This window comes from Dipodomys spectabilis, unplaced genomic scaffold (genome assembly GCF_019054845.1).
Source record: "Dipodomys spectabilis isolate Male_0828 unplaced genomic scaffold, ASM1905484v1 ptg000095l, whole genome shotgun sequence".
Taxonomy (NCBI): domain Eukaryota; kingdom Metazoa; phylum Chordata; class Mammalia; order Rodentia; family Heteromyidae; genus Dipodomys; species Dipodomys spectabilis.
Genome location: NW_024870772.1, coordinates 25,977,459 through 26,264,835, shown reverse-complemented (window position 1 = coordinate 26,264,835; position 287,377 = coordinate 25,977,459). Strand labels below are relative to the sequence as shown.

The window sequence follows — 287,377 nt, the reverse complement described above, 5'->3', positions numbered from 1 at the left end:
CCTGGCCCGGGGCAGGAAGCGGGGCGGGGCGGGGCGCCACGGCCAGCGCCGAGCCCCGGGGCCGCAGGCGCCCCGCCCGGGCTGGTATGCGGCCGAGAGTGACGCGGGAGGCGGGGTCACGTGACGCCCGAGGAATGCCAACAATGTAGCGAATGTCCCACTTGGGTCTGCGCGTTGGAACCGCGGCGCGAGCGTCCCGGGAAGATGGAACAGCCGCCGCTCGCGCCACCGCCGCTCCCGCCCGGGGCTCCCCCGTCCCTAGGGGAGCAGCAGCCTCTCCAGCCACCGGCGCCCGGTCTCGCGGCGTGTGAGGCTCCGGAGCCGCGGGCCAGGGCGCCCCCGAGGGTGTAGACCGTGCTCCCGGAGGTGAGGGGGGGAGAGGGGGGGAAGTGCGGGCCTCGGCCGGGCGGCCCGGCGGCCGGGAGAAAGTTTCCCCGGGCCGGCGAACCCCGGGGGCAGCTCGGGACGCCCAGCGAGGTGGGGAGCGGGCTGCCGAGGAAGTTGGTCCGAAGGCGGTGGTGGTGGTGGAGGGGGCGCCCGCCCTCGGGCTCCGCGCGGCGGACGCCCCGCCCGGCCGCCCGCCCGGCCGCGCGCCCTCCGTCGCGGGGCCTGTGGGGGAGTGGAGGGCGTCGGCGCGGGCGTCGGGTCGGCCGGGCTGCGCCGCTTTGTGGTGCGCCGTCGGCCCCCGGGTGGCGCCGGGGTCGGGCGGCCTCGGGGACGCGGGGAGCCCCGGGCGGGGCAGGGCGTGGGGTGGGGGGAGACGCGCCGTCGGCGCTGGGCCCGCCTCCGGCTCCACACGGCCGCGGGAGGTGAGGGGTCCCTCGGCTTCGACCGAAGCGCGGAGTCCCGCGTCCTTGATAGCCCCGGGCCACTCGAATCCACGCTGTCCCCCCCCCCCCCACCTCGCCCCACAGGCCTCCGGGGCCCGCCTGTGTCTGGTCCGCGCCGTCCGCCCGACGCGCGGGCCTAGTCCGTGCGGCTGTGCGCCACCGTCCCCGCGCAGCGCGCGAGCTGCGGGAGCTGCCAGCCGCGCTTGCCTTCGTGGCGGCTTGAGAACCAGCCGTTGCATAACGTGTCTTTTCGGCGCCCTAATTGAGGCCACTTTTCTGGGACTTGCCTTGTCCGGTCTGATGCAACCTCACCTGCTGGTAGACGGCTCACCCGCCCCACTGCCGGAGGTGCGACCCCCGGCCACGGCCTGCCTTCCCTCCTCTCCTGTATCCCGGGTCCGGGGCGCTGCCCTCTTCCGGGTGTCTGCAGCCCAGATCTCCAAAGCCTGGGGTCCAGATGGGTTAGGTGATGGGGGGGGAGGGTGGCTCGCCCCTTCCCAGAAGGTCAAACACACCTGACCTAGGACGCCACAGGGCAGGGTCTCCTGGTGACCTGAGCTGCCCGCTGCGCATTCCGAGGCCCTTGGGTAAAAATAAACTTTTGCAAGCATGACCAGGAAAGAACTTGATTTGTACACAGATCTTGTTGACAAAGAGTTTGAACAACAACTTTTTACATTTTAACTGTTCTCTAGGACACAAGTGAATATCCTTAGATTATTATCCAGGCATAAAAAAAAATGAAACTATTAACCTGGGTGTTCTGAATAAAACATTCAGATTCATAGGCCAGCCTCATTAGACACAAATATATACAATTTTTAAAGGATCACTTAACTTCAGAAGTAAACTCAAAACATACTGAAATTACAACAAAAATGACTATATTGTGTGTAAACCGTAAGCAGGTTTTTTTTGTTTTTTTATTTTGGGTCGGGTCTTGGGGCCTGAACTCTGGGCCTGGGCACTGTCCCTCAGCTCTTCAGCTCAAGGCTAGCGCTCTACCACTTGAACCACAGCACCACTTCCGGTTTTTTTCTTTTTGCTTATGTGGTGCTGCGGAATCGAACCCAGGGCCTCTGGCATGCAAAGCAAGCGCTCTACCACTGAGCCACCTTCCCAGCCCCAAGCAGGTGTTCTTAAATTTTATTGCTAGTAGGCGTGGGCCCTCAGTCATGGAAAAAGTAAAGTGTTACTGTTTGTTAGGAAATTTATATTACCTAGATCTTGAATAATATTTTTAGTTCAATAACAGCCTAAGTCAGAATGATGAGTGTTAAAAGCAAGAAACTGAGTTGCCTTTTTTTTTTTCTGTAACAACAGTTATAATATGGTCTTTGTTTTGTTTTGGTTTTTTGCTGGTCTTGGGCCTGAACTCTGAGGTGCTGTCCCTCAGCTCTTCAGCTCAAGGCTAGCACTCTAGCTACTTGAGCTACAGCACCACTTCCAGCTTTTTCTGCTTATGTGGTACTGAGGAATCGAACCCAGGGCTTCATGCATGCAAGGCAAGTGCTCTACCACTGAGCCACCTTCCCAGCCCATAAAATATGGTCTTTCAATACAAGAATGCAGACTGAATGTGGGTGCAGGTACTGGCTCACACCTGTAATCCTAGCTACTCAGAAGGCTGACATGTGAGGATATGCTGTTAGAAGTGACCCCAGTTAGGAAAGTTTGTGAGACTCCAATTAATCACCCCAAATTGGAAGTGGAGCTGTGTTTTAGTGGTAGAACATCAGCCTTGAGCAAAAAAGTTAAGGAACAGTGCCCAGGCTCTGAGTTCAAGCCCTAGCACTTCTACACAGGTGCATTCACACACACACACAAGGCGGGGCGGGGAGGGAGAGAGAAAGATGTGCAGGGCTATTTAGAAGGTCTGTTTTAAATGAACTGTAATTAAGACATTATGTTTTAGCCTCTTCTTAAAATTTGGTCCAATTATCCAGGTACAGAAAACACTGGTGAATGAATCTACCAGCATCTCTTTGAAATCACTGATCATTAATACATTTCAAAATGTCAAACAGTTTAAAATGGTATCTAAGTGGTGCTCAAAGTGGTAGAGCACTAGCCTTGCATGAATAAAGTTCAGGGACAGCACCTAGGCCCTGAGTTCAAGCAAACAACCAAAAACAAAGAAAAGCAAAACTTTGGGGCTGGGAATGTGGCTTAGTGGTAGAATGCTTGCCTAGAATGCATGAAGTTCTGGGTTTGATTCCTTAGTACCACATAAACAGAAAAAGCAGGAAGTGGCACTGTGGCCCAAGTGGTAGAGTTTTAGCCTTAAGCAAAAGAAGATCAGGGACAGTGCCCAGGCACTGTTCAAACTTCAGGACTGGCCAAAAAAAAAAAAAGGTATCTAATTAGGCACAGGTATGAAAAATTGAGGTGAAGTCCTAGAATCTTAGAACTTTTGAACTAGTGCTAGTCATTCCTGTCCCTCCACCTACTTTGAGATAGTTTTGACAAATGTAAATTGAAGCTGGTTGCGTTTTTAAGGAAATCATCCTTGGTGGAAGAGGAATTTATGTATTTGTTTTTACAATAAGGTGACTTAAATGCTTGAGCGTAGAAAGTCTGCCCTGGAATCCTAAGACCCAGGGTTGAATGGAGTGGAGGTTAAGGCTGATAAATTTGCTGTAAGTGTATAGAATTTGGGGAAGACCTGTAGGGGGATAAAAGTATTTTTTATATTTATTTCATGATCATAACATGAAACTACTAAACAATATTCCTTATTGACTTTAAATGTAGTAGTCCTAGAAAAATATAGAAGATAAATTCAATGTACTAAACTTTGTCTTTTCTATAAACTCGTCTACAGAGGGACAAGATCCATTGAAGGATCTTGCTTGATTGAAACTCTTAAGAATTCTCTGAATCTTCTTCCTTTTAAAGAGCTCTATTAGCCAGGCGCGGGTGGCACACACCTGTAATCCTAGCCACTTGGGAGGCTGAGATCTGAGGACCATGGTTCAAAGCCAGCTCAGAAAAGTCCTTGAGAGGGCTGAGAAGGTGGCTCAGTGGTAGAGTGCTTGCCTTGCATGCATGAGGCCCTGGGTTCGATTCTTCAGCACTACATAAGCAAAAAGAAAAAATCCGGAAGTGGCGCTGTGGCTCAAGTGGTAGAGCACTAGTCTTTTTTTTTTTTTTTGCCAGTCATGGTGCCTGAACTCTGGGCCTGGGCACTGTCCCTCAGCTCTTCAGCTCAAGGCTAGTGCTCTACCACTTGAGCCACAGCACCACTTCCAGCTTTTCTGCTTATGTGGTGCTGAGGAATTGAACCCAGGGCCTCATGCATGCAAGGCAAGCACTCTACCACTGAGCCACCTTCCCAGCCCCAGAGCACTAGTCTTGAGCTGAAGAGCTGAGGGACAGCACCCAGGCCCAGAGTTCAGGCTCCACGACTGCACCCCCCTCCCAAAAACAAAAAAAGAAAAGAATAGTCCTTGAGACCTTTATCTCCAATAAACTACTCAGAAAAAGCTGCTAGTTTTACGGTGGCTCAAGTGGAAGAGCACTAGACTTCAGCACAAAGAGGCTTAGGGACTGCCCAGACCCTGAGTTCAAGCCCTAAGACTGGCAAAAACAAACCAAAACAACAACAAAAAAACACCTAAAAAATACTCAGTTGCTTAGTTTGCTTAGTAATTTCTCTGAATTGGCTGGGCCTCCCCATTGCTCAAGGCAGGGCACTGTTCCTATTGTGTGCTAGGCTACATTGCCCTCAGAGGGACTTGTGAAGGAGTACTGGCTGTGGCGTTTGTCCGTCAGCTGTTCTTTCAGTACTGTAAAGGCCAACAATATTTGATTTTACCGTTTCATTTTGAAGGCATTAATACAACAGTAATGTTGGGAATAAAGATAATTGGTTATGCTAAAATTAGGATGGAAATTTGGCATTGCTTTATGCTTGCCATTCACACCACCCCCTTCCCAAAGATTTTTTGTCAGTTATTGTCTAGACCATGTCAACTAACTTGTGAGAATGGCTTGTAAAAAGTTAATTAACAGATTTTTTTTTTGTTGGTGAGCTGATAGTTTGACATACATAGATTTTTTTTTTTTGGAAGAATGAAAAAGGCTCCTGTTTCACAGCAAGAGTTTATATTTGTGTTCTACACTGATGGTTAATGATATTGTGGCGGTTGCCACAGACTCTAATGCAGGATTGTTAGGATCTTTGAATGTTGGTTGGATTTTGGGTAGAGTAGGCTGGTTTGGGTATTGAGCCTCACTGCCTTCAGGCACGTTATCTTGAGCCAGTATCCTAAGAGGCTCAGCTATGTTCTTTACTGATTAATTCCATCTTCTCTCCTGGGACTTAACTCTGTTTTCTTCATTAAATATCCCTAGATAGCACCTGCCCTCCCTCTCCTTACATTGTTTATCTGTTCATCTTTCTCTTCTGTGATAAAGCCTTTTCACGGGAAGGTCATACTCCAAGAATAGTTTTGAACTTCCTCCATCAAATCATAGCCTTTCCAGTTTGGGTGAAGCATTCCTTTCTCTAGAAGCCTTTCTCTAAACAATCACAACATCCCTGAAGAATCAGATTCCTCCATAGAAACAGGCATGAGCACAGGGATTCTTTGGACATAAACTGTATTTTGTTACTCTGCCAGTGGCAGAGTGGGCTGAGTGCTCTAATACTCTAGTTGGAGTGTATCTCAATACCCAGAGAAGTGGATATAGAGGCAGAGACTGCTCAAAGATTGAGAATCAGTTTGGTTTTTGCCTGGACTGTTCAACTGCATTGCTGTTAGGAAGTTTAGCTCAGCTTGGTTCTTGCACTGTTATGCATTGATATTTACATAATCTGTATCATGCAAATATCAGATGCAGACCTGCTTAAAAGGTGTCAGGATGTAGCTACTCTGGTTTGTATTTCCAGCTACTGTGGAAACAGAGATTGGAAGTTGGATAACACAGGACTGGAAAGGTAACTCAGTGGTAGAGTGCTTGCCTTGCATGTATGAGGCCCTGGGTTCAATTCCTCAGCACCACATAAGCAGAAAAAGCTGGAAGTGGCACTATGGCTCAAGTGGTAGAGTGCTAGCCTTGAGCTGAAGAGCTGAGGGACCGTGCCCAGGCCCAGAGTTCAGGCCCCATTACCTGGCCAAAAAAAAAAAAAAGTTAACACAAAAATTAAGCAGGATCTGGGTGCTGTGGCTCAAACCTGTAATCCCAACTATGAAGGAAGTGCAGGATCTCAGAGCTGAGGCCAGCGTCATGGAAAAGTAAAGGAGTTTATCTCAAGAGGTAGAGTACCTCCCTGGCAAGTACAAAGTCCTTAGCATAAACTCCATACCACCAAAACCAAAGAGTGTGGTGGTATCTGGGAGAAAATGGTAGGAAGAATGCATTCCTAGGCCAGTCCAAAAACAAAACAAAGAAACCAACCAAAAAGCAAAAGGTTTGGGAGCCCATAGTTGAATCTTCAGTCCTACCCCCCTTTCTTCCCCCAAAAGGCCTAGACTTGTAGCACAAGCAGTAGAGGGCTTACTTGGAAAGTGCAGAGCACTGAGTTCAAACCTCTAGACTGTAAGCTTGTTTAAAAGTGAGACCCTAGGGTTGGAGAAAAGTGAGACCCTGTTCTTACCTGGGTGAAGTTTCTTCAAGTATAGTGTCTGGTGTTTGTAAGTACCTGGGAAACCCACAGAAGCTGATGCTAGTGATGCTTCTTAGACAGTGGGAGTTCTCAACAGAATATTTTCCTAAACCCCCAGAGGTTTGTAATTTCTGCTTTCCTCCAAGACCCTCATTATGAGAGGCAGCCTATGGTTTCCTGGCCTGGACAGTGCTGGAGCAGTACATCTATCTGGTGGTTTATGGTTCTGACATTTAGCATCTGCCTCAAGGCCTGGCCCATCTGTTTGATTTTGCTAGTTAATTATAGTAAGTTGTGATTTAAATAATAACTGGAATATTGGGACTAAGAAATTATGTTTTTCAGCCAGGTGGTGGTAGCTCACACCTGTTATCCAAGCTACTCTAGAGGCTGAGATCTGAGGATCAAAGTTAAAAGCCAGCTGGAACAAGAAAGTGTGAGACTTTTACCTCTGGTTAACCACCAGAAGACCAGAAGAGGCTCTGTGGCTCAAAGTGGTAGAGTGCTAGCTAGCCTTGAGAAAAGAGCTCAGAGACAGTGCCCAGGCCCTGAGATCAAACCCCAGGACTGACCAAAACATTCCCCCTCCAAAAACAAACATTTCATTTGCTGGTATATATAGTTATAATCCCAGTGCTTGGGAGACTGAGAGAGAAGGATAGAGATATGGAGGCTAACCTGGTCTGCATAGCAAGAACTTGTCTCAAAAACAAACAGCTGGGAGTCTTAGCTTCTCAGGAGGTTGAGAGCTAAGGATCATATTTCCAAGCCATCTTGGGCAGACAAACCTGAGAGACACTTATTTCCAGTTAACCACTAAAAGCTGGAAATAGAGCCTATAGCTCAAGTGGTAGAGCACTAACCTTGAGCACAAAAGCTCAGGACAATGTCCAGGCTCTGAGTTCAAGCCCCAGAATCAACATGCATGTGTGCATGCACTCGAACACACAACACAAACCCCACCAATGTGTGTTAGTAGAAGTTGAAGAGATAGGGGTTTAGTTGGTTCGTGGTTGTACTTCATGTGTGTTTGGCAGCTTATGTGGGATTTTGAAGCACTAGGAGAGGTTCAAATATAAATTCTTGAACATCTGGTATCATTTTCCAGGGTTAGATTGAAGCTTGGAGCTGGGTTTGATAGGATCAAATGAAAGGGATGATTAAAATATTGTCCCTGTGGTATTTGCATAGCCACTTATACTGTAAACATGGATTTGGCTGGTGGTGGGCTCCATATTTGAGAATGAAATATTTTTGGTTTTGAATATTTTGTGTGTGTATATGTGCCAATCCTGGGACTTGAACTCAGGGGTTCCGTGCTGTCCTTGAGCTCCTGTGCTCCAGGCTAGTACTTGAGCCACCCAGTTCTACTTCTGTTTTTTTGTGTTTAATTGGAGATAAGAGTCTGGCTTTGAATGGTGATCCTCAGATTTCAGTCTTCTGAGTAGCTAAGATTATATAGTTGTGAGTCACTAGCACCTTATAGTTTGGTTTAATGGATATTTAAATGATCTGGTAGTTTATTTATTTATTTATTTTTGCCGGTCATGGGGCCTAAACTCTGGGCCTGGGCACTGTCCCTCAGCTCTTCAGCTCAAGGCTTGGACTCTACCCCTTGAGTCATAACGCCACTTCCGGCTTTTTCTGCTTATGTGGTGCTGAGGAATCGAACCTAGGGCCTTATGCATACAAGGCAAGCACTCTACCACTGAGCTACCTTCCCAGCCCCGATCTGGTAGTTTAATGATACCCTCATTTTCCGGTATATATCACTAAGGGTGGTATTTTAACTCTTGACAAAGGACAAAATGTTCCCCTATGAGGTTATTTATTATTAAAATGTTAGAGCAATCTGTCAGAGTAGTTTATCTTCAGCTGCAGTCTTAATCTGAATAGATGTCAAATTAAAGATGTCAGATTAAGTAGTCTGAAAAGTTCCTTTAGAAGTTCACAATTTGGCTATGAAATCAACTCTTTTTAAACTAAGAGGTTTAAAGATCCCAAGCTAAGAAAATAGCTTTTGCTCTTAACTGACTAGAAGGGAAATTATTCGGGTAAGCACACTGGATACCTATAGTTGCTATCACAGGGACAGTTCCTGGGGTGTTCCCCGGACCAGCACTTCCTATAAGATGGAGTGAGAGTTGGGAAGAAAATTGCGATGGTGTCCTGACCACCCTCCACACTGAGGACCAGTAGTTGGCAGTTAATTTATGGGTGTCCCTGAAAATCCTCTCAACCTTATGTTTGAAAATTTTTTGTAAGACAGGGGTGAAGGAGAAAAGAAAACCAAGACTCATGGTTGTGCTGCTGTTTTGGGAGTTCAGCCACTTAGGATGTCTTGACTCATACATCACTCCAGACACTAACAGGGGACAGTCCAGTCTCTCCTATCCTGGTCGATTTTGTGCTTGGAATGTCTGTGAGGTATGTGAGCACTCAGCTGTGTGTTGGATGACAGCTGCTGCCCCCACTGTGTTTTCATTCTGTGTGATTAGGGATCATATGTGAAACCACATTGGCTAGGGGTTTTGCCCTATTCTCAGTACCCAGTGCGTAGGGCTGGGCTTTTCATTGGTGGACCAGTGGTTTTTAGAAAGAGGGGCTGGGAATGTGGCTTAGTGGTAGAGTACTTGCCTACCATGCAGGAAGCCCTGCAGAAAAAGCAGGAAATGGCACTGTGGCTCAAATGGTAGATTGCAAGCCTTGAGCAGAAGCAGCTCAGGGACAGTGCCCAGGCCCTGAGTTCAAGCCCCAGGACTAGCATACATACACACAAAAAGATAGCTTCTTGGTAACCTCTATTATGTTTTTCTTTTTTGGAGGGGGGGTGATTTTGAATTTTTTTTTTTTTTTGTCAGTTGTGGGGCTTGAACTCTGGGCCTGGGCACTATCCCTGAGCTCTTTAGCTCAAGGCAAGTACTCTACCACTTGAGCCACAGTGCCACTTCTGGTTTTTTGGTGGTTTATTGGAGATAAAAGTGTCACAGACTTTCTTCCCAGGCTTGCTTTGAGCAGTGATCCTCAGATCTCAGCTAGGATTACAGGCAAGAGCCACCAGCACCAGCTTTTGTTTATTTTTTATTTTTATTTTTTATTTTTGAGAGAGAGACTCTTTCTGTGTGTCCAGGCTGGCTTTGTACTTGTGATCCTCCTACCTCAGCCTCCTAAATGCTGGGATTGCAGGCATGTACTACCATGCCTGGCTTCTATTCTCCTTTCTGTCTCTGGATTTGTCTACTCTAGTAAGTTGAATTTACGACAATATTTGTCATTTTGTGGGTGGCTTTGCTTACAGTCCATCCATATTGTGCCCTATAACAGGCATCCTATTATGGCTAAGTAATAGGCCATAGTCATATGACACCCCCCCCCCGCCCCCCCCCCCCCCTGTCCTAGGGTTTGAACTCAGGCCCTGGGCACTGTCCTTGAGCTTCTTTTACTGAAGGCTAGCATCTATCACTTGAGCCACAGTGCCACTTCTGGCCTTTTCTGTTTATGTGGTACTGAGGAATTGAACTCAGGGCTTCATGAATGGTAAGCAAGCACTGTATCACTAAGCCCAGTCATATGACTTTTGATAATAGTCCTCTGACAACTTCTCTTGGGCACCTTTCATGTGGCCTTGCCTGTTAACTTCAGAGAAAGAACACTCTGTTGATGGGGCCTTCTTCCTAGTACTCTGCTCTGCAGCCCATTTGCAGGTCTCCAGGGAGGCAGGCTTCACCCCTATTGTGAACCTGAGGCCCTCATATCTCTGACTTCCAGACAGCCAAAAGGGTGGACAGACAGAAAGTTCCTGCCCTCATTATGTTCATCGTTGAGGTCATTCATGAGGAGACATGTGCTCATTCTTAGACACAGTGGTCATGCTGTAGAGGGACAGGTGACAGTATATTCTCTTAGCTTAGGTGGTTAGAAGGCCTTGCAGTGGGGTTTGGAGCTGAGAAATGACTAGGAATGAGCCAGGTAGATGGTAGGATTGTTCCTGGCAGAGAACAGTCCTGCCCCCTTCCAGAAGGAAAGAAGGACTTGGTTAGTGCCTTTTAACTTGTTCAGCCAAGACCTGGTGAGTGGCCACAGTCACTTCTGTGGCTCTTGAAGTGGCTCTTGTGCAGCCTGGCCCCTAGCTGAGGCACGTGTTTTCCTTCTCTGTGCTTTTCTCTCAAGCCTGCGTGAGGGTAGCGTTACTCAATACACTGTTTTTGAGTACAGATTTAAAGGTGGTCACTTAGTGGGCGTATGACATATCTGTTTGTATATTTACCATAGCACCTTTCTCACTAAGTCTGTGTAAATTTTGCACTAGTAGTATCTCCTCCCTGATTGTTGTTGTTTGCCTAACTCATTAATTCATGTTACCTGAATCCTTAATTGATATGTTAGCTGTGCATCACTGTGTCAAAATGAGCATGAACCCGGGTGCCGGTGGCTCACGCCTGTAATCCTAGCTATTCAGGAGGCTGTAATCTGAGGATTGCAGTTCAAAGCCAGCCCAGGCTTAATCACCAGAAAACTGGAAGTGGTGCTGTGGCTCACGTGGTAGATCTCTTGCCTTGAGCTGAAAAGCTCAGGGACAGCGCCCAGGCCCAGAGTTCAAGCCCCACAACTGACCAAAGAGAAAAAGCATAATCAACTTGAAGAAAGATTTGTGGATTTGTGGTATCAGAGTTTGGCTCTGAGTGAGCCACAGACATGCATACAACACTCTGTAAAGGTAGTTTGTGTTGTACAATAAGATAATGGCACATGCATTTATTTATAAGGAAGAGATGCCTCTTTGTTGTCACGCGTAGTCACCTGTATTCATTAAGGGTGGGAAGAATTTGTTTGGCTCATGGTTTCGGATTGTTCAGTTCATGGTGGCTTGCTGCTATGTGCTTAGGCAGAACAGCGTGCTATAGGAGTGTGTGGAGGAAGTTCTGAATCTCATGGCAGACAGAGTTACAGGACTGGGGACAAGGTATACAAAGACATGACCTACTTCAGCTAGGTTCCACCTCCTAAACTTTCTACCTCTTCTCCAAATAGTGCCATCAGCTGAGCCTGTGGAGTAATTTTTGGATTCAAACCACAGGCTCTGCCATAATTGTATGAAAAATATCTGATATGGAAAAGCAAGGTCTTGGGCAGGCTTTACACTTCAGTCCCTTGCCCCTCAACAGTGGCATCATGTGTAATAGGTAGGCCCAGGTGGAGTGGCTCCAATGTCAATGATAGGCTATGGGAGATTCCTATTGGGGGATTGTTCTCAGTGCTCAGTGACAGTGAATATATAGGTGAGCAAACATAATGCATAAAATAAGTTTTAAAGTAAGTATATAATGCATAATTCTACACATTTAGAGTCCAAACTGATGTTAGACATTGTGAAGGAGTTCCTATGAAGCCTAGTCTGAAGGGCTTCTGGGCCCTGGTCATGATTCTCCTCTTGATACCGATGCTGATCAACAGTGTGTGAGCTCATGGGCAGTGGTTAGCTGCATGATTTGTGTGCTTTAAAACACATGTGTGAGCTGGGTGCCAGTGGCTCACACCTGTAATCCTAGCAACTCAGGAGGCTGAGATCTGAGGATCACAGTTTGAAGCCAGCCTGGGAAGGAAAAGTCCATGAAATTCTTACCTACAATTAACCACTAAAAAAAGCCAAAAGTGGAGCTGTGGATCAAGTAGTAAAGTTCCACTTTTAAGCAGAAAAAGCTAAGGGAGAATGTGAGACCCTGAGTTCAAGCCCCAGTTCCAGCATAAGATAACAAAAACCATGTATGTGAAAAAAGACTGTTCCCACTCTAAAGTAAGCTTGCCTCTTTCAGAGTCAATTCCAGGGAGAGAGCTTCAGAGCCTCATTAACTCAGCAGAGCATCCTTCAGCTACTTTTGTCTCTCCCTCTGTGGAGAAGGTGGCTTCTGGTCTTGGCTTCCATTCAGACTTTCTTATGGCTTTTTTTCTAGTTCTTTTTCTTGAAACTTAGGGGAGTGAAAAGCATCTTGCCCTTCTCTGTAGACTGAGGGTGTCACTGGTTGGTAAAGCAAGACACACACTTTGACTCTCCTGAGAAATGTCCACATAAAGAAGTTTGGGCCATGCAGTCCCTTAATGGATTGGTGAGTGAATTCAGTGTATGGTGAGACTTTGGGGAAAGGTCTCATTCCATCTAGGCTTTTAAGCACAGCCTTTATGCTTAATGCTAAGGTCATGGAGCCTCACTCCTGATCTGTGGTCCATTAGCAGGGCTGACCTTCCACTCTCCAGGGGCCTCTAAGCTCACCCCTCTGGAGGGTAGTGCTGCCCACATCCTCTTCAGACTGACCATGAAGGCCTATGCAGCATCTCTAAATACTTGAAGGTTTTCTCTGTCCTGAGCTCCTCCTGGAAAGCCCCATCCCCATCCCACCTAGAAGAGCTGAGGAAGGCAGCGCCTACACACTTCATCTTTTTGTTTTTTCTGTGCCTGTCTTTCCTCCAGCTCCAGTTCCATTCTTCCTAGGCTCACATTTGCTTATCTCTACTTTAAATCCTTTTCCCCTTCCTTCTCCCCTCCTTTGATATGGCCTTGTCCCTCTTTCCTTACAGCTGTTTATTACCCATCTCACCCTCACCTCTCACTAAGCTTGGCATAAGATGCAGTTTTGCTTATTCCTCCCATCTGTGACTGTTTGCACTGGCATCGTGGTGTACACCCTTGGGAGGATGAGGCAGGAGGCTGGTGAGTTCAAGGCCAGCCTGGACTGCATGTGAGACCTTGCCTTGTCTAAAAACACACACACACACACACACACACAACAAAACTGAAATTGGTTTGCAAAGTAGTCACGGTAGATGCTGGGCAGACCATGGATGGAGAAGTTGGAATGAGCACATTTTTACCATGAGGACACCTTCCTGCTGTCAGACCCTTCCCTTACATTGCTTGTTGTGAAGGTAGTATGACATATGTCTTCCCTAGTTTAGTTTTCAAAGAAAGAGAAGTAAACAAGAGAGTATAAAACAAATGGTTGGTTATAAATTCCTACCAGAAAAGAAATAATCTTCTCATAAATTCCTAGACATCCAACTCACTCCTTAGAGTCTCCCTCCATCCTCAGCAGGCTCTTAGGAATCTCCATTTTTGTTGAAATGTGAATTTATGGTTTTGGCAAACCAGTTCTTTCAAAACAGATGCTCAAACCAGGAAGTCATTGCAAATGATGGTTGCAGTGTGCCCTATTTTACATGCATTTAGGCAGAACTCTAGGCTTCTGAGCCAAGGCCAACAATGAGGCTCTGGGGAACCTTGGCTCTCCCAGGTCTCATAGTTCTCTATCAGTACAGCTTTATACAATTGTTTTTGCTTTTTGTTTCTTGTTTGTGACTCCGGGGCTTAAACTCAGGGCCTGGGCACCGTCCCTGAGCTGCTTTTACTCGAGGCTAGCACTCACCACTTGAGCCACAGTGCCACTTCTGGCCTTTTCTGTTTATGTGGTACTAAGGAATGGAACCTAAGACTTCATGCATTCTAGGCCAGCACTCTACCACTGAGCCACATTCCCAGCCCCTATATACAATTGTTTTAGTGACTAAAAATACTAGGAGTACATTAAAATAGAGGGTTCATGTAGGAAGTTTGATTCTGCCTTCTCAGTAACACTGAGAAAGTAGATGGTTGAACTGTGAAGAAAGGAATAAAAATTAAGTGCCATTTTATAAAATTTTCTGATGTAATACTATGTACTAGAGCATATAAGTTAATTATATAACACTCTGAACAGTGTCTGGCCTACAGTAAGTACTAGGTAAATGTTAGCTGCCATTCCACACCCCTCCCGTAAACATTCGGTGAAGTAGGATCTTAAAGGATGCTTTTGGGCATATTGGTTATCAGTTTTCTTTTTTCTTTTTTTTTTTTTTTTTCAAGGTTCAAAGCCAGCCTAGGCAGGAAAAGTCCATAGACTTTTTTTTTAATAGCCTTATTTTATTTATCTTATTTTTTAAAAGTTTTTTTTTAATTGTGAAAATAACGTACAGAGGGGTTAAAATTACATGAGCAAGGTAGTAAGTACCTTTCTTTCTTTCTTTCTTTCTTTCTTTCTTTCTTTCTTTCCTTCTTTCCTTCTTTCTTTCCTTCTTTCTTTCTTTCTTTATTTCTTATCGGTCGTGGGGCTTGAACTCTGGGCCTGAACGCTGTCTCTCAGCTCTTCAGCTCAAGGCGAGCGCTCTACCGCTTGAGCCACAGTGCCACTTCCGGTTTTCTAATAGTTTATTGGAGATAGGAGTCTCACAGACTTTCCTGCCTGGGCTGGCTTTGAACTGTGATCCTCAGATCTCAGCCTCCTGAGTAGCTAGGATTATAGGTGTGAGCCACTGGCACCCAGCTATGAGTACATTTCTTATCAAGCATTGTTACCTCCTCCTTTGTTTCCCCTTACCATCCCTGCCCTCCCATTCCTCCCTCCGCAACCCTGCCAAAGTTGTAAAGTTTGTTTTTCAGCATAACATCTTGTACCTCTCATTGTTGCAATGGGTCCACCTGTATCCCTATTTAAACTATTTGTTTTTTCCCTTCCCCTCCACAAATTATACCGACATCAAATACAGTGAAAACAGGGGTTATACCATGGGGAGGGACATAACAAAGCAACAAAGAAATCATTTTATAAATATTTTAGAAACAATAGCAAGAAAGAAAAACCATTTGAGTCCTTATCTTGGGGTTCGTTTTCCCTAACATCAACTTATCTGACCGTTTCTGCTTGTCTCAGACATATACTAGATATTACAAATAAGGGAAACCATGGGACCTATGTTTCTTTGGGCCTGGCTTACTTCACTTAATGTAATTTTTTCCAAGTCTTTCCATTACCTAACAAATGGGACAATGTCATTCTTTCTGATGGAGGCATAGAATTCCATTGTGTATATATACCACATTTTCTTTCCATTCATCTACTGAGGGGCATCCATGAGACTCTTATCTCCAGTTAACCACCATAAAACCAGAAGTGGTACTGTGTCTCAAGTGGTAGAGCTCTTGCCTTGAGCTTAAGAGCTGAGGGACAGCGCCCACACCCAGAACTCAAGCCCCACAACTGACCCCCCCCCCCAAAAGAAAAACCCAGCCAAACAAAAACACAAGCCCCTATGAGAAAAATAACCAAAACAAGAAGGGAGTAGGGATTAAGGTATGGCTGAAGTGGTACAGTGGAGGCCTTGAGTTCAACTCCATTACTGCCCAAAATAATATAATACATAATGATTATCTTTCCAAGTCTGCTCATTGAATTATTTGGAATAAGAGGAGGGTATGAGGTTGAGGGAAAAAGGAGGAAGGGTCTGACCACTAGGTTTCAGTGCAATATCAGCTATGATACCTGGGCATGCTGCCTTCCTTCATATACATCCTGACAGAGACCCATTCTAAACTGGAAAATACTGTAAGTGGGAAATGCATCCTATCTACATCACCTATTGAGCAGCCCAGCTCAGCAGTACAGTGTATAGTATGGAATGCTGTGGTTTCTCCTGTGAGCTTCAGGGCTGACTGGGAACTGAGGTCCACTGCCAGGCCTCAGGAGAAGATTAGACTATGTATTGGTAAAGGCCAAGGAAACGTGCAAGTTCAGCATCCCCAGGTATAGTTTTTACTGGATGCTTGGTGTTTTTGAATTACTACAGTTAAGGAAAATGGCAACTCAAATCATGCTAAGTAGGGAACTTCTGTATGGCAGATCCTGCTGGTTTATCATCATTCTCCTTGGTGTTCAGCACACCTGCTCCTGTGAGGGAAGTCAAGGAACTTGTCCTGGGTCACCTGGTCAACAAGTTAACCATAGTCCAGAGCCAGCTACCTAGGGCAGTGTGGATTGGGCTGCAACCCTGAGTAGATGACAATTTAGGCCTGTAATCAGTGTGATTCTCTATGGAAAAGTACCCCAGGCATGTAGCCATACAGTGGGGACATGTTCCTGATGTAGTCCTCTATACCACTAGCTTGTGAAGTGTCTGGTCAACGTGCCTTTACAAGTCGTCTCCTCCTCCTCCACCTCTTCCTCCTCCCCCGTGTGTGTGTGTGTGTGTGTGTGTGTGTGTGTGTGTGTGTGTGTGTGTGTGTGTGTGTGTGTGTGTGTGTATGTGTGTGTGTGTGTGTGTGTGTGTGTGTGTGTGTGTGTGTGTGTGTCTTAGGGCTTGAACTCAGGGCTTGTGTCTGTGAACTTTCCTACCAGTCTCCTGTATAGGAATTAACGTCTACAAGAAAGATAGATTTGGGCTGGGAAGGTGGCTCAGTGGTAGAGCACTTGCCTTGCATGCATGAGGCCCTGGGTTCGATTCCCCAGCACCACATAAGCAAAAAGAAAAAAGCCAGAAGTGGTGCTGTGGCTCAAGTGGTAGAGTGCTAGCCTTGAGTTGAAGAGCTGAGGGACAGCATCCAGGCCCAGAGTTCAGACTCCACGACCTGACCACCCCCTCACCACCAAAAAAAAAAAGAAAAGAAAAAAAAAAGATAGATTTTTGTTGTTGTTGCTGCTGCCGCTGCTCAGGCCAAAATGCTGAGTGATCACATTGTAAAAAATCAAGGAAGTAGTTGCCTGTGGTTTCATAATGCACAGCATGCAAACTGCTTTAGATTACAGTAGAGGATATCTTTAGGTGACAAATTTTGTGCTGTTTTTCAGGAAAATTGGGAGGGCTTTATTAGGAAAATTTCCAAAGATGTGAAAGGATCATAGCCTCAGGTGGGTAGCAGAATCACAGTGGAAACCAAGAATTAATGTTATTATTAAGGACAAGCCAGAAATCCACTGAGATCATTTCACTCTAGGCCCGACACTGGTGGCTCATGCCTGTAATCGTACCTACTCAGGAAGCTGATATCTGAGGATTGCAGTTCAAAGCCAGCCTGGGCAGGAAAGTCTGTGAGATTTATGTCCAATTAATCCCAGAAAACTAGAAAATGGAGCTGTGGCTCAAACTGGTAGAACACTAACCTTCAGCAGAAAAGCTCAGGGATAGCACCCAGGCCCTGAGTTCAAGCCCTATGACCAATCAAAAAGAAAAATTCATAAATAAATACTCAAGCTGTGAGCTTCAAAATGAAATTACATCATAATGAACTATTTTAAAGGACGTGTCAATTGTTGGGACTTACTGGTCTTGTCCTGGGTAGGATATTTGTGGAGATACACTTGCTGCACTTGCTGCTTGATGGTCTGTTTACAGGAAACATCTTGGGATAGCCCCAGATGTCCTGTACTCTGGTGTTGCTAAACTGTTTTTGTTTTTCTTGCTTTTCTTTCCAAGTAGAGTATTCCCAAGATCACCGACCATTTCTAAAATGCATTAACATTATATGGAAACCACAAATAAATATTTTTCTCTTTTTTCTCCTTTCCCTAGAAAGTGGTGGTCTATAAGATGAAGACTCTGGAAAATTGTAGGTTCTCTACAGGAACTACAAAAATTGAAGGAAAGAAAAATTTCAAAAGGAAATTGTTTTGAATGTATGTTTACAACTAGTTGACTATTGAAAGTTTTTTTTTTTTTTTTTTTTTTTAATAATAAACCCTTTGAGAAGATTGTATTTATGGTAAAAGGAAGTGGGACTAACAATGAGGCCAAAGACTTTTCCTGCCACAACTTATTCTGGAAATAGCCGGCAGCGACTACAAGAGATCCGAGAGGGGTTAAAGCAGCCCCCCAAGCCTTCAACCCAGGGACTGCCCGTGGGACCAAACAGTGATGCCTCTCTGGATGCCAAAGTCCTGGGGAGCAAAGATGCAGCCAGGCAGCAGCAGATGAGAGCTACCCCGAAGTTTGGACCTTACCAGAAAGCCCTCAGGGAAATCAGATATTCCCTACTGCCTTTCGCCAATGAATCTGGCACTTCCACAGCTGCAGAGGTAAACCGGCAAATGCTTCAGGAGCTGGTGAATGCAGGATGTGATCAGGTGCGTATAGACCTTCTCCAGCTTCCCATGGGGGTGGGTGCAATGAGTATCCCCCATGGGGACCACACTGGGATGGACAGAATCCTCTGGCAGCTACTCAAGGCTTTGATAATACTCACAGAAAAGTGTGGGGACCACACTGGGATGGACAGAATCCTCTGGCAGCTACTCAAGGCTTTGATAATACTCACAGAAAAGTATAAAGACATGAAAACCAGCAGTCTTTTCTTTGCATTACTAAACTGTTGTCTACCATGCCTCCCAGAGTCTATAGCTGCTTTTCCTTTTTAAGGCAGGATCCACAATGTTCTAAACGCTCCTGAAATTGTAACATGCACACTTGTTGTGTTTGTGTGTGTGTGTGTGTGTGTGTGTGTGTGTGTATCTTACTGGGATAGACCTCAGAGCTTTGTACCTATTAAGTGCTGTACCATGGGGCTCAATCCACAGCTCATTTCTGTTCTGATGGAGCAGGGCTTTTCTACTTTAGCTTGAACTCTGGGCCTGGGCACTGTTCCTGAGCTTCTTTTGCTTAAGGCTAGCACTCTGTGACTTGTGCCACAGCACCACTTCCAGCTTTCTGTTTATGTGGTACTGAGGAATCAAACCCAAGGCTGCATGCATGCTCGCTAGGCAAGTACTCTACCACTAAGCCACATTCCCAGCCCATCTTTGGAGGTTTATTTAGGGTAATTCTGAGCTGCCCTAGGGAGGGGGCTAGCTTCTCTTCCTTTGTTTTTATACTCCCCTTAAGAGTGTTGGTTAACCTTTAGGAACTATTTTCTGATTTCCTTTTCTCCTATTTTAAGAAGTTAATATTCTGTTATATAGGAGTTGTAACTATCTTCAGAAAATAAAGGAAAAAAGAATCCAAAAGACTGGAGAAACCAAGGCTGGTAAAATGGTCCAGATTTGTTAGTGGCAAACTGTGCCTTCTCAGTCACTCAGGAATAAAGAATGCTAGTGGAGGGCTGGGAAGGTGGCTTAGTGGTAGAGCGCTTGCCTAACAAGCATGAAACCCTGGGTTTGATTCTTAGTACCACAGCAACAGAAAAAGTCGGAAATGACACTGTGGCTCAAGTGGTAGAGTGCTAGCCTTGAGCACAGAGAGGCTCAGGGACAGTCCTCAGGCCCTGAGTTCAAGTCCCAGGACTGGCAAAAAAAAAAAAAAAAAAGGTAGCCTGGTGCCGGTGGCTCACGCCTGTAATCCTAGCTACTCAGGAGGCTGAGATCTGAGGATTGTAGTTTAAAGACAGTCCGGGCAGGAAAGTCCGTGAAACTCTTATCTCCAATAAACGACCAGAAAACTGGAAGTGGCGCTGTAGCTCAAGTGGTAGAGCACTAGCCTTGAGCTGAAGAGCTGAGGGACAGTGTTCAGGCCCGGAGTTTAAGCCCCATAACCGACAAAAAAAAAAAAAAAAAGTGTTACACATAAATAGACAACTCCCAGCTGGGCTCTTAGCAGTGCATAACCCTGAATAAAATCATGTCGAAGGGCTGGGAAGGTGGCTCAGTGGTAGAGTGCTTGCCTTGTATGCATGAGGCCCTGGGTCCATTCCTCAGCACCACATAAGCAAAAAGAAAAAAGCCGGAAGTGGTGCTGTGGCTCAAGTGGTAGAGCGCTAGCCTTGAGCTGAAGAGCTGAGGGACAGTGCCCAGGCCCAGAGTTCAGGCCCCACGACCAGACCTCCCCTCCCCCCCCCAAAAAAAAAAAATCATGTTGAAGGCCAGGACCTTGTATAAAACATGGCTAGCCAAATGTAACTAGCAAAAATGTCATTGTGTCATGGAAACCAGGGTTTTATTTCCATCTGTCATGTTAAGGATCAACTGTGTGAAGTGGGAATAAGTGTTTTATTTTTCTGCCTTGGAAAATTAGAGTTCTTGCCTAAAGCACACTGGGATGGCTTGAACACTTGTAATTTCTTTTTCTTTTTTAAAAATTGTTATTATAAAGGTGAGGTACCAGGGGGGTTATAGTTACATAAGTCAGGTAAAGAGTACATTTCTTGGGGCTAGGAAGGTGGCTCAGAGGTAGAGTGCTTGCCTTGCGTGCATGAGGCCCTGGGTTTGATTCCTCAGCACCACATAAGCAAAAAGAAAAAAGCCGGAAGTGGTGCTGTGGCTCAAGTGGTAGAGTGCTAGCCTTGAGCTGAAGAACTGAGGGACAGCGCCCAGGTCCAGGCCCAGAGTTCAGGCCCCACGACCGGACCCCAAAAAAAAAAAGTACATTTCTTTTTGGACAATGTCACCCCTTCTCTCGCTCCCAGTTTTTTCCTTAGCATTTATAATTTCTAATAATTATTGTCATTTCTGTCTTTAGTACAAGGCAAACAATGGTCTTCTTTTATTCCCAAAGGCAATCTCTGTCCTCTTACTGTAGTTTATTACCATAGAACTTAACTGGAGAATTGTTACTTTGAGATAATACATTGTTAAAGCAGATCTGGCTATATTGTAGGGGCTTCCTTGATACTTGGGGATCTGTGTCCCCAAGTCTAGCAAGCATACTTGCATCTGGCCACTTAGATGAAGCTGAGGATCATGAGTAATGTGTGGAATGTTTTAGGACAGTAGTGGCCCAGCCTTACTCATGAACCAATGAAGTTAAATATGCCTCCAGTTGTTGTGCCCTGACAGACAGTACTTGGTCGTTTTGAAAGTAGGGAAATTGCAGCCCAAAGAAGCCTGGGGTAAGATTGCAGAGGGGTTTTTCAGGTCAACAGGAAGGCTAAAATTTTTTGTAAATTAGTTGTACACAAAAGGGGGCTATCAGAGCCCAGGTGTCCTTTGCAAGATGTATTTCAGATTCAAGAGAAAGAAACAAATCAAGAAAATAATCTGAAGTACAGGTGGGATCTTATTAGAGTAAAATCCATTAGTCGTAATTATACTACAAGACATTACACTAAAGCTGGTGCTGTTCTCAATACAGTAAAATGCAAATGCTGGAGAATTAAGGCTCATGATATCATTGAAGTTCACATTAACATTTAATTTATGTTAATTGCTAGCAGAAAGGGCTCCATTTGCCACACTAAATGCTTCTGAAATACTTGTTTGGTATCTAGTATTTATAACTTAAAGCAGCTGTGCCTTGGTTTTACCCTCCAACTCAGACAAGGGTGAATTTGCTTTCAGATAATTCCAGTAGGAAACTTTTATCTGAACCCCACTAATGTAAGGGAAAGATTGATACAACCTCTGGTGCCCTGTAAGTCGGAGATTAACAGGTAAAGAGATCCCTGCAGTTGCATCTTTCCCCCTTTATCTCCTCTTGTAATAGATACAGTTTTAATTTATGTGTAATTTTTGTTTGTATTTGAGTTTTGCTTACAACTAACACTCTTCCTCTTAAGCCATACCGCTACTTCCCGCTTTTTGGTCATCAATGGGAGATAAAAGTCTCATGGACTTTCTTTCCTGGGTCTAGGATCCTTAGAGCTCAGCCTCCTGAGTAGCTAGGATTATAGGCCTAAGCATTGTATTATTCATCCTATGGTCATCAGAATGTCCATAAGCACCTTGCTTTCTACCTAGTAGTGTCACATTTTTTATTTATTTATAAATTATTGTTATTATTATTATTTGTCAGTTGTGGAGCTTGAACTCTGGGCCTGGGTGCTGTCCCTCAGCTCTTCAGCTAAGGCTAGTGCTTTACCACTTGAGCTACAGCGCCACTTCTTGTTTTCTTCTTCTTTTTTTTTTTTTTTTGGTCGGTTCTGGGGCTTGAACTCTGGGCCTGGGCGCTGTCCCTGCGCTCTTCAGCTCAAGGCTAGCGCTCTACTGCTTGAACCATAGCACCACTTCCAGTTTTCTGAGTGGTTAATTGGAGATAAGAGTCTCACGGAGTTTCCTGCCCGGGCTGGATTTGAACTGTGATCCTCAGATCTCAGCCTCCTGAATAGCTAGGATTACAGGCGCCTGGCTGTCCTTGACCTTCTTTTGCTCAAGGCTAGTGCTCTCCATTTTAGCCATAGCTCCACCTCCAGCTCTTTTGCTGGTTAATTGGAGATAAGAGTCGCATGGACTTTCCTGCCTGGGCGGGGTTTTTTTTTTTTTTTTGGTCAGTCATGGGGCTTGAACTCTGGGCCTGGGCACTGTCCCTCAGCTCTTTAGCTCAAGGCAAGTGATCTGCCACTTGAGCTACAGTGCCACTTCTGGTTTTCTGTGGTTAATTGAAGATAAGAGTCTCATGGACTTTTCCTGCCTGGGCTGGCTTTGAACTGCAGTCCTCAGATCTCAGCCTCCTGAGTAGCTAGGATTACAGGCATGATCCACTAGTGCCTGGCTAGGAAAATTTCTATAATCATAAGGAAACTACAAAGAAAATGCTGTTACAGATTGAAAGAATTAGAAAAAAAAAAGAGAAGTTTATTATGTGAGTGTCATGTTTTGTAGCCTTGGATGCTTGTAACTGGAGTGTAGCTTTTACTTTACAACCCTTATAACATTTCTTTTTCTTTTTCTTTTTTTTTTGGTCAGTCATGGGGCCTGAACTCTGGGCCTGGGCACTGTCCCTCAGCTCTTCAGCTCAAGGCTAGTGCTCTACCACTTGAGTCACAATATCACTTCTGGCCTTTTCTGCTTATAAGGTGCTGAGGAATTGAACCCAGAGCCTCATTCATATGCAAGGCAAGCACTTTACCACTGTGCCACCTTCCCAGTCCCCCTTATAACATTTCTTTCTGCTTTTTCTCTTTCTGCTTTCAAATGACGGTATTTCCTCTTCAAAAAGTGGTTTTTATACTTGATACGCAGTGAAATTACTATATAAAACAGCCCCTGTTTCACAGTCTTTGTGACATAGGGGTGCAGGAGTATTGCTGAGTGACAGATGGAACCCTTACATGAGGGTGCAGCAATACAGCTGGGTTAACAGGCAGAATCCCTTCATAGAGCACAATGGTCATTCTGACCCTTAATTGTGCTCCTGGCAGAAAGATGTGACTGAATGATCCAGTGCAGGGTTGTGACTGAGTGACAGGTGGAGAGGTTGTGTGGAGATGTAGGGGTGTTGCTAGATGACAGGAGGACCCTGAAAGGAGGGCATTGAGGTGTTGCATGTCCCAGGTTCACTGTGGTGTTGGGTGAGAGAGCTTTCACATTGGGTTATTGTATGGCTCTCTGCACTCAGAGAATAATGACTCTGGTATGAGAGAAAGGACTCGAGGGCAGGCCTATTGCTTCTGGACCCCTCCATCAGGTTGTGATCTCAAGAGAAAGAGTTATGGAGAAACGGCCAGATATGAGGACTAGGAGGTGTGGCTGTCTCCTTTGAGGAATAGCTTGTGGTTTTTTCCTCTGGGACAGCTGTAACTGACCTTGCTGGATCCTCCCTCTCTCTGTGAAGTGCCCAATCTATGGCTATGTCTCAGTGAGATTCCCTGGTCCTGAGTTTCTGTTTCTACTGTAACTTTACAACTTTAATCCAACTCCCTCCAACTTTTGTTGTATGTGCTTAGGTGATTTAAGTCTTTAATGGAATAAGGGAAAGGAGAATACAAGTAAAGTGATTTTATTATATACTCAGTCAACAGAAGGAACATCACCAGTGGTCAGAACATATCATCTTCTGAGGCCAGCTTCCTGAACACAACAGCCATGACATCAAACTCATCAGAGATGAGCTGAGTAATAACCAAAGGAAGTCAAGTTTTTTGTTTGTTTGTTTGTTTTTAATGCCAGTTCTAGGGCTTGAACTCAGTGCTATCCCTGAACTTTTGTGCTCAAGGCTAGCTCTACCACTTGAGCCACAGATCCACTTCTGGCTTGATAGTTAATTAGAGTAAGAATCAGGTTTGTCTATCTGGGATGGCTTTGAACAGAGATCCTTAGATCTCAGCCTCCTGAGTAGCTAGAATTATAGATATGAGCCACTGGTACCTGGCTAGTTTTCCACTCATCTTAATAAGTTAGTGGCATAGCACTGTAAAGGGGCAAGGCATGTTGAAGCCCCGATCTCACGTAGGAACAAGATGGATGTTTGTAGACACTGGAGTGCTAGGCACCATGCTCAGAACTTGTCACCTATAATAGCATAACCACCTAGCAATTTGAGATGGGTTCTTGGTGATGTCCCAGTGTGATAGAATGGAAGAGTCAAACAGGTGACTCAGACTCTGATCTGCCTCACCTGAGCACTCACAGGTTCACCTGCATGTAAGAATATTTCTTAGACATTCTTTTCCAGGAGTCCTGACTGAGTGACAGGTCTTGTAAGTTATTCCTGAGTGCAATCCCTTGAAGTCTGGCTTTGCCTTTCTTATCTATCTCTAGACAGCGGCTGACTTTTCATCTGCTTCTGTTTTTTTTTATCCTCTGACATCTCGCTCTCATTCTCTCTTGTACTTTGGAGCACAGATGTCTCCTGTCCTCTGATTTGGACAGACAGTCCTTTCAGGCTTCTGATGTCCCTTGTGTTTGAATTCAGCATACCTTGATTGTCCCATACCTGTGAGCTCTCTACTTTAGAAACCTTATGTTTAGAGAAACCTCCTTTCTCACTTCCTTGTTTTGGGGCTTTTACAAACGTTAGCTAGTTATTTGCTTCCAATAACTTTCCCATCTGGATCCTAGCATCAAAGCTCAGTTCACATTCTTCCTCCTTTTCTTCCTCTTCCTCTTCCTCCTCCTCGTCGTCTTCTTCTTCTTCCTCCTTCCTTCCTTCCTTCCTTCCTTCCTTCCTTCCTTCCTTCCTTCCTTCCTTCCTTCCTTCTTTCCTTCCTTCCTTCCTTCCTTCCTTCCTTCTCCTCCTCCTTCTCCTTCTTTCTTCTTCTTCCTTCTTCTTCCTCTTCTTCTCCTTCTCCTTCTCCTCCTTCCTCCTTCCTTCTTCCTTCCTCCTCCTCCTCCTCCTTCTTTTTCTTCCTTCTTCCTCTTCCTTCTTCCTTCTTCCTTCTCCCTTCTCCCTTCCTCCTCCTCCTCCTTCTCCTTCTTCCTCCTTCTTCCTTCTTCTTCTTCTTGTTCTCCTTCCTTCCTTCCTTCCTTTTTCCTCCTCCTCCTCCTTCTTCCTCCTCCTCCTCCTCTTCCTCCTTCTCCTTCTTCTTCTTCTCCTTCTTCTTCTCCTCCTCCACCTCCTTCTCCTCCTCCTCCACCTCCTTCTCCTCCTTCCTTCTTCTTCTTCTTCTCCTCCTCCTCCTCCTCCTCTTCCTCCTCCTCCTCCTTCCTTCTTCCTCCTCCTCCTCTTCTTCCTCCTCCTCTTCTTCCTCCTCCTCCTCCTCCTCTTCTTCTTCTTCTTCTTCCTTCTTCCTCCTCCTCATCTTCCTCCTTCTCTTCCTCCTTCCTTCCTTCCTTTCTTTCTTTCTTTCCTTCTTTTTCTTTCTGCCAAGCTGTTCCTGTGGCCAGATGCCTGCCTATTCACTGTTCCCAGTAGATGTGCAATTTAATTTTTAAAGAAATAGATGTGAGGGGCTGGGAAGGTGGTTCAGTGGTAGAGTGCTTGCCTTGCATGCATGAGGCCCTGGGTTCAGTTCCTCAGCACCACATAAGCAAAAAAAAAAGCCGGAAGTGGCGCTGTGGCTCAAGTGGTAGAGCGCTAGCCTTGAGCTGAAGAGCTGAGGGACAGCGCCCAGGCCCAGAGTTCAGGCCCCATGACCAGACCCCCCCCCCCCCAAAAAAAAAAAAGAAAGAAAGAAATAGATGTGATTCCATGTTCTGGTCTAGGCCACCCCTCTCCCCTCAGTTGTCAGTCTCAGCAGTAGACAAATGTGAATGGAATTTATTTAGTCTAGTTCTAACAATAGGCACCACCAGGAGAGATCTAGAGAAATGTTATGTTTACAAGTCCTACCTCAGGATGGTTTCATTGAAATAAAGGTATTTCGCTAATTTAAAAAAAAAAACATAAAAGGAACATAGATACCATGTACATTTCTTCTTTTTCCCTTCCTCTAGAAAAAGGAGCTTCTAGGGTGACTGAGTGCTCTTGCATTCAGTAAGAGGAGGAGGAAGAAAAAAAACAATTCTGGAATGTCAGTAATGTAACAGGAAATCAGATCACAATGGCCTTTGGGTGTAGCAGTTCCTTGCCTTTCCCCCTGTTTTTATTTTTATTTTTAATTTTAAAAAAGGCTTTAAAAAAAAAAAAGGACTGGGGCATGCTTAATTGGTAGAGTATCTGCTTAGCAGCCACAAAGCCTTGTGTTCAAATCCTAAAAAGAATAAAATAAAATAAACATAGGCCTATCATTTCTTTCACCAACTTCAAAAAAAAAAAGGCTTTCAAATAAAATTTGGTCCAATCCAAAGGTAAACTTAACTACATACTTTTTAAAAAGTAAGATTTTAAAATCTCTTCAATGCTGAGGGTGTGGCTCAGTGGGAGAATTCTTGCCTGGTATGTACAAGGGCTGGGGTTGAATCCCCAGCACCACCAAAAAGTATAAATAAATACTTAAAAATAAAATGACCTTGACAAGACACAGGCTGGTCATACCATGGTGTGTCATCACTGTAAGGTTTGAGGCACTCTGATCCTGACCAGGGAGTTCGCCTGGGTGTGTACCCCAATAAACTTCTTTTATTCACTTTTACCTCCTCTTGCATGTACTTTCCTTGCCTAAAAGCTTATAATAACTCTTTCTATAGTCTTGTCTTCAATTATTAAAATAAGGTGTGGCCTTTTGTGTGCCATAAAACCACAGCCCAAGCCTGTAATCTTAGCTACTCAGGAGGCTGAGATCTGAGGATTGTGGTTCAAAGACAGCCCAGTCAAGAGCATCTGTGAGACTCTTATCTCCGGTTAACCACCAGAAAACTGAAGTAGTGCTGTGGCTCAAGTAGTAGAGTGCTAGCCTTGAGTTGAAGAGCTCAGAGACAGTGCCCTGGCCCAGAGTTCAAGCTCCATAACAACAACAGCAAAAAAAGACAGCTCAGGGCTGGGAAGGTGGCTCAGTGGTAGAGTGCTTGCCTTGTATGCATGAGGCCCTGGGTTCCATTCCTCAGAACCACATAAGCAGAAAAAAAAAAGCCGGAAGTGGTGCTGTGGCTCAAGTTGTAGAGTGCTAGCCTTGAGCTGAAGAGCTGAGGGACAGCGTCCAGGCCCAGAGTTCAGGCCCCATAACTGGACCCCCCCCCCCCCCCCCAGAAAAAAAAAAAAGACAGCTCAAAAGACCATCCTTAATGTTTTGGATAGAGAATTGGCTAACTTTTTCTAATAAATCACATGTATATAATGCATTTTAAACAGTTATAGATATAACAGATACCCATTTTTCATAACAGAATGGGGTCATACTGCATATGGTTGCTTGTGACCAGCTCTCTCTTGTCACTTTGGATTAGGCTCCCTTGTGACTTTCCTCATCTGCTCTCCTGCCCAACCCATCCATTCTGTCCCACAGTCCCTCTCTACTTCCTCCGCTCCTCTTGGTCCAGGCCTTTGTCCCCTTTGGGACCCAGGTGTTCACTGGTCACCCTTCCTGCCCCTTCTTCCTGGTCAGCACAATACCTATCTTCAAGGAACAATCTTTTTACAAAGGAGATGTCAGATCTTTTCTCTTCTGGAAACTTCCTCCACTGCCTTTAGGATGGCTCTCTGAGGCTTAAAGCTTCAGGCCACCCTTGCCATCCTTTTCTGGTTCTGTGGACTATCTGTGCATTCGATTTCCTTGCCTTGCTGAAGGAGTATGCCCACTCTCCTTAAAGGCTGACCTCATGTCCGTGGTTCAGAAAATCCTTTTCTAATACGTCAGTCTAAATCAGATTCCTGGTCTTCATTTCCCTAGTATATATCAGAATGTGTTACCAGGTAGTGGTGCATTTTATTGAATAGTCCTATTAGCTAGCATTAATCTTGTTCTTGCCATCGCTTGCTAGGACTCAGAACTGTGCTTGTTTGCAGAAATATCCAAGTTACGAACATTTCACCAGAAACATTTCCATACTGCTTACTGTTGTTAGTGGGGTTTTTTGTTGTTGTAATGGTAGTAGTGGTAGTGTTTTTTGGGGCTGTTACTGAGGTTGAATTCAGGGCCAGGACCTTGTCCCATAGTTTTTTCTGCCCAAGGCTGGCACTCAAGGCTGGCGCTCAACTACTTGAGCCCTAGCTACACTTGTAGCATTTTGCTGGTGAATTGGAGATAAGACTGTCATGAACTTTGTTGCCTGAGTTAGCTTCAGACTGCAATCCTCCTAGTTTCTAGGATTGTAGGCACGAGCCACCAGCGCCCAGCATAAACATAAACTTTTTATTTTAATTTTAATTGTTTGGGTCAAGTCGGGGGGCCTCAACTCTGGGCCTGGGCACTGTCCCTTGAGCTCTTCAGCTCAAGGCTAGCGCTCTACCACTTGAGCCACAGCGCCACTTCCGGCTTTTTTCTTTTTGCTTATGTGGTGCTGAGGAATCGAACCCAGGGCCTCATGCATGCAAGGCAAATGTTCTACCACTGAGCCACCTTCCCAGCCCCAACATAAACATTTTTTGTTTTTTTATTTTTGCCAGTCAGTCCTGGGGCTTGAACTCAAGGCCTGGCTACTGTCCCTGAGTTTCTTTTGCTAAAGGCTAGCACTCTACCACTTCAGCCACTTCCAGCTTTTTCTGTTTATGTGGTACTGAGGAATTGAATCCAGGGCTTCATGCATGCTAGGCAAGCATTCTACCACTAAGCTACATTCCCAGTCCCTTAAAACATAATTTTTAATGTCAATTATTCCAGTAGATATTCCATACTTTATCATAAAGTGCTAGAAATGAGCATCTTTCCCCATAAGTCTGTATGGATATCATTGATTTCCTTAGAATACAATTTAGAATAAAATTATTAGGATAAATGAGCATTTTTACAGTATTTTTACAGCACTGCCAGCAATAAATATTATGGTTACTACTAAGCAAAACAACAAACAACTAATTGCCACTTGTTTGTAGCTTTCACTGTCTGAAGCTTTTAAGTTAAGGGCTCACTTGGAGCTGAGCATCAGTGCCTCACACCTGTAATCCTAGTTACTCATGAAGTTGAGATCTGAGAATCCTGGTTTGAGGCCAGCCAACACAGGTAAATCTGAGACTCTTATCCCCAGTAAGTCTCCTAGTATGAGGGCAAATAAAGATCTCACTAGGAATATATCTCCCTGAATAGCTTCTATGTGTGAGTGGTACAGGTCCTAGGTTGACAATGGAATCTGCTCTCCTGGAGGCTTTGAAGAGAGAGGGGACAGCAATCAGAATGTGAACCATCCATTTTTTCACTTCTCATTATAGCCAAGTGACAAGCACATACCTTTGTTCTCAGCTTCTTCTGTTGAGGTGAAGTTTCATGCACTTTCCTGCCTGGGCTGGCCTGAAACTCTGATTTGTCTGATCTCAGCATCCCATGTAGCTAGGATGATGAACCACTATGCTTAGCTGCTGGTTGTGAAGAGACCTCATGGACTTTCTTGCCTGGGCTGGCCTCCAACTGTAACCCTCTCCTTTTCAGCCTCTGAAGTAGCAAGGATTACAGACATGAAGTGAAGAGAAATGATGTTTTCTTTTCTTTTCCTTCTTCCCTCCCTCCCTCCCTCCCTCCCTCCCTCCTTCCCTCCCTCCCTCCCTCCCTCCCTCCCTCCTTCCCTCCCTCCCTCCCTCCCTTCCTTCCTTCTTTCCTTCCTTCCATTATTTCTTGCTTTCTTCCTTTCTTTTTCTCTTTTCTTTTCTTTCTTTTTCTTTCCTTTTCTGCCAGTCCTGGGACCTGAACTCTGGGCCTGGGCACTGTTCCTGAATTTCTTTAGCTCAAGACTAGCACTCTACCATTTGAGCCACAATGCCACTTCTGGCTTTTTTTTTTTTTTTTTCTGCTTATGTGGTGCTGAGGAATCGAACCCAGGGCCTCATGCATGCAAGGCAAGTGCTCTACCACTGAGCCACATTCCCAGCCGATGATTTTTTTTTAATAGTTATATTTTTGGGGGGGGAGGGGTCCGGTCGTGGGGCCTGAACTCTGGGCCTGGGTGCTGTCCCTCAGCTCTTCAGCTCAAGGCTAGTGCTCTACCACTTGAGCCACAGCGCCACTTCCGGCTTTTTTCTTTTTGCTTATGTGGTGCTGAGGAATTGAACCCAGGGCCTCAGGCATGCAAGGCAAGCGCTCTACCACTGAGCCACCTTTCCAGCCCAATAGTTATATTTTTTAAATTTACAGTTCTCTCTCTCCTCCCCTCCCCTCCTCCACTCCTCCCCGCCCCCCCCCCCCCCCCCCCCGTGTCTCTCTCTCTCTCTCTCTCTCTCTCTCCTGTGTATGTGTGTTGGTCCTGGAGCTTGAATTCAGGGCCTGGGCACTGTTCATAAGGGGTTTTGTTTTTTGTTTTGGCAGTCGTTGGGTTTGAACTCAGAGTGTGGGACTGTCTGTAGCTCTTTTGCTCAAGGCTAGTATTTTACCACTTTAAGCAACAGCATCACTTCAGGCTTTCTAGTGACTAATTGGAGATAAGAGTTTCATGGATTTTCCTGCCCAGGCTGGCTTTGAACCATGATCCTTAGACCTGAGCTTACTGAGTAGCTAGGATTACAGGTGTGAGCCACTGATGCCTGGCTCCAATTTGTAATATTTTATAATTTGTTAGTGGCCTGATTTGAATTTTGACAAGGGTTCCTTAAATAAAGTGTGGGACCCTTTTCCCATGGTACCATTCCTGAGCACTGCCTCAGCACCCCGCCTCAGTCTATTTCAGGAGCTCCTCACTACTCCAGGTATCGGAGACAGATGGACTCTATTAGGGAGCTTGCTGGCCATATCATTGGAGAGTTGAATGAGTTGGTAGTAGCAGATCCCCAAACAAAGACTTACTCTAACTACAAGTAGAATAAGGACAGTTGGAGGTTGGCAGGATGTGGCTAGAATGGTAGTCCTATGGTATTATTAAAGATATCATTTCTTGGGCTGGGAAGGTGGCTCAGTGGTAGAGTGCTTGCCTTGCATGCCTGAGGCCCTGGGTTCGATTCCTCAGCACCACATAAGCAAAAAGAAAAAAGCCGGAAGTGGCAATGTGGCTCAAGCGGTAGAGCGCTAGCCTTGAGCTAAAGAGCTGAGGGACAGTGCCCAGGCCCAGAGTTCAGGCCCCATGACCGGACCCAAAAAAAAAAATAAAAAGATACCATTTCTCTTTCTGCTCTGCCATCCATTAACAAGTAGCTTCCACCAACATTCCAAGTGATATACAGAACAAGGGCAAGGAAGACCACTTAGGCCCTGGCTCTTTCTCAGAGTGCTCCCTCCAAAGTTCCAACACTGAGTTCCAGCAAGGCTGAAAGTATCTTGGAAACGGGCCACTCCCAGTAAGACCTTTAAGCTCTGTTAGTAGGGAAGATAGAAAAGGTGACTTTTGTTATGAATCCACAGTAGAACCACATTTCCCTGGCAGTGTCACTGGGATAAATGGCTTAATTTGTCATTCTCTAGATTTTTGGGCTAATTACTACTGCCTCCAGAGTTTCCCAGCAGACCAGAAAGAATGTCTCTGTGGTGGCTGGCACAAGGTTGGTACACAGAGATGGTGGTTCAACCTTAGTACCATATGTCACCAGCAAAGTAGCCAGAGAGCTGGGCACATTTTATGAAATAATAATATCATTATCGTCTTGCCAGTCTCTGGCTGCTGGTTGTCTCTCTTTTAGAGCTCATACAAATAGTTGCTCAAACTCAGGGACTGTGTATACCTGTGGCTTTCATATATGTTGTGGCTGGTCATTATTTTGAAAAAATGATTGATCATGTGATAGAAACAAAGGTGGTTTTCTACAGAAGTAAATGATTAACTGAGAATTTTCCCTAGCCAGCAAGTAAATATTCAATGTAAATTTGAAGTAACTTTATTTGTTTTCTCAAGGCTTTTATTTAGCCAGAGAGCCTTGTAAAGCTAGGCATTTGACATCTAAATGACTCAAGAATGTGGCCAAGGAGAGTGGAACAAATTGGACTCAGTACCAGCTGTCAACCTCTGACAGGAGGCTTCAGGAACACTGTGTGTGGCTGTCACCTTTGGTTTCTGCTTCTGTGCCACATGGTTTTACTCAACTGTTTTGTTGTTTCCAGTTTTTCGGGTATTTTAAGCTAGAAATGTTAGGGCAGGAGTCTTACCCCTATAGCTGTGACTGTGCTGGCAAATCTTGGTGTGATTGTTTCATACTGGCCCTATTCACATCCCTGCCTTGTAAGATTCTCAGAAGGAAAAGGAGCCAGGCGCTGAGAGGGAGCTGAGTGGGCAGAGCCCTGTTTGCTTTACCAGCCCTGGAAGCTTAGGTGCATGATAGGGTGTGACCTTTACAGTGATTGGTTCCTCTTCCTCCCCTCCCATGCCACCTGGTCTTTTTTGCTTTAAAAAGTGCTTGCTGTGTATTAATAAACAAGTTTTCCTGCTTGAAGAAAAAGAAAAGGAGCCAGGTAGCAGAGTAAGCACTCATTTCTTAGGGTTTCATTGGTAGCTTCAGAATTCTTCCCCAGACAGGAAGGTATGCCTTCTCTCTCTCTCTCTCTCTCTCTTCCCCTTTCTCCCTCCCTCTCTCTCTCTCTCTTCCCCTTTCTCCCTCTCTTCCCCTCCCTCTTCTCTCCTCCAGCTTCTGGTTTTTGTTTGTTTGTTTTTTGGCTGGTCATGGGTCTTGAACTCTGGGCCTGGGCAATGTCTTTGAGCTCTTCAGTTCTAGGCTAGTACTCTACCACTTGAGCCACAGCACCACTTCTGGTTTTCTGGTGGTTAATTGGAGATAAGAGTCACAGACTTTCCGGCCCTGGCTGGCTTTGAACCTCAAATCTCAGCCTCCCAAGTAGCTAGGATTATAGGTGTGAGCCACCAGTGCCTGACCTGTTTTGTTTTGTAATGTTTTTGTTTTTGATAGCATCGAGGGAGCTGAACTTAGAGCTTTTTGCTTATTAGGCAAGCACTCTTTCACTTGAAGCACATCTCTCCTTTTTTGTCATTTTTGTTTTCTTTTTCCTTTGTGCTAGGACTTCAACTCAGGGCTTGGATGCTATTCCTTGGCTGTTTCACTTAAGGTTGGTGCTCTACCATTTGAGCTACAGCTCCACTTCTGGCTTTTTGGTGGTTAATTGAAGATAAGAGTCTCATGACTTTCTTGCCTGGGCTGGCTTTGAACTGTGATCCTCAGATCTCAGCCTCCTGAGTAGTTAGGACTACCAGAATAGCATCTTTCCTTTATCCAGACCTTCCTGGACTATAATCCTCCTATTTTAATTAATTAATTAGTTAATTAATGCCTATCCTGGAGCTTGAACTCGGTGCTTGAATGCTGTCCCTGAGTTTATTTTGCTCAAATCTGGTATTGGAAATAGAATCTCATTGACTTTCCTGCCTGGGCTGGCTTTGAACTATAATCTTCAGACCTCAGCCTCCTGAGTAGCTAGGATTAGAGGTGTTAGCTACAAGTACCTGGCCCTAATCCTCTTATTTATGATTCTCACATAGCTGGGGTGACAAACATGCCTTGTGCTTAGCTTTTAAATGGTTGAGATGTGTATTGCAAGCCCCCACCCTCCCATCAGGCTATCTTTAAATTTTGATCCTCAATCTCTGCTTCCCAAATAGGTAGGATTTTAGTTGTGAGCCACTGGTGCCTGGCTTTCCTCACTCACTATTCTGTCCCTCACTTTGTCTGGCTTAAAATGGTCTGGGAATAGTTACCTTTTTTTTTTTTTTTTTCTCCATGTGGGGCTTGAACTCAGGGCCTAGGTGATGTCCCTGAGTCACTTAAGCCACAGTACCACTTCTAGTGTTTGAATGGTTAACTGGAGGTAAGAGTCTCATTGGGGCTTTTCTCCCTAGGTTGTCTTCAAACCCTGATCTTCAAATCTGAGCCACCTAAGTAGCTAGGATTACAGGCTTGAGCCACCAGCACCTGGCTGGAAATACTTTCTTTTTTAAAATTTAATTTTAATTTTTTTTTATTGTGAAAATACTGTACAGAGGGGTTACAATTACATGGGCAAGATAGTGAGTACATTTCTTATCAAGCATTGTAGCCGCCTCCTTTGTTTCCCCTTCCCATCCCTTCTCATCCTCCCTTCCTCCCCCAATCCTCACCCCTTCCCCAAGTTGTAAAGTTCGTTTTAGATATGACAACTTGTACTTCTCATTGTTGCAACAGGTCCACCTGTATCCTTATTTAAACGACTTGTTTTTCCCCTTTCCCTCCACAAATTATACTGACATCAAATACAGTGAAAGCAGGGGTTATACTGTGGGGGAGGGACATACAAAGCAACAAAGAAATAATCTTATAATTGCATTAGAAACAAATGCATGAAAGAAAAAAAAAACATTTAAAATACATATCTTAGGATTTATTTTCCTAACATCACCTTGTCTGACCTTTTCTGCTTGACTCATATACTAGATATTGCAAATAAGGGAAATCATGGAAAAAAAAGAAAGAAAACCTGCAATACTGGTCTTATGGCAAGCATGGATACCCACTTTCACCTTCTATTGAAGGTCTTTACTAGTACAATAGGGGAAGGAAAAGGAAGTGCATGAATTAGAAAAGAAGTAAAACTCTTGCATTTTTTTTTGGAGGGGGGGGGTCCGGTCGTGGGGCCTGAACTCTGGGCCTGGGCGCTGTTCCTCAGCTCTTCAGCTCAAGGCTAGCGCTTTACCACTTGAGCCACAGTGCCACTTCCGGCCTTTTTCTTTTTGCTTATGTGGTGCTGAGGAATTGAACCCAGGGCCTCAGGCATGCAAGGCAAGCACTCTACCACTGAGCTACCTTCCCAGCCCTTTACTTGCATTTTTTTATCATAGAAAATGCTAAATCTGTTTTTTTGAGGGTGTAGTGGGGGGGGGGGGTCAGTTGTGGGGCTTGAACTGAGGGCCTGGGCAGTCTCTTGAGCCTTTCTGTGCTCAAGGCTAGTACTCTGCCACTTGAGCCACAGTACCACTTCTCGATTTTTCTGTTTATGTGGTACTGAGGACTCAAACCCAGGGCTTCATGCATGTTAGGCAAGCACTCTACTACTTAAACCACATTCCCAGCCCAGAATCTTTTTTTTTTTTTTTTTTTTTTTTTGTCGGTCATGGGACTTAAACTCTAGGCCTGAGTGCTGTCCGTGAGCTCTTCAGCTCAAGGCGAGTGCTCTACCACTTAAGCCACACCGCCACTTTCAGTTTTCTGGTGAGATAAGAGTCTCATAGACTTTCCTGCCCGGGCTGGCTTTGAACTGTGATCCTCTGATCTCAGTCTCCTGAGTAGCTAGGATTACAGGTGTGAGCCACCAGCACCCAGCTTTTCTTTTTTTGTTTTTGTTTTTCTTTTAGTGATTCTTTACAGCTTTCCCCTTTTCAGACTAACATTTTAATCTTAACACACACACACACACACACACACACACACACACACACACACACACACACAGAGACACACACACACACACACACACACACACACAGGCATGCACACACACCTACCAGCAGCAACAGCTCAGTATCTGTCCTTCCCAGCATTCTTATTTTTCTGTGCTATGGTTGAATTCTCTTCTCCTGTAGTCCTGGCCAGTTAATAAACTATGAAGTATAAAAATGTGTGTGCATATTTTTATTTAATTAATTTTGTTGGTGGTGGGCTTGAACTCAAGGCAGGGTGTTGTCCCTTGAGCTTTCTTTCTCAAGGCTATTGCTGTACCACTTTGAGCCATAGCACCCCTTCTGGTTTTTTGGTGGTTAATTGAGGCTAAGAGTCTCACAGACTTTTCCTGCCTGGGCTGGCTTTGAACCTCGACCCTCACATCTTAGCCTCCTGGGTAGGTAGGTTTACAGTGTGAGCCACTGGCACCTGGCTAGCAGTACATTTCTTTTTGGACAATGTCATCCCTCCCCTTGCTGTCTCCCAGTTTTCCCTCCTGTCCCTACTGACAAGTTGTATAGTTAATTGTCAACGTAGTGTCTAGTGACTACCTTTGTCTCTCCATTGGGAATAGAGATTTAAAATGTCATTTTGTGCCTAGCAAGGTCATGACCTTTAAACCCCAGGGTTACTGAAAAATAAATGAATGCACTTTCATTTACTATAGCACTGATAAGTATGAAATACTTAGTAAATACAACAAACTATGTACAATATCTGTATACATAAAACTACAAAGTCTTTCTGAGAGTCAAATGAAAGAATAGTTAAATAAACAGATTATGTTCATGGATCAGAGGACTCTAATTTGGTTTTTTTGTTTACTTTTTTTTTTTTTTGGGTCCGGTCGTGGGGCCTGAACTCTGGGCCTGGGCACTGTCCCTCAGCTCTTCAGTTCAAGGCTAGCCTACCACTTGAGTCACAGCACCACTTCCGGCTTTTTTCTTTTTGCTTATGTGGTGCTGAGGAATTGAACCCAGGGCCTCAGGCATGCAAGGCAAGCGCTCTACCACTGAGCCAACTTCCCAGCCCTTGTTTACTTTTTCTTATTTTAAAGTTTTATTGTCAAGGTAATGTGCAGAAGGGCTACAGTTAGATAGTGAGTGAGTTAGGTAAGGTAGTGAGTACATTTATTGTCAAACTCGTTATCCCTTCCCCTGTTTTTCTCCCACATTCCCTCCCCCAACACCTTGTCCAGATCATTTTCAACATATTATCTTGAGTACTGCTGTTGCATTGGTCAGGGGAGACCAATTCTCCTTTGTCTCACCATTTTGTTGTTCCCCTTCCTTTCCCTAATTCAGATAAATGTATATACAATACCAGGATTCTAATTTTAAGATGACAGCTCTTCTTGACCTTTTCTATAGATGGTGTATAATCTCCAATTAACCACCAAAAAAGCTGGAAATGGAGTTGTGGCTCAAGTGGTAGAGACCTAACCTTGAGGGAAAAAAAATTGAAATTGACAAGCTTATCTTAAATTCATACAGCATATAAAAGACTTAGAATACCAAAGCAATTTAAAAAAGATAGTTGAAGATGAGGAATGCCTCATCCTATACTACTCAGAAGGCAGAAATTAGGAGGATTGAAGTTTAAGGTCAGCCCAAGGAAAAAGTTCAAGAGACCTTGTGTCAATTAATAAAAGCTGGGATATGGTGATAAGCATCTGTCATAGAAGGATCACTGAAAGACAACCACCGTTAAGGTTAAACTTTTAACAGCCTTTTCATATATATGCCTTCAGTCTGTGTATATGTATCTTCTTTTCAAAAAAAAACAAAATAATGAAATCATGGGGCTGGTTGGGGTCATGGCTCAAGCACCCTGCCTATTAAGCACACATAATCTTGCCATTTTTTATTTTCCCTAAGAGCTGTAGGTTTTATTGTTTCCTGAGTTGCTTCCATTTTCTTTTCTTTTGTGTAAACCATGGGTTTATTCATAGTGGCGGGTGAAATGCTTTTTTCTCTGAGTCCCTCAAGGGAAGCAGGATGCCTGCTGGTTGTTTCCAAAGCCTTTGGTGTTTCTTCTTTTATTTTCCTTTGTCAATAGCATGAACTGTGCCACTAGTTGGAGCTGCCCCCCTGTCCCCCGTCCCCCGTCCCCCCCCCCCCCCCCCCGCCGTCCCCCCGCCCCCCCCCCCCCCCCCTGTCCTTTTGGAGTTCCCAGAGCTTGTTTCCTTTGGTCTGTGAAAGGCTGGGAACTGAGTAACCCTCATTCTGGATGATGGCACTCCTTCTGGTGTGGTTGGCCACTGTGGTGGACTTTGCTTAGTGAATAGGTGTGGGTGAACATGATTCACAATTCATTGGTAGCCATATCTAGCCAATCAGCAGAAGCTCACCTCTAGTTTCATCTTTGGAAACAGAGGGCAGAGGGAGGCAGAGGAACTTTCGAATGTGCGTGCGTGTGTGTATGATAGGGCTTGAAGTCTGGGCCTGGGCTCTGTTACTGAGCTTTTGTGCTCAAGGCAAATATTCTACCACTGGAGCCACAGCTCCACTTCCAGCTTTTTTTGGTGCTTAAAGAGTCTCCTAGGGGCTGGGAAGGTGGCTCAGTGATAGAGCACTTGCCTTGCATGCCTGAGGCCCTGGGTTTGATTCCTCAGCACCACATAAGCAAAAAGAAAAAAGCCGGAAGTGGCGCTGTGGCTCAATTGGTAGAGCGCTAGCCTTGAGCTGAAGAGCTGAGGGGCAGTGCCCAGGCCCAGAGTTCAGGCCCCACGACCGGACCCCCCCCCCCCCCCCAAAAAAAAAAAAAAAGTCTCCTAGACTTTACTGACCAGGCTGGCTTTGAATTGTGATTTTCAGATCTCAGTCTCCTGAGTAGATAGGATTACAGGCTTGAGCCCAGGACACCCAGCTGGGATTAGTCTTTTAAAAAACTGGTTTGTTTGCCTGAAAAGTGGGGTCTGGGAAACCCTTTTGTAAAACATGTGCATCTTCAGGTGATAAGGATCCGCATCCTGACTCTAGCTGGGCTAATAACTTCTGTTTACACTAACTTCAGTTTCTTTGAAACACCCAAATGATCTCCTGCACTTTCCTATCTAAATTGACCCTGTGTCTTTGTGTAGTGTCCTTCATCTCATTTCTCTGATTCCTTGAGAATTCATTTTCTCTGATTTACAGAGTTAGTATAGATCCCTAAAAGCCCTTTGAATCATGTCTATAATTCTAGCTACTCAGGAGGCTGAGATCTGAGAACACTTGGTTCAAAGCCACTCTGAGCCAGAAAAGTCCCAGAGACACTAATTTATTTTATTTTATTTTATTTTATTTTTTTGTCGGTGGTGGGGCTTGAACTCTGGCCTGAGCGCTGTCCTTGTGCTCTTCAGCTCAAGACCGAGTTCTCTACTGCTTGAGCCACAGCACCACTTCCGGTTTTCTAGTGGTTTATTGGAGATAAGAGTCTCACGAACTTTCCTGCCCCTGCTGGCTTTGAACCGCGATCCTCAGATCTCAGCCTCCTGAGTAGCTAGGATTACAGGCGTGAGCCACTGGCGCAGGGCTACAGAGACAGGTACAGGCCTGTTTTTGTTTTGGCGCCAGTGCTGAGGCTTGAACTCAGTGTTTGGTCACAGTTCTTGAGCATTTTTGCTCAAGGCTTAATGCTCTACCACAGCTCCACTTCTGGCATTTTTGGTAGCTAATAGAAGAAAAGAGTCTCACAGACATTCCTACCATCCCAAGCTGGTTTTGAAGAGCAATCTCAGATCTCAGACTCCTGAGTAGCTAGGATTATAGGTGTGAGCCACTGGCACCAGCTGGTATAGTCCACTTTAAATTTTCACAGGTTTTAAAAGATGGGCAAAATATATTTGTGTGGTTAGAATGTGAGCCAATGGGTGCAGGGGCCAATCCTTGTGTCATGTGAGGCAGAACTCCAATCTGGAGAAGCATAGCCTGGCAGAGATTGAAAGCTTCTATGGCCAAAGAGAAAAAAGGCATTATATTGGGAGCATTCAAGAATGTATTAGATGTTATGCCCTTGAGCCACAGAAGAGTTGTAACCCAAGACTCAGTGGAGACTTTTGAGAACACATACATCACATGCATGGATATGTGTAGACATGTACATGTGTGCAGATACATACCTACATACACGCAAGTTAATTGCACAAACCCCCAGATGCCAGCTCCAGAAGTCCTGACTCCACTGGCCTTGGTTGGGTTCTGGGCACTGGATGTTTTTCAGAGTTCCTCAGCAAGCATGAGGACAGACTGCACTGTCCTCTAGTGTGTTCTGTCCCCTTCATGGTGAGTCCACTCTGCTTTTACAGTTCATTGTTAAAATAAGGCCATGTTCTCTGAGAACTAAAATAGAATAGACCATTTGAGTGTAGCATGTGGTTTGTGGAGCTCAGCAGGTAAGGAGCTTTCAAGTTAGCTGTGCTGTGATCGCATAGTTTTGGGGACCCAGGAAAGTGTTCTAATCCCTGTCAGTTGTAGCTGTATGCAGCCTGAGCATATGTCAAAGCTCTACCCCAGAGAGAGGCCTGGGCAGTGATAATATAAACTGAGCATTTGAACAGGTATAAGTAAGACACATTGGGGTAAAAACTGGAAGAAGATTCTCCCCCTACCCCAACCGGAAATGTGCATATCAGAAATTCCTTTTTAGGTCTGTGGGTGTAGGTTAGTTATAGTGTCTGCCTAGCTTGAAAAAGACCCTGGTTTTTGATCCCCAGCACCTCAGAAATAAAAAATAAAAAAAAACAAACAAAGGCATTTCTTCATAAGAGGTTTAATTATGGGACGTTTTAAACATACTCAGAAGCATACAGGATTAAATAATGAACTCTTTCATACTCACTGTCCAGCTTCAGCAGTGATCCATGCATGGCCTGCCCCATTGGACTTTCTTCTACCTCTCTTCCTCTCAAACTCTTAAAATAAATCCTGACATCAATCCGATGCTTTGTGGGGAGTGGGGGGATGGGAGGCGGTGTTTGTGGATCTGTGGGTCCATAAGTCCGTGGATCCAGGGGCTTGAACTAGGAGCCTGGATGCTGTACCTGAGTTTTTTTGGCCAAGACTAGCAATTCTCCTACTTGGGTCACAACTCTACTTTAGCTTTTTGGTAGTTAATTAGAGATAAGAGTTTCATAGGCTGTTCTGGGTGTCTTTGAACTGTGTGATCCTCATCTCATCCTCCTGAGGAGCTAGGATTACAGATGTGAGCCTGGCATTATTGGATGTTTTTTTTAACTTTCCAAGGATCAAGGTCACCTTCCTTACCACTGATGGTAACAAAAACCTTAATGGTAACAAAAGTAATTCAGAGACAATCAAGCCGTTACATAGGAAGCACTTTTTTGGTCTTTACTATAGACCATCAGTCTGAGTTGCCTGAAAGGGGTAGCCATATTCCGGGCAGGGGAAGGGTGCTTATGTGATAAGATCAACTCTTCTGTGGGGCAAGTGTGAGCTTCCATCACCATCATGTGGTAGGAATACAGTATTTTCTAGACTCTGTTTCTGGTTGGAAAAGCCATCCTCCCTTCCCTGCATTTCTCAAGGCAGACAGATACATGTGCAAACAGGTGAACTCAGCCAACTCTCTGGCTAAGCTGCCTGATGGCAGGCATCCTGACTACATGCAGTTAAGTTCTGGGTTTCAAGCCGCTCATTTGTGCCTGTCTAACTGTACGGGAGAGAAGTTTGGTGATTCTCCTTCACCTTCACCCCCTTAAAATTACTTCCTACATAGAAGCAAGGTTTTATAGGAACTGGTTCATACCTATAATCCTAGATACTCAGGGGCCTCCATTTCTAAAAGTAATGAGGAAAAAGGTGACTTGGATATGTGACTCAAGTGGTAGAACCCCAATCCAGCCAAGAAGCTGAGTGAGTACAAGTTTGGTTACCAAATGAAAAAGGCTTTCTGAATATTGGTTTTCTGTCTATCTTTCTTCTTTGATGTGCTTCCTGGGTAAATTGCCCTATACCTACAGGCAGTACAGAGAGAAATTTGGTTTTATTCTGCTTGTAGACTCCTCAGCAGTAGCTCTGAAATGAGGCAAGCTTGAGTTCAGGGCTAGCCTGCCCAATATCATGAGCCTGTTTCTCATGAAAGAGAAAAGAGATGAGGGATGGGAGGGGAGAGAATAAGGATAGAGGAGTTCAGTCTTTTGGTATTGTTTTGTTTTTCAGACAGATTAGAAATACTTAAAGAAGCTTCATCCTGTTCACTCACACCTGTAATCCTAGCTACTCTGGAGGCTGAGATATGAGGATCAAGACCCAAATTCCAGGCAGGGAAGTTCATGAGACTATTATTTCCTGTTAACCACCCCCAAACTGGAAGTGGAGCTATGACTCAAAGTGGTAGAATACAAAGGAGCTCAGACACAGTACCCAGGCCATGAGTTCAAGCCCCACAATTGACCCCCTCCCCCCAAAAAAAAGTAAAATCAGGAATACTAAATAACTTAGCATGTACATACAATTCATGCTAAAAAAAATACAAAAAAAAAAAAACCACTTTTCATGTTTCTCAGGACTATAGCAGTGGAGGTTAGGAATGCCTACTCCATGCCAGGCACTGCCTTCAGTGCTAAAGATGTAAGAGGTCTGCAGGTGAAATGGAGGCCTAGGGATTAAGTAAGGGACAACTCTCCTAGAGGCTGCTGGTCCAGGATTCAGGCTCAGGTCATCTGGCACCCTTACTTAGCCTCAGCGGGGGGAGAGAGGGTTGAGGAAAACTAGGAAAATTAATTGGAGGGACCCAGAAGGAGAGTACCAGTACCTCTGTTCTAGGTGAAGAATCTAAAATATTCTACTTAGCCTCACTGCTCCTCTACATGTGAGATCTGCCCGGGGAGACTTCTGCCTTCCCCACTAAAACCCAGATGGCCCCATCTGGGACCATCCTGTCCCCTTGGAGCCCCTGAATCTTATGCAGCACTTACATCAGCCTCATGGCGTAGTTTGAACTGCTTTCTGTGTCAAAGCCCAGTTTGGTTTACCTTGCCTCTAGGACAGGAAGTTCCTTTGAGTGAGAGCGGCACAGAGTTCTGGTAGACAAACAAAACAAGTGAAGTCTTTAACAGTGTTAAATAAGCCTTTGCAGTAATATTGCAGACTTAGCCAAGCACCCACACTTTACAAGTGCCATGGGCAGGATCCTCTAATCTAGACCAGCAGAAACTGCCTGCATTTATTTCCATAAGAAGCATTTTATTTTATTTTTCCAGTGTTTGAGTTTGAACTCAGGGCCCTATGTTTGCTTGGGTAGTGCTCTACCACTTGAGCCATGCTTTTTGCTGGCCATTTTGAAGATGGGAGTTTTGTGGCTTTCCTGCCCGGTCTGACTTGGAGCCACTATCCGTCTGGATCTCAGCCTCCTGAGCAGCTGGAGCCACTAGCACTTGGCTTTCAAAAGTCTTTTTTTTTGGTCGATCGTGGGGCCTGAACTCTGGGCCTGGGCGCTGTCCCTCAGCTCTCATCTCAAGGCCGTCACCCTACCACTTGAGCCACAGCACCACTTCTGGCTTTTTCTGCTTATGTGGTGCTGAGGAATCGAACCCAGGGCCTCTTGCATATAAGGCAAGCGCTCTACCACTGAGCCATCTTCCCAGCCCTAAAGAGTATTTTTTAAAAGTGAAGTTCACTTTCTAATTGAATACTAAGTACCAATACCTGAGGGAATATCAGTTTTCTCAACAAGTCTCCTCAAATCCAATTTATAATTGAATTCAAGAAAAATTGACCCATTAAGAGTCAAACAAGATAGTTTAAAATTCCCTTCTTCAAGAAGATTGCTTTAAAGAGTAGGATGAGAACCTTGAAGAGAACCTTAATCAAAGGGAAAGCATCTAACAGTTTCATTATTAGTAGCAAAATGAATCCTCTTTGTAAGAGGTGGTGTTCCTAATGACCCTTACGCCTCCTTCAGCATCTCCTGTTTTTCAGACAGTAGGGAGCTATTATTCTTGACCTGGGAAGTATCTAGTACAGTTGTCTCTGACCATTCTCTGGGGTTGGTTCCAGGACCCTGTGGACACTCAGATCTTATGTAAAGTATTTACATATAATCTACGTACATTTCCTGTATACTTTAAGTTATCTCCTAGACTTACAGTTAATGCAGTGTAAATACTTTGTGAATAACTTAGTACTGAAGTGTTTAGGGAATGACAAGAAAGTCTGTACATATGCAATACAAATGCAATTGTATTGAATATTTTTTATCTGGTTGGTTGAGTCTGCAGCTGCAGAACCTATGGAGGAAGGAGCCAGCCAGAATCAGATTTGGGGTCGTGAGAAACACTTAAGCAGCCCTTCAGAGAACATAATTTTCTGTGCTTGGGAAGGTTGATGTAACCAGGCGCCATGCCTTACTTCATCACACCAGCTGTCATCCATGTGCCAAACATTTTGTGAAGGCCTCCTCTCATGATTAGTCACCTCCTGTAACCACTGTGAGCTTCTTAGAAATCTGGGAGGGGAAGCATTTATAATGTAGATGAATTTGATGTCAGTTTTGCACAATATTCCTCTCTGGGACCTGGTGTGTATTTTGCCCATAAGTAATTGGGAACCATAATTGTTCTTAGATCTGAGTCTAGCTACAAGGTCACAAACTCTGTTGGGCATTCTCCTTTGTCTTGATGGTTCTTATCTGTAGGATCCTAGACTTGCTGGAGGGAAGCCAGGCAGACAGCTGTGACTGGTAAATACAGCTGTTCAAGTGTTCTGTGGAGCTTTGTCACTGAATTTTCTTACTCATTTCTGTGACCTTGACCATCTAGTCCTTTACACTGGCTTAGAAGAGTAGCTGCCTGCCAGGCTCTGGTAATCATAGCTATTCAGGAGGAAGAGATCTGAGGATTGCTGTTCAAAACCAACCCAGGCAGGAAAGTCCAGAAGACACTTCTCTCCAATTAACCAGCAGAAAACCAGAATTGGAGCTGCGGCTCAAGTGGTAGAGTGCTCATCTTGAGCTGAAGAGCTCAGGGACAGTGCCCATGCCCAGAGTTCAAGCCCCATGACCGACCAAAGGAAAAAAAAAAAGAGGAAAAATAGCTGCCTTTCTCTGTAGGTCATAGAGGAGCTGCATTAGACACCTTAGCATATGCAGCAGGGTACTGTTTCCTGGGCTTTGGATGGATGTGAAATGTTCAGAAATTTCAAGTCAAACTTTTCTGGCCATTTGTGTTTGTGTGTGTATATAATTTTTTTTTCTGTTTATGTGGTGCTGAGGAATTGAACCCAGGGCGTCATGCATACAAGGCAAGCACTCTACCACTGAGCCACCTTCCCAGCCCCCTTTGTGTGTATATGTCTATGTATGTGCACGTGTGTGTGTGTGTGTGTGTGTGTGTGTGTGTGTGTGTTTACTGGGGATTGAATTTAGAGCTTCACACTCTTGCTTAGCTTTTCCACTTAAGGCTAGCATTGTACCACTTGAGCCACACCTCCACTTCTGACTTTTTTGCTGGCTAATTGGAGATGAGTCTTTTCAGAGTTGTCTGCTGATTTTTGGCCATTTTGAAAGTAATGGGTTCTGGGAAGGTGGCTCAGTGGTAGAGTGCTTGCCTTGTATGCATGACGTCCTGGGTTCAATTCCTCAGTACCACATAAACAGAAAAGGCTGGAAGTGGTGCTGTAGCTCAAGTGGTAGAGTAGCCTTAAGCACAGAGAGGCTCAGGGACAAGAAAGAAAGAGAGAAAGAAAGAAAGAAAGAAAGAAAGAAAAGGAAGGAAGGAAGGAAAAAGAGACAGAGTTAGGGAAAGGAGGGGGGAAGGAAAGAAAGAGAAAGAAAGAAAGGGAGGGGGAGGGAAAGGAAAGAAAGGATAAAGGGGAGGGAGGGAAGGAGGAAGAGAGGGAAAGGAAAGAAAGTAATGAGTCATACAAAAGGAGAAACTGCTTTTTGAAAAATGCTAGTTATAGAAAATCAAATCAATTTTTGACAATTACCTACAAATATGTAAAAGTCAAATACTAGAAATGCCAAACTTGGCCTGGCACTGGTGGCTCACACCTGTAATCCTCAGGAGGCTGAAATCTAAGGATCACAGTTCAAAGCCAGTTTAGGCAGAAAAGTCCCTGTGAGACTCTTATTTTCAATTAACTAAAAAACTGGAAGTTGCACTGTAGCTCAAGTGGTGGAGTGCTAGCCTTAAGCACAAAAAGGTTCAGGGACAGCATCCAGGCTCTGAGTTCCAGCCCACAACCAACACTCACTCACACACACACACACACACACACACACACACACACACACACACACACACACACACACACACACACACACACACACACACACACACACACACACACACACACACACACACACACACACACACACACACACACACACACACACACACACACGTGCATGCACGCACGCGAGAAACAACTTCTTGGCTTCTCTTTTTTTGTTGGTGGGAGGTATTACTGTAAGTTTGAATTGTTTGATACGCAAGTAATAATTTGAGCCACACCCCAGCTCTTTTGCTTTTTTTTTTTTTTTTTTTGTCGGTCGTGGGGCTTGAACTCTGGGCCTGCGCACTGTCCCTCAGCTCTTCAGCTCAAGGCGATTGCTCTACCACTTGAGCTACAGCACCACTTCCGGTTTTCTGGTGGTTTATTGGAGATAGGAGTCTCACGGTCTTTCCTGCCCGGGCTGGCTTTGAACCGCGATCCTCAGATCTCAGCCTCCTGAGTAGCTAGGATTACAGGCGTGAGCCACCAGCACCCGGCTCTTTTGCTTTTTTTAATTCATTCATTTATTTTATCGATTGTGGGGCTTGAACTCAGGACCTGGGCACTGTCCCTGAGATCTTTCTTTCACTCAAGGCTAGCACTCTACCACTTGAGCCACAGCGCCAATTCCAGCTTTTTCTGCTTATGTGGTGCTGAGGAATCGAACCCAGGGCCTCATGCATGCAAGGCAAGCACTCTACCACTGAGCCACCTTCCCAGCCCCACATACATATTTTTTTGTGGGGGTTCTAGGGTTTGAACTCAGGGCCTTGCTCTTACTCAGCTTTCTACTACTTAAGCCATATGCTTCCAGTTCTGCATTTTGTTGGTTAATTGGAGATGGAATCCTGACAACTTTTCTACCCAACTGGCTTCAAAACCTCAATTCTCCATGTCTCAATTTCCTAATATTATAGGCATGAGCCACTGGTGTCTGGCACATTTAATAATTTTTCAAATAGGGGTTTTTTGCTCTGGTAGGTCTGGACCTCACTCTTCCTATGTATACTTCTAGCATAGCTGGGATGACAGGCATATACCACCACACCTAGCTTTATATTGGTTGAGATGGGTTCTTGTGGTCTTTTTGTCACAGTTGTCTCAAACTAACATCTTCCCCATCTCTGCCTCCTGTGGAGTACAGGCATAACCTACTGTGCCCAGTTTGCTTTTCTTTCTTAAGACAAAAGATAAGTAAATTCGAATTTTTGGTGAGTTACTATGTATGTGCTGGTAATTTTTTGGGGGGGAGGGGTCAGTTGTGGGGATTGAACTCTGGCGCTGTCCCTGAGCTCTTCAGCTCAAGGCGAGTGCTTTAGCACTTTTGAATCACAGTGCCACTTCCGGTTTTCTGGTGCTTAATTGGAAATAAGAGTTTCATGGACATTCTGCCAGGGCTGGCTTTGAACCATGATCCTCAGATCTCAGCCTCTTGAGTAGCTAGGATTACAGGTGGGAGCCACGGGCACCTGGCTTGTGCTGGTAATTCTTAATGATTGGCTCTTTATTCCATGTCAGAAATGAGCCCACCTAGTGAGCCTGATGTCCACTGCCTGCTGGATTGGTGGTTCTTCAGTGGCTGAGGTGCAGGTCATCTTTTGGACAGGATCTTGAAGGCAGCAACAAAACAGCCATCCCCAGCCTGCATGGGAGGCAGCTTTAGTCTTGGCATCCTCCAGATACTGTCCCTTATATGGGCTTATATTGTTCTGATGGACTTTGACTGCCAGCAGGTGGTGTCAGAATCCTTCAGCCAAACAATTTTGGGGGTTAGAAGACAAGAAAGGGGTTCTGCTGGCTTATTCTTGACAAGTGCAGCCTCATCCATTCAGCAGCAATCCATCTTCAGTTTCCCCAGTGTATGGGGAGGATGGCTCCAGACCCCCTCCCTATAGGTGCTAAAATGTATTCCATGGCAGAGCTTCTGTCTACCACACCCTCCCTCCTGTATGCTTTAGATTGTCTTATGTAATCTACAATACCTAAAAGTTAATTCAGTTTAAATACTTTGTATATCACTGTGTGGTATAGGGAATGACTAAAAACTATCTGCATATTGGCAGATACGGTATATGTGTGTACATGTATATACATATATGTATGCAATACACATGCAAGTGTGTATGCAAATGCATGCTGTGTGTATGTGTGTGTGTGTGTGTGTGTGTTGCCATACTAGAGTTTGAACCTGGGGCCTTATACTAGAGCCCACATTCCCAACCTTTCTGCTTTATTTTTCAGGTAGGGTTTCTCTTTTGCACAAACAAAAAGGACTTCAGTCTTCCTACCTCCTCCCAAGTAGCTGGGATGGCATGCTCAGCTTGTCTTTTGTTTTTTCATCAGTTATGGGGCTTTAACTCAGGGCCTGGGTGCTGTCCCTGAGCTTTTGTGCTCAAGGCTGGTGCTCTAGTTTTATCATTTTGAGCTCCACTTTCAGGTGGTTAATTGAAGAGTCTCAGGGACTTTTCTGACCAGACTGGCTTTGAATCGTGATCCTCAGATCTCATCTTCCTGAGTAGCTAGGTTTACAGGTGTGAGCTACCCGGCTGGCCTCAAGCAATATCCACTTTCATACAGCTGGAATTGTAGGCAAATGCCACAATAACCAGTACTCATTTTTTAATTCTTTTAAAAAATCAGTTCTGTTAAAGTTTTAGATGCAGAACCCAAGAATACAGAGGGCCAAGAGCTGTTCATTTTTACTAAGAATGCCATATATTCAAAACTCAAAAGGAATTCCTTGTTAGTCACTGAGTTTGCACTCATTTCAGTGAGTGGCCTGGGCTGCCCTCTTGGAGTTTACAGCTGGAGCTTATCAACCAGGCAACAGATACTTTGTCATTACCTTTTTCCAAAGCCAGCCTGTCATAAAACAGCCACGATCTGAGAATAGTTTAGCTCATCCCAGCTGGTAAAAGTATGTTAGGTTATTTGTGCTTTTCTTTTCTTTTCCTTTCTGTTCTTTTCTGGTCAGTCGTGGGTCTTGAACTCTGGGTCTGGTCACTGTCCCTCAGCTCTTCAGCCCAAGGCCAGCGCTCTACCACTTGAGCCACAGTGCCACTATTTGTGCATTTCTGAGAAAGGAATTTTCATTTGCTGAATGTGTAAACCTAACCCACTCAACAAACATACTTTTTTTTTTTTTTGAAGCACATGATTGGGGGTAGGGGAAAAAAAGCACATGCTTCCTTCTTTCCTCAATCCTGCAATGTTTGCTTATTTTTGTTCCTCAAATTGGACTTTCAGATTGATGGCAGCCATGCTGTCTGCAGAAACAGATTTTTCCAGTCCAGTCAAGTAAGCCATTCAGGTGCAGATCAGAGGCACATGCAGGGAGGAGCTCTGCAGCCACACACGACGTGACCTGGCCACACACTACTAGACAGTGCTGTGGTGAGACTTCCTTGTGGGTAGTTTGTTACACTCACTGTCAGGCATAAACTTTCCATCCGGAATACTTCCTTCCCAGCACGTCCTTCAGACTGTGCTTTTCTCAGATGCTGGCATTCAGCAAAACCAAACCCAGGTGGCCATGAAGGCTGGCCTTGGGAGAGTATGTATAACCCACCTGGAGGTGTTGTTTTTTCCCTATGCCATGGGGGTGGGGTGGGGTGTGTGTGTATATGTAAGTAAGTAAGTGCTGGACTTGGTTCACATATATTGTCTGTCCGGAAAAGAGCTGGCTATCCTGCTAAATGTCTGCTTGTTTCTCCCTTCCGTGGGAGAACAAGAAGGAAAGCCACTGGATTTGGGAGTGTCCTTCCTTCCCATTCAGGGGAGGACCTGGGACAGCCTGTGTTCCTCCCTTTCCCTGACCTACTGTTGCCCTTGGTTTGGTTCTCTTTCTATTGCCTTTGGCTTGCCTCTCTCTCTCTCTCTCTCTCTCTCTCTCTTTTGTGTGTCTCTGTGTGTCTCTATTTCTGTGTCTCTTTCTCCCCTCCCAGCCGCCTTTCCTCTCCTATTTCCTTCTTTTTTTTTTTTTTTTTAAAACCAGTCCTGGGGCTTGAACTCAGGGCCTAGGCACTGTCCTTGAGCTTTTTTTTTTTTTTGCTCAAGGCTAGCATTCTACCATTTGAAACACAGCACTATTTCTAGCTTTTTCTGTTATTTAGTACTGAGGAATCTAACCCAGAGTTTATGCATGCTAAGCAAGCACTCTACTACAAAGCCACCTTCCAGCCCCTTTCTCTCCTATTTCTTTCTTCCTTTCTTTCTATCTTTTCCCTTCCCTACCTCCCTCCCCTCCTCATCCCCTCCTTCCTCTTCCTTTTCCTTCTCCCCTCTCCCATTTTCTTCCTTCTCTTTCTTTTTCTTCCTCTCCTTCCCTCTCTTCTCCCCTCTCTTCCTCTCTCCTCCCCTCCCCTCCCCTCCCCTCCCCTTCTCTCCTCTCCCCTTTTATCCTTTCCCTTCTTTCCTCTTTCCTTTCTTTCCTCAAACTCTCATTCTTCCTGCCTCAGTCTCCTGAGTGCTGAGGTTACAAGCTTGCACTAACAGAACAGCTCTGTTCTGTTTTTTTTTTTTTTTTTTTTTTTTCCAGACTAATTTTCCACTATCTAGTTTTCCTGGATTACTTGTTTTTTGTTTTTTGGGTGTTTTGGGTTTTGTTGTTGTTGTTGTTTTGTCTGTCATGGGGCTTGAACTCTGGGCCTCAGCACTGTCCCTCAGCTCTTCAGCTCAAAGCTAGTGCTCTGCCACTTGAGTCATACCACCACTTCTGGTTTTCTGAGTGGTTTACTGGAGATTAGAGTCTATGGCCTTTCCTGCCTGGCTGGCTTTGACCTGCGATCCTCAGATCTCAGCCTCCTGAGTAGCTAGGATTACAGGTGTGAGCCACCGACGCCTGGCTGATTACTTGGTATTTGAATCCCACTTTCAAATTTCATTTTAAATAATCTGTCCAGATTTGATGGGAGGACAAGACAGAGTATCTCAGAGAACAGATAAAGAGACCATAGCAATAAAATGGGTTCTATCAAGGTCTTGTTCCAGTGCAGCCTGCTTGACACAGCCTCCAAGTGAGCCTGTCCTTACCTTTCCTGCCTGTCTGGGATCTTGTCTGTACAAACCAGATTCTTTCCATGGTCTTTGGAATGAATAAACAACAATTTTTACTTTTATTAGATATGATAATATTTCTTCAAGCACATTAGTCCAAGAAATAAGAATGATTTTAGGGCATTGAGCCAGGACAACGGTTCAAATATGAGATCAAGAGGAATATTAACATTATTCCATAACTGGGTGCTATTGATCACATTAGTGCTTTCAGTGTCAAAACACACTAGTATTTAGAATGGAGCTTTGTCCTCAGTGCCCAGAGCCAGACCCTATCCTGTTTGGTTATTGAGTAACAGTTTTGAGTGCATGAAATAATTGTAACTAACACCATGAAGTCATCAGTTGGAAAAGGCCACTTTACCTTAACCAGTTGTTTCAGAATAGAAATGTATATGGTTCTCCTCCCCTCACTACACACTATCCATGTTATCTTTGGACATTTGGATGAATTGCTATGGTACTTTAACTCACTTTCCCATCTTTGAAACATGCCTGGTAATGCTCACTTTTAGGGTGCTAGTGGGTGGTCAGGGATCCTGATAGGAAGACGCATTAAGTCATGTCACCTGGCCCTTTATCCTCACAATCCTTCAAGTCAGTCTTTTATGCATTACTCCCAACTGTGAACAACCTTTGTCCTGCAGTATATGATGGGTTGGAAAGGGAAAGTTGAAGAGGCAAAGCTGATTTTTTTTTTTAATGCTTCACTTGATCCTGTATCTTCCTGTGTTTTCAGTCTGCCTGCTGTGACTATTCAGCATCTCTTACTCTTTGTCTGCAGGGACTGGTGCTCAAGGGAGATCCACTACCCAGACCCTCTATACACAGCCCGCCAGGGAACCTCCTCTCCAGCTTCCTCCATCCTCAGCATGTCCTTTTGGCTTGTGTGTCCTCCTCTCTGAGGCTGGTTGAACACTGTGCTTGCATCTCATGTCTCTACCCTAAAAGGTGTTGACACCTTCTTTCTCTTCCCTCCTCCCTCCTCTTCACCCCTCCCCCTTTTTCCACCCTCCCTTCCCTTTCTTCCCTTTTTTCTTCCCTCTCATTTTTCTCTCTTCTTTTTTGTGCCAGTACTAGGGCTTGAACTCGGGTCCTGAGCTCTGTTTCTTAGCATTTTTTTTTTTCACTCAAGGCTGTCATTCTACCATTTGAACTACACCTCCACTTCTAGCCTTTAGGTGATTAATAGGGAATAAGGGCTCATGGGTCATTCCTGTCCAGTCTAGCTTCAAATTGTGATCCTCAGATCTTAGCCTCTGTGGCATGAGCCACTGTCACCTGTCTTGGTATTTGTTCTTGTTCTTCTTTTTTTTAAATGCCAGTTCTGGGGCTTAAACTCAAGGTCTGGGTTTGGAAGAAACCCTAGAGCAGATATGTAGTAGTGTCTTGCAAATTCAAAAAAAAAAAGTATATACAATAGGATTTTTTTGGGGGGGGATCCTGTCGTGGGCCTGAACTCTGGGCCTGGGCGCTGTCCCTCAGCTCTTCAGCTCAAGGCTAGCGCTCTACCACTTGAGCCACAGTGCCACTTCTGGCTTTTTTCTTTTTGCTTATGGGGTGCTAAGGAATCGAACCCAGGGCCTCATGCATGCAAGGCAAGCGCTCTACCACTGAGCCACCTTCCCAGCCCTACAATAGGATTTTGCAAGTTGCTTTTATCTCTCCTGGTTTTGTAATGTAGCCATGTTGATAGATGAGGGTCTAAAATTCTGTTGTGCTGGCTAATCATGCCATTGCTCATCTGCTTATCTTACATTATCCTTGTTGATGGACGTTTAGAAAATTTCCATTTCACACAGAATACAGAGTGTTCTTCTGCCTGTCTCTTGCTCATGGGAGGAGATTTACTGGAGGATAGACATAGACTTTTCCCTCCTCTCCTGGTCTTCATTCTTTACTTCCTCCTCTTCCTCCTTTACTTCCTCCTCCTTTTCTTCCTTTTCCTCTTTTTCTGCCATCATCATGCAGAGAGGTGCCCCACCACATCATGGAGGAGACCCCAAAGGCCTGTTCTAAAGCAGCAAGAGCCAGGCAATGAGGGCTGGCTGGAGCTGCAGTCACCATCCCAAAGACCCAGTGAAAGTCCCAGGAGGGCTATGTGTGCCTGTACTTCAAAAGCCACCTCAGCTGGCTGTGCTGGCTGCGAGTGCTTATTGAGGTACTGTCTATTGTGTTGCACCGGCCTGCTCACACAGCATACCCTCTCCCCTCCCAACTCACTATACAGATCAACTGCAGTAAGCCTTCATTTATACATTTACTTACTTAGTTTTGTGCTGGGATGGAACCCAAGGAGGGGCTCTACCACTTTGCCACACCCCAGTAGAGGAAAGATTTAGGACCCTCTAGTGACTCCCTGTCTCACTCCTGGAAAGCTTCAAACTATGGCATTTCACTTCTTGAATCCTGAAATCAATTTAAAGGTGGAAAGATAATCATCATCATAGTTGCTACTCAGGAGGCTGAGACTTGAGGATTGAAACCATTCTGGTCGTGAAAGTTAAGACTCTTATCTCCAATTAACTGGCAAAAAACTGGATGTAGAAGTATGGCTTAAGTGATATAAAACCAGCCTTGAGTGAAAAAGCCAAGAGATAAGTACCTAGGTCTTGAGTTCAAGCCCTAGGACTGACTGGTGCGCGCGCATGCGCGCGCGCACACACTCTCTCTCTCTCTCTCTCTCTCTCTCTCTCTCTCTCTCTCTCTCTCTCTCTCTCTCTCTCTCTCTCTCTCCTCTCTCCCTCCCTCCCTTCCTCCCTCCCTCTCCTAGCGTACGTGCTTGAGTAGCTCAGGACATCAGCAGGAGGATCACTTAAAGCTGAGAATTTGTTCCAGGCTAGCCTATAATGTAGCAAGACTGTCCCTCAAAAGTTAGTATGTTAACTAATTAAAATGAAATAAATAGAAAATGAGGTAGTTTATGGCTGGTTTGTAAAAGGCCTTAAATCAGGGCAAACATTATGTCTGGGTGTCATGGGCCTAATGCTGTTTTCAAGTAAGTAAATCTTTCAGACCCTGGCAACATTTTACAAGCAACATTTGTGGGACATGAAGAGCATTCCATCTTCCCATTGACACAGAGACTTATCATTAGCAGCCAGGGTTGGCTTGTAGCCCAAACTGGAGAAATCTGTTCTTCAGAATTGCATTGCTGCTATTTGTGCTTTGGTTCTGATGACTGGTTTATTTCCTGATTCTGTCAATCTTCACTTAAGGCACAAGTTAATCACTGTTTGTTTGTTGGTTGGTTGGTTTTAGAGCCAGTCCTGGGGCTTGAACTCGGGCCCTGGGTGCTGTCCCTGAGGTTTTTTTGCTGAAGGCTATTGCTCTACCGCTTGAACCCATAGTTTAGTCTATGGCTTTTTGAACCGTGATTCTCAGATCTCAAACCTCCTGAGTAGCTAGGATTACAGGTGTGAGCCAGGTGGTGTTCAGCAACTTAGTCCCTTTTAAACTCAGACTCACCAAAAAACAGTCTTTTGGGGGCTAGAAATATGGCTTAATGGTAGAGTGCTTTCCTAGCATGCATGAAGGCCTGGGTTTGATTCCTCAGTACCACATAAACAGAAAAAGCTGGAAGTGGCTCTGTGGCTAAAGTGGTAGAGTGGTAGAGTCTTGAGCAAAAGAAGATCAGGGACAGTGCCCAGGCCCTAAGTTCAGTTCCAGGACTGGCCACCAAAAAAAAAAAATCCTTCTAGCTAGGCACCAGTGGTTCATACCTATAATCCTAGCTACTCAAGAGGCTGAGATCTGAGGATCACAGTTTGAAGCCAGTCCGGGCAGGAAAGTCCATGAGACTTATCTAAAATATTCAGAAAAATCCGAAAGCAGTGCTGTGACTCACGTGGTAGAGTGCTAGTCTTGAGTTCAAAGAGGCTTAGGGACGGTGCCCAGGTCCTGAGTTCCATCCCTTAGGACTGGTTAAAAAAAATCTTTCTACAGGCCAGGAGCCAGTGGCTCACGCCTGTAATCCTAGCTACTCAGGAGACTGAGATCTGAGGATCATGGTTCAAAGCCAGCCCGGGAAAGAAAGTCTGAGATACTCTTATCTCCAATAAACTACCAAAAACTGGAAGTGGCAATGTGGCTCAAGTGGAAGAGCACTTGCATTGAGTTGAAGAGCTCAGGGACAGTGCCCAGGCCCAGAGTTCAAGCCCCATAACCAGGGGGAAAAAAATCTATCTATCTATCTATCTATCTATCTATCTATCTATCTATCTATCTATCTATCTATCTATCTATCTATCTATCTACCTACCTACCTACCTATCTACCTTCTACCTACCTACCTACCTATGTTTCTACAGGGGCAGGAGGTGGATGGTGGACCAGAGACCTGGACTGGGAATTGGCTGCCATCTAGAACTGCATTGCTGCTGGGCACTGGTATCTCAAGCCTATAATCTTAGCTACCCGAGAGGCTGAGGTTGTAGGATCATGGTTTAGAGCCAGCCAAGCCAGGAAATTCCGTGAGACTCTTAAACATCCGATTAGTCACCAAAATATTAGAAGTAGAGCTGAATGGTACTATAGCTACCACAGACATGGGGCCAGGTGGCCTTTGTCTTAACTGACCTCAGTCCACAGCAAGGTCAGTATTGGAAATTCATGATGAAGTTTATAGGTAAGTTTTTGCAGCTGGGCAAACCTTGCCTGGGGAAAGGCACCCTCCAGCCTGGGCCTATGCAGCTATGACCAGTAGGGGGCACTAGAAAGTTGGCTTGGCTCTTCCCTGTGTCTTCCCATGCAAATCAAAGGCCAGATTGTTTTTGTGCCGGGTTGCTCTCTCAGGACAGCCCTTTTAGGTCACCAAATGGTTTGTGGAGCCATCTTCTGAATCCTGCAAGCCCCACTCTCTTATCAGACACACTTCAGCTCCTTTTTCACATGCTGCCTCCCTAGCTTAGTGTTAGGTTTCCTTTTGTGCCTCCTTGGCAGATGGTTCCAGAATTTTCCTCAGCACTTGTTTATTTTCTTGATACCTGTGTCATTCCTGTCTAGAAAGCAATGCTTCTGGCCAGCTTCAGTAGGCTCCTTGGATTTCCAAGTATTGTGAACATTTGGCTAGGCTCTGTCCTTGGAGTGACAATCTGGCTTGACCCTGTTTGGATTTCTTTTGTTTCCTTGGAAAATAGATTGTTTCCAGTCATCTCCCTTTGTGGATTTTAAGTGTTAATTTTTTTTTTTTTTTTTGTCGATTGTGGGGCTTGAACTCAGGTCCTCCATGCTGTCCCTGAGCTCTTTTTGCTCAAGGCTAGCTAGCACTGTATCACTTTGAGCTACAGCTGGAGTTCTGGTTATCTGGTGGTTAATTGGAGATAAGAATATCACAGAGCTGGCACCGGTGGCTCATGCCTATAATCCTAGCTACTCAGAAGGCTAAGATCTGAGGATCTCAGTTAAAAGCCAGCTAGGGCAGAAAAGTCTGTGAGACTCTTACCTCTAATAAACTACTCGGAAAAAGCCAGAAGCAGAGTGGCTCAAATGGTAGACGGCTAATCTTGAGTAAAGAGTTCAAGACATTAATAATATTAATTTTGTAGTCAAATAGTGACTAGACCAAATATTTATTTTCTGGTCTATAAAGATATAATACCTTATAGAAAATATTAGTTAGGCCGGGCGCTGGTGGCTCACGCCTGTAATCCTAGCTACTCAGGAGGCTGAGATCTGAGGATCGAGGTTCAAAGCCAGCCCGGGCAGGAGAGACCGTGAGACTCCTATCTCCAATAAACCACCAGAAAACCGGAAGTGGCGCTGTAGCTCAAGTGGTAGAGCGCTCGCCTTGAGCTGAAGAGCTGAGGGACAGCGCCCAGGCCCAGAGTTCAAGCCCCACGACCGACAAAAAAAAAAAGAAAAGAAAAGAAAATATTAGTTAGTGTTGAATACACAGCCAAATTATTTCTGTAATGTATTATAATGTTATTGTAATGTCTTTATTATTTATTGTTGTGTAACCAATCATCCTGTGTGGCTTAAAAATCACAATTTATTATTTTCAGGTTCAGCTGGGCAATTTCATTCCAGGTAGTATCTAAGGCAGGGGAGACAGCAGTCCCCATGTAACTCATTCTCCTAAGCATTCAGCTGGATTGGGCTGGACCTGAATGATTGCTTCACTATTGGCCAGAGCTGCAGCAAACTGGTTGGGAGCAGCTGGGTGTTGCCAGCCACGGGGATCCAAGGCATGGAAGTGGAAGCAGCCAGGTTTTGTGTACATGTGGCTTCCGTGCTATATTCAATGTTCAAGACAAATCACAGAGCTGCAGCCTGCCAGTCTAGGGATGGGTGGATCTACTGGCACTCAGATTTGACACTACAATAGGAAGCTGGGATCCAGGACCCCTGAAAGTGTGTGGGGATGTGAAAACTAGTAGAAAATCTAAGGGATATTAACTTCACCCAATGTGCCCCATACTTCTGTTTGCCTATTGTATGTATGTATTTTAGCAACCATCCATGAAAACCATGGGAATTTGGAGTTGAAATTTTAATTTTAGTTGAAATCCTAATTTTAAGATTGGCTTGTGAAATCTTATTCTCTCTTTGTATTCAACTAAGATCTGAAGAATTTTTGTTGATATGCTCATAATTTGGTAGCTAGATAGTGAAGGCAATTTTTAAACTATAATGGATTTGATGAATGCAAAAATATTCTTGTCTTTGACAGAAACAAAGTTAAGTCAACTTTTATTTTCCTTGTATTCTAATTAATCCTTTGTAGGCATAGTTCCTAGGTACAAAGGATACCAAAAGATAATAAGTTTTGTTTTTTTTTTTTTTTTTGGCCGGGCGCTGGTGGCTCACACCTATAATCCTAGCCACTCAGGAGGCTGAGATCTGAGGATCGAGGTTCAAAGCCAGCCCGGGCAGGAAAGTCTGTGAGACTCTTATCTCCAATAAACCACTAGAAAACCGGAAATGGTGCTGTGGCTCAAGCGGTAGAGCACTCGTCTTGAGCTGAAGAGCACAGGGACAGCGCCCAAGCCCAGAGTTCAAGCCCCACGACCAACCCTCCCCCTCCCCCACCCCACCCCTGCCAAAAAAAAAAGCTTTCTTTAAAAAAAAATGATAGCACTGTTGAAAGTTGTGTTATACTCAATACTTCTTTCTCAGTGTCTAGAACTAGAACAATAGTTGATGCTCAGAAAGTATTGGCCAAGTAGAGAATTGTGGTTATGAAAAGCATTGTGTTTGGAGGAAGTGGGGGAGGCAGTGGGGGGTGGTCCTTGGGCTGAACTCAGGGCCTGAGTGCTGTCTCTGAGCTTTTTTACTCAAAGCTAGCATTCTATCACTTGAGCCTCAGCTCCACTTTTACCTTTTTACTGGTTAATTCACAGACTCTCCTACCTGGGCTTGTTTTAAACTGTGAGCCTCAGATCTCAGCCTCCTGAGTAGTTAGAATTACAGATGTGAGCCACTGGTGTCCAGCAATGGAAAGCATCTTTAGGGCTATGTTAAATGTGTAATTTATAGTTAACATGTTAATTATAAATAATTTTCTATTATTGAGTAGTAAAGGTCTAACTTTTTCTTACCCTAAGATACCAGGTGCACATATATTACAGCCAACTTTGACAGACATCATATGGAAGTTGATTTTTTTTAATTCTTTTAAGTTGTCCTGAGAATAAACTTCATGAAAAAAAACACATTAACTCAGGATACAAAACCTTTAAAAATCATTGGTGCTTAACAAAAACGTATTTGAAAGCAGTTTCATGGTTTATATTGCCACCAAAGATACTTGGCTGTGCTGTTTTCCTTGCCCATTTATTTTATAATGATTAATTTTATTTTGGTGCTAATAATAATTATAAAATGATCTTTCATTAGTGTTTTTTTGGGATCATTGGCAAAGTTAATTACTTGGGTTGGTTTAGTTTAAGGACAGATTTCTTCACTGCCCACATCAAGTTTCTTTTTAAATAGTGGGATTGTTTTGTTGTTGTTTTGTTTTGTCTTTTTTTTTTTTTTTCTCAGCCATGCTAAGCATGCACCCCCACCTGTACAATAGGTGAGAGAGTTGTGGGCTTCCCCAGCAGCCATAGAGACCTCCTCCTCCTGGGATTCAAGCTTCTTTTCATTTGTTGTATTTGTGTGAATTAGCAGTTGACTTTTCCTTTCATATACATCCATTGGCAATTCAAAAATTACTTTTATTAGCTGGGCACTGGTAGCTTACTCCTGTAATCCTAGCTACTTAGGATGCTGAGATCTGAGAATTGAAGTTTGAAGCCAGCCCCAGCAGGAAAGTCTGTGAGATTCTTTATTTCCAGTTAATCACAGAAAAAACTGAAGTAGAGCTGTGATTCAAGTGGTAGAATACTAGACTTGAGCAAAAGGAGCGTAAGGACAGTGCCCAGGTCCCAGAGTTCAAGCTGCATGATGGGCAAAAAAACAAAAAAAACAAAAAGAAAAACCATCTTATTTTCTTTACTTTGTTTTTCCAGCTGTTGCTTGTGCACTTACATACATAGAGAAGCGCTCATACATACACATGAACACACACAAACACACACACAGCTTCTTCTGAGAACCCATGTGTAACTCAGTTCTCTATAGGAAATAAGAGGCAGAGAGGGCACCCTGTGATTCACTCGCTCACTCTACTCAGGCTGTGTTTCTGGTTAAGGCCTGACAACTGGCAGCTGGATGCATTGAAACACTGTGTTCCCTGTGCTTCTCAAAGGGCTTCTGGAAGCCCTTATCCTAGAAGGAAACATGGAAGTCAGCCTGGGAAGGATGGATTTGCCTCAATGGAGGAGGCCTGGCCTCACTTGGCCCTGCTGTGGCCTGGGGAGCCTGCACCCTTCCACAATCCCCAGGCTCCTGGCTTCTTTCTTTTTCTTTCCTGTGCTCACAGACTAAGCCTTTGAGCCCCTCTACCATGCCTTAGGGTTCCGCTACCTCTTCTACCCACTCTTTTCCTTCCAACTTTAGACTAAGATTGCAAGTTATGCAAATATGAGACAAACAGACGCAGACTGAAGAGAGGCTCAGCAAGGCCCAAGTGCCCGCATTTCTCTCTCTCAGCCAAACCTCCTACTTGGAATGTTCAAACATGGGACATGGCTTTGCTAATGCTTAAAAAATGTTTCCTCTCCAGGAAGGGGTGGGGGTGGCTTTCCAGAGGAAATTCCTTCCTTCATACATGATGGTTTGTGACTGGATTACTCACAGTTATGCTGGTAAAAAAAAAAAAAAAAAAAACTATTGTGCTTCGTGGAAACCATGCACCTAGCTCCTGCTAAAGAGACTGCAGGTGTGAATTCAAGTTCTACAGCTGCCCTCAGAGGGCTTGTGTGCAGTGGGGAAGCAGGCAGTGGAGAAAGACTAACTGAAGAGAGCAGAGGTGGAAGCCTGGGCACCAGTGGTTTACTCCTATAATCTTAGCTGCTCAGGGGATGAGATCTGTAGATGGAGGTTGGAAAACCAGTGTAGTCCAAAAAAAATGTGTGAAGCTTTCATCTCCAATTAACCAGGGTATGTCTCGTCAGCAAGAGGTGAGGCTCAAGTGGCAGAATGCCAGCTGAGCAAACATGAAGAGCAAGAGCAAGAGGATCTTAAGTTCCAGCACTCATAGGATGAGAGAGTGAGAGCAAGAGTGCACACGTGTGTCTGTTTTGACAAGTTTCTTGACTGGTATTGATTTCCAGTCTGTGAACAGCAGGACTGATGGGGGGCAGGGCTTCCCAGACACATACCCTTCTTTGGAATACCCCATCACAAGAGAGATGCAGTCCTGGGCTGTAGTAGAGGCCTGTACCATCCCATGGAGAGCTCTGGAGTTGGTCCCTACATGAGGGACCAGCCTGAGATTCTATCAGGGAAGCAGGAGAGCAACTGAGCCATGCGCCCCATATCTTATAGTCTCTTTGCCTCCTTTCCATACCATACAGCACATGGTACATACCATACATGCCATGATTATGGAAGCCAGAACCAGGGTTTTTGGGTTTTGTTTTTTGTTTTTTAAAGATGGAATTTCCTATGTATGTACAAGGTTAGCTTATAACATTTTACCAACACCCTCCCTCTGCCTCTTCAGTGCTCAGATTATGGTGTATACCAGCACACTCAATTCCAAGATACAGGTTTAAGTGGTCATCAGTTTTTAGATAAAATATAGGGAGAAATTACAGGAATATAGCTAAGGTACGGATATTAAAAACAGCTTTTTACAGGATCTTAAGATCAGAGTTTGAGTCTAACCTGGCCAGGAAAGTCAGAGACTCTTATCCCAATTAAGCACCAAAAAATCAGAAGTGGAACTGTGGTTCAAGTGGAAGAGCACTAGCCTTGAGCAAATCAGTGCCCAGGCCCTGGGTTTAAGACCTAGGGCCAGCACAAAAAAAAAAAAAAAAATCCCAGCTTTTAAAAAATCATTGGGCTGGGCTGGGAAGGGGGCTCAGTGGTAGAGTGCTTACCTTGAATGCATGAGGCACTGGGTTCGATTCCTCAGTACCACATAAGCAGAAAAAGCTGGAAGTGACGCTGTGGCTCAAGTGGTAGAGTGCTAGCCTTGAGCTGAAGAGCTGAGGGACAGTACCCAGGCCCAGAGTTCAGGCCCCATGACTGACCCCCCCCCCCCCAAAAAAAAAAAAAATTCATTGGGCCGGTAGTGTAGCTCATGGTAGAATGCTTACATGTACAAGGCCCTAGATGCCCTGCCTAGAAATCCTTGCAAAAGATATAGTTCACTCACCTAAGGTGGATTTTATTAGAACTTCTACATCAGGAAACCAGTTAAGTTTGAAACCTGAGTGTATCACATTTTACACACATACATACACACTCCTTTTTGGATTTGGGTTTTTTTGTTTTGTTTTTTTGTCGGTCGTGGGGCTTGAACTCTGGGCCTGGGCACTGTCCCTCAGTTCTTCAGCTCAAGGCTAGTGCTCTACCACTTGAGCTACAGTGCCACTTCCTGGATTTGGGTTTTAAAATATATTTTTGGTGATTCTGGGCTTTGACTTCAGGGCCTTGGGCTTGCTAAGCAGGCACTGAGCCAAACTCAGCCCCATCTTTTCATTTTAGCAGTGAGGCAAACACATTCTTGAGGAGCTCTGCTTTAAAGGGGCAGGATTAGTTCCTTCTCTTTGGTCCAGAGCCAAGTATCTGAGGCTGAGAATAGTGTGCCCAAGGCTGTTCCCCAGAAAAGAATAAGCAGCCGGCCTTTTCTCTTGTCTTCGTGCAGCAGTGTTTAGCGATGAAGCACGTTTTCATTTGCTCATGTACTTACATATATTTGAATCTACAAGAATAGGGTAAGAGCTAGGTGCCCATGGCTCATGCCTATAATCCTAACTACTCAGGAGGCTGAGATCTGATGATCGTGGTTCAAAGCCAATCTGGGCAGGAAAGTCTGTGAGACTCCAGAAAATCAGAAGTGGCACTGTGGCTTAAGTGGTAGAGTGCTTGCTGAAGAGCTCAGAGACAGTGCCCAGGCCCAGAGCTCAAGTCCCACAACTGATCACTCCCCCCCCCCCCCCCCCCCCCGACCCACACTCCTCCCAAAAAAAAGGATAGGATAAGAGCCCAGAGGACAATTATCTGGGCAGTACCTTGATTCTCACATTACAACGCATGGAGTTAATACCATGCCAAGTTTTGCTGGACCTGGTATGGAATGTGAGAGATAGTATCCATAGTTGTCTTCTACTCTACCTAGTTAGGCCTACAGAATGTGCTTCTGGATTGGAGACATGAAGATAATTCCTAAGTAGGGAGGGGAGATAAAGCCAGCAGTTCTGTTTTGCTCATGTGGAGTCATTATACTACGGTTGTAGGTCAACAATGAAGTAAATTTGAGGACTGGAGGCATCTTAAGCCAGATGATGGCTTCAGCTCCAGCATGCTCTATGCCTAGAAAAGAAAGCTGGCTTCTTGGACATCGTGGTTGTGTTCCTATTGGATCAACATCACTTTTCCAAGACACTGAACAATCCTGGAGTAAGCCTGCTAAAGCATTTTAGGAAAAGAATTTAGTACCGTGACTATATCATGTTACCCACCTTATTGCTCTGTTAATAGTAAATGGTGAGCAGTACACAGAGCCCCATCAGCACTGATGTTTCTGAACCTCTGTATAAGAGGCTGCCCTAAAGGATGGCCCAGACACGAATTACTGGGAAAGAATAATGCTTACTTAGGGAAGTTGTTACAGCTGCTGCTGTAGCAGTTCATCTTAAGTTTCCTTTCACCTGGGTCTTGGTGCATCATCTGAGCTTTGTGCCTTTTCTTCACCATCTCATATGCTGCACATAAGCCTGTCCTAGGAGACCAGTAGCATCTTGTGTCAATCCCTGCCTATAGCTCCTTCAGAGTCGAATTCAGCCATTCACTCACTTATTTATGGAATACACATACAGTCTCCCCCACTTCAGCTTTTGGTTCTGTCTTTGGTTTAGGAGAGGGCTGCCCAAAAGTTTTGGCCTGCAGAAGTTGATAATAATTACACAGCAGTGTTTTGTTTTGGTCAGTCCTAGGGACTGAACTCGAAGCCTGGGCACTGTCTCTGAGCTTCTTTTGCTCAAGGCTACCACTCTACCACTTGAGCCACAGCACCACATCCAGTCTTTTCTGTTTATGTGGTACTAAGGAGTCGAACTCAGAGTTTCATGTATACTAGGCAAGCACTTTAGCACTAAGCCGCCTTCGCAGCCCCACACAGCAGTTTTGAAGTAATCTGGAAGAGATTGGAAGTATTTGTGGATGCCTACTGAATAAAACTCATTCCATTTCTTTATATAAATACAATTTTTTTAAAAATACATTAGCCAGCACCGGTGGCTCACACCTATAATTCTAGCTATTCAGAAGGCTGAGATCTGAGGATTGCCCTTCAGAGCCATCCCAGGCAGGAAAATCTATGGGACTCTTATCTCCAATAAACCACCAGAAAACTGGGTCTGTGGGTCAAGTGGTAGAGCTCTAGCCTTGAGCTGAAGAGCTGAGTGACAGTGCCCAGACCCAGAGTTCAAGTCCCACAACCAAAAAAAAAGAGAATACATTAAACAGGTGCTGGCAGCTCACACATGTAATCCTAGCTACTCAGGAGGCTGAGGTCTGAGGATCATGATTCAAAGCCTAGGCTTAGTAGGAAAGTGTGTTAGACTGTTATCTCCAATTATCCACCAGAAAACTGGAAATTGTGCTCAAAATAGTAGAGCACTAGCCTTGAGCAGATGAGCCCTATGACCCCCCCCAAAAAAAGAATATAAAGCACTAAAGATAATTAATATTGAATCTGCATGAAATCTATACACATCATCTCATTTTCTGCCAGAGGCACCTATGATATTTCTGAAAACTGTAGCCGTGATGTCAGAAATGGTGCTGGGATGGGCCATTACATCCTTTTAACCCTTTTAGCCTCATTTCCCAAATGAAGAAATGTATGCTTACAGGAGGAAGAGGATTTGGTAAAGGTTACACAGCTGTAAGGTAGCAGAGGGTAAGTGTGAACTCAAGTCCCTGGGCTGTGCCTTTACATGTGGTATACTAGAGATATCTGTTCCTAAGAGACCTAAAAATGTAGTCTGCTTTCCTTTTCTTAAGACACAGATGAGCCCGGAGCTGGTGGCTCACGCCTGTAATCCTAGCTACTCAGGAGGCTGAGATCTGAGGATTGCAGTTCAAAGCCAGCTTTAAAAGGCAGGAAAGTAGTCCATGAAACTCTTACCTCCAATTAACCACCAGAAAACTGTAAGTGGCCCAAATGGTAGAGCACTCACCTTGAGCTGAAGAGCTGAGGGACAGCACCCAGGCCCAGAGTTCAAGCCCCACAACTGACAAAACACATACACACACAGATGGACAGGGCTGACAGTGTAGCTCAATGGTAGAACATGTATCGACATGTGAGAGGCCCTGCATAATGAGGGTTATGTCAGGATCATGCACTTCAAAAACAAAAGGCAAACCAAGGAAATACCCTAAGGCCTTAGGAGAATTATTGTGCATCTCCATAGCATCTTCTGAGAGTTACCGTGTAGAAACAAACATACTTGCTACACACAGATGATGGACCGGTAATTTTATTTATAAACAAGTTGACTCATGAATGTGATTCAGTTTGATGAGCCCAAGTCTTCATATATGTTCTTGTGCTGATTCCTCTTTCTTAGATTTGAAATAGAGTAAACACAGATCTTAAAATAGTACAAGTCTGAACTCACTTACAGGTGATGTGGTCCTTTCAGGAGTTGTCACCTTCTTAATTGCCAACAAGACCTGAAGTGACAAGTGCAGGCTGGTGATTTACCCTGAAAGAGATGTGGCTACTGGACACATTTCATATGAAGCAAAGGCTTGTGTTTAGAGCCAACTCTCATTGCCGCAATTGTTAATAGGTGTCAAAAGCTCTGGAGTGATTGGCTGGAATGTCTTTTTTTGCTGGTCCTGGGCTTCAACTCAGGGCCTGGGCACTGTCTCTGAGCTTCTCTTTGCTCAAGGCTAGCACTCTACCACTTGAGCCACAGAGCCACTTCATGCTTTTTCTGTGAATGTGGTACTGAGGAATCGAACCCATGGATTCTTGTAATCTAGGCAGGCACTCTACCAGTAAACCACAATTCCCAGCTCTACACCTCTGATTTTTTTGGTGATTAATAGGAAAGAAGAGTCTCATGGACTTTCTTGCCCAGGCTAGCTTTGAACCATGATACTCAGATCTCAACTTCCTGAGTACTTTAGGATTATAGGTGTGAGCCACTAGCACTTGGCCCTGAGGGTCTCATAGACATGACCTCATTGCATAGCACAGCTAAGAAGGCAAGGCAGGACATTCTTCCTGCCTGAACTCCACTACCTTCTCCCATGGCTTCTCCAGATGACAAACATTTGTCTTTTCTGTCAAGCCCGTGCCACCTCATAGAGCAGCCCTGTTCTTAAAAGTTCATGTTAGGTGATCGGCCCTGTGGGTAATAAGCATATAGTTTGTGCCCTTTGTGAGGTAGGTAGGTGCAGCAGTTAGTCATGTGGAGTTTCAGGCCTGGCCAGATTTCTCCTAGTCCTAGTCCTAAGGAAGTAGACAGACACATAGACAGCTCAAGGGCATAGAAGTCATAGATACCATGTAGCCTATCCAGAGGTTGTAGGGATAGAGTGGTTCTCTCTTCCACGCCAGATTGCCTTCATCTGAAAGCAGCTCTGGCCACCCCAGTGTCCTGGAGACTTCCTTTATTCCCACCCATGACTTCCTCACCTTCTGCTCTCTTCCTGCTCTCTCATTGTTCTTTACAGTGTTCAAGGTTCTCCTCTGTGGAAGCCCCTTTTGCTTCCTCTATTGGCTTCTGCTTTGTCCTTGTCCAGGAGCCACCATCCATGAAGTTCTTTCTTTGTCCTAGTCTTTGTGTCCCAAAAGGCCAAGTGCCAAGTCAAAGCCTTCGTCACACTGGCACATTTCTGAGTCCTCTTTTTTTTTTTTTTTTTTTGTCATGGGCCTTGAACTCTGGGCCTGAGCACTGTCCATTAACTCTTCAGCTCAAGGCGAGCGCTCTACCACTTGAGCTACAGTGCCACTTCCAGTTTTCTGGTAGTTAATTGGAGATAAGAGTTTCACAGACTTTCCTGCCTGGGCTGGCTTTGAACTGAGATCCTCAGATCTCAGCCTCCTGAGTAGCTAGGATTACAGGCGTGAGCCACCGGCGCCCGGCTCCTTTTTTTTTTTTTTGACTCGCCTCTTTCACCTGAGTACCTCCAGCTCTGCACCTTACAGTGCCCTCAGGTTCATGTTCATATGATATGATAGTGGTCTCTGAGTGCTCCTGAGAACTTGTTCACAGGGGCAATACCTGGGATAATCTGACCTCAGGCTGCAGCTCCCCATCCTGGCTCCTGAGTACTGCTGCCATTTAGGCCACCTATCCCCAAGGACTGCTTTAACTGGTCCATCAATATGGATACCTATTCTATACCTAGAACTTCTCCTGCCCAGTCCATCGATGCCATCCCTTCCTCCTGGGGCAGGGGAGGCGAGAGGATATTGTCTCCTGACTCATGTCCATTCTGCCTGTTTCCTCCTGCCCTGTGTTCATCCCACACCAGTTCAAAGTGACCAACAGGGCTCAAAATGCTCCCATTATTGCCTGCCTTTGACCCAACTAGTCAGATCCCTAAGGGCAAGTCTCTAGTGCTGTGGCCAGCACCAGAGAGGATAAACAATAGGCATTCAAGTATTTCATAAGTGAATCTTTTTTTTTTTTTTTTTGGTCAGTCATGGGGCTTGAATTATGGGCCTGGGCTCTGTCCCTGAGCTCTTCAGCTTAAGGCTAGTGCTCTACCACTTGAGCCACAGGGCCAGTTCTGGTTTTCTATTGGTTAATTAGAGATAAGAGTCTTACGGATATTCCTACCTGGTCTGATGATCCTCAGATCTCAGCCTCCTGAATAGCTAGGATTACAGGTGTGAGCCACCACCTGTGCCAGGCTAAATGAGTTTCTTAACAGCCTCCCTCTCCCCCAGGGCACACCTAGGGGTGAGCTAGGATTAGATCCTACTTCCCTGACTCCTTCAATTCTTCGTCTTATAATTTCTTTCTTTTTTTTTTTGGGTCCGGTCATGGGGCCTGAACTCTGGGCCTGGGCGCTGTCCCTCAGCTCTTCAGCTCAAGGCTAGCGCTCTACCACTTGAGCCACAGCGCCACTTCTGGCTTTTTTTACAAGACGGGGGCTGGGAAGGTGGCTCAGTGGTAGAGTGCTTGCCTTGCTTGTGTGAGGCCCTGGGTTCAATTCCTCAGCACCACATAAGCAGAAAAAGCCAGAAGTGGTGCTATAGCTCAATTGGTAGAGCGCTAACTCTTCAGCTCAAGGCCCAGAGTGCCCCAGGCCCAGAGTTCAGGCCCCATGACTGGCAAAAAAAAAAAAAGAGTTCTCAGAAGAGAGGAGCTTAAGCTTTTCCTTATCTACTATGTATTCAGATTCTCTTGAGCTCTGGACACAGGCTCAACAGTGCAGGTGTCGTATAACCTCAGCCTTTGTCATTAGATGCCACCTAGATACTTTCTGAATGTTCTAAGGGCACTGGTAGGCACTGTGTGGGGACACATGTCACTAGTGACAATGATATGTGCTTACCTCTCCATGCTTCTTTCCCAGGAAATGGCAGGCAGAGCACTCAAGCAGACGGGCAGCAGGAGTATTGAAGCCGCCCTGGAGTATATCAGTAAGATGGGCTACCTGGACCCGAGGAATGAACAGATTGTTCGTGTCATTAAACAGACTTCCCCAGGTGAGTGCAGTGAGGTGCATGAGAATTTGAGGACATGGAACTGTTAGCAGGAAGAGGTCTGATAGCTTGGCTTTAGTCAGTAGATAATTACTTGACACAGCCTTGTATGGCCAAAGGATGCACTGAGCCTACTCTGGCCTGATAGTAAGGCCTAGAGAGGGGAGAAACTTGTCTATGTACTCACCCTACCCCTATCTGAAATAACCTGTAGTAAGTCTTGTCTAGAGGGTTTTTGTGCTTGTTTTGTTTTCTTAAAAAATGAAAAAAACCCAGCAGAGTGAGTAAATATGTTCTTTTTACTTGCTCTTTTCCTGGAGAAAAGTCTTTGAAATACTTACCAGTTCTAAGTTGGGCACCAGTGGCTCATACCTGTAATCCTAGCTACTTAGGAGGCTTGATCTGATTGCAATTTTTGAAACCATCTTGAGTAGGAAAATCTGTGAGACTCTTATCTGCAATAAACTACCAAAAAAGCCAGAAGTGGAGTATGACTCAAGTGGTAGAGTACTAGCCTTAAGTACAAAAGCTCAAGTACAGTGTGCAGGCTGAGTTCAAGCTCCTAGGATCAGCATCCAAAAAAAAAAAAAAAAAAAAAAAAAGCGAGGCTGGTAGCTGCTACTCCAGAGGCTGAAGATCAAGGTTCCAAGTCAACCCAGGGAAGGAAAGTCCCCGTGAGCCAACCCCGGCAATCTCTGACTCTTTCTCCAATTAACCACCAGAAACCTGAAAGTGCAGCTGTGGCTCAAAGTGGTAGAGTGCTAGCCTTGAGCAGAAAAGTTCAAGGACAGCACCCAGCCTCTGAGTTCAAGCCCTACAACCAACCAAAAGCACAACTTTTTCACACTCAATGACAGGTACTTCTAGGGATCTCTGGGATTTTTTCAAGTGTCCCCTGGAATGGACAAAGGAACCCACAGTGCTTTATTGGCTATCAATTATGTTCTTCCCTGAGAATGCAGGATAGGCCATATTTTAGGTACTTTGAGACCCTAGTATGTGATAAAGGATCTATAGCTTGCAAAAGTATTTTCTCCATTTTTATGGAAACCCTGGAATAAAACCTGCTTCACATGAATGAGAAACATCTCACAGGTCTTACAAGTTATATATGTTGTTAGGAGAACACAGATTTCTGTTTTCTTCTTGAGAGAAGGTCTTTCTAAATGCGTTCCTGTTCATTTACATCATGATTCTTGGAGTTCTGATGCAAAGGGAAACAGGATCTACTCTGTAATGATTTTTTCCTAATGGCCTTTGCTGTGCTGTAATCACAGGAAAGCATTAACCCAGGCAACCAAACCATAATGTGGTTACTGTAACTTCTGCTCAGTGTGATGGCTAAGGCCTTCACTCTGCTGAGTTATCATGGAGGCACGGATATGGTCCTGGATGGGCAAAGTCACAGCTTTTGGATTACAGCATCCTCTGCCAAAGCAGGCTCTGGAGCAGAGCATTTGAGGTGAAGAAATGAAAGGAGGAGCCCTTTTTATTCCTTCCAGGCATCAAATTTAAATCAGGAAAATTTCTTAAAGTAGAAAAATCAGGAATTGGAGACAGCAGCAGAAGTCCATCTGGATGTTTGTGGAGGGAGCCTGTGGGTTTTTTTTCTTTTTGTTTTTGTTTTTATTTTTGTGCTGGTCCTAGGGCTTGAACTCAGGACCTGGGTGCTGTTCCTGAGCTTCTTTGCTCAAAGCTAATGCTCTACCACTTGAGCCACAGTTCCACTTCCAGCTTTTTGGTGGTTAATTAGAGATAAGAGTAGCTAGGAGCCAGGAGCCTCTGGCCCATGCCTATAACCCTAGCTACTAAGGAGGCTGAGATCTGAGGAACATGGTTCAAAGCCAGACCAGGCAAGAAAGTCCATAAAACTCTTTTTTCTTTTTTTGTTTTTGGGTCCGGTCATGGGGCCTGAACTCTGGGCCTGGGCGCTATCCCTCAGCTCTTCAGCTCAAGGCCAGCGCTCTACCACTTGAGCCACAGCGCCACTTCTGGCTTTTTTCTTTTTGCTTATGTGGTGCTGAGGAATCGAACCCAGGGCCTCAGTCATGCAAGGCAAGCGCTCTACCACTGAGCCACCTTCCCAGCCCCTCCATAAAACTCTTATCTCCAATAAACCACTCAAAAAACTGGAAGTAGTGCTATGGCTCAAATGGATAGAGTGCTAGCCTTGAGCTGAAGAGCTGAGAGACAGAGCCTAGGCCCAGAGTTCAAGCCCCACAACTGACAAAAAAAAAAGAGAAGCTATGATTACAATTCTGAGCCCCCAATGCCTGCCTGCCTTATTTGATTTTAATAAAGACAAAAACCCAGGAAGCCTTTGATTTAGAGAACTAGGTAAAAGGAAAGTAGACATTTTGAGTGGGTATGATTCTGACCTTTGTTAGGGAAGAAAAAAAAGGGCTGGGAAGGTGGCTCAGTGGCAGCGCTTGCCCTGCATGCATGAGGCCCTGGGTTCGATTCCTCGGCACCACATAAGCAGGAAAAAAAAAAAAAAGCCGGAAGTGGGAAGGAAAAAAAGCAGACTTTGGGAATCCTGTGACAGTAAACTAAACTGTCCCACATGACTGGAGCATGTCATGTAGAAAACAATGCTGGCTGTCTACATGGTTCCGGACAAAACTGAGACTGTACCTTCTCTGGCCTGTAAGCCATGCACTCCTTGGCCTGTGGTCTCTTCTCCTCTTCCCATGCCAGATTATGGTGATTGGTCCCTGCTGGACAGTATATACTCTTTTCAGCTCAGAGTGGAGTCCTTGTGCATCTGTTCAGCCCCAAGAAACATGGCTAGTATGAGGATCAACCTGAAAGTACGAGAACTCACAGATCCTTTCACCTACAGGAGTTGGATCACTTAAGACCTGGTGGGTTCTTGTTCTTGCTGAAAAACATAATTCAGGGACAGACTGTTTTACACAGCTAGGTTTGTTACAAGCAAAAGTGAAAGGAGGGGCTGGGAAGGTGGCTCAGTGGTAGAGCGCTTGCCTTGCATGACTGAAGCCCTGGGTTCAATTCCTCAGCACCACATAAGCAAAAAGAAAACAGCTGGAAGTGGCGCTGTGGCTCAAGTGGTAGAGTGCTAGCCTTGAGCTGAAGAGCTGAGGGACAGCACCCAGGCCCAGAGTTCAGGCCCCACGACCGGACCCAAAAAAAAAAAGTGAAAGGAAACAGCAAAGAAAACAAGCAGCCAAATGTTCTGATCTTTCAGGGCCTAAGCACCCTTACTAGCCTTAGGAGCTGTTTAACTGGCATGTTAATTTATGTACTTCATTGTGGAGTATTCTAAGTAATGGGAAGACTTTTCCTAGAAGGAGTGGCTAAGGAGATTACCTCACAAGGGCAAAATGGTGATTTGCAAGGGTGTGTATGCATAATCCCACAACTTTAATTAGTGCTAGTAAAGTCTTCTTGCAGAAATGAAACAGAACCACAGAGTGGGAGATTCACAGAACTGCCAAAGTGTCAATGGGGTGTTGAATCAGGAGGTGAGAAGAATTGAGGACTTGTGTGGGGGCACCAAAAGCTCTCATCATCCCTTTTGGAGCGACTGCTACTCAACTCGTATTCCTCTGCCCAAGACACCCTTAGTCTCACTCTGATGCTATCCTTCTGTTCTTTCTGCTGCAGGAAAGGGCCTTGCACCTGCCCCGGTGACACGGAGGCCCAGCTTCGAAGGTACAGGTGAAGCCTATCCACCCTATCACCCGTTGGGCAGCTCCGCCTACGAGGGTCCAGGCTTTGGCACCGAGGGCCCCACTGCACTGGAGGATGTGCCACGGCCCTACATGGATTTCCTCTATTCTGGGGTCAGCCCCCATGGGGTGCATGGCCACCAGCACCCTCCCAAAAACTATGGTGCAGGAGTGGAGGCTGGGGGAACGCACTTTCCCTCCTCAGGTGCAGCCCTGCCACTGCCAGGTGCTCACTACAGCCGCCCACACATCCTGGTGCCAGCTGAGCCCCTGGGCTATGGTGTGCAGCGCAGTCCCTCCTTCCAGAGCAAGACGCCACCAGAGCCAGGAGGCTACTCTGGCCTGGCTGCCAAGGGTCAAGGGGGCCCACCAGGCCCTGGCCTGGCTTTCTCAGCCCCAACCACAGGGCTGTATGCTCAACACATACACCACAAGCAGGCTGGGACCCACCAACTGCATGTGATGGGGTCCCGAGGCCAGGGGTTTGCTGGTGACAGCCCCACCCAGAGCCTGCTTGCCTCCTCCAGAAACAGTCTCAACATGGACCTGTATGAGCTGGGTGGTGCCCCTGTGCAGCAGTGGCCAGGTGCCACGCTGGCCCGCCGTGACTCCCTGCAGAAGCCTGGCCTGGAGGCACCACGCCAGCACATGGCCTTCCGGTCCAGTGGCCCAGGACCCAGCAGGACCAACTCCTTCAATAGCCAGCAACCTCGGGCCGGTGTGACAGGCCAGCCTGAACCCTCCCTGCCCGCCCCCAACACTGTCACGGCCGTGACAGCCGCACACATTCTGCACCCTGTGAAGAGTGTGCGGGTGCTGAGACCTGAGCCACAGACAGCTGTGGGGCCCTCACACCCCGCCTGGGTGCCTGCCCCTGCCGCTGCCCCTGCCCCTGAGGGGCTAGACAGCAAGGAAGAACATAGCCTGGGCCTGGGCAATACCAGTACTCACCCCCTGGATGTGGAGTATGGGGGCCCAGACCTCAGGTGCCCACCACCACCCTACCCCAAGCACCTGTTGCTGCACAGCAAGTCTGAGCAGTATGACCTAGGCCTGGACAGCCTGTGTGCTGGTATGGAGCAGAGCCTTCGCGCAGAGCCCGCCGGCAAGGGCGGCAAGAGCCACAAGAGCGCAAAGGGGGACAAAGGCAGCAAGGACAAAAAGCAGATCCAGACCTCCCCGGTGCCTGTGCGCAAAGACAAAAAGCAGATCCAGACCTCCCCAGTGCCTGTGCGCAAAGACGGCAGAGACGAGGAGAAGAGGGAGTCTCGCACCAAGAGCTATTCCCCATCTGCCTTTAAGTTCTTCATGGAACAACATGTGGAAAATGTTATAAAGACCTACCAGCAGAAGGTGAACCGCAGGCTGCAGCTGGAGCAAGAAATGAGCAAAGTAATTTCTGTCTTCATTTTTAGCGTGCGCTCTCTCTCTCTCTGTCTCTCTGTCTCTCTCTCTGTCTCTCTCTCTCTCCCTCTCCCTCCCTCCCTCTCTCCCTCTCCTCTTGTTGGTAACAGGATTCTCTGGAAGTCCTACTCAATTCTGTTACATTTCTTTATCACAAACCCATCTCAGGGTAATAGTCGTGTGTGTGTGTGTGTGTGTGTGTGTGTGTGTGTGTGTGTGTGTGTGTGTGTGTGTGTGTGTGTGTGTGTGTGTGTGTGTGTGTGTGTGTGTGTGTGTGTGTTTCAGTCCATGTGTCACTTCTGGAGCTTGAACTTGGGCCTCCTGTTCTCACTTTTTGTTTTTTTCTTTTTTCTTTCAGTCATGGGGCTTTAACTCAGGGCTTGAGCACTGTCCCTGAGCTCTTCAGCTCAAGGGTAGTACTCTACCACTTGAACCATAGCACAACTTCTGGTTTTCTGGTGGTTAATTGGAGATAAGAGTCTCACGAACTTTCCTGCTGGGGCTGGGCTGGCTTTGAACCGTAATCCTCAGATCTCAGCCTCCTGAGTAGCTAGGATTACAGACATGAGCCACCAGTGCCCAGCTCACTTGGGATTTTTTTTTATATATATATATATTTTTGGGTCCAGTAGTGAGGCCTGAACTCTGGGCCTGGGCGCTGTCCCTCAGCTCTTCAGCTCAAGGCTAGCGCTCTACCACTTGAGCCACAGCGCCACTTCCGGCTTTTTTCTTTTTGCTTATGTGGTGCTGAGGAATCAAACCCAGGGCCTCGAGCATGCAAGGCAAGTGCTCTGCCACTGAGCCACCTTCCCAGCCCTCACTTGGGATTTTTGCTTAAGGCTGTTGTACTACCACTTGAGCTATAACCTCCACTCCTTGCTGGATTTTTTTGTTGTTGCCAGCCTAGGGCTGGCTTCTGTCATCCTCAGATCTCAGCTCTCTGAGTAGTTAGGATTACAGCTGTGAGCCACCAGCACCTGGCTTCATAGTCTTATTGTGGATCAGTGACTCAGAAAAGTCACAAATGTGGTGGCTTCCTTTTCTCCTTCCCTTCCTGCTGACCTTGGGGAATCTGTGATAGCTGTGTATAATGTGGCTAATAGGTAAACTGGCAAGTTGATTTTTATGTCATTTTCCTCATTCTTGAAGAAGCTATGTGAAGGATGACTTACCACTGAATGAATAAAACCAAAGTTCCAGGTTTATAAATTGAAACTGAGATTTTTAAAGAAGAATATATCTAGTAGTGATCCATTGATACATCCTATAAGTAATTTGTAAGTAATATTTTAAACATACCAAGTAATTGACACTATGAAATGCTAGGCAGAGGTATTTATTGAAATAATAAGATAATGTAGCAGTAAATATGAGTTACACAGAACCAATCATTCCAGACTCTGAAAGTCAAGTTTGTGTTCTTTCTATTGTCCCATTCATTGCTTTATGTTTTCTCTTCCCCATCTTCTCTGAGCTGGTGATTACTCGAGGAGTTCCAGGAATGGTATCATCCCTTTCCCCTTATCTTTTAACTAGTAGAGAGTTTCCTTCATTTTTAGAGTTGAAAGTCACCTACAGAAGAATTGTTTTTGTCTGCTCTTCCTTTGGGTTACAAATTTTTATTTCTATATGGATAAAAGAATAATACTAATTATTATTGTTCTGCCTGTAGTGTAGTAGGACCATTCTTCTGTAGCATGCTCTTGGTTCCAGGGCTTTCCCTGCCCCAATCCCTTGTTGCCACTGGGCTCGCTAAGGTGACTCTCCTGACTCATTTTCCTTGTGTGTAGGCTGGACTCTGTGAGGCTGAACAGGAACAGATGAGGAAGATCCTCTACCAAAAGGAGTCTAATTACAACAGGCTGAAGAGGGCCAAGATGGACAAGTCCATGTTTGTGAAAATCAAAACCCTGGGGATCGGTGCCTTTGGAGAAGTGTGCCTTGCCTGCAAGGTAGACACGCATGCCTTGTATGCCATGAAGACCCTGAGGAAGAAAGATGTCCTAAATCGGAATCAGGTGGCCCATGTCAAGGCTGAGAGGGACATCCTGGCTGAGGCAGACAATGAGTGGGTAGTCAAACTCTACTACTCCTTCCAAGACAAAGATAGCCTGTACTTTGTGATGGACTATATCCCTGGGGGGGACATGATGAGCCTGCTGATCCGGATGGAAGTCTTCCCTGAGCACCTGGCCCGCTTCTACATCGCAGAGTTGACTTTAGCCATTGAGAGTGTCCACAAGATGGGCTTCATCCACCGAGACATCAAGCCTGACAATATTTTGATTGACTTGGATGGTCACATCAAACTGACAGATTTTGGCCTCTGCACTGGATTTAGGTGGACTCATAATTCAAAATACTACCAGAAAGGTACTGTCCTGGGTGTGCTGTGGGCATCTCCACATCCATCTGGAGATCAACATTCTGGGGCAATTGGTCCCATCCGGGTGGCTCCTAATCATTGCAAAGTTACCTCTCACTCCATTTTATAATTTGATGTAACATCCTTTTCTCCCTGAAGGAATAGTGTAATTTATGTGAGTTGGTGGGGAAGGGGAGGCTGGGGGTATTTTTTGTGGCTGTGTTTTTGGGTTTTTGTTTGTTTGTTTTTACGGCAGTAGCCTTTAGTTGCTACGTTTTAAGATCATAGGAACTTTGTGAAGAAACATCACTTTTCTATTATTTAAAAGAAGCTTTGAAAAACAAGCGTATGGTCTAAGGGGGTAGCTCAGTGTCAGAGCACTTGCCTAGCATGGACATGGTCCTGGGCATAAAAAGGACAAGGAAAAGCCTCACTGCTCCTCTTACAGCTGACCTGATTCTAATGTATCGTTAGCTTCATTTCCTATGGTTCTATTTCCAAAGACTAAAACCAGCTGCTGCTTACCTTATTTATGATTGGAGTACCTGAATTAATCACTTTTAATATTTAACTCAAAACTAACCTTCATTTCACTGAGCCCATTTTTGAAGTCTTCTTTAGTTTTTCTATGCTCATTATGTCTTACTGGACAGGTGCCATTAGTGTGAAAAGTGAGCAGAGTGGCATGCCCTCATCCTTCCAGGCTTGCTTTTATTATTATATTATTTTTTATTTATTTATTTTTTTTAATTTTTAATCCATGCTGGGACTTGAACTCGAGGCCTGAGTGGTCTTCCTGAGCTTTTTTGGCTTAAGGTTACCTATCTACCACTTGAACCACACAGCTCCACTTCTGGCTTTTTTGCTGATTAATTGGAGATAGGAGTTTCACAGACTTTGTTACCTAGGCTGGCTTTGAACCATGATTACAACATGTGCCACCGAAGTTCAGTTCCTTTCCAGCCTTTCTTACCATGCTTGATTGCCTGCTTACTACAGTGTTCTTTGCTATTACTACTTCGGGCCACTGGCATTGCCCTTAGCTTGTACAAGTCTCAATCAGGAACCACAGATATCCTTGTGGAACAGTTTGGGGAGGATTCTTTGTCCTAATGTGTTAGTAGCTGATTGAAATTACTTGTTAAAACTTAATTGCATTAAACTATGGATTTGTCACATTGGCTCATAAGATTCACATTACTTTCTGTTCTTTTACCATCCCTCATTCCTTGGCAAAGGGAGCCACATCAGACAGGACAGCATGGAGCCTGGTGACCTCTGGGACAATGTGTCTAACTGCCGATGTGGGGACAGGCTGAAGACTCTAGAACAGAGAGCACAGAAACAGCACCAGAGGTGCCTGGCACATTCCCTGGTTGGGACTCCAAATTACATCGCGCCAGAGGTGCTTCTGCGAAAAGGTACACTAAGGGGTTGCTTGTCACAAGCTCACAGCTAGCCATTGACTTGAGTTGATTTTCCTTTCCAGCCCTGAGGGGCCGGATAACTTTTATGAGGTCTCTCTTTCCTTTAGGTTTCCAAGACTAAATATTTCCAATGTATATTTGTGCCCAGGGAAGCTTTTCTTGCTTCATGCACTATTAGGCCAGTGTCCGCTTGTCCCCTCCCTCTGGCTGTGATGAGTGTAGCGTCTGGGCTTTCTACCTTAAGATCCAGAGGAAGTGGCTCTGAAACTGAATTTTCCAGAACACGTGATGGAAACAGTTCTGGGACTACTACTTGATCTGCCAAACCCCATCCCTGGGCTTCAGCCTCACACTTTCTGTCCTATATTCCTGACCAGGTAATTCTGTGTCTAGCACAAAAACACTGTTTTTCTCTCATTTTTCTGCTAGCCCCAAACTACTGACAAATCTTACCACACTACCTTTGTAGTGAGCATAAAGTCACTAATACTCAGCAGAAATTGTCTCCTGGATGGATTTGTCTGTTTGGTCAAACACAGCATTGGTTTCAGAAAATGAGGAATCCCTACACATATGGGCCTATATGGCCCATAACAACTGGTGGGCTGCTGGCTTGCTTCTATGTAGTGCTAATTCAGGTAACAGGCAGTCTCTCCCTCCACATGCATTGTTGGATGTTGTTGGGGCCAGCCAGACCTGTTCCGATTGAGGATTTTTCTGTTTGGTGCGGAGATTCCAGGCAGGAGGTAACTAGGAGCCACTCAGCCACAGTTAGTGAGTACTAACCTGGTGCCCAGGAAAGGAGCTCTGGACTGTGTTATTCTTGAGTCTCAATGGCAAAACAAATGGGTAAAGGAGAGAATCCAGAGATCCAGCAGGCCATCCGAGGGGCTGACCTCTCATAAATTTAGTTCCCAATAACAAGGACCACATGGCAACAAGACTAGCTCCTCTTGACTAGGAGAAACAATGGAGCTCTGAAGGAAAACTACGAGATAATCAAAAGTTAAATGAACCTTCCCACCTCAGTGTGGCCCTGAGTACCTACCCCAGACAGGGATTTGTTGTGGGGAAACGCTTGGCTCTGCTAGAGCCACATATACAGGAAAGGCATTTGGAGTTACAGTGCATTGTCCAGTCATCTTTGCCAGAGTGGCCCTTCTCTTCATATCTTCAGCTCCATCCAAAAATGCCTTAAAGGTCCCCAGGAAACCCTCTTAATGATGGCTTTATCCAACTATTCTCAGGTCATGGCACTTTGTGGTTTTTGATTTCTACTATTTTCATTTGTGCCTCTGTTTATGTGATCAGTTGGTAACAAGTATTGTTGTTAAAGATTACGGTGATCTCTTAAAATTAAAAAAGTGGTTTCTTATTATGAAAGCATCCCAAATATATCACATACTGCTGACTGGAAGTAAGCAAGTACCATGTGGCTGGTACCATGTGGCTAGCACACTGGCATGAGGCCTCCAGCTGCTTTCTGAGTCCCTGCAAGGACTCTGTCTTCTTTCATGAGCACCAGTACTACCTGAGTATGCTTCCTTGCTTCCCTGAAGTCCATATGCTCAGGATCTGACAGAAGTCATCTTGACGGGGAGTCTGCGCTGCACTGGGACTGATTGAATGCTATCTTTCAGGGTACACGCAGCTCTGTGACTGGTGGAGCGTTGGTGTGATTCTCTTTGAGATGCTGGTGGGGCAGCCGCCCTTTTTGGCACCTACCCCGACAGAAACCCAGCTGAAGGTAAGTGGGAAGGGATGTGCACCTGCTTATGAGCGCTATACTTTCTGATGCTTCTGAAATCCTCAATCACTATCTGACTTCTTATTGGTTATAATGGAATTTTTTGTTTGTTTTGTTTTAAAGCAGCCTCTGATGTAGCCCCAGCTGGTCTTGAACTCTCAATGTTTTTTTTTTTTTGGGAGGGGTGGGGGGGGGCTTATTTTTGATACTAAACTCAGAGCCTAGGTACTGTCTCTTAGCTTTCTTGATCTATTCTACTGCCTTGTGACTTTAGCCACAGCTCTACTTCCAGCTTTTTTGGTAGTTAGTTTATTGGACATAAAAGTCTCAGGGAAGCTGGGTGCCAGTGGCTTACTCCTGTAATCCTAGTTACTCAGCAGGCTGATCTGAGAGAATTGTGGTTCAAAGCCATCCTGGGCAGAAAAGTCCATGAGACTTGATTTCCAGGTAAACAACCAGAAAACTGGAAGTGGCTGTGTGGCTCAAGTGGTAGAGCACTTGCCTTGAGCTGAAGAGCTCAGGGACAGTGCCCCAGTCGCAGAGTTCAAGCCCCACAACTGACAAAAAAAAAAAAAAAGCCTCAGGGACTTTCCTGCTTGGCTGTCTTTGAACCTTGATCCTCAGATCTCAGCCTCTTGGGTAACTAGGATTACAGGCATGAGTCACCAGTGCCCACCTTCCATTTATTTGTTTGGTTGTTTTTTACCAGTCCTGGGTCTTGAACTGAGGGTCTGCACACTGTCTCTGAGCTGCTTTTGCTCAAGGCTAGCACTCTACTACTTGAGCCACAAGTACCACGTCCGGTTTTTTCTGTGTATGTGGTACTGAGGAATCAAACCCCTGGCTTCTTGCAATCTAGTAAGCCCTTTACCACTAAGCCACATTCCCAGCCCCTACATTCACAATGTTGATTCACCGTTTCCACACTCTTAATTCCAGTTTTTAAATCTCAGAAACTTTGTACCCATTAAATAATAGTCCCCCTTTCTCCCTACCTCCCCCCTCCCTTCCTCACCTCTGTTTTATTTTGTGTCTCTGAATGTGACTACTTAACACATATATATGGAAATGAACATTATTTGTCCTTATTTCATTTGGCATGTCACCTCCAAGGCTCATTGTGCTTTAGAATGTTGGAGTTTCCTTCCTCTTGGAGGCTGAATTAGAATCCTTTGTTTGTACCATATGTTGTTTATACACTCATCCAGCAATGAACCTCTGGGTGTTTCTACCTCTTAGCTGTTGTGAAAAGCGCTGCCATGAACATGACTATGCAAGTATTTCCTTTGGATATATAGGCAGAGGTGGGATTGCTGGCTCTGTAGTCATTCCACGTTTAACTTTTAGAGGAACTGCCAACTGTTTAACAGCTGTACCAGTTTACAATTTCACCAGTAAAGTACACAGCTTCTGACTGATTCTCATTCTTTCTGCCAACCCTTAAAGACCTCACTCCTCCTATGTTTTTAATTCTGGCCATTTTAGTGGGTGTATACCTCCATTCTTCTCTCTGAAGTTACTTTTTTTAAGAAACATTTTTAAAATTTTATTGTCAAGGTGATGTACAGAAGGATTACAGTTACGTAAGTAAGGTAGTAAGTACATTTCTTTTGGAACTTGTTACTCCCTCCCTCATTTTTCTCCCACTTACCCCCACCCCTATCTCCCTCCCCAAAGTTACCGTCTATTGTCCAAAAGTCCCCAGTGACTATTTTGGCCCAGTAAATATTGAGTGACTACAGTAGAAAACAATTGCCATTGCTAAAGAAAACTACTTATAGGCTAGAGATGTGGCTTAGTGGTAAAGTGTTTGCCTATGCACAAAGCCCTGGGTTTCTTTTCCTCAGTACCACATACACAGAAAAAGCCAGAAGTGGCTCTGTGCCTCAAATGGTAGAGTGCTAGCCTTGAGCAAAAGAAGCTCAGGGACAGTGCCCAGGCCCTGAGTTCAAGCCCCAGGGCTAGGGAAAAAAAATACTATTTATTGAGATGAATTCCAGGAAATGGAAACATTGTTGGGTTTTTTTGGTTTTTTTTTTCTTTTGTATTTTTAGCGGAGTGGGGAGAAGGGAGGTGCAGAATTGAGGGAGGAAAGATGAGCAAATGAATTCATGGTATTAAGTATGAATGAACTATACAATTTGTGGGAGAGATGAGAGGGGAAACTAAAGGAAGGGGTGACATCCAAACATAATTATACTCATTAGCTGACTTGAAAGAGCCTCATAGACTTTCCTGCCTGGGCTGACTTCAAACCTCAATCCTCACATCTTAGCCTCCTGAGTAACTAGGATTACAAGTATGAGCAACTGGTGCCCAGTGACACAGTATTTTTTTTTTTTTTTGACACAGTATTTTTTATAGAAGAAAATCAGTGTCTTCTGAGCTGAAAATGACAAGCCATCTTCTAAAACCACACTGACTTATTGCTGCTTGGACCAACAATTGCTTCCTCTGTGTCTTTTTTTTTTTTTTCTGACACTAGATGCTTTAAAAGGCACAGCATCTGGCTCAAGTGGTAGAGCGCTAGCCTTGAGCTGAAGAGCTGAGGGACAGTGCCCAGGCCCAGAGTTCAGGCCCCATGACCAGACCCAAAAATAAATAAATAAATAAATAAATAAATAAATGGCACAGCATCATATACTATCAAAAAAACACACTTTAGCTTACCATTAATTTATTTTATTTTTCCTTTTTGCCTATACTCGAGCTTAAACTCGGGGCCTCTGGGTACTGGTACTCTTAACATTTGACTTACCAAAGCCGGGCGCTGGTGGCTCACGCCTGTAATACTAGCTACTCAGGAGGCTGAGATCTGAGGATCGAGGTTCAAAGCCAGCCCGGGCAGGAGAGACCGTGAGACTCCTATCTCCAATAAACCACCAGAAAACCGGAAGTGGCGCTGTAGCTCAAGTGGTAGAGTGCTCGCCTTGAGCTGAAGAGCTGAGGGACAGCACCCAGGCCCAGAGTTCAAGCCCCACGACCGACAAAAAAAAAAAAAAAAAACATTTGACTTACCATTCCTACCTTTAGCCCTTTGCAAAAAGTTATCTTTGAAGATAACAGTCTCAAGAACTTCCCTGCCCATCCTCAGATCTAAGACTCCTGAGTAGCTCCAATTACAGGTGAGCCACTGATGCCCAGCTCTCAGCTCACCCTTGAAATGTGAGGAGAAAGCCTTTGGTTCTGTTGTCTCTTCAGGTGATAAACTGGGAGAACACGCTCCACATTCCAGCCCAGGTGAAGCTGAGCCCTGAGGCCAGGGACCTCATCACCAAACTGTGCTGCTCAGCTGACTGCCGTCTGGGGAGGGATGGCGCAGATGACCTGAAGGCCCACCCATTCTTCAGCACCATTGACTTCTCCAGCGACATCCGCAAGCAGCCAGCCCCCTATGTCCCCACCGTCAGTCACCCCATGGACACATCCAATTTTGACCCAGTCGATGACGAGAGCCTTGAGAATGAGGCCAGCGAAGGTAGTGCCAAGGCCTGGGACACGCTCACCTCCCCCCACAACAAGCACCCAGAGCATGCGTTCTATGAGTTCACTTTCCGGAGATTCTTTGATGACAATGGCTACCCCTTTAGACGTCCCAAGCCTTCGGGGGCAGAGGTTTTGCAGGCTGAGAACTTGGATTTAGAAAATTCTGATCTAGTGGATCAGAGTGAAAGCTGCCAGCCTGTGTATGTGTAGGTGACCCAGGGCCACCTGGTTTTGTCAGAGGTTGGGCTTACAGCCTGGTGGCTCTTATTTTAAATTAGTCCGTTGATTACGTCACTTGAAATTCTGGTCTTCGTTAAGGAAACCCAAAAACCAAGAAAAACTTTTTTTTTTTTTTAAGGGACTCAAGTCTAGTTGATCTTTATTTCTAGATTCTGGTTGATGGCCAGCAGGGAGTGCCACCATGCCTTTGAATTGGCTTTTGAAGACCTTCTCTCACTGCATTAAAACATTTTAAAAAATTAGCATAAGTTAGAGCACTTATTTTGTTGATATCCATTTTTTTCTTAACTAAATTATAAGGATTAACTTTGACAAATCATGCTGCTGTTATTTTCTACATTTGTATTTTGTCCAATAGCACTTATTCACATTTAGGAAAACACATGAAAAGTGAAGAACATGTGGTAAGAAATCTCTGTGCAATAATGTTTTAAAAAAATAACACTCTGCTCAGATTTCACGGAGACTGTTTCTGTTTTGTATATTTCTCACATTTTAAAATTGTGATATAATGTTAAAAAGCTGCTTTTTTTTGCTTTTTTGCATATTATATAGTATATTAGGAAGTGTGAGCAAAGAGATGATATGTTTGTGAGTTCAGATGTTTGGTGTGTGGAAAGTACTGCATGAGCAGAGGTTTTTCTATTATAAAATTACCGTATCTTGCCATTCACAGCAGGTCCTGTGAATATGTATGTACCAAGTGTTTTTAAATGAGGTATTCTAGACCACAGTTAATGTATTGTGTGGGTGACTTCTTTGCCATGATTGTATCCCTTATTGTTTTGTTAAAGAAATGCAGATGTGTAAATGAGAAGTGATTTTTGTTTTAAAATGTATGTGTCTTTGGGTATGATTGGTTTCTTGCAGGGGTTGGTAAACATCAACATTTGTCATGTACTAAACCTACATATGTCAAAAGGGATGAATTCAGCTATGCCAAGATATTGTGGTTAATCATGGATCTTCTGTCTTTTTCTCTGACTAGCATGCTCTCATTCTTGTATTGTTGGTGTGTGGAATTCCGTGTCTAAGATCCTACTACTATTTAATTATCCCTAATGGACTGCTCCACAATAAGGTTAGATGGATGTTATTCTTCCATTGGTCTTAGACAGCTGAGACTTTAACATGAAATTAAGTAATCTCACAGTTCTTTCTCTTTCTTTCTCTCTTCTTCTCTTTCTCTCTTTCTTCCTTCCTTTCTTTCCCTTCCTTCCCTTCCTTCCTTCCTTCCCTTCCTTCCCTTCCTTCCTTCCTTCCTTCCTTCCTTCCTTCCTTCTTTTTCTCTCTCCTTTCTTTCTTTTTTCTTTTCTTTCTTTCTCTCTCTCTCTCTTTCTTTCTTTCTTCCTTTCTTTTTTTCTTTCTTGTAGTGTGCTCTGAAGTGTCAAATCTCAACCTGGTTAAAACAATACACTTTCTTAACTTTTGTTTGAAAAAAAATCTGCAAAGTAACATTGGAATAAAAAAACAAGCCATACGTATTTTCTTAGACATGTAGTTGTATATATAACTATATAGATAAACACAAAATATTCCTTATTTCAATTAGTATGGTTCTTATTTAAAGTGATGTGAATTAATGAAAAGTTGGATTTTTTTGCTTTTTATAAGATCTGATGCATCTTATTTTTCATTATATTATTCCACATTATTTTTCCTTGAAATTCTTAGCATAATATATCTATTACTTAGTATGTATCTAGGCAGCAACACATAGAAGTTTATCAGTGTCTAAGAACAATTCCTGTGTACTGGTTTACATTTGTATGAATGGCATATCCTGAAGACTGCTGTGCTTGTGTCGTGACTTACAGTATTTCACTATTTTATAGGAATTCCTTTGTTGTCATTTACAGCGCTCTGACATACTTTCATGTGGTAGGTTCTTTCTCAGGAACTCAATTTAACTATTATTTATTGATATATCATTGCCTTTTAAAAGCTTCTACTGGCACAATTTATTATTAAAATTTTGAATCCAAGCCTCTTAGTTGGTGTCATTTTATTGTTGTACATGTAACAATGTTGTCTTGCAGGACACAGTAACTCCCATACCTTCTTGGGCATCACATGTAGCTACATGTTTTTTGTGTGTGTTTATGTGTGTGTGTGGTTTTTTGTCTCCCTCCTCCCTCCCTCCCCCCCCCCCCCCCCCCAGTCCCAGTCCCAGGTTTTGAACTCAGGGCCTGAGCTTTTTGCCCAAGGCTAGTACTCTACCACTTGAACCACACCTCCACTCAAGGCTAGCACTCTATGACTTGAACCATACCTCTACTTCTGGCTTTTTTGTAGTTAACTGGAGATAAGAGTTTCACAGACTTTCCTGCCTAGGTTAGCTTCAAACCTGGACTTTGTAGGTGTGAGCCACTGGCATCAGCTCTTCTTTCGGCTTCTCCTCTTATGTTTTTTTGTCAGTTATGGGGCTTGAACTCAGGGATTGGGCACTGTCCCTGTGCTCTTTTTGTTCAAGGCTAGCACTTTTTTTTTCCAAGTATTTCTTTATTGAGATTAGGTGACTACATAAATTTTACAATACCGTGACAGAGTTATACTTAGCTAAAGTCACAAACACCTTTTAATCTTTCCAATGATAGTCATCATTATCTTAATCTACATAGTTTATGAACTCTATGACCTTTAACAATAAAATGATTTCTTTCAAATCTGTTGATACGTGTATTTCTTTTTTTTTTTTTTTTTTGCCAGTCATGGGGCCTGAACTCTGGGCCTGGGTGCTGTCCCTCAGCTCTTCAGCTCAAGGCTAGTGCTATACCACTGGAGCCACAGCACCACTTCTGGCTTTTTCTACTTACGTGGTGCTGAGGAATCGAACCCAGGGCCTTGTGCAAGTGAGGCAAGCGCTCTACCACTGAGCCACCTTCCCAGCCCCTGTTCCTTCTTCTTATCTCATTCCCTCCCTCCCATCACTGCCCTTGAGTTGCTTAGTTCACTTACATCAATGTCCAGTGCAGCTGATGTAGACATTCTTTTTTTTTATAAACGTATTTTTTTATTGTGAAAATACTATACCAGAGGGGTTACAATTACATGGGCAAGATAATGAGTACATTTCTTATCAAGCATTGTAAGGCTAGCACTCTTATTGTTTTCAACCATAGCTCCACTTCAGGGTCTCATGGACTTTCCTGCACTGTGGCTGTCTTTGAATACTGGTCCTCAGAACTCAGCCTCCTAAGTAACTAGGATTACAGGCATGAGCCATTGGGTGCCTGCCTCTTCTTCCTCCTCCCCCTCCTCTTCCCTCCTCCCTTCTTCCTCTTCCCTTCTTCCTCCTTCCTTTCTTCTTTAACAAGGTCTTCCTGTGTATTCCTGGTTAGCCTTGAATTTTTTTTTTTGTACTCTACCACTTGAGCCACAGCTCTACTTCTGTGTTCTTGGTGATTAATTAGAGATGAGTCTTATGGACCGGGCTGGCTTTGAACCACAATCCTCGAATCTGAGACTCCTGATTGGGATTACGGTTGTGAGCCACAACCCAGCATTCTACATAATTTTTTTTTTTTTTTGGGTCCAGTCATGGGGCCTGAACTCTGGGCCTGGGCGCTGTCCCTCAGTTCTTCAGCTCAGGGCTAGTGCTCTACCACTTGCCATAGCACCACTTCTGGCTTTTTTTTTCTGCTTATGTGGTGCTGAGGAATCAAACCCAGGGCCTCATGTGTACAAGGCAAGCGCTCTACCACTGAGCCACCTTCTCAGCCCCTACATAATTTTTTTCTATGTACCTTCTATGCATTGGAGAAAGCATTGATAATATTTATCATGAAGTAATCTCATAAGTATGATGGAGAATCAGGATCTGCAGAGGGTTGGGCCAAGGGAAGAAGATTTTCCCCAGGCTGCAGTGGTCAGGAAATACAGCCCAGGGGAAGTGATGCCTGTGGAGACCTAACAAGTAGGAAAGTAGGAGAGGAGATAAAAGGGGCAGCTAGCATGATGTAGGGTAGGTAGAGTTGTCAATATTACTGGAGCTTCATAAATGAGTCTGAGGAAGACCTGATGCTCCAGAACAAGCAGGAACCTGCTTATGCAGTACCTTGTGTTACAAACATTCCAGTTTATTGCATAATACTTGAAAACAGAAACCTCTATTTCAACAGTTCTTGAAAACCAAATGCTTAACCTAAACCACAGACTGTCCAGGATAACAATGCTTTCAATATCTTGTTAACTAAAATAAGAATTTGAATAGTTTTAAATACATTTTTCCTTCATGTGTTCTCAGTTGTTATAAAGGTAACAACAGAGTCAGAGTACATTTCCTTTTGATCAAGTCACTCCTTCCCTCACCAAGTTTTTCTCTCCCATCCCCACCCACAAATTATATAGTTCATTTTTAACATAGTGTCTAGTGAGTACCACTGCTGCATTTGTTCACTTTTTGTTCCACTATTTCTGTGCTGCCCCTTACCCTAATGATAAATGAACAAGCAAGACACAAGAAGACAAAAACAGCAACAAAGGGGGCTGGGAAGGTGGCTCAGTGGTAGAGCGCTTGCCTTGCATGCTCAAGGCCCTGGGTTCGATTCCTCAGCACCACATAAGCAAAAAGAAAAAAGCCAGAAGTGGCGCTGTGGCTCAAGTGGTAGAGCGCTAGCCTTGAGCTGAAGAGCTGAGGGACAGTGCCCAGGCCCAGAGTTCAGGCCCCATGACCGGACCCAAAAAAATAAAATAAAAAATAAAATAAAACAGCAACAAAGGAAAAAAGCTTCTTTCCGTTTCCTGGAGATCATTTTGATAAATCTCAGAAGACTAAACATAGAGCTTCCTCGTGACCCAGTAATTCTACTCCTGGGCATTTATCCTTGTAGGCATTTTTGTGGAGACTGGGCAAGGTTTACAAAGTTGGCTTCTCTTGTTTTTAACGGAAGGACCCCACCAACAGTCTAATTGGATCATAGATTAATACATCCCAAAGCTAGTGAGGAACTACAAGGACAATTTCTACAGTAAGTATTATTAGATTTTTTTTCTTTTTTATCCTTTCTTCCTTTTCTTGTTCCTTTCTTTCTTTTGGCTAGAACTCAGGGCCTGGGGACTGTCCCTGAACTTTTTTGCTTTTGGTGGGTAATTGGAGATAAGAGTCGTGTATTTTCCTGCCCAGGGTTGGCTTCAAACTAATTCTCAGATCTCAACCTCCTCCTGAGTAGGTAGGATTACAGGTGTGAGCCAGTAGAGCTCAACTATTAGCCTCTCTTCCCATTCTTTTTGTGTGCTTTGTTGAATGACAACTCCTTTGTTGTTGTTGTTGTTGTTTGTCTTTGCTAGTTCTGGGGCTTGAACTCAGGGCCTGGGCACTGTCCCTGAGCCTCTCTGTGCTCAAGGCTAGTGCTCTACCACTTAAGCCACAGCACCACTTCTGGCCTTTTCTGTTTATGTGGAACTCCGAATCGAACCCAGGGCTTCATGTATGCTAGCTAGGCAAGCACTCTACCATTAAGACACATTCCCAGTCCTGGCAACTCCTTTGTACAACTACTTAAAGATAGTAAAAGTAGGCTGGGCACCAGTGGCTCACGCCTGTAATCCTAGCTACTCAAGAGGCTGAGATCTGAGGATCAAGATTCAGAGCCAGACTGGGCAGGAAAGTCCATGAGATTTTTTCTGTTGGTTGCAGGACCTGAACTCCGGGCCTGGGTGCTGTCCCTCAAGCTCTCTAGCGCAAGGCTAGTGCTCTACCACTTGAACCACAACACCACTCCTGGCTTCTTCTGCTTATGTGGTACTGAGGAATCGAACTCAGGGCCTCATGCATGCAAGGCAAGCACTCTACCACTAAGCCACCTTCCCAGCCCTCTGTGAGACTCATCTCCAATTAACCTTCAGAAAACTGGAAGTGGTGCTGTGGCTCAAGTGGTAGAATGCTTGCTTTGAGCTGAAGAGTTCAGGGATGGTGCTCAGGCCCAGAGTAAAAGCCCCACGACTGACCTCTCCAAAAAAGGTAAAAATTTGAAACAAACACCCACACAGTGGTTCTGCTTGTCAATGGTGGCTCATGTCTGTAAACCAGCTTCTGAGTATCACTGTTCAAAGCATCTAAGGCATGAAAATTACCTTCAATTAATCAGCCAAATGTCAGAAATGGAGTTATGATTCAAGTAGTAGAGCTCCAACTGAGCTAAAAAGGGACAGCAGTAGCCCCAATACTGGCATAAAAACAGTGGTTTTTTTTTTAACTTCCTAAATTCATCTTACTCAACTTTTTTTTTTTTTTTTTTTTTTGGTTTGAACAAAATATCAATCCTGTTGCCTGGAGCAGCTAGGACTTTACCTGGAAGGGAATGAAGTGTCTTGACCTGTGGATCCTTCTAGAAGTGGCTGTGAGTGGGAGCCACCTGCTGGCCAATCCTGAATGATGAAAGCAAATAACCATAGTATTTTTGTTTTTGTTTTGAATTTTGAATTTTTATTGTTACTATAAAGGAGATGAACAGAAGAGTTACAGTTACATAGTTCAGGTGATAACTACATTTCTTTTTGGACAATATCTCTTTCCCTCTCCCCCCAATTTTTCCCTCCCATCACCACCTGCAAGTTGTATAGTTCATTTTCAACCTAGGGTCTCACAAGTACTCACTGCTGCATTTGTTCTCCCTTACCCTCCGCAAAACAGATAAAAAAAGCAAACAAGACAAAAAAAGAAACTAAAACAAGTCAGAGGCTGTTGGTTCACGCCTCTAATCCTAGCTACTCAGGAGACTGAGATCTGAGGAGGCACTGTTCAAAGCCAGTCCTTGCAGGAAAGCCAGTGAGAGACTTATCTTCAATTAACCACCTGAAAGCCAAAAGTGGCACTGTGATTCAAAGAGCTCAGGGACAGTGTCCAGGCCCTGAGTTCAAGCCCCATGACTGAAAAAAAGGGAAAAAAAAGAACAAGGGTTAGGTCTAAAATTTTCAAAAGAGTCCTGACATTCATTCTCTCTCTGAGGAAACCTTTTCCCAATTTATGTCTTGTAGTGCATAGAACTAGTTTCTGGTGGAGGATTGCTGATGTGATTGTAAAACTTGTACCTTCGTCTAGAGAAACAGTTATCAATGTGCTCTGCAGACTTCAGGGGTACAGGAGGCTCCATTTTGTACGTCAATACCAGCAGAAGGCTAACTTCACAAAATGCCAACCAAAGCCAGCCATTAAACCAGATAGTCAAGAGACTTGCAAAATATAAAATGCAAAAATCACAGAATCACTAATTCTACTTATTTTAGCCTTGGAAAACAGTTATCTGCATCACACGTATTTATATTAACATGTAATGGGTTTACAATTTTGTGTGTATGTGTGCCAGTCAACTAGAGACCTACTTCTGGCTTTTTGGTGGGTGGGTAATTGTAGATAATCACAGACTTTCCTGCCCAGGCAGGCTTCAAACTCAAAGCTCAGCCTCCTGAGTAGCTAGGATTAAAGGGGGTGAGCCCACAGCACCTAGCTTACAATTTTTAAAGTTTTTGGTGGTGTAGACTAGCCCCAGGGTCTTGTGCATGATAGGTATGAGCTATGAGCTTTACCGCTGAGCTACGTCCCCCACCAGCCCCACTAGTTTTTTTTTTTTTTTTTTTTGTCGGTCGTGGGGCTTGAATTCTGGGCCTGGGCGCTGTCCCTCAGCTCTTCAGCTCAAGGCGAGCGCTCTACCACTTGAGCTACAGCGCCACTTCCGGTTTTCTGGTGGTTTATTGGAGATAGGAGTCTCACGGTCTCTCCTGCCCGGGCTGGCTTTGAACCTCGATCCTCAGATCTCAGCCTCCTGAGTAGCTAGGATTACAGGCGTGAGCCACCAGCGCCCGGCAGCCCCACTAGTTTTTAAACAATGCTTATTTCCTAAATTTCTAATTTTTTTAAAAAAATTGTGTCTGTGTCTGTGTGTGTTTGTCTGTCTGTCTGTCTGTCTGTCCGTCTTGGGCCTTGAACTCAGGGCCTGGATTCTGTCTCAGCTTTTTCACCCAAGGTTGACAGCCATTTGAGCTAAAGCTTCACTTCTAGCGTTTTGGTGGCCAATTGGACTTACATGTCTTGCAGATTTTCCTGCCTACTCTGACTTTGAATTGTGATCTCAGGTCTCAGGAGGCTGAGATTTTTTTTTTTTTTGTCAGTTGTGGGGCTTCAACTCTAGGCCTGGGTACTATCCCTGAGCTCTTCAGCTCAAGGCTAGCATGCTACCACTTGAACCACAGTGCCACTTCTGGCCTTTTTTTCTGTTTATATGGTGCTGAGGAATTGAACCCACAGCCTCATGCATGTGAGGCAAGCACTCTACCACTGAGCCACCTTCCCAGCCCAGGAGGCTGAGATCTTACAATTTGGGTTGGAAGCCAGCCTATGTTAACAAATCCAAGAGACCCTTAGCTCCAATTAACCACCAAGAAAGCCAGAAGGGGAGTTGTAGTTTAAGTGGTAGAGCTTTAGCTTTGAGTGAAAAATGCTAAGGAACAGCATCCAGGCACTGAGTTCAATCCTTTGCACCAGTAAAAAAAAGAAATCACAGTTAAATTCATTTATTTATTTATTTTGGGTCCAGTCGTGGGGCCTGAACTCTGGGCCTGGGCGCTGTCCCTCAGCTCTTCAGCTCAAGGCTAGCACTCTACCACTTGAGCCACAGCGCCACTTCCAGCTTTTTTTCTTTTTGCTTATATGGTGCTGAGGAATCGAACCCAGGGCCTCATGCATGCAAGGCAAGTGCTCTACCACTGAGCCACCTTCCCAGCCCTTAAATTCATTTATTAAAAGAGAATACATCACAGTGTAAAGTGGGTGCTTAAATAAGGTCTACATTCCACTCATCTCATTTATGTATTTATTATTTTTTTATTTTTAATTTTGCTGGTCCTGGGGTTCCAACTCAGAGCCTGGGCACTGTCCCTAAGCTGCTTTTTTTGCTCAAGGCTAGCACTCTTATCACTGGAGTCACAGCTCTGCTTCCAGCTTTTTCTGTGTATGTGGTGCTGAGGAATGGAACCCAGGGCTTCATGCATGCTAGGCAAGCACTCACCACTAAGTCACATTCCCAGCCCCTCATATTTATTTTTATATGCCTTTCTCAGTGAACACTGTGGGGTTGTTGGGCCTCACATTCTTGTTTGGCTTGTTTGCTTATGGCTGGTGCTCTACTACTTGAGCCAGGCATGCCTCCAGTGGCTTTTTTGTTGGCTATTTAGATATGGAGTCTCAAGGACTTTTCTGTCTTTGAACTGAACTCTTTCAGATCTCAGCCTTCTGAGTAGGTAAAATTACAATCATGAACCAGAACCTACTGCTTGTGTGTGTGTGTGTGTGTGTGTGTGTGTGTGTGTGTGTGTGTGTGTGTGTGTGTGTGTGTGTGTGTGGTGTGTGTGTGTGTGTGTGCTAGTCCTGGAGCTTGAACTCAGGTCCTGGACACTGACCATGAGCTCTTATGCCAAGGCTAGCGCTCTACCACTTGAGCCACAGCTCCATTTCTTTCTTTCTTTTTTGTTTTTGGTAGCTTAATGGTGATAAGAATCTCACTTTCCTGGGCTGGGAAGGTGGCTCAGTGGTAGAGTGCTTGCCTTGCATGCCTGAGGCCCTGGGTTCGATTCCTCAGCACCACATAAGCAGAAAGAAAAAAGCCGGAAGTGGAGCTGTGGCTCAAGTGGTAGAGCGGTAGCCTTGAGCTGAAGAGCTGAGGGACAGTGCCCAGGCCCAGAGTTTAGGCCCCACGACCGGACCCCCAAAAAAAAAAAAAAAAAAAAGAATCTCACTTTCCTGCCCACGCTAGCTTCAAAGCAAGATCCTCAGTTCTGATTAGCTAGGATTACAGGCCACTGGTGCCTGGTAGAAAGGCTAACTCTCAAGCATTTTATTAGCATATATTAATTGTACAAAATAATGGTTTTATTGTGATATTTTCACATATGCATATGACACACTTTGACCATATTCATCTCCTTATTAACACTTTTTACCTCCTTCCATGTTCATGTCTTTATTTTAGTACTTGTCATGGGGCTTGAACTCAGGGCCTGGTTGCAGTCCCTGAGCTATTTTGCTCAAGGCTAGTGCTTTATCACTTGAGCCTCAGTTCCACTTTTGGCTTTCAATTAGAGATGAATCTCTCAGACTTTCTTGTTTGAGCTGGCTTTGAACTGTGATCCTCAGATGTCAGGTTTTTTTTTGTTTGTCGGTCGTGGGCCTTGAACTCTGGGTCTGGGCACAGTCTCTCAGCTCTTCAGCTCAAGGCGAGCTCTCTTCCACTTGAGCTACAGTGCCACTTCCGGTTTTCTTGTGGTTTATTGGAGATAAGAGTTTCACGGAGGGCTGGGAAGGTGGCTCAGTGGTAGAGCGCTTGCCTTGCATGCATGAGGCCCTGGGTTCGATTCCTCAGCACCACATAAACAGAAAAAGCTGGAAGTGGCGTTGTGGCTCAAGTGGTAGAGCGCTAGCCTTGAGCTGAAGAGCTGAGGGACAGCGCCCAGGCCCAGAGTTCAGGCCTATTACCAGCAAAAAAAAAAAAAAAAAGAAGTTCAAGAACACTGCATAGGCCCCAACTTCAAGCCCTTGGACTAGCACAAAACAAAACAAAGCAAAACAAAATTGAATGCTGGTACTGCTTGGTTTATCACAAATTTCTGTATAGATCATTCAGTTGGTTATTATTAACTTTTTTGTGTGTGGTCAATTGTGAGACTTGAACTCAAGGCCTAGGCACTGTCCCTTTATCTCTTCAGCTCAAAGCTAGCTAGCTCTCTACCACTTGAACCACAGTGCCACTTCTGCTTTTCTGGTGGTTTATTGGAGATAAGAGTCTCATGGAGGGCTGGGAAGATGGCTCAGTGGTAGAGCGCTTGCCTTGCATGCCTGAGGCCCTGGGTTCGATTCCTCAGCACCACATAAGCAAAAAGAAAAAAAAAAGCTGGAAGTGGCGCTGTGGCTCAAGTGGTAGAGCGCTAGCCTTGAGCTGAAGAGCTGAGGGACAGCGCCCAGGCCCAGAGTTCAGGCCCCATGACCGGACCCAAAAAAAAAAAAAAGTTTCACGGAGTTTCCTGCCTGGGCTGGCTTTGAACTGTGATCCTCAGATCACTGAGCCACCTTTCCAGCCCCTCCATACTTATTTTCATAGCACACTAATTCAGTATTTCCACCAATATCCTCCTGTGGCTCAAGTGGTAGAGCACTAGCCTTGAACTGAAGAGCTGAGGGACAGCGCCCAGGCCCAGAGTTCAGGTCCACGACCAGATTCCGCCCCCCTCCCCCACAAAAAAAAGCTTATGCAAAGCAAAAGAGTGAAGAGGCAGACTACAAAATGGAATCCATGACTTATTTGTTCATTCAACAGAGGATTAATATCCAAAATATAGAAAGAATTAATATTTAGGGGTGGGAATGTGGCTTAGTGGTAGAGTGTTTGCCTAGCATTCATGAAGCTCTGGGTTCAATTCCTCAGTACCACATACACAGAAAAAGCCAGAAGTAGCTCTGTGGCTCAAGTGGTAGAATGCTAGCCTTGAGCAAAAGAAGCTCAGGAACAGTGCCCAGGCCCTGAGTTCAAGTCCCAGGACTGGCAAAATAATAATAATATTAGTTAGGTATAGTAGTAGACAGCTCTACTGCCAACACTTGGGAATCTGAGCCAAAAGTATGGCAACTTTGAGGATAGACTAGACTACAGCCTCTTTGAAAAATAAGTAAATATAGCATAAAAATAGTCCAATTGATAAATGGACAAATTAAATTAAAAAGATGCCTTTTTTGTGTGCATGTGCTGGTCTTGAGGCTTGAACTCTGGGCCTGGATGCTATATCTGAGCTTTTTTGCTCAAGATTAGTACTCTACCATTTGAGCCACATCTCCACTTCAACTTTTTGGTGGTTAATTGAAGATACAAGTCTCATAGACTTTCTTGTCTGGGCTGGCTTCAAACTGTGATCCTCAGATTTCAGTTTCTTGAGTACCTAGGATTACAAGTCTGAGCCAACAGCACCTAGCAGAAAAGATACTTTTGAAAAAGTAAGTACAACAGGGCGCTAGTGGCTCACACCTGTAATCCTAGCTACTCAGGAGACGGAGATTTGAGAATCTTGGTTCAAAGCCAGTCTATGTAAGCTAATTTTTCGTTTTCCTAGCTACTGGAATTCTAATCTGAAAGGCATTTCCTAGTGCTCTATCTTTAAGTGTTTTCTCTTGTAGTTTCAAATTTTCTTGTCTTACATTAAGGTCTTCGATCAATTTTTTTTTTTTTTGGTTGGTTGTGGGCCTTGAACTCTGGGCCTTAGCGCTGTCCCTCAGCTCTTCAGCTCAAGGCACCCTACCACTTGAGCTACAGCGCCACTTCCGGCTTTCTGGTGGTTTTTATTGGAGATAAGAGTTTCACAGAGTTTCCTGCCCGGGCTGGCTTTGAACCGCTATTCTCAGATCTCAGCCTCCTGAGTAGCTAGGATGACAGGCGTGAGCCACTGGCACTCCGCTTTTTGATCAATTTTTGTTGTTGTTGTTGGTCCTGGAGATTGAATTCAGGTTCTGTGTGTTGTTCCTGAGCTTTTGTGCCCAAGGCTAGTGCTCTACCACATGAGGCACAGCTCCACTTCCAGCTTTTTGGTGTTTAATTGGAGAAAAGAGTTTAAGGAGCTTTCTTTCCCTAGCTGGCTTTGAACTAGGATCCTCAGATCTCAGCCTCCTGAGTAGCTAGGATTACAAGTATGAGCCACTGGCATCCAGATTTGATCAATTTTGAGTTAATTTTTGTATAAAGGAGCGGTGAGAATCTACTTTCTGTTTGCCACTTGTGGATATGCAGTCTTTCCAGTGTTGCTTGTTGAGGAGGTTATTTTTTTTGGGGGGGGGTCCGGTCATGGGGACTGAACTCTGGACCTTGAGCGCTGTCCCTCAGCTCTTCAGCTCAAGGCTAGCGTTCTATCATTTGAGCCACAGCGCCATTTCCAGCTTTTTTCTTTTTGCTTATGTGATGCTGAGGAATCGAACCCAGGGCCTCATGCATGCAAGGCAAGCGCTCTACCACTGAGCCACCTTCCCAGCCCCGAGGAGGTTATTTTTTATATAATGTATATCTATTTGGAAAATCAGGTGTGGTTATTTTTTCCTGGATCTTGTATTCCATTGGCATAGTTATCTGGTTTTGTACAGTACCATGCTGTTTTAGTTACTATGCCTCTGTAGTATAATCTAAAATTGGGTATTGTAATATCTGAGCATTATTCTTTTTTAAAAAACATGTAATGTTAGTGTTATTATTAAGGTGTTGTACAGAGGGGGTTATCATTTTATAAGTCAGCTAATGAGTATAATTATGTTTGAATGTCACCCCTTCCTTTTTTTTGGGGGGGGGGTCCGGTCGTAGGCCTGAACTCTGGGCCTGGGCACTGTCCCTCAGCTCTTCAGCTCAAGGCTAGTGCTCTACCACTTGAGCCACAGCGCCACTTCCAGCTTTTTTTTCTGCTTATGTGGTGCTGAGGAATCGAACCCAGGGCCCCATGGATGCAAAGCAAGCGCTCTACCACTGAGCCACCTTCCCAGCCTCACCCCTTCCTTTAGTTTCCCTCATTTCCCCTTCTCATCTCTGCCCACAAATTGTATAGTTCATTTTTCACATAGTATATATTGAATATCATGAATTCATTTGCTCACCTTTCCTCCCTCATTTCTACACCCTCTTTAAAATTACAAAAACAAAAAAAAAAGCAAAAACAAACATACATCACTACCACCAAACAAAGCAAAACTTACGTTTCTATTTCCTGGAATTTATCTCAATAAATAGTACTTTTTTTTCCAGTCCTGGGGCTTGAACTCTGGGTCTGGGTACTGTCCCTGAACTTCTTTTGCTCAAGGCTAGCACTCTACCATTTGAGATACAGCACCACTTCCAGCTTTTTCTGTGTATGTGGTACCGAGGAATCGAACCCAAGGCTTCATGCATGCGAGGCAAGCACTCTACTACTAAGCCATATTCCCAGCCCTCAATAAATAGTATTTTAAATGACCAGAGGAATTATGCTTTTTGGTTCTTCCCCTCCTTTAGTCGGTGTGTGTGAATGTTTAGAGTCCTGTAGAATTTGTCATGTCGTTTTATTTTAGATCTAGCTTCCACATATAAGAGAAATGTGCTGTTGGTCTGTCTGAGCATGGCTTACCTTACCATGATTTGTTCTATATCCATCCATTCCCCTGCAAATGACATAATATTATTCTAATAGATGAATAAAATTCCATTGTATATATGTACCACATTCTTTTTTTTTTTTTTGGGGGGGGGTCTGGTCGTGGGGCCTGAACTCTGGGCCTGGGCACTGTCCCTCAGCTCTTCAGCTCAAGGCTAGCGCTCTACCAGTTGAGCCATAGCGCCACTTCCGGCTTTTTTCTTTTTGCTTATGTGGTGCTGGAGAATCAAACCCAGGGCCTCAGGCATGTAAGGCAAGCGCTCTACCACTGAGCCACCTTCCCAGCCCCCACGTTCTTTTTGATCCACTGATCTGTTGTAGGGCATCTGGGCTGGTTCTATAAGTTGGCTCTTGTGAATAGTGCAGCAATGAATATGAATGTGCAATTGTCTTGTCTTGTGCAAGTGTAATAATCTAGGTAGATTTGGGCCAGTTCTAAGGTTTAAACTCAGGGACTGGGTGCTGAGGTTTTTTGCTCAAGGCTAGTTCTCTACCACTTAAACCACAGCTACTTCCTGCTCTTTTGGCGGTTAATTGGTGTCTTTTTTTTTTTTTTGTAGGTCGTGGGGCTTGAACTCTGGGTTTGGGCACTAACCCTGCGCTCAAGGCCTGTGCTCTACCACTTGAGCCACAGTACCACTTCTAGTTTTCTGAGTCGTTAATTGGAGATAAGTGTCTCACGGACTTTCCTGTCCCAGTTGGCTTTGAACCATGTCCTCAGATCTCCGCCTCCTGAGTAGCTAGGATTACAGATGTGAGCCACCAGCCCGGCTTTAATTGGTGTCTTGACAGGCTTTCTTCCCTGGGATGGCTTCAAATTATAATCTTTAGATCTCAACCTCCTGAGTAGCTAGATTTACAGGCAGGAGCCATTAGCACCTGGCTCACAGAGAAGTTCTATGTTTCATTTTTTAGTTTTTTGAGGAACTGCCAGATTGGCATCAAGAGTGGTTGTACTAGTTTACATTCCCACCAGCAGTGCCGATAGGACTCCTTTTTCCTCACACCTCACCAGCATTTGTTTGAATTCTTCTTTTTTCTTTTTTTCTTTTTTCTGGTCTCATGGGACCTGAACTCTGGGCCTGGGCACTGTCCCTCAGCTCTTCAGCTCAAGGCTAGTGCTCTACCATATTGTAGCTACAGTGCCACTTGGGGCTTTTTCTGCTTATATGGTGCTGAGGAATCAAACCCAAGGCCTCATGCATGCAAGGTAAGCACTCTACCACTGAGCCACCATCAATTCTTGATGTTGACCAATCTAACTGAGGTGAGATGGAATTTCAAAGTTGTTTTGATTTGCATTTCCTTTTTGACCAGGGATGTGAAGCATCTCCTTGTATTTACTATTCTCTTAGAAGAGAGAAGTTTAGAGAGACTTCTCAGTCTCACTTTAGCTCCTTTGCCCATTTATTGATTGATTTATTAGGGTTTTGGGGGGGAGTGAAACAGGGGGGTTAATTTCTTGAGCTCCTTGTATATTTTGTATGTTAGTCATTTGTTGAATATATTGCTGGTAAAAATCTTTCTAGTTTAGTAACTATGCCCTTTGCATAGTTATTTTGATATAATTCCATTTGTCAAGTCTCGCTCCTATTTGCTGTGCTCCAGCACTGTTTTGTTTTTGCTCAAGATTGCTTTGCCTACTTAGGATCCATATGAATTTTAGGATTTTTTTTCCTAGGTCTGTCTTGGAATTTTGATGGGGATGGAATTGAATCTGCAGATTATTTTCAGTAATGACACTTAAACAATACTAATTCTGCCAATCCCTGAACACAGGATGCTTTGTATTTTCTTTTTTTTGCCAGACATGGGCTTGAACTCAGGGTCTGGGCACTGTCCCTGAGCTTCTTTTGCCCAAGATTAGCATTCTACCACTTGTGCCACAGTGCCATTTTTGGCTTTTTGTGTTTATGTGGTACTGAAGAATTGAACCCAGGGCTTCATACATGTTAGGCAAGCACTCTACCACAAATCCACATTCCCAGTCCTATTTTCTAAAGTCTTTTTCTTTTCTTTTCTTTCCTTCTTTCCCTCCCTCCCTCCCTCCTTCCTTCCTTCCTTCCCATTCCGTCTTTCTTCCTTTCCTTTTATTTCTTTCTTCCTTCCTGTTCCATTTTTAAATTTCTTTTCTTTTTTAAATTTTTAATATTTTACTATGTTAAATGTTGAATGCAGATGTCTTTTACCTCCTTGCTAAGGTTTATTTCTAGTTTATTTTTTCTTTTTTAAGACTATTATAAATAGGATTATTTTCCTGAATTTTTTTCACTAAAGAGCTCCTTACTTATGACAGTATTGTTTTTTGTCAGTCATGGGGCTTGAACTCTGGGCCTGGGTGCTTTCCCTGGGCTCTTCAGCTCAAGGCTAGTGCTTTACCACTTGAGCCACAGCGCCACTTCTGGTTTTCTGGTGGTTAATTGGAGATAAGAGTCTCATGGACTTTCCTGCTTGGGCTGGCTTTGAACCACAATCCTCAGATCTCAGCCTCCTGAGTAGCTAGGATTATAGGCATGAACCACCAAAGCCCGGCTTTGTGACAAATTTTTATATATTAGGTTTGTATCCTGATATTTCATTTATTTGTTTATCAAGTCTTGGTTAAAAAAAAAAAATGGGCTGGGAAGGTGGGCCAGTGGTAGAGCTCTTGCCTTGCATGCATGAGGCCCCAGGTTCAATTCCTCAGCACCACATAAGCAAAAAGAAAAAAGCCAGAAGTGGCACTATGGCTCAAGTGGTAGAGTGCTAGCCTTGAGCTGAAGAGCTGAAGGACAGTGCCCAGGCCCAGAGTTCAGGCCCCATGACCGGAACCCCCCCCCAAAAAAAAAGGCTTTAGGGTATCCTAAATATAGGATAATATTGTATGCAAATACAAATAAACCACTCCTCCATTTTCTTTTTTTGGGGGTGGTTAATTGGAGATAAGAATCTTATGGCCTTTCCTGCCCAGGCTGACTTCAAAAAGCAGTTTTCAGATCTCAGCCTCCTAAGTAGCTAGGATTATAGGTGTGAGTCACTAGCACTTGGCACCAAATGTAGTTTTTAACAGCACAACTGGAAAGAAATGAAAGAGGTAAAGTTAATTACCTGCTATTATTTTAAATATGCTAGTCTTTTTAAAATTTTTATTTTTTTAATTTTTAATTTTTTTTGGTCGGATGTGGGGCCTGAACTCTGAGCTTGAGTGCTGTCCCTCAGCTCTTCAGCTCAAGACTAACGCTCTACCATGGGAGCTTTTTCTGCTTACCTGGTGCTGAGGAATCGAACTCAGGGCCTCATGCATGCAAGGCAAGCACTCTACCACTAAGCCACCTTCCCAGCCCCAAATATGCTAGTCTTATCTCTCAAAATCTTGGGGAACAAACAGTGATGAACTTGAATGACTTATAACATCATACCCTGTAACAAATAAATACTCAGTGATCACCATGCTGCAGTAACAGTAAATCCTTGTATCCATAATAGACCCTACAGCTTTAGGAAGCCTTAAACGAATCACACAAATGTTGAAATTTGGGATAGTCTCACTTTAAAGAAGAGAAATTGAAGTGACATAATACAAATTCATCTGATTTGAATTCCAGCTTTCTGTACTTCATCACAAAAGTTATATGAGGAGTTGGGAATGTGATTTAGTGGTAGAGTGCTTGCCTAGCATGCATGAAACCCTGGGTTTTATTCCTCACTACTACGTAAACAGAAAAAGCCAGAAGTGGCGCTGTGGCTCAAGTGGTAGAGTGCTATCCTTTAACAAAAGCAGCTCAGGGACAGTGCTCAGGCCGAGTTCAAGCCCCAGAAAGAAAGATTTTTGAATTGGAGACAGGTCATAGGCTTGGTCCTAATAAATTACTTTGGGTCTTATTTTCTAAATCTAACAATCAAAAAGGGCCTACAATCCTATCTGCTTGGGAAGCAGAGGATTACAGCTCAAGACCATGACATTTATTTATTTATTTACTTTTTGGGTCCGGTCGTGGGGCCTGAACTATGGGCCTGGGCACTGTCCTTCAGCTCTTCAGCTCAAGGCTAGCACTCTACCACTTGAGCCATAGCGCCACTTCTAGCTTTTTTCTTTTTGCTTATGTGGTGCTGAGGAATTGAACCCAGGGCCTCATGCATGCAAGGCAAGAGCTCTACCACTGGCCCACCTTCCCAGCCCGTTTTTTTTTTTTTTTTTTTTTTTTTTTTTAACCAAGACTTGATAAACAAATAAGTGAAATATCAGGATACAAACCTAATATATAAAAATTTGTCACAAAGCCAGGCTTTGGTGGTTCATGCCTATAATCCTAGCTACTCAGGAGGCTGAGATCTGAGGATCGTGGTTCAAAGCCAGCCCAAGCAGGAGAGTCCATGAGACTCTTATCTCCAATTAACCACTAGAAAACCAGAAGTGGCGCTGTGGCTCAAGTGCTAGAGCACTAGCCTTGAGCTGAAGAGCTCAGGGAAAGCACCCAGGCCCAGAGTTCAAGGCCCATGACCGACAAAAAAAAAAAATACTGTCACAAGTAAGGAGCTCTTTGGTGAAAAAAATTCAGGAAAATAATCCTATTTATAATAGTCTTAAAAAAGAAAAAATAAACTAGAAATAAACCTTAGCAAGGAGGTAAAAGACATCTGCATTCAACATTTAACATAGTAAAATATTAAAAATTTAAAAAAGAAAAGAAATTTAAAAATGGAACAGGAAGGAAGAAAGAAATAAAAGGAAAGGAAGAAAGACGGAATGGGAAGGAAGGAAGGAAGGAAGGAGGGAGGGAGGGAAGGTGGGTAGGAAGGAAGGAAAAGAAAAGAAAAAGACTTTAGAAAATAGGACTGGGAATATGGATTAGTGGTAGAGTGCTTGCCTAACATGTATGAAGCCCTGGGTTCAATTCCTCAGTACCACATAAACACAAAAAGCCAAAAATGGCACTGTGGCTCAAGTGGTAGAATGCTAATCTTGGGCAAAAGAAGCTCAGGGACAGTGCCCAGACCCTGAGTTCAAGTCCCATGTCTGGCAAAAAAAAAAAGAAAATACAAAGCATCCTGTGTTCAGGGATTGGCAGAATTAGTATTGTTTAAGTGTCATTACTGAAAATAATCTGCAGATTCAATTCCATCCCCATCAAAATTCCAAGACAGATCTAGGAAAAAAAATCCTAAAATTCATATGGATCCTAAGTAGGCAAAGCAATCTTGAGCAAAAACAAAACAGTACTGGAGCACAGCAAATAGGAGCGACCATGACATTTATTAGTCTAAGAATACTCTTAAATGTCGAGGGATCTGTTAGTGAAATGTTCATTTTTGACCAGGCATCAAGCCTTTTCTGGAATATAAACATTTCTCTCATATCTAGTGCCAAATTATTTGAATTTCAACATTTTCTACTTTAGGATCTGCTTAGTATTCCCCTACCTTCACTAACATTACTGAAAAATAGTAAATTAAGGAATAACAAGGCATTAACACACAAGGAAATTCTCAAGTGTTTTCCAGTTGTGCTGTAAAAAATATATTTGGAGCTCATACCTGTAATCCTAGCTACTCAGAAGGCTGAGATATGAGGATTGAGGCTCAATACTAGCCCAGATAGGAAAATGTGTGATACTTTTTTTTTTTTTGCTCCGGTTATGGGGCCTGAACTCTGGGCCTGGGCGCTGTCCCTCAGCTCTTCAGCTCAAGGCTAGTGCTCTACCACTTGAGCCACAGTGCTACTACCAGTTTTTTTCTTTTTGCTTATGTGGTGCTGAGAATCGAACCCAGGGCCTCATGCATGCAAGGCAAGCGCTCTACCACTGAGCCACCTTCCCAGCCCCATGTGTGATACTTTTATCTCCAATTAACCTCCAAAAATGCTGGAACTAGAGCTGTGGCTCAAGTGGTAGGGTATGAGCCTGGAGTGAAACAGCTTAGGGACAGTGCCTAGACCCTGTGTTCAAGCCCTAGCACTGGCACAGCCACACATAGATAAAATACATTTGAGATCCTACAACTTTAATTGTGTTCTGAAATTCTTGGCTCCCAGTTTTGTGTAAGGAGTCTGTTACTCTTAAAAAAAAAACAACTCAAAGTTCATGCTATTAGTTTGAGAGGAAGCATCCTTTTCTCATACTTGAAAAAGTATTTTCCTTCCTTTTTTTTTTTTTTTCCAGTCCTGTAGTTTGAACTCGGAGCCCGGGCACTATCCGTGAGCCTCTCTGTGCTCAAGGCTAGCTCTCTACCACATGAACCATAGTGCTACTTCTGGCTTTTTCTGTTTATGTAGTACTGAGGAATTGAACCCAGGGCTTCATGCATGCTAAGCAAGCATTCTACCACTAAGCCACATTCCCTGCCCAAAAATTCATTATTTATTATTATTATTGTTATTGCCAGATCTGGGGCTTGACAGAGCCTGGGTACTGTTCCTGAGCTTCTTTTGCTTAAGGCTATTATTACTCTATCACTTGAGCCACAGCACCACTTGAGGCTTTTTCTGTGAATGTGGTGCTGAGGACTCAAATTCAGTGCTTCATCCATGTTAGGCAAGCAGTCTAACACTAAGCCGCATTCCTAGCTCCCTTCCTTTTTTTAAAGTGTGTCAAGTTGTAAAGTTCTTGCACACATCAGAAGCTTGGGCATCCAATGACTAACAGGAAGCATTATTAAGTCCTAAACATTTGATGTCACAAATTAATTACTACAACTTTTGGTTGCTCATGATTGGTAGCCGATATAACCATTGATAATTTTTTTCTTTTTGTCCCATTACTGGGACTTGAATTCAAGAGTTTGGACCCTGGTACCAGTGGCCCCCACTTGTAATCCTAGCTACTCATGAGGCTAAGATCTAAGGATCAAGGTTTGAAGACAGCCTGGGCAGGAAAGTCTGTGAGACTCTTTTATTTCCAAAAAACTAATCAGAAAAAGCTGGAAGTAGCATCATGGCTAAAATGGTGGAGTGCTAGCCTTGAGCACAAAGAGGCTCAGGGACAACACCCAGGCCCAGATTCAAGCCCCAAGACTGGCAAAAAAAAAAAAAAAAGAGCAGGGGAGAAGGAGAGATGAATTTGGGTCACTCTCCTTTAGCTGATTTGCTAAATAAAGGCTGATGCTCTATCACTTGAGTATGGCTTATTTTGGTCGTGGAGCTTGAACTCTGGGCCTGGGCACTGTCCCTAGCTTTTCAGCTCAAGGCGAACTCTGTACCACTTGAGCCACAGTGCCACTTCCAGTTTTCTGGTGGTTAATTGGAGATAAGAGTCTCAAGGACTTTTCAGCCCAGGCTTGCTTTGAACCTTCAGCCTCCTGAGTAGCTGGGATTATAGGCATGAGCCACTGGTGTCCAGATCACTTATGGCTTTTGTTGATGGTTAATTGGAGATAAGAGTCTCATGGACTTACCTGCACTGGCTGGCTCTGAATCATGATCTTCAGATTTCAATTTTCTGAACAGCTAGGATTTCAGGTGTGAATCCCTATAACAGTCATTTGTAATGTTTTTGCTGGTTGAATGAATATTTACTGAGTCCTCAGTGTGTGTGTGTATACACATATATATATGTATATCTATCTATACATATAGATAGATATACATATATATGGCCCATAATAACCAGAATTTTCATAATCAGTCTGGACATTGTCCCTGATCTTTTGTGCTCAAGGCTATCTCACTCTACCACTGGAGCCACAGCTCCACTTGCTGCTTTTTATGGTGGGTAATTGGAGATCAGAGTCTCCTAGACATTCATTCATGGATCCTCAGATCTCAACCTCCTGAGTAGTTAGGATTACAGGCATGAGCCAGTAGTGCTTGGCAAAAGAATTCTTTTTTTTTTTGGGTCCAGTCCTGGGGCCTGAACTCTGGGCCTGGGCGCTGTCCCTCAGCTCTTCAGCTCAAGGCTAGTGCTCTACCACTTGAGCCACAGCGCCACTTCTGGCTTTTTTCTTTTTGCTTATGTGGTGCTGAGGAATCAAACCCAGGGCCTCGAGCATGCAAGGCAAGCGCTCTACCACTGATCCACCTTCCCAGCCCGGCAAAAGAATTCTTTAAGAAAGCTATTTATTGGATTTTGGATCATTTTACTGTTTAGTAGCAAAATAAAACTTATTTCCCTGTTTCTCAAGCAGTAAAAATCTTAATTTAGTTTTTCATGTTGATGTAGTTAATATAGCAAGTATAAGAAATATGCTTTTCAGGGCTGGGAAGGTGGTTCAGCGGTAGAGTGCTCGCCTTGCATGCTCAAAGCCCTGGGTTCGATTCCTCAGCACCACATAAGCTCAACGGAAGACTAGCGCGTTGGCTCATGCCTGTAATCCTAGCTATTTAGGAGTCTGAGTTTTGGCTATCACAGTTGTTTTTTGTTTTTGGTCGTGGGGCCTGAACTCTGGGCTGAGCTCTTCAGCTCAAGGCTAGCGCTCTACCACTTGAGCCACAGCACCACTTCTGGCTTTTTCTGCTTATGTGGTGCTGAGGAATCGAACCCAGGGCCTCAGGCATGCAAGGCAAGCGCTCTACCACGGAGCCACCTTCCCAGCCCCTGACTATCACGGTTGGAAGCCAGCTTGGGCAGGAAAGTCTATGACTGTAAGTGGAGCTGTGGATCAAATGGTAGAGTTCTGGCCTTGAGCAACAAACAACACACAAAAACAAAAGAAAAAGCCAAGCCGGGCTGGGAAGATGGCTCCGTGCTGGGGCGCTTGCCTAGCACACGTGAAGTCCTAGGCTGGATTCTCCAACAGCACAGACACAGAAAAGGCCGGAAGGGGTGCTGTGGCTGGCCTTGAGCACAGGCGGTTCAGGGACAGTGCCCAGGCCCTGGGTTCAAGCCCCAGGACTGGCAAAAAAGAAAACAAAACCCTCGGGGACAGTGCCCAGGGCACCGAGTTCAAGACCAGGACCCGCACAAAAAGAGAAAAAAGTGAAACGTTCCATCTTGGAATGCAGGAAAACAAGGCGCAGAAGGCAGGCGCTCTGCGGGGAGGTGCGCACTCGGGATAGGGGAGCGGGACCAAGGGTTCCAAGGCGCGGGAGTGTGGACCGGCCCGAGGCCGGCAGCAGGGCTCCGCGCGGCCGGCGCTCAAGGAGTGCGCATGCGCACAGCGTAGAGCCTGGCGCCAGGCGCGCGGCCTCGCCCGGCGCGGCGGTCCTCACGAAAAGTACTGCGGCGCGGCTCACGCCCGTCACCCGGCAGACTCCACAGCCATCCGGACAGATCTACCAAGAGGACCTGACGCCGGCGTCGACTGCGGCTGTTACGCCCCCGGGAGCGCGTGAGGACCCCGGGGTCGCGGCGGGCTATTGGCCGGCCGCGGCGCTCGCTCCCAGAATGCAGCGCATGGCGCGTCATTGAAGAGAGACCATGATGGCGGCGGCAGCGGCGCTGGGGCCCCCCGAAGTGATCGCCCAGCTGGAGAACGCGGCCAAAGTTCTGATGGTGAGGATGCCACGCAGCCCCTCCACCCCGCACCCCAGGGTCCGCGGGGGTCCCCGGGAGCCCCTGCGGCGCCCGGCCTGCGCCGCTCGCCGGTGCTGGGCGGCCGCGGAAGGGCCCTCTCTCCGGGCAGCCCTGGGAGGAGAGGGGGCGGCGGTGGCGTGGCGCAGGAGCCTCCGTCCTCCTCTCCTCCCGCCGTGGGCTCGCTGTGGTCCCCCAGGGGCTGCTCCCCAACCTGGCGTTGGGCTGTAGGAGAGAGGATTCCCCCCCGGGCCGCGGGGTGAGCCCCACACACGGGGCCCAGCAGGCGGTGCGGGACGCGGGGAAGCCAGGTCGGGGTTCGCGGGCATCCGTGGGGCCGCGTGTGCGCCGCTGGGAGCTGGTGCCAGGGGGCCGAGGAGGAAGGAGGGCCCGGGTCCGGGTGCACTCAGCTCCCCCTAGGTGCGGGCACCGCCGGGGTAACCGCAGCCGGCGGCACGTGGAGGGACCGGCCGGAGAGCGCCAGGCCAGTCTATGGGACCAAGGTCAATGTGGGAGGTGGGGGGGGGGGGGGTCAAACTTGGTCCAGAATCCGAGTCTCGGTGGGCTGCATCTTTTGGAGAACCGAGGCTTTTGCTGTGCTTGCTTCCAACTTCATGTTCTCAGACCACACTCGGAGAAAGTTTGATGAGGTCATTTCCTCCAGAAGAGTTTAGGGGTTGCCCGGGCAGGATTAAACGATTCCACGCAGGGAGCATTCGGCAAGGATCTTCAGTCACTTAGTAAACTGGATGTTAGGTGTGCTGGCTCTGCTTCGTTTCTGTAACTTAGGGCACTTATGTGTTTGGGGGAGGTTTTTAATTAAAATTTTTTTTTTTTTTTAGTTTAGAGGCTCATTTGATTACTTAAATTGGTTGACTTTCTAAGAATTCAAAGTAGCCCGATTGGTTGTTTTGGGGGGCTTTTTTTTTTCTTTTTGGTTTGATGTTTAGGGCCGTGTTCAAGCATCATACTTAATATTTGAACTAATTTTAGTAGACCTTTTAGTTTTGTTTCTACATAAAGCCGATATTTTAGCTTCTTTAGAAATCGGGAAGGCTTCTGGGCACTGGTGGCTCATTACATAGGAGGCTGAGGTCTGAGGATTGCGGTTCAAAGTCAGCCCGAGCAGGAAAGTCCCGTGAGACTCTTTTTTTTTTGGTCAGTTGTGGGGCTTGAACTCAGGGCTGAGAGCTCTTCAGCTCAAGGCCAGCGCTCTATCACTTGAGCCACAGCGCCACTTCCGGTTCCGGTTTTCTGAGTGAATTACTGGAGATAAGAGCCTCATGGATTTTCCTGCTTGGGCTGGCTTCTAACTGCTATCCTCAGGCATTAGCCCCCTCAGTAGCTAAGATTGCAGACCTGAGTCATGGGGACCCGGCTTAGGGGATTCATCTCCAGTTAACTACCAGAAAACCGGATGTGGAACTATGGCTCAAAGTGGTAGAGCACTAGCCCAGGGACGGTGTCCAGGCCCTGAGTTCAAGACCCCCCACAGACCAAAAAAAATTAGGAGTCAGGTTAATGGATTTTTTTTTTTTTTTTGCCACAAAACTGACTAGAAAGGGGCTGGGAAGGTGGCTCAGTGGTAGAGTGCCTTTCATGCATGAAGCCCTGGGTTCCATTCCTCAGCACCACATAAGCAGAAAAAGCTGGAAGTGGCACTGTGGCTCAAGTGGTAGAATGCTAGCCTTGAGCTGAATTGCTGAGGGACAGTGCCCAGGCCCAGAGTTCAAGACCCACGACCGACCAAAAAAAAACAAACCCTAGGAAATATGTATCCATGCCCTAACAAAGCAGCTCTGGGAAAAAAAAAAAACTATCTAGTATTCTCCTTCATACAAATTTCTTAAAATCCCTAACCTACAGTGTTTCCTGAAATCCCTGAAATTTTCTGAGGCTCTGTTATCATTACATTTTGGAAAAAGATGCAACTCAACAGGGCTTTTGTATTTAAATTGATAAGATAAAACCAGTGGTTATTATTGGTCTAGTGTAATTTAGTGTGTTTGAAAGTAACTTTCCTCTTTCTTGGTAAGTGTGTTTTTTGTCAACTATAAAGGATAGGTAAGAAAAATGATAAATACTCTTGAATGCTAGATTTTGGTCTTGATACTTTTTAAATCCTTTATTTTATGAATCCTTGTAAAAGCTTCACAAGGCTTAGAAACCAGAACAAGAGCTTGCATGTATTTAAGTGGCCAGGGTTACATGATTACCATGCTGCTGAATTAGGGCTTCCATTCTGATTTGCCTCCATTTAAAGCTGAGTATTTTTCTACTTTACCCCATTACATCTTATATGTGAGGTATAGTCAAAAGATTGGCAGTTGCTCTATTTCCTTAATCTGAAAGCTGTATTCCATTACGATTATTAATAGCTAACAGTTTTGAGGTGTATACTGTGTTTGAAGCAGTGCCAAGCACTTCACATGTGTTTCCTTATTTAATCCTTAGAAATTTGTATGTGGGTATATGTAGTGGGTGGAGTAAGGAGTTAACATATATGTGCTAGTGATTTATCCAAATTTTTGTGGAAAGTGTTAGTAGGGTGAGGGCTTAAACTCAGGTTTGTTTGTTTCCAGTCTATGTTCTTAACCTACAGTACAGTAGAACCAGAAAGGAGGTAAATAAATGTGCTTGAGAATAGTTAAAATTGTTAATACTCTTTCAGTTTTGGTTTTTGTTCCAATGCAAAAAAGATTATTGGGGGGCTGGGAGCAAACAGCCAGCTCACTGGAAATTGAGAGAGAGGAGGTAAGGGGAAAAAAAACCAAAACAGCTCTTTTGTGCTAGCTCTGGGGCTTGAACTCAAGGTCTGGGTGCTGTTCCTGAGTTTTTGGCCCAAGGCAGCCCTCTATCACTTGAACCACAGCACCACTTCTGGCTTTTTTAGTGGTTGATTGGAGTTGAGTTTCATGGTCTTTACTTAACTACTTACTGGGCAAGCTTTGAACCATGATCTTAAGATTCAGCCTCTTGAGTAACTAGGATTACAGATGTGAACCACCAGCACTCAGCTAATGTTCCTTCAACTTTTAAGCATTAGGGAAAAAAAAAAAAAAAAAATATATATATATATATATATATATCAGTTGTGGGGCTTGAATTCTGGGCCTGGGTGCTGTCCCTCAGTTCTTCAGCTCAAGGCTAGTGTTCTACCACTTGAGCTATAGCACCACTTCTGGTTTTCTGGTGGTTTATTGGAGATAAGAGTTTCACAGGCTTTCCTGTCCTGGCTGGCTTTGAACTTGGATCCTCAGATCTCAGCCTCCTGAGTAGCTAGGATTACAGGCATGAGCCACTAGCGCCTGGCTAAATTTTTCCAGAAAACTGGCGTTGTGGCGTTGTGGCTCAAGTGGTAGAGCCTTAGCCTTGTGCTGAAGTGCTGAGGGACTGCGCCCAAGCCCAGAGTTCAAGCCCCGCAACTGACCAAAAATTAAAAAAAAAAAAATTTCTAAAAAGGACTTCAGCACTTATTAATCCGAGGGGCCGAGTAGATGTTTTTAAAATTATAAATTGCTTTATTTTAATGTCAAATGTTTTAAGATAGTAATAATTAATGATGTATTTCTTTTTCTTTTTTTTTTTTTGGTTGTGGGGCTTGAACTCAGGGCCTGAGTGCTGTCCTTGTGCTCTTCAGCTCAAGGCAAGCACTCTACTGCTTGAGCCACAGCGCCACTTCTGGTTTTCGAGTGGTTTATTGGAGATAAGGGTCTCACAGACTTTCCTGCTTCGGCTGGCTTTGAACTGGGATCCTCAGATCTCAGCCTCCTGAGTAGCTAGGATTACAGGTGTGTGAGCCACCGTCGCCCGGCAAATGATATATTTCATAAATATTTTTGTATATTTTCCTTTTTGTATAGTTTTCTTTTTGTATATTTTCCATTTCATTCTTAATAAGCATCATAGTATTTTAGTGTATAGAATAATCAGGAGAACTTTTCATGAAAAGTAGATATCTAAGTGGGTTTAAGATGGATATCAGAAGGATATTATAAGCAAATTTTGTTGTTGTTATTGTTTTGGGTGTATTGGTTTGAACTTGGGACCTTACCCTTGTTAGATACTCTACTGTTGAGCTGTACCTCCAGCCCTTAATTCTTTTTTTTTTTTGCCAGTCATGGGGCTTGAACTCAGGACCTGGGCACTGTCCTTGAGCTGCTATTTTTTGCTCAAGGCTAAGGCTTTACCACTTGAGCCACAGTGCCACTTCCAGCCTTTTCTGTTTATGTGGTGCTGAGGAATCGAACCCAGGGTTTCATGCATGCTAGGCAAGCACTCTACCACTGAGCCACATTTTTAGCCCTCTTGGGTAATTTTTGAGGTAGGGTACAATTTTTGCCTTGGGTGACCTGAGTGTGATCCTTCTGTTGATGCTTCCTATTGTAACTGGGATTATGAGCCTGTACCACTATGCTGAACTTTTTCTGTTGAGATGGAGGAATCCTCTTGAACTTTTTTTGTGGAGGTTGGCCTGGAACCACAGTCCTTCTCATTTCAGACGCCTGTGTAGCTGGGATGAGAGTTGCATGTTACCTTGTCCAGCTATTTGTTGAAATAGGGTCTTGCCAGCCTTTTTTTTCCCCCCAGGCTGGCCTGAAACTGCAATCTTCCCAATCTGGTGGTTGAAAAATAAGAGTATCATTGATTTTCTTGCCTGGGGCAGCTTTGAACCACGATCCTCAGATCTTGGTCTCCTGAGTAGCAACGATTACAGGTATGAGCCACTAGTACCTGGTCAAGTCAGTTTTCCTAGTCTGTTGAGAGGCTTGAACTCTGGGCCTGGGCACTGACCCTGAGCTTTTCAGTTCAAGGAAAGCACTCTACCATTGAGCCACATCACCACTTCTGGTTTTCTGGTGGTTAATTGGAAATAAGAGTCTTATGGACTTCCTGCCCAGGCTGGCCTTGAACTGTGGATCCTCAGATCTCAGCCTCCTGAGTAGCTAGGATTATAGGCCTGAGCCACTGTTGCCCAGCTCAAGTCAATTTTTTATAAAGACATAAAATTGAAAGAATTAGTGTCACCTGAACTTTTTCAAAACAGGTTGAGCCAGGTTCTTGCCACAGAATATTGAGTAATGAAGCAATTCTTGCTTAATGAGTGACTGGATGAGAATTCCATATTTTCTTTTGCTCTTGATTCTTGAGTTTAGGAAAATTTATGTAGGACAGCATTTCTGAACCTCACCTCTATGGATATTTGGGGTTGGATAATTCCTATTGGGAAGAATTGTTGGCAGTATCCTGACCTTTCTATCTGCCAGTAAACTCCCCAGTTACAGCAACCCAAAATCTAGTATTTCAGACACTGGCAAATATCTCTTGGGGACAAAATTGCCTTCATTAAGAACCACTGATGAAAAACATTATCACCTGAAACTCAGGGTCTGAGATTATACTTACATGATCAGAGTTACCATCACTAAATACAATCTAGACAATGCTGTAAGAACTTTGGGCAATGATAGAAATGTGCCAAGGGGATATCTACTAGTCATGTACAGTAGTGAGCACTTGAAATGTGGCAAATGTGGAACTAAAAATTTGCTTTTTTAAATTTAGTTCTGGGCTGGGAAGGTGGCTCAGTGGTAGAGAGCTTGCCTTGTATGCATGAGGCCCTGGGTTCGATTCCTCAGCACCACATAAGCAAAAAGAAAAAAGCTGGAAGTGGTGCTGTGGCTCAAGTGGTAGAGCACTAGCCTTGAGCTGAAGAGCTGAGGGACAGCGCCCAGGCCCAGAGTTCAGGCCCATGACTGGACCCAAAAAAAAAAAACCAAAAAATTTAGAAGTTCTAAAGTGGCTAGTGTCTACTGCATTTGAAGCCCAAAGAGTTCTGCTAGCTGTCTTTGTGTATTGCTCTTCTGATTTGCTATGCGATGTGAAATGTCTTTTTTTTTTTTTTGTGCCCATCCTGGGGCTTGAACTCAGGAAGGATCTGGGTGTTGTCCATGATCTTCTTTTGCTCAAGGCTAGTAGTCTGCCACTTGAGCCACAGCTTTATTTCCTCCTTGCTTGCTTGCTTGCTTTTCTTTCTTTCTTTCTCTTTCTTTTTCTTTCTTTCTTTTTTTCTTTCTTTCTTTCTTTCTTTCTTTCTTTCTCTCTCTCTCTCTCTCTCTCTCTCTTTCTTTCTTTCTTTTGTAGTTTATGGAAATAAGAGTTTCAGACTTCTCTGTTCAGGCTGGCTCTGAACCTCAGTTGTTGTAACTCAGCCTCCTGAGTAGCTACGATTATTGGCATATGCCTCCAGTAACTGGCTTTTCTTAGTGTCAATCTTTGTCTTTATGGGTGGAAAATGAGTAGTTAAATAAAGACTACTGGGCTGGGAAGGTGGCTCACTGGTAGAGTGCTTGCCTTGCATGCATGAGGCCCTGGGTTCGATTCCTCAGTACCACATAAGCAGAAAAAGCCGGAAGTGGCACTGTGGCTCAAGTGGTAGAGTGCTAGCCTTGAGCTGAAGAGCTGAGGGACAGCACCCAGGACCAGAGTTCAGGCCCCACAACTGACCAAAAAAAAAAAGACTACATAGATGGTGCTCCAGATTTCTTTTATGTCTTCTTAAAAGAGTGTGCTATACTTTCAAGCAATGTCCTAAGAAAATTAAGGATAATGTAAGTTCAGTTACTGCCTTAATTAGGCACTCTTCCATGTTCTTTTTTTTTTAATTGAGATTAAGTGATTACATAAATTTCACAGTATTGTGGGATAGTGATACTTAAAGTCACAAACACATTTTAATCTTCACAAGGCAAATTATTATCATGATCTATAATGCTTGTGAATTATATGAGTTTTGATCTTCCATGTGTTTTTTTTTTTTTTTTTCCTTTGTTGGTCAGGGGGCTTGAACTCTGGGCCTGGGCCTGGGCACGGGCACGGGCACGGGCGCTGTTCCTCAGCTCTTCAGCTCAAGGCTAACACTTTACCACTTGAGCATAGTGCCACTTCTGGTTTTCTGGTGGCTTATTGGAGATAGTCTCCCGGACTTTACTGCCTTGGCTAGCTTTGAACTGCAATCCTCAGATCTCAACCTCCTGAGTAGCTAGGATTACTGGTGTGAGCCACCAGTTCCTGCCCTTAGTGTTTCTTTTTAAGAGACCAATGATTTCTGTATTTCCCAGGCTGATCTTGAGTCCCTAGGCTCAAGAAATACTTCTGCCTCAGCCTTCCAAGTTACAGATGCATGCTGTGATCCCTGGCAAAATGTTGTTTTTTTTTAAAAATTTGTTTGTTTTGTGTGTGTGTGTGTGTGTGTGTGTGTGTGTGTATATGTGTGCTGAGGATTGAACCCAGGACTCCATACATGCTAAGCATGAACTCTTGACAGTGAATTACAGTCCTAGCTCCTGTATAAGTTTTTATACCAGTTTGAGATATTTCTCCATTATAATTTGTCTGAAATTTAGGATCTTAAGTTAATTAAATGGGTTTCTCATTTTTGATAACATGGTCTCTTTACCTTAAAATGTAAATACTGTAAATGGAGTAGATTGATTTTCTAATGTTAACTCAGTTTTACATTTTTGGGATAACTAGCTGGTCAAATTATAGATTATTTTCTTTATTATTATTTTTGGTTGGTCATGGGCTTGAACTCTGGGCTTGGGCACTGTCTCTGTGTTCTTCAGTTCAAGGCTAGAGCTCTACCACTTGAGCCATAGACCACTTCTGGTTTTCTGAGTGGTTTATTGGAGATAAGAGTCTTACAGACTTTGCTGCCCAGGCTGGCTATGAACTGTGATCCTCAGATCTCAGCCTCCTGCGTTGCTGGGATTACAGGTGTGAGCCAGTGGTGCCCGGCAATTGATTCATGGAATCTTTTTTTTTTTTGGCCAGTCATGGGGCTTGAACTCTGGCCCTGGCTGCTGTCCCTCAGCTCTTCATCTCAAGGCGAGTGCTCTACCACTTGAGCCACAGTGCCACTCCCTCTAAAGTTCCTTTACATGCTAATTTCCAGCTTCTGTTTCTTCCATAAAGGTAATCATAGTTTTAAAGTTGCTTTTTTTTTTTTGGGTCCGGTCGTGGGGTCTGAACTCTGGGCCTGGGCGCTGTCCCTTAGCTCTTCAGCTTAAGGCTAGTGCTCTACCACTTGAGCCACAGCACCACTTCTGGCTTTTTTCTTTTTGCTTATGTGGTGCTGAGGAATCGAACCCAGGGCCTCTGGCATGCAAGGCAAGCGCTCTACCACTGATCCATCTTCCCAGCCCCCAGTTTTAAAGTTGTGTATCAACCAGATGTAGTGGTACACAGCTCTATTTCCTGAGGTAGAAGAATCCAGAGTTCAAGGCTGGCCTGGACTATGTAGCAAGAACCTTTCTCAAAAAAAAAAAAAGTTTTTGCTTATTTCTTATTTTTATAATTTTTCCACACAAGTAAATGACATATACTATTTTTACATGAAAGTTCTGTTGTACCTCTCTTACTTCAGGGTAATTTTCAATTTGTCCATGTTGTTAAATAAGTCAGTCATTTAATTGCATTATAAAGCACTGCATGCTGAATGCTCCATTATACCCTATTTGTGGTAATTCCAATTGTTAGTATTTCCCCCTTTTGGTGTGCTATAGGTACACCTTTGTATATGTAGTGTGTGTGTGTGTGTTTGGGAGTTCTGTGTGGAATGAATGACTGGAAATAGACCTTAGACTACATGGGCCTTGTTCAGGACCAGCTTCCTAGATGACCTTCAGTTCTAACTTGTCTATTCCCTTGATTTCACCATTTTATAACAGTTGAGTAGGAGGCTATCCAAACCTCCCAGATATAGGTATCTGTCAGAATTGATAGCTCATTGTTCTAATTTGCATGTATAATTGTAGTGAGGTTGAATTTGCTCCTGCATTTTTAAAAGCCATTTTCTACTCTGAATTGTCCAGTTTAATAGCCATTGGCTTTCTTTCCTTCTTTCTTCCTTCTTTCTTCCTTTCTTCTTCCTTCTTTCTTTCTTCTTTCGTTGGTTGGTTGTGGGGCTTGAACTGTGGGCCTGGGCACTGTCCCTCAGCTTTTCAGCTCAAAGCAAGTGCTCTACCACTTGAGCCACAGCACCACTTCAGGTTTTCTGAGTGGTTAATTGGAGATAAGAGTCTCACGGAGTTTCCTGCCTGGGCTGGCTTTGAACCTCAATCCTCAGATCTCAGCCTTCTGAGTAGCTAGGATTATAGGCCTGAGCCACTGATGCCTGATACACACAGCTCTCTTTCTCTCCTGACTGGCCTTAAACTGCAGTCCTCCCAATGTCTGTTTACTGAGTAGCTGAAATTATAGGTGTGAGCCACTTCACCCAGGTAGAGGGTTCTACTCAATATAGTTGAACTTATTAATAACAAAAAGGGGTTTGTCCTTATATTGCTTAAGATATTCTTCTCTGCCCTGACATCATATTTATTTGTGTTTTCTTCTTAATTTTTTTGTTAAGGTTTTTCTTTTTCTTTTTCTTTTGCCAGTCCTGGAGCTTGAACTGAGGGCCTGAACACTGTCCCTGAGCTTTTTGCTCAAGGCTAGCACTCTACCACTTGAGCTACAGTGACTTCCATCCTTTTCTATTTATGTGGAACTGAGGAATTGAACCCAGGGCTTCATGCATGCTAGGCAAGCACTCTGCCACTAAGCCACATCCCCAGCCCTTGCTTTCATTTCTAAGTCATAAATTCAAAACTGTGTAGAAAATGCATACAGATCAAATTGTATGCTTTTGTGTCGAAACAGCCAATTGTTCCTGTAGCATTTCCAATAGTCTTTTACTCACTTCCTTGTCATCTACTGTAGATTGTTTCTGAGAAGTCTTTGTGTTTCATTATTTTTTTTTCCTGTTCTAATAATGTTTAAAAACTTTTTTTACACCTTCATAAACTGACTGGATAAGACCTCCCTTTTACTGTTTTTTCAAAATTCCAGTTTTTTGCATTATTCATGTGTTTAGTATATTTTCTGTCAAATAGTACTGGTTTTCAATCTGACTTTAGTATTCTCACTTTAGTTTTCATGATTTTGTAAAAAAAATGATATTTGTAGTAAACCAAGAATATCTAGATTTTCCTTCTATATATGTCTGCAAGATATTAGTCCACTGAAGTTTGTATCTCATAACAGTAATGCTTAAGGAACTTCAGAGTAAATGCTTTAATGGCACATGGACTTAGGGTCAGACTATGATTTTTTTATCTTGAGTCTTGAACGTGCAATCTGTTTCTTCATTTGTAAAAGGGAGAAAGATAGTTTCTTTTTTTTATTAATATGTTTTTTTAATTGTGAAAATACCGTACAGAGGGTTTACAATTACATGAGCAAGGAAATGAGTACATTTCTTATCAAGCATTGTTGTCTCCTTTGTTTCCCCTTACCATCCCTGCCCTCCCATATTCCTCCCCCCCCCCCCCCCCCAAGATAGTTTCTTTAGGGCTGTGGTAAGATCAAGTCAAATAATACATGTAAAAAAATATAGCATTGTGGGCTGGGAATGTGGTTTAGTAGTAGAGTGCTTGCCTAGTATGCATGAAGCCATGGGTTTGATTCCTCAATATCACATAAACAGAATAAGCCAGAAGTGGCACTGTGGTTCAAGTGGTAGAGTGCTAGCTTTGAGCAGAAAACTCAGAGGCAGTGACTAGGCTCTGAGTTCAAGGCCCAGGACTGGCAAAAAAAATCTCTCTCTGTCTCTCTCTGTCTCTCTGTCTCTCTCTCTCTCACACACACACACACACACACACACACACACACACACTCTCATTGTGTCTGGCAAGTAGATGGTGGCCATTGTTGTGTTTTTTTTTTTTTTTGGTCCGGTCATGGGGCCTGAACTCTGGGCCTGGGCGCTGTCCCTCAGCTCTTCAGCTCAAGGCTAGCACTCTACCATTTGAGCCACAGCGCCACTTCCGGCTTTTTTCTTTTTGCTTATGTGGTGCTGAGGAATCGAACCCAGGGCCTCATGCATGCAAGGCAAGCGCTCTACCACTGAGCCACCTTTCCAGCCCGCCATTGTTGTTAAGTTGTATAAAAGTTACAATTATTGCTTCCTGGGAAATAGGTCAATAAGGAACAAATCTCCAAGATGTAAAGATTGGAATTTCCCACTATTTTGACAAAAAGCTTAGCAGTATAATGGGAGAAAGATTCAGGTTGAATCAGTGAAGCCTGGGCTTGTGGACTCCTGTGTGCATATCTTTTAATAGAATTCTGTAAGGGCAGGGAGTATTTTCCTTGCTTTTTGATCCTTAGCTTCTTGGAACATATAGTCCTACTTAAATAGGTTTTGAATAGAAACATTCAGAAATATTGCTTTATCTCTCTTTCTCTTGTCTTGCCTCCCCTCAACTAAATATATACTAAATCCCTTCATCAGTAAGTAATCTTCCCAGTTGAAAAATTGGGAGCTGGGAGCCAGTGGCTCATGCCTATAATCCTAGCTACTCAGGAGGCTGAGATCTGAGGATTGTGGTTCAAAGCCAGCCTGGGCAGGAAAATCTGGGGGAACTCTTTATCTACAATTCACTACTGGAAAACCAGAAGTGGTGCTGTGGCTCAGTGTGATAGAGTCCTAGCCTTGAGCTAAAAAGAGCTCAGGGACATTGCCCAGGCCCTGAGTTCAATCCCCACAACCACTACTACCACCAAAAGTTGCAAAATTTTAACTTTGAGTTACTGGTGGTATTACCTTTAGGTTTTGTAAAGTGAAGGTAACTAGGCTTTGGTGGTGGGATGATGAAGTTGGGCAGGAACATATCTATTGTCTTTTGTTGGGATGATTCTTTCAAAACAGTTTTCCCTATCCTTGCCCCCTGTTTTTTTTATTACCTTATTATATATATATATATATATATATATATATATACACACACACACATATATATATATATATATATGTATTTTTTTGTTCGGTAGTGGGGCTTGAACTCTGGGCTTGGACGCTGTCCCTGCACTCTTCAGCTCAAGGCTAGCGCTCTACCGCTTGAGCCACAGTGCCACTTCCCCTTGCCCCTGTTTGTCTGATGATCTCCCCCTCTCCTAGGTTGTGGGGCTTGAACCCAGGACCTGGGCACTATCCACTGGCTTTGAACTGCAATCCTCACATCTCAGCCTCCTGAGTAGCTAGATGCGTGCCACTTCTGCTGATTCCTCTCTTGCCATCATTCACCCCACTGCCATCTCCTATTGTTGCCTCCTCTTCTGATTCTTTTCATTTTATCTCAAATGTGAGCCTCTTAAAGCATTTTTGCTGTGATGGGCACCTGTGGCTCACTCTTGTAATCCTAGCTACTCAGGAGGCTGAGATCTGAGGATTGCAGTTCAAAGGATTGCAGCCCAGGCAGGAAACTTTTTTTTTTTTTTTGGTTATGGTGCCTGAACTCTGGGCCTGGGTGCTGTCCCTCAGCTCTTGAGCTCAAGGCTAGCGCTCTACCATTTGAGCCACAGCACCACTTCTGGCTTTTTCTGCTTATATGGTGCTAAGGAATCAAATCCAGGGACTCATGCTTGCAAGACAAGAACTATACTACTGAGCCAACTTCCCATCCCTCCATGAGACTCTTATCTCCAATTAACTACCAGAAAACTGGAAGTGGTGCTTTGGCTTAAGTGGTAGAGTGCTCGCCTTGAGCTGAAGAGCTGAGGGACAGTGCCCAGGCCCAGAGTTCAAGACTAAGGACTAGCCAAAAGAAAAAAAATAGTTTTTGCTTTTTGTGGCAATGAGAACAGTGAAAGGGTCCTTTGTTATAATTTCTTTCCAAATGTTTCTGTTTAAAGAAGGCACTGTAAAACACCCAGGAGCCTGTTTTGGGCCTTAAAGGAGGACTTATAGAAGAGATCTGCCTCTTCTAATTTGTGGCATGTAAGTATAGTTTCTGTTCAGAGTTAGAATGCTGCTGTCATACTCCTTGAGTTTATGTTCTAGTTCAACTTCTAGCTAATTTGTGACTATGGGTACATTACTTGAACTGTATCTCAGTTTCTTCACCTGTGAAATGACTAGTGCACTAGTCCCCTTACTGCAGTGGGTACATTCTAAGAACCCCAGTCGATACTTTAAACCAATTCTATAATGTTTTTTCCTATATATTCATACCTATAATAATGTATACTTTTTTTGTTGTTGTTTGGTCGTGGGGCTTGAACTCTGGGCCTGGGCACTGTCCCTCAGCTCTTTAGCTCAAGGCTAGTGCTCTACCACTTAAGCCACAGCGCTGCTTCTGTTTTTTTGGTGGTTAATTGGAGACAAGAGTCTCCTGGACTTCCTGCCCGGGCTGGCTTTGAACCATGATCCTCAGATCTCAGCCTTCTGAGTAGCTAGGATTACAGGTGTGAGCTACCAGCGCCCAGCTAAAGTATACCTTTTTTTACATTAGGGCTAGCAAGAGAGAAACAGCAATAATAATGAGATAGAGCAGTTTTTTTTCTGATCAGTTGTGGGGCTTATACTCTGGGATTAGGGGCTATCCCTGAGATTTTTTGCTTAAGGCAAACGCTCTTCCACTTTGAGCTGGGCATAGTTGGGCATAATTGTCTCATGGACTTTCCTGCTGGGGCTTGTCTTTGAACTGCAATTCTCAGATCTCAGCCTTCTGAGTAGCTAGGATTACAGGTGTGACCCACTAGTGCCTGGCATATTTATTTACTTTTGAAATAGGGTCCCAATATGTTGTTCAGAATTGACTATACTCCTGGGCTCCAGTGATTTTCCTCCCTCCTTCCCTCCCTCCCTCCCTCCCTTCCTTGTTGTGGGGCTTGAACTCTGAACTCTGCTCCTGGGCACTGTCCCTCAGCTCTTCAGCTCAAGGCTAGTGCTCTACCACTTGAGCCACAGTGCCACTTCCGGCCTTTTCTGCTTATGTGGTGCTGAGGAATCGAACCCAGGGCCTCATTCATGCATGCAAGGCAAACACTACCATTGAGCCACCTTCCCAGCCCTCAAGTTATGTTTCTGTGGTAGCCTGCCTGCTGAGAAGTTGGGACTAAGGCACATACTAACAGATCTTTTCCTCAAGAGTGAATTCAGAATTTTGGTTTTAAGAAACTCAAGTCACTAGGCAACAGTGGCTTACTCCTGTAATTCCAGTTACTCAGGAGGCTGAGGTTTGAGGATTGTGATTCAAAGCCAGCACCAGCAGAAAAGTCTCTGTGATACACTTATCTCCAATTAAGTACTCAAAACTGGGAGTGGTCGATTGCTAGCCTTGAGCAAAAAGAGCTCAGGCCCTGAGTTGAAGCTCCAGGACTGGGGGAAAAAAAATCAATGCCATCCTGTAACTTAATGGATTGATTTGATGATTTATTTTTTCTTTTGGTCCTAGAGCTTTAACTCAAGACTTGGGTGCTGTCCCTGCCCTTTTGTGCTCAAGACTAGTGCTTTGTCACTTGATCCACAGCTCCACTTGTTGGCTTTTAGAGGTTTCTGATGTGATGATTTTATTGTTTGTAGCATATTAGTCAACTAAGTGGCTAGTATTAACTTTTAGATTATATTATTATGGTGGTTCAGGCTTTTAAATTATATATTAATTGTATAATGGCAATTTTATTATGACATTTTCGCGCATAATGTATCTCAACCTCAACTGTTACCCTTGACCTACTCCCCTTAAAACAATTTCACTAGGTATTATTGTTGTATATTCATATATACAAATAAACTACTTGGACCAAATTCATTTTTGTTCACCCCTTTTAACCCTCCTTCCAAGGCACCTCACTATTTCCCATCCCAGCCTGTTTTTCTTGCACCAGGAGACTTCACTATGGTATTTCAGACATGCATGTATTTGAATGGCCCTCTCTGCTGCTCCTCCATCCCTCTTAAGATCAACAGCTTGCCTTGAGGTTCCTTATGCAGTCTTCATACATAGTTGCACTATATTTCTTATTCATTCTCCCATCTTTTTTTTCCCCTCTCCCTTCCCTTTCTCCTCATCTTTCTACATAATCCCATAGTTAGACTTGTGCTTTCTATATATGTGTATCTATATGTATACAGGTATATAATTTTTTTTTTTTTTGCCAGTCCTGGGGCTTGAACTCAGCACCTGGGCATTGTCCTTCAGCTTCTTTTGCTAAAGGCCAGCACTCTACCACTTGAGCCACTTTGCCATTTCTTGCTTTTTCTGTGTATGTGGTGCTGAGGAATAGAACCCAGGGCTTCATGCATGCTAGGCAAGCACTCTGCCACTAAGCCACATTTCCCAGCATATAATCTTTTTTTCTTTTTGGTCTGGTCGTGGGGCCTGAATTCTGGGCCTGGGCGCTGTCTCTCAGCCCTTCAGCTCAAGGCTAGCACTCTACCACTTGAGCCACAGCGCCACTTCTGGCTTTTTTTTTCTTCTGCTTATGTGGTGCTGAGGAATTGAACCCAGGGCCTCATGCATGCAAGGCAAGCACTCTACCACTGAGCCACCTTCCCAGCCCTCCCAGCATATAATCTTATGTACATGTTTATGAATATGTGTCTTTTAGGTCTAGCTTCCACGCACAAATGAAAACATATATTTGGAGTTTTTTTGTTTTTGTTTTTTTTTGCCAGCTCTGGGGCTTGAATGTAGGGCCTGGGCTCTGGCTGTAAGCTCTGTGCTCAAGGCTAACACTCTACTACTTGAGCCACAGTGCCACTTCCAGCATTTTTCTGTTTATGTGGTATTGAGGAATTGAACCCAGGGTTACATGCATGCTAGGCAAGCGCTCTACCACTAAGCCACATTCACAATCCTATATTTGAAGTTTTGAACTTGTCCTATTCTACATGTTCTTCAGTTCCCTTTTCCTATAAACGATATTTCATTTTTTCCCTAATGACTGTGTAGAATTTCATGCTATATATGTATCATATCCTTATCCATTTATCTGTCGATGGGCACCTCTGCTGATTCCACAGATTGCTATTGTGAGCAGAGCTGTAATAAACATGGATGTGAGTATCTTTCTTGTATTTACTGTCAGATTAGACATACATCCTTTGAGCATGTTTTCTACAGATATTTGATCGAGTGGTAAGGTAGGGGCATAAAGAGAGGTAATTTTAAGTTTCTTGAGGAGTCTCTATACTTTTTCTTTCCTTTTTATTTTGGCAGTCGTGGGCTTGGCCTCTGGGCTTGGGCGCTGTCCCAGAGCTCTTCAGCTCAAGACTAGCTAGTGCTCTACCACTTGAGCCACTTCCGGTTTTCTGGTGGTTAATTGGAGATACGAGTTTCACAGACTTTCCTACCCTGCAGCCTTTGAACTGTGATCCTCAGATCTCAGCCTCCTGAGTAGCTAGAATTACAGGTGTGAGCCACTGGTGCCCACCTGGATTATTTTTTCTTTCACTGTTGTGCTTTTTTTTTTTTTTTTTTAAAGCTCTTTGTATATTCTGGATTTTATCTTTTTTATCCCCCCTTGATCACGGGGCTTCAACTTGGAGGTCTCCAGAAGTGCCTGTTGTTGAGTGTGGAAAAAAAGATGTGTTTTAAAAAGGATAAGTCTTCTTTTCCTCCTCTTCCTTTTCTTCTCTCCTTTTCTTCTCTCTCTGCACACACCTCCATCTTGTACAGGCTGGCAGTTCCCCCGCCCCCCGATAAATTCTTTTCTGCCTGAACCAGGTGGCAGTGCCTTTTGGTGAACCTTGCATCTGGTGGGAAAACCTGAGAGGGGTTTAGTGTCAGGAGTTGCTGGATCCCCTCATCTCTATCCAAGGGTAAATCTGCCTTCGGACGGCCTCTTCTTGGTCCCTTTACCATTGCTATCTAAGCATCCACCACACTGTCTTTTCATCTTCTCTCTACATCTGCCCCTGCCTCACAAGATTTCTTTCAGATTTTATCCAAAGATGTGTACACATTCGCAAGCAAGGAACCATTATTACTGTCTTCTTCCGGACCAGACAACATCTCTACCTTTTACCCCTAAAACTGACACCCCTTGTCAGCCAGAAGTAACCAGAGAGAGAATTGGCTCCCCTCCCACCCCCCCCCCTTTTTTTTTGGCTGTTCTGGGGCTTGAACTCAGGGCCTAGGCACTGTCCCTGAGCTTCTTTTGCTCAGGGTTAGCACTGTACCACTTGAGCCACAGCACCACTTTTGGCCTTATTATGTGGTATTGAGGAATTGAACCCAGGGCTTCATGAATGCTAGGCAAACATTCTACCACTAAGCCACATTCCCAGCCCTTGACACCCCTTTATCACTATCAAAGTCTGCCCAGGAGAGTAGCCCCTTCCCCCTTCCTCCTTGGGAAAGACAGCATGTACCCTTATGAGAAACTGAAACCAGTAATCACCTGTCAATCACCTGTGAGACTCTGAGGTCACTTCCTGAACTGCCCGGGTCACGCCTCCTTCAGACAATAAGCTGCTGGAATCAGCTGTGGTCACACCTCACCTTTCCCTATATAATCCTTCTCAAACACAAGTTCCCTCTCTCCTTCCTCCTCTTCTTCCTCTTCTTTTCCCCTTCTTTTCTCTCATCAAGTGCAGGCTGGTAGTTTGCTCCCCTCTCCCCTAGTAAACTTTTCTACCTGGAAAAAAACCCCAAACTGATAAGTTCCTGCTTGCTTGCTTGCTCGCTCCCTCGCTCCCTCTCCCTCTCCCCTCCCCCCTCCTCCCTCCCCCTTCCCACCTCCCCCTCCCTCTCTATTTTTGTGGTCGTGGGGGCTGAACTCTGGGCCTGGGCTCTGTCCCTTAATTCTTCAGCTCAAGGCTAGTGCTCTACCACTTGAGCCACAGTGCCACTTCCTGCTTTTTTTCTGCTTATGTGGTGCTAAGGTATTGCACCCAGGGCCTCATACAAGCGGGGCAAGCACTCTACCACTAAGCCACTTTCCAGCTCCTTGCATTCTTTCTTTTTTCTTTTCTTCTTTCTTTCTTTCTCTTTCTCTTTTTTCTTTCTCTCTCTCTTTCTCTCTCTCTTTCTTTCTCTCTCTCTCTCTTTCTTTCTTTCTTTCTTTCTCTTTCTCTTATTCTTTCTCTCTTTCTGTTTTTCTCTTTCTCTTACTCTTTCTCCATCCTTCCTTTTCACCTTCCCTCTCTCCCCCTCCCTCCCCCTCTGTCTCTTTCTTTCCTCTTTCCCTCTTTCCTCTCTTTCCTCTCTTTCTCCTTCCTTCCTTCCTTCCTTCCTTCCTTCCTTCCTTCCTTCCTTCCTTCCTTCTTTTCTTTTCTTTCATTCTTTCTTTTCTTTCTTACTGTTATAGGGCTTGAACTTGGAGCATGGGCACTTTCTCTGAGCCAAAAGGCTCCATGCTATGACTCTTTGAGCCACATGGCTACTTCTGTTTTATTGGAGATAGTCTCATGGGCCAGGAGACTTCTGTCTCTGGAACTACCAGAAAACCAGAAATGGTGCTATGGCTCAAAGTGGTAGAGTGATAGCCTTGACCAACAGAGCTCAGGGATGGTGCCCAGGCCTTGAGTTGAAGCTCCACCACTAGGGGGAAAAAGTCCCACAGACATTTCCTGCCTAGGCTGGCTTTGAGCTGCAGTCCTCAGATCTCAGCCTCCTGAGTAGCTAGGATTACAGGCATGAGCCACCAGCACTCGGCATCTTTATCTTTTAGCTGTTGAATAGCTAGTGAAGGTTTTCTTCTTTCTGTGGATTGTCTGTCATGGATTGTTTGTGATTCTAGTAATTATTTCTTCCTTTGTTGTAGTCCCATTTGTCAACTCTTACTCTTGTTTGTTGAGCAGTTGGAGTCCTTCCTATTCAGAAAATAATTACCTGGAGTCTGGGAAGGTGGCTCAGTGGTAGAGTACTTGCCTTGCATGCAAGAGGCCCTGGGTTCGATTCCTTAGTACCACATAAGCAGGAAAAGCCAGAAGTGGCGCTGTGGCTCAAGTGGTAGAGTAGTAGCCTTGAGCTGAAGCGCTGAGGGGCAGCGCCCAGGCCCAGAGTTCAGGCCCCATGACTGACCAAAAAAAGAAAAGAAAAGAAATAATTACCAGTGTCTATAACTTCCAGGGTCTTCCCCATGTTTTTCTGTAGTACGTTTAAAGTTTGAGGTTTTACTTTTGAGTTCTTTGATTGATTTGAAATTGATTTTTATATCTTTTTTTTTTTCCTGCCCTGGGGTATAAACTTACGGGCCTGAGCTTTGTCCCTGAGCCTCTCTGCGCTCAAGGCTACTACTCTACCGCTTGAGCCACAGTGCCACTTTTTCTGTTGATGTGGTACTGAGGAATCCAGCCCAGGGTTTCATGCATGCTAGGCAAACACTGTACCACTAAGCCACATTCCTAGCCCCTTGATTTTTTTGTGCTGGTACTGGGGCTTGAATTCAGAGCCTGGTCACTGTCCTGTAGTTTTTCTGCTCAAGATTAGTGCTCTGCCACTTGAGCGACAGCTCCACTTCTGGCTTTTTGGTGATTAATTGGGGATTTGTTTCACAAACTTTTCTGCCAGGGTTGGTTTTGAATTGCAGTTCTCAGATCTCAGCCTCCTGAATAGTTAGAATTACAGGAGTTACCCACATGATGCCCAGCTTTTTTTTTTGATCCTGGAGCTTGAACTCTGGGCCTGAGTACTGTCCCTGAACTCTTCAGTTCAAGGTTAGGGCTCTACCAGTTGAGCCACAATGCCACATGGTGGTTAATTGGAGAGAAGAGTCTTTTTTTTTTTTTAAAGCATAGAATCTTGTGTGTACTAGGCAGGTGTTTGACCACTTGACTTACCAGCTCTTTTTTTTTTTTTTTCTTTAATTATATTTTAGAGTAGACTTTTTTTGTTAATGCCTGTGCCAGACTGGATTGTAACCTTCCTATTTATATTACTTGTGTACCTGGAATGACAAGTGTGTGCCACAACTACATCTATCTGTTGGATGAGATGAGACTTCATTAACTTTTTACTCAGACTGTCTCGATCCAGTAGTTGGGATTACAGGCATGAGCCACTGTGCTCAATGTGTATTTTTTTTACATTCTGTGTTTTGTAAATGAAATAGCGTTATCACATTAATACATTCAGAACTGTCCTTTTTGGTTACAAGTGCATTTGACTATTAGGATAGCTTTTAGATTATTAGTTTTAGAAATATTTTGTTTGGAGACTAAGTAGCATATTACATTTTGTAATTATGCCTCTGTGGTCTGTTTCAAAGGTAGTGAGTTAAAGAATGATTCAGAAATTTCGTAGTAATTCTGAGTTCATTTGTATATAGAACAGAATAATGTGAGAGTAGTGCTTACTGATAAGTACGTGTGTGTGTATGTGTGTGTGTATGTGTGTGTGTGTGTTCAGGATACAGTAAGCAGATGTTAATGATGAGATACCTTGTTAAACTAATGTTATTCAATTGGAAAGAATGGTTGGAATAGGAATTGAGAAATGGAAGGAAAAAGTACCTCTCGATTATAATTAAGCCATTCACAGTATTTAACTTAAAATCTTTTCTACCTCTCCTCTCCCTCTCCCTCTCCCTCTTCTTCTTCCCTCCTGTGCCTTTGACTTGAATTCAGTGCCTGGGAGCTGTTCCTGAACTTCTTTGCTCAGTTCTGGCACTCTACCATTTGAGCCACAGCTCTGCCTCCAGTTTTTTTGGGTAGTTAATTGGAGGTAAATTTCTCTGCCTGTCCTGGCTTTCAACTGAGATCCTTAGATCTCAGCCACCTAAGTAGCTAGGATTACAGGTATGAGACTGGTGCCTGGCTAAAATCTTTTGAAAGCATTAAATACTTTAATACAGTTCCTTTTTTTTTTTTTTTAAACAATTTTATATTCAGTTTTATTAACACTGTTGTACAAATTAATGATGGAACTTGCTGTGATATTTGTATACATTGATTAATCCTGCATTGATTATGTCCACTTAGCTTTTCCATGCATTCTCTGGCTCCCTTCCAATTTCTAATGGTCCCTTGTTTACTTTCAGGGCATTTTTTTTCCTTCTTAATTTCTCCATATGAAAGAAAACATGTAATACTTGTCTATAAACCCAGTTCTGTAATGGAAATATTTCACTTTTATCTAGAGACCTGTAGAGGGTGCTGTATCATTAGAAATTGTCATCTGGCTTTAATTAATTACAGGAATTCACTTGAGCCAAAATGTAACAGATGTTACACACACAAAAAAAACCACAAACTGTTTGGAGCCAGGTACCAGTGGCTCAAGCCTGTAATCCAGGCTACTCAGGAGGTTGAGATCTGAGGATCATGGTTTGAAGCCAGCCCAGGCAGTAAAGACTGGGAGACTCTTATCTCCAGTAAACTACTAGGAAAAAGCTAGAAGTGGTGCTGTGGCTCAAGTGGTAAGAGTGCTGGCCTTGAGTGAAAGCTCAGGGACAGTGCCCAAGCTCTGAGTTCAAGCCCCAGGACAGGCCAGAAAATAAAACTCTCTGCACTTAGAGTGACTGATGTTGTAATTGATATATACAACGTCTGTTGATCAGTGTGCTTGGTTAAATATATTTTTCATCTTTCAGATCTTTTGATTTAGTTGAAATTAGCATTTTCTCTCTCTATATTGGTTAGAATAATAGGGTTTATTTTTCCCACTAGCCAGACAAAATTGTTTAAGGCTAATTATCCAGTTAGATGGTAGAAGAGTATACATTTACTATTTGCAAATGGAGAATTAGAGTACTCTCTCCCCTTGTCTTCAGTTCTTAACCATAGAATAGAAGTATATATTTTAGGTAAGTCTGATTCAGAGAATAATATCTTAAAAAGAAAGGTAGTTTCACCAGAGTGGAATTTTAAAACCTGGATACGTATTAGAAGTTGTTTTGGGTAAGATGGGAGATTTGCTTTCTGGGCTTTCAGAGAGGATTTCCATAAATTCCAAACTTTAACTTCATTGAATTTTTCTAGCTTAATGATGATTTTAGAAGATTTGAGGTAGAATTATTTGATCTTTTTATCACCTCTTTACCCCTCCCCCCCCCTTTTTTTTTCTTAGTGGTAATAGATATTGAACTTGAATCCTCCCAGCTTGATAGACCGGCACTCTTCCTCTAAAGGCACACTTCTAACACATTTTTACATTGTTATTTTTGAGGTAGGGTTTCACTTTATGTCTGAGCCAGCCTGGTTTGGAACTTCGTCCTTGTGCTTCCTCATGTCCCTGGGGAGGACAAGCAGGTATCCAGCCATTGGTTGACATGGAGTCTTACAAACTAATTTTTGTTGGGGCTGACCTATCACAGACATACCCAGATCTCAGTTCCCCAAGTAACTAGGATTATAGATGTGAGCTACCATCCTAGCTTGATCCCATTATCTTAAAAGATGGTTTTTAGAAATTTCTGTTTAGTAACTTGGCTCCAGCTTTACCAGTACTGACATTTAAGTCGTTACTTGGATATTTTGGAGTAAAAGGCTATACAAATTTCCTTATCTTTTTAAACTTACAAAAAATGGTTTAGATACGTACATTTTAAAAATGGGGGACTGTGATGAATTCTAATGCAGACCTTGCTAGGAATTTCTTACCTTCTTGAAATCATATTTTAAGTATTATGATGTCCTATATTTTTTTTAATTAAGCAAAAATTTGTTCCCCAAACTATCTCTTACAAAAAGATAAAAAGCATTTTTTCTCTTGTGAGTAAAAAGATTATGGTTTAAGCTTTCTCATTAAAAATACTTTTTGTTTTTAACTCTTAAGGCACCACCTTCCATGGTCAATAATGAGCAACGCCAGCACGCAGAGCACATATTCTTATCATTTAGGAAATCAAAATCACCATTTGCAGTTTGCAAGCATATTTTGGGTAAGTATACACTTTAAAAGTATCCCAACATAATCAGATCTGGTTTTTGTATTTGTATAATAGCTACTTTACATTCTTTTTAATATACCAGATTTTTGCAGTTAATAATTTTCCACTAATTATTATTCTACTGCAGTGGCTTTAAGGAATTTTACAAAAAAACAGAAAGGAAACTTTTTTTTTAAACACGGGTTTTTTCTCCCCTGCATATTTTTTTCCATATATTGTTTAATAACTTGTTTTGCTATTAACCATAAGATGAAGGCTGTTAATAATGATGCAGCAAGACAATTTTTACTGTTGTTTTCAAATGTCATAATACTTGTTATAGGACATAATATCTCTTACCATAATTTAGTTTGAAAATTAAGACTGTTTTGGAAGGTTCTATAATTTCTTTTGTTTTTTCATAGTGTTTTACATTAAAAAAACTACTTTGTACTCAGCATACTTAGGAAATATCAGTCACTTCTGGGTAGGTCATTTCTATATTGTGAAATAAAATATCAGTTTCTGCTTTTGTTAAATATATGTTATGAGACCATACATCTGACATATGTACAGAAATGATCTTTTTTTTTTTTTTGGTTTGTTGTGGGGCTTGAACTCTGGGCCTGGGTGCTGTCCCTGAGTTCTTCAGCTCAAGTCAAGTGCTCTACCATTTGAACCACAGTGACACTTTCGGTTTTCCGGTGGTTAGATGGAGATAAGAATCTCACAGATTTTCCTTGCCTGGGGCTGGCTTTGAATCATGATCCTCAGATCTTGTCCTTCAGCTTTTTTTTTTTTTTTGATCCATTGGTTGGCTCAAACTAAGGCTTGAATGCTGTCCCTGCGCTGTTTTGCTCAAGGCTAGTACTCTACCACTTTGAGCCACAGCACCACTTCTCATTTTTCTGGTGGTTAATTGGAGATTAACCCAGGCTGGCTTTGAACCTTGATCTTCAGATCCTAGCCTACCGAGTAGCTAGGATTACAGATGTGAGCCACTAGCACCTGGCTATTGCTGAGATTTTGCTCAAGGTTAGCATTCTACCACTTGAGCCACAGCTCTACTTCTAGCTTTTTTGGGATAGTTAATTGGGCTGGCTTCAAACTATGATCCTCAGATCTCAGTCTTCTGAGTAGTTAGGATCACAGGCATGAGCCACCAGTGCCCAGCAGAACCATCTTTTTATATAATGCTTATTTAAGGTTCTGAAAGGCAACCTTTGACCACATAAATAGATGGTTGAGTATTATGAACTAACAGCTGACCTTTTATTCTTATAGTTTTAGTAGAGCCTTATATTTTTCTTATATTTTCAATCTGGTTTTCAGATTGAAATAAACTACAAGAATGGTTATGTGTTAAATATGATTACTTGTCAGGGTTCATAAATCAGAGCTGTAGTGGAAAGAGTGCTGGTATTGGAAATAGGAGATCTGGCTTATCAATGGTACCTGTTGTATACTGTCATGCTTTTTTTTCATCTGAGATATAGAAGTAATGCATTGATAGATGTGGCTATCTTGAATTGTTGTAAGGAATGGTTTAATACCACATGTAAACATACTTTGTAGGCTGGGAATGTGGCTTGGTGGTAGAGTGCTTGCCTAGCATGCATGAAGCCCTGGGTTCGATTCCTCAGTACCACATAAACAGAAAAAGCCAAAAGTGGCCATTTTCTCAGGGACAGTGCATAGGCCCTGAGTTCAAGCCCCAGAACTGGCAAAAACAAATGAAAACAACAATAACAACAAAAAGTACTTTGTAAACAACTTAGAGCCACATAACTTCATTTAAGAAAGCTTTTGAAAAATAGGACCAGCTCTTAAAAATGCTGTGTTTTCAGGTTGCAAGAGTTAGCGGTAGTGGTGAAAGTGGCTGTTTCAGGAGTTAGGACATGATTGTTAGGTCAGTAGTTTTAATTCTAAAGGGCTGGTTACTTGTGAATGGTCAGGTTTTTTGTGTTTGTTTTTTTTTTAAATACTTGGGTGGATTTGTTTCTGTTGGTAAGAAAATTTGGTCTTACGCTTGTGTAGAATATTTAATTGTGTTACATTAAAAAGCAAAATTAAAGAGTTTATAGGAGTACTGCTTCCTCCATATTACTTTGAAATTGTTCAGCATTAATAGTTTATTATGGACCCAAATAAATTGAGTTGGGTTTTCATGACATGCCTTACTTATATTGACTAGGATTCCATCAGTGTTTCATCTGACTTTATGCTGTAATGCATTTGTCATTTTAGACTGGTTGGAAATAACTGATATAAGTTATAAGTATTTTATTAGAGCATATTTGTTTATACCACCTTTCCTGCTAGAGTATGTGTATTTTATGAAGTACTGTTGTTTTTTTCCCCCTATGATTGGAGCTTGTTTTGGATTGTTTTTGTTTTCCTGATAAAATTGTCTAAAGAGTAGTATTGCTAGTTGTAGCTGTGCTTTTACAATCAGTTTGGGTTTGAGATATTAACTGTTTAAAAGATGGAGTGCATGTATGAAAGCATAATCATTAATGTACTGCAAAGCCCTGTGTTACATTAATGTTTACATCTGAACTTCACCAAAAATCTTTTTTTAACTCCTTACTCAGTTGCCACCACACAGAAGGGCAAATTCCTCTAAGAAGACTTCTCATACAAGTGGCAGTCAATCACAGTTCAGAATTTTCACATTCTTATTTAGGGATTATATGTCATTTTTATTGAAAGTCTGGGAAATATATTCTGATACAAGGGGAGACTTTCTCTTTGATGCTTCCCTTCCTGGCTGCTTAAAACTCTTCCTTCTCACTTTTGGCTTCAGTGTTGTTTTTCATTTTCATTTTTTCTTTTGTTTCCATTCTAGTTTTTATTTTCTTTGCTCCTCTTTACTTTGTGTGTATGTGTGTGTCTGCTTGTGAGTGCATGTTGCATGCTTATATTTTGTCTTAAGAGAGAGCCCCTTTACACTAGCTCACCTCAGAAGTCTTTGGCAGTTTAGAATTTTGTAGTTTTTAGGGTTAAAATTTCTTCAAAGAAACCTGAGCCATTTTCTTGTTAAAATAGCCAAGAACTGTGAGTGATCAGCTTACATCTTCTGGAGCTAGCTCAATAACATTCTTTTACTCTCTCAGGAGAAATGAGTTTTGTTACTCCTGTATTTAAAGTAGCCAGCACAAAGTGAAATAGACCAGCAAAAAGTCAGACTAGGAACTTTTACATCTCTATATTTAGACAGTTGTTTCTTTCATAATGTTATCAATTTTATCTTTTCTCATCTGTTAATTTCGGGGCTGTTAAGTTTGAAGCTTATAGTTCCTATGCTTTGGACATAGGTGATCATAGTAAGTGAACATCTGTGACTTGATCAGAATATAGTGCTTTTCATCTCAGCTATTTACCTCACTCCAAAGTTTGTTCACATGATTCTGTCTGGTTTCAGATGGCTTGACAAGATAAAAACATTATATTTACATTACAGTATAATAAAGTGAAGGCTTTATGCAAAAGTGGCCTCAAGTAATGTAGTATCTTGGCAGACTCCCAAACCTTGTAGGTTTGAGCATCTTTGTAACAGAGCAAAAATTCATATGAGAAGGAAGTTTAATCTCATATGATAGGTTTTTAGAATTGCTTCTCTTACACTTGTATAAATACAGCTTATGAAGGCTAATAGTAGTTTTATAAGAAAATATAATATTAGTTTAGGAAAACTCCTCCTTGTAAATTTGGAATTTGTCTTTCTTTTTCTTAGATCACCTTATTTTTAAAAACAGCTTTTTGTATAGTAATTTGGAGATCTTCAGTTAATGCCATATCAGGTGAATCTTCATTGTATCTTGAAAACTTTGAGTCCAATTCATACCAAAGAGTTGATAAGGCTAGGATATAAGTACAAATTTAAAATGAGCGTATTCAGTGCTCCTGACATCAGCAGGTGCTTATTGTAGGTCTTGTTTTCAGTGCCATATATATTTAGGAGTGGATTAGTGTTTCTAACCATGTCACCTTGATTTTGCTCTTTTAATCTTTTGGGGCATCAGTTTCTTTAACTGTAAAATGGAGGGATTGAATTAGATGACCTGTGGAGTTCTGTTTCTACAATTCTAAGTCCTTCTGATTTTGCCTCTTTGTCAAAATCCATAATTAAAGGATTTCAGATTTTTTGCTCTTAAACTTGGAACAGAAAAAGAAGAGAGAAGAATCGTCATTTTCTTCTAGAAGATATTTCTAGTAAGAGATTACTTGAATTACCTTTATGAAATAGTACATTTCTTCTTTAGTGATCTAACTAGGTGTAGCTTCTTTCTGGCTTAAGTCATCTTTGAAGGAAATCTTTTTTTTTTTTTTTTTTTAAACCTGGAACTTTAAATATATCTTCTGTATTAGGATCATGTTTTTAGGAGCTATTGGTTTTTCAAATTAATTACTATATCTTAAGGCTTGTAGGTTTTTGTGAATTCTAATTACCTGAATTAGAATTCATTTGAAGATAGCATGAAAAAAATCAAAACGTTATTTTAAAAGTTACTCTTGCTAGTTTTGCTGTGTTCAAACCTTTTATAATCTAAAGTGATAGGGATTTGTGTAGGGTATACCTTTTGTCCCATGCTTTTATAGCTAATCACATTAAAAATACTTGCAGGATTTGTAATGACTTAAGTTGAACAGGAAAGAAAACTGTGCTCAACTGAATCTTTAGGCTCTTCTGATAAGTTCTTGAAGGGGCCATTCTGTGCTTAGAGTTAATTTCTCCTGACTTTCAGGCACTTGTGTCCAGCGTGTCCAGCTGTCTTGGCAAATAATGTACAGTCTAATCATAGACTTTTTAAGGATTTCACAGGATGGTTGTTTTTTAGATCTCAGAAAATACCTACTTTTTCTTGACTTGACTCTCCTTTTGATAATGCTGTTTGGAAAGTGATGTAGTGATATTCGTTAATAGAAAAAAATGGAAAATTAACAAAATATTTCTTAGGTGTGTTAATTTTCTATCCTCTCCATTCAATTTTTAGTTCAGATATTATAACTTGCTAGTTAAGGCTGGGTCCTTTTAAGTAGCTTTGGGATTTTACTTAGTTTGATCAGTACTGCAATCAGAAAATTCACACTGAACTTCTCACCTTGTGTAAACGTGGCTCATTTTGTTTAGTAGTTTGAGGAAAAACCCCACCTCAACATGATATTTTTCATTTCTGAACTTGCTATTGGAGATGGGTCATCCTGTTGAAGGCATAATTTACAAAGGCATTTTAACAGCATGGCTCCTCACAAATAGTAGTGTTCAAAAGGCTAGTTTAATAAGATATTTTTTCAGGTATAAAGTTCTATTTTTGCACAGGTGAGAATCACTTAGGACATTTTCTGATTGCTTTATATTTTTATTTTTATTTTTTTTAAAGCTGTGTTATTTTTTAGTTCTTCATGCTTTGGAAGTAACAGTTGAAGAGAGGTGAGGAAAGTTTGTGAAAATTGTGATCGGTGATTAGCTGCCACCTGCCTGAGGTGTCTTCTGAGAGGAACTAACCTCTTTGTGGTGCTAGAGCAAGGTCACTGGATTATAAAAAGAACAGGTAACCATCTTATTCCTTGTCTGAAAAGTTCTGTTTTAAAATTTATAAATGCAAAATGTTCAAGGTAATATGTACAACTGCTTAAAAAAGTTTTTAATTTTCTTCTCAGAAACTAGTAAAGTGGACTATGTCCTTTTTCAAGCTGCCACAGCCATTATGGAAGCAGTTGTCCGAGAGTGGATTCTCTTGGAAAAAGGTAGCATCGAGTCACTGCGAACATTCCTTTTAACCTATGTCTTACAGAGGCCTAAGTAAGTACATGAATCTGGTAATGCTATAATATCTGTCTGAACCTATGCATCTGTCCTTTAAGACTAAGAACAGTTTTCCTTTTTAAGTGGTTTATATTTGTGGTGTAGTTCTATGTGGGGTTTATATTTTAAAGACTCATGTGTGATTAAAACTTGTTTGCATCCTTGTTACTTTCTACTTAAGCTTATGATTCTAGGTTTTTGAGATGCTGAACATTAGGTTTTTCTTTTCGTTATAAATAAAAGTTGGTCTTAGTCTCAAAACTGTTTAATAGCTGGGCACTAGTGGCTCACATAATACTAGCTACTTAGGAGGCTAAAATCCGAAGATCACAGTTTGATGCCAATTTGGGCAGAAAAGTCCCTGTGAAACTCTTATCTCCAATTAACCACTCAAAAACTAGAAGTGGATGTATGGGTCAGAGTGGTAGAGTGCTAACCTTGAGCAAAAGAGCTCAGGAACAGCATCAGGCTCTGAGTTCAAGTCCCATAACTGACCAAAAAACCCAAAATCTGTTAATATATACTTAGTCTTCTTTTGAGTTTGGTAGAGAGGCTTATTTCTTTTATATGTTTTAAGCTTAGAATGGGCTAAGTATTACAAGACAGGTAGGTGATTCCCAAGATTGAGGAGAAGGGAGAGATTAAGAACCATTAACATGGCTGGGCGTTGGTGGCTCATGCCTGTAATCCTAGCTACTCAGGAGGCTGAGATCTGAGGATCACAGTTCAAAACCAGCCCATGCAGGAAAGTCTGTGAAATTCTGATCTCCAGTTAACCACCAGAAAACCAGAGGTGGCACTGTGGCTCAAGGGGTAGAGTGCTTGCCTCAAGCTGAAGAGCTGAGGGACAGTGCTCAGGATCAGAGTTCAAGCCCCACAACTGACCCCCCCCCCCCCAAAAAAAAAAAAAGAAAAAAAAAACGAACCATTAACAAAATGGGATGACAGTAGATAATGCCTGTACTCCTAGTTAATCAGGAGGTGAGATCTGAAGATTGTGATTCAAAGCCAGCCCAGACAGGAAAGTCCGTGAAAGTCTTACCTCCAATTAATCACCCAAACCCAAAAGTGGAGCTGTGGCTCAAGTGGCAGAATGCTAGCCTTGAGCAAAAAAGCTCGGGCACAGTGCACCGGTCCTGAGTTCAAGCCCAGGACTGCCACACACACAAAAGTAAATCACAAACAAAATGTTACATTTATTTTTTTTATTATTTATTTATTTATTTTTGTCGGTCATGGGGCTTGAACTCAGGGCCTGGGTGCTGTCCCTCAGCTCTTCAGCTCAAGGCGAGCGCACTACCACTTGAGCTACAGTGCCACTTCCGGTTTTCTAGTGATTTATTGGAGATAGGAGTCTCATGGTCTTTCCTGCCCAGTCTGGCTTTGAACCGGGATCCTCAGAGCTCAGCCTCCTGAGTAACTAGGATTACAGGCATGAGCCACCGGAGCCCCGCAAATGTTACATTTAATATACATAGAATTGCAGGTAGAACTTTGCAAAGTAGTATGGAGGTTCCTCAAAAGACTCCACATAGAGGCTGGGAAGGTGGCTCAGTGGTAGAGCGCTTGCCTTGCATGCATGAGGCCCTGGGTTCGATTCCTCAGCACCACATAAGCAGAAAAAAAGTCGGAAGTGGCATTGTGGCTCAAGTGGTAGAGCGCTAGCCTTGAGCTGAAGAGCTGAGGGACAGTGCCCAGGCCCAGAGTTCAGGCCCAAGACCGGCCCGGCTCCCCCTCCCCCCCCCCCCAAAAAAAAAAAAAAAAGACTCCACATAGAGCCCCCCTATGACCCAGCAATCCCACTTTTGGGCATTTACACAAATGATCACAAGACCGTACTAAAGCTACCAGCACAACTGTGTTTATTGCAGTATTATTTACCATAGCTAAGATATGGAACCAACCCAGATGCCCCTCAGTAGATGAATGATCAAGAAAATGTGGTATGTATACACAATGGAATTCTGTGCCTCTATCAGAAAGAATGACATTGCCCCATTTGTTAGGAAATAAAAAGACTTATTAAGTGAAGTAAGCCATGCCCAAAGAAACATAGGTCCCATGGTTTCCCTTATTTGCAATAACTAGTATATGTCTGAGACAAGCAGAAAAGGTCAGATAAGTTGATGTTAGGTGAAATGAACCCCAAGATAAGGACTCAAATGGTTTTTCTTTCTTGCTGTTGTTTCTAACATAATTATAAGATGATTTCTTTGTTGTTTTGTATGTCCCTCCCCCACGGTATAACCCTGTTTTCACTGTATTTGATGTTGGTATAATTTGTGGGGGGGCGGGAAGGGGAAAAAACAAATCGTTTAAATAGGGATACAGGTGGACCCATTGCAACAATGAGATGTACATTATGTCGAAAAATGAACTTTACAACTTTGGCTGGGGTGGGGGGCGGCGGGGGAGGAAGGAGGGGAGGGGGGAAGGGAGGACTGTGGGAGATGGTAAGGGAAAACAAAGGAGGAGGCAACGATGCTTGATAAGAAATGTACTCATTATCTTGCCCATGTAATTGTAACCCCTCTGTACGGTATTTTCACAATTAAAAAAAAAAAAAGAATTGCGGGTAGAATCTTTCTGTAAGAAAAAAGCAAGTTCTTGCCAGGTGCTGTTGTCTCACGCCTGCAATCCTAGCTACTCCGGAGGCTGAGATCTGAGGATCTCGGTTCAAAGCCAGCCCGGGCAGGAAAGTCCTTGAGACTCTTATCTTTAATAAACTACTAGAAAATCGGAAGTGGCACTGTGGTTCAAGTGGTAGAGAGCCAGCCTTGAGCTGAAATGCTGAGGGACAGTGGCCAGGCCCAGAGTTCAAGCCCCACGACCCACCCCTGCTCCCCCCCCCCCCCCCAAAAAAAAAAGCAAGTTCTTTAAAGCATCCTTTGAAAAGGGGATTAGGTTCTATGATAAGACAAATTTTCTTCTCTAATGTTCAAACATATTTACAAGCCTTTATATTTATTGCCTATATGATTTTGGGGAGAAACTCATTTAATTTTTCTTTTTCTTTTTTTCTTTTGTTGGTCATGGGGATTGAACTCTAGGTCTGGGTGCTGTCTCTCAGCTCTGTAGCTCAAGGCTAGCACCCTACCACTTGAGCCACAGCACCACTTCTGGCTTTTTCTGCTTATGCTTATGCTGAGGAATTAAACCCAGGGCCTCATACATGCTAGGCAAGCGCTCTACCACTGACCCACCTGCCCATTTAGTTTTTCTTAAAGTCCTCAAACAGAATCGACAATGAACATTGTATGTTTGCTCTTTGTACAATTAGTACTATAGATGTACATCTCCATATCAAAATAATTTGTTACGTACTCATTCAGAAATGTGCTCTGAAATGGCAATTAATGGGTGAAAAACATATACATAAGATGAAATCTAGATAGGGGCTGTAGTGGTAAAGTGCTTCCCTGTCATATGCACAGCCCTGCCTGGGTTTGATCCCAAGCACCTCCAGAAACCAAAATAACACACAAATTTTAATTTAGGGGGCATTACTGTGTTATTTTTTAAATTTTTTGTCAGTCAATGGGTTTTGAACTCAGGTCCTAACTGTTGTCCTTGAGCTATTACATTCAAGGCCAGCTCTCTATCACTTGGAGCCACAGTGGCACTTCTGGTTTTCTGGTGGTTAATTGGAGATAAGAGTTTCATGGAATTTCCTGCACTGTCTGGCTTTGAACTGAGATCTTCAGGTCTCAGCCTCTGAGTAGCTAGGATTACACCTGTGAGTCACTGGCGCCTGGCTAATATAGCTTTTTAAAAATTTTGTAGAATAAAGGTGACTTGCTTCTGATTTTGAGCTTTTCTTCTTTCATAGTAGATTGGTTGATTTTTTTTTTTTTTTGTTGTTGTTGTTGTTTAGTAAGGCTTTAAAAAGTATCACTAAGGTGATATTACCTGGCTTTTTGTTTTTTGGCCAGTTCTAGGGCTTGAAACTCAGGGCCTGGCCACTGTCCCTTAGTTTCTTTTGCTCAAGTTTAGCACTCTACCACTTGAGCCTCAGTATTACTTACAGCCTTTTCCGTTTATGTGGTACTGAGGGATTGACCCGGGGCTTCATACAAGCACTCTTACCACTGAGCCACATTCACAACCCACCTTAAAGTATTTTTTCCCCCCCTTGGTTGTGGGCCTTGAACTCCATGCCTGGGCGCTGTTCCTGAGCTCTTCAGATTAAGGCTAGTACTCTACCATTTGAGCCACAGCACCCGTTCTGTTTTTCTAGTGATTAATTGGAGATAAAGAATCTCATGGACCTTCCTGCCTGGGCTGGCTTTGAACTGTGATCCTTAGATCTTAGCTTCCTGAGCCACTGGCACCCGGCTAAAGTATCTTTTGAAGAGCAGTTTATGTGGCCTTAAGGGCTGATGTAAAATTTCTTCAATATTCTGGGTTTTGACTTGTTAACAGGTCAGGGATAACATGAGGCAGCAAGTTCTGGAAGCTTTCAGGATCAGCATTACAGGAGAAGTTCTGAAGATCCCCTGGATGGTTCCTTCCTATAGCTGATTGTTTATCACAGCCTTTACTTTTCCCATAGCCTGGGATTCATGGGATACTGCAGAGTTAGGCAGGTTTAACTGTGTGACAGAATTGTGTAGTGCTTATATGTTATACTATCTTGTATTACCTGAAATAATTCCATTCTTAAACCAGTTTGATGAGTTCATAAATTATTTTACAATTGGTTCAGGGGTTTATATTGAAATAATCTATAAATCTTTCCCAAACTGACTATTTTTCGTTTTTGTGGTGTGAAGATAGAGCCCAGGGTCTCCTTCATGCTAGGCAAGAACCCTACCACTTGAGCCATGCCCAGCCCTCTCTCCTTTACTTTATATTTTGGAAAAAAAAAATTGGAACATTCATCAAATAGTATAATAAAGAAGTTTGGCTCCAGTGGTAAAGTGCTTGAGCAAGTATGAAGCTCTGAGTTCAAACCCCAGTACGCCCCCCCTACCCTGAAAAAAAAGAAAGAATAGTACAAAAGCCGGGTGTTAGTGGCTCACATCTGTAATTTTAGCTATGTAGGAGGCTGAGATTGAGTATCATAGTTTGAAGCTCACCTGGACAGGAAAGCCTTTTGAGACTTACCTCCAAGTAAATATGAAGGAAAAAATGAAGGTGGAGCTGTGTCTCAAGTGGTATCGCACTAGCCTTGAGCCAAAAAAGTTAAGGGTTAATACTGAAGCCCTGAGTTCAAGCCCTAGGACCAGCAATAAAAAGGAAAATAAAGATACATCCATCTCTAGTAGAGGTTTAAATTGCATGTTTGAATCATTTGGTTATGTACCTTACTCATTGTGATGCTTTACGTAACTGGTGTACTTGTATTATATAATATCTCTAACTCCATATTCTGATTTTGCCAGTTATTTGCATAATTATGTTATTTATAACAAATATTGCAGCTTTCTTTTTTTATTGTTGTTGTTTTGTTCTGTGGTGTTTTTGTTGTTGTTGTTGTTGTTGGTCTTGGGGCTTGAACTCAGGGCCAAGGTAATTGAGCTTTTTCATTCAAGGGCACTATACCACTTTGAGCCACAGCACCACTTTCTAGTTTTCTGGTGGAAAAGACTTACGGACTTTTCTGCCCAGTCTGGCTTCAAACCATGATTCTTAGATCTCAGCCTCCAGAGTAGCTAAGATTAAAGGCATGAGCCACTGGTGACCAGCAGCATTATTTCCCTACATTTAGATCTAGTAATGTTGGCTTTACAAATTTAGGTGGATAGGTTATTATTTTTTAACTCAGGGTTTAACTACAGATTATTCATTCTTTTTAGTTATCATATCTTTGTGGTCTTTTTTTTTTTTGGTCATAGGGCTTCAACTTGAGGCCTGGGTACTGTCCCTGAGCACTTGACCACTTTGACCCACAAACCACTTCTGGTTTTCTTTTGATTAATTGGAGATAAGAGTCTCAGGAGTTTCTTGCCTCAGCTGGCTTTGTATCTTGATCCTCAGGTCTCAGCCTCCTGAGTAGCTAGGATTACAGGCATGAGCCACCAGCGCCTGGCTCTTTGTAAGTCTTTTAAAATCTAGCACTATTCTCTTTTTTGTCTAAATATGGATTAATGAATGAATGGATGAATGGGTGGGTGGATGGATAGATTTATTTGTGGTCCTGAGTATTGACACCACCACACAAAAATCAATTAATAATTTGTAGTCCTGAGAAAGCAGTATCCATTGTTCTATATACTAAGGTGACATTTTTATCTTTTAATGTTCTACAGTGTGTATTAGATTCAAATAAAATATTGGTATATATCCTAATAGGAAGAAATAATAGGTTATATGGTATAGACTAGTATAGTTATGTATATTGCATTACATGCACAGAATGTTTTCTGTTCTAATTGAGGTATATAGTGAGACACAGTACTCTTTTTAAAAAGGCCTGTAGCATTTTGGTCAAGGAACTTGCATTCCATGTCTACTATTTAACTCTGATCTTTGCAAATCAATTGACTAATCTTAAGGCATTAATGTTCTGGTTATTAAATGAAGTGAGCAGTACATAGTATGCAGTTTTAACTTAAGTTGTTGTGAGACTTAAGGTGTTCATTTTCATGAAGTTTGTTTATTGATAGCTTTGCATATTATAAGAACTCAGTAAATGTTATTTCTAATTCTTAACTAAGATTTGAAACTAGCTTTATATACATTTTTACTAGTAATAATCAGGTTTATATACATTTTTCTAGTAATCATTTTCAGTTTCCTTTTTGTTTAACATTCTTACAGCTTTTAATAATTTATTTGCTTAATGAATGGAAGTAGATGCTTAAAGTCTATCTTGGAGGAATACTTTTCGTTTCAGTTTAGACATAGGGATACATTTGTTCATTTGGACAAATACCTAATAAATGCTTGCTATGATATATGCAGTGAGTTTTACAAATACTAATGTGTTTAGAGAGGATAGCCAATCTGCAGGATAAAGTTAAGCAATACTAACCGATGATGTGTTACATTATGTGTGAGTGCTTGGGAACCTTTAGTAACTAGTTTTTAAAGCCCTTAGTAAACTGAGGAAGTGCCATCACAGTCCTAACAGAGGGACTAGAAAGAAGTTCAGAGGACTACAAGTGATGGTGTATGGAGCTGGTAATTAAAAATTTCCATATGCCTGTGGTTTTGAGCTCATATGGAAGGAGTGAGGTCAGAGTTATAATCATTTTCTGAGGTGTGTGTGTGTATGTGTGTGTTTGCATGCAAGTACCCATATGTGCTCTTGTCCTGGGGTTTAAACTCAGAGCTTTGGTGCTGTCCCAGAGCTTTTGTGTTCAAGGCTGGTGCTCTACTACTTCTGGCTTTATGGTTAATTGGAAATAAGAGACTCAGACTTTCTTGCCCAAGCTGGCTTCAAACCATGATCCTCAGATCTCAGTCTCCTAAGTAGCTAGAATTAAAGATATGAGCCACTGTTCTTAGCTTAGATGCTTAATTTGATACCTGGCAAGTTGAGAGGATATAGGAGAAGCTGGAAGGATATTGCGGCTTTTTTTTGCTGGTTAATTGGAAATAAGAATCTTACAGATTTTTCTCCTTTGGTTGGCTTTGAACTATGATCCTTTGATCTTAGCCTCTTGATTATTAGCTAAGATTACAGGAAGGAGTCACTGATACCCAGCTCTGAGCCCTACTTTTAAGTAAAAGTTCTAAAAAGGCATTTTCTGCTCTTGTGAATAATAGTGCTTTGTAAAATGTCTTCCTTGAGATGGGTTCTTACACATGAGGTCATGGGTAGGACAGGTTTTTGTTTTTGTTTTTCACTTGTTTGATTTTGGGTGGATTTGGGGTTTGAACTCAGGGCATTGTGCTTCTAGGCAGTTACTCCTGCTACATGAGCTATGACTCCAGCCTGGAGTTTCTGCTGGTCATTTTGGATATGTAGTCTAATTAACTTTTCTACCCAAGTTATCTTCAAATTACCATCTTCAAGTCTCAACCTCATAGGATTACAGATGTGAGCCATAGCACCTGACTTAGATTGGGGAGGGGAGGGGACAACTGAAGTTTGAACTTAGGACCTCCCACTTGCTAGACAGACATATCTTAGTGATTTTTCTCCACAAAAATTCAACAAGAAACTAACTTAAAGTTTGAACCCAGCCTGAAATGCTTAGTATATACTGGGCAAAATTAGGAATATTTCATCTGTGTAATGCCACTGTTCGTATTATTCCATTTTAAAGATGAGAAAACGTCTTCCCAGTGTGGTCTTACTTGGGGATACATAGCCATTACATAATGGAGCCTGGATTCAAACTATGTCTTGGTTTGGTGTTTGTACATAGCTATCATTACTTTTAGATATAAGTGATGTTATTAGCAGCTTAAGGCATGGTGAGAAATGTGTGAATATTTTTACATTAGATACAGGTAAATGCTTTTACAATTACTTTTATGTCTTACAGCCTCCAAAAGTATGTTCGGGAACAGATTCTATTAGCAGTAGCAGTAATTGTAAAACGAGGATCATTAGATAAATCTATTGACTGCAAAGGCATTTTTCATGAAGTCAGCCAATTGATAAGTAGTGGTAATCCCACTGTGGTAAGTATGCTAATTTTTATGTTTATAAATATGAAAAAATTTAGTTTGTCTTATACAAATAGCATTATAGCAACAGTATATATTTACATAAAAGGAAAAGTGTACAAGTTAATAAATCCAAGTTTTATTTGTTTAGTTTTCTTCTAATGTTTTTTTTTTTTTTCCACCACCCGCCCTCTTCTAATGTTTTAAACTGTGTATATAATGTAGAAAGAGTAATTTGTTTTTTGCTTTCTCATGTCTGTGTTTTTTCTTTTTTTTTTTATTTTTTGTGAACATACTGTACAGAGGGGTTACAATTACATGGGCAAGATAATGAGTGCATTTCTTATGTCTGTTTTTTCATTCTGCTTTAGTAGTCATAATCACCATTTTTGCACAGTCATTTAAGTTGTTTGTTAAATGTAAGTTAAAATACCATAATATTCTTAACAATTTTTATCCCTCCCTCCCTCCCTCCCTCCCTCCCTCCCTCCCTCCCTCCCTCCCTCCCTCCCTCCCTCCATCCCTCCCTCCCTCCCTCCCTTCCCCCATACCTCCATGCTTTTTCCTCATTTTTAATAATTTTTAAGTAGTTACTAGTAATCACAGAAATGTTTGAGTCAAATATAAAGTGATATGTGACATAACAAAACTCATGATTGCTATATCAGTAAGCCAAGGTCGACCCTTATTGACTTCCAGATGGTCTTGTCAGGTTAATTATTGTGGAGGTCATTGTTCTTGACGGGATTACTCTAGAGACATAATTGTTCAACTCTACCTCATCCTTCCAGTCTCCTGTCTACCTTCTAGAGAACTGGATTTTTTTTAGAGTGTCTGTTCTGTTTAGTCTTTCAGAGGCAAGAGAAATAGGAGTTGGTATTAATGATCACATATTATTTTTGAACTGTTGGTTTTTATTAGCTGAATGATATGTAACTCATAGAATTGGCAATACCTCACTATTCTGATTTTAGGTATTACATCTTTAAATATTTTGGGTAGTTATTTTTACTTTCATTGTATCTTTTTTTTCCAAGTGTTTAATCGAAATTTATTTAAGTAAATATTGATGATGTTTATAATTTTCTAGAGCATCCATCCAGACAGCTACCTTATAAGCTTCAATCTTTTTTTTTTTTAATTATGAAAATACTGTACAGAGGGGTTACAGTTACATGGGCAAGATAATGAGTACATTTCTTATCAAGCATTTTAGCCTCCATAAGCTTCAATCTTGCTGACTTTTTCTTTTTTTTTTTGGGTCCAGTTGTGGGGCCTGAACTCTGGGCCTGGGCGCTGTCCCTCAGTTCTTCAGCTCAAGGCTAGCACTCTACCACTTGAGCCATAGTGCCAGTTCCGGCCTTTTCTGTTTATGTGGAACTGAGGAATTGAATTCAGGGCTTCACACATGAGAGGCAAGCATTCTACCACTGATCTACCTTCCCAACCCCTCATAGTATCTTTTGAGAGCTTTTAAGAAATATCCATGTGGAAGTGGCAAATTGGCTTAAGCAGTAGAGCGCCTTCCTTGAGCTGAAGAGCACAGAGACAGAGTTCAAGCCCCATGACTGACCCAAAAAAAAAAAAAAAAAGCCAATGACGAAATAGCCATGTGACTCAGTGCTGGTAGCTCACATCTGTAATCTCAGCTACTCAGGTGGCTGAGATTTGAGGATCATGGTTTTATGCCAGCCCAGGCAGTAAAGTCTGTAAGACTATCTACAGTTAACCAGCAAAAAGGCAGAGGTGGAGATGTGGCTCAAGTGGTAGAGTACTAGTCTTGACCACCAAAACTTAGAGACAGCATCGAGGCCCTGAAGAATGGCATAAAACATAAAGCAAAAAAAAAAAAAAAAACCTTCCAAAACTTGAGTCTATATATCTTACAATTGTTAATAAATTCTTTAATTCTTTATATCTTATATCTGTAGTAGTATGACTTGCTTTTTTTTTTTTTTTTGGTTCACTATGGTGCTAGAGATCAGGTCTGTGGTCTTGCACGTAGCAGGCAGGTGCTATGTTACTGAGCCATACTCCTTCCTAGTCTTGTATGTGATTTTAATTTTTTTTTATTTCACCAGTCCTGGATCTTAGCCCTCTGGGCCTCTATGCTGTCCTTGAGTGTTTTTGTTTACAGCATTCTGCCACTTGAGCCACAGTTCCACTTTCTGCTTTTTAGTACTTAATTGGGAATAAGAGTCTCACAACTTTCCTGCCCCAGTTGCTTCTAACCATGCTCCTTAGATCTCAGCTTTCTGAGTTGCTAGGATTACATGTGTGAGCAACGGGTGCCTAGCAGTAATATGTGGTTTTAATTATATGTTGGATGCTTTTGAAACATGGAGATGTAGGAGGAGGTTCGTATGTGTGTCTCTTAATTTCCACAGTTGTTCCAGTCTGTTCTCCCTTCCCTTCCAACTTTTACTATGTACTCCATGTTATGTATCCGCTTCACTGTTCCAGCCATCTGCCCTCTACTCTGGCTGGGACCCTTGACTGACATGTCAGGGGTCTAAAGGAATCCAAAAGCAAGCTTGACAAAACTTTGGAACTTAATATACATACTTTTAAGTTTTTCTCCTCTCCTTAGGAATTTGCCACAGGCTATGTATTTATTATTTTTTCCATTATCAACTTTATTGAGGAATAGTTTACATTCATTACTGTGTTCATTTAAGTGTACACTTTTTATTTAGCTATACCAAGGAAATACTACCAGTCAGGATACAGAATATTTGTTTCTTGATTTGGGATTGTTTGGATGTTGTGTTTTCTGCTATTTGTGTCAGATTTCTTTGAGTAATGAAGTAGAACTTGGTGTGTTGGTACCAGTACATGTACTGAATGTTTTGGAGTCACCATAGCAATCACTTATGTATGGCTTTTGAACACCTGAAATATGGTTAATGTTACTGAGGAACTGAATTCTTAAGTATTTAATCTTAATTATATTCAAGTAATCACATATAGTGACAGTAATACAGGACAGTGAAGAAGTTCTAGATGTGTTTTGTGTGTGTGTGTGTGCACGCGTGTGTGCGTGCGTGTGCATATATGTATATGTGCATGTATACTTGTTCTGGGGCTTAAACTGAGAGCCTAGGCACTGTCCTTGAATTTTTTCCTCAAGGCTTGCACTCTACTACTTGAGCCATAGCTCCACTTATAACTTTTGGGTGGTTAATTGGAGATAAGAATCTGGTGGAAGCTGGGTGCCCATGGCTCACCCCTGTCATCCTTGCTACTCAGGAGGATCGCCCTTCAAAGCCAGCCCAGGCAGGAAACTCCAGGAGACTCTTAACTCCAATTAACCACTAAAAAAACTGGAAGTGGCGCTGTGGCTCAACTGGTAGAGCACTCTCCTTGAGCTGAAGAGCTGAGGGATAGCATCCAGGCGCAGAGTTCAAGCTCCACGACCAACAAAAAACAAAAAAGAAAGGGGTTAGGGGAGGGAGAGAATAGCAAACAAAAGAAAAGAAGGGGAGGGGAGAATCCTTTCTATACAGCAACATCTGTTCCAATCATTCTCAGAACATCAATTACTTCAGTGGCTTAAAAAATACAATTGCCAGGTTGCGTGGACTACTTTTTGTAGTCAAATTACATAAAGGGAAAGGAAGCAGAGAGAACTCAATTCCCAAGTATGTGCTCATTCCTGAGAATCAAAGGACTGTTTATCCTTTGCTTGTGTGTTCCCAATGCCAAGAGGATACACACAGAAGTGTGAGTACAGGCCTTAAATCTCAGTACCAAAACCCTAGCTGAAAGGATCACCAGGCTAACACTGGCAGGACATTAGTCATTGATAGACAGCTTCAGGGACACTAAGAAATTTCTTTCTTTTTTTTTTTTTTTTTTTTTTTTTGGGTCCGGTCGTGGGGCCTGAACTCTGGGCCTGGGCGCTATCCCTCAGCTCTTCAGCTCAAGGTTAGTGCTCTACCACTTGAGCCACAGCGCCACTTCTGGCTTTTTTCTTTTTGCTTATGTGGTGCTGAGGAATCGAACCCAGGGCCTCAGGCATGCAAGGCAAGCGCTCTACCACTGAGCCACCTTCCCAGCCCCTAAGAAATTTCTTGTATACCTCAATGCGCTAGACACTTACCACAAGGATGTTGAAATGGAAAAATTTTGATTGAGAGCAAGACTGTCAAAATTGAAAAATCTTAAATGAGATCCAACAACTCAGTATCTAGGACTAGCACAGCTTTCCAAGTAGGACTCAGTTCCACACCTTTTCCAAGCTTGGCAAATCCAGCACCTTTCCTTCAGCTCTCCAAGGCAGCCACCACTGGATTACACACATCAGTGGTTTGGAAGCAAATACACACAAATGACAGAATTACCAAACCATTAGAACTAGAGAGCAAAGCTCTACATCAGAAATGGGGACTAGGGCTGGAAAGTTGGCTCAGTGGTAGAGTGCTTGCCTTGTGTGCCCGAGGCCCTGGGTTTAATTCCTCAGCACCACATAAGCAAAAAGAAAAAAGCCGGAAGTGGCGCTGTGACTCAAGTGGTAGAGTGCTAGCCTTGAGCTGAAGAGCTGAGGGACAGCGCCTAGGCCCAGAGTTCAGGCCCCACGACTGGACCCAAAAAAAAATGGGGACTGTATTTACTAGTACAAAGATCTCGAAGATATCGGAGATCCTAGAGAATAAGAATAGCTTCCCAATAGTTTTTGCTTCAAAAATTGTAAATGAACTCTTAAATCATTATTTTAACAAAATCTAATCACTACAATATATCAAAACCACAAGCCAGTGGCTGATGGCTCCCACCTATAATCATAACTACTCAGGAGGCTGAGATCTGAGGATCTCCATTCAAACCAGGTCTAGGCAAGCAGGTCCATGAGAATCTTATCTCCAATTAACCACCAAAAAAGATAGAAGTAGAAGTAAGTGATAGAGCACCATCTTTGAATGAAAAACTAAAGGGGGGCTAGGAAGGTGGCTCAGTGGTAGAGCGCTTGCCTTGCATGCATGAGGCCCTGGGTTCGATTCCTCAGCACCATATAAGCAAAAAGAAAAAAGCCGGAAGTGGCACTGTGGCTCAAGTGGTAGAGTGCTAGCCTTGAGCTGAAGAGCTGAGGGACAGTGCTCAGGCCCAGAGTTCAGGCCCCATGACGGAACCTCCCCCCCCCCCCCAAAAAAAAAAAACCCCAAAGGAACCAAGATCCTCAGATATCAGCCTCCTGAGTAGTTTGGATTATAGGTGTGAGCCACTGTCACCCAGCTCTTTCTTTTTAATACAAGTTTATGTTGTAAGCTCAGTCAGCTTTGAATTCTTTGTAGTCAATCTCCTTGCATCAGTTTCAAGTGCTAGGATTACAAATGTATGCCAACATACTCAGGAATATTTTCTTTTTTAAAAAATTTACTTTATTGTTTTAGAGGTGCTATGAAGTAGGGTTACATTTATATGCATCAGGGCTGGGAAGGTGGCTCAGTGGTAGAGCGCCTGCCTTGCATGCCTGAGGCCCTGGGTTCTATTCCTCAGCACCACATAAGCAAAAAGAAAAAAGCTGGGAGTGGCGCTGTGGCTCAAGTGGTAGAGTGCTAGCCTTGAGCTGAAGAGCTGAGGGACAGCGCCCAGGTCCAGAGTTCAGGCCCCACAACTGGACCCCCAAAAAAAACAAAAAACAAAAAAAACATTCATATGCATCAGGTAATAGGTACATTTCCTTTTCCACAGTGTCATCTGTTCCCTCATTTTCTCCCATCTCTACCCATGAGTTGCACATTCACTTCCATCAGTGTCCAGTGTGCTCCATTGGTGCACTTTTTCATTCTTTTTCCTAGCTTCTGTGCCCTCCCCACAGCCTCTCACAGATATACATGTGAATATTCCTTATGTATATAAGGTAAAGAATACAGAGCCATGGGGGAGGGGGAGACAAATTAAGAAAAAAGTCCTTTGTTTCCATATCTTTGGAGTTCGTTTCAATATGTATATTATTTTATATACATATAAAGAGCCACTTGCGTATTGCACCTTTGTGATTGTCTCCTAAGTTTATCCTGTGGTCTCACTGTATGTGAATATCTAGAAGCTTGTGTAATTTGTCATATCTCAGTGTATTTTAGCTCTAACATATCATCAAGATGTTCTTTTTAAAGTTAATTTAGTAACAGGACAAGAGCTTCTATATAGTAGGAAGCTAAGTAGAAATTAAGTAGAACTTAATTTCAAAACTGTAGGATGATCCCAGGTGTCGGTGGATCACGCCTGTAATTCTAGCTGCTCAGGAGATCTGAGGATTGTGGTTCAAAGCCAGCCTGGGTAGAAAAGTCTGTGAGTCTCTTTATTTCTTTTCTTTTTTTTTGGTTGGTTGTGGGGCTTGAACTCTGGGCCTGGGTACTATCCCTCAGCTCTTTAGGTCAAGGTGGGTGCTCTATCACTTGAGCAACAGTACCACTTCTGGTTTTCTTAGAGGTAAAAGTCTTAAAGACTTCCGGCTGGGGCTGGCTTTGAACCATGACCCTCAGATCTCAGCCTCCTGAGTAGCTAGGATTACAGGTGTGAGCCACCAGGGCCCCGCTGAATCTGTTTCTAATTAACCACCAGAAAACTGGAAGTGGTGCTGTTTGGTTCAAAGTGGTAGAGCAAGAGCCTTGAGCACAAAAGCTCAGGGACAGTATCCAGGCCCTGAGTTCAAGCCCCACAGCTGACCCCCCCCCCAAAAAAAAAAAAATTCACAACAACAAACAACTGTAGGATGGACTGATGTTTGTGACCACACTAAAAACAGTTTAACAGGGCTGTGAATGTGGCTTAGTGATAGAGTGCTTGCCTAGCATGCATGGGTTTGATTCCTCAGTACCACATAAACAAAGCCAGTACTGTGGCTCAAGTGGCACAATGCTAGCCTTGAGCAAAAGAAGCTCAGGGACAGTGCTCAGGCTCTGAGTTCAAGCCCCAGGACTGGAAGAAAAACACACACACAAAAACAGTTTATCAGAAAGTCCATATATGGCAAACACAGTGCACAAACAATGGCATTCCTGTTTTTGTCCAGCAGCTTGAAACTACTAGCTCCTTCAATAGCTTTTTAAAAAATGGGACTATAGACCAATTAAACATTTTGCTATGCTCTATATCTTCTTCTCAAATGCTTAGGAATTTAGGACTGGGGCGGGGGGGCGGGGGTTGTAGCTCAAGTGGTAAAATGTTTGCCTAGTAAGCATGAGGCTATGAGTTCAGTCCCTAGTACTACTTCCACCAAGAGAGAGGGTTTGAGGTTAGGGGAAGATAGCTAGTGTCAGCTGATAACTTTTTTGGCTGGTTTTAAGAGATATTTTAATAAAGAATTGTCACCTGCAGAAATCATATGATTTATTTTCTATTAAATTAACTGACTACTTTTAATCTCACTCCTCACCTAGAATGATACTTAACTTACATTGACCTTCACTGTCCAGCAGTTATGTGTCCTGGCTCTCTTGCTTAGGATAATTATTGGTTTTTGGTTGTCCACAGCGTTATACCAGTTTATGTTCATACATGTTTTGGGGGAAATGAATATAATAGAACACTGGTTTGAGGTTCATTTGTAGTCTTAAATTACAGCTATGGTGTATAGAATTTACCAAACAATTTATTTGAATTCTCTAGGTCTCAATTCTCTAATATGTAAACTAAATGTCCTAATGTCATTTCAAAGTCTAACTCAGCAATTGTTTATACCATATAATAACATCTCACTACCTTTATTTCCAAAATCTAGAGAAAGTAAACTCTAGTTAATTATCTCTTTTTATCAAATCTTATATTTTATCTTTTTATCTATTTTTAAGTATTGAAAGAAGAAAGTATGAGTAAAAACTCACTGTGTATTAAAAATATATAGTCATGCTTTAGCTTTCTTCTTTTTTTTTTAATATACCAGTCCTTGTGTTTAAACTGAGGGTCTGGGTGTTGTTCCTTAGCTTTTTCACTGAAAGCTAGCACTCTACTACTTGAGCCACAGCCTCCACCTCCTTTTTGGTGGTTAGTTGGAGATATGAGTCTTAATGATCTGCCTCAGCTGGCTTCCAACTGTGTTAGGATTACAGGAGCGAGCCTTTAAAGCTGAAATGCTTTAAACAGTGTCTTGTCATCTTGTTTGTTTTGTTTATTTTTTGCATAGTTGTATGGCAAATTTTATAACTTCATCTAACCTTCCCTAAGGAGGTGCTGATTACACAATACTGTTTTTTCATGTGTTATGGAGTATTTTGTTTGTATAATAATGTTTGTATGATTACTAAATAATTATATATGATTATAATATGTGAGCAAGGTGGGTGTTTTGCTTCTGTGGTTATAATGGTCATTGTGGTTATTTTATCTTAGTTATCAAGTGTCTTACACTTAATACTAGTTTAAGATGAGTATGGAAACTTTTACTTTTGAATTATGGGTTATTTTAAAGCTAACATTTAAGCTAAAATTTTCATCTATTTCATGTTTGCCTATTGCCTTTGAAAGTCCTAGGCCTATGTTAAATCACTTTTAGAGGTGCCTAATTCAGCATTTAAGCTTCCTTTCCTTTCCTCCTCTGCTGGGTTAGAGAGAAGTGGGTGAGAAATTCAGTTGTCTGCAGCAGGGTTGCCCCTGGATTTGATAGCCAAGTTAATCTCTTATCACAAGTCTCATTGATGTTTGCTTAGACAAGCAGCTGGAAGTCTGCTTTATAGTATGGCAACCTTTCATGAAGTTTATTCTTGGCAGTAAGGATCTTGGGGCAAGAGCCAGGCTATTATAAGAGACAATCCTTTCTGAACAAGAGAATTTTATTTTGTCAGCTGGAGTTAGTGTTTGAGTTAGTGTCTTGTGCTTGTGATAGTAGCTGGTAAGGCAAGCTGTCTATGAAGAAGGGCTTTTCCAACAGCGTGAAATTAATGGCTTTACAAAAATGTGAAATCTGCTACATGACTTTTAATGTGAAGAAAAGTGTTACATTGTTAGCCAACAAATTAGCTTAGGAATTTTCAGTACTTTTATAAAAGAAGATATACTCTGAGGATTTTTCCCTCCTAAGCTTGGAGACCTCTTTGCATTGTCTTCTGTTCTACATATTTAAATTTTTTTCTTTGAAATGTATAAACAGCTAAAAATTTCGGGAACCCATCGTGTATTTATTTTTGTACTTCCTCGTGTTAACATACTGGTGGCATGGAAATAAATGATTTGTTAATTCAAGCAATATTTACTGAGCATATGCTGAATTCAGCATGTGCTGAATTATTTTGTCATTTTAATTTGGCAGGATGTAGATAACAACCAAGAAGTAAGATTTCTCCCCTTCCCCTATAGCAAAACAAGTTGTTTTTGATTTTCATGATAATGATTAGAATACTGTTCAACTTTACCTGCGACATTTAGATTGTACTTGTACATGCAATATTTAACTTGAACCATAGGTAAATTATGTGGCTTAGGGAACAGGTTACTAGCTCTTGCTCTGTGTAGATGTGCTGTCTGAGGCCACAACCAATGAAGTACCTTTGTAGCATGAAATTAGACTGTTAGAACTTCGATTGTTTTTTTCTGGCTTTTTGGTGTAGAATTCTTGTCTTGCCCGGCTTTTTGGTGTAGAATTCTTGTCTTGCCCTGTAGTTTTTATTACGCGCACGTGTGTGTGTGTGTGTGTGTGTGTGTGTGTGTGTGTGTGTGTGTGTGTGTGTGTGTGTGTGTACACGCAGTTATTTTAGATACAGGCTAAATTTCATTTTTTGTTTTCTCACTTGTTAGTAAGTGAAAATGACTGAAGTTGTCAACAATAGTGAACAATATACCACCACAAAGAGCTCTTGAGGAAAGTTGAGATATAAAGCAAAAAGCGTAAATTCTGATGCTACATGGTCAAAGGATATATGGCGCCTTATACTTGAGTAGACTCCAATCTTTTAATCTAGTACAATATAATGATTGCTAAAGAAATGTGTAAGAGCAAGTTTTGTTCAGTTTGCTCTGCTTAGAAATGAACAAATATGAATTTTGTTCTTTACAATCTTAGATAAATGAACATTGTATTATCTCTTAGAAATCTTAAGTTTTTTTTTTAAGCTAATGGAATTCTGTATTGTCAAATCTCTGTTTAGGTAGTATGACAGTCTTGTACTGTTTCTCCATCAGTCAGTAAATTTTTGTCTATTTCACTGAAGTTATTTAGCTTTTGGTTCTGACCCTCTTAAGACTCAGTCACTCTGTTTAATGCAGAATGATATCTCACCCTAATAGTCTGTCTGACAAAGGGCAGAGATAGAACAGAGGTCAAACTGGTTGTTGGACAGTGTGTAAGGGACTGAATAAGATGATTGCCAAGGGGCTGGGAAGTTGGCTCAGTGGTAGAGCACTTGCCTTGCATGCATGAGGCCCTGGATTCGATTCCTCAGCACCACATACGCAGGAAAAAAAAGCTGGAAGTGGCGCTGTGGCTCAAGTGGTAGAGTGAGCTGAAGAGCTGAGGGACAGCGCCCAGGCCCAGAGTTCAGGCCCCACGACCGAACCAAAAAAAAAAAAAAAGATCATTGCCAAGAACTAAAAAGACCACCACAAGCACAGGAGAAAGTTGTTACAATGGTAAGCAGCAAAGCTTGTGATCTCTTCCAGGCAGATTTTTGCTGTTTTTCCTTTTCCTTTTTCTCTTTCTTTCTCCCTTGAGAACTCATTTTTGGCTTGCTGCCCTATCTTCAGTATGATTGCATATAAGAATAAGTTCAATTTAAGAGGATTCAATTGACAAATAACTGAAAATGAGTAAAAGTATTTGGGAATGACATTTTGTAATATTTCATTTCCTTCTGGATAGAAATACCTAAATCAGTGCTTAATTTTTATTTGTCTCTACTGAGTCTGTATTCACTTGTTACTTTTGGTTAGAGTACTATAGTATAATTAGGGCTTATCATACCAATCTTCCTCCCTCCCTCCCTCTCTCTCTCTCTCTCTCTTTCTTTCTTTCTTTCTCTCTCTCTCTCTTTCTCTTTCTCTCTCTCCCCCTTCCTTCCTTCCTTCCCTTCTTCCTTCTTTCCCTTCTTCCTTCCTTCCTTCCTTCCTTCCTTCCTTCCTTCCTTCCTTCCTTCCTTCCTTCCTTCCTTCCTTCCTTCCTTCCTTCCTTCCTTCCTTCCTTCCCTTCTTTCTTTCTTCCTTCCTTCCTTTCTTCCTTCCTTTCTTTCTTTCTCTCTCTCCCCCTTCCTTCCTTCCTTCCTTCCTTCCTTCCTTCCTTCCTTCCTTCCTTCCTTCCTTCCTTCCTTCCTTCCTTCCTTCCTTCCTTCCTTCCTTCCTTCCTTTCTCTCTCTCTCTCTCTCTCTCTCTCTCTCTTTCTTTCTTTCTTTGCCTGCGCACTGGGCACTGTCCCTGAGCTTCTTTTTGCTCAAGGATATTACTCTACCACTTGAGCCAAAGTGCTACTTCTGGCTTTTTCTGTTTTTGTGGTACTGAGGAATCAAACCCAGGACTTCATGCATGCTAGACAAGCACTCTACTGCTAAGCCACATTCCCAGCTCATCAATCTCAATCTCATCATTCATTCCAAATTAAGGAGAGATTAAATTGTTCTCTTTCAAACGTGCTGAATTTTAGTTTTTTGGAAGTTTATAATTTTAGATTTTTTTCCCCTTTTTTCTTGGTCATGGTGCCTGAACTCTGGACCTGGGTACTGTCCCTCAGCTCTTCAGCTGAAGGCTAGTATTCTACCACTTGAGCCACAGTGCCACTATTGGCTTTTTCTGCTAAGGAATTGAATCCAGGGCCTCATGGATGCAAGCACTCTACCACTGAGCCACCTTCCTGTCTAATTTTATATGTTTTTATAAACAAGATATTTGCCAGGTATCAGTGGCTCATGCCTATAATCCTAGCAATTTAAGAGGCTGAGATCTGAGGATTGTAGTTTAAAGCCAAACAGGGTTGGAAAGTCTATGAGACTCTTCATCTCCAATTAACCACCAAAAAGCCGGAAATGGAGCTGGGGCTCAAGTAGTAAAGCACTAGCCTTGAGCAAAAAAGCTCGATGACAATGCCTTGGCCTTGAGGACTGACGTACACACATTATTCCATTTAAATAGAAAATATCCCCCTTCCCCCTCCCCCCCAATCCTGGGGCTTGAACTTAGGGCCTAGACACTGTCCCTGAGTTTCTTTTGCTCAAGGCTAGCACTCTACCACTTGAGCCACAGAGCCACTTCTGGCTTTTTCTGTGTATATAGTACTGAGGAATTGTACTTGGGGTTTCATACATGCTAGGTGAACACTCTTAACTACTAAGCCATATTCCCAGTCCAAAATACTTGTTTTATAATACCTTATTTCATAAGTGCAAAGTGGAAAAATATACAATGATATGAGTTGATGGTGGTATTTATGCAATAAGAAATTGAAGCTGGATATAGTGACTCACACCTGTAATCTTAGCCACTCTGAAGATGAGTATCATGATTTGAAGCCAGCCCTGTGGAAGAGTCAATAAGACTCTCTCTGTCAACAAAAAGCCAGGATTGGAGGCATGGCTTAAGTGGTAGAGGGCCAGTTGAGCAAACAAAAGACTCTGATTTCATATATCAGTACTGTCCCTTTCCCCCTACACTCCCAAAAAAGAAAAAAAATTGGAAAGTTACAAATTATTATAGTTAACATCAGGATGTTGAGATTATAGGCATTTTTATTATTGTGTGCTCTTTTGCACATTCTAGCTTTCACTAATATGAAGTTATGTTGTATTATTTTTGAGAAATGAAAATATGTAAGGACAAGATACTTAAATTCAAGGAACTGAGCTTGTAAAAAGAATGCATTTTGTTTGTAGTTCTCATATAAGAATGAAAATGCACTTGCTTTTACCAGTGAATCTAGACCGTGTCAGTAGTATGAAAGATTGCACTTTTGGAAGGATATATTTATTTGCTGCAGTTTCAAAGCAGTCCATGTCTCTGTGAGTTCCCTGTTTGTCTGGTGAAGTAGATAGTTAACAGAACCTTAGGACTGCTTGCTTGTTTGGAGAATGCCTGCCTTGTTCTTATTCACATTTAATATCTTGACTATAAGCATATTTGTAATCTTAGGAAAGACTTAATATTGTAGCTCTGTTATGAGTACATGCTACTTTAAACATTAGAGATGTTCACTGGCAATTTATATATGGTTATAATTTAAAAATAAGTTATCTTGTGAAAGCACTCAAATCCAATCTGGCAAGCTGTAAATTATTTGTGGAAAATTATTACAGGTAATTTACTTAAAATGTTGATAAAAGTTGGTATTTAACAGGTGTTTCTAGATTTTTTTTTTATTTTTAGTCAGTTGTGGGGCTTGAACTCTAGGCTTGGGCGCTATTCCTGTGGTCTTCAGCTCAAGGTTGGTGCTCTTCCGCTTGAGCCACAGCACCAGTGGTTAATTGGAGATAAGAGTCTCATGAACTTTTCTGCCCAGATTGGCTTTAAACCCTGATCCTCAGATCTCAGCCTCCTCAGTAGCTAGGATTACAGGTGTGAGCCTCTGGCACCTGGCGTTTGTAGATTTTTTTAAGCTTACTTTTTTTTTGGAGTGTGTGTCGATTGAACTCAGGGTCTAGGCACTGTCTCTGAGCTTTGTTTTGCTCAGGGATAGTGCTCTACAACTTGAACCACCATGCCACTTCAGGTTTTCTGGAGATAGTTTCACGACTTTCTTGCCTGGGGCTGGCTTGGAACCAAGACTCTCAGATCTCTGCCTCCTAGGTAACTATAGGGATAAGCCACCAGTGCCTGGCGCTTATATGTTTTTATATGTTTTGTGAGAATTCTGTGAGATTATCTCATGTGAGAATCTGAAATTAATTATCTCAAACATGTAGTTATCTGTTTATAATGTCCTATTCACTGGAGTCTTATTCAGAAAGTGTAGGGAGTACTGGAGGCATAGCTTTCTTCGTAGAATGCCAGCTGTGAAGAAGAAAACTGAACAAAAGCAAGAGGCCCTGAGTTCAAACCCCAGTACCAGCACAAAACAATAGAAAGGGTAGGTAAAAGGCTTAGGATAACACTTTATAAAATTTAGAATATTAAAATTATTTTAAGATTTTGATACCTCAGAATCCATTTGTTAGATCTTTGTCAGCTGATTTTCCTCCGAATTTCATTAATTTAACACCTTATTTTATTTAATACCTATTATTCCTGTGAAGCCAAGCTGTACTTGACAAACAAGTTTGAAGTATATGAAGTGTTAATTGCTGGTACTTTAGTCATTAACTACCATTTCAGAAAGGCTGTGTGTGCTCGCGCGTGCGCATGTACACACACTCACTAGTCGTAGGGTTTGAACTCAGGGCCTGGGCATTGTCCCTGAACTTTTTTGCTCAAGGCTAGGGTTTCACCACTTGAGCCACAGGTCTGTTTCCTTTTGGGGGGGGGGGGGGGGAGTCTGGTCATGGGGCCTGAACTCTGGGCCTGGGCGCTGTCCCTCAGCTCTTCAGCTCAAGGCTAGCGCTCTACCACTTGAGCCACAGCACCACTTCCGGCTTTTTCTTTTTGCTTATGTGGTGCTGAGGAATGAACCCAGGGCCTCATGCATGCAAGGCAAGCGCTTTACCACTGAGCCACCTTCCCAGCCCCCCCTTTTTTTTTGGTGGGAGGGGGGTGCAGTTAATTGGGGAGAAGAGTCTAAATGACTTTTCTGCCTAGTATAGCTTCAAACTAATCTCAGCCTCTCAGTAGCTAGGATTACAGGTGTGAGCCACCAGTACCTGACCAAAAAACAAACTAACAAAAAAAGTCTCTAATTCTAACTACTGAGGAGGATCCCAGTTGATCCTTAGACAGGGAAAACCAGGAGACTTATCTTCAGTTAACCTACAAAAACTGAAGTGGAGGTGTGGCTCAAAGTAGTAGAATACTAGCCTTGAGCAGAAAAGCTCAGAGCCAGTGTTCAGGCCCCAGGACTGGCACCAAAAACTTTTTTAAACCATTTTCTTAAAAACAGAGACATTGGGCTGGGAAGTTGGCTCAGTGGTAGAGAGCTTGCCTTGCATGCCTGAGGCCCTGGGTTCGATTCCTCAGCACCACATAAGCAAAAAGAAAAAAGCCGGAAGTGGTGCTGTGGCTCAAGTGGTAGAGTGCTAGCCTTGAGCTGAAGAGCTGAGGGACAGCGCCCAGGCCCAGAGTTCAGGCCCCACGACCGGACCCCAAAAAAAACAAAACAAAAAAAAAAACGGAGACATTTTACTTGCTAGGTTTCTAAAATCCCTTTAAACTGTAGAATGATAATGTATATGATAAAGCTATTTTCTCTGTGAGGATTTTATGCCTGACTTTTCAGCCCACATTTCTTCATGCAGTCATTTAAAGACCATTAAACTGGCACACATAGATTTGGAGAAGAGAGTTTTTTAAGCTAAAATAAACATATACTTTGAAGTTAAAATGCGTAAAGGACTGGGAATGTAGCTCACTGTAGAGCAGTTGAGCACTTATGTAGCCTGCTTAAGGCAGCAAACCCCAGGAGAGGGGGCAACTTTTATTATTATAGAAAGCACACATGATTGATATCCCTAGATTCTGCTCTAGGGAGTTTGCACTTGCTTCTTGGTATGGAAAGGTCAGGGAAACTGCTTGTATAGAGTAGTATGCCTGTCATAAAACCTTAGTTACATACTCAAGCTTGTTTCCATTGAGATTAGAGGCAAACAGGAACTTTGTTTTAAAAGAAAAGGTCAGATGCATATAAAAATAGATAAATGCTACATTGGCCATCCATGTAACCATCACTTTACCTTCAACAAATATTAACTGATTAATGCCAGTCCGTAGTTATTTAATATTATGTGTATCTGCTAAGATTTGTGAAGATAAGCATCTGTAAGGTCAAGGTACTAACATCAGAAGCATTTCTGAACAAAGATGTTACAGTTGGTGGGTGGGTCTCACTGTGTTCAGCTGTTGTGTAAGCTTGCAGAAATAGTATCATCTTGACTTTAATCTTTCGGTTGTTCAGAGGTACTGTGCATATTTCTGTTTAACTCCTGGAAACATGCCAGCATCATTCATATCCTTATCTCCATCCTTGGTACCTAAATAGTCTATGAGTAAGATTACTGATGTTGATAGTCTGAGTCTGTTGGGTAGAGCCAGTGTAGAAGAAGCACGGTCCTCATTTTTTCATTTTAAATATGTTTGGGGACAAACTGTTAAATATTTTGAACAGTATAAAGTATGTTTTTAGCTTTTTGGCAATACATTTTACACACATCAGAAAATAGAGTTAGGCAGAAGTCTGAGCTAGCTGTAGGTAATTACTTACCCTCTCCAGTTTTTCAAATGTAGAGTGAATATATGGATTGTTGTATCAATTAAGTGAAATTGTGTATTCTGCATTATTTTAAAATATCATTTGAATTCTGTGTTTGTGTAGATGTAGTGTCCTGTGTTCAGGTCTTAGATGGATTTGTATAACTAGAGTTGAAAAGTACTACTAGTAAACCAGGCCACTTTCAAAGGAGAGCTAATCTTTATTTCATGGGCTAAAGAGAAAATGTTGTACTATGTTTGGCCAAATAATCATGTTAAGACAAAATCTTGAAAAAATAATGCCTCACAATTATTTTTTTTTTACAGCAGACGCTGGCCTGTTCTATTCTAACTGCACTATTGAGTGAATTCTCAAGCTCAAGTAAAACTAGCAACATTGGGCTGAGTATGGAATTCCATGGTAACTGCAAAAGAGTTTTTCAGGTATTGGTACTTTTGTTTTTTCTTTTTGATTTTTGGTTCTCCTACTTTTTACTCAAACTGTTTCTAATAAAGGAAAACACTTGTTTTAGGTTGTAGAATGAATATAGCTTGTATTGAGGATTTGTATTGTGATTTCTTAAAGTGATGGTTTTAGTTGACAATTTAAAATTACTTAATTTTCATCTTTAAATAGAACAAAAATGCAATACTGCTATAAAGATCCTTTAGTTTATTACTTTGTTATCATGTTTAGATGGAGCTACTTCAATTGATAGGATTCTGCTGTTCTTAAAAATAGGACTGGCAGAATGCCAAAGAGGTATTTAAAATGTTATTGCAGATGGTGTGGGCTCTTTGTCTCTCTTTGTATTGTTTGGCTCCGGAGTAAAGTTATGTGAAGGCATTGGCTTAAATCCTAGTGCTCTGCAATATAGCAACTGACTCCCTCAGCTTCACAGTAGTTGTCCAAGGCACTTCTCTCTATTGAGCAGCATTTATATTACAGTAAATGGTGTCAACTTTTGAAAGCACATTGTTATATAAATTCTGAATAGTCTTCAAGATGGAAAATACTCTTAAGGAAATAGTGTTTTCTAATGGAACTTTTAAGGTTCTTATTTGTTTTGTTTTATGGTTCTAAAATGGAAGAGATTTTGACTTAAGGTTTCAGTGCAAAAAATATTTGTGCTTTTTTGGCCCAAGGAAGAAGACCTTCGTCAGATCTTCATGCTAACTGTTGAAGTTCTGCAAGAGTTCAGCAGGCGTGAGAACCTCAATGCACAGATGTCTTCAGTGTTTCAGCGGTATCTTGCACTCGCCAATCAAGTCTTGAGCTGGAACTTTCTTCCTCCCAATTATATCCTTTTAACAAATGAATTGTTATTTGTGGTAATTTTCATATATTACTAAGTATGTCCCAAAGTCATTTTGTATCTGCAAGTTTTGGAATATATGTTGTTTAAAGAGAATAAGTTGTTTTATGTTTTTAAGAAATGAAATTTTATAATGCTGCCCAACAGTGGACTAGGCAGAAGATTCCTGCTCTGTAGAGGGTTGGATAAGCTGTATGTATTCCTAGGGAAGTAAAGGGGAAAGATGGAAAATGCATTTTTATTCACTAATGAGACTATATATTTTTTTCTTAGATGTATGATACTGGATTTTTATTTTGAACAATTTTTTAAGGGTGATTTGGAGTGTTCTCATTTTGCCTTCCTGCATATTGTTCAATTATATATATTAAGTTTGTAATGAATTTTTGGAAGCCTTTACCAATCTGAAATTTTATTTTTAGTAAATATTAGTTATACAAAATAAGTTAAATTTGATAAATATATATAAAATGTGTGCATGGCTTAAAAGTATTGGTTTCAAATTAGAGAAATTTACATTTTAGAAGCAGTTTCTGATTTATTAATCTAGAAATGTCTGCTGCCTAGTAATGAACTGAGAGGTATAGTTAAGCAGACCTAGGTTCAAACCTCAGTGGATCTTAGACATGTACTGAACCTTTCTGAATCTTGATTTTTCCAAATGTACAATGAGGATATGGATTATTGTGTAGATTAAATGAGACAATACATTTAAATCACTCAGTTAGCTACTCTTTTCAGAGCTTAGTGTTTGTGAATAAAGTGCTTCATATAGCTAGCTGTCTATATCATGTTCTTGTGTTGATGTAATCCATTTCTGTATGGTATATATAATGCAATGTAACCTGTTTTAGGCATCTTAGCCTTTTCTTGGGGCTCTGGAGATGTTAATTTAGGAGAAAAGACCGATTTTAAGGATGCAAGAGATGATCATACCAGATTTAAGATATACTCATCTTTAGTCCATAGGATCAGGAGCCACTACGTTTCTGTACATAGATACTGAATTATAGCTAGTAAAACTGTGGGGCTTAAAAGGATGTGATGGTCGTAACTTCTATTTTTAAGTTACTATATATACACAGTAGAAAACTAACTGTAAAAGGCAGGTGGTGGGGAGAAAGGGCTCTTTCCTGAGGGCAGTCCCAGTAAGCTGTTGCTTTGTGGACAAAGCAACAGTCCTTTCAACCCTTGCCTTCATACCGTTGGTATATTAGCTTAATTCCATTTTTTTTTTTGTGTGTGTGTGTGCCAGTTCTGGGGCTTAGACATAGGGCCTGGGCACTGTCCTGGAGCATTTTTGTTCAAAGCTAGTGCTATACCACCACTTGAGTTATAGTTCCTCTTCTGGTTCATTTTTGGTGCTCAATTGGAGATCTCACAGACTTTCCTGCCTGGTCTGGCTTTGAACTACAGTCCTCAGATCTTGGCCACCTCAGTAGCCAGGGATTATTGGTGTGAGCCACCAGAACCCAGCTATTAACTGAGTCCCTCCCTTCCCCCCCTCCCTCCTTCCCTTCCTACCTTCCTACCTTCCCAACCTCCCTAACCTCCCTCCTTGTAGTGGGGCTTGAACTCAGGGCTCACATTCACTTGTGCCCTCCCCTCTAATTGAACAGCACTTGAGCCACACCTCTACTTACATCTTAATCTTTTTGAGTTAAGAGGCCCATACTTGCTTTGCTTTGCTTATATAGCACCAATTTTTTTTTTGTCTTTTTTTTTTTTTTTTTTTGTCGGTCGTGGGGCTTGAACTCTGGGCCTGAGTGCTGTCCCTCAGCTCTTCAGCTCAAGGCTCGCGCTCTACCACTTGAGCTACAGCGCCACTTCTGGTTTTCTGGTGGTTTATTGGAGATAAGAGTTTCACGGACTTTTCTGCCCTTTCCTGCTTAGGCTGGTTTTGAACCGAGATCCTCAGATCTCAGCCTCCTGAGTAGCTAGGATTATAGGCGTGAGCCACCGGCACCGGCACACCAATTTTTTGTTTTGTTTTGTTTTTTGGCCAGTTCTGGGGGCTTGAACAGGGCCAGGGTGCTGTCCTTGTGAGCCTCTTTGTGATCAAGGCTAGCACCCATATCATTTGAGCCACAGTACCACTTCTGTTTTTTTCTGAGTAGTTTATTGGAGATAAAGAGTCTCATGGAATTTCCTTCCCTGGCTGGTTTTGAGCCTGATCCTCAGATCTCAGCCTCCTGAGTAGGTAGGATTATAGGCATGAGCCACCAGCGCCTGGTTTAAGATCAGTTTACTACCACTGTTATAGAATCTTGTTGGAGAATAAAAAAGATTGGACTTGACTCCTTTTTCCAGTTTTTTTTGTACAGAAAAAAAGATTTTGAAAAATATTGGGACAGATTTAAAAAGTTCCAAGCCATATGGAGCTATCATAACATTAATTATATATGAAGGAGAACATCAACACTGCATATATATTGTAGCCAATTTTAATGTGGGTTTTTTTTTTTTTTTTGAGAGAATGGATTTGGCAGAGAGACTGTTTTGAAAAGGGAAACAGTTCTTTGCTAGTTTGGAAACAAAGTTTGTCTGAAAGAAACACATGAAGGAAATATTTCACAAAATAATTACATACAGCTTTGGAAAAATCAGTCATCTGAGGATGATAAACACTACTTTGGTGTTGTCAATTGAAACTATATACACCTTCTTTATAGGAAGTGTATCCTTCTTCTTCCCATCCCCTTCTCCCCTCTTCCCCTCTCCTCCCCTCTCTCTTTTTCTTTTCCTTTTTCTTTTATTTTGAGACAGGAACTTAAATAACTTAGGCTGGTCTCAAACTTGTTATATAACCAGGAACTCATAATCTTCTTGCTCAGCCTCCTGAGTGCTGAGATTTCAGGCATATGCTACCATACCTAGCTATTTGAGGATATTCATCTATTTTGTGGCTTACGAGTAAGTACTATGACCAAATCTGGTATATTTCTTGGTGAAACTAAACTATAGCTAAATGTTGTTTCCTTTGGGCAAATTAGTTTTGGTGTGGGTAAAAGCTTTCCAATGGCATTAGCTAAGCTACAGGTTTAGCACTCAGCCAAGAAATCAGTTTCAAGGAACCCAGTTCAGATTTATTTCTAATTTTGGCAATTTTACCTATAGCTCTACCAATCAGTTGGGAAAGAATTGAAAAAATAGCTTTGTACCACAGAGAGAACGTTCAAACGTAATTAAAATCAGTTAAGTGAATGGCTTTTTCAAAAACAATTGGGCAGAATCGTAGCTGACTGGGAGGCAGAGATCAGTTTGAGGCAGCAAGCAAAAAGTTGTCAAGACCTTGTTTCCACTGATAGCTTCGAGTAGTAGTGAGTACCTGCCATCGCAGCAGTGTAGGAGACATAGTTAGGCTGGCATGGACAAAAAAGAAACTATCTGAAGATGAAAAAAGCTATAAGGGGGGTATGATGAAAGTGGTGGTAGTAACACCTGCCTAGCATGTTCAAGGCCCTAGTTCAAATCCCAATACCATACCAATAAAAATCTTTTAGGATAGACAAATGAGTAGCAAACAGGACTTCTAATTTGTTTGTGTATTTTGTGTCAAATGTATTTGATCATTTAGAACAATATGTTAAGTGAAGCTTTGTTAATTATGAATCTCCACTTGTAATTTGTTATAATCTGCTGCTTATAAATTTTTCATTTTGATGTAATCTCAAGCACAGAATAGCTGAGAGAATTCCCAGATGCACATTTACTAAGGTTTTGCCAGCGAGTGAGTTTGTCCTGTGTTATCTCTCTGTCTCTCCCCTCCTAGTCTTTCTCCTGCTCTGTTCCTCTCTTTATCTTCCCATGCATAGAAATACATATGTGTGTATATATATTTTTTAACATACATTTTAATTAAAAAAAACTATATTGTTGCTACCATGTACATGCCTGTAATCCCAGCTATTCAGAATGCTGGACAAGAGGATCATTTGAGCCCACAAGTTTGAGAGAGTGTGTATGTATGTGTGTGTTGGGGCTTGAACTCACAAGAGAATCATTTGAGCTTACAAGTTTGAGGTGTGCGTGCGTGCGTGCGTGTGTGCGCGTGCGTGCATGCGTGCATGCGTGCTTGAACTCAGGACCTTGGCTGTGTCCCTGAGTTTTTTTTTTGCTCAAGGATAGCTCTTACTACCACTTAATCCACAGCTATACTTCCATCTTTTCACTGGCTCCTTGGAGATAAGAGTGTCATGGACTTTCCTGCCTGGGCTGGCTGCAGTCATTAGATCCCAGCTTCCTGAGTAGCTAGGAGTACAGGCATGAACCACTGGCACCTGGCTATCCTGTCTTCAACAAAAGTTAGATGATGATGATGATGTTGCTGTTACAATTTTGTGTAATTTATGTTTCTACGGATAAACCAAGGAATAGATTAGTTTGGCTATAAGGTAATTCTGTTTAACTTTTTTTCTTCTTCTCCATTTGACGGTACTAGAATTTGAACTCAGGGCATTGGAATTGCTGAGCTAGCACACCACCATTTGAGCCATACTGTCTCCAGCTCTGCTTTTTGCTGTTCATTTTGGAGTTGATGTCTAGTGAACTTTTGTGGCTTGGACTTGCCTTATATCTTCCAGATCTCATCTTCCTGCATTGCTAGCATTACAGGCATGAGCCACCAACAACTCAGCTTATATTTAACTTTTTGAAGAATGCCCAAGTTGTATTCCAGAGTGGAGGTGTCATTTTTATATTCTCACCAATGGTGTTTTGAGGGTTTATTTCCTTCACATCCTAGTGAATATTTATCTATGTTTTTATTTCTTTCCATACTGGTTGGTATGGTTTCTCAGTATTGTTTTGACTTACATTACTCTGTTTTTTTGATGTGGTTATTAGCCATTTTTGGAAAAATACTCTTTTTAATTGGGTTATTTGCCTTTTATAAGGTAGTTTTAAGATTTCTTTATGTAATCCATATGTATCGCTTAGCAGATATATGAGTGTTTTTCTTTTTTAAGCTTTTAAAAATTGTGCACCTTTTTCCCTGTTGGTGTCAGGGCCTCATTTGTGTTGGCAAGAACTGTGTGATTACAGTCATGTCCTCAGTCCCCAAGTTACAGTTTTTTAGATCATATCTTAGGCTAACTTTTCCCCAGCTTGCCTCCAACTATGAGCCTCTCCTCATACTTTTATCTGCCAAAGTATCTGGAACTACCATACCCATCTTCTTACTGAGATAAGAGTCTTGCTACATTTTACCTTGGTTTGTCTTGAATCAAAACCATCCTGTCTTCATCTCTTGAAGCAGGGATTACAGGTGTGCACTATGATCCCCCCCATCTTTTGAAATCATAGTAATACACTATTTGATTATTATCATTTTTAGTATTCAAAGACTTCAAGTTAATACATCTTAGAGTGAAATTTTATGGAATGGCTTATTAATTAGAATCTGATTTTTCATAAGTTAGTGTTATCACTTGCAGGTTTTTAATTCTTTTTTTTATAACATGATAACAACCACCTTCAGAGGTTCCGTGCACTGGTCACTTTTGTTTTCATCATATTCCCCATGCGTCACCTAAATGTCCTAGCAAGCTCTGGGAATACAGTGGATATTTTATTTTGTGGGTGTATCAACCAAAAAATATAAAGTTAAAGCTAAGAACTTTAGTGCTATAAATGATCTTGGGTCAGGATTTCTGCATACACAAATACAAGATTTCACTAAGAAATTACAAATCTATAGCTATGGTTTTCATTTAGGAGTCATTCTTTGTTGGGAATTTGGCAGTGTCTGGAGACAAATTTGGTTGCCATGTCTAATGAATACTTACGGCAACTGATGGGTATAGAGACCAGGAGTACCATCGAACATTCCACAGTATACAAGACAGCCCTATATCCAGCAGTTTGGGCCCAGAAAGTCAGTATTCTTGACATTCACACTTGAACGCTCAGTAGTATTATAATAGGTAAGAAGAATGGTTAAAAAAAACCCAAAACAATGTATTATTTGTTAATCAAAAAGAATGAAGAAAATGCTGATTTCTCTTATATGGGAAAATTAAAAATATTTTACTAAGGAAAAGTATTTTAAAACAACCATTCACAGTTGGGCGCCAGTGGCTCACAGCTGTAATCCTAGCTACTCTGGAGGCTGATATCTGAGGATCTTGGTTCAAAGCCAGCCAGGGTAGAAAAGTCCCCATGAGAGTCTTATCACCCATTAACCACCCAAAAACTAGAAATGATGTTGTGGCTCAAAGTGGAGTGCTGGCTTTGAGCAAAATTGCTCAGGACAGTGCCCAAGCCCTGAGTTCAAGCCCCATTAAGTACTCTCCCCCCCCCCCCCCCCGCACCCCCAAAAGAACCATTCACAGAAGACTCCATATTATAAAAGTATGTTTATATAAAATGTTCAGGATAGGCAAATCATAGAATTAGTGGTTCACTAGAGAGGTTGGCAGTTGGTAGGACAGGGAGCAACTACAAAACATACCAGCTTTCTAGAGTGTGGGGCGGGGGGGTGGGGGAGAGGTCAAAACATTTTAAGCTTGCATGGTGGTCATGGTTAGCCTAACTGTGAATATAGTAAAACTATTGAGTTGTATATTCCTTGGTAAATTGTGTAGTATGTGAATTATGTTGTGATGAAGCTTTTTTAAAATATCCGACATGCCAAGGTTTATCCATCATGCTGCCTTAGAGAACAACTGTGTCCTGACAGTAGAATCCTACTAGCGAGGAGACTGGAGTGAAAACATAGGAAGAAGTTAAAGAGATTGAGAAGGCCAGTTAAAGTGAAGGGGAAAATCAGGCAAGGAGGATTTGGGAGGCAAAATCTGAAGAGAGTTTCTAAAAATAGAGGAAGTTGACATTATCTGTTAATAAGGATAAACAAGATTGTTTTCAGTCTGTATCTAAAAACAGATGTAAGGTACCTAATATATAGCCATCCTGTGAGATGGGAGTTTGGGTGAAGAGACGGTTACATTTTACACTCTGAAGTATTGGAAATGAAGCTTATAGCACCTTGTACTTGTAAGGAAGGTACTCTACCATACCTTCTAGCCTCTTTTCATTCCTGTGTCTGCCTAGGCTAGGATCCTGCCATCCCTCTTTTCTCCCCTAATAGCTGGGATAGGTGATGGCACCATGGCCAGCCATTGATCAAGATAGAGTGCCATGAATTTACCTACGCTGGCTAGCTTAGAACTGCTATACCTGATCTCTACCTCCCAAGAAACTCATCTTCTTAAGGATTATAAGCTTGAGCTTCTGAGCCTTTCTGATTTCAGACTTTGTAACTCATCTCAACTGTAACTTGAGGCCAAAGGCATCTTAAAAGTTGGACCTGTGTGCCAACTGCAGCATCGTTATGTACCCCTCACCTCCACTCAGTTCTATTTATCATTTTCAGTTTTTGGAAGACTTGCTTAATTAGTATAAATTCTTATTTCTCACTAGGAAATTATAAAGAAATACATAAATTTACTTATAAGGAGGTGTATCTACTAATTTTTAATAATCCTAATTTTTTTTTTAGGAATTTTTTTTTTTTTTTTTTTTTTTTAATGTGTGCAAGTCCTGGGGCTTGAATTCATGGCCCGAGTGTTACCTCTGAGCTTTTTTTTTGGGTTCGGTCGTGGGGCCTGAACTCTGGGCCTCAGCTCCTCAGCTCAAGGCTAGCGCTCTACCACTTGAGCCACAGCGCCACTTCCGGCTTTTTTTCTTTTTGCTTATGTGGTGTTGAGGAATTGAACCCAGGGCCTTATGCATGCAAGGCAAGTGCTCTACCACTGAGCCACCTTCGCAGCCCCTATCTACTAAATTTTTTAATTCCATGAACCAGTCTTGTTATTTCAGTTCAGTACATCCTCTATAAAGGATATTACTGGGTAGTTTTAGATTAGATGCTGAAGCTTAGGGTTTAAGGTTGCATGATTTGGAAAGTGGTATTGGTGGGCAAATGGTAAGAGAATTGCCCTCTGAATTAATGTCTTTGCCTGCTTTAATTGTGATGAGAAGTGAATCCTGAAAAAATTAGAGTTATATAGTCTTTAGCTTACTAATAAGTCGGAATTTCTATACATTTTAATTTTGGCAATAGTCTCTGTTTGTTAGAAAACTGATATATAGAAAGAACATTATGGGCATGTGAGTTTATCATTTTATAGGTTTAGTAGCTGCTTTTGTCATGGGTGGAAGTATATTTATGACCCTGATCAATTGTCTTTAGCAGACTTTCATTATAAAATCATTGGGAAATAGCTAGATACCAGTAATCCTAGCTGCTCATGAGGCTGAGGTCTGAGGATCACCGTTTAGAGCCATCCTAGCAGGAAAGTCTCTTTTATCTAGAATTAATCACAGAAAAGGCCAGAAATGGTGCTGTAACTCAAGTAGTAAAGTGCTAGCCTAGAGCAAAAGGAGCTCAGGCAGCAACCAGGTCCAGAATTGAAGGGGGGCAAATTGTTGGGAAATGCCAGCCGCTAGTGGTTCATGCTTGTAAAAATCTTACTCAGGAGATTGAGATCTGAGGATTGTGATTTGAAGCCAAGCTTGGGTAGGAAAGCCCATGAGACTCTACCTTCAGTTAACCACCAGAAAGCTGCTGTGGCTCAAGTGCAGAGCCCTAGTCTTGAAGAAAAAACGTTGGGACAGAATCCAGGCCTTAAGTTCAGTCCCAAAATCAGCCCAAAAAATAAACTTACACACATATACACACAGGCGCGCACACACACACGTTTGTGTGTGTGTGTGTGTGTGTGTGTGTATTTTTACTTTTAACGTAGAATCTAAGGTCTGCTTTATGTGTCAGTAGTAAATGATTTTTTTCCTTTTAAATGGACTCAGTAGCTCTATCTTTGTTTAGATAAAGATCCTGTCTGTGCCCAGTGGTACATAGCTCCAGTGATGGGTTCCTTTGAAGTTTGACAATGTGGTCCTACAGCTCATCCTGAATTGAATTTTCGCATTTCTTGACAGAGGGAACTATTTCCTTTGTTTTTATATCTGCTTTGGTGACTGTCCCCTATACTAAGTATGTAAGTATATAGCGTATTATGGTGGAATGCAAAAGAGAGCTTGTCTGGAAGTCTCTGGCCTGACCTCACCTCCAAAGCAGTATTTAGTTATCAACACCTAGACCATTTAGGTGAAATTTCACAGACCTGATCATTGTCTTCCAAGTAGCTAGGATTTCAGGAGAGAGTCACTAGCACCAGACCATTTCCATTACAGTAATTCAATAAAGTGCCATATGTTCAAGAAACTGGGTGTAGTGGCACATTCCTGTCAACCCAGGGGAAATAAGAAATAAGGGGATCAGAGTTTGGCTGTATATACGGGCAGGAAGCAAGAGTGTATCTCAAAAATAAGCAAAAGCCAGGCACCGGTGGCTCATTCTGTAATCCTAACTATTTTAATGGCTGTGATCTGAGAATAGTGGTTTGAAGCCAGCCTGGGCAGAAAAGTCCCTGGGAGACTCTTACCTCCAATTAACCACTCAAAAATCAGATGTGGAGATGTGGCTCAAAGTTGTAGAGTGCTAGTCTTGAGCAAAAGAGTTCAGGGATAATGCCTAGGCCCCATAACCCACAACAACAAAAACCCCAAAAGGGCTAAAGGAATGGTTCAGTGGTAGAGCTCTTGTCTTGGCAAGCCTGTGATCATGAGTTCAAACCTCACTGGCACCAAAATAATCCTTCTCCCCATTTTTGCGCCATTTACTCCCTAGCCATTTTTCAGCTGTGCATACTAGACCAGGTCAGATATCTTTGACCATGGCTTCCTGTAAGCCTATAGAATGTCTTCCCATTTGGTTTAGTTTTCAGTTGCCATTCTTCATTCATTAGCCTATCTAAGTAGTATCTGCTGTCTGCCGCCAGCAGAACACTAATGAAATCATGGATCACGCTTGTTGTATTGTTAGCACCTAGCATAGAGGCTTGAAATTATTTAGTTATTGAACAAGCCAATTCAGAAATGTTAGCTTGTTTGTAACTTGTTTCTTGGATGTGTGCTTGTGCTGCTGATACATCTCAGCTAGTAGTTCACCTGATGTCCATAAATGCTTATGGGTTTTGGCAACACCAGTTGTAAATGACAGTATCATTTTGTAAGAAGAATGTTTGGTAGGTATGTGTGGTATGTTGGCCTCAGTAATATCTTCTTTTTTTAGTTTGGTTACACTGCCTTTTATTGGTGTTCTATTTTCGTGAATCTGATTTGGTTTTGGTGAAATTTTAACTTACTCTCCTGAGGTAAGTTAAACTGGATCATAGAATAGTAGTGCAATCTAGAAGATTTCACCTAAATTAAGAGTGCCAGTCAAGACAACCTCAGTATTTGGAGCCAAAGTGTGGGTAAGTATTTGGATGAGGCAGATCTTGCTATAAGATCTTCCTGGATTATAAACTACAAATTAGAATGGGCAATTCATCCATAGTTGCTCAAGAATAATTTGTAGGTATTGTGTGACTTATTTAATAATTTTATTTTACTGTCAGAGACATTACCCCAAAATGAATAAGAATTTATTTGCATATTTAAGGACCCATATATTTGCAAAGATGGTAGTTCCCCCCTTGTATTAAAGATGTGCATACTCACTGGTAATAGTCTGCTGTTCAAGAACTTAAGACGGAAGACTTAGTAGGATTATCCAGTGACAGTCAGCTTGTCCTCTGGTTTTGGCCTGGTGTGTGTTTGCCTCTGGTCCTGCAGTTACAGAATTGGGCAGGTGGTGCATGTATAATCCTTTGATTTCTCAGAAGCTAGTGAGCTTTTCTAACTCTCAGAGTCAGAAAGGATCTTCATGGGGAGCAGGCAGGGAATGAAGTTAATTCTTCACTGTTATGTGCTACAGAGTTTGCATGTAGCTGTAACTGGTTTTCCAAGGGATTAAGAAGGCACTGAGCTTAGAAGATGGCTTGGGTTTAACACCTCAGAGTTGGCTCCCTTGCTGGAACCCTGGCTAAGAAAGAATGAGCTTGCATTTGATACAGTGACAGAAAATCAGCGTACTGTGGCTCCTGTTTCCTGAATTCGGTGAAACATGGGAAAGTGAAGTAAGGTTAGATGCAGTTGACCTTTTTTTTTTTTAAAGATAGAGAAGTGTGTGTGTGTGTGTGTGTGTGTGTGTGTGTGTGTGTGTGTTTCTGTTTTTCTGTATACATATGTGTGTGTACGTGGGGCTCCTGGGGCTTGAAGGCAGGCCTGAGCTCTGTCCCTGAGGTTTTTTGCGCAAGGCTAGCACTTTTGCCGCTTGAACCACAGCTCCTCTTAATAGTTTTTTTAGTAGAGATAAGTGTCTTTTGGACTTGCCTGGGAAGGCTTTGAACTTTGATCCTTACATCTTAGCCTCCTGAGTAGCTAGGATACAGGCACGAGCCAGTGGTACCTGGTTAAGATATGGAATTCTTAAGACAGAAAAGTCTGTTTGACTCTCTTGTTGGTAAAATTGCATTTTGTTGTTTATGAATGAATTATTCTGATGCAAAATTTAAATTATGTTATTAGTCTTTAAGAAAAAATACGAAACTATAGCTCAAGCAAATTCTATCTACTATGATTTCTTTTTCCCTTCCTTCCTTCCTTCCTTCCTTCCTTCCTTCCTTCCTTCCTTCCTTCCTTCCTTCCTTCCTTCCTTCCTTCCTTCCTTCCTTCCTTCCTTCCTTCCTTCCTTCCTTCCTTCCTTCCTTCCTTCCTTCCTTCCTTCCTTCCTTCCTTCCTTCCTTCCTTCCTTCCTTCCTTCCTTCCTTCCTTCCTTCCTTCTTTTTTTTGTTGGTTGGGACTGAACTCTGGGCCTGGGTGCTGTCCCTCAGCTCTTCAGTTCAAGGCTAATGCTCTACCACTTAAAGCCACAGCACCACATTGATTTTTTTTTCTGCTTATGTGGTGCTGAGGCATCGAACCCAGGGCAAGCATGCAAGGCAAGCACTCTACCACTGAGCCGCCTTCCTAGCCTAGCCCCATGATTTTTTTTCCTTTGATGGGGGACCAATAGAATTAAAACTCAGCTTCTAGGCAAGAGCTCTTATCACTTGAGCCATACTGCCAGCCTTTTTTGCATTAACTAGTTTTTGAATAGTGCAAGATCTTGGGTTCAGATTCTAGTACTGCCAGGGTTCAACTTGAACTTGATGTTCAACTTGTCACATACTAGATTTTGTATCTGGAAAAAGCCACCTCATTTTCCCTTAATATAAAATAGTGTCTAGGAGTATTTATAGAGCATAAAAAACTTTTTTTTTGGGGGGGGGGTCAGTTCTGGGACTTGAACTTGGGCAGTGTCCCTGAGCTGCTTTTTAAAAAAAAAAATTATTGTAAAGTGATGTACAGAGAGGTTACAGTTACATGAGTCAAGTAATGCGTACATTTCCTTTTGAAAGTGTCATCCCCTTCCTCATTTCTTTCCCAGTTTTTTTTTTTTGGTGAAACTACTGTACAGAGGAGTTACAATTACATGGACAAGGTAATGAGTACATTTCTTATCAAGCATTGTTGTCTCCTCCTTTGTTATCCCTTCCCATCCCTTCCAATCTCCCCCCATCTCCCCCCCTTCCTTGCCCCCCCTCCACCAAAGTTGTAAAGTTTGTTTTTCAACATAACGTCTTATACATCTCATTGTTGCAATGGGCCACCTGTATCCCTATTTAAATGATTAGTTTTTTTCCTTCCCCTCCACAAATTATACCAACATCAAATACAGTGAAAGCAGGGGTTATACTGTGGGGGAGGGACATACAAAGCAACATAGAAATCATCTAATAAATATGTTAGAAACAATTGCATGAAAGAAAAAAAAACATTTGAATACTTATCTTGGGGTTCATTTCCCTAACATCAACTTATCTGACCTTTTCTGCTTGACTCAGACATATACTGGTTATTGCAAATAAGAGAAACCATGGGACCTATATTTCTTTGGGCCTGGCTTACTTCACTTAATATAATTTTTTTCCAAGTCTTTCTATTTCCTAACAAATGGGGCAATGTCATTCTTTCTGATGGAGGCATAGAATTCCATTGTGTATATATACTACATTTTCTTCTTCATAGAAAATGAAGTTAAATATCAAAGAATAAATGAAATGGCTATTTTCTTAAAGAACAAGAATTATTGTCTTCCTCAGATGATTTATTTCATACACTAAAACTCCTTTTTCTGCTTTGTTATAGAAACTTTCCAAGGTATCCAAAAGTAGAGAATAGAAACTTTAGTAGCTGTTGAATTCAGTCTAACTTAATCTGTATTCCTCCAGCCCCAGACTGTTTCAGAACAAACCGTTCCTATCAGATAAATTTCATCCACAAACATTTGTTCCTGTAAAGATGATCTTCTTTATTCTTCATCATGGAAAATGAACTGGTATTTAGCCAGTTTTTTTTTTTCTTTTCTTTTCTTTCTCTTTGTTGCAAGACGGAGACTCAAACTCAGTACCTGATAATTTGCTCAGTGGCTAGCATTCTACCAATTGACCACACCTCTAACTCTTTACCCAGTTTTTTTTTTTTTTTTTAATATTAAGTGAAACAGATGAGAAAAATCGCTTACTGATAACTATTAGTATTCATTGGCTGCTGTGTTTTTTCTGTGCAATTCAGGCTTATCTTACACCTCCATGACATCTCCACAAGAGGGCAGATAAAGGAAGAGGGAAGTAAAGTTTAAATGAATCAGATTTGGGTTTCACTTTTGCTGATCTTATTAAGGGAGTTTTGGAACCTTTTGGGAGTGATGTCAGAAACAGGCTCTGACCTCTCTCTGTGTCTCCTCTAACTCTAGAGTATTCATATACATATATACTCATATATATTCATATATACATTTTAAATCAATCAACTATTGGCTTTTGATATGGTCTTACAGACTTAATTTCCCCTATGAATAATTATTTCTGTCTAAAACCAGTTATTTGGCTTTAAAAAAAAAGTATAATTTTCTTTTTTTATTTTGTTTTTTGGTAATCATCTTAGATATCTAGGCAGTTTCTCATTGCTGATACTAATGTGGCATTTGCTGGCTGTCCCCAGGCCATACCGTTCTTAAAAGCCCAGGTACTGTGGTTGCCACTGAGGGAATTATCTTCATAAATGTAGATATGTGGTAGTTACTTAATTTACATAGGACACTATTTGAAGCATGCTTGACTTATAAACACTTGAACACTGCACTGTGGGCTATGAGAATTTTAACTTGGCATTTTTAAAGTTTTATCTCAGTATGATTAGTTGTTTGTTTGAACTTGATATTTGGATAGTATAATCTGAGGGAGTTTTGTTTTTTAGTCTAATGCAGTTAACTATGTTCCTTTTTTCCTCTTTCCCATTGAATATATTTCCTTTGGAAAATGGTTATTTTTCCCTACAGGCTTATGCATGGAAAATGAGACTTTTCATTTTATACCTTTGGTTTTAGCTGTTATAAGATAGTAAGGAAAATTATGGGCAGAAATTGATTCTTTTTGCATCTCTTTTGAAGTCAAGATTTTTCTTCTGTTGTCACTTTTCAGCTCTCTAGTGATCAGTTTCTATTCATATCACATAACATAATTACTGTGAAACTGTTATCTTACATTCCTATAGCATTCCACTTTTTTCAGCACTTAATGCCCTTTATTCCTTCACTTCATGTGTGAATTATGTAGCATATGTGAAAGAGGCTTAAACTGTTTCCATTACATTCTTTCTGAATGGCTCCTGTTATATTTAGAGGTAGACTTATACTTTTGACAAAGTAAGAATGTTATTGTTGTTGACCTTGACACCAGATCACTGGGCAGACATTATATAGCTATGTTTGAATCCTCACAAAATGTGCTGTTGAAGCCAACAGAGTCCTGGAGGGAGACTCTTCTGGACAGCAGAGTTATGGAACTTTTCTTCACAGTAAGTCATGGTCTTCATCTCTAGTAGCAAGGCCATGGAAAGAGGAAATGTCTTTGTCTTTTTCTTAAATGTTTACTACTACCCTTTTAGCCCTCTCTTCTAATTTATTTGCTTAAATAGAATATAGCAAGTCTCTTGCTAATTTATAAAACTACTGGATAATGATGAAGGGTTTAGAATCCTAGAGTAGAACTTGGACTTCTTTCTTGAGACCCCTTTACATTAATAACTGAAAGCTGCAAAGAGCTTTTTATATAAGCTACATAGCTACATATCCTACAAAAATACAAACTGAGAGCTTCAAAAAATAATTATTAAATAGCAATAAAAAATTTTACAGTAGCAATGCAAATAACATTTTAATGAATATGTAACTTTTTGAAAACCAAGTGAAATGTATCAAGCCTTTTTGTTGTTTGGTTTTACATTTTTTGCAAGTCTTCCTAATGTTAGGAGCAATAGAAGTTAGCCAGATTGTTCTGCCTCCCTTTACATTGTTATCCCATATTATGTGGCTTTAGGAAAAATGCCTTGTGTACATGTGTGACAGTGAGAAAGGAAAAGGCAGGTAGTACCTCTGTATTCTTTGTGTGTGTGGGGGGGGAGGGGTATAAGTGGGGGGGTTGTGGGGCTTGAACTCTGGGCCTGGGTGCTCTCCCTGCACTCTTCAGCTCAAGGTGAGGGCTCTACTGCTTGTGCCACAGCACCACTTCTGGTTTTCTAGTGGTTTTTATTGGAGATAAGAGGCTCTCAGAGTTTCCTGCCCGGCTGGCTTTGAACCGTGATCCTCAGCCTCCTGAGTAGCTAGGATTACAGGCATAAGCCACCGGCGTCCGGCAGTACCTCTGTATTCTTTTTTTTTTTTTGGGTCCGGTTGTGGGGCCTGAACTCTGGGCCTGGGTGCTGTCCTTCAGCTCTTCAGCTCAAGGCTAGCACTCTACCACTTGAGCCACAGCGCCACTTTTGACTTTTTTCTTTTTGCTTATGTGGTTCTGAAGTATGGAACCCAGGGCCTCATGCATGCAAGGCAAGTGCTCTACCACTGAGCCACCTTCCCAGTCCCCCTCTGTATTCTTAAGAAAATAGTTTGCCTTTCCTCTATTTTCTTAGCAGTCTGTAGAAGATTCCTGGATCACACTTTGAGAACTACTTACTGTAATAGTGTACCTTTTATAAAGACCTGACTTAGGTTAATCTTATTTGATAGCAATTTATTTAAAATATTTCAAGTATCATTTCATACAGGACTCATTATAGTTTGTTGATATAATCCCATATTTACTATTCACTTTAAAAATATGTATGTGTACTTACCTGTTGAATACTGATTTGCAGTTATAGGATAAGTATACAAATTAGTTAGCTACAATGACTTGGATAACATAAAGATCAATGAAGTCCAAGAAGAAAGATCAGTTAGAGGGAAAAGAACATTTGCTTAATCCCAACCATTAATTACCGTTTAATTTTTTATGTGTTTTCAAAATATTCTGTACAAGTCTCCCAATTGCCTCCTTTAACGTTGTATGTCTATAGTATATACTTGAAACTATCTAGTACAAAGTTACGTATATATTCATGGGTATATAATTAAGAGGTACTTTCCACAGAAATGTTTGGCCTGAGCATTAATTAATCACTTTACATTTTCTTTTTTAAACCAGGGAAATGATGACTATAAACATTGTCAAGTTCAAAGAGATAGTTGTAACTAAAATTTGAAAATCCTGTTGCCTGCTTCATCTGACAGGAATTATTTTGATAGGAATCCAAGTTCAATTCTTTGGATTATTTGCTCTACTGAAAGTAGATCCCACTCCAGCAGTTTTTGAAAAGGTGAAAACTTGCTGGCAGGACTGGAAACAACTCCACCAAATCAGAACAGCTGTCTAGACAAACCAGGCAGCTGCTCTTGTCAGCTGTGAACTTGCACATGCAAATAACTGGAATTTGAAAGTTAACCCTTCTTGTTATCTTAGCAGCTTTGTATGTATAGCTGACATTTTAATTTAAGCAATTTTTGCTACTCATTACAAAGACCAACATGGCTTATCTCTCTACTTGAATTGCCTTTGTTAAGTTTAATTTTACTTATGAATTGATTATATAATTGAGTCCCCTCTCCCATTGGAGATACCACAGTTACCTTGGATTTGAATTGAAACAACATGCTCTTGCTTGGGATGAAGACATCAATTTGTTGATTATACTAGAAATTTGAAACAATTTTGGTTATACTTGCCCCTCACAAGTTTGCAAGTATGTTGATTTTTCTTTCCTTCCTAAGGTCCTGTAAAAACATTACATTTTCTAGGCTGGGAAGGTGTCTCAGTGGTAGAGCGCTGTCTTGCATGCATGAGGCCCTGGGTTCGATTCCTCAGCACCACATAAGCAAAAAGAAAAAAGCTGGAAGTGGCGCTGTGGCTCAAGTGGTAGAGCGCTAGCCTTGAGCTGAAGAGCTGAGGGACGGCACCCAAGCTCAAAGTTCAGGCCCCACGAACGGACCCAAAAAAAACAAAACAAAACAAAAATTACATTTTCTTCCTATCCTGAGTGACAGATTTTTCCTAGTTTGGTTTATGATCTCTTCTGTCTTTGCTTAAATGTTAACACTCCTGCCTACATGTATCACTTTAGGTATCACTTCACTGATGACTTCTATATTCAGCACAAGCTGCTCCAGATTTTCAGAGACTCATAATCCAAGTGCTTACTGGGTAAGCACTGGATGACCCATGCACATATCACACTTAATGTATTCCAGTAGAATTTATCACATTGCTAACTTGCTGCTTCTTCATGTCTTGCTGCTTCTTGGCTTGCCACCACTCTAGGTGCTCTTTTTTTTTTGGTCATGAGGCTTAAACTCGGCCTGGGCACTGTCCCTCAGCTCTTCAGCTCAAGGATAGCACTCTACCACTTGAGCCACAGTTCTACTTCCGGTTTTTTCTTTTTATGTGGTGCTGAGGAATTGAACCCAGTGCATTCTACCACTGAGCCACCTTCCCAGCATCCTCCAGATGCTCTTATAGACATGATCTCTCATCCCTCTGTTTCCCATATTTAGGTAGAGAATCTTTAATTGTATAGTAAAATTTATATTGAAGTACATATTTACATATGAGGGAACTCCTTTGTAATTCTGACATTGGAAGGAAGGCATGAGTCTTCCTCAAATAATTGTTTATCATGAGTCTTATATGGGTCATATATTTCAGAGATTATATAATAGGCTTGCACAATACAGATAGGTTCAAGGATAGTTTACTTTAAACTGTAAATGTTAACTAGTTCATTGATGTATTCTTTCAATTCTTCAATCCTAGATAGACTAGGAACTATTTGGCTTCTGGATAGATTGTGAGATGACTTTCTCTTATGCCACACTCCCTTGTATCTGTTGATAGACTTTTATCTCTGGATATCATATCTAAATGTTGATTAGGTTCCCAAGAGAAACCTAATTTAATTTAATTCATAGTTATCAGATAAAGTATAAATGCATTGGGTATTGTATTTAAGAGTTCAAAAACTAGATAATGTGCATACATGAATTTTTGTATTATGCTTTGATTTTACTATTTAAAACTTAAAATACATTGGAATAGCGTTTGAAAAGTACTTGTTTCCTAGACCAGGATTGGCAAATTCTGTATCAGATCTGATAGTATTTTAGGCTCTGTACATTCTATGGTCATACCCAACTCTGTCACTGTAGGTCAGAAGAAGCCCAAGATTTATTAGAACAAAACAAAAACAACAAAAACCCAAGTGAACCTGATATTCCAGTAAAATGTCACTGGTGAGCATTAAAATGTGAACAAATCACAAAATACATTCTTTTCTTCTTCCCTCAGCCTTGCCAAAGCCGTTCTTACTTACAGCAACAGGCAGGAAGCGATATTTGGCTCAAGGACTATGGTTTATTAATTAATCCTTATTCTAGACTGAACATTTTAAACCTGGTAGTAGGTCAGTTAACTAATATGTAGAGTGGATATACTGTTTTAAATCCCTTAGAATTGAGAGATTAGAGTTTAATAGAACGGTGAATCAGAAGTTAAAATGTTTACTGTAGCTCACAGTATGCCAGTGCATATTTAAAAGAAACATTTTGACCTCAAGTAATTTATAAATGATTTGCAGAGTGGAAATGGATACTACCTGAAACCAATAGCAAATAAATGTTCAACATTGTGCTTTGTCTAGAAAACAATACTGGAGTAAGTAAGTGCTTATGGAAAGTAGACAGTGATCACAATAAATACCGAGTGTATTGTTATTAATGATCACCATGTAACTTCTTCCTTGATTTTCTTTTTGTGGCTATTTCAATTATGCAAGATCACAGAAATAAAGCCCATAATATCATATGATACTATAAATCGGACCAAAATAATGAAAGCATTCTCTTTATACAGAATATTGAATGCTAAATGGTTTACATTATTACTAAGTCAATGAAATAAAGTCTGGACAAGTCTTTTTTAAAATTTATTGTAAAGGTGCTATACAGAGGGGTTACAGTTACATGAGTAGTGAGTATACTTCTTGTTGAGCATTGTTACCTCTGGAAAAGCCTTTTTTTATTGTGAAAATACTGTACAGAGAGGTTACAATTACATGGGTAAGATAATGAGTACATTTCTTATCAAGCATTGTAGCCTCCTCCTTTGTTTCCCCTTCCCATCCCTTCCCATCTTCCCTCCCCCCCCCCAAAAAAAAAAGCCTTTTTAAAAAAAATTATCATGTGCTTTTTATTTCCAACATTATTTATAAATTTAATTATATCCCTTTTGGAAAAATAACTAATCCTATGGGAGTTTTTTTTTTTTAAAGGTTTCTGTACTCGATCCTGGCATCCAACAGTTGCTCAACTGCCCCCAATCCTTAAGTCATTTGCAACACAGAAGTCCCATGAATTCTAATGCAAGAAAATGAAAGATTTTCTTTTCTTTTAAATTTTATTTTATTGTACAGATGCTGTACAGAGGGGTTAGAGTTACATGAGTAATGTAATGAGTACATTTCTTGTCGAGCATTATTATCCTTTCCCTTGTTGTTCTCACATGGAAAGTCTTTAAATGAATTTGTGTATAATTTAACTAAAATGTTTTTTTAAAAATTGTATTATTTGTAGCAATGATGTTTAAGGCTTAAGAAGATGATAGGCACTCTCAGAATTAATGTAAATATATGTGTATATGTTGGTTGACTCAATGAATGAATGTCTGGGGACTGAGTGACATACTGGTTTTCTAAGTAGGCAACTGTTTACTTCCCTAAGGCAGCACCTATATACTCTAGATTGAGCTTATCTGCTAACTTTAGCAAGAAGCTGTAGTGAGGCATAGTTAGCATAATACAGATGACTGTCGTTGCTGTTTTTAGAAGAAGCAGTATGTCTGACTGGCTGGCATCTGCTCCTCTCTTTGTCATAACATGCTGGAGACAGTTCAGTTTTCAAAATATAGGGAGCCTTCAGTTAACAAATAGTAGATTTGGTTAAAATCATGGCCAGCATGTCAGTTTTACTGAGGAGTAATTTTCAAATGTAGTTTAGTTCAGGAATTAATTTTCTAGAAATGTCCAGCCGTGGTGAATTTTTCTCGTACATTATTTGGCTTGGTAGACACATGACCCTTATAAAAGAAGAATTTATTTTTATGGATTAGTAATTCTTTCTAACAGGTACACCGAAAAATCAGAGAAGATTCAGATATGGCACAAGATTCTCTGCAGTGCCTTGCCCAGTTAGCTTCTCTTCATGGACCCATCTTCCCGGATGAAGGATCCCAAGTCGATTATCTAGCACACTTTATTGAGGGATTACTGAATACTATCAATGGGTAGGTATACTTGCCCTTTATAACTGAAAGGGAAACATCCCATTTTTTCCTTAAACAATGGAAGGAAAGGAAACTAGTAGTTCCTCTCTCTGGTCTGTATTTTAAAGTTGAGCTGTATAGCTAAGTTGAAATGAACATACCGCGATATACCTTTAAAAATTAGTTGTTGATACTTGTATTTGGAAACATGTTATAGACTTAATAATCCTCATTACTTGATTTATAGGATTGAAATAGAAGATTCTGAAGCTGTGGGAATCTCTAGCATTATCAGCAATCTGATAACTGTGTTTCCTCGAAGTGTTTTAACTGCCATTCCCAGTGAACTTTTCTCCTCCTTTGTTAACTGCCTCACACACCTCACTTGTTCTTTTGGGCGAAGTGCTGCACTGGAAGAAGTGGTGAGTGATATTCTGAAATAAATCATGTCTGTCTTTCTTAAGGAAATACATACTGTCTTTGGAATGTTTTCTCATGCCAATGATATAGTAGCTGTTGTTAAAGTTGTTTTTTCCTGTGTGTAAATTAGTGGCAAAATACGTTTGGAAACATGAGCTTTGAAAATTTGTCAATTCAAATCAGGTTAATAGATGAAATCTGTTGGTCCTAAGATTTTAATTTTGAGATAATTGAAAGACACTGCTTCTATTAAACGAGAGATTGCAAGCTCATTTTAACAATGTTTATAGAGTGCTGATAACTTCCTGGTATGGCATGAGTGTGCATAATTATATATTTAAGATTTTTCACCTTTGAGCTTCGTCAAAACTTAGGCAAAAATAATTTTATTCCAATCTTTGTAGTAATGCTTAATTTGATGAGGCAGTGCTTTTAATTTTTTGGTAGTATACTAAGGTTTAGTAGTATATTTGGGTAGAATCTAATTTATGTTAAAAATTAAGGCAATACCAAAAAACCTATTTGATACAAATATTCAGATGTTTTAAAAATTCTCTATTTATATTTAGAGGACTAAAGACCCTTAGCAGCATAGCTACTTTTATTATAACATTAATCACTGAAATTGATTTTTTTCTACCTAGTAATTATTAAATTGTTGAAACTTAATTTTTAATGAATTCCTTTAAAAATATTAAAGAATAAAATCTGTATTTGTAGCTAATCTATTTACTTGTATAATCATGAATTGTTTTGGTAGGGAGCTAGCAATATCCATTTTTCCTGTCCCTTCAGATCTTTACAGAGCTTAAAGAACTCAGAAAAGATTGTGTTTCTGTAGTTGATGATTTGATGAGGAAAAAACAGGTCAGTTAGGGATTAATGTAATGGAACAATATAAGTTTCAAAGAAATAATAAAATCCCATAGTATATGGGATCTAAACTCCTCAGGAGGGTAATACATGTTCTAAGCATGAAAGGCTATGAAAAGTCAAGTATTCAAACTTTATTCTAACTCTTTTTCTATTGATAAAACATTCCTAGATTTCCTGCACCATGGCTTCATTGTCTTTTCCTTTCCCTCTTGGTTTGTTTATTTTCTCTTTTAAGCCTGGTAGATTAAAGATTTAACATGTGGTCCCATAATTAGAAACACAGCTACTTTCAGTTTCTTTTTGTGGATTGTGTTCCTAACATTTTAAAGACTTGCTGGGAGGTATGTGATGTTCTTGGCTTGCCTTTCCTTTTTTTTTTTTTTTTTTTTTTTTGGTCAGTTCATGGGTCTTGAACTCTGGGCCTGGGTGCTGTCCCTCAGCTCTTCAGATCAAGGCTAGCGCTATACCACTTTAGCCACAATGCCACTTCTGGTTTTCTGGTGGTTTATTGGAGATAAGAGTCTGAGGGACTTTCCTGTCCAGGCTGGCTTTGAACCGCAATCCTCAGATCTCAGTCTTCTGAGTAGCTAGCATGAGTCAGTGGTGCCCTGGTTTGCTAATTTTATGTTCAGAATGTATTACTTTAGGTCCCGAGGATGACAGCTCGACAGTTTTTCTGTTCAGGTTTCACTAGAAATATTGGAATGTAGCTAGGTAGCTCCACTGTGGGAGTAGCAGATGTGTCTTGTGCAATTTCACTAAAAAGAAGGCATGTTCAAGTTAGGATGGACCTATAGGTCTCAAGACAAGTGTTGTTTAATTTAATCTCCTGATTTCTTTCCATTGATCTGTTTACATTTTACATATCTTTTCAAATAATTGGTCATCTATGGTAATAGGAAGAGAAAAAAACTTTTTGTAAAGTTTTGCATTGTGGAAGTCATATTGGGCAGACATGTAATAGCTAAAGTCTTAGCAGGCCCTGTGTAAATGATTTGCCTGAAGATGGAAGAAATCCCCTTAAATGCTATTTCAAGCTCAGTGTTTTTATCGTCTTGAGCATACTAGTATCAGAAAATTATGAATGGATCCAGTTGAGCCCATATTGGCCCTTCCCCAGGAGAGACCACATTGGGTATGAAAATTCATTATTCTGAGCCACTTTCAGCCTTTTCTGTTTATGTGGTACTGAGGAATCAAACCTAGGGCTTCATGCTAGGCAAGCACTCTATCACTAAGCCACATTCCCAGCCTTCTAATGTGTGTTTTAAAAATCTTGTTACTGCTTTGTTTTTAGCTTTTGTGTGAAGAGAATGCATCATGCTTGTACCTTAGTAAGCAGTGAACTGGGAGTCTAGAAAGCAATTCCAGTGTTTAGTCAAATTGTTCTGGAGCTGTTAAACTTTCTTGGTATTTCTTGAGGTCTTCTGAAACCTCAAGAACTTTTTCTGTTGCTACAATGAAGAAGTGAGACTAATTGCAGAGACTAATTGCGGAGACTGAACTAATTCAGTTCATTAAAATTTGAGGAAAGTATGACGAGCTCTCTAGTTTATTTCTTAGTTTCTTTTGTCAGTAACAAAGTTTGAAGTCATGTCCAAAGTAGAATCATCAGAGAAGCAGCCATATATTGAGTCACATGAACAGAATAGCTGTCAGGACCGTGGTAAATGTGTTTTTGCCATGTGTATTTGAGAGAGAGAAAGAAGAGAGAGAGAGAGAAAGAGAGAGAGAAAGTATGTAAAGGGGAGTCGTAGATGTACTTTATAAAATTTTATAAAAATACATTTGTAGCCTTATCTGACCACCATCCAGCAGGATAAAGTGTTGAAGCTTACTTGATAAAAGTTGGTGGAAAGCTCCTGATGAAGTAGAACAATTTTGTGATTTATCAAGTGAATAAGGGTTGGCATTCTTTTTTTTTTTTTTTTTTTTTGCCGGTTGTGGACCTGAACTCTGGGCCTGGGCATTGTCCCTCAGCTCAAGGCGAGCACTCTACTGCTTAAGTCACAGTGCCACTTCCGGCTTTTCTGTTTATGTGGTGCTGAGGAATCGAACCCAGGGCCTCATGCATGCAAGGCAAGCACTCTACCACTGAGCCACCTTCCCAGCTCGAGGGTTGGCATTCAGGATTTAGATCCTCTAATTACTTGATGGAAAAGAGATAGGTGAGATTGAAGCCAAATTATGAATAGACACATTCAGAGCACAAATTTTGGGGTGTGTGAGTGATAAAGTAATGTAGGGAACTCTGGAGCTGAGCTGTGAAACCAGGAAAAGGGTTAAGATGTTGAAAATTATGGTTTAGAATGATAGTATCAGCACAATGTAACTATATAGTATAATTGAACCTTTTCTCATGAAAGGATCAGTTGTTTGAGAATTCTGCCATTTTCTCCACAGTAATTCTGGATAACTAGGAAAGAACACAGTGATGAACAGATACAGAGCTAGATGGCTGGCTAGCCTCTACTTACCTATTGTGCATGCACGAATTTCTCTGGCCAAACCAATTGCAGAAAAAATGGAATGAGATGCACTTTTTTTTTTTTTTTTTTGGTTGGTCGTGGGGCTTGAACTCTGGGCCTGGAAACTGTCCCTCAGCTCTTCAGCTCAAAGCTAGCGCTTTCCCACTTGAGCCACAGCGCCATTTCCAAGATGCACGAATGTTTTTTAAGCCTTGTACATTAAAATTATTCTTTTTTGTAGTAGTAATAGTTTTAGCTCTATTTGGAAGAAAACTGGCTACCATTATGACTTGAAGACATTCATATTTTTTCAAGTATTGCAAGAGTTATTTCAGTGAGTACTCTCTTTGGCAGCACATATACTAAAAGTGGAACAATACAGAGAAGATTAGCATGGCCCTTATGGAAGGATGACATACAAATTCATGAAGTGTTCCCATATTTTTTTTTTTCTTGCATGGCCAATTATCTTTTGTACTTTAAAACTTTATTTTAATGTCCCTTTAACAAGTTCTAAGCTTTATTTTTGCATTGAGAATAAAAGCTGCAAGGCTGCAAACTTCCTTCAACAGCCAAGCCCACAACAGATAATCCCATATTTTTTGACTTAGGTAACTGTAACCCCTCTGTACATTACCTTTAGAATAACAGTAAATAATTTAAAGAAAAAGAAAGAAAATAGTTTCAGTGAAGATGGGGGAGAACAACAGAAGGGGTGAATTTAATGAAGATGCATATTAAAAATTATTTCAATGTTTTATTAATTTGGTGGATTATATAAATTGCCTTGGATATTAGTAAGTTCTAATTGCTTAAATCCTAGTGCAGAACTAGTGTTTAAAATTTAAAGTGGTGTCTGGCTGTATTCGATAGAAAATCTTTTGTGTTGGTCCTGGAGCTTGGGTACTGACCCTGAGCATTTTGTTTAAGGCTTTACACAGCTCCACTTCTGGTTTTTTGGTAGTTAATTGGAGATCAGAGTCTCACAAACTTTGCCACATTGGCTGGCTTTGAACAGTGATCTGCAATCTCAGCTTTCTGAGTAGCTAGGATTATAGTCATGAGCCATTGTAGTGGGCTTGATACAGTCTGTTTTTTTGTGTATATGTGTGCCGGTCCTGAGGCTTGAACTCAGGGTCTGGGCACTGTCCCTGAGCCTCTTTGTGCTCAAGGCTAGCTAGCACTCTACCATTTGAGTTACAGTGCCAGTTTCAGGTTTTTTTGAGTAGCTTATTGGAGATAAAGAGTCTCATGGACTTTCCTGCCCTGGCTGGTTTCTAACTGCAATCCTTAGATGTCAGCCTCCTGAGTAGCTAGGATTACTGGTGTGAGCCACCAGTGCACGGCTTTACAGCAAAGTTTATTTGTTAGCTGACCTTCCATATAGTATCTTATATTATTTCTAATGCTAATACTTGATACATTATCAAGTCCAACAGGGCCTGAGCTTAGAAATGAACACTAGGATGTGAAAAAGTAGAGGAGTCCCTGTCATATCCGCCCACTAGGAGTGTTGCTGGATATTCAATTCTGTCAATATATATTGCATACTTACTATGTGCCAAATATGATGTTTAAAGATTTGGAACTGCAGCATGGATTCCTGGTGTTTTTGTTGGGAGTTTTTCTTTTGGTTTTTGTTTCTTTCTTTTTAATCCTGTCTTATCTATAGGATTCTTGTAGAGATACTTGTTAACTAAATCAGGTTTTTGGAGGATTTCAGATTCCAGTACCTGCTTCAACAGATACTTTGAAGTTAAACTAGATGTCTGCTTTTAAAACATATATGTAACTAGATAATGGGTTAATTTATTTGATATAATATTCAGAAACTTAGAAATTCTTCCTTTTTATTGTGCTGGTACTGGGACTTAAACTCATGGGACTTCATGCTTTAGCTTGGATTTTTTGTTTGTCTCTCAAGCTCCACCACTTCAGCCACAGCCCTACATCTGTCTTTTTTAGCTGGCTAATTGGAGACAAATAGTCTCATGGACATTTCTGCCTATGCTGGTTTTGAACCATAATCTTCAGATTTTCACGTCCTTTAAGGCACAATTATAGGCACGAGCCACCAGCTTCTGTACAATAAACAATCAGCATACTTAGAGCAGATGAATGAGAACATTAACAAGTATGGATCTTTGATGTTTTGGTCTTCCATATATCTTGTTAATACAAATATTGTAATGTTATTGGGCTTTAAGGTATGCTAGTACATGTAAATTTTTAACTTGGCAAATTCAGAAATGTGAACAACTCTGTATGATCCACTTAGATTCTAAGAAACAGTACATTGAACCAAACCGGTGGTTCACACCAATAATTCTACCACTCTGGGTGTTGGAAGATTAAGTTCAAATTCGATTTGAACTGTAATGATACCTTGTCTCAAAACAAAAGAAAAAAATGAAGAGAAGGGAAGGCAAAATGAAGGGAGGCTGGCTATATTGATGAGAGATTTTTCCCTCTTAAATTTACCTGTGGGTTTTTAGTTTTATTGTTTCCCTCTTCTCTAATTGCAAGCAAATTTTGGTTGTATAACTTGTTCCTAATTTTTTCATCTTGTCTAGAAGGGAACATTACTAGTGATCTTGCTGGCTAGTGTTCTTGGTAATTTACCCAAGCCTATATGATCAAGGTAGTTGATTTTATTTTCACTCTCAGGTTCTTAAAAAGAATCATAGCCTAGTCTCAACCTTAGGCTAGAACTGAAAATCCAGAGTTTTGTAAAGTTAAGGAACCTCTTTGAAAGTTACTCCTTAGAAATAAAATTTTCTGTGAAATTTACTCAAATCCATGTCATTGGACTTTTTTTTTTTTTTTTTTTGTCTTTGTCAGTCATGGGGCTTGAACTCTGGGCTTGGGCACTATTTCTCAGCTCTTCAGCTCAAGGCGAATGCCCTACTGCTTAAGCTACAACGGGACTCTGGTTTTCTAGTGGTTTATTGGAAATAAGAGTCTCGAGGATTTTCCTGCCCAGGCTGGCTGTGCACCGTGATCCTCAGATCTCAGCCTCCTGAATAGCTAGGATTACAGGGATGAGCCACTGGTGTCCGGCTGTCGTTGTACTTTTTATGTGAATCTTTTCTTGTTTCTTTGAAACAAATCATTGGAATCTTACTTGCCTTAAATGACTCGTGTTATAAGTGCAATTTTTTTGTGTGTGAAAATAAAGTTTGTGCTGGGGATGTATGTAGCTCAGTAGTTTCGCATGTTCATGGCTTTTGGATTGGTCCTTACAAAAAAGAGAGAAAACAAAAGAATTTTGATATCAACAAAAAAGAGCTTTCTAATTTCAGGGCAAAGAATTGGAGTTGTCTTAATAGCTATTAACTCTTTATGACAAGAAATGTATTATAGTGGATTGGATTACAGTTAAGTACCTACTACTAACGGTATTATTCTGTTAGGGGTGGAGTTGAAGCTGTTTGCAGTACTCTCACCAAATAAATTTATAACTACTCTGGGATGAAATTTATGTGTATACATTTACAGTTTCTGGTAACAGATTTATGTAAATAACCATAGGTATAAATATTTTAGGGCAGTTCTATAACCATCCACTCAACATGTAGTTTCCCATTGGACATTAGCATCTGTGTCCACACCAGAGTTGCACATTGCTTACAGTTAATGAACCTGCTTTGAAACATCATTATCTTTTCAAATCTGTCATTTCCATAATTTCCTTTATGTGTGACTTCTGTTGCTCTGTTGATTGGGAAATGGATAGTAACATGTGCCATAAGAGGATCATACAAAGTAGTTTCACTTTGTACTCTCACTGCCAGACTCTGATAATCACTGATCTTTTTTTTTTTTTTTTTCTTGCCAGTCCTGGGGCTTGAACTCATGGTCTCAGCACTGTCCCTGACCTTCTTTTGCTCAAGACTAGCACTCTACCACTTGAGCCACAGTGCCACTTCCAGCTTTATCTATATATATGGTACTTAGGAATTAAATCCAGGCATACTAGGCAAGCACTCTACTGCTAAGCCACATTCCCAGGCCCCCCCCCCCCCCCCCCCCGATCTTTTTTATGGTCCATGTAGTTTTGCTTTTCCCCAAATGCTCTACACTCAGAATCATTTAGTGATAATAGATTTTAGGCTATGAAAATAAATTTAGTGTGTAAAAGGGAAGCCAATTTCTATGTTAAAAGTTTTCCTTCCAAAATATCATTTTATGGCATTTTCAGAAAGTATTTACCAACTATTTTGGAATTACGTATTCAGCATAATTCCCAAAGCACAAAAGCTTGTGTGTGTGTGTGTGTGTGTGTGAGAGAGAGAGAGAGAGAGAGAGAGAGAGAGAGAGAAAGGGGGGGGAGGGAGAGTGAGAGAGAGAGAAGGTCTGCAAAGTCCCTCCTATATACTTGCAAGTTAATTCTGGGCACTGAAAGAGAAGTGTTGATATCATAGTTTGATTACCTTCTCCACCCTGCATTTCCAAATGGATAAAGTGGGGTCAAGTAGTCTTATAAGCCCTAAGCCCCTCTCCAAAGCCATGCTGGCAGCAGGCCTGACAATACCTAGAGCATGAGCACATAATGTCTAGCTTGGTCTTCTGAGTCATCTCTGTGCACGTGCTGTTGGCTATGCTGCTGGCTCTGCTGCTGGCTGTTTTGCTGGGTTTGGGCCAGTGTAACTGTGGAGCAGGGCCAAGGTATGAAAAAGCACTAGGTTAGATTTCACTGCTCTGTGATTAGACTGAAGGATCCAGTTGCCAAATGTCATCAACCAACTATCTCACACTTTGACTGATGAGTTACTTGTATTTGTGTCCAAAAGGACACAGAGGGTACTTTATTTGTTTTGTTTTGTTTAAATTTAGCAGTGTATCGCCTTTATGTTAATTGTCACTCAATGAATATTTACATCCTACTTGTGATCTGTTTTGTCTAATATCAGGGCTTTATTGGAGGGATTGTCAAGAGCACTTTCAGTAACAGAAAGGTGTTAATACGTTTTAAAAAAAAACTTTGCATTTTATTCTTTTCTATATGTGACTAATTAAACTATGATAGAGAAATGAAGATATGACTTTGAAGATGTCTTGCTTCTTAGTAGGTCAAAGGATGCTACTCTTAAGTTCCTGTTAAGATATGTTACCACTGTTTATTTTGGCAAGATAAACTGTTAAGACCTAACAAATGATGTCTGTGAAGCACATGCTTTGTTAAGTATACAAACAGGCCACAGATGTTTCTGTGGGAGGAAAGTATTTTATAACTTATAAGTGCTCAACTCCTAGCTTTTAATTTTTTTTTTTTTAAATATGAGGTTTGAACTCAGACTCCCTTGCACTTGCTAGGGAGATGCTCTAGTGCTTTGCCAAATTTCCAACTCTTTTGTGCACTGTTTAGTTTTTAGTCTTGATTCCTCTCTGGCCATCCACCTGGACTGTGATCTATGATCCTCCTTTTTTTCCCCTCTCTCTAGATGGAATGACATACCTACAGGAGATGCAGAGAGGAGTCTCATGAACCTTTTTGCTTGAGTTGGGATAACTTTGCTTGAACTATGATCCTCCAGATCTCACTCTTTTGAGTAGCGCATATTGCAGGCATAGATCCCCAGTGCATGACACAGTACTTAAGTTTCTGTTGAAGGAACAAACCATTTTCTTCTGCTATTAACAAGTTAATCACTGTGTTTGAGCACTTTATTTAGTGTGTTTTTCATCATTTGTGAGAGAAGAGGGGTAGAAGTTGTTCCTGTTTTGATTCCCACGCTCCCTTCCCCCGACGCGCCCCTCCTCCCACCCCCACCCAGCACTGGTGGCTCACACCTGTAATCCGAGCTACTCAGGAGGCTGAGATCATAAACCACCAGAAAACTAGAAGTGGCGCTGTGGCTCAAAGTGGTAGAGCAGTAGCTTTGAGCTGAAGAGCTCAGAGACAGTGCCCAGGTTCAGAGTTCAAGCCCCCATGACCGACCCCCCCCCCCCAAAAAAAAAAAACACAAAAAACACCATTTACCCTGAATTTCTGTTGAAGCCATTGACACATTATATTTTGTTATTTTTGTTTTTGGTATTGTTGATTTATTTGGTATCATTTGTTTCAGCTGCGTGGATTATTCCTCTCAATTTTGTCTGTAGATCAGTTTGTGTAGATTTGTAATTGTTTTGGTTTGGTTCTTAGTAGTTCAGTAGCTCTCACCTAAAACTCTACTTAGAATTAAAATTAGAGGGCTGGGAAGGTGGCTCAGTGGTAGAGTGCTTGCCTCCCATGCATGAGGCTCTGGGTTCGAATTCTCAACACCAAATAAGCAGAAAAGGCTGGAAGTGGCGCTGTGGTTCAAGTGGTAGAGTGCTAGCCTTGAGCTAAAGAGCTGAGGGACAGCATCCAGGCCCAGAGTTCAGGCCCCACAACCAACAACAACAACAAAAAGAATTAAAATTAGAATTTTCTTTGGGGGAAAATTTGAACTAATTAAAAATTTACACTGGGGCTGGGAAGGTGGCTCAGTGGTAGAGCGCTTGCCTGGCATGCATGAGGCCCTGCGTTCGATTCCTCAGCACCACATAAGCAGGGGAAAAAAGCTGGAAGTGGCACTGTGGCTCAAGTGGTAGAGCATTAGCCTTGAGCTGAAGAGCTGAGGGACATCACCCAGGCCCAGAGTTCAGGCCCACAACCAGAACCGCCCCCCTCTTCCCCCCCCCCCCCCCCAAAAAAAATTACAGTTTGGTATGGTGATGTAAGTTTTTCTTTTCTTCCAATTGACTCAGTTGGTTTTATTGTTTCACTATTGCTGAAATGATCAGCATATTTGAAAAAGTAATTCAAGTGATGTACAAAGTTGGAATTCTCCAAAGTTACATTTTTCATTAGAATGAATGCTAACCTGGCATTTCTCGATTTACACATAGTACTATATTATAATTACAAAAATTACTTGTAATTATTAAAAAGTTGGAAGTAAACTAAACCACCTTAGTTTCAACTTCAGAAAGTTAACTATTTTTCCAGACTTTTAAGGCATTAGAGTAAAAGCAAAAATCATAGGTTTTTTTCTAATATTGTAGCCATTCCATATGTCCTTAGTGTTAGAAATAGTAATTTTAAGTATAGAAGAGTGGAGAGCCGGGCGCTGGTGGCTCACGCCTGTAATCCTAGCTACTCAGGAGGCTGAAATCTGAGGATCTCGGTTCAAAGCCAGCCCGGGCAGGAAAAACAGTGAGACTCCTATCTCCAATAAACCACCAGAAAACCGGAAGTGGCGCTATAGCTCAAGTGGTAGAGCGCTCGCCTTGAGCTGAAGAGCTGAGGGACAGAGCCCAGGCCCAGAGTTCAAGCCCCACGACTGACAAAAAAAAAAGAAGAGTGGAGAAATGACTCAGAAAGTTGGATGACTGCTAATAGTTGAAGTGGACTTAAAGCAAACATTCTTACATATGTATCATACTGTGACTTTCCTGTTCAGTTAACATTCTTAAGGAAATGTTTCATTTCATTTTTGCTAAACTTTTAAAGTGATTTTTTGTTTTGTTTTAGTACCAATCTTGGGGCTTGAACTCAAGGCCTTGGTGCTATCCCTGAGTTTTTTGTTCAAAGCTATCATTCTACATTTGAACCACAGCACTTTTAGCTTTTTGCTGATTAATTGGAAATAAGAGTATCTTTCCTGCCCAGGCTTGCTTTGAACATAGTCCTCAGATCTCAGCCTTCTGAGTAGCTAGGTCTACAAGTATAAGTCACTGCTGCCTGGCTTCAAGTGATTTCTTATTCTGCATAAAGCCACTCTTCACAGCTGCTCGTCTGTAAATTAGTAAGCCTTTGCAAAAGTGGCTATCTCCTAGTGAAAAGGAAGAAAACTAATGGGCAGAGAGCAGTTCCATTTAAGACTTTTGATAAGTTCATGTAAAAGAACATTTTCAATGAAATAATCTTTTAATGCTGGAAAATGAGAATCAGGGTAAACTGTCATGACTAGAGAAAAGAGCAGCCCCGATAATATGATCTATTGGTTACTTTCTGACTGTGTTATTTGCCATCTGCCTGCCTTCCCTGCTCATCATTTTACATTTTGATGGCTTTGATGACATATGCATCCTTCTGCTGCTCCTCCCACCTCAATGCCTTCCTCAGGCTCCAGTGTGGGCTCTGTCTTGCCCTGCTTGTACTTCATTAATATCTTCCTTCTATGTGGATACTGGTGGTACCTAAATTTGTATTTCCTGTTTTGACCAAATAGTTTAACCAACATTCTCTCCTGAATTTTTTATTTGCATGTTCAGTTGAGAAACTTTTCTTTACACCTCCTTTCACTGAATCTTCCCATTTTAGGAAGCGTCTTTCCAGCTGCCCAGGATAATAATTCAGGTGCTACTCTTGCTTTCTGTCTTCTCCCAGATCAGACTTCCAGTTCCATTAGTGTTTTGGAAACCTTTCCTTCATAAATCTTTGCACAGAGTGGCCACGTAGCAACATTTTCATTGCCCAAACCAAAGTGCATGGCCTGTGGCATCATCTCTGCTTGAAGTGTTTCAGTGGCTTTGGCTGCATTTGGAAGGAAACCCAGTCTCTGGGTCCCAGCTTGTTGAGACCATCTGCTGCCCATATCTTCACCCACTCATGTGTCATCATCAGTCACTCTCTGCTAGTAGCTGACTCCTGCCTCCTCCTGGCTTTGCAGCTTTTATAGTACAATGGCTTTGCTGTACAATACTAGCTCTATTCAGAGAAATTTGGACCATAAATAGTTCTGTGAAAATTTCTCTTCTCACTAACTTAGTTTTGGTGTAAACCTCTTAATTGAGCAGTTAGCTAATCCTGAACCGGAAAGAATGGGAAAGAGGAAAAGTTAAGAATAGCAGCCTATAAATAATTATGGTCCTGTTAATGGACTCACCTGTAGGTCCTTTGGATACTTCTCTGAGAGAGAGTCCAGTTCAATGAGGCAGAGATTTGGGCAGTTAGATGTGGCTTTCTTCTGCATCTCTACTTGTCTTTTTCTAAGTTTTGTATGTGTTTTCCCTTGTAGGAAGAAGACTGATTAAAATAGACCCAAAAAAGGGGGGAAATTATTCATTTTCATATTCATGAACTATTTGTGCTTATTAGACTGAATTTTTCTCAAATGAAAGGACACTTGACATTTCTCTGATATTATGAACTCTGAGTCAGGAGTTGTATTAAGGGGCACTTGTGAAGTTTTCCACACATTCTTTGCTTTGCTGATGAAGTCTGTTTTCATCATTCTTTTTTAAAACCATTAAAACAATGTTGGGCTTGGGAGTGTAGTTCAGCTGTAGAGCACTTAACCTAGCATGTATGAGACTGAGTGCATCCCTAGCACTGGAAAAAAATGTGTAAGAAATATACATTTTCGGTACTGGGAAGATGGTTCAGTGGTAGAGTGCTTGCCTCGCATGCATGAGGCCCTGGGTTTGATTTCTCAACACCATATAAGCAGAAAAAGCCAGAAGTGGCGTTGTGGCTCAAATGGTAGAGTGCTAGCCTTGAAGCTGAAGAGCTAGGAACAACTAATAAACATTATTTGCAGGTTGACTAAAGGTTTAGGTTGGAGTTAGTTTTAGGAAGTTTAATAAAAACTTACTATTCTTGTATCAGGCACATATTCCTGTAATCCAGTAGGAAGATCATGAATTCCAGGAAATCTTTCTCTCTTTTTTAATGTTAAAGATATAAAATTATTTTTGTACCTAACGATGTGACTCTTGTTACACTGTTCATTTTTTTTCTAGATATTTGTTTTATGAATGTTCTTTTCTTTTAGCTTGATAAGGATGACATGGTATACATGGAAGCATATGATAAATTGCTGGAGTCCTGGCTAACTTTGGTCCAAGATGATAAACATTTTCATAAAGGCTTTTTTACCCAACATGCAGTTCAAGTTTTCAATTCCTATATTCAGTGCCACTTAGCCGCTCCAGATGGCACAAGGAATTTGGTAAGTTCTAAGCCAGGTTGTAATTAAAAATCATCAGAGGCTCTGTTTCATTGTACTAGATCTTACCCATTAGTAGAAGATAAAATAGGCTTCTTCAGAAGATTTGCTAGGTACCAAAGTGGTGTGTAAATGAGTTCTTGATAAGTAGTATATTTCTTATTCACTTACCTACCTATATCTTACTAATTGTCCAGTGATAATGAATGGCTTCCTGTATTCAGAAGGATCTTCAAGATGCTGTTTCATTTTAGTAGCTATGACATTCCCCAGGTGGGAGGTGGGTTATAGATACGCAGTTAGCTGTGCTTACCATGTCTACTTTTCCCTCCTTTCTGTTGTCCTCCTTTTGATGAGCACTAGGGAGGCTGGCATGGTTAAAGGAGGCCCTAGATAGCTGCACATGAAGGCTAACTCAGAAGTGCTCTCTTTTCCAGCTATAATACTGAAGCTATTTTACAGGGCCACTAGAAAATCATGACTTCTGGACCATGGTAGTACAGCCCTCACTGTGTCTTTCTTTCATCATAATAGACTGCCAATGGTGTAGCCTCTCGTGAGGAAGAAGAAATAAGTGAACTTCAAGAAGATGATCGAGACCAGTTTTCTGATCAACTAGCCAGTGTAGGAATGCTAGGAAGAATTGCTGCAGAGCACTGTATACCTCTTCTGACAAGGTACACACAGTCCAAAGAAACCCCATGGAGCCAATATTCTCTATTCACAATTCCTGGGAGAGCACTTAAAGTGTTTAAAGACTTTAAACACCCCTACCCCGTATCCCAGCACACTGGACCAAATGGACAGAAACACTCTCATGATTGCATTCTTTGGCTTATACATTTGGAGCCCAGGAACTGCAGCATAGATGGCAGAGAGATTATGGAAAACATGGTATGAGAAATGATTTGACCCGTATCAATAAAAACTTGGAATAACCACTTTTCACATGACTGTTGTAAAACCTTGACTGTTTGTAAAACATTGTTATAATTATGTGTCATAAACAGTAAATCACAGTTCCTATCGTGCTATGAGAACAATTGTGTACTGTAAAATTTATGTATGTATGTTTTTGCGCTAACATCTTAATTTATGTTGTTTATTATGTGGAAGTTAGAAGTGTATGTTTTTACATGTTGAAGTTTATGGATCTGTTGTTTCTTTTCCTCTTTTAGTTTATTAGAAGAAAGAGTAACAAGACTTCATAGTCAGTTACAGCGACATCAGCAACAATTACTTGCTTCATCTGGTTCAAGCACCATTAACAACAAAATGCTTGATGATCTCTATGAAGATATTCACTGGCTTATTTTAGTTACAGGTTGGTTGATTGTTTCTTTTTTGGATATAGTTGCCCATTAAGCAGTTTAAACCTTTAAAAAAGAAGCTCCATATAGTAAAAACTGTAGGTCAGAACTGAGCATTGCAGCACATACCTATAATCCAAGCACTCAGGAAGCAAAGACAGGAGAATCACAAGTTTAAAATCCCATCTCAACCTCTTTGTTCCTTTGAAACAAAGTTCATATCTAATATTAGATGAAATTTGGATGCAACTATTATCTGGCATATACCTACAGATGTATTAAAACAAAAAACACTGCCTAGCATGTATTCACTGTTTATCTCACACACTAAATGGTTATTTAATGTGGATTTTATTTGCTTTTAACATCTTGTCATTTCCCCATCTAACAGATGGAGAAGCTTAGACTATAGAAATCTAGCCCCTAGTCTAGTTATGTTAATAATTTTTGGAGCCAGAATGCAGATCTAGACAATCTTAATTACCACACTATTAGTATTTCCGTATTTAATCAGGAAAGAAAAATCTTGACTTTTGGAAAAGTATCTCTTAGTATTATTTGTGATTTAAATAACAGTAGGATTCATACTAACTTTGCGGATTATTGTATTACTGAAAATTACTAAAAGGTAGTAGACTTAAAACCTATATATCATGATGAATTATAAAATTGGTGAATACAAATTTGTTCTTTGCTGTATTTTTGAGATTTAATTATCTGAGAAATTGAAAGTTTCTTTTCATCAACTTGAAATTTATAGATTAACATTTATAATTTATTTTTACATCAATTTATGCGATGTATATAAATAAATCAAAACTGAAAACATTTATAGTTCAACTTGGTGAATGTAGAGTTGTTAAGTGTTCATTTTTAATTTTTTTTAAACTGAAGGCTACCTCTTAGCTGATGATACTCAGGGAGAGACTCCGCTAATACCTCCAGAAATAATGGAATATTCCATTAAGCATTCATCTGAAGTTGACATTAATACAACACTTCAAATTTTGGGATCTCCAGGAGAAAAGGCTTCTTCCATCCCAGGGTACAACAGAACAGATTCTGTGATTAGGTAATATGAACTCTATAGCTGTGCTCTTGTAATCTATACTGTTTTATAAATTATGAGTGGATGGGTAGATGGCTAGAGGGACTAGGCACGCTGTAAATCAGATAATTGAAAGGAAAGAAAACTTGAAGAAGCCTTGAAATTCACAAGGATGGAAAGTACTCAGTTTTTCAGCCAATACCACTCTAGTGGGAACTGAAAGCTATGTCTGCTACTGAGCCAGAACACCTTTACCATGAATGCTAGAGACATTTGATCTAATGTACTAGAAACACAGTGCTTGTCCCTCAAAAAGCAGTACTGATGTATATACATACACACTCTGAAAGGAAGGGAAAATTTGAGGTTTTAAAAGACCATATGAACATTACCAGCAAACATATGTTCATAAAAGCTAATAAAATTGTTTTCTAGTAGCTTTCTCAAGGAAAACTGCCCTTCTTACCTTATAAAATGAATTTTATTTTATCACAAAAAATTGAACCTTGATGGGCTGGGAAGGTGGCTCACTGGACCCAAAAAACAAAACAAAACAAAAAATTGAACCTTGAGAACTCTTGTCAGGGCAGTGGTAAGACCACACAATGCCTCATAATATTCATGGCAAATTTTCAGTAATTCTTAACTGAAGTCAGAAAGGGTAAACCTGGACTTAAAAATATGCTCCTAAGGGGCTGGGAAGGTAGCTCAGTGGTAGAGCACTTGCCTTGCATGTATGAGGCCCTGCATTCGATTCCTCAGCACCACATAAGCAAAAAGATAAAAGCCGGAAGTGGCGCTGTGGCTCAAGTGGTAGAGCACTACCCTTGAGCCGAAGAGCTGAGGGACAGTGCCCAGGCCCAGAGTTTAGGCCCCACGACCGGACCCAAAACACAAAAAACAAGAAACAAACAAACAAAAATTCTCCTAAAAGTAGATTTGAAAGTAGCATTTGGGGGTAACAATGCTCGATAGGAAATGTACTTGTTACCTTACTCATGTAACTGTAACCCTCTGTACAATAAAAAAAATATTAAAAAATTTTAAATTATACATATGACTTTATATAAAGTGTTCTGGTTGCCCCCCAAAAAAAGGAATAAAAGAAAGTGGCGCTTTACCTTTCAGTATCTTCCACATTAAATTTAGATTGTACACAGAAAGTCAAATAGCGGTGGTTTTTGTCACTTGCAAAATCTGTAACTCTGAGTTTTTCAATGCAAATATATATGAATATCATTTAAACCCACATAATATAAAAATATCTAGGAAATGTTTAGGACTCTTATTTCCTCTTTTGGCATATTCTTGTGTTTGCAATAAAGTATCTGCTTTTAACATTTTAATCTTCCTTTGATTACTATAATCATTGGAGTTAGTATCTGCAAATAAGTGCTATTGTTTGGATTCATTTCATGGTGAATGTTAATTTGAAAGACTATTTTAGAGTTCTGTCCAATTATCTAATCATGGTCATCTTTGCCTGGGTAGTATCATTAGGAATGCCTTCCTTGTATTTTAAATGCTTTTCAGTTTTTTCCACTCTCAGCTTGTCATTGGGGAAGCAAACATTTTTTTTTTGTATCTGAGAGCACAGACTATGGAGGGTTGGACCGACAAAAATGACCAGTGTATTTATCAAAAGAATGAATGTGAAATTGGCATGTGGGAAAACCGTCTTTTGATTGACTAAAAACAGTTTCCATTCTTGAAGAAATTGCCATTTCACAAAGAATTATTCGGACACTATTGTATACTAAGCACTTCAGTTGAGCATTTGGAGAATATAAGTGAACAAAGCCAGTAAAATTCATTCCCCTTTTTGAGCTCCCTGAAAGAGAGATGATCAGTTTTAAAATATGATACGTATATTAGGTAACAGTAAATGTTCTATGTAAAAAGACAATTCAGGAAGCAATTTGGAATGGCCCTGGGCACAACTGGCATGTTGAAGCAACAGCAGGAATCCTGTTTTGGGTGAAGCAGAGGGAGTTGGTGAATAGAATGAAATCAGGTAACATCTTCAGGCCTTTGGAATATCTCTGAGTTAAGTAGGGTGTCGTGGAGGTTTTGAACTAAAGAGTATCTTACAAGATAAAGAGTTTACTGTGACAGTTGCACTGAGAGTGGATGGTGGAAGTGGCAGATCAGTTATGAAGTGATTTCAATAATCTAAGGGAAGATGACAGTGTTCAAACCAGAGTGGCCGTAATGGAGAGCTTGAGAAATGAAAGTGTTGTTTGACCTAACATTGTTGGCTTTTGGCTTATGAAATATGTTCCAGACTGATTGAGCAGACTGTGGAGTATAGTTTTAAATAGAAACTTGAGTAGAATTTGGATATTAACCTTGGAATTATTTACAATTAATAATATTTGGTCAGTTTCTTTGTTTTCTCTTTTCATTGGGATGTGATGATTCAGTAGAGGAGTATAAAGATACCTAAGTGTACCTAATCTACTAGCAGAGGGAAGATGTTATTTTGACTGCTACTTGAAGGATGAAAAGAAGGCAAAGCATTGGGGGAGGGGAATGAAATCTGGCCTGCATGCCATGTAATGCCCACAAATCATTTGTTACATGATAGGACAGAAACATGTTTTTAATCAGCTGCCTAAGGCATGTCTCCCTGTATTAATAACTTTGTTTTGTCTTTGAATGATACTATAATATCCAAATGGCCCTTGGCAGGAATAAGGTTCCCCCACCCCTGATAAGGCAGTGACCATAGGAGAGGTAGAATGAGAAAACATTTGGCTAGTGAGTGACTGACGGATCATGGAGTGGAAGGGCACAGATGGTGAAGATCTAAGGCAAGGAGAGAGGCTGTGGGTGGGGCTTTCACGGTAGGAGTGAAATGGGGGATCTGCCTAAGATAACTGAACTTGGGCCCCTTATTTTAGAAGTATGTGATTTGTATGGTATTTCTTAGGGAGTGCTCCATGTTGGATATAGGAGGAAAGGAAGGGTGAAGAAAAATTCTCTTTGGGGACTCACTGGGTCTGCCTGACACATCTTTTATTTGCCTTTTGTTTTCACATGAATCATTGGTTCATACATGTAATCCTAGCTGTTCAGAAGGGTAAGATATGAGGATAATGGTCATAGCCAGCTCAAGCAAAAATGTTTGTGCAACTCTTTTCTCAAATTAACAAAAAAGCCAATAAGATATGAGGATAATGGTCATAGCCAGCTCAAGCAAAAATGTTTGTGAAACTCTTTTCTCAAATTAACAAAAAAGCCAATTAGAGGCATAGAGGAAGTAGTAAAATTTTAGCTTTGAGCGAAAAGGTTGAGTGAAAGAGACTGTGAGTTCAAGTCTTGATACCAGCAAAAAGGAAAAGTCCTGAGCTCTTATAATTCCATACCTTACTCTGGAGACTGTCAGGTGCAATAAAGCCCAGAGTGCCAGGTGGCGAGGCAGTTCTGAATATTCACTGTTTGATGTGTAAGTAGAAAGCACAGTACTTTGAGGAGGCCCCAACCTAGTATGAGCTAAGAGATTATTAGGAATAACTTTTTTATTGTAGATACTTCTGATTTTTGTCTTACAACTTGGAAAAAGTTCAATAATTGGATGATCTTGCTGTTTTGAAAAATACTTTCTAAAAATGTTAAGTTTTATTAGTGTTTATGTCTGTTAAAGTGAAAAATAGCCAGGTGCGCCTGTAATCCTAGCAACTCTGGAAGCTGAGATCTGATGATCGTGGGAAAGAAAGTCCCTGAGGCTCTTCAATTAACCCCCAGAAAACTGGAAGTGGTGCTATGGCTCAAAGTGTAGAGCATTAGCTTTCAGTGATAAAGCTCAGGGATAGTGTCCGTGCCCCATGACCAACAATAACAAAAAAATTATGCAAAGCTTTGGCTCATTCTGGTGAATAATAATAATTATTCACAAATACATGAGCTTTAAGACTAGCTGTGTTACCCTCAAGACATGTACTTTTTGTTTTTAATTAATTTGGACTTTGAACTTGGGTTTGTACTTGCTTGGCCTGTTCTCTTATCACTTGAGCCATACCTCTAGCCTTGGTTTTTGCTGGTTATTTTGGAGATGGAATCTAGCAAATTTTTCTGCCCAGGCTGGCCTCAAACTCTATTATCTTTCAGATCTCAGGCTCCTCCAGATCTCAGCCTCCCTGAGTATCAAGGATTATAGACATGGACCATCAGTACCCAACATCAACATTTTTTTATTTTCTAATAATTTAAATTGTGTTATAGCTCTCAGTGGTGGCACATACCTGTTATTCCAACTGCTTGGAAAGCAGTGATTGATTGAAAGGATTATATAGTTTGAGGCCAGCCCTGTTAAAAAATGATACTGCCATCTCAACCAACATGCTAGATATGGTGGCACACACACATGAAGGAGGCATTAGGTAAGAGATTGACCCTAGGTGAAATGCCTGAGACCCTGTCAGAAAAATGACTGAGAAAAAAAAACCCAACAAGGTCTGGAGGCATGGCCCAAGTGATAGAGTGTGCAACCTAGTACTATAAGAATAAGAAATAAATTTGTATGTGTTAAGTAATTAGAATAATAACTCAATCCAAAAACAATTTAAAATAAATTATTAGAATCATCTGAAATTTTTATAAATTGCTTTATTGTGTCAGATGCTAGTGACTCACACCTATAATAATTCTAATTATGTGGGAAGATTGTGGTTCCAGGCTAGCTTGGACAGAAACTCTGATAAGATTCCATCTCAGATGAAATAAGTTGGTCATGGTGCCATGTGCCAGCATTTCAGCTGTAATGAGATGTGAAACATTGGAAGATGTGAAACATTGGAAGACTGTGGTCTAAATGTGTCCTCCTGGCAAAAAGAAATGAAACCCTATGAAAAAATAACAGCAAAAAATAGACTGGAGATGTAGTTCAGCAAGTGTTTGCTCAGCAAGCACAAGCCATCAGTTCAAACTTCAGTACTGAAACAAAAAGGTCATCATATATAGGAATTTGTGTTATAGATATTTGTATGGTCAGTTTTTAGAATAATGTTCTGTGCAGAAACGAAATACAGTAAGAAACAACTGTTTTGAGTGCATATGTGTGACTGTTAGAACACTATCATGATTGAATTCTAGTTAAAGTTCTTATAAAGTTTTATTTTTAATTCTCTTAGGCTAGAAAAGATATATCTTATTGGCAAACTTTAAAATGTCACCATGAATGAAATATGAGACCATTGAATTACATACTCCTAAAATTTTGAAAGTTTGGGCACTGGCATATATGTATAGAAAGAAAAGAAGATGGGAACCTTAAAACCTTCTTTACTTTAATGAGGTCCTAAGAAGAAATGGCTGTCATAAGGAAAGGGAAATGGGGAATGGGAAATATGGTCCTGAGAAGCCAAGGGAAGGAGCTCTTTACAAGGGGCAGAGCAGTCAGAAGAGCCAAGTGCTTCCAAGACATTATATTAAACTTCATTCCAAGGAGGTTGCAGTCTTGAGAGCAGTGGGAAAAGGAACCAAGAGCATTTAGTTCATTTAGGTAGGCAATCTTTTACTAGGCCTGCCTCCCTCCTTCCCTCCCTTCCTCCTTCCATTCGGCCCTTTTCCCCTGCCCCCCTGTAGGGCTGGGGATTGAACCCACGGCCTTGTGCACAATTAAAAAAAAAATAACATTAACCGTTACATTAATTAGGTAGAACTACCAGACTTGGAGTTATTTACCTTGTCTTGCACCAAACCAGTTCCTTTATGATATAAAAACACAGATTACCCACCGGGGAGTTGTAAGGAGTTATACAGTTGTAAGGAAGTTTGGCTTGTAGAATTTTTCACATTTCTCTACTTTGAATCTGAATATTTAGACAGTAATGTTTGCACATGTAGTGACAACTTCAGTAGAAGGATGGCCTTTGGTATTCACTCAAATTCTTTGATTTGTCACTATGGAAGGTGACAGAGTTGAGAAACAGAAAAGGACTTTTAAGAAAAACAATATGGTTAGTCAACCACTAAACCAAAAAAAGAATAAATGACTTGTGTTTTGTACCTACAGGCTGTTATCTGCTGTTCTAAGAGTTTCAGAAGTTGAATCTCGAGCAATAAGAGCAGATCTCACTCATCTACTAAGTCCTCAAATGGGCAAAGATATTGTTTGGTTTCTAAAACGCTGGGCTAAAACGTACCTCCTGGTGGATGAAAAGCTATATGATCAGGTCAGAATATAAGCTTCTTTGGGTTTATGATGATGATAATTGTAGAAGTGGAAATGTCTTCCTAGTTGATTTTTCTCACAAAATAGAACTGTTTTAGAGCTGGCACATCTTCCATGTTGAATAGAACTGAGGACTAGAGTGTTGTTGTATAGCTTTTCATGGAGAACAGTGGCTTGCTTCCTTTTAATCAAAATTAAGATGCAGATTGTTCTTTGAAATAGATATAATACAAGTGGTTTTCCTTTTTTTGCATTTGTTTAAAATATATTGTTAATGTAATGTGAAAATAAAGTTGGCAGAAAAATTACAACAACATAGTGGATGAATTAAGAATATCTTTTTTGGACTCAGGGAAATTAATTATAAAATTCATGTAGCATACCACAGTACTACTTCAGATCCAGAGGCTTATTTCAGTGTGATTTTTGTGATTCTTTTTTTCAACTGGTCTTTGTGACCTTAACAAAATTTGTTTTCTCTCTTCAGGTAAGTCTGCCATTCAGCACAGCATTTGGAGCAGATACAGAAGGTTCTCAGTGGATTATTGGCTACCTCTTACAAAAAGTCATCAGTAACCTCTCAGTCTGGAGTAGTGAACAGGACCTTGCAAATGATACTGTGCAGCTCCTTGTCACTTTGGTGGAAAGGAGAGAAAGGTAAGACCCATTGTTGGAAAGAGACTGTGTGTGTGTTACTACAGGGACTTCAACTTGCACACCAGGCTCATGCTTATAACCCTAGCTACTGAAGAGTCTGAAATCTGAGGATTGAGGTTTGAAGTCAGCCCAGGCAGACAAATCTGAGAGACTCTTCTCTCCAAAAAGCCAGAAGTGGAGGTATAGATCAAGTGGTAGAGCACCTGCCATGAGGAAATACAATGAGACCACAAGGCCCTAAGTCCAAACAACAAAAACAAACGAGCTTTTTTTTTTTTTTTAATTTATTTTTGTTTATGTGGTACTGAGGAATCAAACGCAGGGCTTCTTACATGCTAGGCAAGCACTCTACCACTAACCCTGAGCTTGCTTTCTACTGGTAAATGATTAGAGATTTGGAATGGTTTTGCTTTTTTAATTTTTTTTGGTACTGCAACTGCCAGGCAGGTATTCTACCACTGATCCACACCTCATTTTTTTTTTTTTTTTTGTGCTGGTTATTTTATAGAGTCTGGCTTTTTGCCCACTTTTTTTTCAACACTTCAGTGGTGCTCAGTGATGTGTTGAGAATTCCCCCTCTCCCCCCCGCCCCCCCCATCTTATTTAGAACTCCTGATCTCAGTTTCTCAGGTAGCTAGATGTAAGCACGTTCCACTGCCCTCACCTATTGGTTGAGAAAGGAATCTAGTGAATTGTTCTTGCCTTCGTTGGCTTTTTAATCCTCCAGATCTCAGTCTTCCAAGTAGCTAGGATTATAGTTTTGAGCCTCTAGGCCTGTGGAATGGTATAGTTTTAAAACTATATCATGCTGTTTTAAATGCATCTGGGGCTATCCGTTATTACAGTGGAGGATGGATGATTGTTCAAGGATTGTGGCGTCAAATAATCTTACACATAAGTATTATGTAGCTTTAAAAACACTTTCATATAGATTTTCTCATCATTTAGTTTTCTCTCTTCCCTCCCTGATGCCATTTATTTTGTGTGTTTTGTTTTTGTTTTTGTTTTTTTTCCAAACAGGTTCTCACTATTTAGCTCAGGCTTGACTGGAGTTAGGATCCACCTGCCTCAGCATCTCAAGTAGTAGATGCACTACTATCCTCAGCAGTTAAAAATCTTGCCTATTAGCCGGGCGCTGGTGGCTCACGCCTGTAATCCTAGCTACTCAGGAGGCTGAGATCTGAGGATCGCGGTTCAAAGCCAGCCCGGGCAGGAGAGACCGTGAGACTCCTATCTCCAATAAACCACCAGAAAACCGGAAGTGGCGCTGTAGCTCAAGTGGTAGAGCGCTCGCCTTGAGCTGAAGAGCTGAGGGACAGCGCCCAGGCCCAGAGTTCAAGCCCCGTGACCGACAAAAAAAAAAAAAAATCTTGCCTATTTTAAAAATGAAAACAATACTTTAAACTCTGCTGTTACAAAGTAAAATGTTTATTGCTTTCTACAACATATTTGAGAAATGATGGATGGGATTTTACTGTTGCCATTGACAATTATTTATTGAATTCTTAAAATTTACTTACTTTGCACTGTCCTGAGTGCTTCATATTTGATCATGGTATCGGTCTCAAGCATGAGATTGATCCCTGTTTTATATATTAGTGAGATTAAATTTTAAAAATTTATGTTGGACAATTAGGCAGGTTTGAATATAAACCTGTATGACTTCAAAGTCTAGGCTGACTTCACTACACTTTACAAACTAAATCCAGCCAGATGCGGTAAGACTGATATGGTTCGAGGTAGTCTGAAGGTTGAGGTGAGAAGACCACAAGTTTGAGGCCAGCCTGAGCTACTTAGTAAGATCCTACCTCACAGAAAAATTTATTAGCCCAGCTCTGGTGGCTCATGCATATAATCCTAGCTATTTAAGAGGCCAAAAATGTGGAGGGTTGGGGCTCAAAGCCAGCCCAGGCAGAAAAGTCCACCAAAATTAACCTCCAAATAACAAGCACTAGCTGGGTTGATGATATACTTTAAGTGGAAGAGCACCAGCAGAGCAAGCACGAGGCTAAGTTCAAATCTTGGGGAAAAAAAGAAATGGGGAAAGGAAGGGGAAGATGGGGCAGAGGGACAGAAAAAGAGGAGAAGGGAGACAGGAAAGGGAAGAGAAGGAAATCAGAGAGGGAAGAAATTTAGTTTTTTTTAGCATATATACATAGAATGAAAGTAATCCATGTTATATTTTGTTATTTCTATCTGTAGGGCAAACTTAGTAATTCAGTGTGAAAATTGGTGGAACCTAGCTAAGCAGTTTGCAAGCCGAAGCCCACCTCTTAATTTCTTGTCAAGTCCTGTGCAGAGGACCCTGATGAAGGCTTTAGTCCTGGGAGGTTTTGCACACATGGACACAGAAACCAAACAACAGTACTGGACAGAGGTAACAGCTCCCTTTCAAAAAAATCATTAGCTTAACATTAGTTATACAGTGGGTAATAGTGTGTTCCAATCATTCTTTCCTAAGTAGCCCTTTCATGTTTTATGTTTAGCCATATATATACATATATATATATATATATATGTGTGTGTGTGTGTGTGTGTGTGTATATATATATATATATATATATGTACATGAACATATATGTGTGTGTACATGTGCCTGAATGTGTGTGTCTTTTAGGTCCAGCTTCTGCATATGATCTCCACATAGGATCCTCCTGGTCCTGGGACTTGAACTTTGAGTCTGGGCACTGTCAATGAGCTCTTGTGCTCAAGGCTAGTGTGCTACCATTTGATCCATAGCTTCAGTTCCAGCTTTTTGGTAGTTAATTACAGATGGACTTTTCTACCTCGGCTGACTTCGAACCATGATCCTCAGATCTCAGCCTTCTGAGTAGCTAGGATTACAGGTGTGAGCCACCAGCAGCCTAGCAATATTTTTGAGCTTGGCCTGTCTTAGTATGGTATCCTCTTAAGTTGTATCCACTTTCCTGCAAATGTTATGATTTCATTTTTATTTTTTGGCTATTAAACTTTCTGTATGAACATTATGTCCAGGAGCGGTAAAGTCAAAAGGAAGGTCTTCTTTTAGTAGTTTTAAGGACCCTTCATAGATTTCCATACTGGTTGCACTAGTTAACATTCCCACTAAGTGTATGAGAGTTTCTTTTCCCTCAGCATCCTTGCTAGCATTTGTTTTGTCGATGGCTATCTTTCTGACTGGATTGAGATGGAATCTTATTTGCATTTCCTTCCTTCCTTCCTTCCTTCCTTCCTTCCTTCCTTCCTTCCTTCCTTCCTTCCTTCCTTCCTTCCTTCCTTCCTTCCTCCCTCCCTCCCTCCCTCCCTCCCTCCTTCCCCCCCCCCCCTTTCTTTCTTTCTTTTCTTTTGTCAGTTGTGGGCCTTGAACTCTGGGCCTGAGTACTGTCCCTCAGCTCTTCAGCTCAAGGCTAGCGCTCTACCACTTGAGTTACAGCACCACTTCCAGTTTTCTGGTGGTTTATTGGAGATAAGAGTTTCGAGGGGTTTCCTGCCCAGGCCAGCTTTGAACTGTGATCCTCAGATCACCGCCTCCTGAGTAGCTAGGATTACAGGCTTGAGCCACCGGCACCCAGCTTGCATTTCTTTTATGACTTAAAGATGTTGACATTTTCTTCATGTATCAATTAGCCATTTATATTTCTTCTCAAAAGAATCTGTTCAGTTTGCTTGATTATTTATTGGTTGGATGGCTCTTGTTTAATTTTTGATTTCTTATGTTTTGATTGTTATTGCCAGAAAATCATCTGTGGAGGCATATGCATTTTAGCCTACCTTTTCTGTCCTTCCTTTTGAAGAAGTTGAAGCTTTTTTTCTTTTTCTTTTCCTTTTTCTTTTTGACAAATTAAGAAATGTTAGGCAAAGGGTATAACAAGTGGTAGAGTACTTGCCCAGCATATCCAAGATTATAAAAAATTATGACAATTATATTAGTGAGACAGTCTCCTGCCTTGAACAGGTAGATGCAAGCTGCAAATTAGTTAATATATTCATTTGCTCTAAACTTTGTGGCTTATTTTCTCACAGTTGTGGAGATGGGAAGTCTGTGAAATTAGGTGGTGGAGTTGTTAGCTCCTGAGTACTGTAGCTTTTGGTGGCTTGCTGACAACCTTTGGCATTCTTGATTTGTCCACATATCACATTGTATTTGCCTTCACGTTCATTCATTCTCTTGGTGTCTTTCTTGGGTGGGTATCTGCTTCCACATTTTAAGACACTACATTGCCTTGAGGACTCACCCTTCTCCATTATGATCTCAACTGACTACACTTTCAGTGACTGTTCAAATAAGGTCACATACTGAGGTGTTAAGAGACAGATGTTCACATAGGAATTTGAGGAGGACACAATAATGCCACTAGGACATATTACATAGTAAACATTAAACCAGGAAGCAAGTGTTTATGCAGGTTCCTGCCTTCTAGGCCTTGTTAGACTTTATACCTAGTATTGTGTGGAAAAGAAAAGAGACAAAGGTTTTATAACTGAGGGCAGAGGTTGGCGCAATTGTTTACTTCCATGGCTCTGTACTCCAAATAAGAGTACAGTCTCAATTGTTTACTGTTTGGCTTTCTATTTATAAATGTTTGCTAATCCCTACTGTGGAGTCTTTCTTTTTGTGTTAGTCCTGGGACTTCAACTAAGGACCTGGGCTCTGTACTTTTTTTTTTTTTTTAAGGGCCAGCACTCCACTTCTATCCTACTGTAGAGCCCTTATTTTATTTTATTTTTTATTTTATTGTTGGTTGTGGGACTTGAACTCAAGGCCTGAGTACTGTCTCTGAGCCTTTTTGCTCTAGGCTAATATGCTGCCATTTTGAGCCACAGTTTCATTTCTAGTTTTCTGGTGGTTAGTTGAAGATAAGAGAGTCTTACAGACTTTCCTGCCTGGGCTAGCTTTGAATTGTGATCCTCAGATCTCAGCTTCCGGAGTAGCAAGGATTACAGGTGTGAGCCACCAGTGCCCACTGTAGGTCTTAATTTTGTTATTTAAAAAAAAAGGTGTTTTTTTTGTTTTGTTTTGTTTTGTTTTTGCTAGTCACTTGGAATGTGATAGAGGGAAGTGGCAGAATTCCAAGGGTGGGATTGAGATCATATCTCATGAGTTGGTGTCATTTCTTTGTATCAGAAGTTACGATACCGCTCACAATTGGGGAGTATAGCATGCTGTCTGTGTTGTTCTGCATCCAACAATTAGAGATGTTTTGGAAGGTGAACACTCATTCCTGTTGAAATAAATAGCAGTGTGTTTAGAAAAGCTACTGCTGTACTTTGTTAGGTTCTTCAGCCACTACAGCAGCGATTCCTGAGAGTCATCAACCAGGAGAACTTCCAGCAGCTCTGTCAGCAGGAGGAAGTCAAGCAGGAGATCACTGCCACACTTGAGGCCCTGTGTGGCATAGCGGAGGCTACCCAGATTGACAACGTAGCCATTCTTTTTAACTTTTTAATGGACTTTCTTACCAATTGCATTGGGTTGATGGAAGTTTACAAAAATACCCCAGAAACTGTCAACCTCATTATCGAAGTTTTTGTTGAAGTTGCACATAAACAGATATGCTATCTTGGAGAGGTAAGTATATTCCAGTTTTCTTCCTTTAAGATTAAAGCTCTTTAAAGGTATAATAAATTGACACCTTGACTTCAAATTCAATGCATGCTACCCAGAATGCTTTTGTTTCTCTAAAAGTTCTTTCATGCTTTTCAAGGAAGGCATATTAATATAACTTCTTCCTCTAAAATTTTAGTTAGTAAAAGCTGATAATTTAAACTTAAATATTCTATGTTCTTTCTGTACGCCTAAATATTTTTATATTAATACAAACATTAAAGGTACTATCAGAATTAGAGTAAATTGAAATTGTTATTCCCTGAATAACTTATGTGTATTTTCTTACAGTCCAAAGCTATGAACTTATATGAAGCCTGCCTTACTTTGTTGCAAGTATATTCTAAGAATAATTTAGGGCGGCAAAGAATAGATGTTACAGCAGAAGAAGAGCAATACCAAGACCTACTCCTCATAATGGAGCTTCTTACTAACCTTCTGTCAAAAGAATTCATAGATTTCAGTGACACAGGTAAAGCATAGTGTGATGGTTTTTAAACATCTTGTGTTTTGGGTTTTTTTTGTTTTAAGGAAAAAGGTTGAAATCTCACAAGGATATTTATGACACAAATATAAGATAGACTGAAGTGTGAGGGTAAAGACCAAGAGCCTTTCCTATTTTTGGTCTTTATTTTTTAAAATTTTTATTTTTTGTTGTTATTTGAGAATAATTTATACTCCCATTTATTGAGTTCTTTTTAAATGCTAAGCACTTTCTCACAATGAGATGAAATGGTACCACAGCTGTCTTATTTAAGTGGCCCAGTCACTTGCCACTGGAATTTAGCTGGTAAGTTAAAATAAAATTCATTCTGACATATGACCTCATTCCCCTTAGTTGTACTTCATCCACTCCTCTATGTCCTCTGAGGTGGTCACCCAGCAAAACCTAGCACGTTGAAGAAGATAGCTTGGCAAGCCCCAAGTTCCAGTTTGCAGGCCAACGTAACTTGATAGTTATGTTAGTTATGGTGTGGGGAGAGTCAGTGCCATTAAAATGAGTATGATAGAGACCTTTCAGAACATTTCAAGGATATGCTTCTAAGTATCCTTGGTGCCTGGCACACTGTAGGTAAACAGATAACCATTGCATTATGAATCTAATTATGAAAATAAAACCTCATTATTTTCTATCGTTCCTTTTTCGGGGGGATAAGGGGGGCTTGGTGGTAGGGCTTAAACTCGGCCTGGGCACTGTCCCTGAGCTCTTCAGCTCAAGTCAAGCTCTCTACCACTTGAGCCACAGCACCACTTCCGGTTTTCTGGTGGTTTATTGGAGATGAATCTCACTGACTTTTTTGCCCGGACTGGCTTTGAATTGTGATCCTCAGATCTCAGCCTCCTGAGTAGCTAGGATTACAGGAGTCCTTTTGTGACTCTTTTAGCTAGCTGCTTAACTTTGTTTGGTCTATAATTTGTTCTCCTAATACCAGACAGGAGGAACTTGTAGCTGCCCCATAAGCATGGTAGTGGAACAGGTTTCTTACCCCCAGTGCCTTTAATAACTCTGGCTGTATGCTACTCCACATTTTACAATCTAACCTGTTTCCTTAATATTGACATCTCGGATATTTCCATATTTGCTGTTGTAGGCAGTGATGCAGTAAGATTATAACCCTTCATCATAATGCTTGCTCTTTTTTTTTTTTTTTTTTTTTGTCGGTGTGGGACCTCAACTCGGCTTGGGTGCTGTCCCTCTGCTCTTTATTTTATTTTATTTATTTACTTATTTATTTATTTTTTTGTCAGTCATGGGGCTTGAACTCTGGGCCTGGGTGCTGTCCCTCAGCTCTTCAGCTCAAGGCGAGCGCTCTACCACTTGAGCTACAGCGCCACTTCCTCCCTCTGCTCTTTAGCTCAAGCCTAATGCTCTACCACTTGAGCCACAGTGCCACTTGTTTTTTTGTTTTCTTTTTAAGTCATTTTATTTTTTATTTAGCATACATTATTATTTGAAGGGGTTTCATTGTGATATTTCCATACCGCACTTTTTTTTGTCTTTTTTTTTTTGGTGCTGGGGATCAAACCCAGGACTTTGTGGTTGCTAGGCAAGTGCTTTGCCCCTGAGCTACAGCCTATCCCTTCATACCGTACTTTTTTAGGGTAATGTTTTCATTTCTATATTTTTCCTCATTCCTTTTGTTTTCTTAGTGTTACTGGTGTTTAAACAGAGGGTCTCGGGCTTGCCAAGCAAGTGCTATATGATTAGCCATGCTTTCAGTCCTTTCAACACCAGTTATTTTAAGTACAGGGTCTTATTTCCTGTCGATATACCTGCCTGGACTGCAGTCTTAGTATTTTATACTTCTCTCAGTAGCTGAAATGACAGGCACTCACCACCACACCAGCTTCTTCATATTGTTAGTCTCATTGACTTTTCAATCTGAGCTGGCCTAGAACCTTGATCTTCTCCATCTCAACTTCCCACATAGCCAGAAGGGTAGGTATTCAGTACCACACCTAGCTATTGGTTGAGGTCTTGCAAGCTTTCTTTTTTGTCTGGCTTGCCTCAAATTTTGATTCCCCTATCCTAGCCTCTTGTAACCAGGATTACAAATGTGAGCCACCAGCACCTGGCTTTAAGTTTTTATTTTAACCTGTAAGATTTCATAAGCTAAAACATTAAATTCATGTTGTTATAAAAATGATTTAACTCTTTTATCATGTTAGTAGATTTTATGTTTACTTAATGTTAGAGTACTTAGATTAATTCTAGACTGTCTCGTGCCTTCATCTTTCAGTATGCTGTATTGGTTTTTAAGAGTCCTTACAGCTGAGACACAAAAGAATGGCATGGTATGGTGTGGGCCTATCATACTTCTCTACCCACTAATTGGTTTGTTTGTGCTTTGAGCCTTGAACTTCTTTTAATTTTCATAAAGGTAGAATTTCAACCTTGGAGATTTAAATGGCAACCATAAAGGTGTGTTGTTTCTTTTTACAGATGAAGTATTTAGAGGACATGAGCCAGGTCAAGCAGCAAACAGATCTGTGTCAGCAGCTGATGTTGTGTTATATGGAGTAAACCTAATTCTCCCCTTGATGTCACAAGATCTTTTGAAGGTAACTTAAGAAGGTGAATGTGAACATTAAAATTGTGCACTGTCAAGGTTCAAAGGTACTTTAGACAATTAGGGTCTGATTTAATAAAGGAGTTCTGTCTATTACATGTGTGAGAAAAGCACAATGTTTGCACTTTTGTAACAGTTCATTAGCTTGCTCCCAGTAACACGAGCTCATGAGTCCTGAGTGCAGAGATCCATTAGTGACTCATTATGTGAGAAAATACCAAAAAATAACTAATTTCTCTTAGCAGTTTTTATTCCCTCATAATTTTTGCTATTTCTGAACATGTCTTGGACTGAGGGATTGAGCAAAGCAGGGCCTGAGGTGAAGATCAGAGAGTTATGGTTTGAGGCTAGCCTAAGCATAAAAGTTCAAGCCCCATGACTGAAGAGGGTGGGAGGAGGAGGGTGGGCAGCAGCATGGGTTGCAGAGTTCATGAGACTCTTCAATTTCAGTGTGTTGCTGAGATGGTACTTGCCTGTTTGTTATCCCAGCTACAGAGGAAGCACAGTGGCCAGGATCTCGGCCTAGGCTAGTCTGGTGGTCATATAGCAAGACCCTACCTGGAAAATAACCAACCTAAAAAGGGCCTGAAGGCAAGGCTCAAGAAGTCGTGTACTTGCCTAGTATACATGAAGCCCTACTGAGTTTATTTTTCCACACACACTCGTGCCCTCCCTTCAATCCCCTGCTAAAACAAGAAAAAAAGCAAAATTAAGTCTAATGCATTTTATAGTTGTTGCACATTCTAATTACATTGTGCCTCAAATAAAGTGAAGTGTTGACAGAGTTGCCTTTCCTTTTTATAAGCACTGTAGTATATGGCAGTCCCTTTTTACAAGTTGTCACTAGAGGATAAGGGTGAGTGAGGAAGAAGGAAGGATGGGTGTGGAGAAGGAACAGAGTGGGGCACGCATGTGTGCATGTGACAAGAAGGTGATGAGAGACAGCAGAGACTGACAACCAGCATTCGGAGGGGCCAAATCAAGAGAAGCCCAGCCCAGCCTCAGCATGCTCTCATAGTCTTGGATATGCTGCACTTCCCTCCATATGATACAAGTGTTCATGTAGCATCATGAGAGGTCACACTTTCATCTATATTAATTTGCTTTTAGGGTTGGTTTTGTTAGTCTTAAAAATCCAACATTTCAGCTAGGAATGTGTGGCTTGGTGGTAGAGTGCTTGCCTACCATGTATAAAGCTCTGGGTTCGATTCCTCAGTACCACATACACAGAAAAAGCTGAAAGTGGCTCTGTGGCTCAAGGGGTAGAGTGCTGGCCTTGAGCAAAAGGAGCTCTGGGATAGTGCCCAGGCCCAGAGTTTAAGCCCCAGGACTGGCAAAACAAAAACAAAAACCATATATATATACACACACAGACACACACAGACACACACACACACACACACACACACACACACACACATACACACACACACACACACCAATGTGCATTTTCTCATTTTATTTACCTAGATTATCTGCTTTTATCTCATTCCTCCAAGATTACTATATACTAACAATAATTTTAAAGTTTGTTTTGCCTTCTATTTTTTTGATATGCTTGAATGGAAATTGTCAGTGTTCTCAGGTCATTTTTTTCTCCCTCAGTACTGGGATTTGAACTCCTACTTGGTAAGGAAACATTCCATCACTTGAGCCACACTTTAGCCCTTATTTTACTTTAGCTGTTTTGTAGATATGGACTCATACTTTTTACCCAAGCTAGCCTAAGTCTTCCATGTAGCTGGGCTTACAGGTGTATACCTTCATACTCAGTTTATTAAGATTCAGTGTTGGCTGGGAAGGTGGCTCAGTGGTAGAGCGCTTGCCTTGCATGCATGAGGCCCTGGGTTCGATTCCTCAGCACCACATAAGCAAAAAGAAAAAAAAAGCCGGAAGTGGCGCTGTGGCTCAAGTGGTAGAGTGCTAGCCTTGAGCTGAAGAGCTGAGGGACAGTGCCCAGGCCCAGAGTTCAGGCCCCACGACCGGATTAAAAAAAAAAAAAAAGATTCAGTGTTGCTTGAGCTGACCCCAAACTTCAATCCTCCTTTTGATCTGTGCCTCTCAAAACTAGCTGGCATTATGGACATGTGCCACCACATCTGACTCCCAGGTCATTCAGTAGATATGGCTGCCTTGGTTTACTTGTTCAAGGTTAACATACAATGTCTTTGACTATAGCTTTTATTAACCTTCCAGAGAATGTTTGTTTCTGTTGTGTATTGTTTTTTTTCTTAATAGTGGTTACTGAAATACTCCCTTTACTGTTAACTTATTTTTACATTTATTGAGGTCTTAATGTTTCCTACATCTTATATATATATTTTTTTTAAATCGTCATTCTAAATTAGAAACTTAAAAGTATGTTGATTCCTTTACTGTATGATGAAAATAAAAACTAGGTTCTATTGAGTATCTGAATATTTAATATTTCTTTTTCAGTTTCCAACCCTTTGTAATCAATACTACAAATTAATCACATTTATCTGTGAGATTTTTCCTGAAAAAATACCACAGCTTCCTGAGGATCTGTTTAAAAGTTTGATGTATTCCCTAGAATTAGGAATGACGTCATATCCTTTAAATGAACATTGTTACCTGTGTGTGTGTGGTAGGGTGTTTACAACTTATATTTTTATTTGTTTAACTTTTTCTACAAAACACTATCCTCTCTCTGTAACAGCTCTTATTCTGTGTTTGTTTTGTTAATTTGTCTGATTCTGCCCTCTTTTTCATAGATAAGTTAAAACATTTCTCCTCTCACACATAGTCACTCCTTTGTAAGGGTCCCAATATGGTCCTGTTCTCTGTGGTGGCTGGTCTCAGTTCCTTGACTATTAATAGAGTGTGAGTATCAACTGCAGAAGCAGGCTAGACATTACCAATCCCAGATTTTAAACTCATAGGTTATTTGAAAAGTTCTGGAAATCTTCCTTCATGATTCAGTTGAGATATTGCATGTAATATTATCTGTGAATGTGCTTGTTTTGCAAAAGGACAACACAGAGTATTGTCCTCAATTATCTGGATTCATTTCTAGAACCAGTCATGTTTTTGACAGTAGTTCATCCACTATAGTTTGTTCTTTGACCTTCATGATCAGAATGAGCTCCGAGGTATGCCAGCTCTGCCTAGAAGCCTTGACACCCTTAGCTGAACAGTGTGCAAAAGCGCAGGAAACAGATTCACCTCTATTTCTAGCAACTCGGCACTTTCTTAAGGTAAGAGTTTGGATGAGTAAGGTGAAAAAATTGTTTGTTGTGGTAAATATGGTCAGTATACAAAATTCTCCATTCAGAGAGGAAGAAATTACTGCCTTCTCTTAACTGTATTGGGAGGAATCAGTTCTTCAGGGACATCTTGTTCTCCATTCACTTTTATTTTATATTCTTGGAAATTGATAAGGTAGTTTAGTGGATTATCTAGACAGCTTGATTATTCAGTTATCTTCCCAAGTAATAACTGCTGTCCAACTCTTTCTCTTTTTTTGAACTGGGAAGGGAGTGAAGGTTTATATATTTTATTTAGAGGTACTTTGTTTTATGTCATTTCAGCTGGTTTTTGATATGCTTGTTTTACAAAAGCACAACACAGAGATGACTACTGCGGCGGGTGAAGCTTTCTACACCTTAGTGTGTTTGCACCAGGTATGGTACTTGTCTCTCAGAGTTCTCTTTTCATTTGCAGAGTTGATGGGCCATCAACACAAGTCATGGTGCTTGAACTCTGGGCCTGGGCGCTATCCTTGAGCTCTTCAGCTCAAGGTAAGCGCTTTAACACTTGAGCCACAGCACCATTTCTGTGTTTTTTTTGTTTTTTTAAATCTGACAAGCTGTTTTGTTAACTGAAAGGCATTTATTTTCTCTTCTCTTGTTATTAGGAGCCATTCTTTGCCTTGATCACAGTCCTTAAATACCTGTGCTAGTAGCCAGGAATACAAACATGAGTGAGTTATGAGGAGTTCAGATTTATAAAGTAGATAGGGTAAATCAGATTGAGAATCAGAAAGTATGAAGAACAGATATTATTTTTTATTTTATGGATTTTATTTTATGATTTTGTTGTTGTTGAACTTTTATGGTTCTGAATCATCACTGATGTGGGGCTAAAGCAACAAGAAGTTGGTTTTACTATCAAGTATAATAGGAAAGAACCATGTTGAATTATGTACTGCATTGGTTTCCCATCCCCTTATGCACATATGTACTTCTTCTTCTTCTTTTTTTTTTTTTTTTTTGGCCTGTCCTGGGGCTTGAACTCAGGGCCTGAGCACTGCCCTTGAGCCACTTCCGGCTTTTTCTGTTTATATGGTAATGAGGAATGGAACCCAGGGTTTCATGCATGATAGGCAAACACTCTACCACTAAGCCACATTCCTAGTTCACAAACATACTTCTTGACTAGGGCTACTTTGTATATTATTTGCCTAGGTTTTGAGCGAGTCTCTTCTTTGTGTGCCATCTGTACCCTGAGCTTCAGTGCTCTAGGACTCGTGGCTATATTGTGCAGGGGTTTCTCTTAGACCTGTAGTCCTTTTCTTGTCATTTGACTCTCTTTCCACTTACTAACAAGCTTTTTGTCCCTACTTACTTACTGTTTTTCTATCCATTTTGTTTTTTTATTTCTAACACATATGCATCTTTAGAAAAGAGAGCAAGGAAAAGGGATAAGCATTAACTGATAAGAAAATGTACAGAAAACCCAGGGTCTTGTAGATGGCAGTGTAGCCCTGTGCTCACCTGGCTCTAAAGAGGCCGCTGCTTCTTATCTTATCATCTCCCTGCTAGCATTTTTGGCCTATCATTTATATTTCAGGAACCTAATGAAATAAGTTCTGCGGGAGTCTCTCTTAAGCCCAAACTTACTCCATCCTCCCTCATGTTCCTGGAATAAGGCTTCATGACAGGATATTAAATATAGAAAATATCATCACTCTTATTTCTGTATTCATTTAAAGTCCACATGCTGCTGGATGCAGTGCTGTCTTGGAACTCTCAGCATGTTGTGTTCATCTTCAGAAAGCTAATAGCCCTGAGATAGTCCTTTTCCACCTCCTTCTATAGACAGCCTGCTGTCCTTATGACTGAGAGGACAAGATGCTTCTCTGGAGCCCTTCACAGTTGTATTACAGATGATTTTCTCTACAAAATGCAAACTAAATGTGAATACTGTTATTTGAAGAGGCAATAGGTTGGTGATCACACGGAGGCTGGTCTCAGTTTGTGCTTTTGTTTCACAATAGTTTGGTCTTGGTTGGGTTATCACATGTCATAAGTAGTTTAATAGATAGAAACATCCAGTGAATGTTAACTATTAGAGCTTATCAGCATCTGCATCCAAGAACCTCACACTTCAGGGGTACTCAGCAGAAGATCCATCTTTTTGGGGGGGGGGGGGTTGGTTGTGGGACTTGAACTCAGGGCCTATCCTTACTAAGCTCTTTTTGCTCAAGGCTAATGCTCTACCACTTTGAGCCACAGCTCCATTTCTGATTTTCTGGTGGTTAATTGTAGATGAGAATCTTATGGACTTCCTGCCTGGTCTGGCTTTGTACCTTGGTCCTCAGAATTCAGCCCCTTAAGTAGCTAGGATTACTTGTCTGAGCCAACAGTGATGGGCAGAAGATCCATTCTTACAAGACTATGTTTCTTCTGCAGGCTGAATACTCTGAATTGGTGGAGACATTACTATCAAGTCAACCAGACCCAGTTATTTACCAGAGATTAGCAGATGCCTTCAACAAGCTCACTGCAAGCAGCACTCCTCCTACGCTGGATCGGAAGCAGAAGATGGCCTTTCTAAAGAGTTTAGAAGAATTTATGGCAAATGTTGGTGGCCTCCTTTGTGTAAAATAAACAGCAAAACTATGTGCTTAATTTAGATCCTTTCTGCAAAGTGCACTGAATGGCTGAAAGTTGACTTGAGTCTTGTCCTGTTCCTCAGTTCATTTGGCCATTTTGGATTTTGGAGAGCCTAAAACTTTACTGTGGAATGCAGTGAAACGGGAGAGATCAACTTTTGAATCAGCATCTGCCCTTAGGCGTTAGTCACAGTTTGTCATATCTATGTCTTCTAGATTTCAAGTGAGCGTTTAAATTTTTCAAAATGAATTCCATATATGTGCAAACAGATATGGGCACCATGAAACATATGATATTCAGTGCCTTTCTCCCAATATCAAACTGTAGGTGGCTGGCCAAAGTTTAAAATATGTTATTGAATATTAGGCAGTGTTTCTCAAAATGTTGTCCTGCGTCACTTGAGGAACTGATTGCAGAGTAGATTCTTGGGCCCAGCTATAGACTTTAATCAGAGTTTTTGTTGTTGGACCCTGGAGTCCTCATTTTAAAAGTTTCTCTTCTTCACCATCCCCAAAAGTTTGAATCAATGAAAAAGACATTGAATTCTTGAGAGGTTTTGTACTTTCTAACTTTTCCTCCTCATTTAATGATTACGTTTGTGCTCAGCAGGAAGAAAAAAAAAATCATCAAGTGTTTGCTGGCTTCTTTTTAGTTTGTGCTTCTCCTTCCTCTTTTCCCTTCCCTATCTTACCTTCCTCTGTTTCCTCTTTTTTTTTTTTTTTTGGTGGGAGGGAGGTCCGGTCATGGGGCCTGAACTCTGGGCCTGGGTGCTGTCCCTCAGCTCTTCAGCTCAAGGCTAGCGCTCTACCACTTGAGCCACAGCGCCACTTCCGGCTTTTTTCTTTTTGCTTATGTGGTGCTGAGGAATTGAACCCAGGGCCTCTGGCATGCAAGGCAAGCTACTCTACCACTGAGCCACCTTCCCAGCCTCTCCTCTTCTTTTTTATCCCCCTATACCTGGTGTAGGTTTTGCATAATGATTACAGATCTCGAATTAATAATGCTGATGCCTAAACTTGAGGAGGAAAATACATGTGTATTTTTGTTCCATAAAGAGAACTTTAGGAACTGTAGCCATTTCATTGCCTTAATTTTAAGAGGAAAAATACAGAAAAAGAAAAGCAGATTTGTTGTAGTAAGAAATCAAGTCTTGATGCTTCAGAGATGGCTTAGGGGTTAGCTGCTATGAACCTATTATCCCTCTGATTGGGTGTTTACATGGGTTTATAAGTGAGGCGAGAGGCACAGCCCTGTGTAGTTAACTTTCTCAGTATGTTTCAGTCTAGCCACACAGCCCATATCTACTCTGAATGGCTTGCTTAAGCAATAAATTTTAAAAGGATGTGAATTTCTGATTCACACAGACTATTGCACATTGGGGCATTAGGGGCAATAATTATGCTAAAGTGGGTATCACACAAATTTAATTTCAGAGATTAAAATACTCACTTTAGCTGTGAGTGGTGGCATACGCCTATAATCCCAGCACTTGGGAGGTGAGCAGTAGGATCTCCAGTTCTAGGCCAGCCCTTTCTCAGAAAAAAACAAAACAAAACCAAAAACCCCAAATACCTTTAGATCCTCTACTTCGATCTTTCTAATCAGGATTTTTATACTGTTGCCATGCTCTTTTTCTGTGTGCCAGCTTAAATTATGGAGATGGACACTAATTTGTAAGCTGCAGGCCACTGCAGTGATGGAGTTGAAGTAGTGATAAGTGGACTCTGGCACCGGTGCATCTGAGACCCTGCCTAAGAGGGCAGCCTTTCTCCCTATCACGCACTCTTGACACCACCTGTCTGCTAAAGCATCCCATAGGTACACTTTTTATACTTGCACTGCATATAGCATATATATGTTCACATGTGATGTTTAGAAAACCTCGCATAACTCCTAGTTCCTAATTCTAGTTATCAAGACTGGACCTGTTTAATTATATTGCACTGTGCTGGCAACAACAGATAGGAGTGAATGCATGGCCATAATCATTGCTCTTGATTTGATCACATTTCAGCAACAAAAGTGGAAAAAAACATCTTAAAATATTTCAAGGAAGCAAATCAGTAATACTTTTCACAGAATATACATTTTTTGTATTTTAAATAATACTCTTTCACTTTAGATTTTTTTTCCCCCTCAAAGAACTTGAAGTGACACAAAGAAGTAATCCTTCCATTTTGCATTGTTCCTGATGTTTTATGTTTCCTTGCTCCTTCAAGTTTCTTAATGGTTGTGAGTTATGATTTGTGAGTCTATGTGTGTATGTGTGTGTGTGTGATAAATACAGCTCCTTTGCTGAAGGGCACTGAGACATGATGGACTGGATAGGTCCACTGGTAAGGGCAAAACTATAATCAAGTTATTATTAAAAGCTGAGTAAGAAAGGAATGCCTTGGCCAGTAAAATGGCATCTGTATTTAATGATTTATATATCCAGATGGCAATCCATTTGCTAAATTTGCCCAGATCCCATTATACTACCATTTTATTAGATCAGTTTTAGTTAAAACAAGGTTAGACCAAAGTTAAGAGATCATCAGACTGTTAATGACATACAGGGGAAAGACATCATAATTTAGGTAATGGGGATGCCACCTTGTATTAACTTGTCAGGGTGTTTGCGTGCTTGTTTTTGCTTGATTACTTGTTGAGTCTTGGTCTTTTATTTTGTTCAGTCTTTGTCTTTAGCTATGTTATTTTGCTTTATGCTCTTGACCCAGTAGGTACTGAGAACTGGCTTAATTCTAGTAAATCAATTTTTCCAATTAAAATGGACTGTTAAAAGGTTTTTTTAAAAAAAAATTGTAAGCTTTTTTCAGTATGTATATGTTAAAGGGACACTGTCAGGTATTAGATTTCTGTCTTTTGTTAAGTTTCTCTTATTTATATACTGTCTTTCGACATCTAGTTCTCCATATACACTTTACTGAATTTATGTCTCATTTTATGTTTTCTGACCCATTTGTTTACCAAGACACAATCACTAAGGACTTCCTACACCCATCGTTGGTATTAATGTAATAACAAACACTGTAAATCTGTTTAAAAGGAGTGGTTTGAATGATGTCCTTGCGTGGGGTGGTGGCTGCTAAGGTAGCTAAACTACCTGACAATATTTGATGGTGTCTTTTGAAGAGTTCCTCGAGTCTTTCTGCCCGGCTGTCTCCTATTCTGTTTGAAGACCATAGTGTGTGATAATGTCTGCATTGAGTTTCAATTGGGTATAAAGTGACATTTTATGTAAACAATCTTTGCATTTTTCTTTCAAACTAATTCGACAAATTCAGTCTTATTGTAAACTATCTAGTTATTCCAGTATCCTCCAATCAACATTACTTGACAATTCCTTTACTTTTTTTGATTAAACCTTTTCTTCTGCCAAAAATGATAAGTATTTATGGTTCTAACATCACCATGTTCTGTTTCTATTAGTACTTAGTTGAGAAAAAAAAAATTGGTCAGTATTTCTTTTATCTGTTACACTTGTAGTTTGTCCTGCCACCTCTGTTGTTAGTGGTGGTGGTCTTTGAACCTTACTCTGTTAGCTGACTTAGATCAGCATTGGTAATTATCTTATTGGTTCCTGAATAAAATATTAACTTTTCAAGTCAGAAGGAACCTCAGTTCTACTTAAGAGGTTGTAAAGAATTATTACTATTTTTTTTAACAAGAGAATAATAAGAAACTGATTTGGTTATGAGGTTTAAACACTAATTTTCTGTAAGTTTTCCTACACAACACATAGATGATTTGAAGATAAAATACAATTTTAAATTATTTTAAATGTAAGTGGATATTCTCTAACTTGCTTTTTCTACAGTGGAAAAATGCCCAAATTAGACATTTGCTAAACTCAAATTGTTTCAAAGTGCCCTGGTCACACATTTTAATTTAGATGTAAGAAAACTGATGTGTGTCTGATGGATGATAATGGGAACCCATCACATATGTAACCAAAGGTACATTTGGTTCAGTAAAGGTAGAAGCTTAAATAGTGGGACTTCCATTCTGCTTCCCTGAAGAAGATAAAGTAACTGTTACTGGCCAGTAGCTCTGTGATTGTCTCTAGAAATACTGGAATGAGTATAAGTCAGCTTTGGTGGTGATTCTTAGTTCAGATGGGGAGATAGGGCTCAAAAGTTACACCTGTTATGCTCACAGCATGAACTAGCTGCCTCCCCAAGCCCCTTGGCTTGTTGTTCTCCTCTCCCCAGGCATTTCCAGAAGTGGGGATGTTAGGATTTCTTTTTTTCTGTGTGCATCCTTGGACCTCTAGCCATTAGGAGCTATCAGGTATGTACTAGCAGTGAAATTTTCCTCACCTGAAATTAAAATACCACCTCTGCCTGATCTGCCTTCTAGGAGATCTGATCTCAGGTGTACTCTGAGCCCAGGTTTCCTGGTGTGGTGTCTTTTACCACAAAATTGCAACAACAAACGTAACAATGGCAAATTGCAAATATTGATATTGTGATTTTACTCTCTGTACAAAGAAACTATGCAGTGAGTTTGAGTTTGTAGTTTAATGGTCACAAAATGTCAGTACTGCTATCACTTAGCACATGTAAAAAATTTTTTAAATTTATAAATATTAAAATTTTAAACTTACACTAAGACTTCAGCTTTTTTTTTTTTTGAGATCAAGGATGAGTGTATTTTTCAAAAGATGCTACAATATGATTTCAGGAAATCAAGGCCATGTGTTGAGCCAGTTCTAAGCTGAATATCATATTGATAAAAAATTTATTTGTATTTGAAAAATCCATAAATGCGAGTTAAATGTCTTCACTAAATGTTTTTGTTACATTTTTGTTTTGACCATGTGTGATTTGTTCATGGGTACTTAGCTAGACTAACTGAAATGGTGCTAATACATTTCCTATTCTAGGACGGGAAATTCTAATGAAACACACCTGTACAAATGAAATCAAAATTTCCTTCTGGGAAAACCCTCAAAGCCTTCATAAAATACCCATTATTGAGAAAGAAAATATTTGTTCACATGCTTTGTCATCTCAGCCTACCATTTTAGAAACAGCTTCAGAATGAAGTCACTAGATTATTGAGTAGGTTGAGTAATGCTATTTGACCTTTCAGGGAAAGTGATTGGGCTGGGAAGGTGGCTCAGTGGTAGAGCGCTTGCCTTGCATGCATGAGGCCCTGGGTTCAATTCCTCAGCACCACATAAGCAAAAAGAAAAAAGCCAGAAGTGGCACTGTGGCTCAAGTGGTAGAGCATTAGCCTTGAGCTGAAGAGCTGAGGGACAGTGCCCAGGCCAAGAGTTCAGGCCCCACGACCGGACCCCCTCCCCCCCCCCAAAAAAAGTGATTATTACCTTGTCTGTTGTGTTGTGTACTATACAAACTTACATCCTTTGTGCTACCTTATTTAACTTTCATTTATTTTTGGCAATCTGGAGTTTGAACTTAGGGTCCCAAGATTGCTAGGCAGGTGCTGTACCGTTGAGTTATACCTTCAGCCCTTTTTTGGCCTCTCCTGGGGCTTGAACTCAGAGCCTGGGCACTGTCCCTGAGCTGCTTTTGCTCAAGGTTAGCACTCTACCTCTTGAGCCATAGCACCACTTCTGGCCTTTTCCGTTTATGTGGTATTGAGGAATCAAACCCAGGGTTTCATCATGCTAGGTAAGCATTCTACCACTGAGCTACATACCCAACCCTAACCTCCAGCCCTTTTTACACTGGTTCTTTTGAGAGGGTCTTGGTTGTTGCTTTGCATATACCTGGACCTGGACCACGATTTTCCTATTTTACACTTGGCTGGAGCTAGGTGGACAGGTGCAAGCATATTCAGCCTTTTTAAGACTGGCACCTCATACTTTTGCCCCAGCTGGCCTGGAACTTGGGGGTACAGGCATGATACATTGTGCTTGGCTCTTTGCTTCATTTTAAATTTTATACACATGGAGCATTTTTTTTTTTTTTTTTTGCAAGTCCTGGGACTTGAACTTAGAGCCTGGGTACTGTCCCTGAGCCTTTGCTCAAAGCTAGCACTCTCACTGAGCCACAGTGCCACTTTTTTTTTTTTAATGCTGGTACTTGGACTTGAACTTTGGAGCCTGGCCATTGACCATTGTTTTGTTTTGTTTTGCTTGTTGTTTTGTCAGTCTTAGGGCTTGGACTCAGGGCCTGGGCCCTGTCCCAGAGCTGCTTTTGCTCAAGGCTAGCACTCTACCCACTTGAGCCACAGTGCTACTTCCAGCCTTTGCTGTTATGTCATCCTGAGCAATCAAACTTGACTTCATCCATGCTAGGCTAGCACTCAACATTTGATCAACAGCTCCACTACCATCCAGTGTTTTGGTGACTAATTGGAGAAGAATTTTCTGGACTCTCCTGCCTGGGCTAGCTCTGACCTATGATCCTACAGGTGTGAGTCATAGGCACCCAGCATCAAAGTGTTAATTTTTGTTTTCAGAGAATACCTTTTGAAAATATTTAACCTGATTTTACTTTGGCCATTAATATATAATGTTTCTTAGTGTATTTGAGATTTGATTCTACTGTAAGGGTAGAAAAAAGAAATTTTGTGTCTCTGGGAGTGTGTACATGTGTGTGTACATGTGCATTTGCAGTCTTCGGGATTGAAAGGTCTGGGCAATGTCCCTCAATTGTTTGCTCAAGGCTTGTGCTATACCAATTAAACCACAAGTCCACTTCCAGTTTTTTGTGGTTAATTGGAAATAGTCTCACAAGGATTTACCTGCCTGGAACTGTGAGCCTCAGCCTCGAGTAGCTATGATTACAGGCATGAGTCACTGGCGCTCTACCCTCACAATTTAAATATAACACAAGGTCTTCAAATGTTTGAAATGTCACAAGTTTTTATAGTTTATGAAAGCTAATCCATAGTGCATAGATTTCCCTGGGAAAATATCAGTCATGTATTACATGTTTCTGAACAGTTAGCAACTACTAGTGGAGGTATAAAGATCTGAATTGATGTCTGTGTTCATTCTAATTGTAAAACTAGCACATGGTAAAACATATTGTGCAAAGGTAACTATTGTTTTACATAAGGCAGTGGAGCTTGGAAAGCTCAAAAGGATCTGGTGTTTCTGAACACCCCCACCCCCAAATAAAGAATTGTTGTAGCATAATAAACTTTCCTGGTAAATTACAAGCCAAGGCAGTCTGTTACATATGGAGAACACTGAAAAAATACATAACCTTAACTTTGGTTGTTTTTGATTTGTGTCAATTGAGTTGATTTATTTAGTGTATTTTCTTTCCTGCTTAACCCAAGTTATACCAGGTTTTGAAATGTTTGGTTTAATAGTCTTGTCATCAATTCAAAGAACTACTTAAAATAGAAATTATGGTACATCTAATTACAAAACTTCTCGAATCGTCTCATTTGGAGCTGAAGAATTTGTTTACATTAGGGTTTAAACTGCTCTGCAGAATACATACAATTCAGGAAGATCATGAAACTTGTAAAAGGAAGTGGAGAGTGGAAAACGATCTATCACTAATGATGTGTTAAGGGCAGTGGTGACGAGTCGGTTAACAATGCTAAACGAGATAGTTGGCGAAGCTGTATATTTAGGGGCCCTCCTCACTGAAGGCTCCCCAATACTCAGCTTGACAGGTATTTCCCTAAACTAGTCTACGTGAAGCTTCAACTTAATATTTGAGTCTGATCAGACAAAGACCTGTGTAAATGTATCTCTTGGTACAAAATAATTGGATCTTTACTCGGATCCAATTAAAAACCTTTTGATTTTTTCCCTCCACCGCGAGCAGTATTACCTGGTGGAGAAGTCTCAAGGACTCCAGAGTAGGAGGCGGCCCGCTTGGCCCGCCTTCATCCGCGCTTGCGCGGGCCATGCCTAGGCCCCGCCCCCCAGCGGCTTGCTCGCCGGGCTCTCAGTCGCGCACGCGTGGTTGGTGAGTGGGCCGTGCGGGGGGGACTGTGGGTCGCGCGCTAAGGGTTTTGTAGTCGTTTATAGGGTTGCTTTATTTTTTGTTTCTGAGCCTCTTCCCCGGGTGTAGTGGTTGGGAGCCCGTTTGGAAGCGGCATCCTGGGTTGGCGGTTTGCTGGGTGTGTGGCGTGTGGTGGGGCGGTGCACCCGGGCGGTGCGCCGGGCCGCGCGCGCGAGGCCGGGGAGAGAGGGCGACCGGAGACCAGCAGTTTACCTGCCGCTCCCAGCCTGGGGCCGCGGCCGGGCCTCCCCGCGACCCCACCCATTCAGTGTAATGGCCTGGTGAGGTCTGCTTCCTGCTTTTCGCTGTGGAGCAGGTGGCAGCCTGGCCATGCACAGGACCTCGTGCTGGCGCTGGTGAGTTTCAGGGTCCTGCCTGGTCACAGGGGGGCCCTGCCTGGGGTGGGACCCCGGCAGGCAAGAAAGAGGCCGCTTGCAGGATTAGAAAGGCCATGCTGAAGGAACTTGTGACGTCGAGGGGATGTACATACCACAGCTGTCCACTTTATACTTTTGGTTTGCTTTTCTTGTAAATTTTACATGTTGTTCTTTTAACAGTAACAGGACAGGATAAGTCTAATTTCAGAAAATGAGTGGAAGGGACTTGGATGCCAAGGAAGCTACCTCCGCAAAATTCACACCTGAATGTTCAGCAGTATTATTAATTAATTAATTAATTAGCCAGGCCTGGGGCTTGAACTCAGGGCCTGGACACTGTTCCTGAGACTCTCTGTGCTTAAGGCTAGCACTCTACCACTTGAGCCACAGTGTCACTCCAGCTTTTTTTTTTTTTTTTTTGTAATAACCAAAATGTTTATTAACAGAAAAGATAAGCTGTGCCATAGCCATGCAATAGAATACAACTCAGCAACAAGGAGCAATTCATATGCACACACAATACACATAAATCTCTAAGCTTTGTGTTCTATAATTCCAGTACTCAAGTGGCTGAGGCAAGTTCAAGGCTGGCCTGGGCTACATAATGAGACTTGACTCAACCTCCCCCTCCTCTAAATAATAATAATTCCATTGAGTGAAATAAGCTAGGTATGAAAGTATACATACATATGGTAGGATTTCATATACATGAAGTTCAACCACAGGGAAATTAAGCAGTGGGTGATAAAATCAGAAATTCATTACCCAGAGCCTGGGGACAAGGACTCTCCTGCACTATCAGTTATCACTCAGTCCAGGAACCTGACAAGTCAGCCCAGGGGGGCGTCTCTCCTTCCATCTGGGAAGAGGCCAGGTTAGTGCTCCAGCTTGCATCAAGGCCTCTGGAAACAGATCTGATCCACAGGACCCAGGTACCAGCGCCGGCGCAGTCAGCGGTTCCTGGCAATCTGAGAGCTCACTTCTGGCTTTTTCTGTTGATGTGGTACTAAGGAATTGAACCCAGGGCTTCATGCATGCTAGGCAAAGCACTGTACCACTAGGCCACTTTCCCAGCCCAGGGCAGTATTATTATTATTATTATTTAGTACTTTTATTAGCTTATATTAATTATATGGGAAGTTTGTTACATCTATATACAAGTTTACACTGTATTACAATCAGTTACACCCCTCTATCACTCATGCCTTCCACCCAGCAAAAATTCAGCCCCAACAGGTTTCCTTGCGCCATTTTTTTTTTTTTCTGGGTCATGGAGGCTGAACCCAGGGCCTGGGTGCTGTCCCTCAGCTCTTAAGCTCAAGGCTAGCGCCCTACCACACTTGAGCCACAGCGCCACTTCCGGCATTTTTCTGCTTATATAGTGCTGAGGACTCGAACCCAGAGCCTCATGCATGCAAGGCAAGCACTCTACTACTGAGCGAACTTCCCAGCCCATCTTTGCTCCATTCTTTTTTTTTTTTTTTTTTTTCTAACACAGATGTTATTTTACCACAGTAACAGATAAAAAAGTAAAACAGGCTGGGCGCCCATGGCTCATGCCTGTAATCCTAGCTACTCAGGAGACTGAGATCTGAGGATTGCGGTTCAAAGCCAGCCCGAGCAGGAAACACGTGAGACTCTTATCTCCAATAAACCACTAGAAAACCAGAAGTGGCGCTGTGGTTCAAGTGGTAGAGTGCTCGCCTTGAGCTGAAGAGCTGAGGGACAGCACCCAGGCCCAGAGTTCAAGCCCCATGACTGACAAAAAAAAAAAAAGTAAAACAGTAGTCATTTTAGCATGTGACTACAACAGTATACATTATACTCGTATACACAAATATACAGTATCAATTCTATGCAACAGTAGTAAGTATAACTACCAAAAACTGTAATAAACATCACACTTATTTGTGAAACTACATAAAATTTTTATTTGAAACAATTCTCATCACATCTTATTTTTTAAAAATTTCTTTATTGAGATTAAGTGATTATATAAGTTTTACAATTATTGTGGGATAGTTGATACTTAGCTAAAGTCACAAACACATTTTAACCTTCACAAGGTGAATTGTCATTATGAAGGTCTATAAAGCTTGTTAATGCTACAGACTTTGACAATACAACAATTTCTTCCAAATTGGATGATACATACATTTCTTTCCTTTCGCTGTTCCCTTTTTCTCTCTCATTCCCACCCTCCCATCAATGCCCTTGAGTTGCTTAGTTCACTTTAATCAATTCCAGTGCAGCTGATGGACCCCTCTGCTGTATTTTTTCACCTGTTTCCCTCTGATTCTGCTCTGATTCTGCTCCCTCCTCCTAGCTTCCCTCATATGTGCACATGTATATACCATGTGTGAGGTCAACAACATAGAGTATTCTAAAAACAATATGACAGATTAAGAAGTCCGTTGTTTCTTGAGTCCTGTTTACTTTGTCTTAACATCTGTGTATCAGGGAGACCATGTACCATTTGTCTTTCTGATCTTAGCTTACCTTGCTCAACATGATTTCTAGTTCCATCCATTTCCCTGCGAATGCCATTCCATTATTTTGTTCTTTCTAATAGCTGTGTTATATTTCACTGTATATAGATACCACAATTTATGGAGCCATTCATCTGTAGTGGGCCATATGGGTTGTTTCCATATCTTGGCTATTGTGAACAGTGCATCAATGAATATGGAGGTGCATGTGTCCTTGTATCTTGGTTCCTGTTGCTCAGGGTAGATGCCTAGGAATGGTATGGCTGGATTGTATAGAAGGTCTATGTTTAATTTTCTGAGGACCTTCCAGACTGCTTTCCAGAGTGGTTGTATTAGTGTACATTCCTACCAGCAGTGCAGTAGGGTTCCTCTTTCTTTGCATTGCAACCAGCATTTGTCATTTGAATTTAGGATATAGGCCATTCTGAGGTAAGGAGTTGTTTTTATTTGCATTCCCTTTAAGGCCAAGGATGATGAACATTTCCTCATGGGTTTCTTTGCCATTTGTACCTCTTCTGGGTGTGATATTGGCTTCATAGAATGAATTTGGGATTGCTCCCTCTGCTATTTCATGGAAGAGCTTGAGGAGTATGGGTATTAGTTCCTCTTTAAAAGTCTTGTAGAATTTCATGGTGAATTCTGTCCAGACCTGGGATTTTCCTTATTGGAAGACTTTTAATTGCTTTCTTTATCTCAGTGTAAGTTATTGTCTTATTTAGTTGATTTATTGCTTCTTGGTTCAGTTTGGGCAATTTGTATTTCTCTAGAAATTTGTCCATTTCTGCTAGGTTTTCCTTCTTTAGTGAGTATAGATTCTGGAAATAGTTCTTTATGATCATTTGATGTCTTGGGTGTTTGTTGTCATTTTTCCTGTGGCATCCCTGTTCTTATTGATTTGGGTCTCCTCTCTTCTTTTTTTGGTTAATCTTGCAAGGGTCTCTCAATTTCATTGATTTTTTTTCAAAAAACCAGATTTTTGTTTCATTAATTTTATAGTTTTTAATCTCTATCTTGTTAATTTCTGCCCTTTGTTATGTCACTCCATCTAGTAACTTTAGGTTCAATTTTTTTCTTGCTTTTCTAACAGTTTTAGTTGCATCATGAGATTATGTACTTGAGCTGCTTCTATTTTCTTGATGTATACACTCAGAGCAATGAACTTGCTCTTAAGACTGCTTTTGCTGTGTCCCAGAGGTTCTGTTGTGATGTATTTTCATTTTCCTTGAATTGTAGGAACTTACTATTTTCTTCTTTAATTTGTTCATTGACCCAGGTGTTATTCAGTAATGTGCTGCTCACCCTCCATGTATTTGAGTAATTTCTGCAGAATGCTTTGTGTTGAAAACTAGTTTGATTTTACTATGGTCAGATAGAACATAAGGGATCATGTCAGTCCTCTTGTATTTGTTTAGATTCTTTGTGTGAACTATGATATGCTCTATTTTGGAGAAAGTCCCATGGGTTGCAGAGAAGCACATGTATTGGGTTTTTGTTGGGTGGAAAACTAGGGGATATGGTATCATTTAGTTCAGAGGCTTCTTTGCTTAGCCTCTGGTTGGTTGACCTGTCCTTTGGTGAGAGTGGGGTATTAAAGTCCCCTGCTACTATTGTATTTGGGTCTATCTCCAAAGCAGTATTATTTATAATAGGCAAGAAAAGAGGTAAAATCAAACAAGACAAAACATGGCCTGTATAGCAGAATGTTATTTGTTAGTTAAAAAGAATGAAGAAAGTGCTAATTTTTCTAATATAGTTAAACTTAAAAACATTTTACTTAGAAAAAGTATATTGTAAAAGGATTATCCATAGAAGAACCCATATTGCACAATTATTTATATAAAATGTGGATTACAGGCAGTTCACACCTGTAATCCTAGATACTCAGGAGGCTGAGATCTGGAAGATCAGGATTCAAAGCTAACCCCAGCAGTAATGCCTCTGAAACTCCTATCTTTAATTAGCCAGCAAAAGGCTAGGCTGGAAGCATCACTCAAAGATAAATTGCCAGCCAAGCAGGCCTTGAATTCAGGACAAGAGGCCCTGAATTCAAACTCGGGTACCAGCAAAAAAGGAAAAAATAATGAAAATGCAAGATATATTCCTTTTTTCTGGAAATTGGGTTAAGGGTAGAATAATTTCTTGGAGGAATCTGGACCATTTTTCTCCATTCACAGAGGGTACCTTTTTCCTTCCTCTGAGATGAATCTTAGGTTATGCTCTTTCAGTTGGGTCACACTGTTTTGATTTAAATTTTATTTGTTATTTATTTTATTTAGTGTGTATATGTGTGTGAGCACACACATGCACACACACACAGATATATGCAGTGCAGTGCTAGAGTTATACCTCAAAACTCAAGGATGACGTTCTTCCTTAGCCTTTTCTGCTCAAGGCTAGCACTTTACCACTTGAGCCACAGCTGCACTACCAGCTTTTTGGGGGTTAATTGGAGATAAGACTCTTACAGACTTTTCTGCTCAGACTGGTTTTGAATCATCATCCTCTGATCTCAGCCTCCTGAATAGCTACAATTACAGAGGTGAGCCACCAGCGCCTGGCTATATTGACCCAAATTTTTTGGAGAAGGTATAGACTTGTGTGCATTTATCCAGTTTTGCTTTAAGTAGGTTTGATGTGTGGAAACTGATAAATTGTACTCAAATAGAGGCTAACTAGAGCCCTGTAGGCATCTACTAATGACTGGGTCTGCCCTCTTGCGTAAGCTGTTTTATCTCTAAACCTTATTCTTCCAGTCCTCTCTCTCAGGCAAAGTTACAGTAGCATCTGCTCTTTTCTCTTTGCAAGCTCTTTACTGTGATCCATGGTACTCCTAATAGAGGGCACACAACATCATGATTATTTAAAATTTTTTTTTTTTTTTTGGTCGGTCGTGGGGCTTGAACTCTGGGCCTGGGCGCTGTCCCTCAGCTCTTCAGCTCAAGGCGAGCGCTCTACCACTTGAGCTACAGCGCCACTTAACATCATGATTATTTCATGTGTCTGTGAACATAGCAGACTTGGTTATTCTTTGTCATGGAAGGCTGTCCTGTGAATTTTACAAAGTTCATCAACATCCCTACTGTCTACCTTCTTTCTGGTTGCGAGTAGCACCCTCACTAACTGTGCCAACCAAAATCACCCCACTGCCGTGTATTTCCCTAAGGAGTAAAATGACTCCTGGTTCTCCCATGAGTACAACTGTATGAGCCACATAATGTTCATGGTTAGGTAAATAAAATAGAATATATAAATAATATAGAAGCACTTTCGAACTCCTTTTGGATTTGACTATCTCTCAAAATTTCACCAGTCCGACTTCAATTATTGGGGAACACCTGTAATCCTAGTACTTGGGAGGCTAAAGCAAGAGTCAGGAATTCTGGGCCAGCCTGGGCTACATAGAAAGATTTGTATTAAAAAAATAAAAAAAGGCCAGGCACCAGTGGCTCACTCCTATAATCCTAGCTGCTCAAGAGACTGAGATCTGAGGATTGTGGTTCAAAGCCAGCCCAGACAGGAAAGTCCATGAAACTCTTATCTCCAGTTAACTACCAGAAAACCAGAAGTGGTGCTGTGGCTCAAGTGGTAAAGTGCTCACCTTGAGCTGAAGAGTACAGGGACAGCACCCAGGCCCAGAGTTCAAGCCCCACAACCAAAAAAAAAAAAAGGCCAGGCACTAGTGGCTCAAGCTAAAATCCTAGCTACTCAGGAGGCTGAAATCTGAGAATTGTGGTTTGAGGCCAGCTGGGGTTGAGAAGGTCATGATACTCTTATTTCTGATTAACCAGCAAAAGACCCAGAAGTGGAGCTGTGGTGAAAGTGGTGGTGCACCAGTTTTAAGTAAAAAAGCTAAGGGACAGCGCCCAGGTACTGAGTTCAAGCCCCAGTTCCAGTATGCACACACACATACTCATACACAGGAGATAAAGAGTGATAAAATAGTGATGTGAATTTAAAGTTTAAAAAGGCATAGCCAGTCAGGCTATTCAGGCTATTACAGGCTCATGTCTGTAAGCCTAGCTACTCAGATGGCTGAGATATAAGGGTCATGGAAAGGCTGTGAGACTCATCTCCAATTAACCACCACTTGAGCCACAGAAGTAGCACTGTGACTCAAGTGAGAGAGCACCAACCTTGAGGAAAAAAGCTCAGGCATAGCACCTAGGCACTGAGTTCAAGCCTAGCACCAGGACACACACACATACAAAGTACCAGAGATATGCAGAGGGCCCTTCTCAAGAAGCCACTGGAAGCTGGGCTCTCACTGGTGGCTCACGCCTGTAATCCTAGCTACTCAGGAGGCTGAGATCTGAGGATCACAGTGCAAAATCAGCCCGGGTAGGAAAGTCTGTGAGACTCATCTCCAATAAACCACCAGAAAACCGGAAGTGGCGCTGTAGCTCAAGTGGTATAGTGCTAGCCTTAAGCTGAAGAGCTGAGGGACTGTGCCCAGGCCCAGAGTTCAAGCCCCATGACCGACCAAAAAAAAAAAAAGAAGCCACCTGAGGCGAGGGAACTGAACACTAGCCAGGGTAAAGGAGCATTACAGACCTCATTCAGTGCTAGGTCCATCAGCGAGACTAGAGAACTTCACAATTGATGGGATATTGGTGCATGCCCCATAGTAGTGGTGAGTGATTAGTGAGATGCTAATTACTACTCTCTTCCTGCCTGTCTTAAAAGACAAAATCTGGGGCTGGGAAGGTGGCTCAGTGGTAGAGCGCTTGCCTTGCTTGCCTGAGTCCCTGGGTTCGATTCCTCAGCACCACATAAGCAAAAAGAAAAAAGCCAGAAGTGGCTCTGTGGCTCAAGTGGTAGAGCGCTAGCCTTGAGCTGAAGAGCTGAGGGACAGCGCCCAGGCCCAGAGTTCAGGCCCCAAGACCAGACCCAAAAAAAATAAAAAAATAAAAGACAAAATTTAAATGAATCAAATTGTTCAACTCTGTGCCACTATAAATCTCAAGCATATTTATAGGAATACAAAAATATGCCCTCCAACAAGTTAAAATTCAGTCTGAGAATTACTTTTTTGTGCATGTGCTGGTCCTGGGGCTTGAACTCAAGACCTGGGCACTGTCCCTGTACTTCTTTTTTTTTTTTTGGTCCGGTCATGGGGCCTGAACTCTGGGCCTGAGCGCTGTCCCTCAGCTCTTCAACTCAAGGCTAGTGCCCTACCACTTGAGCCACAGTACCACTTTTGGCTTTTTTCTTTTTGCTTATGTGGTGCTGAGGAATCGAACCCAGGACGTCAGGCATGCAAGGCAAGCGCTCTACCACTGAGCCAACTTCCTAGCCCATCCCTGTACTTTTTGCTCAAGGCTGGTGCTCTACCACTTGAGCCATAGCTCCACTGCTGGCTTTTTGGTGGTTAATTAGAGATTAGAGTTTCACAGACTTCCCTGCCAGAGCTGGCGTCAAGCTGTGATCCTGAGATCTCAGCCTCCTGAGAGCTAGATTACAGGGGTGAGCCTAGCTTAGATACCCTTTTTCAGATTCAAGTTCTATACTTTGTTTGAAATAGTAATAGGGACCTTTATGGGAACAAGAGATGGTAGATCATCTTGCTCTTAATCCATAACCTGTCATTCACCTTGAGTTTCTGTCCTGTCTTGTGGACCAGTTATAAGAAGTTTTGTTCTTTTATCCCTATATCTTATCACAGGATAAAAGCTCACCAGATGAGAGTGATACCATCAATGTCTCTAAAGACTAAGTGTCTGAATATCTTATATGGGAAAATGTGCTTAAACAATCTGAGAGATTTCTCAAAAATACTGCCTTGAGCCAGGTGCCAGTGGCTCATGCCTATCATTCTAGCTATTTGAGAGGCTGAGGTCTGAGGACAGTTGTTCAAAGCTAGCCTCGGAGATGAATCTAGGAGACTCATCTCCAATTAACCAGCAAAAAGCCAGAAGTGGAGGAGTGGGTCGAGTGGTAGGGTGCCAGCCCTAAACAATAAAGCTAAGAGAGTGCTCAGGCCCTGAACTCTCTCTCTCTCTCTCTCTCATGACAAAAATCACTAGATCTCAGACCACTCCAACCATCTTATGAAATTTTTGAGCTTTTTTCTGGAGTTAGCTTGCATCTCCTTCACTCAGTCTGTTTCTCTTCCTTGACCCCTGCTTCTTCCCAGTTAATATTTTGGCCTGAGAATTTGTACTCAACATATCAGCCAAGGCCCAGACTCAGGGCCTTGCACTTGCCATGCAAGTACTCTTCCCCAATCCCAATCCCAATCTATCAGTTTTTATTGCTGTCAGTTAGTAGGACCAAGGTTCCATCAAGTCTAGTTTCAGTTTGCTCAGTTTTTACCACAGGCAGATATTGAATTTAGTCACTGCATTCTGTAGCATCTGTGCAGATGATCCTATGACTTTTTGTTTGTGTTTGAAGCAAAAACTTTTTGTACTGCTTCTGGGGCTTGAACACAGGGCCTGGGCTCTGTCCCTGAGCTTGTTTTGCTCAAGGCTGCCCCTCTATCACTTGCACCACAGCTCCACTTCCAGCTTTTTTTGGTGCTTAATTGGAGATAGAGTCTCAAAGACTTTTCTGTCCAGGCTGGCTTTGAACCATGATCCTCAGATCTCAGTCTCCTGAGTAGCTAGGATTATAGGTGTAAACCACCAGTGCCTTGCTTCTATTGAATTGGAAATTAAAGAGTAAAAAGGATATCAAAATTTCCAATAAAAATTGGAAGTTAAAAAAATGAGTGCTGGGAAGGTGACTTAGTGGTAGAGTGCTTGCCTTGCATGAATGAGGCCCTGAGTTTGATTCCTCAGTACCACCTAAGCAGAAAAAGCTGGAAGTGGTGCTGTGGCTCAAGTGGTAGAAAGCTAACCTTGAGCTGAAGAGCTGAGGGACAGCACCCAGGTCTAGAGTTCAGGCCCCATGACCGATAAAAAAAAATAATAATAATAAATAATAAAATAAAATGAAGCCGGGGAGCAGGTGGCTCATACCCGTAATCCTAGCTATTCAGGAGGCTGACATCTGATGATCATGGTTTGAAGCCAACCAGGCAGAAAAGGGTCTGTGAAACTTTTATCTCCAATTAACTACTCAAAAAACAGAAGTGGTACTGTGGCTCAAAGTGGTAAAGCACTAGTCTTAAGCAAAAGAGCTCAGGGACAGTGCCTGGGTCATGAGTTTAAGCCCCATGACTGACAAAAAAATGAATAAATGAAATAATACCAAAAGACCAAAAATTGAGTGGTCTTTTTCCCCTAATATTTCCAAGCTCCTTTTGTATCTCTTTGAAGGTAACAAAATATTTCTTCTAATATTTTTTTTCTAAACATTTCTTCTGTTTCCTACATTAAATCTTTTCACTAGAGCCCGTCTCTCTCTCTCTCTTAAAAACAGGGTATTTCCTGATGGAGCACTCAAGTTTGTACATGATTGGTTTTGTGTTCACCATTAGTTAATCTCTAGTGATTTTTGAAAGCTCTAGCCCAAAGACCACGTGGATACCAAGTCACATACAGCAAAGTTTATTGTCAGCAAGCTGACAAGGCTGTGCCTTTCAGACTGGGCACATCGCTTGTCTTTGTGCAGAGGGGTATCTTTATACTAGGGGCAGGGAATACTCACTCTGCAGTTGCAGCTGGAGCCAAAGATAGCATGTAGCCAAGGTGAGGTTGCAACAGTTGAGGGTAGGTCTGGGCCAAAGGCATTCTGCTGCTGTAGATGGAGGCTATTGGCACGGGGGTGGGAGTTAAATAATTGTGGCCAGGCCTGGTCTGGCCACCTAATTTCAGGAAAAGGGCTGAGGACCTAAGATGAAGGTTGTTAAGTCAAAATGGAGTATGACATACTAACAGTTTTGAGGGAGAGGTCAAATATAAGGTCAAACAAGGAGTACCAGTGGCTTGATTTCTTTCCATACATCTTTCCCCTGGATTTGATTTACTACCTGAAACTTCACCAACTTTTTATTTTCAGAATCCAAAAATCACATAACTAAGGAATATTTTCTTCTCCTCTTCTTCTTCTTCTTCTTCTTCTTCTTCTTCTTCTTCTTCTTCTTCTTCTTCTTCTTCTTCCTCCTCCTCCTCCTCCTCCTCCCCCTCCTCCTCCTCCCCCTCCCCCTCCTCCTTCTCCCCCTCCCCCTCCTCCCCCTCCTCCTCCTCCCCCTCCCCCTCCTTCCCCTCCTCCCCCTCCTCTTCTTCTTCCTCTTCTTCCTCTTCTTCTTCTTTTTTTTGTCATGCACTTGAACTCAAGGCCTGGGTGCTGTCCTTAAGCTCTTTTGTTCAAGGCTAGTACCTTACCACTTTGAGCCACAGCTCCACTTCTGGCTTTCTGGTGGCTAATTGAAGATAATGAGTCTTACTGACTTTCTTTCCTGAGCTGGTTTAGAACTGTGATCCTTAGATCTTAGCCTCCTGAATAGGTAGGATTACAGGCTTGTGTCACCAGTGCCTGGCTGGCAATTTCTTTAAGTCCACATAAGATCTCTTTTCTTATTCTAGGAGGTAGTTTGTATCTTTCCTACTTCAGAATTCTTTCCTTCTTCCTCTTCCTTCTCATATATAATCAAATCAATTAAAAATATCCAAGTCATCCTTGGGTATTTCCTCAATTCTGTGCTTTGTAGCTATCACCTTCCCTTCTGAAAACTCTCCTGAGTCTCTTCTTTACCTCTGGTCTAGCAACTTTTACCTCTCCGATAACTAGGAAGCTCAAGCCATTACTTGCTGTTCCTCCATTTTCATGCTTTGAGTTTTTCCCCTTTCCCCCCCCACACCTTGAATCTCATTATCTTCTTACCACCCCTTTCCACCCCCTTTTTTTTCATATGGGATACATCTTTGAGTCACTTTTTCATAAAAATTTTAGCAGATAAATTTTCTAAAAGCTTGAAAGGCTTGAAGATGTCTTTATTTAAGCATCATTTAAATACTGATAGTTTAAAATTTAGGTTCAAAATAATTTTCTCTGAATGTTGAAGACGCTACCGCATTGCTTACTAATGCCAGTGTTGCTGATGGAAAGTTGCCAGTCAGTGTAAGTGCAGCTTCACCTGTCACCATTTTTTTTCTTCTCTAGAGGCTGTTCATGCCTTCTCTTTATTCTTTAGCTTGAACTCAGGCCTGAGTGCTGTCCTTAAGCCACAGCATCACTTTCAGCTTTTTTGAGTAGTTTATTGGAGATAAGTCTCACAGAAACTTTCCTGAGTGGGCTGGCTTCAAACCTCAATCCTCAGATTTCAGCCTCCTGATTAGCAAGGATTATAGACATGAGTGTTGACTTTTGAAAATCTTTTTTCCTCTCCCATTTCTTTGACTAGCATTCATCCTCTTCACTCTTCAGGTTACCTACTTCTAAAGGGTATTTCAATTTCTCCATCATCTGTACCACAGAAGGCTTCTTCCATACTTTCCAAACATCATGATTTGTTCAATAGCAATTTCACACCTTGATTACTCTTGTGCTCTTCAGCTTTGTCTAATTTATTACTCAGATCATTTTTTTTTCATTATCTTTATTTATTGGCAGTACTGGAGTTTGAACTCAGGGCCAGCACTCTGTCACTTAAGCCATAATTCTAGTCCTTTTTGCTTTCAGGTGCTTGTCCAGGCTTGTACCACACAGTCCTTCCAGCAGGAGGAATCTTCCAATGACCTTTATTGATTCTTTGTTCATTTATATGCATTTCATTTATATGCGTGTTTTTTTTTTTTTTTTTGGTCGATTGTGGAGCTTGAACTCTGGGCTTGGGCACTGTCCCTCAGCTCTTCAGCTCAAGGTGAGTGCCCTACCGCTTGAGCCACAGTGCCACTTCCAGTTTTCGGAGTGGTTTATTGGAGATAAGAGTTTCACGGACTTTCCTGCCCGGGCTGGCTTTGAACCGCGATCCTCAGATTTCAGCCTCCTAAGTAGCTAGGATTATAGGCGTGAGCCACTGGTGCCCAGCTTATATGCATTTTTATTTTATTTTATTTTATTATATATATAAAATTTTTTTGGGGGGGTCTGGTTGTGGGACTTGAACTCTGGGCTTGGGCGCTGTCCCTCAGCTCTTCAGCTCAAGGCTAGCGCTCTACCACTTGAGCCACAGTGCCACTTCCAGTTTTTTTCTTTTTGCTTATGTGGTGCTGAGGAATCGAACCTAGGGCCTCAGGCATGCAAGGTAAGTGCTCTACCACTGAGCCACCTTCCTAGCCCTTATATGCATTTTTTAAAATTTGTTTTTGTTTTTTATATTTGTGCTGGTACTGGGACTTGAACTTAGGACCTAGGTACTAATACTTAGCTTCCTGCTCAATGCAGGCACTCTTCCAAGGGAGCCACAGTTACACTTCCAACTTTTTAAAATTTTCTGTTAAATTGGAGTCTTGGAGAGGGAAGTATGAAAATGTTGAAAGGAGGTGACATTGACCAAAACACATTGTATTCATAAAATGCTTTGTTGAATGGTAACTCCTTTGTGTACCTACTTAAAATATAATAAATATTATTTAAATAATATTTATTATTTAATCTATAATTATATAATTAACCCCTATTATTTAAATAAGTGTCTTATAGATTTGTCTGCCTGGGCCAGCTTTGAACCAGTATCCTCAGATCTCAGTCTCCTGAGTAAGTAGGCATTAAACATAAGCCACTGGCACCCAGTGGATGTAATGTTTTTTGTTTTTTTTTGGGTCTGGTCATGGGGCCTGAAATCTGGGCCTGGGCGCTGTCCCTCAGCTCTTCAGCTCAAGGCTAGCGCTCTACCACTTGAGCCACAGCGCCACTTCCGGCTTTTTTCTTTTTGCTTATGTGGTGCTGAGGAATCGAACCCAGGGCCTCTGGCATGCAAGGCAAGCGCTCTACCACTGAGCCACCTTCCCAGCCCCTGGATGTAATGTTTTTAGAAAGCAAATTTAGAGGCTGTTTTTCTGCTCTTAGATAACTGCTGGTTTAGAAATGTGTTTGGTACCTGTGTAGTAAAAGTAATTTGACTTCAAGTAAAGAGATGTCTGGCCTTTGTCCTGGCTCCTAGGTGGTGATCTCTAAACACAAATTGTCTATATGAACCCAAGTCAGAAAAAGATGTTCTTAATCCTTAACTTCCTGGCCAGTACACCAAATATGTTACCAGAAATTTAGGGCATCTAAATAAGCCTCAGATTCTTACATCAGGAAAAAGAATTCAGACAAGAAACTAACATAGTAAAAGTGGTAGGAAAGTTTATTAGAAAAGAATTATGACAGAATGAACCCTCAGTGAAAGTTGAACAGAGACTCAGGGGAGCTTCTCGTTGGGCAGTGGTCCATGAATATGGTTGCCCATGGATATTTGGATACCAAGTGCCTGGGGAACCTCATAGATTTCTACATCTCCTCTTTTGGCTAGTTCTCGTTTGTCTTCTCTCCATAAAAAATGTAGGAGAAGCTGGGTGCTGGTGGCTCACGCCTGTAATCCTAGCTACTCAGGAGGCTGAGCTATGAGGATTGTAGTTCAAAGCCAGCCAAGGCAGGAAAGTCCCTGAGACTCTTACCTCCAATTAACCACCAGAAAACTGGAATGGCACTGTGGCTCAAGTGATAGAGCACTAGCCTTGAGCTAAAACGCTCAGGGACAGTGCTCAGGTCCAGAGTTCAAGCCCTACGACTGACCACCCCCCCCCCCCAAAAAAAAAAAAAAAAAGATGTAGGAGAATAATTGTTTTCACTAGCTCTCTTTCTAGCAAATGATTGAATATGAGTGTGGTTGTGGGACTCTCTTGTACTTCTAGTTGTTGTTCGGATGCTTGGCATACTTGGCAAACTAAAGGACTGGGCCTTCACTTCCCAGTGTGGCAAACTAGGTAGAACCACAAAAAGAGATGATTGTGCCTGACCATCACTGCCTGCAGAAACACCTTCCTTTTGTCTCTCCATCTGTTTACTCTTTTTGCATACTTCCCTTTTGACTTGATCTTTTATATCTACCACTGACACCCATGAGACATTGTTCTAGTGGCTTGAACACATAATAAGACCCTGTTTAGAGAATTAACTATGAAGTGTCTGCACGGGGCCATGGGGGTACCAGAAAGAAGCAAATTGTTTTTATTTATTTATTTATTTATTTAGGGGGGGTATGGTCATGGGCCCTGAACTGTGGGCCTGGGCGCTGTCCCTCAGCTCTTCAGCTCAAGGCTAGCACTCTACCACTTGAGCCACAGCGCCACTTCCGGCTTTTTTCTTTTTCCTTTTTAATGTGGTGCTGAGGAATTGAACCCAGGGCCTCATGCTTGCAAGGCAAGCGCTCTACCACTGAGCCACCTTCCCAGCCCAAATTGTTTTTTTTTTAGACATTTATGGTGAGTATTTCCTCATGTAATAAATAACACATATGAAAATGACCTTTGTGAAAACTGAACATAAAGGGAAAGCCTGCATCTGTTGAACTGTTCAGTAGAAGCCTCTTACAGGTATTGGATCCCAGAAGTTTTCAATATGTATGTTTTCTGTGCAGAGGTCACTTCCTGTGAGCTCAAATTTTTCCTCGCTATTTGATGGGAAGGGGAAACAAGTCCCCTCAACATATCCATCTACTCCTTGACCTACAGGCTGCAGGTGACCTGTACTTGGTGAGATGAGTGATTCGGAAGATGAGGATACTCCCCAGCTTTCTTCCCACGCCTTAGCAGCTCTCCAGGAGTTTTATGCTGAGCAGAAGCAACACACTGAACCATGTGAGGAAGACAAATACAATATTGGAATAATAGATGAGAACTGGGTAAGTAAATGCAGTCCACATCCATTGGATAGTATTGGAGTGAAGCCTTTTGTGTGCCAAGGCCAGTGCTTGTCTTCAATCTCCCCTGATATTAATCTCTGTCACCTGCCATTCAGGAGCTGAAGGATGTATGGGGAGTGAAGGCGAAACATAGCCCATGGTCACTGAAGTATGTGTGAATGTGGGTCTCTTGGTTTTGATAAGCTGGAATGTGACTAGAAATAGGGCTTGGCAGATAAGGGACTGTCATCATGTCCAACACAAAATCATGCTTTGTTCTTGGACAGCAGTATACCCTATTGGTTTCAAATAGAGTTCAACAATCCTAGTAGAAAGAGAAAAATATATCACTTCATTAGGTAGGGATGGGGGGGCAGGTCACTGCACTTTAACATGTAATGAAAGATTGATGATGAGTTAAGATGCTAATTATTTATAGTGTATATGTATATATGTGTGTGTATGTACATATATTTTTAAAAATTTATTTTCGCGGGCCTGTGGCTTGAACCCAGAGCCTGGCACTGTTGCTAAGCTCCTTTGTGCTCAAGGACAGCACTCTACCACTTGAGCCACTGCACCACTTCTGGATTTTTCTGAGTAGTTTATTGGAGATAAGAGTCTCAGACTTTTCTGCCTGGGCTGGCTTCAAACCACTGTCCTCAGATCTCAGCCTCCTGAGTAGCTAGGATTACAAGTGTGAGCCCCTGGCACCTGGCTTATATATTTTATTTTTAATTTAGTTTTTGTCAGTCACGGGGCTTGAACCCAGGGCCTGGGCACTGTCCCTGAGCTCTTTTTGCTCAAGGCTAGCACTCTGCCACTTTGGGCCACAACTCTACTTCCAGTTTTCTAGTGTTTAATTGGAGGTAAGAGTCTCACCAACTTTTCTGCTTGGGCTAGTTTTGAACTATGATCCTCAGATCTCAGCTTCCTAAGTAGCTAGGGTTATAGGCATGAACCACCAGCACCCAGCTATAATTATATTTTTGTAATAAATATAAAAGTAGGAATTGAAAAAGACAAAAATGAGTTTTGGGAAACTCTAGCTATTGGGGGCTGGGTGCCATGGTTCATGCCTATAATCCTTGCTATCAGGAGGCTGAGATCTGAGGATCACAGTTTGAAGCCAGTCCAGGGAGAAATTCCATGAGACTCTTAACTCCAATTAACCAATAAAAAGCCAGGCGTAAAGGTGGCTCAAGTGGTAGAGTACTAGTCTTGTGTGAAAAAGTTAAGGGACAGTGCTCAGGTCCTGAGTTCAAGCCCTGTTACTGGCACAAAAAGAAAAAGTTTTTTGAGCCAGGCACATGTAGCTTAAGCCTGTAATCCTAGCTGCTCAGGAGGCTGAGATCTGAGAATTGTGGTTCAAAGCCAGTGTGAGCAGAAAAGTCCCCACGAGACACTTTATCTCCAGTTAACCACTCAAAAGCCAAAAGCCGTACTGTGGCTCAAGTGGTCTCTAGCACGCTAGCCTAGAGCATAAAGAAACTCAGGGACAAAGACTAGGCCCTGAGTTTAAGCCACACAACCAACAACAACAAAAAATGCTTTTTGAAGAACACAGTTGAGAAACAGATAGGATTTGAGGTTTGTCTATGATAATTTCTCAGTGGCAGGCCTGTTTGCTCTGTCACTTCCTAAATGGAAGGAAGCTTTTATATACTCATTCTGCTTTTGCTGTCTTTTATATTTTGTGCTCAGTTTGATTCTCAAAAATATACATATTTAGCCAATTTACTCTTTTGAAAACTATGAGCTAATAAGTCTTTTCCTGCTAGTGGCTCATGCCTATAATCCTAGCTACTCAGGAGGCTGAGATCTGAAGTCGTGGTTTGAAGCCACCTGGGCAGGAAAGTCTGTGAGACTCTTATCTCTAATTAACCACCAAAAGCCAGGAAGAAACCCTAGGTTTTTTCTATGGTCTAACTTCCTGATTCTCCCAGCCCTTGGTAGTCCCAATCTCCTTTCCCTCTACATAGAACTGCCTATTCTGGGTATTTCATATAAATGGGATCCTATAGCTTATGGTTTTTTTTTTTTTTTGTCGGTCATGGGGCTTGAACTCTGGGCCTGGGCGCTGTCCCTCAGCTCTTCAGCTCAAGGCGAGCGCTCTACCACTTGAGCTACAGCGCCACTTCCGGTTTTCTGGTGGTTTATTGGAGATAGGAGTCTTACGGTCTCTCCTGCCCAGGCTGGCTTTGAACCGCGATCCTCAGATCTCAGCCTCCTGAGTAGCTAGGATTACAGGCGTGAGCCACCAGCGCCCAGCTTGTTTATTTTTTTGGTCAGTCATGGGGCTTGAACTCTGTTGGGTGCTGTCCCTCAGCTCTTCAGCTCAAGGCAAGTGCTCTACCACTTGAGCCACAGTGCCATTTCCAGTTTTCTAGTGGTGTATTGAAGATAAGAGTTTCACAGCCTTTCCTTCCTGGACTACCTTTAAACCATGATGCTCAGCCTCCTGAGTTGCTAGGATTACAAGTGTGAGCCACTGGTGCCCAACTCTACTTCTGTCTTGTAATAGTGTAGCATATGGATACTTACCATGTTTTGTTTAGTAAAACATCAGTTGGTAGACATTTTGGGTCAGCAGATTCACAGTGGACCAATTTATGTGTGTGTGTGTGTGTGTGTGTGTGTGTGGTAACACATGTATGTGTGTTTACTCATTTGCTGGTAATGGGGCTTGAACTCAGGGCCTTATGTTCTCTCTTGGCTTTTTTGTTCGAGGCTGTGCTCTAAAACTTGAGCCACAACTCCACTTCCTGCTTTTTTGGTGGCAAATTGGAGATTAGAATCTTGTACTTTCTGCCTAACCTGGTTTCTAATCGCCATCTTCAGATCTCAGCCTCCTGAGTAGCTAGATTATAAATGTGAGCCACCATTGCCCAGCAGATTTTCTTTTTTCTCCTTTTCGTTTTGTGGTGCTGCTGGAATAAAAAGCCAAGGATTCCCTCATGCAAGGCAAGCACTCTACCATAGAGCCATTGGGCATAATGGATGCAGCTCCTCAGGCCTTTCTCTTCTGGGGACAAAGAGGCCTGTTACATAATGGCCTTTAGATCACAGAGCAAAACCAGTCTGTCTTTGTTTCACACTAAAGTGATCCTTAATTTGTAAATAAGAATATAGCCACAGAAATGGAGGCACAAAGGGTGAACAAATGCAGCAGTTGCACTCACTAGACACTATGTTTAAAATGAACTATCCAACTTGTGGCCAGGGACAGGAGGGAAAAACTGGGAGAGAGCTAGGAATGGGGTGACACTGTTCAAAAAGAATTGTACTCATTGCCCAAGCCCAGAGTTCAAGCCCCATGACCGACCAAAAAGAATAAAAATAAAAATTGTACTCATTACCTGACAAGAAATTGTAATCCCTCTGTACATCATTTTATAATAACAATACAACAAAATTAGTATTTAAAAAATGTATATATCATTAAGGATCCCTAGACTTTTAAAGAAAAGCATCCATTGTCATGAAAGAGGAGCAGGATGAAAAACAACAGCCCTGAGGAAAAGCAGTCATTGTAAACACATAAATCAAAGGTACCTGTAGGTCAGGAGGTGGAGGCAAAGGGCTGACTACCTCACTGCGTGACTGATGGGTCACCTCCTTTATGTGTACCCTTGTTCACTGGGGCTGATGGTACCACTGATACTCAGTGTGTCTATTCCTTTCTATGTCAGGCTTGCAGTGATACAAGGTTCTGTCAAAGAAAAATGAATTTGCAACATTAAAAAGTTCAATCTATGCATGCTAGGATAGTCAGCATAAATTCAAAGCCCAGCGCTTACATGGATTCTAAGATGGTGTCATCCTGTCCCTTTCTTGCAGCAGTTGAGCCAGTTCTGGTACAGCCAGGAAACAGCCTTGCGGCTTGCACAGGAAGCCATTACTGCTGCTGGGGAAGGTGGCAGGTGAGATTCACATTCCCTTTCTCCTTTCATCTACTCTAAATTAAAGGAAGCCACATCTCTCACAGTGATGTGAAAGCCCAATCATCAGCCAGGTGCTGGTGGCTCACACCTGTAATCCTAGCTACTCAGGAGGCTAAGATCTGAGGACTACCGTTCAAAGCCAGCCCGTGCAGGAAAGTCCATGAGACTCTTATCTCCAATAAACCACTAGAAAACCGGAAGTGGTGCTGTGGCCAAGTGGTAGAGTGCTCACCTTGAGCTGAAGAGTGCAAGGACAGCACCCAAGCCCAGAGTTCAAGCCCCACGACCGACAAAAAAAGAAAAAGAAAGAAAGAAAGCCCAATCATCAGGCTTAATGATTGAACCATACCTCCACGACCAGCTTTTTTGTTGGTTAAAGAGAAAAGTCAGAGTCTCCTGGACTTTTCTGCTCAGGCTAGCTTTTGAACCTCAATCTGCAGATCTCAGTCTCCTGAGTAGCTAGCATTATACGCATGAACCACTGAACCACTAGCACCTGGCAGATCCTGCCTCCTTTAAAAAATTTTTTTTTCCTGGTTGTGGGGCCTGAACTCTGGGCCTAGGTGCTGTCCCTCAGCTCTTCAGCTCAAGGCTAGCACTCTACCACTTGAGCCACAGTGCCACTTCCAGCTTTTTCTGCTGATGTGGTGCTGAGGAATGGAACCCAGGGCCTCATGCATGCAAGGCAAGCACTCTACCACTGAGCCACCTTCCCAGGCCCATCTCCTTTTTTTAAAAAAATTAAATTATTTTTTTTTTCTTGGCACAGGAAGAGATGAACAATAACTGATTACAAGTAACTGAACCCATAGCAAAACCACAGTTAAAGGGGTCTTCTGTGGGTTGTGTTTTTTGGATTTCTTGCCACGAGTCCATGGTATGAGTATTTTCTGCTGTGTGCCCCTAGGTTCTGTATTAGTTTTGTTTAAGACAGGATTTAATGTTGTTAGGGCTATGTAAATTTTCTTTACAGTTGAGACTTTTCCCCTTCATTCTTTGAAAATGAACTGTGCCATACAGGATGATGATGATGATAATAATGATAATCAGAGACCAGGAAAAGAGCCAGTAATGGAGACAGATGTATCAAATGCAGGGTATGGAAGAGGATCCTGGGAAGGAATTACTTCTTAAATAGACCTTTTAACAAATTCTCCTGTTTTTAGCACCCTTCACCTCTGTGTCTTGAGTTTCCTGGGTCTGTGGCATCTTGGGCCTTTGGGAATGCTGTGATATCAGCCAGGAACAGCTCAGCTCTCCTGCTGCCAATGCCAGATTTAGTTTTCTTTGGTTTAATAACCACCCACCTGCTGACTTTTCAGCTTCTTAAGTGTGGTGGCTCTGTCCTCCCGCCCCATTCCCTGTGCTATCTTTTGTTGTTTATGCCTAAACAACAAAGTAAAATGCATTTTTACCTTTTTTTTTTATTTTTAACTTTGTTGACTTCCTTGAAGGAAATGTATGTGTGTTTAATGTATCACCTTTAATTGGAAGCCTTAAGTTGTTATTCTTTTTCATTTTCTTTTTTGATGCTGTTCATTAGATTTTTCTTACCATGTGAAATTCTGTTACTGTAGCAAATAGCTGAGATAAGTCAACTTCAAAGGAGTAAAGGTATTTTCACTTGGATTTGGGGCTTTCAGTCCCTGGTCAGTTGGCCCTGTTGTTATGGGCTTGTGGCATATCATAGCAGGAGTGTGTGGCAGAGGAAGGGTCTGGGGTTCTAATGTCTCTTGAGGGCACTCCTCCAAAGACCTAACTTCCTTCCACTAGGCCCCACCTCATAAAGGATCCACCACCTCCCATAAGTGCTACAGGATAGAGACCAAGCCTTTAAACATAGGCCTTTGGGGACATTCGAGATCCAAACTGGGTATGGTGCCAGCACAGGAAAGGCTGAGGCAGGAGGATAAAGAGCTCTATATGGCATGTTCCAGGCTAGCCTGGATTATATGAATAAGACCTGACTCAAAGGAAAAACAAAGATCTAAATTATAGGAACAGGGTTTCCACAGCCTCTTCTTTCCTTCCTTCCTTCCTTCCTTCCTTCCTTCCTTCCTTCCTTCTTTCCTTCCTTCCTTCCTTCCTTTCTCTCTCTCTCTCCCTTCCTTCCTTGCTTCCTTCCTTTCTTTCTTTCCCAGTCCTGGGGCTTGGATTCAGGGCTTGGGCACTGACCCTGAGCTTCTTTTGCTCAAAGGCTAGCACTCTACCACTTGAGCCTTAGTTCCACTTCTGGCTTTTTCTGTGTATGTGGTACTGAGGAATCGAACCCAGGGCTTCATGTATGCTAGGCAAGCGCTCTACCACTAAGCCACATTCCCAGCCTCACATATTCTTTTCCTCTCATTTGTATTAGGGCCTTGGAAGCCTCTCCTCCCTAGTATGTGTGTTCTCCTGTCATAGGTGCTTTGCCAGCATCATTGCATCTGTGCTCACACCTCAAAGTAGTAGTAGGTTTCTGAAACCTTCAGATCATCACCCATAGGCTTGCTGGGTTTTCACACAGTCCCTCTGGCTACTGCTACTAGATGACCTCCATTCCCTGCGGGTTCTCATTCCTTCTTGTATCATCGTCCATTACCCTGCATCAGTGCAACCTTTAGGAGTTCTCAGGGAGGTCTGTTGAGGCAAGCTCTCAGATCTTGTCTTTCTCCTTTCCCAGAAGATTTCCTTTGTGTGCATATAACCTTGGTTATACTTGTGCTTATTTTTCTCTTCCAACATAGTTCTAAGGTCACTGGGCTTCCTCCAGTCTCCCTCGAGTCCAGTGCAGAGATGCTGTGAGGAAGGGCCATGTCCCACAGCCAGCCAGAACCAGGACATGTGCTTTTCCAAAACCTAGATATATTATGTGACCCAACCAAGCTTATCTTCTCCAAGAGCTGAGCCGCTTCAAAGCGGGGACATATAACACTGTCTGTTAAGAAACACATTTTTCACATTTTAAATACTGAATTTAATTTTAAAATTAAGTGGTGTGTGTGTGTGTTTGTGTGTGTGGTTCCTGGGGCTTGAACTTAGGAACTGGGTGTTGTCTCTGAGCCTTTTCACTCAAGGGTCACACTCTATCCCTTGAGCTATAGTTCCACTTATTTTTCTTTTTTCTGGTTAATTGGAGATAAGAGTCTCAAGACCTGGCTGGGTTCAAACCACGATCCACAGATCTCAACCCCCTGAGTAGCTAGGATTACAAGCATGAGCTACTGGAACCTGGCTTAAGTCCTTTTTTGATGACAATTTAAGAACATACAAAAATATAAAAATGAGAAGGGGAATTGAGAGGTTTCTCCCATTGTTTCTAGATCCTCTAGGCCCTTACAAAGGACCCTGGCTCTTGGGAACCTTCTGAAACAATGTTTTAGACCCCAGGTCTCCAGGAGTCCCACACCCATGAAAATATGTTTAATGCTCCAGGCATGGCAACATACATATATTTGTAATCCCAGCATTGAAAAGGCTGAGCAGGAAGGTTGTAAGTTCTGTAGCCTGGGCTATGTAGTGAACTTTTTCACAGAAAACAAACAAAAAAACCCATAGTTTACTGTTCTCTATTCCTTGAATAGATCTTAGAGCTTGTTTTAGATCAGTACACAAGGGCTGCTTCAGTCTTTGTAGAGTGGTCACAAAACATTCCATTGAAATTGATGTACCATGTGGCTGCAAATGTGGCTTAGTGGTAGAGCGCTTGCCTAGCAAGCATAAAGCCCTGGGTTTGATTCCTCAGTACCACAAAAACAGAAAAGCCGGAAGTTGTGCTGTGGCTCAAGTGGTAGAGCACTAGCCTTGAGCAAAAGAAACTCAGGGACAGTGCCCATGTCCTGAGTTCAAGCCCCAGGACTGGAAAAAAAAAGAAAAGAAAAAAGAAAAAGAAATTGATGTATCACAGTTAACCAATTCACTATTTAGGTATCAGGTAGTTTTCTAAAGAGTTGGCTTTAAAAGCTAACTCTTGGACATCACCCATTCATAATCTGTGGACTGCCTGAAATAAACACAGATTAGTTAGGCTGGGATATAACTCAGTGGTAGATGTGTAACACTCTGGGTTCAGTACCACACACATACACACATGCACAAGACTAATTTCATTTCACAAAAAACGATTCAAACACTCATAGCAGCTTGTCAGTAGCAAGATCAAATCCCACTGTTATCTTTTTGGATAAGTTGAATCATTTAGGAAGTTACTTGGAGTCTTTGAATGTTTGGGAATCATGAATGTTACAAAATGACTTCAAAACAATTAGTTTGGACTAAAAGTATTTGAAGTAAATATTAAAGATTAAACATGAAATAATAGGTGAATTTGGGCTTTGGGTCAAATATATCTTAACTTTTGTCATAATATGTTCCTGATGCTTTTAATGTTTTTTCCCCTGCAAAAGTATATTTATTCTTTCATACCTCAAAGTTATGAGCTATAATTTTTTTAAATAGCAAATTCCTTACAAGTGAGGCCATATAAAATTTCCTCTTAAAAGTTTACTGATTATGCTGGGTGCTGTGGCTCAGGCCTGTAATCTTAACTACTCAGGAAGCTGAGATCTGAGGATCATGGTTCAAAGCCAGCCCTGACAGGAAAAGTCTATGAGACTCTTATCTCCAATAAACCACCAGAAAACCAGAAGTGGAGCTGTGGTTCAAGTGGTAGAGTGCTTACCTTGAGCTGAAGAGCTGAAGAACAGTGCCCAGGCCCAGAGTTCAAGCCCCATGACCAAAAAAACAAAAAAAACAAAACAAAACAAAAAAGCAACTTTACTGATTATGAGCTTGAGTTGTTCCTTTTTTTTTTTTAAGTGCCCATACTGGGACTTGAACTCAGGGCCTGGACAGTGTCCCTGGCTTTTGTGCTCAAGGCTAGTACTCTACCACTTGCGCCACAGCTCCACTTGTGGTATTTTTTTTGGCAGTTGGAGATAAGAGTGTCACAGATTTCAAATCAGGATCCTCAGATGTCAGCCTACTGAGTAGCTAGGATTACAGCACCCAGTGCTGTTCCTTTCTTTAAGGTCTGAGCACAGGCATTTTGGCATATTCACATGAAGTCCTTGTCTAGCATCATTAATTATCTTTCACACTGCATGCATTCTGTATTCTAGAATAGCCTGTGTGAGTGCACCCAGCGTGTACCAGAAACTCAGAGCACTGCACAGACAAGACTTCTCTGTGTATATCTTTGAATACGACAGAAGATTTGCCATGTATGGGGAGGAATTTATCTTCTATGATTATAATCACCCACTGGATTTGCCTGAAAAAATTGCTGCACACAGTTTTGATATTGTTGTGGCGGATCCTCCATATCTTTCTGAAGAATGCCTCAAGAAGACCTCAGAAACCATCCAGTACCTGACACGGGGCAAAGTCCTCCTGTGCACAGGTATGTGCCGCCTTTCCCTTCTCACAAAAGCAAGGGCAGTGAAGGGCAACTTTCCCTTCTCACAAAAGCGAGGGCAGTGAAGGGCAAGTCCTTGGCTTGAAGAGTTGCAAGAGTTCTTAGGAGTCAAGTCTCAATTCCACCATTACTTATTATGTGTCCTTAAGTAATTCAGTTATTCTTCCTCGTGTGTGTGTGTGTGTGTGTGTGTGTGTGTGTGTGTGTGTGTGTGTGTGTGTGTGTGTGTGTCTGTGTGTGTGTGTGTGTGTGTGTGTCTGTGTGTCTGTGTCTGTGTGTGTGTATGTGTGGCTGGGCCTGGGGCTTGAAATCTATCTAGTTGGAGGTCTCATGGACTTTGTAGCCTGGAAACAGGATACTCCTCATGTCTGCCTTGTAAGTAGCTAGGATTACAAATGTAAGCCAATCAGAACTTAGCCTGGAGCTTTTTTTTTTTAAATGTATTTTGTTTTGTTTTTTCTTTCCTGGTACTAGGGATTGAACCCAGCATGTTGTACTTGTACAGTGGCAAGTGCTTTGCCACTGAGCTACATCCTAGTCTTTGTTTTGGTCAGTTGTGGGGCCTGAACTCTGGTCCTGGGCACTGCCCCTCAGCTCTTCATCTCAAGGCTAGAGCTCTACCACTAGAGCCACAGTGCCACTTCTGGCTTTTTTTTTTTTTTCTGCTTATGTGGTGCTGAGGAATTGAACCCAAGGCCTCATGCATGCAAGGCAAGCACTCTTACCACTGAGCCACCTTCCTGCCCTTTTTTTTTTTTTTAAGTGCTCAGACCCCAATTAACAGTATCCACTTAGTCTAAAGGAGTTTGAGCATTGTACTTCATCCACTCCTGAGGCAGGGAGATAGCAGTGGGAGATGACAAGCACTCTACCACTGAGCCATCTTCCCAGCCCCTCTGAACTGGCTGGTGTTCTACCACTTTAGCCACACCTCTCCTTCTAGCTTCTGGATAATTCACTGGAGATGAGAAGCCCTTAGACTTTCCTGCCCAGGCTTCAAACTTATATCCACAGATCTCTGACTCCTGAGTAGCTAGGAGCTACTGGTGCCTGGCATGGGGAATTATTTATTAACTAAAACAGAAATGACAAGGAGGCAAGTTTAAAAAGGGAAAATGGAATATATAGAATGGGCCACTTGCACTGTATGTGTCATGGTATTGTCAGCTAATATTCTCAGACATGTAGCCTAGAGCTGGCTTCCAACTCTGGTTGGTGTCTGGCGTTTTGGGTTCACTTGATCTGGTCTCCTCAGGTGCCACCATGGAAGGACAAGCCGCAGAGCTCCTGGGAGTGAAGATGTGCAAGTTTATTCCAAAACACACCCGGAACTTGGCAAATGAGTTTCGCTGTTATGTGAATTATGATTCGGGACTGAACTGTGAGACCTAAATACAGATAGCAATAGGTTTTCTTATTATTTCTCTTTATTTTCTTTCTATTGAAAAGTTATAACTTCTTCCCTCACCCTACCCCAAACTGGGGCTATCCTTGCCTAATTTTCAAAAATTAAATAGAACTTTTCAGCTGATGCTGGTGGCTCATGCCTGTAATATTAGTTACTTAGGAGGTTGAGACCTGAGTATTGAGGTTCAAAGCCAGCCCAGGCAGAAAACTGTAGGATTCTTAAATCCAGTGAACCAGCAAAAAGCCAGAAGCTGAGATGTGGCTTAAATGCCAGAGTACCAGCCTTGAGTGAAAAAGTTAAAGGCATAGCGCTCGGGTCTTGAGTTCAAGCTCCAGTACTGGCACAACAATAAGTAAATAAATAAATACTTCTGACTGTTTCCCTAACAAGCTTGAGATTCTTCTCCCAATCTACATTTATGGAATTCAATTGGGGAGAATTTTTAGAAGCTATCTAATCTACTCGCCTTGCACAACATATGTGATAAACAGAAAGACAAATGGCCCACGAGCCTAAAGTAGATAGGATATTTGTCTCTGCCTACTTAGAGGCCTGGGTGCACTCCAGCATCCGTTTTGTGCATTCTAGGGCTGTGCCCCATTCCCTATATCCTGCCCTAGCCTCCCAAGAGACTCAACTTACCTTCATGAAATAAGTCCATGACCTAAACAATCAGTGTCTGAGTGTCTCCAATTCCTGTTTCTCCTCTGGGTTCTGGGAATGGTGATGGAAGCCAGTATGCTCAGCAGTGACTGAGCCTTAGTGCCTCATTCCTGATGTCTTGGAAAAATGGCACTGCCATCTGAAAGCCACACTGCAGCATCAAGAAACAGTGCTAGGGAGGGTACTGGGTACTTGGTGTTCAAGAACTATTCACGATACTTTTATTCATAAGAGGACCACACAGCCATGGACATGGACATGGACATGTACAACTTAGAAGCATTTGAAAGGACATCATGCTGATATAAAGCCAATTACTCAAGGCACATGCCTATCATCTAGCCCCTGGGGAGGCTGAGACCTGAGGATCATACTTCCAATCCAGTCCAGACAGAAAAGTCCATGAGACTCTTTTTTTTTTTTTGGTTGGTTGTGGGGCTTGAACTCTGGGCCTGGGTGCTGTTCCTCAGCTTTTCAGCTCAAGGTAGCGCTCTGAACATTTGAGCCACAGTGCCACTTCCGGTTTTCTGAGTGGTTTATTGGAGATAAGAGTCTCACAGGGGCTGGGAAGGTGGCTCAGTGGTAGAGCGCTTGTCTTGCATGCCTGAGGCCCTGGGTTCGATTCCTCAGCACCATATAAGCAAAAAGAAAAAAAAAGCCGGAAGTGGTGCTGTGGCTCAAGTGGTAGAGTGCTAGCCTTGAGCTGAAGAGCTGAGGGACAACGCCTAGGCCCTGAGTTCAGGCCCCACGACCGGACCCCCCTCCCCCCCCCCCAAAAAAAAAAGAGTCTCACAAACTTTCCTGCCCAGGCTGGCTTTGAACCGTGAACCTCAGATCTCAGCCTCCTGAGTAGCTAGGATTATAGGTGAGAGCCACCCGTGCCCGGCTCCATGAGACTCTTTACCTACAATCCCCATCAAAAATATAGAACTAGAGCACCAGACTTGAAGGAAACCACCAAGTGAAAGCACAAGAGCCCGAGTTCAAGCTCCAAGACCAGCATAGAACCCAAAACAAACAAACTGGCTAACTCCAAGGCAGCGTCCCAGTTTGTGTCAGTGTCAGCTTTCTAGCTGTGACATCCTTGTGTGATTACCTAAGATGTTACTATGCAGAAGCTAATTAAGGGGCACAACCTTTCTGTAATTGTTGTGATTTCTTATGAATCTACAATCATCTAAAAATTTATTTGTGTTTTTGTTGTTGTTGTTTTGTTTTTGTTTGCCAGTCTTAGGGCCTGAACTCAGGGTCTAGGCACTGTCCCTGAGCTTTTTTTTTTTTTGCTCAAGACTAGCACTCTACCACTTGAGCCACAGTGCCACTTCTGGCCTTTTATGTTTATGTGGTACTGAGAAATCAAACCCAGGGCTTCATGCATGCTAGGCAAGCACTCTACCACTAAGCCACATTCCCAGCCCCTCAAAATTTAAATTTTGAAAAAGAATGCTTTTTCTCTGGGAGAGAAAGGCTTGCTTTGGCTACAGGTATGAGAGTAGTATGTTGCGTTCAGCCTGAGCTCCACTTTCCCCTGAGGCAGTGACAAGCAGCAGTTTAGACGGAAGCTGCTCTGGCTCTGAGATGCTCCAGCACCTGAGGGGGACAGAGAAATGAGCTCCGATAGTGAACATCATAGAAGGGGGCTCATGACTGAGAAAAACGCAGCCTTTTCTGAGTGATTAGTGAGGACAGGCCAGGCACACAGAAGTCCATGTTCAGGAAACCCAGAGATACCTGCTCGCTCGCTCGCTTGCTTTCCTTTCTTTCTTTTCTTTTTCTTTCTTTCTTTCTTTCTTTCTTTCTTTCTTTCTTTCTTTCTTTCTTTCTTTCTTTCTTTCTTTCTTTCTTTCTTTCTTTCTTTCTTTCTTTCTTTCTTTCTTTCTTTCTTTCTTTCTTTCTTTCTTTCTTCCTTCCTTCCTTCCTTCCTTCCTTTCTCTCTTTCTTTTTCTCAATGCTGGTACTATCTGAACCACACTTCCTCTTCTGGCTTTTTGATAGTTAATTGGTAATAATAGTCTCATTCACTTTACTACCTGAGCTGGCTTCAAACCTTGACTCTCAGATATCATCTTAAGTAGCTAAGATTACAGGCTTGAGCCAATGGTGCCTAGCAGACTTTGGTATTTTATATACATTGACATTTAATGTGTACCAGCACCTGGTACACATTAAGTATTCAGAAAATGTTTGGCCTTTAAACAAAAATTCTATTTCTTTATGATTTGATTTGCCAGAAATTACCTAGGTAGTCAGTAGCAAATTTCAGGACATAAATAAAATGTTCAACTTGGAAACTGTGGATGGATGGCAACCTAGAAATCAGTTTTAGTTGCCCTATAAATCTGGCATTTAGCCAAAGAGAAACCATTTTTTTCCCCTCCAGAGGGTTTAACTCACCAAAAAATGCATGTGAGACATGTTAGGAGTCCTGCAGAATGAGGTAATGGCATTTCTGTCTAATTCTGTCTAAACGAATGTTTCATGACTTTGGACCTCTGACATTATTTCAGTTATAGCTTAAGCTGTATTCATATATGATCCTCTTCTAAATTTCATAAGGCATCTGCTCCTCTTAAAACAACTCCTTAGGCCTGGTATGTTCCTTGGAGCCTATCTAATGGGCAAAGGAGAGGGTCAAGGAGGGGTGGGCTGGGGGTGATGCTCCCCCTAGCATCCTGTATCTGTGGACTGAGGTCCCAAATGTAGCTAGGGCTCTCACACCCTTCAAGGGACTTCAAAGCTAAAAGGAAAAAAAAAGATTTTAAATAGACATTTGTCTTCTTACTATTTTTGTCTGAGATTGGAATTCGAACTCAGTATCTAATGCTTTTGTTCATTGCTAGTACTTTACCAGCTGAGCCATGCCTCCAATCCCCTGTAAATCCTGTCAAAAGATTTACACTGAGAGACAAAATTTGCTATTTAATAATTATGGGCCTTGGTTGACCACAGATATCTAATCAAGGATAGGGAGCCAGGTGCTGGTGGCTCACGCCTGTAATCCTAGCTACTGAGGAGGATGAGATCTGAGAATTGTGGCTCAAAGCCAGCTAGGGCAGGAAAGTCTGTGAGACTCTTATCTCCAAAAAAAAAACCACTCAGAAAACAAAGTAGTGTTGTGGATCAAGTGGTAGAGCACTCGTCTTGAGCTGAAGAGCTGAGGGACAGCACACAGGCTAGAGTTCAAAAAAAAAAAATCAAGGATAAAGGAAGAAACTACTGTATTGTTCATTGGCTAGAAGGTGGATTACCAGGAAAGTACTTCCATTCCCAAATCCTCAAGGTAGTATTTGATTTTTTCTTTTTTTAAGCCAGTCCTGAGGCTTGAATTCAGGGTCTGGGCACTTGTCCCTGAGCTTGTTTTGCTCAAGGCTAACACACTACCTTCTGGCTTTTTCTGTTTATGTGGTACTAAGGAATCAAACCCAGGGCTTCATGCATGCTAGGCAAGCACTCTACCACTGAGCCACTTTCCCAGCCCTCAAGATAGTATTTGAAAGAAACAAACAATGTGTCATTCTTCAGGAAACAGAGGACATAGCTATGAGATGTGAGTGTCAGGTGTTTCTCTCCCACAAAGCCCAGGAACCAAGTGGTGCCTGTGTAAACAAGTGCAGGTGTATTCACCATGTGATATAAGATGCAAAGAAATTGAGCAGAGGAGAAGCCATTGAGCCATTGCTGCCATTATTTCTTTAGGCAGTAAATTTCCTAATTAAACAATACTACCTCTGCATACAACCCAAACCCTACTAGCGTTAAAAGAATAACATTCTATTGTTTTTCATTGAAAGAACATGTCCCTATATGTAGTTACCACCTCTGTTTCAACTTGATACATCTAACTGCTGTTGCCTAGTGAAAGTGCAAGGAGTGGGGGGACAGGGAGAGTGTCAATGTATATAATCCTGTTGTCAGGGCTTGAACTCAGGGACTCCTTCTTGGCTTGCTCACAGTTGGTGCTCTACTACCTGAGCCACACCTCCAGTCCAACATTTTGCTGGTTAATTAGTGATGGAGTCTTAAGGACTTTTCTATTTAGACTGGCTTCAAACCAAGTCAGCCTCCTGAGTAGCTCAGATTATTAAGTGTGAACTTAGCAGAAATGTGTTTCCTTTAACAAGTTTAGATAATCAAACATGTAGAGAATGAAATGCCTTGCACATCGCCTGTTCTTCTTAATTCCACTATTTATATTTGAGGAGTAGCCTGTGAAGCTTGTGGGTTGTTATGATTTGAATAGGAAATGTTCCTGACAGATTTCATGTGTTAAAGACTTGGTTTCCTGCTGGCGGTGCTATTGGAGAGAAAGTAGACAAGGAGATGGAACCTATGTTCAGGGAGGAGATCTCTGGAGACCAGAAGATTGAAGGTGTACCTGGTCCCTGGTCCCTGGTCCCTGCATTGTTGCCTGTTTTCTCCCCATCATGAGGTTAGGAGCTTCTGTCACATGTGCCTGAAGCCATGATACTCTCTCTGCCTCCCTGCAGGCTCAGAACTAATACAGCCAAACACTGTGGACTAAAAATTCATGATCATGAGCCAGAATAAATCATTCCTCAAATTTGTTTAGGTCAGGTTGTCACAGTGGCCAAATATATATATGAATGGAATATTAAATGAAAGATATTTCTTGGTTTGGGGGAGGGAGGTATCACAAAAGATCAAGGAGCTAGACTTTACATGCCTTATTGATCTTCCCAGGATCAAATTAAATTTTGATTAAATCTCAACCATCAACTGAGGTGTTCCACAATCATACTGTTTCCTCCAAAGAGCACTGGGTGTGTAGCTCCATGGTAAAACACATGCTTTGCACAAAGGCCCTGAATTCAAGTTCTATCCCATTACCCCTCCCCTCAGAAAAAAATAAGCCAGTCTAAGAAGCAGACATGAAATGCACACTAACACATTTTCATTTATCATTAGTTTTAATCATTTCAAAAGAGCATCTTTTACAAATACTTGTTCAAGGACAGACTTTGACCTTAACAAAAAAGTAGATTTAGCTCTTATTGTATTCCGTAGGAAGGAGAGACCTAAAAGTGATTTCTGGAGATAGTTTTGGCATACTTTCTCCTATTTGGCCCAATCCTGAAGTCCTCAAGACTAAGCCAATAGGAGCATGGGTTCTTGCTGAGAATTAGCAAAGATAGCACATTCCACTTCTCACAACCCAAGCAGCTTTCAAGGGTGGAAGGACCCTAAAATTTAAATTGTTTTAAACTCATTTGTATACCAAGGCACAACATGAACTTTGGATTTCTGGAACTGTAAGCCTCTGTTGGCCTATGAGTGTCTTGGCTGGAAAGGGAACTGGGTCAAAATGCAGGCATGAGGCTGGGCATAGGTGGCTCATGCCTGTAATCCTAGCTATTCAGGAGGCTGAGATCTGAGGATCATGGTTCAAAGCTAGCCCAGGCAGGAAAAGTCCTTGAGATTCCTATCTCCAATTTCCTATCAGAAAACTGGAAGTAGTGCTGTGGCTCAAAGTAGTAGAACACTAGCTTGAGCAAAAGAGCTCAAGGACAGTGCCCAGGCCCTGAGTTCAAGCTCCATGACTGGGAAAAAAAAAATGCAGCCATGTGCTTTTCTCCTGTCAGCTAGGGGTGACAGGCCAAGTCTGGAGACTTGGACCTGGTACCAGATAAAAAGAGCTCATCTCAGGATTTTAAGTATGTGTCTAAAATTCCTACTAGAGCAAAACTGAATGTTTGTAAATTACTAACAGGTCAAGTAAGTTTCTAATACAGTTGCTCTAAATTCTTACTATAAAAATAATTTCTGCCCCTATGCACATTGTTTTTAAAAAAGATTTTTAAGGCCGGGCATCGGTGGCTCACACCTGTAATCCTAGCTACTCAGGAGGCTGAGATCTGAGGATCACGGTTCAAAGCCAGCCTGGGCAGGAAAGTCTGTGAGACTCTTATCTCCAATAAACCACTCAGAAAACTGGAAGTGGCGCTGTGGCTCAAGTGGTAGAGCGCTCACCTTGAGCTGAAGAGCTGAGGGATGGCGCCCAGGCCCAGAGTTCAAGCCCCACGACCGACAAAAAAAAAAAAAAGCTGCTCTAGGTGGGTATGAGTGGCTCAGGCCTGTAATCCCAGATACTTAGGAGGCTGAGATCTGAGGCTCAAGGCTAGAAGCCAACCAAGCAGGAAAGTCTGTGAGACTGTTTATCGCCAATTAACCACTAAAAAGCTGAGAGTGGCGCTGTTGGCTCAAGCCTTGAGGAAAAAAAGAATCTCAGGGACAGTGCCCGGATCCTGGGGTTCAAGCCCCAAGGCCAGCGCGCACACATACGTGAAAAGCATCCATAGCTCGACCTCCTGGCCGGAGCGGCGAGGGGCCTGGAGGCCTCTGGGTGGCGAGTTCCAGGCCACGGGCAAGCAGCTAGGCAGCCCGGGTGGCAGCCCGGGTGGCAGGGCGGCCTAGGGGCTGGCGGGCTTGTCGCTGGGGCCCAGCGAGAGCTTGGCGGCCTGTTTGTCCATGCTGGAGTTGATGCTGCCCGCCTCCTTGTCGGGTTCGGGGACACAGGTGCAACCCACCGGGATGGTGACGTAGTCCTCCGCGTAGACGGCGCGGCCTCCCGCGCAGGCCGGGGTGCGGCGCAGGACCACGGCCGGCACGAACACCGGCGTGCTGCGGAAGCGGAAGTCCTCCTCCCCGAAGAGCCCCATCAGGCAGCCCCGGCACAGGCAGTAGGCCTCGGGCAGGTACCTGGGAAACCGCGCGGGGTCGTAGGAGATCCTGCAGGAGAGAGCAGGGGAGCTCACACCAGGACCCTGCGGGGGAAGCCCGGTCTCCGGCCTTCCATGCCCTTCACCGCGGCTTTTAAAGGGGCAGATGGGGTGCCTGGCCGAACCTTAGCGGGACTCCTGGAGTTTGGGCCTGGGGTCTAAAAACCAGTTTCAGAAGGTGCAGTGGCCAGCATGAGACAATTAGAAAGTGAAAAGTGAATGGTGCCTTAAACTCAGTTTCACCCTCCTCCAAGTCCAGTAAAATACTCGGTCTCTACAACAGCCTGGGGCTGGGGCTAAGGGAGTCCACAGGTTGTCTGGGTCAGATGACTCCTGAGAGGTCAGAGAGCCTGGCCTCATACACCCACCTGCACAGCCCCAGAAACACAGGGAGTCACTCGTGGGAACCCTGAACCCTTCCCAAATGTACCTGGGTGGAGGAAAGCAGTGTGCCCAGTTTTCATGAGACTGCCAAATTCCTTTGTACCAGTCTGCCCATCTAACACATGGTGGCTCTGTCAGGAATCTGTTCTTTGTTCTGGAGCAGTGTAGGTTGGCCCCTCCATGCTACCCTGCAGTCAGTAGATAGTAACTTGTGCTCATCCCATGTCAGCTCTTAGCATCCTGGTGGCCTAGAGGAATGACTGGGGCTCAGGCTTGGGTGTGTGATTGGCAGAGGCTCATCTGAATAAAAGCACCAATCCTCCAGCTGGTCTCCAGGACAAAGCTTCCCTCCATCACAGCTACCCCTTTGGGCTGAGACCTCTGCATGAGCGCATGAGGTTTCCCTGACCACAGGCAGGGGCTACAAAGGTGGTGGGTTGAGAGTGCAGAGAGACCAGACATGCTACCCAAGGTGACGGCACCAATGCCAGAGGGCCTAGCACCAAGAGTGACCTGCTCCAGTAGTGTGTTCAGGAGGACAATTGGGGACAAGTGATCGTGAGGAAAGCCCTGGGAACTCCACAGAGTCAGGCAGACACAGAGCTCAGCCCACAGCCTCCTTGCCTGAAGTCTAGGCACTCACAGGGCAGGAGTCAGCAGCGCCTTTTGGCTAAAGAAAGCCGCCATCAGAAAGAACAGCAGGCCCCTCCATCTGGGAACCTTTGTGTTCCCAAACATGGAAATGCTGCCAACAAGGGCTGGGCCTTGCTTCCCTGGGAGCAACCATTCCTTTGTCTCCACATTTTCTGCATATTCCCTTGCTCAAACTTGGCACAGGGGACCTGCCCGAAACACATCAAATTTTCCCCCTCTGACAGAGCTCAGAAGTGGCCAGGGGCCACGTGTGAAGCCTTGGCCTGAGTGAATGTCAGCTGGCCTCACTTAATCCAAGAACAAAGAAGTCGTAGTCCAGGGATGATTAGAGGTGATGGAAACTGAGCTCAGAGAGGAATGTAAGTGACAGCAGAGACAGAAAAAGAGCACTGCCCCTGGGGCCTGGCAGGGTAGGAAACAATTCCAAGCGGTTCCGGATGACCAACTAGAACAATGCGCGCGTTCCCCGGAGGCATGGGCCACCTGATGTGCTGTGTCTGATGCCCAAGTATAGCTGGGCATTTGCTGGCACAGACTCGAGTGGCTCATCCTCCCACTTTGTAAAACATGAAATTATTTCCACCTAAAGCAGCAGAGGCTGAGTCTGTCTCCCTCATAGCAATCCAAAGATTCCCACCCCCACTCTCCAGCTCCAGGAACAAAGCCCTTCCCTGCTGCTCTCAGGAACCCACAAGGTGCCCGAGAAAGAGGAGAGACAAAACAGCCTGAGCTAGCCTGCTTCACCAGCACTGGGGGCCAGTGAGCTCAGCCCAGGAGATGTTCTGAACAAGGCAGGAAACAGTCAATCCCCTCCTGAACCTAAAGCACAGGGATGGCTCCAATCTAGATACCAATTATTGATCACTCTCCCCCTGCCTGGTTTCTTTGCGAACTGAGGGATGTGACAGCCAGTTGGATGAGGGCAAGACTGACGAAGGAGGGGGAGAACGGGGGTGGGGCGTGGGGCGGTATAATATATATCAAATGTGCTATGCTTAGAGAAGACATTTCTAATAGATTAAGTCTTCAAGTCTTGGAAGGTTCCTACAAATTTGTCTGTTAAATAAGCTATAAAGTCAATGCTAACCAAAATCTTAACTGAGAACTTGGTGAGAAAAAGGGACAGAATAGTTAAGATGTACATGTGTATGTGTGTGTGCACACGTGTGCACGTGTATGTATGTGCTGGTATTGGGGACTGAAGGCCTGGGTGCTTTCCCTCAGCTTGCTTCTTCTCCCCACCCCACCCCACCCCCACCCAGTAGTATGAAATTGGAGATAAGAATCTCACTGGACTTTCCTCCTTGGGCTGGATTCCAACCAAGATCCTTAGATCTCAGCCTCCTGAGTAGCTAAGATTATAGGTGTGAGCCACTAAGAACTTGGCTCAAGACAGTTTTGAAAGAGAATGAGGGAGGACTCCCATTATCACTTATAAAGATATTGAAACAAAACAAAATGATGGAAGACCACAGTGCCTGGCAACACTGAGAGTCAGGCAGCTTTGCTTGCCAAGAACGGAGATCCTCTGAGACCCTTCACTGGGGAAATGAGAAGACAGCACAATCAAGATTTCCAAAGTGCTTTTCAGACCAGTTCTTTAAAAAAGGAAAGAAAGAAAACAAAAGGAAATGCAGGTTTTAGCAGGGCATAATGATGTTGTTACCTTTCTGTGAATTCAAGTCAGAAAAAGATAACACTTTATCCCTAACTTCCTGGTTCATGCACCAATCATGTTACCAGAAATTTAGGGCTGCTAAGTTGACCTGGATCTTTGCAATGGCAAAAAAAGAATTCAGGCAAGAGTCAAACATACTACAGGTGAAAGGCAAGTTTATGGGAAAAGACTTATGGCAGAGAAAGAGAGCACGTGGCTTGAATATATGCCACAGGAAGTCAGCACTGCAGCTTAGCTCAGCTATCTTGGCATTCGGTTAAATGGGGAGAATTGGAGTCCTTGAAGACAGCTTTCTGATGGGCTGGGTCTCCCTTGTTTCTTATAAGGTCGGGGTGCCAAAGATTGACTGTCCCATTTTTATTTCCTCATTTTGTTGTTCTTCTTCCTCTATTTCTTTGACAGGCAAATTCTATCAGCTTATCTCGCCATCTCCAAGTTCCACAGGCTATGATTCCTTAAACGGCCTGCTTTTCTACTAATTCCTATCTTGGGGAGGGGGCGGGGGACAGTAAGACCTTGTCTCAAAAACAAAAACAACATATTCTAAAAGAAATGATGAACTGTGTACTGGTGGCTCACACCTATAATCCTAGCTATTCAAGAGGCTGAGATGTGAAGATTGGGATTTAAAGCCAGCCTGGGCAGAAGAGTCCATGAGACTCCTACCTCCAATTAACTAGCAAAAAGCCAGAAGCGGAACTGTGACTCAAGTGGTAAAGGACCAGCCTTGAGTGAAAAGCCAAGTGAGAGTAGAAGGCCCTGAGTTCAAGCCCCAGTACTCAACAAAAATGAGGAAGGGAGGAAGAATACAAAATGATAGGTATGTTAATTATTTTTATTTGTTCATTATATATGTATATATACATAGATAGTACCCACCATAGGGTTTGAACCATATCATATCCCATAAATTATGTACAAATATTATGAAAGTAAAACACAAATATTGTGTCTTTAAAAGAATGGCAGCAATTTACATTGTCAGACTTCAAGCATACCCATGAATTGAAAGTTCCACAGATTGCCCCTGCCCAAGTACCCTTTGTTTATCTGGCCTGGGAGTCCCTGACATCAGTCAGCAGAAACCCCTCCCTCCCTCCCAGCTCACTGTCCACGGCTGTGCTAGGGGACATTGCCACTGGTTACCCATATGCACAATGACCGCAGCTAGTGGCAAACAACTGGATGATTGCATTTTTCCAGTGCTTGGCTTTCAGGACCGTGCAGCCCAGGACTGTCCTATGGGCCTGAGTTTAACTCAGGCCCAAGGTCATTATTAACTCCACAAGAGCTCACACTGTCAGCAGGATGGCTTGGGGCTCTTGTGCGGAGGCACAGAAATGAGATCTTTAAAAATAGTGATACTGTTTTCCACCCCTAGAGCTCTGAATTAATTACTCTGGAAGGGGGCCAAGAGGTTGGTATTTTATTAAAAGCTCCCCAGATAACTCTTATAGACAGTCCTGGTTCAGGCCCAGTGGTCTCCACAGCTCTGAGAAGTCATGAGTCATTAATCTCCCCCCCCTTGAGGCCTAGGTGTGGCTCAGTGGTACAGCCCTTGCCTCCTGAGAGAGATGCCCTAAGTTCTTTACCCAGGATTGAAAGAGAGAGAGAAAGAGGGGAGGAGGGTTTGTTTTAACTTTCCAGTCTTTTGTTTCCTGGGCAGAGAAACCCCTGCATCTGGGGAGGGGGCTGATTATATTGCTAAAAGTAGCTCCAACTCCTAAGAGCTCCAGGCAGCAGGGCCAGGAGCTGTGGGCCCTGCAGTGTCACCAGGGGGTAACTGGGGACACAGGAAGCCACAAACAGCTTCCCTCTGGGGGAAAGCAGTGGCCAGGAGGCCCATCAGATCTAACCTCCTTCCATTTGCTAAGGCCCCAGGGAGTCAAAGAGCTCCAACATGTACTGCCAAGAAACTTGGAAAAATGCTCCTCTGGCCCCTACAAGAAAACATCAGTTGTGCATTTCTCATGAAAGAGCACATGGAAAAATTTAGCCAAGGACTGCACCGGCCTGACCTGGGCACAGATTCCCGTGGGCTTCACCTGGCCAAGGCAACTAGAGGTCTGTGTGGCTCCATCTGGGACTGACACTGGACTGAGCTCAGTTAATTCGCTCCAAGGTGAACCTGGCTTTGTTGCCTGAGAGCTGGCTCAAGGCCACAAGCAGCAAGAAGTCTCAGCCTTGATCCTCCTCTCACTTAGGGGAAACTGAGACCCCACTAGGGAAGGGTCTTGCTTAAAGTCTCCCAGCCCACCCAGTTGCCTTCAGAGAGAGCTTTGACCTAAGGGCAGTTAGCAATCAGTCGGTGGTTAAATTAAACCAGAAAAATCCATTCATTCCTAATAAAATCTGCTTCTTTGGGACGAAGAGGAGACTCTGGCTTTGGAAAAGAATGTGAAAGAGAATTCTTCCGGAGGCAGAGTGTCTTGCAGCAGAAGGAGATAAGAGAGAATGAGATCCTAGATTTCTCAAAGGGCGTTTATTCCTTTGTCATGGCAAATGCCACTTGTATGGAGCACAGCTGGGCGACATCTCTTCAAAGGAAAAACACCCTCATGCCCACGGAAGGATGGGAAGGAATGGCTGAGCGCTCTCGGGGAAGCTGTAAGAATGTGGGTTCAGAGCTGTCTTTGATGTGCCTGTCCTGTCCTTGCGGTGTGGGGGAGGTATCTGTGTGGGCAGGAGGAGCCCACCTGGCCAGTGAATCAGCTGTCACCACACCAGACAAAAAGACAGTTACCAAACCAATCTAGCCGTGTCATGGGGCTTGAACTCAGAGCCTGGCACTGTCCTGGAGCTTTTTTTCTTTGAGGCTAATGCTCTACCACTACAGCTTCAGTTCTACTTCCAGTTCTTTGCTGATAATTGGAGATCAGAGTCTCACACACTTTTCTGCTCTGGCTGACTTCAAACTGCGATCCTCAGATCTCCACTTCCTGAGTAGTTAGGATCACAGGTATGAGCCACTAGTGCCTAGCTAGCTTCTTTTAATTCGAAAAGAGTTCCTGCGGGGCTGGGAAGTTGGCTTAGTGGTAGAGTGCTTGCCTTGCATGCCTGAGGCCCTGGGTTCGATTCCTCAGCACCACATAAGCAAAAAGAAAAAAGCCGGAAGTGGCGCTGTGGCTCAAGTGGTAGAGCGCTAGCCTTGAGCTGAAGAGCTGAGGGACAGCGCCCAGGCCCAGAGTTCAGGCCCCATGACCAGACCCCCCCCCCCCCCAAAAAAAAAGAACGTCCAAGAGACTCTTATCTCCAATAAACCACTCGAAAACGGGAGGGGTGCTGTAGCTCAGCCTTGAGCTGAAGAGCGCAGGGACAACGCCCAAGCCCAGAGTTCAAGCCCCATGATCAAAAAAAAAAAAAAAAGAAAAGAAAAGAGTTCCTGCCACTTTCTTTCTGCTATTTGGTAATGTAAGGGACAATGTCCTCATGGTCCTTCACCATTTTCATGTGTCACCTCTGGAAGATGAATGCCACAAGAATGTCACTGAGCGCATTTGTCCAAGCCTTTCTGTTGGCAAGAAGGGGCGTACACATTCTATTCAGGTGAGGAGTGCATGAAGAGGTGTCCAGAGAATGAAGTATGTCCCTTCCCTGGCAACTCTAGCTCACTGAGGTAAAGCCTGGCCTAAGCCTGGCCCTCAGGGGGAATAGCTATCAAAGCATACTGGTAATCCTTCCACAATGCTCCATGACAATGCTTTTATTTTTACTCTGAAACACTGATAGGTACAGTAGAGCCTCTGGATTTTGAAAAGCCCACTGGGGACAAGTCTGCATGGCACTTTGGCCCTTCCAAGGTCACTCCTCCATAAAAATATTCTGAGGGGGGAAAATACCAACATTTCTTACCTAAGCTGCTTTAAACCTACAGCAATAAATGGAGATGAACGGAGCCACAGGCTCTTAGCCAAGCTGCATTCCTGTTCTTTCTCCCAGGCTCCCTTGATTTTCTTATCAGAATTTCATCAAGGCAGCACAGAAAGGACAGAAGTATGCTAGTATGGAGACTATATAAACACACACACACATACACATGCACATCAGATATAATATATAGCTATACTGAAATGAGGCAGATTTTCCATGAAGACTGATATTAGTTGATCCCAGCTTCATTAGAATAACCCACAGGCACAAAGCAAGGTTCATTAAAAAAAAAAAAAGACTAAAAATCAATACTGAAAATGAAAGGGACTCCAATGGGTAAAGATGGGCCTACCTAGGGTGGCAGGTCTGGTGTGGACACTGGCATGGTGCTGCCCCCTGTTGGCCACAGTGGCTTTTGCAACTGCCTTGATTCAGAGCCAGGGACTCTGCTAGATGCACTGCTAGATGCACTGCGAGGGGGTACAAGCCCCAGGACTGCATAGTCTACAGAGACCCTTTGTTTTGAATGCTGGCACACAAACTTGAAAACACATTTTAAGACAAATGAGTGGGAAATTTATTAAATTAATTAACTTGTTTATTGGCACTGGTACTGGGGCTTGAACTCAGGGCCTGGACACTATCCCTGAGATTTTTTTTTTTTTTTTGCTCAAGGCTAATGCTCCACCACTTGAGCCACAGCATCACTTCTGGCTTTTTGGTAGCTAATTGGAGATAAGAGTCTCATGGGCTTTTCTGCTTGGACTGGCTCTGAACTACAATAATCAGATCTCAGCCTGAGTAGCTAAGTGTAAGCTACTAGCACCTGGCTGGGAGAGGTTTCTGGTTTTTTTGTTTTTGTTTTTTTGTCAGTCATGGGGCCTGAACTCTGGGCCTGGGCGCTGTTCCTCAGCTTTTCAGCTCAAGGCTTGCGCTGTACCACTTGAGCCACAGCACCACTTCCAGCCTTTTCTGTTTATGTCGTGCTGAGGAATCAAACCCAGGGCCTCCTGCATGCTAGGCAAGCACTCTACCTCTGAGCCACCTTCCCAGCCCTGGGTGGGTTTTTTTTTAGTTTAGTTTTTTTTTTTTTTTAGAAGAAATGAAGTATAGATGCGCCCCTAAAGTTATACTACTGTCTCCCTTACCATGGAGGGAGCGCTGGAGGGTTTCTTTCCATGCATACTATTATACTACATTTTTCAGGATCTTTTTCTTTACAAATACAATGTTTTTCTGCCTGTACATGCACACCTATAATAAAGTTTAATTTAGCGGGGCACCAGTGGCTTACCCCTATAATCCTAGCTACTCATGAAGCTGAGATACGAGGATACTAGTTTGAAGCCAGACTGAGCAGGAAAGGCTGTGAGACTCTTATCTCTAAATAACCACTCAAAAACCAGAAGTATTGCTGTGGCTCAAAGTGGTAGAGTGCTGGCCTTGAACAAAACAGCTCAGAGACAGTGCCCAGGCCTCGAGTTCAAGCCCCACACCCAACAAAAAAAAGTTTAATTTATAAGTTAGGCACCCTAGGCAGGGCATTGGTGGCTCACACCTAGAATTCTAGTTACTCAGGAGGCTGACATCTGGGGATTGAGGTTTAGAGCTAGCCATGGCAGGAAAGTCTGGAGTTTTGTTTTTTTCCAGGTGATAGGGCTTGAACTTTGGGCCTGGGCACCGTCCCTCAGCTCTTCAGCTCAAGGTGAGTGCTCTTCCACTTGAGCCATAGCAACACTTCTGGTTTTCAGGTGGTTTATTGGAGATAAGAGTTTCATGGACTTTCCTGCCTGGGCTGGCTTTGAACCGTGATCCTCAGATCTCAGCCTCCTGAATAGCTAGGATTACAGACGTGAGCCACCACCACCGCCACTGGCCAAGTCAGATTCTTATCTCCATTTAACCACCAAAATGCCAGAAGTGGAGTTGTGGAAAACCAGTGTTTTGGTTTTTTTTTTTTGCCAGCAATGGGGATTGAACTCAGGGTTTGGGTACAATCACGGGCTGTTTTTGCTCAAGGCTAGTACTCCATCACTTCGAGTCACAACTCCACTTCTGTTTTCTGATTGCTTAATTGGAGATAAGACTCTCATGGGGACTTTTCTGCTGGAGTTGGCTTCAAACTTCAGTCCTCAGATCTCAGCCTCCTGAGTTGCTAGGATTACAGGCGTGAGCCATCAGTGCCCAGCATGGAGGACCAGTCTTGAGTGAAAAAGCTAAGGGACAGGGCCTGAGCCAAAGCCCGGTACTGGCAATAAACAAACAAACAAAGCATCCTAAAAATAAACAAAATCAATAGACTACAACATTTATAACACCTAATAAAAGCTATGGAACTGTTTTCTCTCAAATATCTCAGTGTACCATGCTCCTCCTTGGGAGATGAACAGCCGGCAGGGGACATGGTGGAAGTTTAAGAGGCGTCAGCTGAATATGGGCATGGTGCACTACGTGGCTGACATACAGCATGCATCCATGAACAGAGGACGCTCCACTTCCCAGTCAGGACAGAGTGGTTACAGCACAAGACTTAGGAGCACTACTCAGAACAGCATGCCACTGAAAACTCATGAATTAGTTCTGGAATTTCACATTTAGTGGCGTAGGTGGCAGTTGGCTTTGGGTAACTGAAACCATAGAAAACAAAATCGGGGATCGAGACCAACAACTGTGCTCCTTTATTTTTTTGGTGTTACTTTCCTTTGATAAATCTTGTGTGTAGCCCCGCTGGCAAGCTCCAACTCACCGTCCTCCCGCCTCAGCCTCCAAACGCTGAGGCTGCAGGTGTGTACCACTAACCCCAGTGACCTCTGATACTTTTTTTAAAAAATTATTTTTTTGCACCAGTCCTGGGGCTTGAACTCAGGGCCTGGGTGCTGTCCCTGAGCTTTTGTGCTCAAGCCTAGTGCTCTACCACTTTAAGCCACAGCACCATTGCCAGCTTTTTAGTAGATGATTGGAAATAAGAGTCTCACAGGCTTTCTGTCTCAGGCTGGCCTTGAACTGGGATCCTCAGATTTCAGCCTCCTGAGTAACTAGGATTGCAGGAGTAAGCCACTGATATCCAGCTAACTTTTAAGATTTGATGGAGGAGGAAACTATCTGACTGGTGTCTGAGGCTAGAGGAGAGCTGAGAGCTAATGGCTCCCCACTGTGTTCCTGCACAGGCCCTGTGTGAATGTGACCACAGGTTTACATATGAGCAAAATGGAATCGCTCATGGGCAAGGTACACCGGAAACTAGGTGTCTGGGGATGAGGTCAGCAAAATCATCCTTTGTATAACTCAGCCTTTTACTACTAAAGAAACCTATTTATTTAGTTACTTAGTTATTGTTAATAGTGGGCCTTGAACTCAGGACCAGGCTGCTGTCCCTTAGCTTTTCTGCTCAAGGCTAGCACTCTACCATTTGAGCCACAGCTTTTTGGAAGTTAATTGGAAATAAGAATCTCACAGACTTTCCTGCTCTGGCTGGCTTTGAACTTTGACCCTCAGATCTCAGCCTCTTGAGTACGAGGCATGAGCCACTGATGCTCAGCTGTGGAAACTGAAATGCAACACTAGTGGTCATTGCAATGGATTTGTCACGGCATGCAGTCACTCCATGAATGGCCAGTGTTGGGGCAGTGGGACCTCCCTGGCCCATGGGTAACTGGAAGCTGTCGCTCAGGCTCAGGGACCTGATTAGCAAGCAGAATATTCTCAGGCACTGGGAATGGCCCCTTTCCTCTTCTCTGCCATCACCGAGACCTGAGGTGGCCTCCACTCATTGTCTGGGAACCCCAAGGGGAATGTATGTGCTTCTGAGTTTCCCTCTTCCCAAAGTTCAGATGCCTCGATGCCCTACTCATGTGCTGGAGGCCTTACAGCCTCCCCCTCCCCAACTCCCTCGTGGCCTGAGCATCTATTTTTAAGTCCCCTGTCGTGTCCTTACTCTCCTTCGCTCCTGTCCTGGTTCCTTGTTTTCTTTTCCATTTCCCCACTTGTTACTGCCAGCTAAGAAGCTGTTTACTATAAAATAAATTTAGGTATAGTCCCAGACTCCCTGGAGGAGAAAAAAAAAAAAGGTAACAAATAAGGCTAAAAAATATTATGTATTCTTCCTATCCTAGTGACAAGGTATCTTTAGACTTCCACTCCAAATTGGAAAATGTAAGCAATCTACAATTCACATTTCGTTATACACAACACTGTGTTCTTAACCCTCGGTAAACATCTACTTAAGTTTCTTAATATATGAAGGTGCCTTTACAAACAACTGACTGAGCAAGTAAATTCGTTTTATTTTTGGCACTATTTTTTGTTTTGTTATTCAAGCAGAAGAGAAATAAACATCATGCCACAAAGTAAATGAGAAAATACTTTCCTATTCTGGGAGTGGCTGTTACTCTCCTAAGAGCAACCTGGGCAGGAACCCAGCTGGATGGACTCAGAGGGGTTCAGGATGAGGATTCTGGCACTTGCCAGTTTGGACCTGTCACCTGGAGACATCCTTCATCCCAGCCCATCCCTGACAAGGAATTTCAGGGCTGAGACCCTCCCCCCATCCCCCACCCCCCCAGCAACGTTCCCAGTGCTCACAGCCTAGGGCACAGGTCCTTTTGCACCCAGGCTCTGGGTGCATCCTGCCCACCATGAGTCTCATTTTCTTCAGAATCTGCTTCCCCTTAGGGTCCATGAATTTCTCTTTCTGTATTCACTTAATAATAAAATTGATTCTAGTGGACATGATAGCACATGCCTATAGTTCCAATACTGGGATGCTGAGGTAGGAGGATTGCTCAAGCTCAGAAGTTTTAAGACCAGAGGGCTGGGAAGGTGGCTCAGTGGTAGAGCACTTGCCTTGCAGGCATGAGGCGCTGGGTTCGATTCCTCAGCACCACATAAGCAAAAAGAAAAAAGCCAGAAGTGGTGCTGTGGCTCAAGTGGTAGAGTGCTCGCCTTGAGCTGAAGAGCTGAGGGACAGCGCCCAGGCCCAGAGTTCAGGCCCCACTACCGGACCCAAAAACAAAAAGTTTAAGACCAGAATAGGCAACATGTTGAGATCTTGCCTCATAAAGAAAATCATTTCGCATATGTTATGGCATGTCTCTCCCCCCCTTCTCTTCCTTCTCTCTCTCTCCATCTCTGTCTTTTCTTTTTTTTTTTTTAATTTTTTTTTTTTTTTTGGGTCCGGTCGTGAGGCCTGAACTCTGGGCCTGGGCGCTGTCCCTCAGCTCTAAAGCTCAAGGCTAGCACTCTACCACTTGAGCCACAGTGCCACTTCCAGCTTTTTTCTTATGTGGTGCTGAGGAATCAAACCCAGGGCCTCATGCATGCAAGGCAAGCGCTCTACCACTGAGCCTTCCCAGCCCTCTCTGTCTCTTTTCAATGAAGAACTGAACCAGTCAGTGCTTGCTAGGTAAGCATTCTACCATATGAACCGCACTCTCAGCACTTTTTTTTTTTTTGACAGGGTTTCATTATATACCCTAAGATGGCCACAAACATGAGATCTTCCTGCCTTAGCTTTCTGAGTAGCTGGGATTACAGATATCCACTATTGCTCCCAGCCAGTTTTTCCCATAATGCAAAAGTGGTGGCATGCTATGCCCCGCTTTGCCCACTTTAAGGTGGTGACTGACTGATCGATCAACCCAAGGCACTATAGAGCTGTCTCATTCTTCTTTGCAGCTGTGGTATATTCTACTAAACTCACTGATGGGATATTTGAAGTACAAGAATGAGTTCATATCCTTGTTTATCTATCATTTGATACATGGACACATGGGTCTAAAGGAGAAATACTGGTAAATTGAATCATGAGGTTAAAATATATATGAATTCGTAAATTACATATACATTTATTTAAATACATTTTTTTTTCTGGTCAGTCATGGGGCCTAGGCCTGGGCGCTGTCCCTCAGCTCTTTAGCTCAAGGCGAGCGCTCTACCACTTGAGCCACAGCGCCACTTCTAGTTTTCTGGTGGTTTATTGGAGATAAGAGTTTCATGGACTTTCCTGCTCCGGCTGGTTTTGAACTGCAATCCTCAGATCTCAGCCTCCTGAGTAGCTAGAATTATAGGTATGAACCACCAGCGCCTGGCTTTAAATATAAATTTGTATATATATATATTTATATATATAATATATATAATTATGTAGTTGTAGTAGTAGTATACTTGTAGTCCCAGTTACTCAGACTGAAGTAGGATGACAAGTTCAGAAGTTCAAGGCCAGCTGGAGCAACATACCAATACCTTGTCACAAAAAGTCTTTTCCTTTGATAGTTCCCAATTGCCTTCTCTAAGGAAGGCAACTGTGGCAGATCACTACTCTACTGAACAAGGGGGGTATTTTCTTTCTCTCTCCTCACATCCTTCTCAAAGCAACCTGGTGATTGTAAAAGATCTTGCTGAGTGCCGGTGGCTCATTCCTCTAATCCTAGCTAATCAGGGGGTTGAGAGCTCTGAAGATCTAAGTTGGAAGCTAACCTAGGCAGGAAAGTCCTTGAGACTCTTATCTCTAGTTAACCAGAAGAAAGCCAGAAGTGGAGTGCTAGCCTCGAGCAAAAAAAAAGTCAAGCAAGACTGGTGAGGCCCTGATTTCAGGCAGAAGAAGAAAGAAGGAAAGAAGAAGAAAGGGGAAAGGGGAAAGGGGGAAGGGGGAGGGGGAGGGGGGAGTAGATGATGATGACCCAGGCATCAGTAGCTCATGCCTGTAATCCTAGCTAGTTAGGAGGCTGAGATCTGAGGATTGCAGTTCAAAGGGAGCCAGGGCCGGAAAGTCTGTGAAACTCTTATCTCCAATTAATCGCCAAAAAACTGGAAGTGGCATTGTGCCTCAAGTGGTAGATGCTTGCCTTGAGCGGAAGAGCTGAGGGATTGAGCCCAGGCCCAGAGTTCAAGCCTCATGACTTACCAAAATAAAAAAGGAAGGAAGGAAAGAAGGAAGGAAGGAAGGAAGGAAGGAAGGAAGGAAAGAAGAAAAAAAGAAAGAAAGAAAGTCTCAGTATGATTTTAGCATGTGCTGCCTGCAGTGACTAATTCATGTATCATGGTGGTGTAAACTTCCTTCCCTGGAGTCATCTCTGATCTTGACTTACCTTCTATCACATCACTGGCCTTCTTCTTATTGTTTTGTGGGAGCTCTTTAGGAAATAAGCCCTTTGTGACATAGGTTGCAAATATTTTCTCCCTGGTTTCTCTGAATTTTTCTGTCTCTTTCCCTCTCTCCATCCCTCCCTTCCTGCCTCCCCCCCCCCCAAAGAAGAACTAGCATGAACTAGCATACAGTTATGTAATTGCAGTTTTCAATCTTTTATAGCATTTGGGGACTGTGAGCTGCTAAAGAGCCTCCTCCACCCCAAAATTACAAATGTAACTCATGGTGTTTTTCTCCATCTTTGTGGCTTTTTTTTATATACATTTAAATCTTTAAGTCATCTAGAATTTTATTCTCATATAAGTGTGAGATCCAACTGTATTTTTCCCAGCTGGTAACTCAGTTGTGTCAACACCATGGTGCTGCTCTTCCCCAAATACCCAGAAGGCCTCCTGACATTCCCAATACTCTGTGTGTGTGTGTGTGTGTGCGTGTGTGTGTGTGTGTGTGTGTGTGTGCGTGTGTGTGCGCGTGCGCGTGTGCGTGTGTGCGCGCGCGCGCGCGCGCGCGTGCGCGCAAGTAGTGGGGCTTTGAACTTAGTGCCTGAGCACTGTCCCTGAGCTTTTGTGCTCAAGGCTAGTGCTCTCCTCCACCTCCTTTTTTTAGTGGTTAAGTGGAAATAAGAGTCTCATGGACTTTCCTGTCCCGGTTGCCTCAAACCAGGGTCCTCAGATTTCAGCCTCTTGAGTTAGGAGTACAGGTGTGAGCTACTGGCACCCAGTTTTTTAAATGCCTATTTTAAAAGCCATCTTACTGCCTAAAATGATTCTTCCTGTAAGCATTGGTATTTCTAACTTGCAATCTGTTTCCCTATCCAATCTTCTTTGAGTTCTTGCCAACTGTCTTGCTTATAGAACTATGTTTATCTTGTTCCTTGGTACCACAGGGGAAGGGCTCTAACACCTCTAGAACAAAATGCCAATTTTTCCTAAGCTCAGGTCCCTTATATAAAATGTATCATGAAGACTTAAACCACAGCTAGATGACTTGCAATTCCTATGTGTGCATGTCCTGTAAGTTGTTCTTGTGTTGTATTTTTTGGGAAACAATGAGGGGGAAAAATCATGTCAGGCACAGAGAGAAAAAGGAAATTATGTTTTCTCTCTTATGTGGGCCTAATATTAATTTATAAATATGGGAGTAAATACTTTGGGGTGTTATACAAGCATACACAAACATAATAGCCAAAATATGGTAGATTCAAGGGAGAACTCAAACTATGTAATACCTTGGAAAGGCTAATTCAGGAGTCCAACAACATAAACACCAGGAAATGGGCATTGGGAAAGGTGTGGGGGAGGCAAGGGAAGGAGGGTAGAGGAATGAAGAGAGGAAGTGGGGGGAGAATGCGGTCATAAAATTCAATACATATCCTACAAAAATATCCATATATATATGTATATGTATGCTTTTGATTGTTAGAAAACATTTTTTTTTTCTTTTGGTACCTGGGGTTTGAAGTCAAAGCCTGGGTTTTTGTTTGTTTTCCCTCAAGGATGTGCCCTACCATTTGAGCAACAGCTCTACTTCCAGCTTTTTGGTGGTGAGCTAGAGAAAAGAGTCTCATTGATGTTCCTGTCTGGGATAGGTTCTAACCCTGGTCCTCAGATCTCAGCCTCTGGAGTAGCTAGGGTCACAGGCGTGAGCCACCAATGCTTCGCTTTCTAAGATTTTTGATATGCTGTTAGTTGGGTGTGTGAAAGTGGAACATGCAGATCCAGGAGGGCTAATGCAAGCCCTCTGCCCTTGAGCGGAAGCCATCTTCTCCCTGGCACTGGGCTCCTAAGCACTCTACTAGGGAGTCCAAGGAGGTGCTCCCACCACCCGTCTAGCAAAGAGACTCTACATTTTGTAGCTCTTGATGATGATGATGATGATGATGATGATGATTGGTTGTGGGGCTTAAACTCAGGACCTGGGTGCTATCCCTGAGCTCTTTTGCTCAAGGGTAGTATTCTACCACTTGGAGCCACAGTGCCACTTCTGTTTTTCTGGTGGTTCACTGGAACTAAGAGTCTCACAGACTTTCCTGTTTGGGCTGGCTTTGAACTGCGATCCTCAGATCTCAGCCTCCTGAGCAGCTAGCATTACAGACATGAGGCACTGGCACCTCATTTTTCCTTTAATTTTTTTTTGGGGGGTCCGGTTGTGGGGCCTGAACTTTGGCCTGGGTGCTGTCCCTCAGCTCTTCAGCTCAAGACTAGCGCTCTACCACTTGAGCCACAGCGCCACTCCTGGCTTTTTTCTTTTTGCTTATGTGGTGCTGAGGAATCGAACCCAGGGCCTCATGCATGCAAGGCAAGCACTCTACCGTTGAACCACCTTCCCAGCCCCTCCTTTAATTTTTTTAACTGTTATTATAGCGATATGTACGGGGGGGGGGGGTGACAGTTACATAAATTAGGTAATGAGTACATTTTTTTTCGGTTGTACAGCTTGAACTCTGGGCCTGGATGCTGTTCCTGAGCTCTTCAGCTGAAAGCAACCACTCTACCACTTGAGCCACAGTGCCACTTCAGGTTTTCTGCAGGTTAATTGGGATAAGAGTCAAATGGACTTTCCTGCCCAGGCTGACTTTGAACCACGATCTCAGTCTCAGCTTCCTGAGGATTATAGCTAGGATTACAGGCGTGAGCCACCAGCTCCCAGCTATGAGTACATTTCTTTTTGGACAATGTCACCCCTTTCCCTTGCTCTCCCCTAATTTTTCCCTCTTATCCCCATCCAAAGTGACTGAGTATCACTGCTACATTGTGCACCCTTTGTCCCTCCATTTCTGTGTCCCTCCCTTGTCTTCCCAAAGACAGACAAATGAACAAACAAGACAAAAAGAAAAGAAAACAAAAACAGCAACCAAGAAAAAAACCTTGTCTACATTTCCATGACCAAATGCACATAGGCATTGTGCTTTTATGTTGGGTCTGACTTTTTCTCATCTTCCCACTGACCCAAGAGGTGTTGGAGGGGTGGAGGCATGAGGTGGGGAGGCAGTGGTCTCCTGGCTGGAAAGCAGGGCCATCTGTAGTGCCCTGCCCTACAGTTGGCCAGCCCTGGCCCAGTGCCATCCCGGGAAGACTGTCTCCAGGGTAAGCTACCGATTTCATTATTGCTGCTAAAATGTGAAAAAGGCTGCAGGAGATTCCCCTGATTGTATCCCTGTTCCTGGGACCACCCACCTCTGCAGTTCCACACAGGACTGGTAAGAGAGCAGCCCAATCAGGTCTAATTGACCTCCATTCCCCACCCCTCCCACTATAGCCCAGGCAGACACTGGCATCAGTGCCTATAGAGGGCAGCCAAATCTACCTGACTGCACCATGCTGGGGCCGGGACTCCCCTCCTGAGCTCCAAATGCACACATACAGGGCTGCCTTTCTTCCCTGTGCCTCTCAGCCAGAGATCCACAGGCCCAACAGTGAACTCCTTGCTTCCTCTCAAAACACTTCACATTCTGTTTCCCTATTTGCTTAAATATAGTGAATAACAACCTAAGCCAAAAACGTGGGCATTGTGCCCAACAGGGCTTGAGACACTGTTGTCCCTGAGCTTATGCCTTTCAGCACCCTGGGACTTCAGCCCCAGCCAGGCAGCTTGTCTACCTAAAGACAGACAGACCCTGGTTTTTGAATTATCTCCCTAATCCGATTTAGCATATCAAAAGCATAAAGTGAGGTTGGAGAGAAAGAAGAATTTTTTTTTTTGTCGGTCGGCCTGGGCACTGTCCCTCAGCTCTTTAGCTCAAGGCTGGCTCTCTACCACTTGAGCCACAGCACCACTTCCAGTTTTTTCTGTTTATGTGGTGCTGAGGAATCAAACTCAGGGCCTCATGCATGCGAGGTAAGCACTCACTCTACCACTGAGCCATCTTCCCAGCCTGTAGAAAGTAGGATTTAATCTTGGTCTACTTTGAAGTAGAGGGAATGGTGGGAAGAGAGGAAAGCAAGAAAATGAGACTGGAGTGAAAGGTGGTCTTCCATCTTTGCATCAGGGAGCTCAGGTGTGTTTTTTTCTTTTTATTTTTTTGGGTCCAGTCATGGGGCCTGAACTCTGGGCCTGGGCACTGTCCCTCAGCTCTTCAGCTCAAGGCTAGCGCTCTACCACTTTAAGCCACAGCACTCAGGTGTGTTTTGCTTTGGAGGCAATATTGGGACTTGAACTCAGGGCCTGGGCACTGTCCTTTAAGTTTTTCACTCAAGGCTAGCATTTTACCAACTTGAACCACACCTCTATTTCTGGCTTTTTGCTAGTTAATTGGAGATAAGAGTTTCACAGACTTTCTTTCCTGGGCTGGCTTCAAACCACGATCTTCAGATCTCAGCCTCATGAATAGCTAGGATTAGAGGGGTGAACCACTGGCATCCGGCTATCATGCCATTTTCATCTGCTTCAAATGCGATCTTCCCATCTGCACCTGTCAACTACCACACCATGGAAGCTTTACAGAGTGTGCCGTCCAGAGGTGAGCACCCAGAGGTCTCCATCCACATAGGCTCTCGAGAAAACGCCTAGATTTCCACATCAGAACTTTAATAGGTCTCTTGTGCAAAGTTCTACACAAATAGATCACTCGGTAAACCAGGGTAGAACGAACCCACTTAACTTTGCACACGGTAAAGAGGTGGGGCTCATTTGAATTAATGGAAACAAAGGGAAGTAGCATTCCTTCAAGGAAAGGGACTGGAATGAACTAATGAATTGCTATTACCCAATTATTCCACCTGCCCTCTCTCTGCCCAGATTACCACACCTACCCATCTGGTTTGCCCATCCCTCCCAATAACCCCCTCTCCCACTAACCCCACCCCTGCTTACCCCGCCTTGTCTGGTCCCACCCCACTAGCTCATCTGTCCCGTCCAGTCCCAGACTCAACACTAGACTCAACCTCCATTCGCTCCAACCGGCTCGGCCCCGCCCCGTCCCAAAGAGTCCTATTTGCTCCACCTGGCCACGCCCACCCGCCCACCTGCTCCCTCGGGCCCCACTCCTCCCCGCCGCCCCACCCCACTTGCTCTATCTGGCCACGCCCACCGGTCCACTTGCTCCTCCTGATCTCACTCGCTCCACCTGGCCACGCCTACCACCTGCTCCCTCGGGCCCCGCCCCGCCCCACTTGCTGTAGCCAGCCGCACCCACCCGCCCACTTGCTGCTTCGGGCTCCGCCCCGCCCTACTTGCTCCACCCGGCCACGCCCAGCCGCCCCATTCGCTCCACCGGCCACGCCCGCCCCGCCCCGCGCGGCCCGGCGCGGCCCGCTCACCTGTATGCCCAGGGCGACACGCTACGCAGGTTGGTGGGCGTCTGGAAGCGGCGGTCGGCGGGCCTGCCCCCTGCCGGGCAGCTCGCGTTGCGCGCCTGCTCGCGCGGCCCCAGCTGCAGCGTGTGGTGGAAGGCGCTGAGCACGCCGGCCGCCAGGCGCCCGTACAGCTGCTCCAGGAGCTCCTCAGGCCGGTCCGCGCAGCCTCGCGGCCGCGTCGGGCGCCTGCCCGCCCTCGGCGCGCCCGCGGCCCGGCCCGGCGCCAGCGCCAGCAGGAAGCCGGCCACGAACATCCAGACCTGCGGGAAAGGCCGCACTCAGCGCCAGAGCCCGCCGAGAAGCCCGCCCGCCCGCCCGCGCTCCGCCCCTCCCCGCCCCGGCCGCCCCGAGCCCCGCGGGCGCCTCCCGCAGCGCCGCCGACCGCGAGGCCCTCCGGGAGTATGGGTGCCGCGCGGGCGGGCCCCCGAGCGCCGTCCCCGCCGGCCCGCTGCCCGCGGGGGGCCCGCGGCCCCGCCCGCCCCCGGCCCGCGCGCCCCCGGCCGCCGCCGCCGCCGCCGCCCCGGGCCGGAGCCCGCTCGGGGGGCGGGTGCGGGGCACGCGTGCACGTGTGCGTGTGTCTGCCGGGCTGCTGCGCGGCGGGCTGCGAGTGCCTGTGACCCGACGCCGCCCCCGCTCACCCCCGCGCGCGCCATCCCGACCCTCCGGCCGGCCGGCCTGCTTGGAGCCCGCGCCAGGCCAGCGAACGCCCGGACCGCCGCCGCCCCGCAGACTCCCCCCCTCCCCGCCACCGCGCCCCGCCTCGTCATCCGCCCGCCCCCGGCGCCCGGCATCTGACGCCCCGCACGAAGCCCCCCGCGGCACCCGAGGACGCAGACGCCGCTCACCCCGGACACCCTGGGCTCGGCACGCGCTGCTCCCCAGTCGGTCCTTACCAGCGTCCCCAACATCGCGTCCCCCACCGCGTACAAATGAGATCAGTGTTATGAGCGGTTCTTTAGCTGAATAAATAAAGGGGGGGGGGTCACACAAACGGGGGGCTCCGAGCTGCGGGATCCTGCGTAGCCCCGCGTGGAGCGCTGGTCGGGTTGCGCCTGCAGGAGTGGATGTGGCAGCGCCCGCCCGGACGGCGCCGTCCCCGCTGGCCGGCCGGAGGAGGTGGTGACCGCTGCCTTGGGAAGGGCCGACGGTGGGCAGAGCCGACCGCGGAGCTTCTCCAGGACTGAAAGCCTACAATATTCCCCTTCCCCTTCTGAGATTCCGGAGGTGGAAGAGAGTATTTTTTTTTAAAAAAAAAAAGTTTGATCAGTAGGTGGGAAGAGGCTCTCCCCCTTTCTCCAATGCACCCAGAAAATGATCCTGTGCCTCTAAAAAACCAGAGAGAGCGAGCAAGCCAAGGATTAAATACCTCCCCCACCTGACTGGCTGATGGCTGGAAATGGGCATCTCTTCGTCTGTTCCTACAGTGCGGGAGAATTCCACCCCACGTGTGAGCAGTCATGTAAAATAAGCCGAATATTCTGTGAATAAATTAAAATACACTGAAATGACAGGCTGTATTTCAAGCGCACACAAGAACCTTGCTCATTTGTTGTTCGTTCTACCAATAAATGTCTAATTCTTGCTAGCTGGTGGGCTAATGAATATGATTATTTTATTAAAAAATAAAAATAAATGACAACAGCTGGCAGCTTTTGAAAGTACACAGTTTTTTCATTTATGATTCCCTAAATGGCTTGCAGCTTTGGCATCTGACTAAATTGTAAAGCACTGGCTGCTAACAGTTCAGTTAGGTGGTGTTGAAAAACAATGAGGGTTCAGAACTGAGGGCTGAGGGGCTGCTCTAGTAGTTACTGTTCAAAATCTCTTTGAATTCTACAAGGGAGTTACAGTTCTCAGTGAGTAAATGTTTGGGGTTATAAAATGCTTTCTGACTAACAGATAAATTGTTCATGTTATTTCCTTTGTAGTAAAATGGGAATAAAGACATTGGCACCCGCTGCTTATTTTCTATTTGAAAAAGAAAAATGGTGTAGGAGTCTTTTAGGAGAAAGATTATCATTGCATGAGTGACTACAGTCATCTTTTCATAAGTTTGGTGACACATGCCAGACTGTTAGTTTTGCTCAGCCTTCAACAAAGTACCTCCCACTGGCTAATCATCAGGAAAGTTCTCATTTCTCCCTGATTACCTTGATCGTGGGAGAGAAAATATTTGCTTTCTAGCAGTTTTGAAAGTACTCTTCTGTTGTTAGAACATAAAATTCATCTGAGACTACACAAAAAAAAAAGTGTTACAAACAGGAGAAATTATTGTGTTTGTGGGTACTAGGGCTTGAACTCAGAACTAAGTGCTGTCTCTTTTTAGCTTTTTAGCTGAAGGTTGGCACTCTTAACCACTTGAGATACAATTCTACTTCTGACTTTTTGGTGGTTAAGTGGAGAAGAAAGTCTCATGGCCTTCCTGCCTTGGCTGGCTTTGAATTGTGATGCTCAGACCTCATCCTCAAGTAGCTAGGATTATAGGCATGAGCCACTGGTGCCTGGTGCTTTTTTTTTTTTTTTTTAATAATGAATACCCCCAAAAGTTCAACATATTAATAGCAATTTAAACACAGAAGTAGTCGAAATTTAATGATACAAGTGAAGGAAAAAACCCACAAATACTCTGAGCTTGTTTTCTCATAGAATGTAATACCCCTGTGGTGGTTGGTCCTGGAGATGTTTCATTAAGGAGTCTCTTGAGCCTAACCGCATCCTCTTTGATTCTTCTCAGGTGCCCTAAGACCAGTGCAGCTTAGTGTAGGTCAAGCTGATGGGGGAAAAGTTCTTATAAATCATTCTTAAGCAATATAACTACCAGACCTTCTTAGCTGCATCCATACTTAACCTTCTTGGGTTACTAAGTGAGTTACATACCTACCCAAGCCTTTCTCTCTCCTTTAAAGGGCTGTCCTTATCTATTCCTCTTGTAGATCGCATTGCTGGCCTCCTCCTGCTCCTGCCTTTTATTCATTGACAGTTCTAGCACTGGATTTACCTTTTTCCCTGACACTTTTAATCTGCACATAATACAATTGAACATCGTTTTTCTAAATGACTACAGTGATATCTCACCTGTCACAGTTATGTTCCAGAGACTCCCCCATGACAGGTGAAAGTCTGAGAAGTAGCAGCATTATATTTATTTAATTATATATAATTTAAGGCTTCCCTTTCTCCTATAAGCCTTTCCCACACTTACTAACCTTTCCCACACTCTTATAAACACTTCATATACTATTAAACACTTTCTATGCTCTTAAACACACATAATTTTAACAAATTGAATGAGAATGATGAAGTATATAGCTGTGCAGTGCTGATGGTGATGAAGGTGATGACGCTGAGATGAATGTACTACACAGCCAAGCAGAGCATTACAGCTCTTCTGAAGGCACTACTTCATCAGGCGCTTATCAGGTAGTGCAGTATCTTTGCCCTGGCCCCTAACTTCTATTTCTGATAAAGGCATAAGCATAACTCATCTCTTTATCTGAGTGATGACCATAGTTACGGGGAGTTGCTGACACTACCTCTTCTTCGGAGTGAAAAGGCTTTCATAAACTGACATGCCACTCTTGATTGTATTTATGAAGAAGTGCAATGAACGAATCATCTGGGAGTCCCATTCTTCATCCACTTACTGTAGTTCTTTGGCCATTCTGACCATGGTTGCAGCCTCCTCCTCTTCTCTAACCCATAGTTCGTCTTGTTCCTCATCCTCTTCTTCACTTGCTGACTTTGTCATCTGCATCAGGTCTTCACCCATTAGTGGTTTTGTTTTGTTTTTTTGGGGGGGTCCGGTCATGGGGCCTGAACTCTGGGCCTGGGCGCTGTCCCTCAGCTCTTCAGCTCAAGGCTAGGACTCTACCACTTGAGCCACAGCGCCACTTCTGGCTGTTTTCTTTTTGCTTATGTGGTGCTGAGGAATCGAACCCAGGGCCTCAGGCATGCAAGGCAAGCGCTCTACCACTGAGCCACCTTCCCAGCCCCATTCCGGCTTTTTTTTTTCTTTCTGCTTATGTGGTGCTGAGGAATCGAACCCAGGGCCTCATGCATGCAAGGCAAGCGCTCTACCACTGAGCCACCTTCCCAGCCCCCCATTAATGGTTTTGAGTGGACACTGATGAGGTCATTCACATAATTAGGAGTCATTCCATTGAAACCATCTCCTCCTAGTAGTTTTTTGCCAGCTTCACAGCCTTAGCTATCACAGAGTGAGGGGCATTATCAGCAGAAAATCCCCAATCATGGACCACCTCTGGCCATCGATTTTTCCAGCTGGCATTTAGTTTCACTCTTCATCTCCTTTATGGCCTTCTGAATATTTAGGAGACAACAATTCACTATTGTCATCATGCCAGGATACCTTTAGCAAGAAGTTTTCATCCAGGTCCAGAGCTTCAACCAGGTTTTGCCGGGTGTTTCATGTGCAGAGCTCCTTAAAAGCATAAATAACTCCTTGATCCATGGACTAAATGACTAATGTGGTGTTTGGAGACAAGGAATCTATCTGGATGCCATTATATGACAGAATGACAATATGGCCTCTAGCATTGTCCATGATCAGAAGCACTTTGAACTCGAGGTTTTTCTCTGCCAGATAAAGCTTACCCTCCAGGAAAAAGCACAGTTGGAACTAAGCAGCCGTGAGGAGTTTCATGATCCAGGCCTTGGGGTTAGGCATCCAGTACACAGGCAACACATTTTTATTTGTTAGGGCCGTTGGGTTTTTTGACTTATAAATTAGACCTGGCTTTATCATAAAGCCCATAGCATTCTCACACATAATCAGAGTTACTCAATATTTTGGGGCCTTAAAGCCAAGAGCTTTGGCTTTGTCCTTCAGAATAGTGCAAGATGGTATCTGTGTGCAACCCATTTCGCTCATGTTAAGAACGTGTTCCGAGCTGGGCGCTGGTGGCTCACACCTGTAATCCTAGCTACTCAGGAGGCTGAGATCTGAGGACCGCAGTTCAAAGCCAGCCAGGGCAGGAAAGTCCGTGAGATTGTAATTTCCAATTAACTACCAGAAAATGGGAAATGGCACTGTGGCTCAAGTGGCAGAGCACTCGCCTTGAGCTGAAGTGTCCAGGCCCAAAGATGAAGCCCCACGATGACGACCACCACCACCACCATCACCAAAACAACCAACCTTGTTCAGGCTTATATTACCCTTCCTTGAGCATGTTGTTCACGTATTCCTTGGTTCTAGCTTTTATCTGCAGAGGCACCTTCTCCATGCAGAGAAATGCTCTTGAGTGCAAAGTGTCTTTGAAATTTGTCAAACCAGCCTTTCCTGGCACTGAATGGGATGGGTCTGTGGGAGAAGCACTCAGCAGTCTTGCTTCTGTCATCATCCTCGTCTTCATCCTCATTACTGTCATGAACATCCTGCTTTCCACAGAATTACCATAAAGTTTCTTGGCCTTCATCCAGATGGTGTTGGTATCCAGCGAGATATTCTTCTTCCTGCAGTCATTTATCCACAGGGCCAATGCAGACTCCATTCTCACAATGACCTTATTGCAGGAAGTGTTGTTAAAAGTCATTGTTGCTGTAGACCTAATATTCTTCTCGTCTTTATGTAGTGAACAATATATTCGTTGATCCCATAATGGTGGCCTACACCTGCATAGCTTTTGCCTTCCTTTAATATGTTGAGAAATTCTAGCTTTTCTTTGATGGTAAGCATCTTCTTCTGGTGCTTGGGTTCACTGCTAGAAGCCTTAGAAAATGCAGAACATGGCATCGTAGAGCTTGAAATAAATTCAAACTTCTATGAAAAATTCACAAAAACACAACACCACGGAGCAACACTATGTGCAGTGATCAGATGTCTATGTAAAGTGGACAAGGGGAGATACTGAATGTATGGGCACAGTGCCGGAGAGCAACCAGATCGATGCTATGGCCACTGAGCCAATCAGCACCCAGAATACAGAACACAGTGCTGTGGTTGGTCGCCTTCCATTCCATCACCCAATAATCTGCCGTGTACAATCTCACGTTGGCAAACTAGAGCAAGCAATAGTGGCGTGCTGCATTTCCATTATATACATTAAGTACAGTATTCATCCACTGATGAAATACATTATTTTCTTTTGATTTAATTTTTTTTTTTTTTTTTTTTTTTTTGGTCATGGTGCCTGAACTCTGGGCCTGGGCACTGTCCCTCAGCTCTTCAGCTCAAGACTTGCGCTCTCCCACTTGAGTCACAGCGCCACTTCCGGCTTTTTCTGCTTATGTGGTGCTGAGGAATCGAACCCCGGGCCTCATGCATGCAAGGCAAGCACTCTACTACTGAGCTATCTTCCCAGCCCGATGTAATATTTTTTAATACGTTTGAGTTAACACTTTATATTGTTTTATATTGTTTTCATTCTTTGTGCAAAAAATAATTAAAATCATAAATATTATATAAATACCACAAAATCCCATGACATAGTAAAAACTTCCCAATACAGAATTGGAGATATATATATATATATATATATATATATATATATATATATATATATAAAATATATATGTATATATATGTAGCCTATGGTACAGTGAGGCTGCAATAAGTTATCTGCAATTTAGTGAGGGATGACTGTATTTGAACTCTGAGTCATATTTTCTCCAATCTCCTTTCAACTGTCAAATTAAAAGGGCAAAATCTAAATCTCTGTGAGTCACAACAGACTGAGGGTAGCTACTCATCCCACTACATCATTGAAAAGACCAATTAAGGAGACCTTAGGAGGGGCAGAGAAAGGATTATTCAGCATGGCCACATTAGGAGAGAGAAAAGGATTCAGTGACACCCAAGTCCATCTTCCAGAGACTGACAGGAACTATTGAGGTTGAATAGAAAGAGGAGATGAAGGAGGGGTTGGGGCATGCATAGCTGACAGAGCATGAGCCCAGATCAAGACAATAGGCTGACTGGTCATCCTCTCAGTTCTGGCTCTCCAGGGCTTCTGGAGACATTCTCAGTGTTGTCATCACATGAAGAGAGCAATCTAGTCCCCATGAGATGACGATTCTTGCTATTGGTATAGCCACACCTTCATAGGTAATTGCCCTCACTGGGGTGTGATCTGTCCTTCCAGGTTTGCTATTGATTCCTATTAGACTTGCCTGGGGAGAAGGACCACTTTTCTCCATGCCAGTCTGTACCTAGGCTTACCCTTTCCATTTGTTTTCCATGCAGGAAGTCTCTGCCCAGCACCTGCATTACCTAGGTGACAGGCACACTTGGGCCAGTTACCGCCCCCTTCCCTGAGGTCATATCTTGGACTGTCTAGTCCCTCCCTCCCTCCTGCCTTGTGGTTCCCAGACTCTGAGGACACTTCTGCATCCACCATGGCCACACCTTCTCCCCTCCCCTCCCTACATCAATCTCAATGGCCAGGTGCCCTCCCCTTCTGCAGGCATCCCACCACGTGCAAGGCCAGCAGTTCAGGAATAAACTTTCTTTTTCTGCCTGAAGACCACGTGGTAGTTTCCTAGACCTAATTAAAACCTAACAATCTCATCTTTGACATAATCCATCCATCAGTCCTGTCCTTCCAGAATCCAAGGTGTCTGCGGGAGAGACTAAGGAGGAAAAGGTTTAAGGGGCAGAAACAGCCAGAGAGGACAAAATGGAGGGAGTCACGCTACTGCCTGTACTCCTTCAATACCGTGTGGCCTAAGGCATTATCATCACCAACGCTGCTTCCCTTCCCAGCCTCACATAGCCATGTTATCTCCTCCACTCCAACAGTGTCTGACTCTACCAAGTCTTCAAATCCTAGCACTTTGCACCAATCATTATACTTTGTGTGTGTGTGTGTGTGTGTGTGTGTGTGTGTGTGTGTACCAGTCCTGGGGCTAGAACTCAGCACTGGGCATGGTCCATGAGCTTCTTTTGCTCAACGCTAGTGCCCTACACTT

The 287,377-nt window shown here is 42.5% G+C and overlaps 4 protein-coding genes and 1 non-coding gene across 10 annotated transcripts; 4 read left to right on the top strand and 1 right to left on the bottom strand.

Annotated features, from left to right (window-relative positions):
* The first annotated feature begins 141 nt into the window (after positions 1–141).
* On the top strand, positions 142–83,340 carry Lats2 (large tumor suppressor kinase 2). Its single transcript, XM_042685585.1, has 8 exons — positions 142–366; positions 17,812–18,362; positions 68,064–68,196; positions 71,821–73,277; positions 75,080–75,662; positions 76,893–77,075; positions 78,722–78,828; positions 82,030–83,340. Exons 2-8 carry the CDS (start codon positions 18,024–18,026, stop codon positions 82,522–82,524), a joined length of 3,297 nt encoding a protein of 1,098 aa, XP_042541519.1. The 5' UTR covers positions 142–366; positions 17,812–18,023; the 3' UTR covers positions 82,525–83,340.
* A 22,496-nt stretch (positions 83,341–105,836) lies between these two features.
* On the top strand, positions 105,837–218,778 carry Xpo4 (exportin 4). 3 transcript variants are annotated; one of them, XM_042685327.1, is made up of 23 exons: positions 105,837–106,103; positions 128,672–128,777; positions 134,430–134,571; positions 143,013–143,151; positions 159,709–159,825; positions 160,528–160,681; positions 175,432–175,544; positions 181,236–181,393; positions 181,620–181,794; positions 194,883–195,059; positions 195,591–195,733; positions 196,235–196,380; positions 197,261–197,438; positions 203,431–203,590; positions 204,077–204,246; positions 206,449–206,623; positions 209,501–209,794; positions 210,122–210,302; positions 212,775–212,893; positions 215,341–215,471; positions 216,002–216,119; positions 216,453–216,545; positions 218,556–218,778. In XM_042685327.1, exons 1-23 carry the CDS (start codon positions 106,029–106,031, stop codon positions 218,751–218,753), a joined length of 3,462 nt encoding a protein of 1,153 aa, XP_042541261.1. In that variant the 5' UTR covers positions 105,837–106,028; the 3' UTR covers positions 218,754–218,778. The 3 variants fall into 3 exon arrangements, with proteins under 3 accessions (XP_042541261.1, XP_042541263.1, XP_042541262.1); XM_042685329.1 differs by lacking the exon at positions 105,837–106,103 and adding an exon at positions 134,166–134,320 and having other exon boundaries at positions 128,691–128,777; XM_042685328.1 differs by lacking the exon at positions 105,837–106,103 and adding an exon at positions 134,150–134,320 and having other exon boundaries at positions 128,692–128,777.
* LOC122112940 lies at positions 185,475–185,581 on the top strand. The gene has a single exon (XR_006148317.1). It is a non-coding gene; the product is annotated as a U6 spliceosomal RNA (small nuclear RNA).
* Positions 218,779–226,611: 7,833 nt separating the features above from the next.
* Eef1akmt1 (EEF1A lysine methyltransferase 1) lies at positions 226,612–253,150 on the top strand. 3 transcript variants are annotated; one of them, XM_042685331.1, is made up of 5 exons: positions 226,612–226,666; positions 242,111–242,280; positions 246,121–246,203; positions 251,324–251,604; positions 252,875–253,150. In XM_042685331.1, the coding sequence occupies exons 2-5, from the start codon at positions 242,137–242,139 to the stop codon at positions 253,009–253,011; spliced, it is 645 nt and encodes a 214-aa protein (XP_042541265.1). In that variant the 5' UTR covers positions 226,612–226,666; positions 242,111–242,136; the 3' UTR covers positions 253,012–253,150. The 3 variants fall into 3 exon arrangements, with proteins under 3 accessions (XP_042541265.1, XP_042541266.1, XP_042541264.1); XM_042685332.1 differs by having other exon boundaries at positions 226,647–226,662; XM_042685330.1 differs by lacking the exon at positions 226,612–226,666 and adding an exon at positions 226,959–227,058.
* Positions 253,151–260,118: 6,968 nt separating this feature from the next.
* On the bottom strand, positions 260,119–280,447 carry Il17d (interleukin 17D). 2 transcript variants are annotated; one of them, XM_042685737.1, is made up of 3 exons: positions 280,345–280,447; positions 279,416–279,711; positions 260,119–260,437 (listed from the first exon to the last, which is right to left on the bottom strand). In XM_042685737.1, the coding sequence occupies exons 1-3, from the start codon at positions 280,357–280,359 to the stop codon at positions 260,119–260,121; spliced, it is 630 nt and encodes a 209-aa protein (XP_042541671.1). In that variant the 5' UTR covers positions 280,360–280,447. The 2 variants fall into 2 exon arrangements, with proteins under 2 accessions (XP_042541671.1, XP_042541672.1); XM_042685738.1 differs by lacking the exon at positions 280,345–280,447 and adding an exon at positions 280,090–280,104.
* Between the last annotated feature and the right edge of the window lie 6,930 nt (positions 280,448–287,377).

Coding starts and splice junctions, on each gene's coding strand:
- Il17d (XM_042685737.1), bottom strand. Junction 260,438..279,415: donor GTGTCGCCCTGGGCATACAG/GTGAGCGGGCCG, acceptor TCTCTCCTGCAG/GATCTCCTACGACCCCGCGC.
- Lats2 (XM_042685585.1), top strand. CDS start 18,024: ATGAGGCCAAAGACTTTTCCTGCCACAACTTATTCTGGAAATAGCCGG. Junction 68,197..71,820: donor CATTAAACAGACTTCCCCAG/GTGAGTGCAGTG, acceptor TTTCTGCTGCAG/GAAAGGGCCTTGCACCTGCC. Junction 75,663..76,892: donor TTCAAAATACTACCAGAAAG/GTACTGTCCTGG, acceptor TCCTTGGCAAAG/GGAGCCACATCAGACAGGAC.
- Xpo4 (XM_042685327.1), top strand. CDS start 106,029: ATGATGGCGGCGGCAGCGGCGCTGGGGCCCCCCGAAGTGATCGCCCAG. Junction 128,778..134,429: donor AGTTTGCAAGCATATTTTGG/GTAAGTATACAC, acceptor TTTTCTTCTCAG/AAACTAGTAAAGTGGACTAT. Junction 204,247..206,448: donor TTGGTGGAAAGGAGAGAAAG/GTAAGACCCATT, acceptor TTCTATCTGTAG/GGCAAACTTAGTAATTCAGT.
- Eef1akmt1 (XM_042685331.1), top strand. CDS start 242,137: ATGAGTGATTCGGAAGATGAGGATACTCCCCAGCTTTCTTCCCACGCC. Junction 246,204..251,323: donor GCTGCTGGGGAAGGTGGCAG/GTGAGATTCACA, acceptor TCTGTATTCTAG/AATAGCCTGTGTGAGTGCAC. Junction 251,605..252,874: donor CAAAGTCCTCCTGTGCACAG/GTATGTGCCGCC, acceptor TGGTCTCCTCAG/GTGCCACCATGGAAGGACAA.